The following is a 288,358-nucleotide window of genomic DNA, read 5'->3' as shown; positions in this document are numbered from 1 at the left end:
AAAATACAGCCATTTTGACATGTGTCTCAGTAAGAACAAAGACCTGGCTTGAAGCCAAGAAGTTTATTGCTCTCTGTCAAGATTAAAAAGTTAAAACTACCATCGGAGTTCGTATTTCATTTGAAATTAAGAGATCTAACAAATAAAAGTGACCACGAACTGTCGGACTGTTGTAAAAACCCAACTGATTCACTCATGTCCATTTGGGAAGGAAACCGGCTGTCCTTAGCAGATCTGGTCTACATGTGATTCCAGTCCCACTTCAACACGGTTGACTTATAAACTGCCCTCCGAGATGGCTTCACAAGCCACACCAATATCAAACCAATATAAAGAATGACAGCATTGTGGGAGCATCTTCATTACACAGACTGTAACCATGCAAGAAGAAGGTCCTACACCACTTTTTCAGGACAACAAAGGATGGACAATGCCCACACCCCAATATAAAAGTTATGCATGTTTTAAATGTCAATAATTTACAAGCATTCTGTTATGTTTTATGTAGTATAACCACCAATGTAACACTGTAAATTATTCTAATATGCATGGAGAATACAAATGTAATTATAGCTTGTCAGATTGATTTTATTATTGCTCTACTTTATTTGACAAGGAAACTACTATCTAATAACTGACAAATAATAAATATGTAGTAAGGAGAAGTATTTCCGTGGTGGTATAATTACTGCATAATTCTTTGACGATGGACCAATGCATATAGAACGTGGCATTTAGCAAATTGGTCACCACAATGTGAATTCACTGTAGCTTGAGTCCTTTACAAGTTCAAAACAAGGTGAGTGAATTAATAAAATCAGGTCTTCAATTCTAATCTTATATTTGCATAAGTAAGCTGATATTCAGTAATTGATGCAAACAACTATCAATTGCTCACAGAAAGTCTGCGATTTGGAGCTAACAAGTTGGAGCTGTATTTAACCTGGCCTGTCTCTTTAAGCCCACTTCTCAGATATTGCCTGTGCAGAAGTGGTCTAATTGTACACATGCTGAGGTCAATTGAGAGAAGTTTCTGTAGATTTTCTCCTCCCAACTGCAGGACTTCCTCTTTTTTAAAATACTTTTGATGCATGCTGGATGCAAGAGTTTTTTTTAATATACCAGCAGATCTCCCATGCTGCTACTCATGGTGAGGCAGGCACTTGGTTGATTTACAGGAGTATTTATACAGAATCATAGAGTAGTACAGCACAGGAGGCGGCCACTCGGCTCATCGAGTCTGCACCACCTATTTCGAAGAGCAATCTAGTTAGTCCCACTCCCCTGCCATTTCCCCATATTCCTGTAATTTTTTCTCCTTCAAATATCTATCCAATCTTTTGAAGACTACTATTGAATCTGTATCCACTATCCTATCAGGCAGTGCATTCCAAATCCTAACCACTCATTGCATAAAAAGGTTTTTCCTCATGATGCCTCTGGTTCTTTTGCCAATCATCTTACATCTGTGCCCTCTGGTTATCGACCCTTCAGCCATTGGAAACAGTTTCTCTTTATTTAGTCTATCTAAACCATTCATAATTTTAAACCCCTCGATCAAATCTTCTCTTAGCCTTCTCTGCTTGAAGGGGAACAACCCCAGCTTCTCCAGTCTATCCACGTAACTGTAATTCCTTCATCCCTGGAACTATTCAGGTAAATAGGGGCAACTAAAACTAGGGGACATAGTCTCAGAATAAGGGGCCACCCATTTAAAACTGAGATGAGGAGAAATTTCTTCTCTTGGAGGGTTGTAAATCTGTGGAATTCCCTGCCCCAGAGAGCTGTGGAGGTTGGGTCATTGAATATATTTAAGACAGAAATAGACAGTTTTTTGAGCGATAAGGGGGGAAAAGGGTTATGGGAAGCAGGGAGGGAAGTGGAGCTGAGTTCATGATCTGATCAGCCATGATCTTATTGAATGGCGGAGCAGGCTCGAGGAGCCAAATGGCCTACTCCTGCTCCTATTTCTTATGTTCTTAAATCTAATCTGTACCCTCTCCAAAACTTTCTTGTCCTTCCTAAAGTGTGGTGCCCAGAATTGGACATAATACTCAAAAGTGAAATGGGGCCTGGGAGAACCGGGAGACTGAGGTAAGGGGACATAGGATTATTTGGAGGGTAATCAGAGAGACAGACACTGGAGCAGGAATTTCCTTGGATGCCTTCTGCTCCACGTCTGTTATTTTGCCAGAAGTGTAGTGGAAACCCTGTTTATGTGTGTAAACGGGGTTTTTGTCACACTTCTGGTGAAGTTACGGCGGCGGAGCAGGAGCGGAGAGACTCTGAAGAAATTCCTGGCCAATGTTAAAGGGGAAAAGAGAGAGAACTTGCTGGGGGAGGCAGCATTAGTTCACAGGGAATCTGGGGTTTGGGAGCATCTCGAGAGGCTGGGGAGTCTGACAGTACTGGGGGGGTGGGGGGAACTTTGGAGAACGCATGCCACCTAACCGTCTGAGCTTCTGCAATCTGTCTTCACTCCTGACACTTGCAGCTAAACCCCTATCTTCACTCAAAGCTCAGCAGGAACAGGATCATGGTGGAAGGTTGTTGCCCAAGACCCCTGCCTGTTGCACCCACTTTGCCGAATGATTGTGACCGTAGCTGCATTTTACTTTTGAACTGCCAGGCCAAGGGCGGGATTTTCGGGTCGTTTTCGCTCGGGTTTCGACCCTCCGTGGCAAAAAATGGGACAGTGAGGTATTTTGCGTCCGGTCGCGATCCTCCGGTCGGGTTTTGTGGCGGCACTTAGAAGCACGGTCGGGGAGAGCTGCGCCGGGTGTGCAACGCCGCTCCTTGTGACACCGGCAGAAGTTTCGACTCGCACCCGACCCATATGCCCCGAAACGTGCCTCGCGATGACCATCAGGGAAAGCACTGGTCCAACCCTGCCGGCAGCTGTGAGGTGGATGAAGTGAAAAAAAGATAAGTTCCAGTGTTTATTCGATAATTTTTTTGTAGCGATTTATGTTGTGGTGGTGTGGGCAATGTTTTTTGAATGTTTTTGTGAATTTTTGTGGGGGTGGTTTCCCCTCCCAAGGCCTCTCTTGAAGCTCTCCCGGCCCCGCACTTTAGTTGGCGAGGATCCTGTTTTTGCGCCGCAAAAGTCGTACAATGCCTCCCTTTGCGCTGGGCCCAGATGGCAACATTTTCTCCACACAGCGCAAAAGTTACCTGGGCAGTAATTTTCCTGCCCCACCTCCATTTTCGCCCCGAAAACGGCAAAGCCAAAAATCCAGCCCCATGCCTCTGACTCCTGCTGCATAATCTCTGAAAACCTGATTAAGGAGCAAGAGTCGGAAGCAATAATACAGCGTTGCAGAAGGAATCTGTGGCGGAAGCCAGTTAAGATTAAGCAATGGGAGTTTGAGGGAGAGGGAACTAGCAGGTGCAGAGGCCGTGATATGGGAAGTAGCTTGGGAATCTATGGGCAGGAAGGCTCGGAAGCAGGTTCTGTCCACTTATCTGTACAAATTGTAAATCGGTGACCTTGATTAATGTTGTGTATCTGTAAAGCATGCACTCTCATGTTCCACCACCAGGGAGCTCATCCCCTGAAGTCCCAAGGGATCCCAGCATCCCTTGGGAGCACTGTATATAAGCCTAAGGCCTGTTCCTCACTCTGGAGTGTCTTATTAAAGGCTGAGGTCACTGTTACTTCAACCTCCCTGTGTGCAGTCTCATCTGTGTTAGGAACACAATAACTGGCGACGAGGATGGGATTCCAACGCAAAGATGCAGCAAACTGTGGGCATCCTGGAGAAGTTCTCAGAGGGTGAGGACTGGGAAGCCTATGTCGAATGGCTAGACCAGTACTTTGTAGCCAACGAGCTGGACGGAGAAGGAAGTGCTGCAAAAAGGAGAGCGGTCCTCCTCACAGTATGCGGGGCACTGACCTACAACCTCATGAAGAATCTTCTGGCTCTGGTGAAACCCACAGAAGTCGTAAAAGGAGCTGTGTACACTGGTTCAGGAGCATCTTAAGCTGAGGGAGAGCGTGCTGATGGCGAGGTATCGGTTCTCTACGTGCCAGCGATCTGAAGGTCAGGAAGTGACGAGCTACATCGCCGAGCTAAGGCGACTTGCAGGACAATGTGAGTTTGATGGCTACCTGGAGCAAATGCTCAGAGACTTTTTTGTACTGGGCATTGGCCACGAGACCATTCTACGAAAACTTTTGACTGTAGAGACACCGACCCTCAGTAAGGCCATTGCAATAGCACAGGCGTTTATGTCCATCAGTGATAACACCAAACAACTCTCTCAGCACACAAGTGCTAGCAATGTTCATAAATTAACTGGAACTGTGTTTGCGAGCAGAAGTGTACAGGGCAGAACCCACGAGTCTGCAACTGCCAGAAGGCCTCAGGTGACTCAGACGACTCAGAGTCCGCAACAAAGGATGAATGCAAGGCAATCCACACCTTGTTGGCATTGTGGAGGCTTCCATTCAGCCTATTCATGCCGCTTCAAAGGGTATGTTTGCAAGAGCTGTGGAACAATGGGGCACCTCCAACGAGCTTGCAAATGAGCTGCAAGCTCTGCAAAACCTGCTAACCACCACGTGGCAGAGGAAGATCGGTCCATGATGGATCAAAGCAATTTCGAGCCTCAGAGAGAGGAGGCAGATGCTGAAGTACATGGGGTGCACACATTTTCGACGAAATGTCCACCTATAATTCTAAACGTAAAATTGAATGGCTTACCCGTAGCCATGGAACTGGACACTGGCGCCAGCCAATCCATCATGAGTAAAAAGATGTTTGAGAGCAACAAGGCACTCAGACCAGCCCCAAACCCCATCCACACAAAACTGAGAACGTACACCAATGAGATTTTGCCTCTTTTTAAAGCCCAGGATACAGAGTCAGGTAGTAGGCAAATGTACCAGGAGCTTTCTTGCTTTCTAAGTTTTGTAATTCTGCTACAATTTCCACAGCGCTGCATACATTTGTGTGCATTTAACATACCTTTACAAATTAAACCAATTTAGGTAAACTCATCAGAATATTTGACTCAGTTGTTGTTAATCATTGAAATATAGAAAAATATCAGTACTAAATGAAAAATGATTGCGTAAAAGTGATAAAATCATTTCATTCTAAATAGCTGCATATTGAAAAGAGTCTGTAGAAGTTATATGACCGCTCTACCTGGTGTAATAACTTCCCACTGAGCCCAGGAATTTCTGACCTTTGACTTCTGGTCTGTGTTGAGTTCGCTGATCTCAGCTGAGCAGTGGTGGGATGCTGGAATTGGACTGATCACCTAACGTCATCTACCGAGAGAACTTTAAATCTGTTACTGGACTAAATTGCAGAAAATTGAACGGTTCGAAAGCAATCATGAATATTTTGCCACAGTCCTTGTTTTAGTAACACTGATGCTTTTCTTTACAAAGACACGATGCAGCTCCGTTTTTGGTTTTGAAACCCTGAAGATAAATATATTGGGGCAGAATTTGTGGTCGGTATGACGGCGTACTCTCAGAGTACGCTGTCATACCGTCTTTGAAATGGACAGCACATGCACTAAATCCCAAACTTGCGATCTGTCAAGTTGTGACTTGACAGCTCATCTGCTCCGACTGTATTATCCTTATTGCTGGTGTAGAGTTGGACTAATTGCTCACCAACTGCCCAGCAATTACGCAGGAAAATGTTATGGCTGGTGCAAACTGGTGCTGCAGCCTGTTCGCACGGTGTAACACCTTTAATTATAACTCTCTTTGTCCTTTCAGCTTTAGGGAGGGTTCACATTTCTGAAAGTAACCTGCTCCCTATCCATTCATGTCTCCACCTCCCACCAAACCCCCTCAAAAAGCAGAAAAGTTGAGGAATTAATAGAATCTCTTGATTTAAAAAAAACTTTGGGAATTATATTTTTGTTTCAAGACATAATTTGAATCATTGATTATTTTCTCTAAAGAAATGAAACAATATCATTTTATGTAGAGGGATAAGGTAGAGGGGAACTTTGTTGGACTGATTGCAATATAAAAAATGTTATACCAGAGTATAAAAGTTTAGATAATTAGCGATTTTCTTGCAGATCGGCTATAAAAGTCATGTCATTTCACGTCCCTAAAAAGTGCAATTGCCTTCTTCCTGCAAAAGTTTGTAAATATATCTAAATATTCAATTCAGTGCCAATATTACCAGTTCAGCAAGAATAAATATGCAAATGAACTGCTAGCCTCTAGGCCTACAGTGCAGTGAAACAGAGATGTTTCCTTTAAACTCTGAAGGAGTCAAATCCTTTACTATTCTCAGCATGTTGGATGCATCAGGTACCTCAGAGCTTTATGCTGCAGTTCTGGGCTCTGTCATGCACTATGCTGCACGTCTGACAGCAAGTTTACATGTGGGGCCTCGCTCCAGGTAAATGCAAATTGCTTTCAGAGGTCTGTGGCATACTCTGTAGCTATGCCGCCCACCACAATTTCAGGCCATTGGTCAGAATACATAGCTCACACAGTTACTCTTTCCCTGTAACTAAAATACCCTGTGTAGAGCTTAATTAATGTATTTTAAAAGTGTAATGGATATCTAATAAAAGCTTTATATAATGAGAGATTATTACTGAATTACATTACCTTCCTCCTCCCTCCTGATGGCTTAGTGGATAAATGTATTACCTAATGTGGAACTTAGCAATACAAACCAGGAAGTTAATACCTGTTTTATGGTGAATTAACCAATCTCAATGGCAGTAGAGGCACATAATTGACCTCAGTGTTTGCTAGTTGTGGGGGAGGGGGCAAGATGGAGAGGTACCATGGTGGTTATGTTACTGGACTAGTAATTCAGAGGCCTGGACTAATGATCCGGAAAAATAAGTTCAAGTCCCAGAGACACGAGTTTAAATCCCACTACAGCAGCTGGGAAGTTCAATTCAAACAATTAATTAAATCTAGAATAAAAAGCTGGCATCAATAATGGTGATCATGAAACTACCGGATTGTCATAAAAAGCCATCTGATTCACGAATGTCCTTCAGGGAAGGAAATCTGCCATCCTTACCTGGTGTGACTGGAGACCCACAGCAATGTGGTTGACTCCTAACTCCTCTCTGAAATGGCCTAGTAAGTCACTCAGTTGTAATCAAGAAGGCGACTCACCACCACTTTCTCAAGGGCAATTAGGGATGGGCAATAAATGCTGGCCTTTCCGGCGACGCCCACATCTCACGAATGAATTTTAAAAAGGGAGGAATGAGCTAGAGTTCTCATTCCTAGTTGATATCCAATTATTTCTGCCGGAAGGGTGCACTTCGCATGCCAAGAAGTACAGGGTTGAGGGATGATAACTGAAAGGACAGTAGGTTTATTGCTACTATGTTCTCGAATGGGGGTAACTAAGGATAAATATTTGGAGAAATGAGCAGCTGGAGAGCATTTTTTAGAGCTGTGGAAGTTTTCAGAGTCCCATTTAAGAACAGATTAGAAATAAACTCAATGGCTTACCCGTAGTTCCGAAATCAGGTTTTTGCCATCACAAGTGACAATATACTAACATTACTCTATCCTCGCTAGTCGAGATCAATGTTCCCCCTAAGGTCATGCACCAATCGGGAGCGCAGGTTGCTCACCAGCTCCTGCCACTGGAAGATACTGCGCAGCACATTTAAAGGGACCGCGTACTTAGATCGCAATTAGAGGGAACACTGGTCGAGTTACATTCATCAAACTAATAAATGAGACTTAAATGATTTCAATTATATTCATTTAAATGTGAAAAACGATTATAAAACAATTTCACTGAATGGTTCTGTCATGTATCTCACACTACTGTACACAAGTGTATCTTACCATGCTATAAATGACTGTAATAAGATATGACCTGCAACCACCAGCATACCTTACCACCAGGGGTGCACTTGTAGGAGACACTGGATACCTGTCCCAGACAGGTATAGAAGGACAGGTCTCAGTCAAGTGTGGCATTCGAGAGCTGTGTAATAAAGGTGCAGGTCCTGAGTGACCTTGACTTCACTATGTGCCTCGTGTGAATCTGTACTGAGGGGACAGGACTTTACAGGTTCTTTATTCTTCCCCATCTTTTCTTTCCTCTGCTAATTAAGCCAAAGGGGATGACTTTCCTCTAAAACTTTCATTCCTCCTGAGGCCCCACCATCACAGAAGCTAGTCTTCAGCCAGTTTGATTCACTCCACGTAATATCAAGAAACAGCTGAGCACATTGGATACAGCAAAGGTTATGGGCCCAAACAACATCCTGGCTGTCATGCTGAACACTTGTACTCCAGGAAAAGCCGTGCCTCTAGCCAAGCTGTTCCAGTACAGCTACAACACTGGCATCTCCCCAACAATGTGGAAAACTACCCAGATATGTCCTGTCCACAAAAAGTAGGATGAATCCAATTCGGCCAATTACCGTCCCATCAGTCTACTGTCAATCATCAGCAAAGTGATGGAAGGAGTCGTCAAACAGTGCTACCAAGCGGCACTTACTCACCAATAATCTGCTCACTGATGCCCAGTTTGTGTTCCGCCAGGACCACTCGGCTCCAGACCTCATTGCAGCCTTGGTCCAGAAATGGATAAAAGAGCTGAACAGAAACATAGAAAATAGGTGCAGGAGTAGGACATTCGGCCCTTCGAGCCTGCACAACCATTCAATAAGATCATGGTTGATTATTTACCTCAGTATCCCTTTCCTGCTTTCTCACCATACCCCTTGATCCCTTTAGCCGCAAGGGCCATATCTAACTCTCTTGAATATATCCAACGAACTGGCATCAGCAACTCTCTGCAGTAGAGAATGCCACAGGTTAACAACTCTCTGGGTGAAGAAGTTTCTCCTCATCTCGGTCCTAAATGGCTTACTCCTTATCCTTAGACTGTGACCCCTGGTTCTGGACTTCCCCAACATCGAGAACATTCTTCCTGCATCTAACCTGTCCAATCCCGTCAGAATTTTATATGTTTCTATGAGATCCCCTCTCATTCTTCTAAACTCCAGTAAATACAGGCCCTGTCGATCCAGTCTCTCCTCAGATGTCAGTCCTGCCATCCCGCGAATCAGTCTGGTGAACCTTCGCTGCACTCTCTCAATAGCAAGCATGTCCTTCCTCAGATTAGGAAACCAAAACTGAATACAATATTTCAGGTGAAGCCTCACCAAGGTCCTGTACAACTGCAGTAAGACCTGCCTGCTCCTATACATAAATCCCCTAGCTATGAAGGCCAACATGTTATTTGCCTTCTTCACCATCTGCTGTACCTGCATGCCAACTTTCAATGACTGATGTACCATGACACCCAGGTCACATTGCACCTCCCCTTTTCCTAATCTGCCGCCATTCAGATAATATTCTGCCTTCATATTTTTGCCCCCAAAGTGGATAACCTCACATTTATCCACATTATACTGCATCTGTCATGCATTTGCCCATTCACCTAACCTGTCCAAGTCACCCTGCAGCCTCTTAGCATCCTCCTCACAGCTCACACCGCCAACCAGCTTAGTGTTATCTGCAAACTTGGCGATATTACACTCAATTCCTTCATCTAAATCTTTGATGTATATTGTAAATAGCTGGGGTCCCAGCACTGAGCCCTGCAGCACCCCACTAGTCACTGCCTGCCATTCTGAAAAGGACCCATTTATCCCGACTCTCTGCTTCCTGTCTGCCAACCAGTTTTCTATCCACATCAATACATTACCCCCAATAATTTAATTTTGCACACAAATCTCTTGTGTGGGACCTTGTCAAAAGCCTTTTTAAAGTCCAAATACACCACATCCACTGGTTCTCATTTGTCCACTCTACTAGTTACATCCTCAAAAAATTCTAGAAGATTTGTCAAGCATGTTTTCCCTTTCATAAATCCATGCCAACTTGGAGCGATCCTGTCACTGCTTTCCAAATGTGCTGCTATTTCATCTTTAATAATTGATTCCAACATTTTCCCCACTACTGATGTCAGGCTAACCGGTCTATAATTCCTCGTTTTCTCTCTCCCTCCTTTTTTAAAAATGGTGTTACATTAGCTACCCTCCAGTCCATAGCAACTGATCTAGAGTTGATAGACTGTTGGAAAATGATCACCAATGCATCCACTATTTCTAGGGCCACTTCCTTAAGTACTCTGGGATGCAGACTATCAGGCCCCGGGGATTTATTGGCATTCAATCCCATCAATTTCCCTAACACAATTTCCTGACTAATAAGGATTTCCTTCAGTTCCTCCTTCTCGCTAGACCCTCGGTCCCCTAGTATTTCCGGAACGTTATTTGTGTCTTCCTGCGTGAGGACAGAACCAAAGTATTTGTTCAATTGGTCTGCCATTTCTTTGTTCCCCATTATAAATTCACCTGATTCTGACTGCAAGGGACCTATGTTAGTCTTCACTAATCTTTTTCTCTTCACATATCTATAGAAGCTTTTGCAGTCAGTTTTTATGTTCCCAGCAAGGTCCTCTCATACTCTATTTTCCCCCTCCTAATTAAACCCTTTGCCCTCTTCTGTTGAATTCTAAATATCTCCCAATCCTCAGGTTTGCTGCTTTTTCTGGCCAATTTATATGTCTCTTCCTTGGATTTAACACTATCCTTAATTTTCCTTGTTAGCCCCGGTTGAGCCACCTTCCCCGTTTTATTTTTATTCCAGACAGGGATGTACAATTGTTGAAGTTCATCCATGTGATCTTTAAATGTTTGCCATTGCCTATCTACCATCAACCCTTTAAGTATCATTCACCCGTCTATTCTTGCCAATTCACGTCTCATACTATCGAAGTTACCTTTCCTTAAGTTCAGGACCCTAGTCTCTGAATTAACTGTTTCACTCTCCATCTTAATAAAGAATTCTACCATATTATGGTCACTCTTCCCTAAGGGCCTCGCACAACAAGATTGTTAATTAGTCCTTTCTCAATACACATCACCCAGTCTAGGATGGCCAGCCCTCTAGTTGGTTCCTTGACATATTGGTCAAGAAAACCATCGCCAATACACTGCAGGAAATCCTCCTCCACCGTATTGCTACCAGTTTGGTTAGCCCAATCTATATATAGATTAAAGTCGCCCATGATAACTGCTGTAGTTTTATTGCACGCAACCCTCATTTCTTGTTTGATGCTGTCCCCAACCTCACTATTACTGTTTGGTGGTCTGTACACAACTCCCACTAGCGTTTTCTGTCCTTTGGTATTCCGCAGCTCTACCCATACAGATTCCACATTCTCCAAGCTAATGTCCTTCCTTACTATTGCGTTAATTTCCTCTTTAACCAGCAATGCTACCCCACCTCCTTTTCCTTTCTGTCTATCCTTCCTGAATGTTGAATACCCCTGGATGTTGAGTTCCCAACCTTGGTCACCTTGACGCCATGTCTCCATAATCCCAATTATATCATATTCGTTAATAGTTGTCCAGCTTATTACGAATACTCCTCGCATTGAGGCACAGAGCCTTCAGGCTTGTCTTTTTAACACATTTTGTCCCTTTAAAATTTTGCTGTATGTGGCCCTTTTTGATTGTTGCTTTGGGTTTCTTTGTCCTCCACTTTTACTTTTCCTCTTTCTATCTTTTGCTTCTGCCCCCATTTTACTTCCCTCTGTCTCCCTGCAATAGGGTCCTATCCCCCTGCCATATAAGTTTAACCTCCTACCAACAGCACTAGCAAACACTCCCCTGGGACATTGGTTCCGGTCCTGCCCAGGTGCAGAACATCTGGTTTGTACTGGTCCCACCTCCCCCAGAACCGGTTCAAATGTCCCAGGAATTTGAATCCCTCCCTCCTGCTCCACTCCTCAAGCCACGTATTCATCTTAGCTATCCTGCAATTCCTACTCTGACTAGCACGTGGCACTGGTAGCAATCCTGAGATTACTACCTTTGCGGTCCTGCTTTTTAATTTAACTCCTAGCTCCCTAAATTCAGCTTGTAGGACCTCATCCGTTTTTTACCTATGTCATTGGTACCTATATGCACCACAACAACTAGCTGTTCACCCTCCCCCTCCAAAGAGGTGAAGCGAGAGTAACTGCCCTTGAAATCAAGGCAGTATTTGACCGAGCGGCATCAAGGAACCCTAGTAAAACTGAAATGGGAATCAGGGGGAAAATTCTCCACTGGCTGGAGTCATACCTAGCAAAGAAGAAGATGGTTGTGATGGTTGGAGGTCAATCATCTCAGCCCCAGAACATCCCTGCAGGAATTACTCAGGGCAGTGTCCTAGGCCCAACCATCTTCAGCTGCTTTATCAATGACCTTCCTTCCGTCATAACAACAACAACTTGTATTTATATAGTGTCTTTAACATAGTGAAACATCCCAAGGCACTTCACAGAAGTATTATGAGATACAAGCTGCACAAAGAGAAATTGGGGCAGGTTTGTCAAAGAGATCGAGGCATCTTGAAGGAGTTAAAAGAGGTAGAGAGGCGGGAAAGGTTCAGGCGTGGAATTCCAAAGCTTAGGGCCAAGACAACAAAAGGCACATCCACCAATGGTTGAGCGATTATAATCAGAGATGCTCAAGAGGGCAGAATTAGAGGAGCGCAGACATCTTGGCGGCGGGGGGGGGCGGCGGTGTTGTGAGGCTGGAGGAGATTACAGAGAGGGAGGGGCGAAGCCATGGAGGGATTTGAAAACAAAGATGAGAATTTTGAAATCGAAGCACTCCTTAACCGGGAGCCAATGTAGTTCAGCAAGCAAAGGAGTGATGGGTGAGCAGGACTTGGTGCAAGTTAGGACACGGCCGCCAAGTTTTGTATTACCTCTAGTTTACGTAGGGTAAAATGTGGGAGGCCAGCCAGGAGTGTGTTGGAATAGTCAAATCTAGAGGTAAAAAAGGCATGGATGAGGGCTTCGGCAGCAGATGAGCTGAAGCAAGGGCGGAGACGGGTGATGTTATGAAGGTGGAAATAAGCGGTCTTAGTTATGCTACGGATATGTGGTCAAAAGCTAGTTTCAGGGTCAACTATGACACCAAGGTTGCGAACAGTGTGGTTCAGCCTCAGACAGAAGTTGGGGAGAGGGATGGAGTCAGTGGCTCGGGATCAGAGTTTGTAGCGGGGACCAAAAACAATGGCTTCGGTCTTTCCGATATTTAATTGGAGAAAATTTCTGCTTATTCAGAACTGGGTGTCGGACAAGCAGTCTGACAATTTAGACCGTGGAGGGGTCGAGAGAAGTGGTAATGAGATAGAGCTGGGTGTCACCAACGTACATGTGGCAACTGACTCCATGTTCTCAGATGATATCAGCAAGGAGCAAGAGCAAGATGTACATGAGAAATAGGAGTGTGCCAAGGAGAGACCCTTGGGGGACATCAGAGGTAACGATGTGGGGGTGGGAAGAGAATTAATTGCAGGTGATTCTCTGGCTACGATTAGATAGATAAGAATGGAACCAGACGAGTGCAATCCCACCCAGCTGGACGACGGTGGAGAGGCGTTGGAGAAGGATAGAGTAGTCAACTAGGCTGCAGACTAGTCAAGAAGAACGAGGGATATTTTGCCTTTGTCACAGTCACAAAGGATAAAGTCAGAAGTGGGGATGTTCGATGATGACTGCACAGTGTTCAGTGCCATTCGCAACTCCTCAGATAATGGAGCAGTCTGTTACATATGTATGTTGACCTTACCCAAATGTAAGACTTGCCACCAGGGGGTACACCTGTGGGAGACCTAAAGTCACATGTGCACCCTGGGGCAAGCAGGTATAAAAGGTGACTCACCATGCTGCTTCCTCACTCTAGAGTCTGAAATAACATCATCATCATAGGCAGTCCCTCGGAATCGAGAAAGACTTGCTTCCACTCTTAGCATGAGTTCTTAGGTGGCTGTACAGTCCAATACTAGAACCACAGTCTCTGTCACAAGTCGGACAGAGAGTCATTGAGGGAAAGGGTGGGCAGGGAGCCTGGTTTGCCGTACGCTCCTTCCGCTGCCTGCGCTTGATTTCTGCATGCTCTCGGCGACGATACTCGAGGAGCTCAGCGCCCTCCCGAATGCACTTCCTCTACTTAGGGTGGTCTATGGCCAAGGACTCCCAGGTGTCAGTGGGGTTGTTGCACTTTATCAGGGAGGCTTTGAGGGTGTCCTTGTAACGTTTCCTCTGCCCTCCTTTGGCTCATTTGCAGTGGACGAGTTCTGAGTAGAGCGCTTGCTTTGGGAGTCTCGGGTCTGGCATGCGGACTATGTGGCCTGCCCAGCGGAGCTGATCAAGTATGGTCAGTGCTTCAATAAAAATAAAGAGACCAAGGTCACAACAGTTTGAGCTTGCGAGAAAGTCCTGTGGATGTATTCTGAACATAACACCGTCCATGCCCACATGCATCAAGACGTGGATGAAATTCATGCTTGGGCTGATAAGTAGCAAGTAACGTTCGCGACACACAAGTGGCAGGCAATAACTGTCTCCAACAAGCGAGAGTCTAATCACCACCCCTTGACATTCAACGGCATTACCATCGCCAAAACCCCCACCATCAACATCCTGGGGGTCACCATTGACCAGAAACTTAACTAAAACAGCCACCTAAATACTGTGGCAACAAGAGCAAGTCACAGGCTGGCTATTCTGTGGTGAGTGTCCCACCTCCTGACTCCCCAAAGCCTTTCCACCATCTACAAGGCACAAGACAGGAGTGTGATGGAATACGCTCCATACTCTCCACTTGCCTGGATGATTGCAGCTCCAACAACACTCAAAAAGCTCGACACCATCTAGGACAAGGCTCTTGATTGGCACCCCATCCACCACCTTAAACATTCACTCCCTCCACCACCGGTCCACCGTGGCTGCAGTGTGTACCATTTACAAGATGCACCGCAACAACTTCGACAGCACCTCCCAAACCGGCCACCTCTAACACCTAGAAGGACAGCAGGCGCATGGGAACACGCTCACCTCTAAGTTCCCCTGCAAGTCACACACCATCCTGACTTGGAAATATTTCTCCGCTCCTTCATAGCCACTGGGTCAAAATATTGGCACTCCCTCCCTAACAGCACTGTGGGAGTACCTTCACCACATGGACTGCAGTCGTTCAAGAAGGTGGCTCACCACCACCTTCTCAAGGGCAATTAGGGATGGGCAATAAATGCTGACCGTGCCAGCGACACTCACAGCCTAAGAACGAATGAAAATAAACACTAACTTATAACTGCTTATTTTAAAATGAATAACTTAATAGGATTTGAATCAGGACTACCTTGAGTATAGACAAGATTTCTATGTATTATATTATAATGGAGCAGAAATAGAAGGTAAGAAAATATTTATTGGAGAATAAGTACCTGTCTTCATCATCATTATAGGCAATCCCTCAAAATCGAGGAAGACTTGCTTCCACTCTAAAAGTGAGTTCTCAGATAACTGTACAGTCAAATATGGGAATTACAGCCTGTCACAGCTGGGACAGACAGTGGTTGAAGGAAAGGCTGGGTGAGGAGTCTGGTTTGCCGCACGCTCCTTCCGCTGTCTGCGCTTGGTTTCCACATACTCTCGGCGACGAGACTCGAGGTGCTCAGTGCCCTCCTGGATGCTCTTCCTCCACTTAGGGTGGTCTTGGCCCAGGGATTCCCAGGTGCCGGTGGGGTTTTGCACTTTATCAGAGAGGCTTTGAGGGTGTCCTTGAAACGTTTTCTCTGCCCACCTGGGGTTAGCTTGCCATGTAGGAGTTCCGAGTAGAGCGCTTGCTTTGGGAGTCTCGTGTTGAGCATGTAGGCGATGTGGTCTGCCCAATGGAGCTGGTCAAGTGTGGTCAGTGCTTCGATGCTGGGGATGTTGGCCTGATCAAGAACACTGACGTTGGTGCATCTATACACCCAGTGGATTTGCAGGATCTTGCCGAGGCATTGCTGGTAGTATTTCTCCAGCACTTTGAGGTGTCTACTGTATATGGCCCATGTCTCTGAGCCATATAGAAGGGCAGGTATCATTACTGCCCTGTAGACTATAAGCTTGATGCCAGATTTGAGATCCTGGTCTTCAAACACACTTTTCCTCAGGCAACCGAAGGCTGCGCTGGCGCACTGGAGGCGGTGTTGGACCTCATCGTCGATGTCTGCCCTTGCTGATAGTAGGCTCCCGAGATATGGAAAATGGTCCACGTTGTCCAAAGCCGCACCATGTATTTTGATGACCGGGGGGCAGTGCTGTGTGGCGGGGTCAGATTGGTGAAGGACGTTTGTCTTATGGATGTTTAGTGTAAGGCCCATGGTGAAGATGTTGACGATGGCTTGGAGTTCAGCCTCTGATTGTGCGCAGACACAAGCGTCATCCACGTACTGTAGTTCGACGACAGAGGTTGGGATGGTCTTGGATCTGGCCTGGAGGCGATGAAGGTTGAGCAGGTTCCCACTGGTTCTATAGTTTAGTTCCACTCCAGCGGGGTGCTTGTTGAGCGTGAGATGGGAGCATTGCAGCGAGGAAGATCGAGAAGAGCGTTGGCATGATGATGCAGCCTTGCTTGACCCTGGTCCGGATGTGGATTGGGTCTGTGGTGGATCTGTTCATCAGGATCACGGCTGGCATGTCGTCGTGGAACAGGCGGAGGATGGTGACAAACTTTTGGGGGCAGCAGAGATGGAGGAGGACACTCCATAGAGCCTCGCAGTTGACAGTGTCAAATGTCTTTGTAAGTTCAAAGAAGGCCATGTACAAGGGTTGGTGCGGTTCCCTGTATTTCTCTTGTAGTTGTCGCGCGGTCAAGTGCTCTCCGCCATACTTTAGCGAAGGTCATGTCTGTTGTACCCCTTAGTGGATAGAATATGCGTCGTGACTCTGGGAGGAGCTCTTCAGCCATAGGGAGAAGACGGTTGAGAAGGATTCTAGTGATGACTTTCCCAGCGGCTGACAGCAGGGAGATTCCTCTGTAGTTGCCGCAGTTGGACGTCCCCTTTTTTGAAGATTGTCACGATTATGGCATCTCTGAGATCTCCTGGCATGCTCTACTCCTTCCAGATAAGAGAGATGAGGCCATGTATTCATGCCAATAGTGCTTCTCTGCCATACTTTAGTGCCTCGGCAGGGATTCCATCCACTCCTGATACCTTGTTGTTCTTGAGCTGACGGATGGCCTTTTCTACCTCGTGCAGGGCTGGGGTTTTGCTGAGATGGTGGCGGGTAGCATGCTGCGGGATAGAGTCGGGGACACTTGTGTCAAAGGCAAAGTCAAATGTTTCCTGTGTACCTTGCTATTCTTGATGGTTTAATTATATCTATCTGATATACACCCATTTCTCGGTGCTATTTTGATATCTTTCTCGTTTTCTACATTCTGCTCTTGCCTGATTCATTGTTCTGTCATGCTTTTCCAACTTGCCAAAGGTAAGCTCATCTCCTGTAAAAGGGATGTGATTAAACATTAATAGCTTGTCCTTGCCTATGTTCACTGGAGTGGTCAAGCACAGAATTGCCACTTACTGAGTCATTCATGCTAAATCATTTTTGCCTTATTTTCATGCCCTGCCATGATTGCCCAGCATGACATCAAGAGCAGATATGCATTTGCTGCACAGCCAGACCAGATATCTCTATTCTTTCTGTTTGTTTTAAAGAAAACCAACCATTACTTAATTCACAACTCAGATGATAATTCTAACAAGTGTCCATGGCCACTAAAATCTGGAATAAACAGCAAATCTGGGTTGTAAATGTTTAGCAGTAGGGCATTGTGGGAAGTCAAGTGCTGTAATCTTCTCCAACAATTAGCTGGCAATGAGAGGATTTGCTTTTTGACAGCTGTTATTTGCTCCATTGGCAGAAGAAGTGGGTCCTGCGAAGGATAATGCTGATGACATTAAATTTTAAAGAGAAATCTTTGAATATTTCCAGAACTATTACTCCAGTTTCAGTGATCACAAGTACATGGCTGCAGTTTGATTCATTGTCATTAGCGCCCATTATGTCATCATCATCGGCTCGTCTAGAGTGTAATAGAAATGCCTTCAGGGCCACATTTTTCTATTTCTTCACTGATTCGCTTTATTAGAACTTATTTGTCTTTTAGTTCTTCGTACTTCCATTTATGCTTGTATTACAATTTCATATTTGTGCATATTTGCAGCAGAAGCATGCAACTGGTTATTATATACAGCACAAAGTTATTTGCTTTGATTGGATTTCAGAGTAAAACCTCACTATCTGACCTTGGAGTTGACTGGGACTGGAAGGAAGCAATGCAGACTTTTTTTTAACTGCCCTGTTATTCCCTCAGTAAATCGGACTGATATACCACAGTTCAATTTTTTTAAATTTGTGAGATATTGGCAATGCAGCATTTATCGCTGATCCCTCGTAGTTGTTGAGAAGGTAACAGGCATTCTTCTTCACATAAAGGATTTTACTAATCATAAAAAGGAATTAGATATGTTCCTTATACAACAATGTATTAAATGTTTGATATACAAAAGTCACGTAGTTGAAACAGAAACATCTATGACTGTACAACAGTAAGGATAGAGCAGGTCAGAACAGCACAACAGAAATCTAAGTGAACAGTGATAGCTGACAAGCATAGGTTTAAGAAGTAAAATGCCTGTATTACAAGTATTGTCCTTTCATTAATGAGCACAAGTTTTCACTTAGCCGATTTTATTGTTGATAAAGAATCTGTTTAGACTCAAGGTAGATGCAGATGAGGAAGGCGAGTTTGCCCACTTTAGCTCATCTATCCAGAAAGACATTGGACTGGAAATTGCGGTCGGAGGCTTCCCGCGGGCGAATGTCTCCAATCCCCAAGAAAAGTATGCACCTACCTGGTGTGTCCGTATCTTCGGACTCTTGCGGTCCTGGGCCTGCAGGCGTACACCTCCATAAAGACCCACATATCCCAGGGGCGTATGTGGTTCACAAGCGTCCCTGGGATCACATGGGCCAGCCCAACCAATCAGAAAGGGGGTTCCATTATGCTTATGGGAATTCCATTTACATACGGAATCCCCATAAGCATAATAGAAATCACATAAAAAATAGTTTCACCCCACTTAAATAAAAATAAATCACATGTTAGAAATGAATTAAAAACAATTAATTTAAACATTTGAAACAAAAATTTAATTTTTTGAAAAATAAATCTAAACATTTTTAAAGGAGCCAAAAATAACCTAAACTAATTTTAAAGGTCTTTGAATGTTTAATTGATTTAAAAATATATATATTTATTTAAACCCTTTGCTGATAAAAGAAGGCCTTACGCATGCTTTTACTGGGCGTAAGAGTTCCGTGGGCATTCGCGGGTCAGTAGCCTAACCCTGCACCAGCGAATATCCATTTCCTTTGGATTCATACAATGCGTCAAGCTGAAACTTGACAGATCGCAAGTTCCAAGGTTTTCGCGGATGAGGATCGCATGCAGAAACCCGGAACTTGTGGGGCACTTATGACGGCGTACGCATGTGGACCCAGAAAATCCAGGTCAATACAGTCACTCCATCAATACATCTAAATGTTTCATAAACAATTGCTGGGTTTTGGCCTTCACTATCTTACTCAGAAGTCCATTTCATGTTTTGATCACTCTTTGTTTGTAGAACTTCCCGATATCAATTCTGGATTTACTTTTCATTTCTTTGAACCTGTGCTCCATTGATCTGCTGTCACAATTTAATTTGAAGTAGTGTTCCAGATTTACCTCGTCTATACCATTTGTCATCTTATATAACCTCCTTTGTAAAGCACCTTATATTAAGGCTGAAGATCTAAAATATTCTCAGTTTTTCCTCACAATGCAGTTCCCTGAAGTAGGGATTAGTCTTGTGACTCTTCTCTGCATCATCTCCATGAATGTTTTCCTTATGTCTCCATGACCAGAACAGGACACGCTATTCAAAGTACAGTCTAACCAGAGGATTATGCAGTTTAAGCTTGACTTCCTCTGACTGTTCAAGCTATATAATTAAGTGTTCCATTTGCTTTGTTGGTTGCTGCTCTGCAGTGATTAGACAGTTTGGGGGGATTTAACAAACCAATTAACCATTGCCTCTGAAGATCTATCTTTTCCAGGCTCAAACTGTTCAGGGAATGTATTTTATTGGCTCTGAATCACCCTTTTTAACAGTGAATAATTAGGTAATTGAAAACCACTGATAACAAACGTGCAAGAATCAAAAGCTGTATTTATGTCTTAAAGTATGATAAATTAATATAGTGGAATCATTTTAGTGAATATTGCTTTCTAGTAATCATACAAATATAGTAGTTAAATCAAACTTACCAAAAACACATTTTAGTAACTCTCTGGATTTTCCATCAGTTGTACAGAACACAAATTAGTTTTACACATTTTGTGCTGGATTCTCTGTTGTCATTGAACAGATGGACAGAACTGTTTAGTGCTTCAAACCAAATTAAATGCTCAAATTTTAATGTCCACTTTTTCTTTCATTTTCAGGCAAAAACCAGCACTCTAAGCAGAGTGTAGTTAAACATTTTTACAAGTCTTGTTCTTTCTTTCTTTCTTTCTTTCATTCTATCTCTTGTTCTCTGTTTCCATCTTTTACTCTCTTTTTCACACTCGCTCTTTTCTTTCTCTCTCTTTCTTTCCTATTCACAGAGTACCTATATCAAAATTTTTTCGCCCCATGTGCAATCCTTTATACATTACGTACATCTATGTTGCATTTCTACTACTGTCCATGCCACCAATTTATTTTAGCAAACTAATTTTGTAGCTGGCAGGCAGTCTCCTCGGATTCAAGTGTGTTTCCCTCCCCAAAGGTGGTATTGTCTGTGAGTTTCTCAATCTAAGTCACTAATGTAAATTAGAAACTGTGCAGGACCCAACATTGATCCCTGGAGCATTTCACTCAGCACTCCCCACCAACTCCGATATCCCTCAACACACAAGTTGCCACTTTCCTGCTCTTCGGCCAATTTTATATCTATTCTCAGGCTTAACTTTGAATTGCTTAAGTAGCAGCCTTTCAAGTGGAACTTTATTAACAGCTTTTTGGAAATCTAGTTGCATCAACGTTGTAGGACTTTGGGATGTCACTGCTCTTAAAATTTTTGGGGGCCAATTAGTCAGGAAGGATGTTTCCCCTCTCTATTTACTTGGTCATTTACAAATTAAGTACAAATGAAGATGATCATTCAGACCAGCTTCGCTCTTCCACCCACAAAGGAAAACTTTCAATCCCCCGTTATGTCATCTAACTGCCTGCACCTTGAAAGAATTAAAAATGTTCACCTCTACTACCTACAAGAGTCGACCATTTCAAGTGTTAATCATTCTTTGTGTGACTATGTTCTTCCTGAGTTGGTCTTTCACAACATTTAACCTATGCGCCTTATCCCAATTCTTGGTTTACATTGAAGTATTGCTCCATATTTATCTTATTTGTGCCATTTAATATCTTGTATACATCTGTAAAGCTCCCTCTCAACAACAACAATTTCATCTATATAGCATCTTTAATGTGGAAAATCGAGCCAAGTCACTTCACAGAGGCATAATCCAAATAAAAATGGATGCCAAGCCAAAGAAGGAAATAGTAGGAGGGATGAATCAAAAGCTTGGTCAAAGACATGGGGCCCGAATTTGATGCAGGCCCCCACCCGCCAACGTGCCGCCCAAAGACCCGCCGATGGCCACCGAGGTCCCTGACGGTTCTTTGGGCGGGGTTTTCATCACCCAGGTCCCTCGAAGGTTGGCGGGCGGCAAACCTGTGATGTATGCCGCCAATCTGGGTCTCATTCTCGGTGGCAGAGGCGCTTGCCACTCAAGTGCCGCCGAGGATAGAGTCGGGTCCACAGAGGGTCGAAGAGCTGTAATTAAAAGGATCAGAAAAAAAAATTCATCGAAAGACTTTCAGGGGACACCATTGAGGCAAGTCTCTGTGAAAATTTTTTTTTTAAAGTTTACTAACCTTTTTTTCAGGATCTTCATACCTACTGTCGGGGACAGACCAGCCTCCTCGCACCGGTCCACCATCGTTCTGGCGCCGACTCCTGCCCGCATGAATACGGCATCTTGGCGGGCGAGAGTTCATTTACGCCACTCGGCTGTCCACTGATGTCAGCAGGCGGTTCCCAGCGGTTCTCCCCTCCCGCCCGCTCCAGGCCAAATGGAAAGTGGCACTGGGTGGAAACTGAAGAGGAATGTCGGCAGCAGTGGGCGGCAGTCGGCGGCAGTGGGCGGTGAATCCATCACATTTGGGCCCTTGGGTTTTAAGGAGAGTCTTAAGGGGAGAGAGAGATGGAGAGAGTGAAGGGTTTAGGGAGAACATTTCAGAGCATGCGGCTTAGGTGGTGAAGTAACAGTTGCCAAAGGTGGGGCAAAAAGAGTTTGTGGGAAAGATTGTAGGGCTGGAGTTGGTTACAGGGATAGGGAGGCGTGAGGCCATGGAGGGATTTAAACATGAGGATCGGTTCAGTTGGCAACTTTACAAAAATGAAGAGATCCAGCCTTTCCTTATAACATAATGCTTCACAAATGACATCCTTTGTGCCTGTGACAAAGGCAATCTATCCCTCCTTGACCTTCTTAACTTGTCTGCAGCCTTTGAAACAGTTGACCAATCCATCCTTCTCCAACGCCTCTCCACCATCATCTGGTGGGACTGCACTCGGCTGGTTCTATTCTTACCTATCTAACTGTAGCCAGAGAATGACCTGCAATGGCTTCTCTTCCCACCCGAGAATAGTTACCTCTGGTGTCTTTATGCCTCACCAGATAGATATTGTATATAATACTGGGGTGTTTACTGCAAACCAATGAATAGAAAAAGCAGGAATAATAAATATTTCCTCTGCCAGTATCCTACAGAGAGTGTAGATAAATGGACTGAAGCCCTGTTCATTATTCAAGTTAGTGATTATGCAAATTTAGAAAGGTAAAATAAGATTTTAAAATGCAAGACGTATCAGAATTCATAGAATCATAGAGCACAGAAGGAGGCCATTTGCACCATCGTATCTGTGCCAGCTGTTTGAAAGAACTATCCAATTAGTCCCATTCCTCTGCTCTTTCCCCACAGGCATGCAAATGTTACCTTTTCAAGTATATATCCAATTCCCGTGTTAAATTTACTATTGAGGCTGCTTCTACCACCCTTTCAGGCAGTACATTCCAGATCATAACAATTCGCTAAAAAAAGTCTAATCTCCGCTCTGGTTCTTTTGCCAAATACCTCAAATCTGTGTCCTCTGGTTATTGCCAGTGGAAACAGTTTCTCCTTATTTACTCTATCAAATCCCTTCATAATTGTGAACACCTCTATTAAATCTCCTTAACTTTTCTTCTCTAAGGATAATCCCAGTTTCTCTAGTTTCTCCACACAACTGAAATCATTTATCTCTTGTATCATTCTGGTAAATCTCCTCTAAACACTCTCCAAGGCCTTGACATCCTTCCTAAAGTGAGGTGCCAAGAATTGGACACTACTCCAGATGAAGTCTAACAAGTGATTTAAGAAGGTTTAACGTAATTTCTTTGCTTTTTTAAGGCACACAGACACCGGCATACAGGCCTACATGCTGGCGCTGGCTGCCTCAGGCCAAACCAATCTTGCAGCAGGTGCCTCAAATAGGCATTAGGCCCCTATTTGCAAATACAAAGGGCCTGTTTCAGGCGTGGGCACAGCGTGACAATTTGTTGGCGTTTATGAATATGGCGGGTGACGTGCTTCCAGCTTATATTGGGGGGAAAATTGCGGCTTCCTTTGGACGAACACCTCTGGCCCAAATTTTTTTAAAGAAAATACCTGGTGGTCCTGGAGGAATGTAGGATTCTGGTCGGAGGCCTCCATTCGTTGTGTAGTGTACGGGAACAAGTCTTCCAAGTACGTATGTGTATCCTGGAATCATGTGGGCCTGGACCACCAATCACTATGTAGTATTCTCATTGATAATAATAGGAGCTCCGTTTCTACAAGCTCCCATTTCTATCAGTGAGAATACCCACAAACAACAAGAAGCACAAAACAATAAATAAAGAAAACACCTCACATATTTAAAATTAATTGAAATTGAATATAATTAAATGTTTTAAGAAAAACATATTTTTTGAAATTGTTTTTAATCTCTGAAATTCCGGTCGGAGGCTTCCTGCGGACAATTGCCTCTGACCTGAAACATTTCTACGAAAGTACTTGGTGGTCCGGGATGAGCCTACAATTCCGGTGGGGAGGCCTTCTCTTCCCGTGCTGTGAAGTGCGCTCCTGTCCTCCAGGTTCCCACACAGAAGGTGCAGTCATGTGTGACTGCTCAGTCAATCAGGTACTGTATTCCACAGCTTTCTCATTAATAGCAATGAGAACTCCGTATCTACGAGTTCTCATTGCTATTAATGAGAAAAAAAAACAAAGACACTAAACACATGTAATAAAAAATAAAAAACACACCTCATCTAATTAAAATTAATTGAAATTAAAGTTAATAAATATCTGAGAGAATTTTTTTTTGAGTTTTTTAAAGTTTTTTTAATTATGGTTAAAAATAAATGTAATGTAGTGGGCAGGGTTTTTAAAAATAATGTGCATTTTTAAAATTTAATTAAATTATATTTTTGTATGTTTTTAAACTCTTACGCCTGTAAAAGTATGCTATGCACGTGCTTTTATCAGGCAGAAGAATTCTGAGGACATTTGCTGGGCAAGGTATGGGTAAATACCACAATCTTGCCCATGCAAATATCCTTGTTCCCGAAATGCGGAGGATCTGTCAAGCTCCAGCTTGACAGATCGGAAAAGCCGGTTTTTGGCACATGCGCATTGTACGCTGAAAACCGGCTTTTACGATGCCTTCCCGTGTTCGTAGAAACTTTGTAAGGACCCGGGGAGGCCGGAATTTCAGGGCTATTGTGTTTTAAGAGGGTTAAAAATAAACTTACCATAATGGACAGGGTTTTGAATATAAAAATGAGTGATTAAAATTAATTTTTCTATGTTTCAAAACTCTTACGCTGGTAAAAGAAGGCTATAATTTGAAGGACAGTCGCTGGGCATGAGTTGGGCAAATTGCCCAATCACTGCCCTGCGGATGTCCTTCCCGCGGGGATGCATGGACTGTCAAAAGAAATTTTGATAGATCGCAAAAAACGGTTCTTGGCACATGCACATCGCGCCCCGAAAACCAGCTTTTGCGAGATCTCTCCGGGTCCGTGCGCACATCGTACATAACCAGTGAGGCCGCAATTTTCGGCTCAATGAGTTTGCGCTTCCTGAGCACTATATTGGAGGCACAGGAGGCTGTACAGTATTTTACGAAACAGGCATATTTTTATATTTTGTTCATTTGTTTCTTTCAATCTAATATATATGGATTACATAACTTCCATGATGGGCTCATAGCTGCTATAAATCAATCAACTTAGAGTGTGCATTTGTGTATAATATATATATTGAACATTTCCTTGTTTGAAAACTCAGCAATCATGAAAATCTGCAGTATACAAACAATTACACCATGTATAGAGATATCTGGTTTTAAAACATTGAAATATGATTCCATAGTTAAGGTATCACATGATCACAAAATACTTACAGATGAGAAAGACCATTTGGCCCATTTTAATTTATCCATCCAGAGAGATCCTAACATCCTCCCAGTGTAGCATCCTATTGTTTCTTAAATGATTCTGAGTTTCTGTCTCAACTGCTCTATTATGTTTATTCCACATGTTGATTACTCTTAGTGTGAAAAAAGACTTCCTGTTACCAGTCCTAAAATTGTTTTTTATTAGTTTGAACCCGTGTCCCCTTGTTCTATTCCCACAGTTTAATTTCATTCAATATTCTGAGTTTCTTGACCTTCCCAACCCATCTGCAGCCTTTGGCATAGTTGACCATACCATACTCCTCCAACGCTTCTCCACGTTCGCCAGCTCGGTGGGACTGCACTCGCCTGGTTCCATTCTTATCTATCTAATTGTAGCCAGAGAATCACCTGCAATGGCTTCTCCTCCTGCCCCCGCATCGTTACCTCTGATGTCCCCCAAGGATCTATACTTGGCTCCCTCCTGTTTCTCATCTACATCATCTGAAAACAACAGCGTCAGTTTCCACAAGTACGCTAACGACTCCCAGCTCTACCTCCCCACCATCTCTCTCGACCCCTCCGCGGTCTCTAAAGTCAGACTGCTAGTCTGACATCCATTTCTGGGTGATCAGATATTTTCTCCAATTGAATATTGGGAAGATCGAAGCCATTGTTTTTGCCACAAACTCTGTTCTCTAGTCACGGACTCCATCCCTCTCCCAAACTTCTGTCTGAGGCCGAACCAGGCTGTTCGCAACCTTGGTTCCATATTTGACGCTGAAATGAGCTTTCGGTCACATATCTGCAGCATTACTAAGACCGCCTAGTTCCACCTCCGTAACATCGCCCATCTCCGCCCTTGCCTCAGCTCATTCGCTGCTGAAGCCCTCATCCATGTCTTTGTTACCTCTAGACTTAACTATTCCAATGCACCCCTGGCTGGCTTCCCACATTCTACCCTATGTAAATGAGAGGTGCTCCAAAACTCGGCTGCCCGTGTCTTAACTCGCACCAAGTCACTGTAAGGGGGTGGTCTCTATGAGGGGGTCAGGTTCCCTTCTGACCAACTTGAACGGTTTGAAACGCTCCCTCTCCCTTGGGTTCTAGACTCTGGATTTATTTGGGGGATGTGACAACGTGCAAAGGACATTGGTTTGCTGCAAAAGAACTTTGATTTTATTGCAGTCAAGAAATGACAAACTTATAATTACTCTAATAAGAAAGTACAATGTCAGAACTTATTCAAACTTATTAAAGAACAATACCTTCCACACTCAGAGGGGGTTACAATAGCTTATAATGCATCTAATAGAGAACAACACATTACATTCAAAGGGGGTTACAGTAGAATTACACCTCCCACCTCCCAATACCTAATTCTAGCTAGGTTGGACTCCAGGGCAGGCAGGGACTATGCTTACCAATCCTTTTGACAGTTAGCAGTAGTTCGCGGTTTCAGGGTTCGCTGGATGTGGTAGGGTCTGCTTGCCACACCCCGAATATCGGAGAAGAATTCTTGCTGTGCAATCTTCAGTTGGGTTGAGTCCGCTGATGCGGTAAGGAGCGTTTTGGATCTATGGGGTAAGTACCCGTTTTTTTTTGTTAGAAATAGGTTTCTACAGTCTTTTAGGTAATGTTTTACCCGTTGGTAGGTCAGGGTTGATTGTAGAATGGAAACTTTTCGATTCTTCGGTTTTTCTCCGTTGGAGTTTTGTTTCGAGTTTGGTCGATCGCGGTGGTTTTTCGTTGATACCACTTTGGTTGTGCTCGGTTGCTGCCGCGATGGTGGTGTTCTTCCTTCCTTCAGGACTTCGAGGTTGGAGAAGTTAGTTTACAACTGTTGCGTTGGTTTCTCTCCTTGTCTTGATGACACCAGCATAGTGTGATACTAGTCTGTCATCTGAGGTAGTAGCAACCTTGTAGCTACCTAGCAACCAAGCCTTTGTTGAAAACAGGGGCCAGTTATACGATTTCAGTGGTTCTAATCTTGGCGCCAAATCAGTTAAAATCTTTTGTTTAAATTTGGTGGGCTTGACTCTTTGTAATATTTTGGCGGGCTCGGTAAAAGTTGATATGTTTTGGGTGGGTTGATATTCGAAAACTGTTTCCTGATGGAAATATTAGTTTGGTAATTGCAATGTCCGTTTGTGCTTAGTTTTTCGCATACAGGCTGGATTGGGCCTCTTTGTGATGCATATGCTGAAATGGTTTTCCAGTTTCAAGTTGATGGTTAGCTATCTCTGGGTCATGTTGTAATGTTAATGTCTCTTGTGGAAAAAGGTTCTCGAATACCCTTTTCTCCAGACAGGTTACTTTAGTCCTCACACTCAGGTAGTGTCACGAATCAGGTTGTCTCCTGTTAATTCATTTAGGCCCGCCCACAGCCTTGAATTTGTCTTGTAAAAGTTCACAATTCTATTAAAGTTCGTAGTTTCTTCCATAAGCACTTTATGGTTCCAAACTTTTCGGTAGTTAGTCCCAAATTAAATTTCCTTTCGAATGAGCCCAAACACTGGGGGGGGTTCTTGTGAATTTTGCACCCACTTCATCACGCTCACCCATCAGCCCTGTGCTCGCTGACCTACATTGGCTTCCGGTTAAGCAATCCCTCGATTTCAAAGCTCTCATTCTTATTTTCAAATCCTCCATGGCCTCGCCCCTCTCTCTCTCTGTAATCTCCTCCAGTCCCCACAAACCCCCGCGATGTCTGCGCTCCTCTAATTCTGCCCTATTGAGCATCTCTGATTATAATCGCTCAACCATTGGTGGCCGTGCCTTCTGTTGCTTAGGCCCCAAGCTCTGGAACTCCCTGCCTAAACCACTCCGCCCCTCTGCCTTTCTACCTCTCTTTTCTCCTTCAAGACGCTCCTTAAAACCCACATCTTTGATCAAGCTTTCGGTCACCTGCCCTAATTTCTACTGATGCGGCTTGGTGTCAATTTTTTAATCTCATAATACTCCTGTGGAGCGCTTTGGGACATTTCACTACGTTAAAGGTGCTATATAAATATTTGTTGATGTTGTGGCGATCAGCACTGTGGCTCTTTTATACATCACCTCCATGGTCTGAATGTTTCCTTTTATGTCTCAGTGACCAAAATTGAATATAATATTCAAGATGTGGTCCGACCAGAGTATTGTACAATTTTAGCATGACATCCTCCAGCTGACTCATACTGTGCTGACTTAGTAATGAAATTTGCCATTTATTCCACATTTGTTTACTGCTGCTGTAGAAAGATTTGATGTGAAGTGCTGAGTCTACCATCTCCCCAGATTCCTTTTAGCTACATGTTTCATTATTTCTGATAATTTGTGCATGGTGTCCATTTTTCCTTCCATGTGCAGTACCTTGCATGTGTCAATATTAAATGACATCTGCCACTATTGTGCCCCTTTACAGATTTTAGCCTTTTACATTTGTAGGTCCCTGGCTTCTTTCTCTAATTGAACTGGCCACTCCATTTATGAATTTAGCCAATTTGCATTGCATTTCAGAATCCAAGGCCATGATTTTGCTGACCTTGGTGGATCCATGGTGAGCGACGTCAGCGGCGAATCCCGACCCCGCTGCTGGCTGCATCCCGCTCTGTGAAATGAATTTCCATTGATGGGACTTGTTAAGCCTGCCCAACGTGTTTCCCGGCCAATTAGAAGAAGCGGGTCTCATTTATTGATGCATCATCAGCCGGTTTCTTTAAAGCTTCTATGGCCAAATTTATCTTGACATTTGTGCTATCAGTGTTCTACAGCATTGTGGTGCTGGAAACACTGACCATGACAGCACAGAGGCACAGGGCTGCATCCAGGCTCTCCCATGACTCCCTCCATATGCTTATGAAAGGAGTCACAGCACGCAGGGCAGTCCTCCTCCCTTCCCATGGGCAGAAGTGACCTCCCTAGGAGATCAATACAGCCTGGTTGCACATTGCAGAGGAGGGCACAAACAGGGATGTGGTCAGAAGGATCAGGCTGCAGTGGTGCAAACCTTTTAATGATATCAGTAGATCATGAAACATTAGTACACAGCCACACTCAACTTGATCCTGCTATGCTTCTCATCACATCATCATCACTCTGCCTTCCCTACCCTACTCCTGCACATCCTTATTCACACCAACTTATCTTGCACCTCCACCCATTCCTCTCTATCTATATTATCACATCCACATCTCACTAGTCACCCCTCACACTCACCCTCATCCTAGGCCAATCAGACCAAGTAACAACGCACAAGGCTAGGCACTTGGGTGCTTTATGTAATATACATGTAAAGTTTCTGTTAATGTGGTGTCAAGCATTGAAACTTTTTTGGCAACACTTTGCGTTCTTGGACAGATCTGTGTGCACCTTTGGAAGTAGCATAGTGAGCTGCAGTGAATGGTGAGACATAACGGTACCCCCCACAATGATGAGTGTGAAAGGAATGGCTTGGGCATTCTAGGGATGCTTTATGGTATTGGTGTGGGGTGGTGCCAACCTGACACATCATGCATCAGCCAGGGTGTACAGCATCAAGTGAAGTAAATCTGACCATGGTGAGGCCGCCCTGGCATCCCGGGCAGCAATGTGGTCGGGTGCTGATGTCACCTCTGTCCTGTGCAGCATCAGTTGATTGCAGAGAAGCTTGGTGGTGTTGGTGCTGCTGGTGTGCCTAGTGCTGATCGTGATGGGATTGTGAGGACCAAGGTGAGTGAGTATAAAGGGTACCCATGTTGATGGAATAGATAGCAGGAGAAGTAGAGCTGACAGAAGCGATCTGTCAATGGTGAGAGAGGTAATGAGGTTAGACTGGATGGAGACATGTGAAGACTACAGCATTGGGAATCTGTTGTGGAAATGCAGTGAGGAAGAGTTTGTGGCTGAGGGAAGATATCTCTGTGCGGGAAGTGTATCCTGCTGCAGCACCTGGCAGACTGCATTGCGGCATTGGAGCTGTGCATAGATTCACTCTGGAGCATCTCCGATGCTGACGATGTCATGAATAGCACATTTAGTGAGATGGACACACCGTAGCTAAAGGTTACACAGGCAGATAGGGAATAGGTGACCAGCAGGCAGAGCAGTGGAAGGAAGGAAGTGCAGAGGTCCCCTGCAGTCATCCCCCTCCAAAACAGATACACTGTTTTGGATACTGTTGGGGGGGATGACTCATTAGGGGAGGGCAGCAGCAGCCAAGTTCATGGCACCGTGGGTGGCTCTGCTGCACAGGAGGGCAGGAAAAAGAGTGGGAGAGCTGTAGTGATAGGGGATTCTATTGTAAGGGGAATACATAGACATTTCTGTGGCCGCAATTGAGACTCCAGGATGGTATGTTGCCTCCCTGGTGCAAGGGTCAAGGATGTCTTGGAGTGGCTGCAGGACATTTTGGAGGGGGAGGGGGAACAGTCAGTTGTCATGTGCATATAGATACCAACGATATAGGTAAAAAATGGGATGAGGTACTACAAGCTGAATTTAGGGAGCTAGGAGTTAAATTAAAAAGTAGGACCTCAAAGGTAGTAATCTCAGGATTGCTGCCAGTGCCACATGCTAGTCATAGTAGGAATTGCAGGATAGCTGAGATGAATACGTGGCTTAAGGAGTGGTGCAAAAGGGAGGGTTTCAAATTTCTGGGACCATTGGAACCGTTTCTGGGGGAGGTGGGACCAGTACAAACCGAATGGCCTGCACCTGGGCAGAACCGGAACCAATGTCCTAGATGGAGTGTTTGCTAGTGCTGCTGGGGAGGGGTAAAATTAGTACGGCAGTGGGAATGGGAGCCTATGCAGGGAGACAGAGGGAAGTAGAATGGGGACAGAAGCACAAGATAGAAAGAAGAAAAGTAAAAATGGAGGCAGAGAAACCCAAGGCAAAAATCAAAAAGGGCCACATTACAGCAAAATTCTAAAGGGTCAAAGTGTGTTAAAAAGACAAGCCTGAAGGCTCTGTGCCTCAATGCAAGGAATATTCGTAATAACGTGGACGAATTAATTGCGCAGGCAGCTATTAACAAATATGATATAATTGGCATCACGGAGACATGGCTGCAAGGTGACCAAGGCTGGGAACTCAACATCCAGGGGTATTCAACATTCAGGAAGGATAGACAGAAAGGAAAAGGAGGTGGGGTAGTCTTGCTGGTTAAAGAGGAAATTAACGCAATAGTAAGGAAGGACATTAGCTTGGAGGATGGAATCTGTATGGGTAGAGCTGCGAAATACCAAAGAGCAGAAAATGCTAGTGGGAGTTGTGTACAGACCACCAAACAATAGTAGTGAGGTTGGGAATGGCATCAAACAGGAAATTAGGGATGCGTGCAATAAAGGTACAGCAGTTATCATGGGCGACTTTAATCTACATATAGATTGGGCTAACCAAACTGGTAGCAATATGGTGGAGGAGGATTTCCTGGAATGTTTAAGGATGGTTTTTTAGACCAATATGTCGAGGAACCAACTCGAGGACTGGGTGATGTGTAATGAGAAAGGACTAATTAGCAATCTTGTTGTGCGAGACCCCTTGGGGAAGAGTGACCATAATATGTTAGAATTCTCTATTAAGATGGAGAGTGACACAGTTAATTCAGAGACTAGGGTCCTGAACTTAAGGAAAGGTAACTTCGATGGTATGAGACGTGAATTGGCTAGAATAGACTGGCGAATGATACTTAAAGGGTTGACGGTGGATAGGCAATGGCAAATATTTAAAGATCACATGGATGAACTTCAACAATTGTACATCCTGGTCTGGAGTAAAAATAAAACGGGGAAGATTGCTCAACCGTGGCTAACAAGGGAAATTAAGGATAGTGTTAAATCCAAGGAAGAGGCATATAAATTGGCCAGAAAAAGCAGCAAACCTGAGGACTGGGAGAAATTTAGAACTCAGCAGAGGAGGACAAAGGGTTTAATTAGGAGAGGGAAAATAGAGTATGAGAGGAAGCTTGCTGGGAATATAAAAACTGACTGTAAAAGCTTCTATAGATATGTGAAGAGAAAAAGATTAGTGAAGACAAACCTAGATCCCTTGCAGTCAGAATCAGGTGAATTTATAATGGGGAACAAAGAAATGGCAGACCAGTTGATCAAATACTTTGGTTCTGTCTTCACGAAGGAAGACACAAATAACCTTCCGGACATACTAGGGGACCGAGGGTTTAGCGAGAAAGAGAAACTGAAGGATATCCTTATTAGTCGGGAAATTGTGTTGGGAAATTGATGGGATTGAAGGTTGATAAATCCCCAGGGCCTGATAGTCTGCATCACAGAGTACTTAAGGAAGTGGCCCTAGAAATAGTGGATGCATTGGTGATCATTTTCCAACAGTCTATCGACTCTGGATCCGTTCCTATGGATTGGAGGGTAGCTAATGTAACACTTTTTTAAAAAGGAGGGAGAGAGAAAACGGGGAATTATAGACCGGTTAGCCTGACATCAGTAGTGGGGAAAATGTTGGAATCAATTATTGAAGATGAAATAGCAGCGCATTTGGAAAGCAGTGATAGGATCGGTCGAAGTCAGCATGGATTTATGAAAGGGAAATCATGCTTGACAAATCTTCTAGAATTTTTTGAGGAAGTAGCTCGTAGAGTGGACAAGGGAGAACTAGTGGATGTGGTGTATTTGGACTTTCAAAAGACTTTTGACAAGGTTCCACACAAGAGATTGGTGTGCAAAATTAAAGCACATGGTATTGGGGGTAATGACATGGATAGAGAACTGGTTGGCAGACAGGAAGCAGAGAGTCGGGATAAACAGGTCCTTTTCAGAATGGCAGGCAGTGACTAGTGGGGTGCCGCAGGGCTCAGTGCTGGGACCCCAGCTATTTACAATATACATCAATGATTTAGATGAAGGAATTGATTGTAATATCTCCAAGTTTGCAGATGACACTAAGCTGGGTGGTGGTGTGAGCTGTGAGGAGAATGTTACGAGCTGCAGGGTGACTTGGACAGGTTAGGTGAGTGGGCAAATGCATGGCAGATGCAGTATAATGTGGATAAATGTGAGGTTATCCACTTTGGTGGCAAAAGCACGAAGGCAGAATATTATCTGAATGGCTGCAGATTAGGAGAAGAGGAGGTGCAACGAGACCTGGGTGTCATGGTACATCAGCCATTGAAAGTTGGCATGCAGGTACAGCAGGCAGCAAAGAAGGCAAATGGTATGTTGGCCTTCATAGCTAGGGGATTTGAGTATAGGAGCAGGGAGGACTTACTGCAGTTGTACAGGGCCTTGGTAAGGCCTCACCTGGAATATTGTGTTCAGTTTTGGTCTCCTAACCTGAGGAAGGACATTCTTGCTATTGAGAGAGTGCAGCGAAGGTTCACCAGACTTATTCCCGGGATGGCAGGACTGACATATGAGGAGAGACTGGATTGACTGGGCCTGTATTCACTGGAGTTTAGAAGGATGAGAGGGGATCTCATAAAAACATATCAAATTCTGACTGGACTGGACAGGAAGAATGTTCCCAATGTTGGGGACGTCCAGAACCAGGGGATACAGTCCAAGGATAAGGGGTAAGCCATTTAGGACTGAGATGAGAAGAAACTTCTTCACTCAGAATTTTTAACCTGTGTTATTCTCTACTGCAGAGAGTTGTTGATGCCAGTTTGTTGGATATATTCAAGAGGGAGTTAGATATGGCCCTTACGGCTAACGGGATCAAGGAGTATGGAGAGAAAGCAGGAAAGGGGTACAAAGGTGAATGATCAGCCATGATCTTATTAAATGGTGGTGCAGGCCCGAGGGGCCGAATGGCCTACTCCTGCACCTATTTTCTATGTTTCTATGAAGCTTCTAGTTTACATTTGAAGCTGTCAACTCATCAGTTGATATAGTGGCCACTGAACTCCCGCCTCAGCTTGACAGATATGGTCCACAACCAGCGAGGACTCCGTGGGCGAGCTACCAAATTCAAAAGGTAAGCAGAAAATAATTCCTAAATGGCTCTAAACAAGCCACTACTTACCTAAATTGGGTCCCCCGCGTGTCAGGTCTGCTAAGGAAAGGTACGTGACAGCGGGTTCACAGCGGGGTCCCGACCTGTTGTGAAAAAAAAACACTTTTCCACCTGCCCTGCCATTGATCGCACCCGCTGACCCCCTGCTAAACTCTGGCCCAAGTTTTTCATGCAACAACAACAATTGAACAACTGAAGAACTTGAAATCAATGTAAAGTAGGAAACTTGTAGCCCAACCAATGGAGTACTCCACTTAGTACTCCCTCTTACTCCAACATCCACATCCAAGTTTTATCTTGAAAATTCCCACAGGTAATCCTCAGGTTTGCTCTAAGAATTGATTCCATTATTTTAGTCTGTAATGTAAAATTGCTGGTTTGTTATTGCTGGGTCTGCTTTGTCACTTTTTCAAAAATGGGTACCACATTAGGCTGCTTCCAATTTAGTGGGATCTCACCAATGTTCACCAACTCTCCCTAATGACTTCAGGAATCTCAGTCTATGCCTCTCTTAGTACTCTAGAATTCCCCCATGTGTTTTATTTGCTTCAAGCTTTTTTAGTCTTTCTAGAACAGGGGGTGTCAAACTCATTTTAGTGGGGCTGGTCCAATATCCTGGCACTTGGTGTGTGTCACATTCAGCAAAAGTTATTTAAAAAGAAATAGATAAAAAAACAATATTGCCACTTACGTACATTTAGATTTTATTTTTAGAAACATTTCCATAACACCAATAGGTTTTTTAATGGCTTTCTGAAACTTAAATTTGCTTATTCTGCTGATAATTCCGAATTGAGGCCAACATCATAATAGATTCAATTCATACCCATGGTTAGTACAAACAGCTTAAGTTGATGAACACGGCTACTTGCAAAGTATAAATCTGCTTATGTTCTGATACTTTGGTAAACAATTAGTTGCTCTGTTTTATTCACACATTCACACGTATTGGAATCTAATCTTCAGTTTGCACTGCTGCCAGACAATTCCATCAAGTATTATGCTTAAACTAGAAAAAAAAAGTTCTGCCGATAGATTGGATACTTGAGTGCTTATATAAGTTGTAGTTGAACTTTTATGACATGAGCTTCAGTGAAACAGGAGCAGTGTTTGCCTTGCTGAGGCAGCGTGCAAAGGTTTGGTTTCAGGCCCCTACATCCTACTAGATAAGAATAGAAACATCCGTCCAGTCTGTCGCGACAGATCATTGGCCGGTTTCTGAGATCTCCGTGGGCTGATGATGAATAGCCGGAGGTACTAATATATGTAATTGTTAGTGTTTCGCAACTTGGCTGCACTTTCCCATGTTTTTGGGTCAGATCCTGTGTTTGGCCTGAAAGGGCTATTGATCCGAGATTTGTTGCTGCTCCGATTGCTACAAGGTGTAGGCCCTGGGTTCCTCTGCTGCCCATGTCTGTGCATCCAAAATGAGCCGAGGGAATCTATGGTTCTTTCTGAAGTGGCAGCCTTACTGAGCGTCTGTGTCCGGGCTAGAGGGCCAGCGTGAGTGGCTCCATTTGAGCCTAGCTTGTTGCGGGTTTCTCCCTCACCCTGTTGATTGACAACTAGTCAGACGATGTCAGCACCACCGCTTTACCATTAGTTGATTCTTTCCTCAATGCTCCAGGCCTCAGAATGAATCCTCGCAGCCCCGCTTGTGGCCCCTGACTGTGGGTAGCATGAAACAGTTTTGCTGGATTTGCTCCGCAGGCCATGCGCTTGACAGCCTTTTTCCAGAACCTCTAGCTTGTTTGTTTTGAAATCATTAGACACAAATAACCTTCTGGAAGTACTAGGGCACCGAGGTTCTAGTGAGAAGGAGGAACTGAAGGATATCCTTATTAGTCGGGAAATTGTGTTAGGGAAATTCATGGGATTGAAAGCTGATAAATCCCCGGGGCCTGACAATCTACATCCCAGAGTACTTAAGGAAGCGGCCCTAGAAATAGTAGATGCATTGGTGATCATTTTCCAACAGTCTATCGACTCTGGATCAGTTCCTTTGGATTGGGGGGTAGCTAATGTAACACCACTTTTTAAAAAAGGAGGGAGAGAGAAAATGGGTAATTATAGACCGGTTAGCCTGACATCAGTAGTGGGGAAAATGTTGGAATCAATTATTAAAGATGAAATAACAGCGCATTTGGAAAGCAGTGACAGGATCAGTCCAAGTCAACATGGATTTATGAAAGGGAAATCATGCTTGACAAATCTTCTGGAATTTTATGAGGATGTAACTAGTAGAGTGGACAAGGGAAAACCAGTGGATGTGGTGTATTTGGAGTTTCAAAGAGCTTTTGACAAGGTCCCACACAAGAGATTGGTGTGCAAAATTAAAGCACATGGTATTGGGGGTAATGTACTGATGTGGATAGAGAACTGGTTGGCAAACAGGAAGCAGAGAGTCGGGCTAAACGGGTTATTTTCCGAATGGCAGGCAGTGACTAGTGGGGTGCTGCAGGGCTCAGTGCTGGGACTCCAGCTATTTACAATATACATTAATGATTTGGATGAAGGAATTGAGTGTAATATCTCCAAGTTTGCAGATGACACTAAACTGGGTGGCGTTGTGAGGAGGACGTTAAGAGGCTGCAGGGTGACTTGGACAGATTAGGTGAGTGGACAAATGCATGGCAGATGCGGTATAATGTGGATAAATGTGAGGTTGTCCATTTTGGGGGCAAAAACACGAAGGCAGAATATTATCTGAATGGCGGCAGCTTAGGAAAAGGGGAGGTGCAACAACACCTGGGTGTCATGGTACATCAGTCATTGAAAGTTGGCATGCAGGTTCAGCAGGTGGTAAAGAAGACAAATGGTATGTTGGCATTCATAGCTAGGGGTTTTGTGTATAGTAGCAGAGAAGTCTTACTGCAGTTGTACAGGGCCTTGGTGAGGCTTCACCTAGAATATTGTGTTCAGTTTTGGTCTCCTAATCTGAGGAAGGACATTCTTGCTATTGAGGAAGTGCAGCGAAGGTTCACCAGACTGATTCCCGGGATGACTGGACTGACATATGAGGAGAGACTGGATCGACTGGGCCCTTATCCACTGGAGTTTAGTAGGATGAGAGGGGGTCTCATAGAAACATATAAAATTCGGACAGGACTGGACAGGTTAGATGCAGGAAGAATGTTCCTGATGTTGGGGAAGTCCAGAACCAGGGGACACAATCTAAGGATAAGGGGTAAGCCATTTAGGACTGAGATGAGGAGAAACTGCTTCACTCAGAGAATTGTTAACTTGTGGAATTCCCTACCGCAGAGAGTTGTTGATGCCATTTCGTTGGATATATTCAAGAGGGAGTTAGATATGGACCTTACGGCTAAAGGGATAAAGGGGTATGGAGAGAAAGCAGGAAAGGGGTACTGAGGTGAATGATCAGCCATGATCTTACTGAATGGTGGTGCAGGCTCGAAGGGCCGAATGGCCTACTCTTGCACCTATTTTCTATGTTTCTATGTTTCTATTATAGTTAAGGAGGAGGAGTGTGAAATATTAGATGAGATAAACATAGTAAGAGAGTAAATATTAAGGGGTTTAGTATCTTTGAAAGTAGATAAATCGCCTGGATGAAATGTATCCCAGGCTGTTAAGAGAACTAAGGTAGGAAGTAGCAGAGGCTCTGACCAATCATTTTCCAATCCTCTCTGGCTACAGGTGTGGTGCTGGAGGACTGGAGGGCTGATAACGTTGTACCATTGTTTAAAAAGGGAAAAAGGGATAGACCGCGTAATTACAGGAGTCAGCCTAACCTTGGTGGTGGGCCAAATTATTGAAAAAGATTCTGAGGGGCAGTATTAATCATCATTTAGAAAGGCACAGATTAATCAAGGACAGTCATCATGGATTTGTTAAGAAAGGGTCATGATTGAATTGTTTGAGGAGGTAACAAGGAGGGTCGATCAGGGTAGTGCATTTGATGTAGTCGACATTGATTTTAGCAAGGCTTTTGACAAGGTCCCACAAGGCAGGCTGGCCAGAAAAGTAAAACTCCACGGGATTCAAAGGCAAAGTGTCAAGTTGGATCCAAAATTGGCTCGGTGGCAGGAAGCAAAAAGTAATGGTCAATGAGTGTGTTTGTGACTGGAAGACCGTTTCCAGTGGGGTTCCACAGGGCTCAGTCTCTTGTTTTTTGTGGTATCTATCAATCATTTAGACTTCAATGTAGGGGGCATTATTAAGAAGTTTGCAGATGATACAAACATTGGCCGTGTGGTTGATTGTGAGGAAGAAAGCTGTAGACTGCAGGAAGATATCAATCAACTGGTCAGGTGGACAGAAAAATGGCAAATGGAATTTAATCTGGAAAAGTGTGAAGTAATGCATTTGGAGAGTTCTAACAAGGCAAGGGAATACACAATAAATGGTAGGATACTGAGAAAGAAATAAAGACTTGCATTTATATAGCGCCTTTCACCGCCATCGGCCATCCGGAGAGGCGGGAGTTCCGGCGGCAGAGAGTCGAGAGGCCTATAAAGGCCAGTGAGACCAGGAGCTCGGGGAGTCGGAGAGGCAGGAGTTCAGGCGGCAGAGAGTCGAAAGGCCTATAAAGGCCAGTGAGACCAAGAGCTCGGGGAGTCGGAGAGGCGGGAGTTCTGGCGGCAGAGAGTCGAAAGGCCTATAAAGGCCAGTGAGACCAGGAGCTCGGGGAGTCGGAGAGGCGGGAGTTCCAGCGGCAGAGAGTCGAGACGCCCATAAAGGCCAGTGAGACCAAGAGCTCGGGGAGTCGGAGAGGCGGGAGTTCTGGCGGCAGAGAGTCGACAGGCCTATAAAGGCCAGTGAGACCAGGAGCTCGGGGAGTCGGAGAGGCGGGAGTTCCGGCGGCAGAGAGTCGAGAGGCCTATAAAGGCCAGTGAGACCAAGAGCTCGGGGAGTCGGAGAGGCGGGAGTTCTGGCGGCAGAGAGTCGAGAGGCCCATAAAGGCGTGGCTTGTGCAGCTGCAGCAGGGAGGCAAAAAAGAAGTAGAAAGAAATCGAAAGGTGACGTCACAGCCAAGGGGCTAAGTGATTGGCTGGTGATTGGTGAGTAGTTTTTCTTTTTCTTTTCTTTATCAGTAAGTAACATTTAGCACTGTTGTTACCAAGTTACATTTATCTAAGGGTTAAGTCAATGGCAGGACAGCTCGGACACGTGTTATGCTCCTCCTGTACTTCCAGTGTCCCTGACGACTACGTGTGCGGGAAGTGTATCGACCTGCAGATCCTAACAGACCGCACTGCGGCACTGGAGCTGCAGGTGGATTCACTCTGGAGCATCCACGATGCTGAGAATGACGTGAATAGCACTTTTAGCGAGTTGGTCTTACCACAGGAAAAGGGTACACAGCCAGATAGGGAATGGAAGACCAACAGGAAGAGCAGTGCAAGGAAGGTAGTGCAGGGGTCCCCTATGGTCATCCCCCTGCAAAACAGATACACCGCTTTGGTTACTGTTGAGGGGGATGACTCATCAGGGGAGAGCAGCAGCAGCCAAGTTCATGGCACCGTGGGTGGCTACACAGGAGGGCAGGAAAAAAGAGTGGGAGAGCTATAGTGATAGGGGATTCAATTGTAAGGGGAATAGATAGGCGTTTTTGCAGCCACAACCAAGACTCCAGGATGGTATGTTGCCTCCCTGGTACAAGGGTCAAGGATGTCTCGGAGCGGGTGCAGGACATTCTAAAAAGGGAGGGTGAACAGCCAGTTGCCGTGGTACATATACGTACCAACGATATAAGTAAAAAACGGGGTGAGGTCCTACGAGACGAATTTAGGGAGCTAGGAGTTAAATTAAAAAGTAGGATCTCAAAAGTAGTAATCTCAGGATTTCTACCAGTGCCACATGCTAGTCAGAGCAGGAATCGCAGGATAGCTCAGATGAATACGTGGCTTAAGCAGTGGTGCAGCAGGGAGGGATTCAAATTCCTGGGGGAGATGGGACCAGTACAAACCAGACGGTCTGCACCTGGGCAGGACCGGAACCAATGTCCTAAGGGGTGTGTTTGCTAGTGCTGTTGGGGAGGAGTTAAACTAATATGGCAGGGAGATGGGAACCTATGCAGGGAGACAGAGGGAAACAAAATGGAGACAGAAGCAAAAGATAGAAAGGAGAAAAGTAAAAGTGGAGGGCAGAGAAACCCAAGGCAAAAAATAAAAAGGGCCACTTTACAGCAAAATTCTAAAGGGGCAAAGAGTGTTAAAAAGACAAGCCTGAAGGCTCTGTGCCTCAATGCGAGGAGTATTCGGAATAAGGTGGACGAATTAACTGCACAGATAGCAGTTAATGGATACGATGTGATTGGCATCACGGAGACATAGCTCCAGGATGATCAAAGCTGGGAACTCAACATCCAAAAGTATTCAGCATTTAGGAAGGATAGACAGAAAGGAAAAGGAGGCGAGGTGGCGTTGCTGGTTAAAGAAGAAATTAATGCAATTGTAAGGAAGGACATTAGCTTGGATGATGTGGAACCGGTATGGGTGGAGCTATGGAATATTAAAGGGCTAGTGGGAGTTGTGTACAGGACACCAAACCGTAGTAGTGAGGTTGGGGACAGCATCAAACAAGAAATAAGGGATGTGTGCAATAGAGGTATAGCAGTAATCATGGGCGACTTCAACCTACATATTGATTGGGCTAACCTAACTGGTAGCAATGCGGTGGAGGAGGATTTCCTAGAGTGTATTAGGGTTGGTTTTCTCGACCAATATGTCGAGGAACCAACCAGAGAGCTGGCCACCCTAGACTGGGTGATGTGTAATGAGAAAGGACTAATTAACAATCTTGTTGTGCGAGGCTCCTTGGGGAAGAGTGACCATAATATGGTAGAATTCTTTATTAAGTTGGAGAGTGACAAAGTTAATTCAGAAACTAGGGTCCTGAATTTAAGGAAAGGTAACTTTGATGGTATGAGGCGCGAATTGGCTAGATTAGACTGGCAAATGATACTTAAAGGGTTGACGGTGGATAGGCAATGACAAACCTTTAAAGATCATATGGACAAACTTCAACAATTGTACATCCCTGTCTGGAGTAAAAATAAAACGGGGAAGGTGGCTCAACCGTGGCTAACAAGGGAAATTAAGGATAGTGTTAAATCTAAGGAAGAGGCATACAAATTATCCAGAAAAAGCAACAAACCGGAGGACTGGGAGAAATTTAGAATTCAGCAGAGGAGGACAAAAGGTTTAATTAAGAAGGGGAAAATAGAGTATAAGAGGAAGCTTGCCGCAAACATAAAAATTGACTGCAAAAGCTTCAGTAGATATGTGAAAAAAAAAGATTAGTGAACTCAAATGTAGGTCCCTTGCAGTCGGATTCGGGTGAATTTATAATGGGGAACAAAGAAATAGCTGACCAATTGAACAAGTACTTTGGTTCTGTCTTCACAAAGGAAGACACAAATAACCTTCCGGATGTACTAGGGGACCGAGGGTCTAGTGAGAAGGAGGAACTGAAGGAAATCCTTATTAGGCGGGAAATTGTGTTAGGGAAATTGACGGGATTGAAGGCCGATAAATCCCCAGGGCCTGATAGTCTACATCCCAGAGTACTTAAGGAAGTGGCCCTAGAAATAGTGGATGCATTGGTGATAATTTTCCAGCAGTCTATCAACTCTGGATCAGTTCCTATGGACTGGAGGGTTGCTAATGTAACATCACTTTTTGAAAAAGGAGGTAGAGAAAACGTGGTAATTATAGACCGGTTAGCCTGACATCAGTAGTGGGGAAAATGTTGGAATCAATCATTAAGGATGAAATAGCAGCGCATTTGGAAAGCAGTGATAGGATTGGTCCAAGTCAGCATGGATTTATGAAAGGGAAATCATGCTTGACAAATCTTCTGGAATTTTTTGAGGATGTAACTAATAGAGTGGACAAGGGAGAACCGGTGGATATGGTGTATTTGGACTTTCAAAAGGTCCCACACAAGAGATTGGTGTGCAAAATCAAAGCACATGGTATTGGGGGTAATGTACTGACGTGGCTAGAGAACTGGTTGGCAGACAGGAAGCAGAGAGTAGGGATAAACGGGTCCTTTTCAGAATAGCAGGCAGTGACTAGTGGAGTGCCACAGGGCTCGGTACTGGGACCCCAGCTCTTTACACAATATATATTAATGACTTAGATGATGGAATTGAGTGTAATATCTCCAAGTTTGCAGATGACACTAAACTGGGTGACGGTGTGAGCTGTGAGGAGGATGCTAAGAGCCTGCAGGGTGACTTGGACAGGTTAGGCGAATGGACAAATACATGGCAGATGCAGTATAATGTGGATAAATGTGAGGTTATCCACTTTGGGGGCAAAAACATAAAGACAGAATATTATCTGAATAGTGGCAGATTAGGAAAAGGGGAGGTGCAGCGAGACCTGGGTGTCATGGTTCATCAGTCCTTGAAAGTTGGCATGCAGGCACAGCAGGCGGTGAAGAAGGCAAATGGTATGTTGGCCTTCATAGCAAGGGGATTTGATTATAGGAGCAGGGAAGTCTTACTGCAGTTGTACAGGGCCTTGGTGAGGTCCCACCTGGAATATTGTGTTCAATTTTGGTCTCCTAATCTGAGGAAGGACGTTCTTGCTATTGAGGGAGTGAGGCGAAGGTTCACCAGACTGATTCCATGGATGGCTGGACTGACATATGAGGAGAGACTGGATCAACTGGGCTTTTATACACTGGAGTTTAGAAGGATGAGAGGGGATCTCATCGAAACATATAAGATTCTGACAGGACTGGAAAGGTTAGATGCGGGAAGTCCAGAACCAGGGGACACAGTCTTAGAATAAAGGGCAGGCCATTTAGGACTGAGATGAAGAGAAACTTCTTCACTCAGAGAGTTGTTAACCTGTGGAATTCCCTGCTGCAGAGAGTTGTTGATGCCAGTTCATTGGATATATTCACGAGGAAGTTAGATATGGCCCTTAAGGGTAAAGGGATCAAGGGGTATGGAGAGAAAGCAGGAAAGGGGTACTGAGGGAATGATCAGCCATGATCTTATTGAATGGTGGTGCAGGCTCGAAGGGCCGAATGGCCTACTCCTGCACCTATTTTCTCTGTTTTCTATGTTTCTATCCCAAAGCGCTTTACAGCCAGTGAAGTACTTTTCAAGTGTAATCACTGTTGTAATGTAGGAGAAGTGTAGAGGTACATGTCCACAGATCCCTGAAAATAGCAGGACAGACAAGTACAAGGCATATGAGATACATTCCTTTATTAGCTGAGGCATAGAATATAAGAGCAGAGAGGTTATGCTTGAACTGTATAAAATACTAGTTGGGCCATAGCTAGAGTACTGCATACAGTTCTGGTCACCACATTACAGAAAATATGTAATTGCACTAGAGAGGGTACAGAGGAGATTTACGAGGATATTGCCAGAATTGGAGAATTTTAGCTATGAGGAAAGATTGGATCGGTTGGGGTTGTTTTCTTTGGAACAGAGGTGGCTGAGGGGAGACTGAATTGTGATGTACAAATTATGAGTGGCCTAGATAGAGTGGATAGTAAAGACTTATTTCCCTTAACAGAGAGGTGAATAACCAGGGGGCATGGATTTAAAGTAATTGGTAGAAGGATTAGAGGGGAGTTGAGGAGAACATTTTTCAGCCAGTGGGTGTTGGGGGTCTGCAGCTCACTGGCTGAAAGGATGGTAGACACAGAAACCCTCATCACATTTAAAAAGTACTTGGATATGTATTTTAAGTGCTGTACCTACAAGGCAATGGACCAAGAGCTGGAAAGTGGGATTATGCTGGATAGCTCTTTTTCAGTCGGCACAATGGGCCAAATGGCCTCGTTGTGTGTTCTAAATTTCTGTAATTCTATATGAATTCCTCTCCAACCCCTTAGGTGATTGAAAGTAGTCCAGGAAATCACTGTGGCCCTGATAATTCTATACCTTTTGTAAGAGGTGATTTCCGTCCCAGCTAGAAACAGTTCCAGTTCTCGCTTGAAGGAATTTACTGAATCGGTGTCCACCACACGAACTAGCAGCTTGTTCCAAAGCTCCACTAATCTCTGAGAAAGGAACCACCTCCTGACATATAACCTAGATCTGGCCCTAAACAACTTAACCTATTTAATTAGAACAATCTGTCAACTCAAACACAATCTATTCCTTTCATCAAAAGCAAAATACTGCAGATGCTGGAAATCTGAAATAAAACAGAAAATGCTGGAAATACTCAGCAGGTCAGGCAGCATCTCTGGAAAGAGAAACAGAGTTAACGTTACAGGTCGATGAACTTTCATCAAATGCAATTCACATAAAAAAAGTGAATTTCATCAGAGATAGAAGGTCATCAACCTGAAATGTTTCTCTCTCCACAGATGCTGCCTGACCTGCTGAGTGTTTCCAGCATTTTCTGTTTCTGTTCTCTTCATCATTTTATAATCCTCAATATGATGCTTCTCTAAAGTGTAGAGTCCCAGTTCTTTTAGCCCATCTTGATAACTAAGATGCTTTAAACTGGGAATTAGCCTAGTAGCCTTCCTCAGCTCCCTTTCCAAAACCTCAATATCACCCACCATGTGAGAAGATAAAAACTGGACATTATATTCTAACAGAGACCTGATCAAGGTCTTGTACAAGGACACAATAGTATGTTTTTCTTATAGTCAATTGTCCTCTATATCCACCCAATACCCTATTCGCTCTAGCTATCGCTTCACAGCATTGCTCATGAACCTTTATGACCTATTCTCAAATAACCCCAGCTCTCTTTCTTTCTCCACCTGCTTGAATGCTTTTCCTTGAAGGGTATATGTATCTTGAACATTCGCCCTGTCCATATGCACAACACTGCAATTTTCCAAATTAGATCAAATTTGCCAGTCACAGGCTCAATCCTCCAACACATCAGATCCACCTGGAGCAGTCGAGCATCGTCTACAGTCCTAACAGATCTTAGTATCATCTGCAAATTTGCAGATTATGTCCCCAACTCCTACATCTGGATCATTAATAAAAATAGTAAAGAGCAACAGTCCTAACACCATCCTTGTGGGGCACCACAGGTCTCCAAACAGATCCAAATCAATCTATAACTACTTTCTGCCAATGCCGTTCCAGCCAGTTCTCAATCCAGCTCAGTATATTACCAGTAATACCAGAGGCTTTGATTGTAGAGAAGCCTTTTGTGCAGTACCTAGTCAAATGTCTACTGGGCTTCCCACATTCACCACCTTGGTTACTTCTTCAAAAAAATAATCAAATTTGAAAGCCATATTGGGTGTCCCTATATGTCCCTCTCCATCCAAGTAATCATATATTGCATCCCTAATGATTCCCGCAAGCACCTTTCCTATTACTGATGACAAACTAATAGGTCTATAGTTACCCAGGTCTAATTTGTCTCCTTTTTTAAATGTGGGAACTATTACTGTAAATATTAATTTTAAATATTTTGGGCTTTATATATGGCACGGAAGGGAATTATAGATTTTTTTCCTAATTTATAAAATAAAAATGAGTTGTTTTAAAGTTTAAGAACTTACAGTGCTTATTTTGCTTCTGGACAAAATAATAATTTTTTAATGTGAATTGCAATTTTCTTATTGAAATGAATGAATATCTTGGTCCATCAAATTAATTATGAAGTAATATGCTCTCTAGGATGTAAAATGCTAAAGTTATTACACTGAGCTTAAATTAGAATATATGGAACAAAATTTAATTAAAATACAACATTAATCAACACTCTGGTGCTGCAATAACTTTTCAAATGACTGTAAAATGAGTCAATTAAATTGAAGTAACAAGAAAGAGATGAGCCAAGTCTAAAGAACACTTCAGAATTAGCCTACTCTCAATCATCAGCAGTGATGGAAGGAGTCACAGTGCTATCAAGCGACATTTACTCACCAATAATGTGCTCACCGATGCTCAGTTTGGGTTCCACCAGGACCACTCGGCTCCAGAACTAATCGGTTCAAACATGGAGCTGAATTCCAGAAGTAAGGTGAGAGTGACTGCACTTGGCATTAAGGCAGTATTCAACTGAGTATGGCACCTAGTAAAACTGAAGTCAGTGGGAATCAGGGTGGGGAAAGTCTCCGCTGTCTAGAGCCATACCTGGCACAATGAAGATAGCTGTAGTCATCTCACTCACAGAGCATCGCTGCAGGAAATCCTCAGGGCAGCGTTTTAGGCCCAACTATCTTCAGCTATTTCACCAATGACCATCCCTCCATCATAAGGTCAGAAACTCAACGATAAGCACAGTGAAGATTGCATAGTGTTTAGTTCCATTCACAGTTCCTCAGTATTCCATGCCTGCATGCAGCAAGACCTGGACATCATCCCAGCATGGACTGTCAATATTATCACCACACAAGTGCTAGGCTATGACCATTTCAAACAAGAGAGAACCTAACCACCTTCCCTTGACATTCAGTAGCATTACTGTAGTATATTCTTTACGACATCATAAGCACATTGCACATACAAGATGGCTTCAACTAATGGCTGCATTACCACAGTAGTCCACTAGGTGGAGCAGTAGTCCACTAGGTGGAACTATATATTACAATTACTATCACTAAACGATTGACCAGAAACTCAAATGGATCAACCGCCTATATGTCATGGCTACTAGAGCAGGTCAGAGGTTGGGTTCTCTGCGGTGAGTGGTTCACCTCCTGACCACCTACAAAGGACAAGTCAGGAGTGTGATGGAATACTTTCCACTTGCCTGGATGGGTGAAGCTCAAGAAGCTCATCACAATCCAGGACAAAGCAGTCTGCTTGATCGGCATCCCATCCACCAGCTTAAACATCCACTCCTCTCCACCTCCGGCATACCGTGACTGCAATGTGTACTATCGACACGATGCATTGCAGCCAAGGCTTCTTTAGTAGCCTCTCTCAAACCATGACTTCCACCAGCTAGAAGTTGCCCTGCAAGACACACACAATCCATCATTGTCGCTGGGTCCAAATTCTGGAATTCTCTATCCAATAGCATTATGGGAGAACCTTCACCACATGGACGGCAGCAGTTGAAGAATAAGGCTCACCCCATCCCTAGTTGCCCTCGAGAAGAAGGTGGTTTCATCAGTGAATGAATAAGAGAATAAAAAAAACTTGACACTTCAGATATTCAGTCTGAAGTAAAACAGTCTATGGTCTAGATTTTCCACTTTTTTTGCATGCTTAACGCCCACTTAATGTCCATTTTACCACTGAAATGACATATAACACCCATATATCGCCCATTTAGCCAAAAAATGGAAACTGATGGGCATTTTTTGGAAACTTATCGCCGAGCGTTACTTACCCCATGCGCGTAACGCCAGGAAAAAATAATACCGCCCGCCCATTTTTTGGGGGTGGAATCATCAGAATGGGCAAAATCAACGCCCATAATATCGCCCAGCATTACTTTCCACATGGAATTAACGCCGAGATTCAAGAATACCGCCCGCCCACTTTTTTTTGTCATCAAGATCACATTTGCCGAAACTAATGGCCATGAGATCACCACCTCGAACACATATTGCCCACAATATCGCTCGCCCAAAAAAACGCCCAGAAAAAGTGGAACTAACCGGAACTAATCACAGCGTTATGGACGCCATGTTCCACATCACATGTCGCATCCTTTAAAAGGCTGCTCTGCTTCAACCGCGGGGGAGTTCGGATGTATTCTGGAGGTCTTTGGAGGTGATGTAAACATCTGTTCAAACATCTTTATCATACTGTGAACGATTGGAATTGACTAGGTGTCTTCGTCGGGACATTCATTCTTTGTGACCAATCGGTGGAAAACAGAGAGTTTTGCAATGGGGCCTGTCCTTTCTCACCCTCTCTTGATGACCAATTACATGCTGCAGACTCGAGATGGCTGAAGGTATGCTCCACAGCATTATGTGCCTAATGTAAGACGTGCCAGACTGATGAAGAGGACCAGACGTTACACCCCCTGCAAGTACAGAGACAAGCAGTCTTACCTTGACTTGCCCGACACCACCTGCCTTCAGAGACTGCGCTTCCACAAGAGGTTATCACTGAGGTATGCCAGATCATAAAGGGAGATCTGCAGCCTGCCAGCACCATTAGTACTGCACTGTCCGTCGAGGTCAAAGTCACCGCGGCACTGTCGTTCTACGCATCGGGTTCTTTTCAGGCCTCAGCTGGCGACATTTACGGTCTGTCTCAGCATGCCACACATTGCTGCAATACCACCCTGAAGCCCTGTATGCACGCAGGAGGGACTTGATCAGTTTCCCTATGACCAGGGAGGCACAGACTGAGGGCTCTAGGATTCTCCAGAATTGCAAACTTCCCCAAGGCGCAGGGAGCAATAGGCTGTACGCACATCACGATGCGGGCACCTTTTCAGGATGCAGAGATTTTCAGGAACCGCAAGGGATTCCACTCCCTGAATGTTCAATTTGTTGTCGACCACCAGCAAATTATTAAGGTGCAGCTATCTGAGCCAATGCGCAACAAGGTTTTGTTAAATAAAAAACATTTAAACCGAACATTTGTCTGAAATCATCAGTATTTCTGTAAAAACCAACCCTTCCCCCTACCCCCCGCTTCTCTTCCCCACCTCTACCCCTTCCCCTCCTGACTCCAAGCCGCCTGGCCAAGGAGCTCCTCAGGCGATGCTTCATTGGGGGGGGGGGGAGGGGGATGACGACCGAACCGCTGCTTGGACGGATACGGGAGAGAACGGTCCCAAGGTGGGAACATGCTCTGAGCCAGAAGCAATATATTCTCTTGGCACTTTCTGGTGAATGTTGTTTCAAGTGAAGATAGCTCGGTCGTTTTAGACTTTTGAGTTCACTTCTCTGTCTCTAACCTAGGCTTTTCCATGTATTCATCCTCCTCGTCTTCATAACATCAAATTAAAGATAGTAAAGATTGAGAAATCAATGTTTACAGATCAAAACGGTACTTTGACTAGAGTTAAGTAAAAGTAACAGTAAAAGACCTGACTTAAGCCTCAAATTACTCAAAAGATTGCAGGCAGAGAAACAGCCACCTTTAGTAGCAGCAAACCAAATGGCCTCCTCAGTGTGGTATCCACTCAGGGATACTCTTACTTCAACTGAAATAGTGGTGGTAATTATTTGGGATTGAAATGGAGGGGAATAGGGCGGAGGGGTTAGCCACATCCCCTTGACCTCATTAGTCTTCCTCGATTTCGAGGGACTGCCTATGATGATGATGATGATGATGATGACCTTATTTAAATGTGGCAGAACTGGCTTGTGGTATGCCTTAAAGGTTTATGGGAAGAGAATTCAGGTGCATTTTTTCATGGCAGATTTGAGGCAGTAGCCTTTAAGAAAGCATTTTCCTTTGTTTACCACCCAAACCCCTCCCCCCCCCCCACCAAACAGGAGGTATGCAAAAAATAATTCAAAAGTTAGAATCACTGTGGAATCCGCTTTGGATGTTTCATAATTATTCAGCTGGGACACCAAATAGCCAATATCCTGAATCTACTTGGGGCATTGAATTTGACAGTTTCCCAACACCTTCCCAATGGCACTGATATCCTGCAGGAGAATTGGCAACAATATACTTTGGGGTTTGTGGGAGATTTACAAGAAAGTTTTCATTTTTGTTTGTTCGTGGGATGTGGATAAAGCTGCATAAAATCACAGAATCATAGAATGGTTACAGCACAGATGGAGGCCATTCAGCCCGTTGAGCCCATGCCCGATCTCTGCAAGAGCATTTCAGCTAGTCCTACTCACCCGCCCTTTTGCTGTAGTCCAGTAAATCTTTTTCCTTCAGGTACTTATCCAACTCCGTTTTGAAAGCCACAATTGAATCTGCCTCCACCATCCTCTCAGGCAATGCATTCCAGATCCTAACCACTCGCTGCATAAAAAAGTTTTTCTTCGTGTCTCCTGTGGTTCTTCTGCCAATCAGCTTAAATCTGTGTCCCCTGGTTCTTCTGCCACTGGGAACAGTTTCTCTCTATCTACTCTGTCTAGACCCCTCATAATTTTGAATATTTATATCAAATCTCCTCTCACCCTTTTCTGCTCTGAGGAGAACAACTTCAGCTTCTCCAGTCTATCCATGTAACTGAAGTCCCTCAGCCCTGAAACCATTCTTGTAAATCTTTTCTGCACCTCTCTGAGGCTTTCACATCCTTCCTAAACTGCAGTGCCCAGAATTGGACACAATACTTCAGTTGAGGCCGAACCAGTGTTTTATAAAGGTTCATCATAACTTCCATGTTTTTGTACTCTATGCCTCTATTTATGAAGCCCAGGATCCCATATGCTTTTTTAACCGCATTCTCAATGTGCCCTACCACCTTCAACAATTTGTGCACATATACCCTCAGATCTCGCTCGCTGTTAATGCACCCCATTTAGAATTGCAACCATTAGTTTATATTGCCTCTCCTCGTTCTTTCTACCAAAATGTATCACTTCACATTTTTCTGCGTTAAATTGCATCTGCCACGTGTCTGCCCATTCCACCAGCCTGACTATGTCCTCTTGAAGTCTATCACTATCCTCCTCACTGTTCACTATACTTCCAAGTTTTGTATCATCTGCAAATTTTGAAATTGTGCTTTGCACATCCAAATCTAAGTCATTAATATACACCAAGAACAGCAGTGGTCCTCGTACTGCTCCCTGGAGAACACCACTGTGTACCTTCCTCCAGTCCGAAAAACAACCATTCACCACTACTCTCTGTTTCCTGTCACTTAGCCAATTTTGTATCCATGCTGCCACTGTCTCTTTTATTCCATGTGCTTCAACTTTGCTGGCAAACCTATTATGTGGCACTTTATCAAACGCCTTTTGGAAGTCCATGTACATCACATCAACTGCATTGTCCTCATCAATCCTCTCTGTTACCTCATCAAAAATCGCAATCAAGTTAATTAAACATGATTTGCCTTAAACAAATCCATGCTGGCTTTCCTTAATTAATCTACGATTGCCCAAGCGACTGTTAACTTGTCCCAGATTATCCTTATTAAAACCTTCCCCACTACCGAGGTTAAAGTGACTGGCCTGTAGTTGTTGGGTTTATCCTTACACCCTCTTTTGAACAAGGGTGTAACATTTGCAATTCTCCAGTCCTCTGTCACCACCCCCGTGTTTAAGGAGGATTGGAAGATTATGGCCAGTAACTCCGCAATCTTCATCTTTACTTCCCTTAGCATCCTAGGATGCATCCCTTCCGGTCTTGGTGATTTATCTACTTTACATACAGCCAGCCTTTCTAGTATTTATTCTTTATCAATTTTTATCCCATTCTATATCTCAACTACCTCCTCTTTCACTATGACTTTGGCAGCATCTTCCTTGGTGAAGATAGAGTCAAAGTACTCATTTAGTACCTCAGCCATGCCCTCTGCCTCCATGCTTAGGTCTCCTTTTTGGTACCTAATCGGCCCGCCCCTCCTCTTACTACCTATTGTGTTCCTAACACAGATGAGGCTGCACACAGGGAAGTTAAAGTAACAGTGATCTCAGTCTTTAATAAGACACTCCAGAGTGAGGAACAGGCCTTAGGGGCCGGCTTATATACAGTGCTCCCAAGGGATGCTGGGATCCCTTGGGACTTCAGGGGATGAGCTCCCTGGTAGCGGAACATGGGAGTGCATGCTTTACAGATACACATCACTCCCCCCGCAAAGTCAAAGTGAAAACTATTTACAAGGTGAGGCGGTCGGGAGCCTTTCTTTCCCTGGTGGACCGCCTCGGTACAAATGTCTGTTCTGGTGTGTTGGCTGTGCCCTCGCTAGGCTGGCGTGTTGTTGGCCCTGCAGGGCTGCTAGGTGAGCCTGGCCTTGCTGGGCTGTTGGGTGTGATGGGTTTGATTTCCTGGTCCGGGGTGGTGTCGTTGATTCTTTGGGTGTGTGTTGTGGGCTCGAAAACGATGATGTCTGCTGTGGGTTGTTCAGGGCAGTCTCTGAACCGCAGTCTCGTTTGGTCTAGGTACTTTTTGCAAATTTGTCCATTGTCTCGTTTGACTACAAACACCCTACTCCCTTCTTTAGCTATCACCCGTGCCCGAGATCTACTTGGGACTATGTCCACAGTTTAGCACATGCACAGGGTCATTCAGATCAATTTCCTGTGACACAGTGGTACGACCATCATTTACATTTTGTTGCTGCCGCCTGCTATCTACCTGATCATGCAGGTTGGGGTGAACCAGCGAGAGTCTGGTTTTAAGTGTCCTTTTCATGAGTAGCTCAGCTGGGGAACGAGTGGGGTCTCGTGCAGTAGCTGAGCAGTACTCGGGACAGGCGGGTTTGGAGTGAGCCTTCTTTGACTCGTTTAAGGCTCTGTTTGATGGTTTGTACTGCCCGCTCTGCGTGCCCATTGGAGGCTGGTTTAAACGGGGCCGAGGTGATATGTTTGATCCCATTGCGGGTCATGAATTCTTTAAATTCGGCACTGGTGAAACATGGCCCGTTGTCACTGACCAGTATGTCAGGCAGGCCATGGGTGGCAAACATGGCCCTCAGGCTTTCAATGGTGGCGGTGGCGGTGCTTACCGACATTATTTCACATTCAATCCATTTTGAAAAAGCATCCACCACCACCAGGAACATTTTACCGAGAAACGGGCCCGCATAGTCGACATGGATCCTCGACCATGGTCTGGAGGGCCAGGACCACAAACTTAGTGGTGCCTCTCTGGGTGTGTTGCTCAACTGAGCACATACGCTGCATTGCCGTACACAGGACTCTAAGTCAGAGTCGATACCGGGTCACCATACGTGGGATCTGGCTATCGCTTTCATCATTACTATACCCGGGTGTGTGCTGTGGAGATCCAAGATGAACGCCTCCCTGCCCTTTTTTGGTAGCACTACGCGGTAACCCCACATTCTGCCTGAATGGACAGCTCGTCCTTTCGCCGCTGGAACGGCTTGATTGGCTCTTGCATTTCAACGGGGATGCTGGCTCAGCTCCCATGCAGTACAGTTTTTTACTAGGGACAGCAGAGGATCTTGGCTGGTCCAAGTCCTAATCTGGCGGGCAGTGACAGGTGATTTATCATTTTCAAACACTTCCATGACCATCAACAAGTTTGCGGGCTGCGCCACCATCAACAAGTTTGCAGGCTGCGCCATTTCCACCCCTGTTGTGGGCAATGGTAGCTAACTGAGAGCATCCACACAGTTCTCGTTGCCTAGCCTGTGGCGGATGGTATTGTTATACGCTGATAGCGCGAGTGCCCACCTTTGTATGCGGGCTGAAACATTATTATTTGTCCCCTTGTTTTCAGCGAACAGGGATGTGAGGGGCTTGTGATCGGTTTCCAGCTCAAATTTGAGGCCAAACAGGTACTGATACATTTTCTTTACCCCGAACACACATGCTAATGCCTCTTTCTCAATCATGCTGTAGGCCCTCTCGGCCTTAGACAAGCTTCTGGAAGCAGAGGCGACAGGTTGCAAGTTCCCCGCAGCGTTAGCTTGTTGTAATACACACCTGACTCCGTACAACGACGCGTCACATGCTAGCACAAGTCTTTTACTTGGGTTATAAAATATAAGCAGCTTGTTGGAGCATAAAATGTTTCTGGCTTTCTCAAACTTGTTTTTTTTCGCCATACCCAGTTCTCACCTTTACGCAATAACACATGTAGGGTCTCTAAGAGGGTGCTTAACCCCGGTAGGAAGTTACCAAAATTGTTGAGGAGTCCCAGGAACGACCGCAGCTCCATGACATTCTGTGGCCTGGGCGCGTTCCTGATAGCCTCTGTTTTGGCGTCTGTGGGCCGAATGCCGTCCGCCGTGATCTTTCTCCCCAAAAACTCCACTTCTGTTGCCTTGAAGACGTATTTTGACCTCTTCAGCCGCAACCCTACACGATCCAGTCGCTGGAGGACCTCCTCCAGGTTTTGTAGGTGCTCGGTGGTGTCCCGACCCGTGACCAAAATGTCGTCCTGAAAAACCACCATGTGTGGTACCGACTTGAGTAGGCTCTCCATGTTTCTCTGGAAGATCGCTACAGCCGACCGAATTCCAAACGGGCATCTGTTGTAGATGAACGGTCCCTTGTGCGTGTTGATGCAGGTGAGGCCCTTCGAAGACTCCTCCAGCTCCTGCGTCATGTAGGCCGAAGTCAGGTCGAGCTTGGTGAACGTCTTGCCTCCTGCCGGTGTCGCAAATAGGTCGTCTGACTTAGGTAGCGGGTATTGGTCCTGTCGTGAGAAATGATTAATAGTTACTTTATAATCGCCGCATATCCTGAACGTGCCATCACTTTTGAGTACTGGAACAATCGGTCTGGCCCACTCGCCGAATTCCACTGGGGAGATGATGCCCTCGCATTGCAGCCTGTCCAGCTCGATTTCCACTCTCTCCTTCATCATGTGAGGTACCGCTCGCGCCTTGTGGTGAATGGGTCATGCCTCTGGGACCAAGTGGATCCACACCTTCGCCCCGGAAATGTTTCCAATGCCTGGCTCAAAAAGGGAAGGAAATTTGTTAAGAACCTGGGTACATGAGGCCTCATCGACATGTGATAGCGCTCGGATGTCATCCCAGTTCCAGCGGATTTTGCCCAGCCAGCTCCTTCCAAGCAGTGTGGGGCCATCGCCCAGTATAATCCAGAGTGGCAGTTCATGCACCGTGCCCTCGTAGGTGACCTTGACCTTGGCACTGCCCAGGACAGTGATAAGCTCTTTGGTGTACGTTCTCAGTTTCGTGTGGATGGGGCTCAGGGCTGGTCTGAATGCCTTGTTGCACCACAGTCTCTCAAACATCTTTTTACTCATGATGGATTGGCTAGCGCCAGTGTCCAGTTCCATGGTTACGAGTAAGCCATTCAATTTTACGTTTAGCATTATAGGTGGACATTTCGTTGAAAATGTGTGCACCCCGTGTACTTCAGCATCTGCCGCCTCTCTCTGAGGCTCAAAATTGCTTTGATCCACCATGGGCTGATTGTCTTCTGCCACGTGGTGGTTAGCGGGTTTTGCAGAGCTTGCAGCTCATTTGCAAGGTCGTTGGAGGTGCCCCATTGTTCCACAGTTCTTGCAAACATACTCTTTGAAGTGGCATGAATAGGCTGAATGGAAGCCTCCACAATGCCAACAAGGTGTGACTTGCCTTGCATTCATCCTTTGTTGGGGACTCTGAGTCATCTGGGTCACCTGAGGCCTTCTGGCAGTTGCAGACTCGTGGGTTCTACCCTGTACATTTCTGCTCGCAAACACAGTTCCAGTTAATTTATGAACATTGCTAGCACTTGTGTGCTGAGAGATTTGTTTGGTGTTATCACTGGTGGACATAAACACCTATGCTATCGCAATGGCCTTACTGAGGGTCGGTGTCTCTACAGTCAAAAGTTTTCATCGGATGGTCTCGTGGCCAATGCCCAGTACAAAAAAGTCTCTGAGCATTTGCTCCAGGTAGCCATCAAACTCACATTGTCCTGCAAGTCGCCTTAACTCGGCAACGTAGCTCGCCACTTCCTGACCTTCAGTTCGCTGGCACGTGTAGAACCAATACCTCGCCATCAGCACGGTCTCCCTCGGGTTAAGATGCTCCCGAACCAGTGTACACAGCTCCTCTTCCGACTTATCTGTGGGTTTCACTGGAGCCAGAAGATTCTTCATGAGGCTGTAGGTCGGTACCCCGCAGACTGTGAGGAGGACCGCTCTCCTTTTTGCAGCGCTTCCTTCTCCGTCCAGCTCGTTGGCTACAAAGTACTGGTCTAGCCATTCGACATAGGCTTCCCAGTCCTCACCCTCCGAGAACTTCACCAGGATGCCCACGGTTTGCTGCATCTTTGCATTGGATTCGTATTCTCGTCGCCAGTTATTGTGTTCCTAACACAGATGAGGCTGCACACAGGGAGGTTAAAGTAACATTGACCTCAGTCTTTAACAAGACATTCCAGAGTGAGGGATAGGCCTTAGGGTCTGGCTTATATACAGTGCTCCCAAGGGATGCTGGGAACCCTTGGGACTTCAGGGGATGAGCTCCCTGGTGGCGGAACATGGGAGTGCATGCTTTACAGATACACAACACTACCTGTTTACTATTTATATGCCTATAGAAGACTTTTGGATTCCCTTTTATGTTAGCTGCCAATCTATTCTCATATTCTCTCTTTAACCCTCTTATTCTCATTTTCACTCCTCCTCTGAACTTTCTATATTCAGCCTGGTTCTCACTTATATTGTCGACCTGACATCTGTCATATGCCCCCTTTTTCTGCTTCATATTACTCGCTATCTCTTTCGTCATCCAAGTAGCTTTGACTTTGTTTGCCCTACCTTTCCCCCTTGAAGTAATGTACCTCGAATGTACCCTATCAATCGCCTCTTTAAAAGCAGCCCATTGTTCAATTACAGTTTTGCCTGCCAATCTTTGATTCCAATTTACCTGGGCCAGATCCATTCTCGACCCACTGAAATTGGCCTTCCTCCAATTAATATTTTTAGTCGAAATTTCTCCCTGTCCTTTTCCACAGCTAATCTAAACCTTATGATATTGTGAACAATGTTCCCTAAATGTTCCCCTACTGACACTTGCTCCACTTGACCCACCTCATTCCCCAGAACCAGATCCAGCAATGCCTCTTTCCTCGTTGGGTCAGAAACGTATTGATCAAGAAAGTTCTCTTGAACACACTTCCGAAATGTTTCCCACTTTCTGCCCCTTACACTATTACTATCTCAGTGTATATTAGGATAGTTGAAGTCCCCCATTATCACTACTCTATAATTCTTGCACCTCTCTGTAATTTGCCTCTATATCCTTGCCACTACTTGATGGTCTATAGAATAAATCCAGTAGTGTAATCAAACCTCGATTATTTCTTAACTCTAACCAAATAGATTCTGTCCTTGACTCCTCGAGGACATTCACTCTCTCCAGCACTGTAATATTCTCCTTATTCAGCATTGCCACCCCACCTCCTTTCTTTCCTTCCTTATCACCTTATATCCAGGAATATTTAGTACCCAAAGCTGCCCTTTTTTGAGCCAGGTCTCCATTATCGCCACTTCATCATATTCCCATGTGGCTATTTACCCCTGCAGCTCACCGACCATATTTAGCATGCTTCGTGCATTTACACACATGCACTGCAAACCTATCTTAGACCTTCTTGTATTCTCTCTTAGTCTGACCCCACCTAATACCGTACTATTTCTTACTCTAGTGCTTTCTGTCTCTCCCAATCTTTTGTTCACCTTGTTTCTCCTTTCTAATGCTTCATCCTGGTGCCTGTCCCTCGGTCAAATTAGTTTAAACCCTCCCAAACAGCACTAGCAAACCCAGCCACGAGGACATTGGTCCCGGCTCTTTTGAGGTGCAACCTATCCGGCCTGTATCGGTCCCATCTCCCCCAGAACCGGTACCAATGTCCCTGGAATCTAAAGCCCTCCCACCTGCACCATCTCTCCAGCCGTGCATTCATCTGCTCTATCCTCCTATTTCTATACTCACTAGTTCGTAGCACCAGGGGTAATCCAGAGATTGCTACTTTTGAGGTCCTGATTTTTAATTTCTTTCCTAGCTCTCTGAAATCTGCCTGCAGGACCTCGTTGATACCGATATGGACCACAACCTCTGGCTGTTCACCCTCCCCCCTCAGAATGTCCTGCAGCCGCTCAGTGACATCCTTGACCCCGGCACCAGGGAAGCAACATACCATCCTGGAGTCACGTCTGCGGCCACAGAAATGCCTGTGTTCCGCTAACTATCGAATCCCCTATCACTATTGCTTTCCCGGTCTTCCTCCGCCCCACTGACAGCTGAGCCACCCGTGGTGCCATGGACTTGACTCTGGCTGTACTTCCCAGAGGAACCATCACCCTCATCATTGAAAACCGGTTAGAGAGTGAGATGAAATCAGGGGACTCCTGCACTACCTGCCTAGTTTGCCTTTTCTGTCTGGTGGTCACCCATTCGCTCTCTGCCTGTACACTCTTAAGCTGCAGGGTGACTGCCTCTTAAAACATGCTATCCACGTAGCTCTCAGCCTCACTGATGTACCACAGCTTGAGCTCCTCCTCACAGCTTGCTTTCCCACCTAGCTTTGTATCATCAGCAAACTTAGATACATTTCACTCGGTCCCTTCATCCAAGTCATTGATATAGATTGTAAATAGCTGAGGCCCAAGCACTGATCCTTGAGGCATCCCACCAGTTACAGCCTGCCAACTGCAAAATGACCAGTTTATCCCTACTCTCTGTTTTCTGTCCATTAACCAATCCACTATCCATGCCCCAAGCCCCAAGCCCATGAGCCCTTATCTTGTGTAGCAACCTTTCACCTTATTGAATGGCTTTTGGAAAATCAAATCCATTCACTGGTTCCCCTTTATCTTTTTCAGATTGTGAAGAAGGAACTGCTCTCAAAGTAGGCTTAGCAAGGTGCTGCAGTGCATCCCATAGATAGTAAATTTTGCAGCCACAGTATGCTGGTGGTGGAGGGGATGCATATTGAATACAATGGCAAGGAAGCAGATCAAGCAAACTGCAGTGTCCTGGATGTTGTTGTGGATGCATCTAGACAAGTGGTAATTAATCCATCCCACTCCTGACTTGAGCCTTGTAGATGGTAGAGACTTTAAGGGGTCAGGAGGAGAACAACTCATCTCAGAGTACCCAGCGTCTGCCCTGCTCTTATGTCCATGGTGTTGATGTGGCTGTACTCATTAAGAACAAACATATGAACATAATATTAAGCTTCTGGTCATTGTTGACCTCCAAGATGGTGATTTTGGGACTCGGCAATAGTAGTGTAATTGAAGATTCAGCCAAGGTATTTGGACTTGAAGATTCGTCGGAGGTAGTTGGAATTTTTCTTGTTGGAGATAGTCATTGCCAGGTACTCATGTGGTGTGGATGTTACCTGCCATTTATCAGCCCAAGCCTTGATGCTGCTAAGGTCCTGCTGCAAGCTGGTTTGGGCTGCTTCATTATCAGAGGACAAGGGGAGGTGCAACGAGAGCTGGGTGTCATGGTACATCAGTCATTGAAAGTAGGCATGCAGGTACAGCAGGCAGTAAAGAAAGCAAATGGCATGTTGCCTTAATAGCGAGAGGATTTGAGTATAGGAGCAGGGAGGTCTTGCTGCAGTTGTACAGGGCCTTGGTGAGACCACACTTTGAGTATTGTGTGCAATTTTGGTCTCCTAACCTGAGGAAGGACATTCTTGCTATTGAGGGAGTGCAGCGAAGGTTCACCAGACTGATTCCCGGGATGGCAGGACTGACATATGAAGAAAGACTGGATCGACTAGGCTGATATTCACTGGAATTTAGAAGAACGAGAGGGAATCTCATAGAAACATATACAATTCTGATGGGATTGGACAGGTTAGATGCAGGAAGAATGTTCCCGATGTTGTGGAAGTCCAGAACCAGAGATCACAGTCTAAGGATAAAGGGTAAGTCATATAGGACCGAGATGAGGAGAAACTTCTTCACCCAGAGAGTTGTGAACCTGTGGAATTCTCTGCCACAGAAAGTTGTTGAGTCCAGTTCATTCGATATCTTCAAAAGGGAATTAGATGTGGCCCTTATGGCTAAAGGGATCAAGGGGTATGGAGAGAAGGCAGGAGTAGGGTACTGATGTTGCATGATCAGCCATGATCATATTGAATGGTGGTGCAGGCTCGAAGGGCCGAAGGGCCTGCTCCTGCACCTATTTTCTATGTTTCTATGTTTCTAAAACCAGAAAATGCTGCAGCCACACTCAGCAGGCCAGGCAGCATCCATGGTGAGAGAAACACAGTTAATGTTTTAGGTCTGTCGAAGGATCTCAGACCTGAAACGTTGACTCTGTTTCTCTCACCACCAATGCTGCCTGGCTGAGTGTTTCCAGCATTTACTGTTTTTGTTTTGGATTCCAGCATCTGCAGTATTTTGCTATTGTCATTGTACATCCCTGTTGGCCTTAATAGCAAGATGTAACTAGTAGAGTGCACAAGGGAGAACCAGTGGATGTGGTGTATTTGGACTTTCAAAAGGCTTTTGACAAGGTCCCACACAAGAGATTAGTGTGCAAAATTAAAGCACATGGTATTGTGGGTAATATACTGACGTGGATAGAGAACTGGTTGGCAGACAGGAAGCAGAGAGTCGGGATAAATGGGTCCTTTTCAGAATGGCAGACAATGACTAGTGGGGTGCCGCAGGGCTCAGTGCTGGGACCCCAGCTATTTACAATATATATTAATGATTTAGATGAAGGAATTGAATGTAATATCTCCAAGTTTGCAGATGACACTAAACTGGGTGGCGGTGTGAGCTGTGAGGAGGATGTTAAGAGGCTGCAGGTTAGACAGGTTAGGTGAGTGGACAAGTGCATGGCAGATGCAGTATAATGTGGATAAATATGAGGTTATCCACTTTGGGCAAAAACACGAAGGCAGAATATTATCTGAATGGCGGCAGCTTAGGAAAAGGGGAGGTGCAATGAGGCCTAGGTGTCATGGTATATCAGTCATTGAAAGTTGGCATGCAGGTGCAGCAGGCGGTGGAGAAGGCAAATGGTATGTTGGCCTTCATAGCTAGGGGTTTTGAGTATAGGAGCAGGGAGGTCTTACTGCAGTTGTACAGGGCCTTGGTGAGGCCTCACCTGGAATATTGTGTTCAGTTTTGGTCTCCTAATCTGAGGAAGGACATTCTTGCTATTGAGGGAGTGCAGTGAAGGTTCACCAGTCTGATTCCCGGGATGGCTGGACTGACATATGAGGAGAGACTGGATCGACTGGGCCTTTATTCACTGGAGTTTAGAAGGATGAGAGGGGATCTCATAGAAACATATAAAATTCTGATGGGACTGGACAGGTTAGATACAGGAAAAATGTTCCCGATGTTGGGGAAGTCCAGAACCAGGGGACGCAGTCTAAGGATAAGGGGTAAGCCATTTAGGACTGAGATGAGAAGAAACTTCTTCACTCAGAGAGTTGTTAACCTGTGGAATTCCCTACCGCAGAGAGTTGTTGATGCCAGTTAATTGGATATATTCAAAAGGGAGTTAGATGTGGCCCTTACGGCTAAAGGGATCAAGGGGTATGGAGAGAAAGCAGGAAAGGGGTACTGGGGTGAATGATCAGACATGATCTTATTGAATGGTGGTGCAGGCTCGAAGGGCCGAATGGCCTACTCCTGCACCTATTTTCTGTGTTTCTATGTCATTATCAGAGGAGTTGTGAATGGAACTGAATACTGTGAAATCATCGGCGAACACACCCACACCAGATGGAGAAAATGTTATTAATGAAGTAGCTGAAGATGGTTGAGCCGAGGAGACTGCTGTGAGGAACTCCTGAGGTAGCCATGAGTGGTTTCCAACAACCATGACGATCTTTTTTTGTGTCAGGTATGACACCAGCCACTGGAGCATTTTCGCTGTGACTGCCATTGGCTTCAGTTTTGCTCGGGATTTTTGGTGCTATACTTGGTTGAATGCTGCCTTGATGTCCAGTGTCCATGTCAGGCTCAGGACTGTGATGAGGTCTGGAGCGGAATGGTTTTGATGGAACCTATATTGGGAACCTCTGGTAGAGTGACACTGAGGTTCTACATGATCTTAAAGTTAAAAGCTTATGTAAATTTGAAGTTACTGTCTAATATATTTTCAAAAATCAAATCCTAAATTTATCTGAATCTATCATTTGTAGGTGAAGAGTGTTGCGCCAAGTTATTGGTGGCTGGAATTAAAAATATCTGGAATGAGCATGTGTTCCAAATTTTCCAGAGAGAGTACTGGGCATTAGATGAGGGGGTCAACATTTGCCTAATGAACAACACTACGGTATTATTCGGTGCACCCAAGATGTCAAACTTATCAAAAAGAAACTTGTCATCCTGAAGGGGGCAGTCCCTGATAGGATCCTGAGATTGAGTTGTCATTAAGGATCATATTGATTAAACCTATGGAATGCGAAGTTTGTTGGGAGCAAGCCACCAGAGGTGAAGAAACCATAGTTTGAAGCTCTCAAGGGGAAGGACTTGGTAACACTTGCATCCAACCTGAAATTGAGGATTCTTCAGAAGTGGTTGCCAGAAAGCAGTGATGATGGGCAATGAACAGTAAAGAATTAAGACAATTTATTAGTTTTAAAAATGTAAGACAGATTACCCATAGAAGGATGCTTGTCAATACTGTGTACTGGGGTGTTCTTATGTTAGAGGCGCTATATAAACGCAAGTTATTTTTTATTGAAAGTACTCCCTCTCCAGGTATTACTACCATATGAAGTGGAAGCAGTCCTTCTGCACATACTTAATTACAAAATTCACATCTTTATAATTAAGTTTTCAATAGTGGCATTCATCTTTCAGGTACTGAAAATAATTTTTTTAGGAATGTAGGATAAATAAAATATGGCATATAGTGCCTCTGGTTTCAAAGTGACTTTTTGTGCTCTTTAAACTGAGGCAAGTGAGTTTTGTTTGATGCAGCATTTTTATCACCCAGTGCTCACATTCCCTGGTCAAGTTAATACTGGTCAGGTACAGAGTGAGTTTCCTCTTTTCTGTTTTAACTTCAAACTCAGAAGAGCCTTCCCAATTCCTTGTCTTTCCCACATTAGCATTCTTATGGTCTATAATTGCATTTGTGAGCTTAGTGTTAACTTGTTCCCAACAATTTGATTTTATAGACTGTTTTATGTTATAAATCTTCACCCATAAGAAGCTGGTTTGAAATGACTCCAATTTATTTCATGTGTTGCCTTTATGGGCAACAGAAACCATGGTTTCTGTTGCCCTGGCACTGTGGGATAAATCTAAAGGACAGCCCGAGAAGCCACTACACCCACACAAGCAAAAACAAATCTGTATGCAATGGTGTACTTGCATAATTTTACAACATATGAAATTGGAAAACATTTTGGGTGCTTTGTGTGTTATGTTAACACAGTCTGGATTGAGTTAAGGCAGCAAAACATTGCAAGTTCTGAGGATATCATAAACTGCAAAAACAAAGCTCTCATCAAGTTCAACTGTCCTGTATATTGCTACCTCTGAAAAATTTCCATTATGCAATACATTGGAATGCAGTTATTTTTTATTGTAATATATTAGTGATTTTGCTAGCAGTGCATCTTGGTAGACACCGAGCTGTGGTCAGCTCCAGTGATAACACCAGGGAATGTAGTAAGCATTTTAGAAATGGCTCTCTCCTCATTTAAGCCCTAACATCTGGCAGCCAGCACTTATGCAGTGAATCATATGGAGCAAAGGCTCAGGCTGCAGTTGTACAGGCTCAGCACTCTCTAATAATTATTCTGAGTTTTTTTTAGATGAAATGAAAGTATTTAATAAATCACTTGTATAAATTTTATTTCATCCTACAACTGCTAGATTTATTCTCAAACAGTGTTTTTATCTCAATAAATTCTGTTACCTCATCAGAATTTTTAAAATATGAAATTGATTTGTATGATCCGCAAATATATAATTGTCTGGGATTTATAGAGCAAATGGTATGATTTTTAAAAAAAGGAAAAAAATGATTAATTACTTAATCATATCAGTAATTAATAGCTTCCTATTGTAGAATACATTATTGGTTAATTAACTTGATTAATGTTAACCTATGGTTTTTGGATCTCCATCTTTGAGTTTAGTATAAAAGTCATTGAGAAATGCTTCTAATGATTGATAGGTGCCTTGTGTAAAAATGTCTAATGCTTTATATGTGTCCTGTGTATAAAGCCACATGACAGTCTTTTCAGAGAGGCCTTATCTAGTCACAAATAGCAAATTTGACTATTACTTTTGCAGCTATGCTTTGGCACAGTGGTTGGCAAACAATAAATCACTGAAGGCCATAACCAATGAGTGTAGGGGATAGCTTTTTGCCACTTCTCTTCGATTCTCAAATGGAAGTTGAAACTACTTCACTGACAAAGTAATACAAATTTAGGACTATCCATCCATGTCTTGTGAAAATTTCTGTTAATTCATATTTTGGACCTCACACAAAGCTGGAACAAAATAATGTTATGTTATACAATAACCTTATCGACAAATTTAATCTCGATACTGTTCATGTTGCGACTTCACAAACAGCTGCAAAAATATCCGATACAGCATTGGCACAATACAGAACATGTGCATACAAATATTAAAATGTGATACCTGGTCACATTTCCTGTCCAGTCCTAAAAATGAATAACTTAACGCTGACAATAACTTTTCCTTATCCCGTCCTCTAACACTTCTCTTTCACTAAGCATTTTTTTAAACAACAGAGAGATTTTATCTCACAGATAAATTAGTTTTTTGATAAATTTTCTTATAAAAATTGTAGAATGATGGTCAAGTAGCAGATCTATGAGTCCAACCTCTTGAACCGATGAAGTTGGTATAGATACCATTTTATGATGATTTTTCAAACATTAAATAACATTCTAGCAGGGAACTGTAGCTCGCCAAATTACCTCAGATTAAATGGGCTAGGTCCAGGACACCAACCAGGCAGCCATTTAATTAATTGCACAGGGCCAAAGCATCTGCCTTAATGCTGTCCCTTGATGCAGCGAAGGGATCTGACAGGTTAGAGGGTGGCTTCCTTCTTCCTGTATTTTAGAGACTAGGGGCCCGAAATTGCCCATCGCCCGAAACGAGTCGTACCTACCGCTCCGGAGAAATTCAGTACTTCGTGGTTTCTTTTGGAGCAGAACGGAAGTGGCCTCATTATCGGGGTGGAAGTGAGGGCGGATCGGAGTTACCGACGCTGCAAGTCATCAGCACCGCATTGATGACGTCATCGCGCTGGCACATCACAACGTCCCTCCCCATCAGTTAAAGGGGAGGGCCGCTGCTGCGAACTCAGCAGCCACTTTAGTGGCAAACACTGGGCCACCCGGGAGGGTTTCGACCGGGCCTGTGGCCTGGTACCCAAGAGAGGGTGCCAGGCTGCCTGTTGGTGGCTCGGCCGAACCCGTCGTGATAATTGTTGGCCCGATCTGGCAGTCAGCCGACAAACAAAAATAGCATGGCATCGCCGGCAGTGCCACCTTCCCTTTAAGGGTGGCCGCACCACCAAGCCACAGAAAGGGCATCCACAGCAAAAGTTGTCAGTGGCACTGACCAGTGACGGCGCCAGTCCTGCGGGGCAATTCCGCAAAGGGGCAATTTCCCGAAGCCCACCCGACATAGAGATGGGAGCACGCGGCTCCACACATGGTCGGTCCCACCCATCCAACTGCTAATATTCACACTCTCCGTTCCCTGTGGGAACTGCGGTGCAGTAATCACACAGCAACGGATTGGAGTCTCGTTTTCTCACAACCCATTGTCACACATTTTCATTTATCTCTATTATTGTCTTGTCATGGAAATAGGAGGAGGCCATTCAGCCCCTCGAGCCTGTTACACAGGAACAGGAGGAGGCCATTCAGCCCCTCGAGCCTGTTACACAGGAACAGGAGGAGGCCATTCAGCTCCACTAACCCATTACACAAGAACAGGAGGAGACCATTCAGCCCCTCGAGCCTGTTACACAGGAACAGGAGGAGACCATTCAGCCGCTCAAGCCTGTTACACAGGAACAGGAATCTGATACCTTTATAAAGGCATCTGATACCTTTGGAATAACAGCAGCCGCTACATTTTCAACTTTGTATGAAAAGAATCATCCTCCTCCCTCCACTGCCATCACCACCACTCACAAGAAAAATGGACGCTTACCCAGTTAGATGGGACAGCCTGCCCATATCGCACCTAATCCACAATAAAGATGAATACACTGCCCCGACTCCTTTGCCCATTCAAAATGTGAAATATTATGCTCCAAGCTCAACACTTCCGTGATCCTGATAGGCACATAGCAAAGTTCCCCATGGCAGGCAAATGGCCGTAAATTCACTTCAAGTGCCTGCATTTCCCTAAGCTCGAGTGTAATTGACCTCCCAAATCTGAGACAGTATTGCTGGTTGACCAGGTTTAATAGAATTGTGGCTTGGAACCAGTCTTTGTGATGAAGCCATGATGGGTATTGAACCTGTAGCCACCAAACCAATCCAAAATAAGTGGATTTGAACCTACAAAAAGAGGCTAGTTCCCCCCGCAAACAGCCAATCCTATTCTCCAAGCAATTAATGGATAAATGCCACCTCACCCAGCAGAGCCTGTTCAGGTATCTCCAAAATGCGCATTTCCTTTATGTTCTGCTAGCACTCCACAAATTCCAGCAACAACTAACCCCAAAGATAGTTGTGGTGCTCTCAACAACACAAGAATAATAATTTGTGTCAATGCCTCCACATTTCAATCACCCCCCCTCCCCAATGACCACACTGATCTGAAAGCAGGTAAAACTACTATATCAATTATGCTGAAATTATATCAGATGTTTCCTGCTGTAACTGCTCTATTTAATAGAAAAAGTACAACTACAACACTATGCAAATCAGTTTACGACTTTTTAATACATTTTTTTAAACACATTGATCGATTGACCCACAGACTTGCCCCGAAATGGTAGTGAAACTCATACTTCTTGTGTCATCAGAAAATGAAAATATAAGCACTTAATACATTATTTACCAGCATTAAAGCTCATTTTACTGAGTCAAAAATCAATCACCGTTGATGAAACCGCAAATTAAATAGATCCTTATTACTGCCATTATCAGCATTGTGACACAAGTCATGATATGCTCTAAAATTATTTTATTCAAGTTTCATAGATCTCAAATATCTATGAAATCTTTGTTATGTTGTATGGGTTCACAAAGGATTTCCTTGCTTTGAAGGACATCATGATGGAATCTTTTTGAGTATGACCCAATTATCGTTTTAAAAGAAAAACAATGAAATTGTTAAAAATCACTAATATATTAATGTGTGTATATAACGTTATAGAAATATTTAAAATGTAAGCACAGAAAAACTGTCACGCTTTTCTGATAATCTCCAGTTTACCAGGAACCAATCAGAAAATGTCCTTCTTTATATCTGGAACCTTTCCGTTATTCCTCCTCCTGGGTAAAAAGGTACAACCTAACAGTTTCCATATCCATTGGATCATCATGAGCAACAGTGATTACAGAGCAATTTGGCTAAACAGAAGTTGTATATTCATTTTGTTTTGTGTCACATTTACATGGATGATTCATGAAGACAAATACTTGCTTTCTGAAAAGTAAGTCCCTGAGTGACCCTGAACATTGAAGTCCTTCATTTGAGGATGTTTCTTGATTTATTTTTCAGCAATCCACTGTTTGTGGATTGTTTATCCAGCTTATCATCATATCATAGGCAGTCCCTCGGAATCGAGGAAGACTTGCTTCCACTCTTAGCATGAGTTCTTACGTGGCTACACAGTCCAATACGAGAACCACAGTCTCTATCACAGGTGGGACAGATAGTCGTTGAGAGAAAGGGTGGCAGGGAGCCTGGTTTGCCGCACGCCAAGAGCATGCAGAAATCCAGCTTATACCACACTAATAAACACAGTGGGACCCCACTGGAACACATAGGGGGATCCAACACAATTCAAATCAAAAGGCAATTTATTTTAATACCTACGAGATGTGGTGAGCACTTTAAATTTAGTTAATGCTAGTTTGTTTTCCACAGACTGTCTAGTATGTAAAACATTACTTCAAAGGTATTATTCCCATCAAGTATATAAAGCTGATTGTAAAACAATAGTGTGTGGGAAACAAACTGTCAGGGTGCAAAATGGGCTGCCAATTTGCTTTTGTCCATTCTGTGCTACCACCGAAGACAAATTGCTACCTCTGTGTCTTTCACTGTTAGCCCGAGATTACTCACAGTTGCTCTTTTGTGTGTGTACTTGTTTGAAAATAACAAAGGTTTTACAGGAACATCTGTTCCCTTAATGATGGATTGAGCAAATTCTTATATATCATTACAGTGCTGTAATTTTTTTTAATAAGTATGATATTTTCAAGATGCCCTGCTAATTAAAGTAATGAAACAAATGAAGAGTTCATTCTATTCAAGACATTTCACAAGTGGAGCAGAGCTCAACCATTTCAGTGTTGCTTATAAATAACAGTTTTAAAATGTATAAAATTTGTACTTTTAGATTGCTGAAACTACCATGTAAAATTGTCCTTCAGGCAATTTACAACACTGCTGAATAGTGTTTTTCCATTAAGTCTTGTAAAAGCAAAACATTATAGAATCTTGTGTAGACCACATAATATTGGTGCAATATTTACCCATACCAAAAATTCACTTTTCTATTCTGAATGTCATTTTTTAATTGTTAACATCTAAAGAAAATACAATGCACATATTTAATTTAATAGTAAGCAAAGTATCAAATTGTACCTCAGCAATGACACACTGTTCCAGGCAATCTGAAAGTTTTCAGAGCTTGTTCTACATTGAATGCATATTTACATTGCCATTCTCAAGTTATTTCAATAGCATCGGGATCCATTTTATGCAATGACTCTCCTCTAAGCACACTGGGTTTGGTATATAATGTACTTTAATAAAGTGCTTTATTGAAATCATCAAAAATATTAAGGACAACTACTGTGCTTTGTGCTATAAGATTAGTTTTATTACAAATATAGCTATTAAAAGATAATCATAAATGAACAAGAAATAAAATCACCTTTTCATCATCCTCAGTGAAGGGAGCGCCTCCTGGATTTTTGTTTATAGCTTGGACGACACCAATAATCTCATCGTCACTGTTTCGAATTGGCATACACAACAGTGATTTTGTCTTGTATCCTGTCAGCTTATCAATTTCATCTCTGAAGCGACGATCCTATGCAAGAAAACACAATAGATTGGTTACCAAGTTCCAGTTTTAGTGGTATACAGATTTGCCAATATTTATTTAGTTGAAAAACATCTAAACAGATTAGATAAGAATCACATAAAGGCACTGAACAGATAATAAGTTTCTTGCCAGTCTAAGAAGGATTAATCTCTATTCATTGAACATCATAAATTCTAGAATAATTTTGGATTATCAGTCAAACAAATCCAACTGATTAAAATATTTAAGTATCAGAAATGTCATTTATGCTCAGATATTGCAAACAAATGATCTGAATTCTTGTACATTCTGTGGAAGGGGAGAGAGTGCCCCTGATGGACCAGTAGGTAAATGCATTGTGTGACAAAGTACAGAACTGAACCAGACTAAGAAGATAGCAGCTTTGACTCCTGGTCTGTGTTGAGGTAGCTTAATTTAGCTGGGGTACAGTAGGGGTACTATAATTCCCTTCAGTGATCCTGGGCTAAAAAGCAGTTCCTAATCCTGATTGGTGTAGAACCATAGACGATTATAACATAGAAGGAGCCCATTTGGTATTTGTGTTGCCTCTTTGCTAGAGCAATCCAAAACTAAACCATGCAGCCCCACTCTCACTATAGCCCTTTATCTTCTTCTCCTTCAAATATTAACTTTTGCCTGATGCAATACAGTGATCTCTGCCACAACCACTCCCTGTGGCAAAGTGTTCCAACATAAAGACATTTCTGCTAATCTCATTTCTAACTCTTTTGGTGATCATTTTAAGTTAGTGAGCTCTTGTTACTGACTCCTCAATCAGACAAAATAGTTTTTGCCTACTCACCCTCATAACTTTAAAAATCTTTATTAAATCTCCTCTTGGCCTTCCCTGCTTCATTGAAATAACTCCTAGGGGCTGAAATTGCTACTTTGCGTAGGGCCAGTTGGCGCTGTCGGCTGGCGCTATCGGAGCGCTAATGCGTTAGTGTGCGGATGCAGCGGCCACATCGACCCATGCAGATTTTCCCCCGGTTCTCCACGTGGCGCAAAGTGGTTTGTGTCGTGCCCTGCAATTAGCGCACCAGTGCGGCGTATACACGGCAATGACATCATCACCGTGCACGCCGACCCCTTTGCGTCCCGCGGGTGAAATTGCCCCACGGAAGTGAGGTCTGCGTGGGGCGATGCCACCAACAACTTCTCGGTGCGAGAAACTATGGTGGTTGTGGTGCCCCGGCCGCCCTTAAAGGCGCGGTGCCGCTGCAGCAGCCGCCATCTTTTTTGTGTTGGTCAACTTTTCAGTCAGCCCGACAATGGCGGCCGTGGGTTTGGCCGGGCCGCCAACAGACAGGCTGGCACCCCCTCTTGCGTGCCGGGCCACTGGCCCGGCCGACACCCTCCCTCGTGGCACAGTGGGCGGCACTGAATGTGCTGCTCAGATTGCAGCGGCCCTCCCCTTTAAGAGAAGGGGAGGGATGTAATGCGCTGCGCTAACGTCATCATCCCGGTGCTGAGCGTCGCGCCCCGCGATCGCCACGCAAATGGCGGGCGGGATGCCAGGTTAGCGCAGTCAACATTTTTTTTGCACCAAGTGCCCAAATCCACGCCAGGGCTAGCGCATCCCACACCAGTGCAAAAAAATCTCCATCAGCGAAATGGCAATTTTGGCCCCCATGTATCTCAAGTCTCTCCTCATAACTATAGTTTCCCATCCCTGGCATCAACCTGGTGAAACTGTACTGTACGCTTTGTCTGACTTTATTGTCCTTTTTATAATGGGTTGCCCAAAAACTGCACATAGTACTCTAACTGTGGCCTAACCAATGCTTTGTACAAAGTTAACATTGCCACTGAAATATCCTCGGGGGTTCTGCTGTTTGACCGCTGTAATTTGGTAGAAGATTGGAGGAAACCTTAGATAAACACATAAATGGGGGTTCCGCTGATCTTCTGTTGTGGTTTTGGCGGCTATCTGGGAGCATCCCCAATGTCATTATTTTTGTATTATATGCCCGTATTTATAAAATGCAAAATGCTGTTGGCCTTTTTCTACCCACACTCATAGTTTCAGGACCCGTTTCTGGCTAGGACGGAGATCACCTCGTACAAAAGGTAGGCACTGCACAGGATTATCACAGCTAGAGTGATCTCCTGGACTAGTTTTGACTGCCATGGGGGCCGGGGCGGGGTGGTGAGGAATTTCCCAGATTTTTTCCCCAAGGTCCCAAAAGACAGATATTAGGACTATATAGACTTTGGAAATTAAGATAATTACACCTAAATTCTGAGGTGAACTTAGTAAAGATAGCACAGGATATCAAACTCAAAGGTCCTGCTTCAGGAAGAAAATTTGTTACCTGGTTTGAGATAATTTGCATCAGATCTCTCTATACTGAATTGGAGAAACCGGGGAGGGAATTCTCCTCCATGATCCTGCCCAAACGTAGGTGGGAGTACAATGGAGAATGAGGAAAATTTCAGGCAGTTGGGCCAAACCCCAAATCACCGCCGTGACTGAGATTTCAGTATCCTTGCTCCCACTAAGATCACTACTGGTCATTCCTTCCCCATCTCCATGTGCAAGGAGGGGAGGAGGGGTGCTGCAGGACAGTGAAACAACAGTAGATCCCAAGTTCCAGCTCCCCCTCTTGGTGGAAAGAGAAAGCATTGCAGCAGCCTTCTGACCCTCAAAGTCAGGCCCAACATGCTGTAGGCCTTGGTCCCAGCTAAGGCCTTCAATGTGAGCCTCGGTTTCAATCTTTGGAGCAATTCTACCCCTTTAAGGTCTTTTGCTGCTCTTTCTGGTGCTGCAGCAGTATCCCCACTGCAGCACCACCGGATTTTCCTCAGTTGCTGCCTCTTGATGGTGGGAATATCGCCAGGACCCCATCATGGATATAGAATGAGCTCCGACACTGCAAGATAGGTTGGAGTTAGGGCAAACATGGAGGGATAGGTGAAAGTCCCATCCTGCCAGAACTCTACTTAAAGAGGGAGAATTCCATCTTGGAGTACATTGACATTCCATTGACAATAAGGCTACCCAGAACTGATATGTAAGCACTATCTCTCCAACATTTGATTTCAATATGGTCGTGGAGCAGGGAGTGGAGCGGTGGGACCCCCTCACTGTGATATCCAACTTAAGCTAAATCTCACCCACATTCTAATACACCTTATTGGGGAATTTATAGCTTTGTCTAATCATTCTGACATGAAGGTACTGGTTTAAAATGTTTACAGGGTATTTTTGTTTTATGCTGATGATACAAAGATGGGAGGAAAAGCAATGTGTGGGGAGAGCACAAAAAATCTGCAAAAGGACATAGACAGGCTAAGTGAGTGGGCAAAAATTTGGCAGATGGGGTATAATGTTGGAAAGTATGAGGTCATGCACTTTGGCAGAAAAAAATCAAAAAGCAAGTTATTTAAATGGAGAAAGATTGCAAAGTGCTGCAGTACAACGGGACCTGGGGGTACTTGTGCATGAAACACAAAAGGATAGTATGCAAGTACAGCAAGTGATCAGGAAGGCCAATGGAATCTTGGCTTATATTGCAAAGAGAATGGAGTATAAAAGCAGAGAAGTCTTGCGACAGCTATACAGAGTATTAGTGAGGCCACACCTGGAATACTGTGTGCAGTTTTGGTTTCCATATTTACGAAAGGATACACTTGCTTTGGAGGCAGTTTAGAGAAGGTTCACTAGGTTGATATCAGAGATGAGGGGGTTGACTTATGAGGAAAGGTTGAGTGGTTTGGAATTCAGAAGAATGAGAGGTGATCTTATTGAAGTGTATAAGATTATGAGGGGGCTTGACAAGATGGATGCAGAGAAGATGTTTCCACTGATGGGGGTGACTAGAACTAGAGGGCATGATCTTAGAATAAGGGGCCGTCCATTTAAAACTGCGGAGAAATTTCTTCTCTCAGAGGGTTGTAAATCCGTGGAATTCGTTGCCTCAGAGAGCTGTGGAAATTGTGACATTGAATAAATTTAAGACAGAAATAGACAGTTTCTTAAACGATAAGGGGTTATGGGGAGCAGGCAGGGAAGTGGAGCGGAGTCCATGATCAGATCAGCCATGATCTTGTTGAATGGCGGAGCAGGCTCGAGGGGCCGTATGGCTTACGCATGTTCCTATTTCTTCTGCTCTTATGACCTTGATTTGCATAAATTCATGAGGCCCCAGGCAGGCGTCTCATCTGCCTGCAGAACTTTGCAAGGTAAAATTTGCAATGTCGGGAAAAGGTCAAATTACGACGGGTAAATAACCCTTTCATTTTCAACTGCCAACAATTTCCACTGGTTTCATGTCACGTGTAATTTAATCTCTTACAGCAATTGTTACTTAAAAATATATATATTTAAATTTAGCAGTTTGTTGTCATATTTGTGATTCTGGCACCATTGCAATAGATAAGGTTTGCATTTCCTGTAATTTGGAACCTCTTGTGCACAGGACCTTCTATTGAATGTCTCCTATGAAAGGTTAGGGGTCGATTGTAGCCCTAGCCACCCAGTGGAAATTGTTGGCAGTTGAAAATTAAAGGGTTACTTTCCCGTCGTAACTTGACCTATTCCCGACATTGCAAATTTTAACCTGTAAAGTTCTGTAGGCAGATGAGACGCCTGCCTGGGACCTCATGAATTTATGCAAATCAAGATCCTAATATGCCAAAAGGACCCCAATTGCAATTTAACTGGGGCCTAAGTGGAGAAGCTGCTGCCCAGGCAGGTCAGGTCTGAAACAGGTCTGCAAACAGAGAGACCCTCCAAGTTAAGTTGAAAAAAACCTTTCCTTTCTGGGGCTCTGGAGGAGCTGAATTGCACCTCCAAGCCCCACAATTGATAGTCGCAGTCTCCCATGACCCAGACTCCTTTCCCTCCCACAAGAGCCTTGCTTACCAGCAAGTGTTTCTTTGGTGCTGGTTGGTGCTGCCCAAACTTCCTCTCCTGCCTATCGACCAGCTGCCGTATTCCGCAGTTTCAGGTGGGCAGCTGACTGCAGTTAAAATACCCCGGGCCTCAAACGTAGGCCAGCAATTGTCTCGACTCCCGCCCAACCGAAATCTACTGGGTATTAAAACCAACCTCTTTAGCCTCTATTTCTCTGTATCTGCCAATTACTAGGTGTTTATATGGGAAAGCGGAAAGGATGCAAGGAACAGTACCTCTGTCAAAATAGAATTACTCAACTGCTTCTGTAAAAAAGTTGTTGGGCTGGTCACAGTTGCTACGTTGATGATCTGAGGTAACCACTGTACTTCCCCAACCAAAATTAACTGTAAAAATCTTGAAAGCATAGAGTAAGGTACCATTACATTTCTTTTTGGAAGGATTGTTATTGAAGGTGTTTTATTTTCTTTACAAAATTTGTTTTATCCCGTCATTTTCTGAAGCTATTGACTCCTTGCAAGACTACAGTTCTAGATGCATTGGACACCCTCCAAATATGACTGTAATATATATATAGCTCCAGCTGTAGACTCCTGTGTCACTGCAGCCAGTGCTGTTTATAATAAAGGGATCATCATCACAGGTCACCTGACTGACTGGTGAGTTCCGGTATGTTCTGCCATCTTAAGGCTGTGTGTGTTTCTGTGAGTTACTGAAAATATAACAATGGCGACGAAGATGGGTTTATCGGAAATAAAAAGCTGAAATTTTTGTTGGTGGATGATTCAGCCAGCTGCCAAAGAGACTTTGAGAGCTTCTCTGTTTTGATTAACAGCTACAAATCCAAAATAAATTACAAGCACACTTGTTTGAACTGCCAGCGTCCAGATGGCTGCACCGATAGGAATAATAGGGCATTTGGGGGAGTTTCAACATGACCATGAAAGTTTCAGAGAGTATGTGGAGTGGCTAGAAATGTTTGTCACCGCAAATAATATCATCGAAGTCCCCAATGATGAAAACCATAACCAAGTGGTGTTGGAACGACAAAGGGCTATTTTCTTAACTGAAGCAGCACCCAAGGTGTATGAAACCTTGAAAAATTTGCTTGTACCTGTCAAGCCAAAGGACACAACTCTTAAGCAGATTAAGCACTACAGCTCTGAGTCCCTGGAAATTGCTGAAAGTTATCATTTCGGAATACGAGATCAGTTAACCGAAGAAAATATCAGTGAGTACATTGTAGCATTAAAAAAGCTATCTATTCACTGTAATTTCGGAAACTTTCAGGGCCGAGTATTGCGAGACCGCTTTGTTTGTGGGATGAAAAATGATGCGATCAGAAGAAAGTTATTGACAACGCCTAACTTGACTTTTGATTTAGCGTGTCAGACAGCTATGTCAATGAACATGGCCGACCAATATTCCTGAAAATGTCATACTATTTCCAGTCATCAGACAACTGAGGTGAATCGCCTGCAGGTTAAAAGTAAAAGGCAGTTGGGCCACAAAGTCTCAGAAACTGGCAATGGTAACAGAGCATTGAACTCCTGCTATCGGTATCTGGGACAACACATTGCTCAAAGTTGTCCATATGTGAAGGCAGAGTGCTTCATCCACAGGAAAATTGGGCATCTTGCGAAGGCATGCCGACTGAAAGGTAAATCAGCTTTCAAAGCTATGAGTAGAAATCCCCAGAGACTACATAACATGGAAGAAAAACAACAGGACAAGGAAATTTTAGAGCTAAACATCATCAGGAGCACGAGGTTAACTAACAGCGATTTGAAAAGTATCATAATCCACATAGATGTTGTCGGAACCAAGACACCCATGGAAATCGACACTGGTGCATCCATGAATGTAGTAGCGGAGTCGCTATACCGTGAAAAATTGCATGATTTCCCATTGGAGAAATCCAAGATAGAGCTGCGAGGCTACTCGGGACAAAACATTCCTGTGGTAGGTTGTATCACTGTATCGATGAAATACAAGGATCAATTTCAGAGCTTGCCTCCATTAGTAGTGGCAGGAGACAAGCCTGCCTTACTTGGAAGAAATTGGTTGAGCTCACTGAAGCTGGATTGGAGTGAGATTTTTCATGTTGAAACGAGATTTGCATCCATGGATGATGTCATCAAGAATTATCCGAAGGTGTTCTGTGAAACAGGAGTCCGATCCAAGGCTTCAAGGCGAGTGTCAGGGTACAGAAGGGCGCTAGATTGGTTTACTGCAAGCCACGTTCCGTACCATATGCACTCGAGAAAGTTGAGCAAGAACTCAAAAGACTAGAGATTGAGAACATTATTTCTAAGATAGATCTATGTAATTGGGCTACACCCATTGTTGTTTTACCTACATCCGATGGTAAGATTGTGTGGTGATTATAAAGTAACCGCAAAACCAGGTTATAGAGGGTAATGTCCCCAATACACTGCCAAATGTAGAAGATTTGTTCACAACACTGACAGGTGGTCAGATCTTCTCAAAGTTGGATCTTATGAATGCCTACTTACAGCTTGAACTAGATGAGGAGTCCAAGTCATGTTTGACTATAAATACTCATCCAGGCCTATATCAATTTAATAGGCTACCATTTGGAGTGTCTTCCGCCCCTGCCATATTCCAAGAGGTGATGAACCAGATTTTGCAAGGTATTGAAGGGGTAGTATGTTATTTAGATGACATATTAATTTCAGCACCAAATAGGCAAATTCATAATAACATATTGAATGAAGACCTCAAACGGCTAGAGAAGCACAGAGTACGAGTGTCTGCTCGTAAGTGTGAGTTATTTAAAAACTCAGTGGAGTACTTAGAGTACAGAGTAGACAAAGGTGGGTTACATCCAACCAAGGGAAAGCTGGATGCAATCAGAAATGCACCCACTCCCAAGAATGTCACTGAACTTCAATCATTTTTGGGTCTTTTGAACTATTATGGGAAGTTCCTACCAAATTTGGCTACAGTATTACATCCACTGAATGAACTATTGAAAAAACAGGTCCATTGGAAGTGGTCAGAAGAATGCGATACAGTATTCAAGAAGTGTAAAAGCAAATTGGTGGAGAGCACCATGACGTATCTAAAGAGATCAAACGCCGTATGGAGTTGGTGCAGTGATCTCTCATGTATTACGTAGCGGGGAGGAGAGACCAATTGCTTTTGCTTCACGCACTCTCAGTGCCAGTGAGAGTAATTATGCGCAAATCAAAAGGGAAGCTTTGGCATTAATTTTTGGGGTCAAGAAGTTCTACATTTACTTGTATGGTTGTGAGTTTATCATCATTACGGACCATTAGCCCCTGACAGCAATCCTCCATCCAAAGTCCCCAGTTCCAACATTAGCTGCAGCCCTGATTTTGTCAGCATAAACATATGATATTGAATACAGACAATCAGCTGATCACAGTAATGCTGCTGCTACGTCTAGATTGCCTTCCCCATCACAAGTTACACCTGATAGGGAAGAAGTGTTCTATTTTTCATACATTGATGAACTGCCAGTAACAGCTGAAGAGATTGGTAGAGCGACCAACCGTGACCCAGTTATGTCAAAGGTGTATGAGTATATTGCAAATGGCTGGCCAAACCGGTAACAGACAAATATATTCAGGCATTCTTCGTCCATGAGGCATCTCAGCCCCACGATGATGTGTACGGAGTGTTTACCTGCACCACCAAGAGCTCTCCGTTGAAATTGGAAGTCAAAATCAACGATGTTCCAGTCAAGGTGGAGGTGGGCACAGGGGATGAATCAGGCGGCCTTTGAGAAACTCTGGGACAATCCAATCGAACGACCTAAAATTGATCCCGATCCAAGTAAAGCTGCTTACATACAAAAACGACACTATACCAGTCATTGGCAGCATGGATGTCCAGGTGTCCCATGGCGGCGCGATGCACAAGTTATCTTTGTGGATCGTTGCTGGTGATAGTCCAATGCTGCTAGGAAGAAGATGGATGAAACAAATCCACTGGAGCTGGGAAAACCTCCAGCCTCCGGCGATCGACGTCCTACGCGGTCCCGAATTTGGATCCAACACAACACCTGAGAAACCAGCCGCCCAACTCGACTGCAAGGAAGCAACACAGACCGCTCAACCCAACATCGAGATGATCCAGCCCAAATGACCCGACCTCACCTTCCAGGCTCCAGTGGTAGGACTCCGGAGGAAGAAAATTGGCGCAGAAGGCAACTTCCCTGCTTCCATGGCAGAACCTGGGGAAAAAAGGATTACCGCAGCCTACCTCGTGGAGAGAAAGAAAATGGTGCCCACACCACGAGGTGGAGCGACTGAAGTAAAGAGGGTGGCATCCAGACCACGAGGGGCAGTGTTGAGAGAGCAACACGTGATGCTGAGCAGCGAACCATATTGGGGTAAAGATTGCAAGGCCCTCTTAAAGGAGACCGGCAACCCATCGCAATTAAAGGGACAGTTCCACTCTTTATACAGCAATGCTGGTGATACACATATAAACGATGTAATTGACAAATGCAAGTATGTAAATATAACTAACCATGTTAAGTCGGAACCAATCTATTATGACATTAAATGAAGTAATGATGTGCGATGCCAGGTTCTACATGTACGCCGACAAAAACCAAGGGCAACCTCCTGTCGGAAGCACCCAAGTCCAGCGGGTTACCCGATCATGTTGCCTGCGCCTCCGGGACCAATGTGATGCCCCAGGGAGCGTGGTCACACACACACAGAGGGAGCATCACGGAGACATGGTTCCCAAGGCTGGGAACTCAACGTCCAGGGGTATTCAATATTCAGGAAGGATAGATAGAAAGGAAAAGGAGGTGGGGTAGCGCTGCTGGTTAAAGAGGAAATTAACGCAATAGTAAGGAAGGACATTAGCTTGGATGATGTGGAATCTGTATGGGTAGAGCTGCGGAATACCAAAGGGCAGAAAACGCAAGTGGGAGTTGTGTACAGACCACAAAACAGTAGTAGTGAGGTTGGGGACAGCATCAAACAAGAAATTAGGGATGCATGCAATAAGGGTACAGCAGTTATTATGGGCGACTTTAATCTACTTATAGATTGGGCTAACCAAACTTGTAGCAATACGGTGGAGGAGGATTTCCTGGAGTGTATTAGGGATGGTTTTTTAGACCAATATGTCGAGGAACCAACTAGATGGCTGGCCATCCTTGACTGGGTGATGTGTAATGAGAAAGGACTAATTAGCAATCTTGTTGTGCGAGGCCCCTTGCGGAAGAGTGACCATAATATGGTAGAATTCTTTATTAAGATGGAGAGTGACACAGTTAATTCAGAGACGAGGGTCGTGAACTTAGGGAAAGGTAATTTCGATAGTATGAGACGTGAACTGGCAAGGATAGACTGGCAAATGATACTGAAAGGGTTGACGGTGGATAGGCAATGGAAAACATTTAAAGATCACATGGATGAACTTCAACAATTGTACATCCCGGTCTGGAGTAAAAATAAAATGGGGAAAGTGGCTCAACCGTGGCTAACAAGGAAAATTAAGGATAGTGTTAAATCCAAAGAAGAAGCAGAAAAAATGGCCAGAAAAAGCAGCAAACCTGAGGACTGGGAGAAATTTAGAATTCAGCAGAGGAGGACAAATGGTTTAATTAGGAGGGGGAAATAGAGTATGAGAGGAAGCTTGCTGGGAACATAAAACTGACTGCAAAAGCTTCTATAGATATGTGAAGAGAAAAAGATTTGTGAAGACAAATTTTGGTCCATTGCAGTCAGAATCAGGTGAATTTATAATGGGGAACAAAGAAATGGCAGACCAATTGAACAAATACTTTGTTTCTGTCTTCACGAAGGAAGCCACAAATAACCTTCCGGTAATACTAGGGGACAGAGGGTCTAGTGAGAAGGAAGAACTGAAGGAAATCCTTATTAGTCAGGAAATTATGTTAGGGAAATTGATGGGATTGAAGGTCGATAAATCCCCAGGGCTGATAGTCTGCATCACAGAGTACATAAGAAGTGGCCCTAGAAATAGTGGATGCATTGATGATCATTTTCCAACAGTCTATCGACTCTGGATCAGTTCCTATGGACTGAAGGTAGCTAATGTAACACCACTTTTTAAAAAGGGAGGGAGAGAGAAAATGCAGAATTATAGACCAGTTAGCCTGTCATCAGTAGTGGGAAAAATGTTGGAATCAATAATTAAAGATGAAATAGCAGCGCATTTGGAAAGCAGTGACAGGATCGGTCGAAGTCAGCATGGATTTATGAAAGGGAAATCATGCTTGACAAATCTTCTAGAATATTTTGAGGGTGTAACTAATAGAGTGGACAGGGGCGAACCAGTGGATGTGGTGTATTTGGACTTTGAAAAGGCTTTTGACAAGGTCTCACACAAGAGATTGGTGTGCAAAATTAAAGCACATGGTATTGGGGGTAATGTATTGACGTGGATAGAGAACTGGTTGGCAGACAGGAAGCAGAGGGTCGGGATAAATGGATTCTTTTCAGAATGGCAGGCAGTGACTAGTGGGGTGCCGCAGGGCTCAGTGCTGGGACCCCAGCTATTTACAATATACATCAATGATTTAGATGAAGGAATTGAGTGTTATATCTCCACTAAACTGGGTGGCGATGTGAGCTGCGAGGAGGATGCTAAGAGGCTGCAGGGTGACTTGGACAGGTTAGATGAGTGGGCAAATGCATGGCAGATGCAGTATAATGCAGATAAATGTGAGGTTATCCACATAGGGGGCAAAAACACGAAGGCAGAATATTATCTGAATGGCGGCAGATTACTAAAAGGGGAGGTGCAAAGAGACCTGGGTGTCATGGTACATCAATCATTGAAAATTGGCATGCAGGTACAGCAGGCGGTGAAGAAGGCAAATGGCATGTTGGCCTTCATAGCTAGGGGATTTGAGTATAGGAGCAGGGAGGTCCTACTGCAGCTGTACAGGGCCTTGGTGAGGCCTCACCTGGAATATTGTGTTCAGTTTTAGTCTCCTAATCTGAGGAAGGACATTCTTGCTATTGAGGGAGTGCAGCGAAGGTTCACCAGACTGATTCCCGGGATGGCAGGACTGACAGATGATGAGTGACTGGATCAACTGGGCCTGTATTCACTGGAGTTTCAACGAATGAGAGGGGATCTCATAGAAACATATAAAATACTGACGGGACTGGACAGGTCAGATGGAGGGAAGAATGTTCCCGATGTTGGGGAAGTCCAGAACCAGGGGACACCAGTCTAAGGATAAGGGGTAAGCCATTTAGGACCAAGATGAGGAGAAACCTCTTCACTCAGAGAGTTGTTAACCTGTGGAATTCTCTGCCGCAGAGAGTTGTTGATGCTAGTTCATTGGATATATTCAAGAGGGAGTTAGATATGGCCCTTATGGCTAAAGGTATCAAGGGGTATGGAGAGAAAGCAGGAAAGAGGTACTGAGGTGATGATCAGCCATGATCTTATTAAATGGTGGTGCAGGCTCGAAGTGCTGAATGGCCTACTCCTGCACCTATTTTCTATGTTTCTATGTTTACCAGTTGCAGGGCCAGCAATTAGCGGATGACAAAGGCACCACTACCGGTACCCTGCCCGTGATCGGCTCTACCTCTCTGGCCACCAGGGCCAGTACAGGGAGCAAGAGGCTAGCACCCTCCAGCTCTCCCAACAGGACCTGGGATGACCAGGCTCCCACTAACGCTTCAGGGCAGCAGGGAGATACCGCAGCCCTCAAAGGAGGACAGGAAGACCACACACTCCTGTCCACTAGGAAATGGCAAAAGCCCCGAGACTCAGCCAGGTGAGCGATCCGAGCCCACGCAGCTGTCAGGGGGCGCAGCACCGTCATCAGACAACCTGGACACGGTCCGGTCACTCTGGAACTAGCGTCATCACCCACCTGCACCTACACCCCAGGGGCAAGACTGTGATACCACATATGTACCTTACCTGAAAAATGTACTTGTTCCACTGCTGCAGAACCCAAACAGTAATGTAATTAATCCTATGTTTTTTTGTTCTTTCTGTCTGTACATGCATGCACATGCAGGTGTTGAGCCACACACATGGTCTATGTATGGGGGGGGGGGGGTTGTGGGGAGGGGGGCGGAAATGGATGTAGCCATGGACACACATGGATCACACCCAGAACCCACTCAACCCTCATTGCAACCTCAAACTCTCCACTGCTGACCATTTCCCAATGTTGTGGCAATAAGGACTTGGGGTTTTACAGGGAGAGAGCCAAGCCAAAGCACAGACAAGGTGCAAGAGCTTTGGGCATTCAAGTCTAGGGCCAGCGCACACAATGCAAAGGCCAGTGGCACAAGACTTATGGGAGAGTGAAGTTGTGTATGTATAATATAAGTATACTCCCTGTACACTCAATGTACAGTTACATAAGACGACTGGATGGACCTTCACACTGTATACACTATGCTTGTACCACCAGAGGGTACAACTGGTGGAGACCTAGGGGTCACCTGTACACGACAGGTAACCAGGTATAAAAGGGAGCTCACTATGCTGTACCCTCACTCAGGAGCTGCAATAAATGGACTAAGGTCACCACAGTTTAAGTACAATATTTTGCCTTGTGGATTCATTACTAGAGTGCTTACAGACACAATAAATAGCACTTTCTACATAGTTCAACAGCGCATTTTGCTTCAAAATGGAGAGGGGGGAAGTAACACTGACCATATAAGCTAAGGTGACTGAGGCCTGGTTCAAGAGGAATACATGGCAGGTGGTGAGAAAGGGAGTTAGGCAGACGGTTTTAAGGAGAGAATTGCAGAGTGCAAGCATGTGATTACTAAAGGCTCTGCCATTAATGGTGGAGTGGAGGAGAGAACAGCTCCACAGGTCGGGAAGTATAAGAGCTGGAGCGGCGGGCCCTGGAACATTATGGCCCCCCGACCTGTGAGAGAACAGCGCCGCAGGCTGGAAGATAAAAGAGTTGGAGCAGCGTACCACTTCAACCTCCAGTGCGAGCTGCTCCAAGTGTGCGTCGATTTTGAGGTGGGCGACTGGGTGAAGTCATCAAAACCCTGGTCGCCGTTTTGGAGTGTGGGCACAAACATCGGCAGGACCCAGGTTCAGAGCAGTGGGAAGGTCGGGGCGGATGAGCGGCGAGTGTTTATGGCGAGATGCGGTGGATGTTTATGGCGGAGGAGCGGCGAGAGATCGTGGCAGAGGTACGATAGATCAGGGTACGGGGCCGAGGGCCCAGGGGCAGCATGGGCCAACCCACACTGCGATTGTGTGCGCGCTAGGTCCATGCAACAGGACAGGTCTCCATGTATTCCTCTTGAACCAGGCCTCAGTCACCTTAGCTTCTATGGTTAATCCTTGCCACTGGACCAAGACCTAGCTCGGCCAAGCCCGTGTGGTGGCTGGTGTGCAATGGTCACCACACGTTAAAAAGATTCACAAACAGGTATCTTCCACCCCTGGAGTTCAGGACTGGAGCATTGGGTCCTTCAGCGAAACACCTGTGAACTCATGAAAGCAAGTCATCCTTGTTCGAGGGACCGCCTATGATGATGATGATTCGTAGGAATGAATTATCAGTCAATAAAGATTTTATCATGTGGGGTGCAAGAGTGGTTATACCAAATAAATTCAGGTCCAAATTATTAGGAGACCTCCATGACCAGCACCTGGGAATGTGCTTGACCAAGAGTTTTGCATGCAGTTATTTATGGTGGCCAGGTCTTGATAAAGATATAGAGTACATCATCAGTCAGTGTACGACATGTCAGTCGGTAAGCAAGCAACCACCACCAGTACCATTACAGCCATGGAAATGGCCTCCCAGGTTGTGGCAAAGACTACATATCGATTTTGCTGAGTTAGAAGGACAACAATTGTTCATTGTGACTGATGGCCATTCAAAGTGTGTCGAGGTGTTTCCAATGGGGAAAATAACAACAAGTAAAACATTAGACATTTTACGAAGATTATTTTCTTCATTTGGCCTCCCAGAGGAAATTGTTTCCGATAATGGACCACAATTTTGTTCAGAAGAATTTGCACAGTTCACGAGCAAAAATGGGGTGAAACATACCAAGGTTGCACCTTACCGCCCTGCTTCAAATGGTGCAGCAGAGCACACTGCACAAATTGTAAAACGTACCCTCATCAAACAGATGTTGGATCCAAATCCAAAGAAACAGTTGTCATTGGACCACAAATTGGCTAATTTTCTAATTACGTATCATAATACTCCTCACACAACTACTGGTAGAACACCAGCAGAGTTGTTTCTCAAACGACAGCCACAAACCAGATTCTCGTTGTTAAAACCAAATTTGGCACAGTCCATAGAAGAGACACAATTGAGACAGAAAGAGAATCATGATAACGGTAGAGTAAAAGAGAAGTGTTAAATTAAATCAGAAGGTGAGAGTTAAGAGCCATCACCATAAATGGTTACTAGGAAGAGTGGTGAAGATATGTGGTCCTTGCACATATTTGGGCAAGATGTTTGATCATGGACAGGTTAAGTTTGGTCACATTGATCATATTTTACCTACAGACATGAAAGTAGTCGAAGGTGGGAATGATTAGATTATTTCTGACTCATCAGATGGGTTTGATATAATTGGAGTGCTAGTAGCATATCCTACATCCAATGTACTGGAAACAAATCCAAGAGGAAGTCACAATTTAAGTCTGAGTCCGAGTCAGGCAGACAAACAGTCTGAAGTTAGATAGAGTTCAAATGGAAATCAAGGGCATTCCTTGGAGGAAAACTTTCCTCAGGATCAGCCTCGAATGAGTTTAAATTCAACACCTTGTTTGAAAGGTTCTGTTTGAGAGCGAAGATATTCTCTTTGAAACAGAATACAAGTGGTTAAGCTTGATTTGTAAATATGGCAAAATAAGTCCATATCTTTTGTTATGTATAACTATGCAAGTTATGTATGATGATTATTTTGTTATAATTACTTCTTCATTAAGGAGGGAGAAGTGTAATATATATAGCTCCACCTGTGGACTCCTGTAGCACTGCAGCCAGTGCTATTTATAATAAAGGGAACAGGTCACCTGACAGACTGACTGACTGGTGAGTTCTGCCATCTTAAGGCTGTGTGTTTCTGCGAGTTACTGAAAATATAACAATGACCAAATATTATTAATGTGTAAGCCTTGACAGTGAGTGCTATCTGGCTATTACCATGGGAGCATTTTAGCCAAACCTGATCCTGTCTTCACCCCAAGTCCATGCACACGCACTTCCAGCAGGAGTTACTGAGTTGCAGGAACTCTGTCCACTTTTCCTTCTCTAACCCAGTGTTACTCCTTTCATTGGCCCAGCTGAGACGAGTTAATTCAGCACAGACCCAAGATTACACCTAGGACCTTTCTGGTCATTATTGCTCAGCTACTCACTGAATAAAATTGTTCAGATTTTGGGGGTGAGCTATTTGAAAAAAAATATAAAGGAGTTTGTAAGATTTTAGTTTTAATTTTTTTAACTAGGATATGATAGAAAATGTTCAGTACAGTACGTGGTTTAAAGTTAAAATACATGCATTATGCAGCAATATACAAACTCAGAGTTAGACAGATGCTATACAGAACATTTTAGAACATTTGAAAAACATGCTGTACCCTTGTAGAAATTCCAATAGCCACCAGTTAACAAATAACTGCTTTTTTAATACTAGTAAATGAACCATAGTGTTGCCCAAAATGAGTTATGAATATGTTTTTATGTACAAGTTGGTAATAGAGTTAGGAGACTTCAGAAACTTTTTCTACAGTGCCATCTACTGGTTAGAGCCTGAAACTAAACTGTTGCAGGTAACTGTTTACATACGGGATTTCATTCTAAATGTTCATAGACAGTTTCAATGCTAAGTGTTGAGGGGGTGGGTGAAAGTCTGTTTTAATAATTCTGAATTTGCTCCTCATACATACCAATCCTTAACATCACTTAGCGGGTGGCTTGTCAACAGAATCTTGGTTTTTACTCATTCATACAGTAATCATATCTGCTGGACACAAACTGGGAGTACACGTTTCTTATTGGTTTCAAACTGGGAGCTCCATGGTTCACCAGCAATTGGAATGTTCAATAGAATTTTCTACTACTTCAGCATTGTATTTATAAGAATAAATTCTTACAGATAAGATTTATACTCTTTAATTTCCATCAGACACTGTAGCACCCAGAATATTTCTCCACGTTAAGAAGGAACTTTAAACAATGAGATATGAAAATCACAATCATCTAAAAGGCTGAGTTGTGAATTTTTGGGTGAACACCTCATGCATTTGAGTCTCTTCAAATTGAGTAAATAGAAAGGAACTTAAGTTCTTCTCTAAGTGTCTATTCAATTGCCAACTGATATTCCAGTTGGCCAGCTAACCATGTCTTAAAATACAATTGCAACTGTTGGCCAGTAAAAACCATTTCAGTGAAAACAACTGGAATTTCCATGAGGGTAGGAATTCAATTTATAAATAATTTGTTGAATACAACCTCTGGAGACCCTCTGGAGACCTTCTTCGAAGAGTTAGCTGAAAGAAACTTAAAAAAAGTAACAATAGTCAATAATTTGAAATAATAAACAATAGAATGAATCTGCTTATTGGCAAATATGTCATAAATCAGGACCATGCAGTGTGTGGAATTGGTAACATTTTCTTTGAACCTGCCTCACTCAGTCAGGTTGGGAAAGACAATCTTAGGATAAACTTTGCAAAACCCTGTGCCACTGGAGCGACCATGCACACATGTGACAGGGTTTGCAAAATCGCAGGTGTGTCTGCTGCAATTTTCCACCCATTGATTTCAATGGACAGAAACATGCATGTGATTTTACAAGGCCTCGAGGATGGCATGGGGCCTCCTAAAATTGACTCTCATTTGATTCAGCTAGGTTTCTAGCTTGGCCAGCATCACAACTGGTTTCATTTCCAATTCTACAACATTGAAACCTATATTCATAGTTAAGACTCGAGTACTTTATCTTAGTCCCAAAAAAGCTCTTTGCATACATTGTCTACATTATAAGACAGTAAAATGCCTGCCCAATGTTAAGGTCAGCCCATGTAGCAGTGCTGGATTTATATCAGCAATTCAGGAGATGGTGGAATGGGTTTGGAAGGTGTGGAAATCAGTTCACTATGTCAAATCACAATGTAATATTAAACTTAATTACTCATTTTGGAACAGTCAATAGTTGTTTATAAAAAAAAACACCTTTAATTTTCTGTTATAATCTTAACATAAGAGTTAAAGAGCCACTTTTTTATGCACTTAGCTTCAAGGCAATTAAAGACCTTGGGCTAGAGCCTCCACTTTTGAGCTTATCGCCCAAAAATGAGCGTTATTTCCAGCGTGGGCGGTAAAAAATTTTCAGATCGGCACTTCTCGCCCATTCTCAAAACACCTAGTTTACATTTTTGAAAATTGGCGTTACCGTGAGCAATATCAAATGGGCGGTAGCGTTAAATTTTTCTGACCTTCTGCCGTAAATTGTGGCCATCCTTAGCAACGGCATGGCAATGCTCGATTCCCACGATTCAGGAGGTCAAGGGTCACCATGACATGCGCAGAAGAGGAGACAGAGAGGGAGCTGCGAGGGACTGAAGGTGTGGCTGGGTGTGGTGTGGCTGCTTTGGGAGGTAGGAGCTTCACAGCAAGTAGGCAAACAAAAAGTAGCTGTTAACAGCCACATATTTGATCGAATTTGCCCTATAATGGAGGGAGAGGAGGAGGCATCACAGCACGCTGTGGAAACTGACGCTGGAGAGAGCAGTGAGGAGGGAGAAGAGCACATTGGAGGCCGCAAAAGAGCCAGGAGGTTCTCGGACGAGGCAAATGCCTCCCTCCTGCAGGAGGTCGAGTCACGCTGGGGTGATTTGACACAGAGAGGGCGTGGGAAGCCCACCCGAAAGGCCTACCAGAGGATATGCAGAGGTGGTCTCGTCGGCGACCAACAAGGTGCGTGAGAGCAACCAATGCTGCAAACGATGGAACGATCAGCAAGAGTAACTATTACATTGATTTACATGTACTTATGTATTTATATAATTTGATTTATAATAGTCATGAGTGACTATCAGCAGATGTGAGGTCTTGCACTTTTACCGGGAATGTTTTACTCAAAGTCTACGGTCACAGTGTACGTCTTTAGGTAAAAAATGATAATAATCATGATTACATCTGTCGGTTATGTGTTATATCAGTGTCTTTGACAGTACCTAGCAATGATATCACGCAATGATCCCATGACATGTCGTCCTGTCACCTTTTACAGAAGAAGCTATCGACGATGAGGTCCATGCAGAGGCGAACGGGTGGGGGGCCACCAGTCCCCAGCGACATCACTTACATGGAGGAGCAAGTGCTAGCACTCATGGGGAAGCACCCCTGGACAGCCATGGATGCATCTGCAGACCCTGACGTGATGCCACGTGAGTAAAGCTTACACCATTGCATGATGTAAAGTCAATAGATGCCACAACTCATATCCGAACAATCATATACGATAGGTGATTTCTAAACGTGTCATAGAAATTGTCATGTATGTAACCTTCATGTAACAACACTGCAATACTGTATATACTTGAGAAATGCACACCTTGACCACAGGGGGTGAACTTGTGGGAGACACTCCTCACCTGGTCATCCAGGTATATAAAGGGAGGTCCCACACAGGGTCATCGCTTCTTGGTCCTGTAAATAAAGGTGCAGGTCACAGAGTGACCTTGTCCATAGAATGTGCCTCGTGTGGATTTGTGGTATTGTGTAAGGACTTTACATAAATAATGCAGGCCTAATAAAAATCATTGCAATCCACAATGTGTTGAAGGTCATGAAATGTGATGTCTGCGATGATTTTGAGAGCGGTAGTGCTTTTGTCGTGCATATGCTGTGTGTAGCGCTGAACTCACCTTGTCACCCTAGTGCCCCCTTCTCCTCTAACAACCTCATTTGTGTCTTGCAGCTCAGCCAGCAGCGCAGCCCAGGCAAGGCCTCAGAAGCCAGAAGGTGGGGACATGGGACAGGAGTCGGCGGACGATCCTAATATATCTGGTGCTGAGGAGCTCCAATTGTCGCCCGTCAATCCGTTCGGTATGTTCTCGACGGATGAGAGCGCAGGCTTCGAAGAACCTGCATCGCACGCTCCAGAGCCCATTCCACCCCAAGGCCACCTATTGGTCCTCCGGTCATTCCCGCCTCCACTCTGGAAGTGCTGGCCCCAAGCACCTCTCCACAAGGCATCCCATTTGGCTCCAGGATGGTGCCGACCCCGCGGAGGCCTCATAGGTGCAGCAGGTCTGTTCCACGAGCACGACATGACAGCAGAGAGATCGTTCAGTTGTCCAGGAGGACTGTGGACATTGGTGACCAGCTCATCGAAGTTTTGGGGAGCATATCCCGCTATCTGGCCACCATGTCCGAGTACATTCCTTGCATGGCGGAAGCCCTGGATGCAATAGCCAGGAACACTGCTGCCACAGCCCTCCCAGTGGTCCCAGAGCGCGGCACTCCACCCCTAGGTTCCACACCACCACTGCAAATGACAGATGCGAGCAAGGACCAAGATCCTGCTTCTGCATCAGAGAATGTTGCCCCCTCGGCAGCCCCCGCTCCCGTACCAGTGCAACCAATGCATCTGCCTTTATCCCCCCCCACAGTGAGGCACCGCCTGAGGAGCTCCTCGTCCAGGCACCGTGGAGCGAGGAGGGGAAGGGCTAGAGGTGGGGAGAAGAAAGAGAGGGGCGAAGGAAAATGAGGTGCATGTGAGCAGGTGATGGCTGTGTTATATCTCCATCTGGGTGTATGCAATTTGTTGCAATGTATGGGGGCTGGGGACCATGTTCCTGCTTTGCCTTTGTATTCTGTGTTGCTGGACATGTTGACCATGTGATTTATGTCAATGGTGAAAAAAGTGGGATGTGGGCGGGGGTTGGGTGTTATTGGCTGTGATGCTTATGATTTCAGACCAATGTTGGTATTAAACTTTTGTTATTGAACATAACCTTGTAGCGCATTGTCTCAGATAGCTGGACAGTTACACACTGGTGATTCCTTACCGTGAAAGGGTTAAATACAACTTAACATCAATCAACGTAAACTTTAACTGGCACCAAGGTAATGGGCAACATTGATGTCTGAGCTGCACACACACAGCAGTGTGTCTGCGTTGTCACTCACATCAGCGCTCTTTCAGGCGAATCTTTCCGATATCAGCTCCTCACGTTAAGAGTGGGATTTAACAAATGCCAGCCACACCGCTGGTGTCCGTCCCGGTTAGTTCCACTTTTTGTGGGCGGTTTTTTGAGCGGGCGATATTCTGGGTGATATGTGCGCGAAGGTGGTGAAATTGACGATGGCCGATCTCGATGGCTGCTAGTTTGGGTAAATATGCTCTTTACGACAAAAAACAGTGGTTATTATTGAATCTCGGCGTTAAGTCCATGCGGAAAGTAATGCTGGGCGATAATATGGGCGTTGAAATCACCCATTCTGCTGATTCCGCCCAAAAAAAGTGGACAGCCATAATACTTTTTCTCAGTGTTAAGCTCATGGGGAAAGTAACGCTCAGCAATAAGTCTCCTAAAAAAGCCTATCACTTTCCATTTTGTGCCAAAATAGGCACTATCTGGGCGTTATATGTCATTTCAGCGGTTAAATGGGCGTTAAGTGGCCGTTAAGCAGGCAAAAAAAGTGGAGGTTGTAGCCCCAGAGTTCAGAATGTAATTTTAAAAACTAACTGCATCGTCAACCATTCTTAGATTTGATATGGTAGTGTTTAAGATAATAACATCCCTCAGGACCTTATTATACAAGTTATTATATATTATTTTAATCTTTCCAACTATTACTTCATTAATGCTGCACTGAACAATATTTAGGTAACACAAAAATTAGAAACATTCTTTATTTTACCTCACATTCACTGGAAACGGAATTAAAACCACATCAGTGTCAATTCCCTTTACAAAGTTAACAGCTTTCAAGAACTAAAAAGGAATCTCTACAGACGCTACAAAGTACTATAGTTTACAGGTTCTGTGAAATAATGAGTTAGAATAAGAAATTATGTACTAACTCTTGATACTAACACAGAAAGAATGCAACGAGGGATGTATAGGTTGGCACATTTGCAACTTACAAGGAATTAGAACAGAACATTCAGAAGATCACGCACATTTGTTGTATTAATAAAATAGAGAGAAACCAGGAATGTTCGGATGGAAAGACTGAATTTGGAGGTTAGAAGTGAGAGAGATTGCTGATTCAGCAATTAGCTTTTTCTGCTTCCTGCCCATGAGTGTGAGAGATGTTTGAAGAGTTTCCCCAGACACACAAGTAGTTTTCAGCTCTTAAATGGAAATTGAACTTTATAAAGATATAATAATTGTTGAAAGCAAAGGGAATGTTAGGCATAAAAGAATCTCCAATCTTCTTAGAGACTACTATAGTAACACCAGGAGATATGGCAGCTCCATTTGAGATCAGATGAAATAGTACAGTCAAGAATGTCAATGGAAGAAGTACCAAGGATGGACAACCAAAGGTGAAGGTTTGTTGGTTGGACTTACAAGAGACATGAAGAAATAGTTTATTTGAAGAATTGAAAGAAACAACATTTTCATTGCCTATTGAAAGGCATGGAGAAGATCAAGATGGAGGGGCCATAATGGAATGATACAGTAAATGCTCTTCAAGAGGCCTAGAGTTGTGCAATTTTTGGAACCAACAACACTGTGCAAGACATAAATCCCAATTTTTCCCAATGGTATGTAATTGTTCCACTTCAATATGATTTTTATAAGGCTTTATTTGTTATTGTCTAATTGTTATACTTACATGTTAAATGCACCTGAAAAACTGTTAGAACCACTCCTTGTGATGTTTTGCTTCCTCCCCTCACCCACTGAGCTCCCATGCCCAATATGGTCTGGGAGGGGCTTGCCCACACTGTATAATTTTTTAAAATTCGGTCCTGGGATATGGGTGTCGCTGGTAAGGCCAGCATTCATAGCCCATCCCCAAATGCCCTTGAGATGGTGGTGGTGAGCTCCCTTCTTGAACTGCTAGTCTGTGTGGTGAAGGTACTCCCACAGTGCTGTTGGGGAGGGAGTTTCAGGATTTTGACCCCATGACGATGAAGGAATGGTGATATATTTCCAAGTCAGGATGGTATATGACCTGGGGATGAACTTGGAATTGACGGTGTTCTCATGTGCCTGCTGCCCTTGTCCTTCTAGGTAGTAGATGTCGCATGTTTGGAAGGTGCTGTTGAAGAAGTCTTGACAAGTTGTTGCAGTGCATCTTGTGGATGGGACACACTACAACCAAGGTGGCAGAGGGAGTGAATGTTGAAGGTGGTGGATGGGGTGCCAATCAAGCGGGATGCTTTGTCCTGAATGGTGTCAAGCTTCTTGAATGCTGTTGGAGCTGCACTCATCCAGGCAAGTGGAGAGTATTCCATCACACACCTGACTTGTGCCTTGCAGATGGTGGAAAGGCTTTGGGGAATCAGGAGGTGAGACACTCGCCGCAGAATACCCAGCCTCTGATCTGCTCTTGTACCCACCCACCATATTTATGTGGCCGGTCCAGTTAAGTTTCTGGTCAATGGTAACCCCCCCCCCCCCAGTATGTTGATGGTGGGGGATTCGGCAATGGTAATGCCATTGAATGTTAAGAAGTGGTGATTAGACACTCTCTTGTTGAAGATAGTAATTGTCTGACACTTGTGTGGTGCGAATGTTGCTTGCCACTTATCAGCCCAAGGCTGAATGTTGTCCATGTCTTGCTGCATGCGGGCATGGACTGCTTCATTATCTGAGGAGTTGCGAATGGAACTGAACACTGTGCAATCATCAGTGAACATCCCCATTTCTGACCTCATGGTGGAGGGAAGGTCATTGATGAAGCAGCTGAAGATGATTGGGCCTAGGACACTGCCCTGAGGAACTCCTGCAGAGATGTCCTGGGGCTGAGATGATTGACCTCCAACAACCACAGTCATCTTCCTTTTTACTAAGTATGACTCCAGCCAGTGGAGAGTTTTAGCTGATTCTCATCGACTTCAATTTTACTAGGGCACCTTGACGTCACACTCGGTCAAATGTTGCCTTGATGCCAAGGGCAGTCACTCTCACCTCACCTCAATAAAGCTGACTCCACAATGAGCTGGCACCCACACAGTAAAGGTCAGACTGGTGCGAAATGCGCCCTGCTTGACTATTGCCTGATCGGAGGCCCAAACTGAGAATCTACTTTATTGTATTTCTGGATTAAGTAAACATGATGATGAATATTGCAGCTGCTGTCCTGCATTGCCATAAGAGACAGAGGGAAGAACAGGAACAGCAGCTCTCAGTTCCGATGCTACTGGTAGCACCAGTCTCTCAAAAAGGTATATCACTTGCATCAGCCACTATTTCCTCTGCAGAGAATGAATGCACTGTTTGGTCATGTCCACCAGTCTTTCAACATTGTTACAGAACGTATCTGCAACCCAAAGGCAGCAAGACATTTACTTACCTGCACAGTTCCTAAGTCTTCAGGGAATAATTGATTGTGTCCATATTGCTGTTCGGGCACAGCATTTAAGGTGCCTGAACCATTATGGCAGCTACTTCATGTATGGCCCAGAAAAGCTGGCCACAATAGTGAAAGTGTGCTGCATGCTGAATAACTTTGGCATTGATAGAGCATGAAGTTCAGCCATGATCAGCAAGCACCAGAACAACAACATCTGTCCCTTCAGGAAGAAAAAGTACTGGTAGGAGAAGAACATTGGCAGCAACTGGTGGACAACTTCTTCGTCTGAGCTGATGCACTGGTACATTTTTCTTGTGGCAGCGCAATGAATCGCTTCCTATCTACTTGCCCACTGTTGTCCTACATCTCATCAGTCAGTCATCAACATGAGCACATGCTGATATCCTTTGGAATTTACAAACTAAACATAGTCAGTATGTTGTTTTAATTTGTGGCACAGTAACATGCGTTGCTATGAGGTCATCATGTGTGCCCTAAGTATCTCTGTACAGAACTGTGATATCTGAAAAGCTATATTTATGTGAAGAGATTTACATGCAACAAGTGATTGAAGAGATTAATGTAATGAGCTTGTGTTTGTGTGTGGTCATGCATCTATGGCTCCTCAAAACTTTGGTTCTTAACTTAACACTACCTGCTCTGTTCCTCAGGATGTACCAAGGGTTGGTGATTATGAAATGTCTGGGAAAGCAGAAGGCCCTCTGCTCTAGCCATCACCAACCCTGAGCTTCCGAAGATGTTGTTGCCTTACAATCCAAGGGGTCAGAGATATGTTTCACTGACAATCTCCCTTCAGTTTACACAGGACTTCCGCCAACCTGATAGCCAACCAGCAAACTCTGAGTCCTACCTCTCCTCACACTGTAGGATGCATTTCCTCATGAAGGCATGAATCTATTGGAACAATGCAGCTGTTGGAGCTGCTGCATTCCTTCCTAGAGGGTGGTTGCAGGTTTGGCCCTAATTAGTTAAAATTGCATTTTCCCACTCAAGGCTTTCACAGCTGCACTTAATAAGGCTGTTACAGCATGTGCCACAGTACCTGGCACATGCTGCACATAGACCTCAGACTCACTCAGAGCATCAGCACTTTGCTGCACAGATAGAGTCAAGTGAAGTGGGTGCACCATGCACATGGTCCAACACCTTCTGCTCAAAGGGATCTGTTGAAGACCTACTTGTTTGGAGAGGATTTGGAGTGGCTGGGGCCTTCGCTCAACTCCTTCAATCCTCTATGAAGACACCCCTTTTGACAGACATTCTGTTACCTTCACCAAATCAATCCTGTCTAGCCTGAGAATTAGGTCATTCCATGCTGCTAAAATGTAGAGAAGGGGAACATTCCTCCTCTTGCTGTTCCTCTTGAGAATTGCCAATGACGAGACTTGTGCATCCTTCACCTGTGGAAAGAATACACGGGAAAGCAGAGAACATGTTAGTATTACTATGCAATCATGGAAGCATATTGTAAATGACTGTCTTTCTTTACTGCCTGAATGCTGTGATGGTTGACACACATATACTGAGCTCACTACATGTTATGTAGATAGGCATTCACATACCTTTGTAGGGTTGTGGGTCGCCCATTTAGTTGAGATATTCATTTCTAGAAGGGGTTTACCAAGGGTCTCAACTAGGCAAGACCCTGGGATATTAGGATATTCTCCTTGAACTGTCCTCTCCACTGTTCTTGTATTATAATTCAGCTTGACCTAGAAGAAGCAAAATGTTCCTTTAACAAATGGCACTGATATAGTGAACAGATGTAGCAATTTTATCTGCGTGGATGAGTCAAGGATAGGACATTTGAATCTAAATATAGCATATGCCATTCATGCCTTGCCTTACCAATTCATGCATATCAATTAATTCATACTATTTCAAACACAGAAGGTGAATGATGGTTAGTGTACATACATCTCACCCTTATTTTACTTTCCTCTCCATTTTCAGAGAGTTAATTTTCATGCTTTCCTTACAAAGATGAATTTACAGTAACACCCAGGTTAAGTTTACCCATATTTGGGGATCTGCACTAATTCTAGGCAATAACACATTAATTGTAACTGTCACATCATTTTTACATCATATTCTAACAGCAAAAATATATTTCCAGTACAAGCAGCTTGCCATAGATGGCCTCAGAATCCATGGCTGTCCCCAAATCCTTTGTTTATGTATTAATGTTGGCTTACCTTCGTAATATTGTGCTAATTGCTGGAACTTGTTCCTGTCTCATCCATGGTCTGTGGAGTCAGGGACACCATGTTCACCTTGTCGGCAACTTCCTGCCAGGCATATTGTTCTTGGTAGTGTCAGGAACCATTGAGCTGAAAAGCACCTCTCTTCTCTCCAGGATGGTAGCTACAAGTTCGGGCAGAGACCTGCAAGCTTTCTCGTGTGGGCTGCTGAGACACACTAGTCCGAAATTGTGCTCTCTGTAGCTGCTTTAATAACACCAGATGTTAAATAGGTTAAGACCTGATGATATTAAACCACCAGCTTAATATCACCAGGTGCAGCAGTGAAGCTACCCGAGGAAAGCCAAATAGCATTACCAGCAGTAAATTGGAATTGGCCTACTTTCTAATGTTACACGATCACTAAAGTGGTTAAAGATTGCTACCAACAGAAAAGGATGGATATAACATGGAAGAAAGTTGAGCCCTGATTTTAACTCAGGGCACGAGTGTGACTTTGAGGGTGGGAGGTAATGGGATGGGGGGAATGACAAGCTCGCACAGCCGTGCTCGTGAGAGACTCGGGTTATTTCAACCCCCAGGCCTCATTATCAGATCACATAATGGACTCCTGCCCGAACCAGGTGGATATTGAGAATGCCAGTGGGCAGGGGTGGGATTTCATGCAGCAGGAGGTGGAGGTTGGGGATTTGATGGAAATGTCCCTGGCACTAAGGTAAGTTGGTAAGAGAAGGGGCGGGGGTCAGGAGGCAATCACAGTTGGGATAGGGAGGAAGCCCGGGGCAGGAGAGGGCCAAGGTTGCTTTGTAGGGCCTTGAAGGGCACATCTCTGGTGCTCCTCCTAGTCCACAAGGAAACCAGTAAATCGTCAAAAAATATTTACCTCTTCTGGCCCTGGATCCATCTGACACCAGTTTCCCCTGGTGCTGTTGGCACTGAGTCCGACTACCACTGCCAAGGTATAAATTCACAATGAGGTCCAAATGACATCACCGGACTGTGACTTTTGAGTATTTATGAGGCCCTCGCCTGCCTGCAACAAAGGGCCTCACATGCCTCCCAAAACCTGGACGTTAAGATACCTGCCGGGAGTGTGCCGTAAATGAGGAAGTAAGTACTCTGCACCTATTTTAACTCCACGCACGTCCTGTCTCATTGGACATAGGGGGAGGGGGTTCAAATCAGGGCTTTAGTGTAAAAAAGCATTGAAATTATGGATATTAACACACCAAGAATTAGAAAAGGTATTTGGTAAACGTGTTTAAAATTCTTTATCAAAAGAGGAAATAAAAATAATTAAGGTAAGATTGGTAGTAGATTTAATATCATGAGGACTTAATTCAGAACAATCTGAATGTGGTCTCCAATAAACAACTTCATTGATTCAGAATAACTCCTATAACACCCAAACTATCCACATTAATTTTAAACAGAGTGGTTTTTATGAATTATTAATTATTATTACTTCCAAAATGCACATTTCTTTTTATTGCTCTATCAAATAAGGAACATTGTTTGGCTATAAATGATGAGCCAAACATTTATTTCATGTATATCAATATTCATCCCATTTAAATAGACCCTAGCTTAGTGGACAGACTGGTGACCTGGGAAAGGTTTACATTTTCATCAGTATTGCTGGTTGGAAGCTGAAATGGGACCCAAGATGGAAGGAACCCTTTTGATTTTTCAGCCAATTCCCTTGATCTTATTTATATTCAGTATTTAAATACATACATACATACATTTTAAATCAGCAGCAACAAAGAGAAAATATTGTGCATTAAGATTCATTATCATTATTTTAAATGTTGTGTTTTATAATATTTATTGATGCTGATATGTCTCTGAGATGAAAATCTAAAGATATTGCTACCAGTTGTGTTAAAAAGGAAGTGAATGGCCTTGTTTCTTAATCTGCTCCATTGTGAAGGTATGATGGTGTCTTTGTGTGATTTTGTTGCCTGGTCACTAATGTATAAATTGTGCAGTTTGTTTATTTTTTTTTAGTTTAATTACTTATTTCTTAGGGAAAAAACTTAAACAATTCTTTTTATTTGTATCTAAATATAGAAATGTTCTGCCTGCAGTGCAGCTAGAATCATGATAGAAAAATGGATAAGTTGGAGTTGGCATTTACTCAGATTTTTCTTCCAAAACGAAACAAATGCATTTTCCTTCAGAAAACTTATGTAGAAAGTTATACTTGTAAAATAGAATGAACACTAAAAATGTGTTTTTGCGAGAATGATCCAGAAGGTCTATTCTTCAGAATTTAGCTGTTCCTGGAATATAACTTTGATTTTCTTTTTAACTATAGATAATATAAAATCAATATATTATATAAAAATAAGGATACAATGTATAACTTTAAATGAGGACATTATTAAGTCTGTTATACTTTATCCATTAATCCACTGCCCTCAAACCCCACTTCTCCAAAACACTACACTTGGTTCCACTCCCAATGTGCAACACCACAGGAGATTGACCAGTAATATAGGCCCTAATTTTAACTCGAGGCTGGCTTTGGGCAGGTGGATAACAAACCTCAACTGCTGCTCCATAAATTAAGCCCGGGTTATTTTAACTACCTTGTTTAAACCTGCCCATTCCAAATGAAAGGCAGGCAGGAAGTGGCGGAAAATCTGCAGCCCAAAGGCCGCCCGGCGACATAAGGGAGGTGGTGTGATCGACGTCTGAGGTCGTCTCATGTTCAGGAAAGAGGCAGGGGGAGTCTGGGGCAGGGGAGGACTAAGCTTTCCTTGTGGAAGCCAGAGGAACATTCCTGCTCCTCCTTACCCCCGAAGGAAAGAGAAAAAAACCTTACCTTTTTTGGCATGTTTTTCTTCCCAGCAGGTCCTACATTACATTCTCCGCTCTGACCTCAGTTAAAATTGCAGTCAGGTCCCGATGAAGTCATCTGGATCATGCCTATGCATACGCATATAGTAAGAAGGACCCCACTGGTTACATGCGAGTGTCCTTGCCGCCTGCTCAGTAAAGCTGGTTAAAATCTGGAACATTGAGATCCTGGTGGCTATCCAGCACATGGATAACCTGGGCAATTTTATTTGCCCACCTGCCCAGTTTCCACCGGTACGGTAGGAATAAAATCACCAATAGTGTGTGTCACAACTTAGTTGCGTGGCGAGCACAAAAGAATCTGTCGCACTTTTATGCTCAGCTCCAGAAAACAATTCAACACTACCAAAGAGCCGGCACAGGCATGATGGGCTGAATGGATTCCTTCTGTACTGTAAGACTTTATGAACACTTACTTCACTTTCTCTGCACATTTTTGACCAAATCCTTTCAGCATCCTTTTTTTTATTCATTCATAGGATATGGGCATCACTGGCAAGGTCAACACTTATTGCCCTTGAGAAGGTGCTGAGCCCTCTTCTTGAACCACTGCAGTCTGTGAGGTGAAGGTACTGCCACAGTGCTATTCGGGAGTTCCAGGATATTGACCCAGCAATGATGAAGGAACGGCGATATATTTCCAAGTCAGGATGGTATGAGACTTGGAGGTGAACTTGCAGATGGTGGTGTTCCCATGCGCCTGCTGCTCTTGTCTTTCTAGGTGGTAGAGGTCGCGGGTTTGGGAGTTGCTGCTGAAGAAGCCTTGGTGAGTTGCTGCAGTGCGTCATGGAGATGGTACACACTGCAGCCAAGGTGGCAGAGGGAGTAAATGTTGAAGGTGGTAGATTGGGTACCGATCAAGCTATTTCGTGAACAACCTCAGGCTTGCCTTCTCCTCCCTTTCTACAGCTTTCATCATTTTCTGGCCTTTCAGTATCTAATCTTTTCTGGGACTTTAGATATGTATCATTTGACTTCCTACTGTCTTTTGTGCTACATGGATGTGTGAGTCACCGAGTGTCAGATACAGAGTGCTGCAAATCTTCATAACAGCTCCATTACATCACCCACTCTGGTCCAGGTTAAGATGGCGCATGATGCTATGCAGGAGACTCCTGCCATTGACCTTTGACTCAGTGAACAGCAACTTGAGCTGTATTAGTCATAGAATAATCTCAACAGTGTTGACACATTGGCCCAGAATTTGCAGTCAGCGGCAAACCAAAGGTGCTCGCCACTGATCCCAAAGAAAGCTGCCCACAGATCTCGCGATCTCTGTGTCGAGACTTTTGCAATTTCTGACGCACAAGTGATTTCAGTGCAATATAGTGGGGAATCCCTAACTCAATCTGCTGTGACATCAACAAACTGCTTAAGCAGCCAATTACAATGCAGAACTCTCAGACAAGAAAGCAGGAAATGAGAATCTGCTTTTATCCCGACTTTTAAAAAATGTTACAGAGAGCAAAGCAAAGATTGGGGCTCTCACATTGTTAGAAATCAGGGATGCCTAAAAATGTATAAAACTATTACGAATATATAATACAGATCGGAATGGTGTGTTTATATCATTGTTTTGAACTAGAGACGAATTGCCGATTGAAGATGCTCAGAAATGCTAATGTCTTGGCACCCTGCTGAGATGTTATAGAATATTGCACTATGGCAACCATTATCTGTAGTTTTCAAGTTAAAGTTTCAGTTTGTTTATGTATCTTGAAGACAATTTGTATCGGAAAGGCTTAGAATTGATGGAAATTGTAAGTTAACATAAACATGTTGCTATGTCATAAAAGAGAAAACAAGTAGTTTTCTGGTTTGGCCTCATGAGATCGAAGAGAGGTTAGGGATGAGAGATTTCCACAGGAAGAAACCCTGGGTTAGTATAAACAGAGAGATATCAAAGGAATTCTACAGAAAAGCGACTTCGATAAGATATAAACAATGACATATGGCCAGAATCGTAAGACATATTTAAGGCAGGTTCTTGAAACAAGGATCGAGACAAAGAATTAGAAGTCTTATTGGATATTAAGGTTTATAAGGAACCTCTATAGATCAAAAGGTCTTATCAATATCCAAGTTCAGGCCCACCCCTAAAAATAGGTTAAAAGTGACCTCCCAGAAGATTGTAGTTATAGATGGTGTGAAGGGGCGGCATCAAAGTCGAGTTGATCAAATACTTTGAGAGTGATCCCATGCTTTACCGAAGGAAGCTCTAGATAGAGAGTTACTAAACCAGAGAACTGCTTACATGCGCCAGCCATTTGTCCGATCGGAATCGGTATCAACTACCTGTCACAGTTGCATGTTTTTGCTATATAGCTAATGTGTTACATTCCGTCTTAAACCCTGATTAAACATAATATATCCACCAGATTGGTTTACTGTCGATCCTGGTTATTAAAGTGAACAGAGATAGCCTTAACCGGGCATATTTTTAACAACATGGAGATAAGGGGGGAGAAATTCACATCGTTTGCATCTCCCGTTAGCGCCCATGGAGAGTGCCACAGCACAGCCAGTGTTGGAGTAGGATTTCGGCATTTAGTTGCGCATGAACTACATCCTGAAGTTGCGATCAGTTTCAAAGGGGTAATAACGGCGAACGCTGTTAGTTCACTGTTATTACCCACTGCAAATTCTGGGCCATTAAAAATATGGCTCCTCTAAAATACCATATATATAGTGAATAATACTAGTGAGAAGAATTTTTGTGGAAGATGAATAGATGATGATGCAGAAAGTTCAGTATTACTCTTAATTGGCTGTGACCTAATTGGGAAGGATTTTATTTGGTGCTTTTTGCATAAATATCAACTCCACCACATTATTCTATGTCAAAATTCCACACTGTGGTCTCAGATACTAACCTTTACCTCTGATTGTTAACATCTGTAACAGTCACACACTAATCCACAGCAGACATTTGCGCCTGATTTAAAACCACGTTGGAAATGATACTCAATTTGGCTTTAGGGTCCCTTAGATTTTCAGTGTATACTGTAAATGTGGTAGCAGGGGTATATCCAGGTGCATGCAATGTACACACCTGTATAATTTGTCTCCCTAGTTATGGCAAGTCAGCAAGTTCATCATATAGCAGCTGATTTCCTGCCCCCCCAGATTTGACCAAGAAATGACCACTACTCCATTGCTTCATGTTCTCACAACCAGCTCTTACTGTAGCTCGTATCAGTCTCTGTTGCTTCTCTCTGGGAAGGAAATCTGTTGCAGGTTGCAAGTGGGAATTCCTAGTCCCATGACAGATCAAGAATTCCCACCTGGAGGACAGAGTGCAATCCCAGAGCACAACAATTATGAGCTGCAGCTGGGACCAGCAATGAGAATATCGTCAAGGGGATAGAATACACTTATGAACTAGGCGGAGGGGGAGCTGCCTGGATGGAGTGCTTTTGTGAACTTAGAATTGGAGGGGGAAGAGTGGAATTGGAAATGGAGAATGCTTCTGTGACCTGGAGGAAGGCTGAAAGATGCCTTTGTGAATTAGGTGAGGGTAGAGGATGTAGAGTGCCTCTATGTACCGGAAGCTTTATGGGAAGTGATAGGCAGAGACTAAGCCATGAGTGAGCCTGGGTAGGTCTAGCACTCAGCCCCACCCAAATATGAGACTGTTTAAATGCCAAGTTTAAGTGTGCCTATGTGTAGTTTTCCCTCCAAATTTAGTCATTATTTACTTTTTACACCAATGCCTTTGCAGTAACATTTGCCAGTGGTGGGATTAGTAACAATCTGGGACATCTCGGGACTCGTGCTGCAGTGTGTTAATTAAATCCTGTCTTTTGTTGAACTAGAGATCCACAGACTTTCTGAGAATTTGTACGTACATATTTTGAGTTTTGATAGTCCTCAGAAACGCATAATTCGAAACCTCCATATGCTCTCTCCGAGTTAGAATGAACCCGAGAATTCTTCCGCACCGTCTTTTACAACCTCGTCCTCGAGAGCATCACAATGCAACTCTCTACATGCATTAGTCTCATCCCAGCTCCATCAATTGGTCATCTGGATTGATTCACTGAGATCTCACTGTGGCGCTTTGATCTTGATTTGCACCAAAGCTTAAATGGATCAAACAAGTGATTGTAATGGATTATCGACAGATTGTCCACCTATAAGGCAATACAAGTAATTTACTGACTTTCATTTAATTTACTAATTGTTAACATTTTAAATTACTATGTTCTTGCTGGTTTGGTGACACTGCTTGCTTGGCTTCTTTAAATACATTTACTGCAGATTCATGTAGAATCTATTTTTGTCGACTTCAAACTTGTTAATTGGATCTACGGGGATGCTATTTAATGTATATGGGGTTTTAACTGTTTTAAATCACTTGCAATCTAAATGATTTGCTGTGACACCAGACCTTTAGTTATTGTCCATTCAGCATAAATTGGGGCCAATCCAAATTTCCATTCCTAGCTATGCCACTGCTGTTAGGTGATAATCTGATGGTCTGTTGAATGTGGATTAACCCAAAAGTCACTTACTTTTTTCTATAAATGAAAAAAAAATGTGTTCAAAATTAACCAAAATACAACTACCTTCCCTCCCCACCCCCACCCCCAAGAAATGCATGTTCAGTGATTTGGGGGGTGGCAGCATTTGGAGGGAATGTGTGCAATTAATAACTTCCTGCCTACAGCCCTCTGTATCATGGTGCAGGATGGTTGCTCTTCCAAGGTTATGAATTGAACTTTAAAGTACATAGTTAATTAGACAGCCGAACTAAGCACAGGCCATATGATATAGTTTGAAATATTATCTGTTTTGTTACTGTGCTTTAACAACATTGTATTTTGGACTTTCATTATGCTGCCTTACATTTCTATTAAAGAATGAAGTGAAAACACATGATTACAGTTTGTCATTAACTAAACTAGTTTATATGAAATGGCTCTATTTCATTTTTGTTACATTAAAGAAGAAAATGTGATTGTTGAAAATGTACATGCAAATAGATAGTTGTATATGGGCCAAAATTCCTTGGCATGCGATCCTGGCAATTACACCAAGGTTTCAGCCGTTAATATCTTTTAGCACTGACCCGGCCAGTATTTACAGTGGAGTTGCCCAGCCACCTTCCCTTGACGTGGGTCATGTTCCCCTCAGCCCTCTGTATCAGGTGGCTGGTCTGGGGAAACTTTTCTGAAGGGAGTCTAGAATGTTTCTGCTATCTGCGCATCTGGATTCTGGTACACTTCACCTTACTGAGCATACTGGCTTCTATGGACAAGCCAAGTCACACCTGAATAACTGGAGTGGGAAGTCTGGCATAGGATATCCGTACCCCTGACTCCACTCCTCATAATGCTACTTGTCTCCTAACGCAAAGGCAGATGTTCTGCCCTTACATAATAAATCGAGAACTCCTGGAAATGGAAGTACAGCAGGAGACTAGTGGAAGCTCCAGAGGAATTTTGGCTCCATAATGTTTTTCAGCAGGTTTAAGTTAAGAAGATAGGAGCAGAAATAGGCCATTCAGCCCCTCAAACCTGCTCCACCATTCAATTAGATCATGGCTAATCTGTCCCTCAACATTTACCCACCTTCACTCCATATCTCTTGACACCCTTACCGAACAAAAATATAGCAATCTTAGTCATGAAAAGTCCGATTGTTCCAGCATCTATAGCCTTTATGGGAGAGAATTCCAGATATCTACTATGCTTTGTGTGGAAAAAATGCTTCCAGAATTCCCTCAAAAATGGCCTAGCTCTAATTTTGGGATTATATCCGCTCATTCTTGATTCCCCATCAGAGGAAAGATTTTCTCTGTATCTACCCTGTTGAATGCTTTTAACCTTTTAAACACCTCAATCAGATCACTCCCTCAATCTTCTATACTCAAGGGATTACAAGCCAAATGTATGCAACCTGTCCTCATAATGTAACCTCAATTGCCTTCTTAAAGTTCATATAAATAACATCCACAGACATTCCCTTGTCTACCTTCAAAAAATTCAATTAGCTATTTGTTGTAGAGAGTAGATATATATAGACTTAGGCATTAGGCACCTGCTGGATATTTAAAACTCACATAAGCTTAAATGGACACACACATAAAATGGCTGCCCAGGCATGATGGGAAACCAGGTAGTCAAGCTGTGAACTGTTGAACGTTCACTGACCGAGCAATAACCCTGTGAGGCCCACTGTAGGAATGCCTGGGAAGGCAGAGATAAGAAGGAAGCCATCTCCTGTGAACAAGGCCATAAACCAATTAATTCCCCAGGAAGAAAGATAAGAGGGAAACCATTTGCTGTAAACCAGGCTACAAACCAATTATTTCTCCCAGATGAAAGAACTAGGGAGAGAACATATAAAGTCATCGATCAACCCAAATTGACAATGGTTCCCTGGTTACTAGGAGAATTCTATTGGATTAAAGAACCTATATGTAATCTATAATCGTTGTGATTGGCTTGTGTCCAGCCGTGATGAGCTGTGTAACTGCAGTAAGCTGTTTTGTAACTGTTGTAAAACATATAAAGGTACATGTAACTCTTTGTTCTGTGGAGAGAAACCTGGATACGGTCCTGTTTGTTTCCTCCCCGCTGAGCGTAATAAAAGCTGCTTCAGCATTGGAACCGACCCTGAGTGTTGAGTGATTCTTCTAAGAAAACACTAACGCTAACAATGGCGTAGTCGGCAGGATTTCCCGGAGTCGCTGGACGCCCTTGGAAAAAACCCGGGTGAGTATAAAAAACAAGTATAAAGGGTGCGGAAGGTGGAAGCTGGTTGATCGACATGAGGAGACGGTCTAATATCTCAAACGCCTAGCCTGAGCCTGAATTAAGAGGACTTTTGTCCCACGTGACGGCCAGGAACCAAGTAGGCGTAGGGAACACACTTAGACCGTGGGATCGTGATACCGAGAGACATCTTCCGGACCCAGTAGTGTAATTTGAAATACCCCGGGATAGAACCAAGCAGTGTACAGCGGCTAACGGAATCCAAACCTGTGAACAGGGTCGGACCAACGGGCTGAGCGGTGGTAGGTAGTCGTTAAGGATACGTAGAGCACTGCGGGAATTGCTTAAACGCGTTTTTAAGAATTGTATAAGTTTGTGTAACAGCAGAACTTGTGACCTGACAGTAGCCAAGAGACAGTTTACTACAAGTCGCGCTAGAAAGAAAGCGGACCGCTGAGAGTAGATTCCTAACGATACCAGTCCTACCCAGGAATGGCCATGAAAACAAGTAAACTCGAGTGGGGACCAGAAGGGTCGCTTACCCGCCACCTGGCGGAAAAACAAAAGAAGCTAATTGAAAAAATGATTAAAGCAGGGTGGAATCCTCAGGAATTAGTTATGTGAGGAATTATTTAGATAAAACTACGAATTCCCTGAAAGGTCATGGATCCAAAAATAGAGCCGGCCAAAACAAGAAGAGAGACTGTTGTAAATGTCTGATCGTTGAGTGAGAAGTGTCTGTGTGATTTTTGACTGCAGAATGAATTTTTGTTTTATGTTTTCATGTTCCGAAAGCCTGGTTGGAAGAGGAATGCAAGTGTCTGTTTATTTTAGAAACAGAGTGAAAGTCTTTTTTTTTAAACCCTTTGTAATGTTGTCCTGTATGTGGGAAGTTTTAAGACATTTAAGTTAGAAACGCAGGTGTGGATTTATTCGGATGATAAGTTACGGAGCTAGGAGAATAAACAAATAAAGAATAGGTTTGTTGAGCAAAATATTTATTTGACATGCTCACTTACTTGCCGAAAGAAAACATGCAATGATTGATTGGGTTGAAAGACATAAATTTAGTCTCGGAATGAGATAAAGAATGCTTTAAAAAAAAAAAGAGCTTCTAAAAAAAAAGTTTTAAATAAAGATACTAGTTGATGTTTGCTGTGAAAAAGATATTGGTTTAATTAGAAGAGAAAAAAAAAATAATTGGAATAAGTAAAAAACACTCTACATGGATTCGAATTTTCAAAAGTTTCAATGCAGTTTGAAAAGATTTCTAAAATGGACAGTGTTTATCAAAAATGTCCCGAACAGTCTAAACAAGCAGGAGGGTTTTGAAGATAACGAGGAGAAAGAGAGAAATAAAAAAAAAACAGAATTGAATTTCAGTAAACAAAATCGCTATTGTATGTGTGGTCTTGTTTAAAAACAATTAAAAAAAAAAAAATTCTTTGGCAAGTACTTGAATTAGAAGTTAAGAAAACATTGGAATTTACTCTAATGATTTATGCTGTTTTTAACGGATTTCTAATTTCGAAGCCAGTTTTGAAGGCACAAAGACTTTTTTTTTTTCAGATGATTACGTGAAGTCACGTAATGACATCAGGTCTTCTTACAAACCTGGAAAGGAGTTAACCCTTTCCATTGACAGCCGTTTTATACTGAACATTATTAATTTGGATTTCTTAATAGAAAAAAAACTCAGAGGGAACTATACTAGGGATGGACCTACTCCGCGAATTAGGAACAATAGTGGATGCGCAGCGAAAACGGGTAACCTGGAAAGGTACGAAAGGGTATAAGGATAAAGTGGCCAGGAAATGGGCACTAGTAAAGAACATAGCCACATTAGGTAAAACGGATACTCTGAAGAGAGACTGGTCTAAGGACGGGATGTTGGGATTACTGTGTCAGGCTATCCCGGGAGTTTGGGCAAAAAGCAAACAGGACTGCGGACTTGTGGACATGACACCGGAGAAGGTCACGGGACCGGTACACCCTCCCCACAAGTAGTACCCTATTAAACCAGAGGCCATGCGGGCCACTGAGGGGATAATACAAGCCCTGGTAGAACAGGGCATACTACGACAGACCGTGTCAGTCACAAACTCCCCGATGTGGCCAGTTAAAAAGCCGGATGAAAGCTACCGACTAACGATAGATTACACAGCCCTGAATAAAGTTACATCCAGGGAACACCCGATTGTGGCCAGCCCAGCGACTATCTTCAACGGTCTGAATCCGGAACATAGGATTTTCACCGTCTTAGATATCGCTAACGGATTTTGGTCAATCCCGCTGGACCCGGAGTCTCAGGAGAGATTCGCATTTACATCCAGAGATAGACAATACACATGGACCCGACTCCCTCAGGGATTCCATAACAGCCCGAACATTTTCCACCGAGTCATGAGTAACGCTTTGGAATCATGTAACCTAACCCCGTATAATAGTACAATCCTTCAGTACGTGGACGACATCCTAATAGCCTCATCAAGTGACCGAGAGCATTTAGGGGCCGTAGCCATGGTCCTAAGGACGCTAGATAAGGCAGGGTTTAAAATAAATCCAAAAAAAAAGGCGCAGATCGGACAAGCCACGGTTCGACATCTGGGACACGATATCAGTCAGGAAAAAAAAAAAAAAAAAGACTCTTCCGACAGACCGAAAGACAGCCATCGTTGATATGCCCCGACCAACTACAGTCCGGGCAGTGCGGCGGGTGATGGGTTTGTTCAACTATTGCAGGAATTTCATTCCTCAATTTGCGAACATAGCCGAACCCATTCAGCGACTAGTGAAGGGAGGAAAACCAGGAACAGAGCAGGTAGACTGGGGATCGGAGCAAGAGGAAGCCTATGGGAAATTAAAAGCCGAATTGGTGGCAGCCCCAGCGCTGAAGCTACCGGATATGACAAAGCCGTTCCATGTACATTACGATCTCGATGGAGGTTTTTATAGCGCCATCATAACCCAGGAGAAAGGAGGGGTAATGAGACCAGTAGCGTATTACTCAACACAAGAGTCCCCGGTAGTGAAGGGACTCCATCGGTGTGTGGCTGCCCTCGATTGTGCCGCTTGGGCTGCCAGGATATGCGAACCAGTCACAATGTCGGGGCAGATAATTTTACACACGAAGCACACCATAGTGGAATTGCTAAATACCGGGAGGTTAAAAACAGTGTCAGATGCGCGACGAGCTACCTGGGAGGCAGTACTATTACCCAAAGATCAGTCCATACAAATAATTAGAGATATAGGCTTTAATCCCGCGGAGGGAATAGTAACCGAAGGTGAACCCCATAGCTGCAAGACTGAGATAGACGAAGGAACAGAAGGGGGAATAGCCGACGAACCTCTGAGGGACCCCGATTTAACCCTTTACGTTGATGGGTCCCGACGATATGTCGACGGAAGATTCCGCACCGGGTGGGGCGTGGTAGATCAGGATGGTGTCACCCTCCTGCGAGGGGCACTGGAAGGAACAGTGTCCGCCCAAGTGGCGGAGTTGGTAGCGCTGACCGAAGCCCTCAAATGGGCAGAGGGGAAGCGTGTAAATGTTTATACTGACAGCCGGTATGCATTCGGGGTAGTACACGATTATATGATAGCGTGGAGTAGACGTGGATATATAACCTCGGGGGGGGGACACATTAAACACGAGAATATAGTTCGGGAGCTGGTCGAAGCCGTTAAAAGGCCTACGACGGCAGCAGTAATAAAGATCAAGGCACATCAAAAGGTAGAGACCAGGGAACAACGGGGAAACATGCTGGCAGATCAAGCAGCTAGGAGCGCGGCAGAAGAAGATGAGCCCCAGATAATTAAAGTGGCCGTGATAGGACCAGGAGAGCTAAGTGTCCGTAAGATACAGGAAGAAAGTAGCTCGGAGGAACGGTCACAATGGGAAAGCAAGGGGGCCAGCATTGGGGAGGATGGGGTGTGGAGGAAGGGATTACAAGTAGTCGCCCCGTCTTCAATCCAGACCGAACTACTCCGGCTACACCATGAGCCGGACCACACTGGGCGAGACGGAATGCTGAGCCGTCTGCTCAAAGACTGGTGGTGGGCCGGGGTAGGGCGAGACGTAGCCAAACATTGCCAGCGCTGTATAGTATGTGCACAGCATAATCCAGGCAGACCCGTAAAGGTCAGAATGGCACATCAGACACGTCCCAGGGGCCCGTGGGAGAATCTACAAATTGATTTCACAGGACCCCTACCCACCAGTCGGGGAAAGAAATACTGCCTGGTTATTGTAGATCAGTTTACCAGGTGGGTTGAGGTTTTTCCCACCCGGGATTGCGGAGCATCCACGGTAGCGCAGATTATCGCATTCGACATAATCCCACGGTGGAAAGTGCCCCTTCAAATTGACTCGGACCAGGGGACGCACTTCACAGGACAGGTCATGAAGCGGGCATGCGGTCTGCTTGGAATCCGACAACGGTTCCACATCCCGGACCACCCCCAGAGCTCAGGAATGGTGGAGCGAATGAACCGTACCCTTAAGACAGCAATTGCCAAAGCTATAACAGAGACCGGGAAGGGATGGGTAGATATTTTGCCCTGCATATTAATGAGACTTAGGGCTACCCCTAACCGAACCACAGGACTGACCCCCTTTGAATTAATGACAGGAAGGGCCATGAGACTTCCTGAAGGGATCATAACAGGGGGGGAGGAAATGGGGCCTCTACGAGATCGGATTAAACAATATGTAAAACAATTAGATTCACAGCTAAAGGAACTAAGGAAAGAGGTGGTAGAGCAACAGGCCCTACGGGACTTGGAGACCCAAAACAACGGGAAGGCCGCGCATCCCTCCCACAGGTAGGCGACAAAGTATTAGTACAGGTCACTCCAGGCAGGACGGGGTTTGCCCCGAGGTGGACCGGACCGTATGACATCATTTTGACAAGCGACACGTGTGCATGTGTCGACATGAAAGGGAAAGGCCGGTGGAAGCACTGGTCACAACTAAAAAGGTATAACCCAAAAGAATAATGGCCGAACCAAGGGTGATACGCCTGGACGAGACGGAATGGTATGCTGTAAAGTACCAGGAGTGGTTAGACACCCTTTCGGAAGGGGTGTTCGGAGGAATAGCTTTAGCTTTAATGTTAATAGGAGTTTGGGTAATATTTAAGTGGGTAAAGACACGGGCGAACGCCCCACAGATTCAATTCGAAATGATTCAATTGTAACCCAGTGCTTCTGATTTTGCAGGGTGACCGGGACACTCATAGGAAAAAAAAACTTTAACCCCTGGTGACGACCAGGCCGTCTGTTTAAAATTACAGATAATACTTACCGAGATGGGAATACGGACGACGCTACTCGTAATATGGATAGCCCTGCGACATGCACGTACCCTGGGCAACACCGACGGACAGCAGAGCACGCTGGAAATAAACAATTACATGAACTATGGAGTGTTGTTCAATTTGACGAACGGAATGTGTGTTCCAGCGACTAAGGATTGGAGCAAGGACAGAACTTATTTTAATGCATGGTTACAAGTGAATCCTAATAAGGACCGGGTATGTGTACAGTGCTCCACGGGTATAAGGAGCAGCTGCATTAAACGGAGGGATGTCAAAGGGCCCGATGAATGCACTTTCGGCATAATTTGCGCGCCTCCGGGACAATCCCAGCAATAACTACTAAGGGACCAGAAAATGGGATTGTAATGTACAACGAGGGGGAACTGTTGTATGATAATGTTAAACATGAATTTGTGCCTGTTCTGATCAATATTTCAGGCATCCAGATGCCGGAATATTGTACCGAACAGTCAAGGAAGATGTACAATGTATTAAGTAAAGTTGTAATGCAGCAGGCTGCCGATGCAATGGATGCCAGTAAGTTCCGGGGACAGGGGTTAGCACCCAGGGTGAAGAGGGAAATAGTAAATGATGTTGCTACCGTTTTCAATACAGGAACCTCCGTAGTTAACTCGATAGACATACAAGGGCTAAATGAGAGGGTAGAACAGCTTAAAGGGGTGATGAAGGGGTTATTGGAGAGGGTGGAGCAAAACCAGGAAGACCAGGCCAACCTAGGAAAGGAGGGTGTCGAAATCCAGTTGGATGGCATCTCAGTCCTGGAAGCTCACGCTAAAACCATCAATCACCTCATTGATAGAGAACAAGAAGATACAATAAAGCAAAGACAGGGGCAACTCTGTCATGCTTATGGTCTGTGGATGGTGGGACAGATCCACCACAACCTCGACCAGATCCAACGCGGGGAAGTACCCGATTGGATAGACAGTTCACATTTAGCTCAGTTGGCGAACCAAAGGGGGACACTGGATAATTGTACTCTGAAGGGACTGACCCGAGTATACCCCGCAATTCTAGATTGCCAGATGGGTAGGACTACCGGGATAGGGATAGTCCTGTTGATCCCTATAGCAACGCCGGACTCAGGGCCGTTCCCCTTATACCAACTAGAGAATATCGGAGTAATACGGGAAAATGTCTCCATACGCTACTACCTAACCACCACCTCTGCCGTTCGTCGAAACAACATACTTACCGGGATTTCCCTAGCAGATTGCAAGCAAAGGGGGGAAATCACAGTATGCCCTCACCCGGTGGGCCGAGGGGAACTAGACGAGTGCGGGTTTAACCGAACCGACGGGTGTGTACTAGAAATAGTGCCCGCACACATGCACTTCGCGAGGGCGGGCTACGGAGGGAGGGGAAGATACTGCGTCTCTACCACAGAGCGTTCATACCAGTATAATGACCTGCAGTGCCCTATACCGCAGCCCAACTTTTGCTTCACACCACTACGACCTGTCGCGATCGGGCAAGCACATTTCACCCAGGTTAGGCGCCGGAAGTCCGAAGTTATTGAAGTAACTGATCAGCTCCATGATCATTTGCAGGATTATGACGAGCCAGAGCAGGTCCCTATCCCACATCTAACCGAGGTATTACGGGAGTTAAGGCTCAGAGTGGGGCAATCCGTAAAACTCTATCACCAGATACAAACTAAAATCAAAGAACTGGAAGAAGATACCGAGGTAGACTTACAAAGTCAGAGTTGGTGGAGAAAAGTCTGGGACTGGGGAATAAATGTGAACATCCACCCATGGATCCGAATTATTTCACACACACTGGTCGGGATACAATTAATCTTAGCAATAACATGGGGCGTGATGGCCTGCCAGGTATGCAGGCGCCACAAACGGCGGAAACGGACCAATCACCGTTCCCTGGATATTAAACAAGCCTGTTTGATAAGGGGACGGGAGGAGCTAGCCTTTGTTAATTTGATCTAAGCAACCGGGACTCCTGAAACCGCGTGACTGGCCAGCACGTTGAGGCAAGGAGTACCGGGCAGTGCACAAATATCAGATAAAGGCAGTACGGTCGGTTAAAAGGGGGCTAGGACTAGTCCCTTTACCGAAAGGGGGGAATTGTTGTAGAGAGTAGATATATATAGACTTAGGCATTAGGCACCTGCTGGATATTTAAAACTCACATAAGCTTAAATGGACACACACATAAAATGGCTGCCCAGGCATGATGGGAAACCAGGTAGTCAAGCTGTGAACTGTTGAACGTTCACTGACCGAGCAATAACCCTGTGAGGCCCACTGTAGGAATGCCTGGGAAGGCAGAGATAAGAAGGAAGCCATCTCCTGTGAACAAGGCCATAAACCAATTAATTCCCCAGGAAGAAAGATAAGAGGGAAACCATTTGCTGTAAACCAGGCTACAAACCAATTATTTCTCCCAGATGAAAGAACTAGGGAGAGAACATATAAAGTCATCGATCAACCCAAATTGACAATGGTTCCCTGGTTACTAGGAGAATTCTATTGGATTAAAGAACCTATATGTAATCTATAATCGTTGTGATTGGCTTGTGTCCAGCCGTGATGAGCTGTGTAACTGCAGTAAGCTGTTTTGTAACTGTTGTAAAACATATAAAGGTACATGTAACTCTTTGTTCTGTGGAGAGAAACCTGGATACGGTCCTGTTTGTTTCCTCCCCGCTGAGCGTAATAAAAGCTGCTTCAGCATTGGAACCGACCCTGAGTGTTGAGTGATTCTTCTAAGAAAACACTAACGCTAACACTATTCAAACATGAATTATCTTTAACAAGGTCCTGCTGGCTCTCTGAGCAGCTTATATTTTCTCAAGTACTGAGTCACTCTTTCCTCAGTGACAGATTCAAGTAGCTTCCCTACAACTGGCGATAAATTGACAGGCATGCAGTTACTTGGATCCTCTTGCCCACCCTTCTTAAATAATGGAGTGACATTAGCAATTTTCCAGTCGAACGGCACAATTCCTAAATCAAGAGTTCACAATTAGCAGTAGTTGATGCATTGGAATTTGAATAAATATGTCATGAAGTTAAAACAAGCCATTTCACAAACCAATTCTATAGTGCTATTTGAATTAAAATCCAATGAATAAACCAATAGAAGTTATAGCATTGGAGATGAAAAAATAATATTTCCTATGTGAAATTATTCACCTTTTCAAAATTTCAGAATAGAAATAAAAGGTTGAATAACTAATAGATTTCATACACATTGACACCTATTATTGGCATATACGAGGACAGGATAAGAGTCCCTGGTGCCGAAATTGCCCTTTCTATAAGGGCCGTGATGGCCACGGGTCAGTAAGGAATCACCGCTCGGTCGGCGTGGAGGGGCGGCCATTTGTATATATTCCCTCCTTTAGCTTTAGAGCGATGTATGGGACCGCCCCCTGTTTTCCTGCCGTGTCATGCATGCGCCGACCCCTTACCGACTGGCAACGACCCCCGTTCAGAAATTGCCCCGTGGGAAATTGCCCCGCGGTAGCAGCACCGCCGCCGATCAGTGCCCCTAACAGCTTTTTCTGTCAGTACCCTTTTTGGGGCTGGGCAGTACAACTGCCCTTAAAGGGGAGATCACACTGTTGGCGACTCCATTTTATTTTTTATTGTCGGCCGACTGCCAGGTCGGACCAACAATTATACCCGCAGGTTCGGCCGGGCCGGCAACAGGCAGCCTGGCACACCCTCTTGGCTGCCTGCCCACTGGCCCGACCGAAACCCTCATTGGTGGCCCAGTGTTTGCCCCTAAAGTGGCTACAGAGTTCGCAGCGACTCTCCCCTTTAACTGAAGGGGGGGGGGGAAACAATGTGACACGTCAGCGCGACGTGGCACGTCCGCGTCGCACTGACATCATCAGTGACGCGCTGACATCATCAGAATTGCAAATATTACACCCTTGTTCAAAAAAGGGTATAAGAATAAACCCAGCAACTACAGGCCAGTCAACCTCGGTAGTGGGGAAGCTTTTAGAAATTATAATCAGGGACAAAGTTAACAGTCACTTGGACAAGTGTGGATTAATTAAGGAAAGCCAGCATGGATTTGTTAAAGGCAAATCGTGTTTAACTAACTTGATCGTGATTTTTGATGAGCTAACAGAGAGGGTTGATGAGAGCCATGTGGTTGATGTGTTGTACATAGACTTCCAAGAGGCATTTCATAAAGTGTCACATAATACGCTTGCCAGCAAAGTTGAAGCCCTTGGAATAAAAGGGACTATGGCAGCATGGATGCGAAATTGGCTAAGTGACAGGAAACAGAGAGTAGTGGTGAATGATTGTTTTTCGAACTGGAGGAAGGTATACAGTGGTGTTCCCCAGGGGTCGGTACGAGGACCACTGCTATTCTTGATATATATTCAAAATTTGTAGATTGCACAAAACTTGGAAGTATAATGAACAGTGAGGAGGATAATGATAGACTTCAAGAAGACATGGACAGGCTGGTGGAATAGACAGACACATGGTAGATGAAATTTAACGCAGAAAAGTGCAAACTGATGAATTTTGGTAGGAAGAAAAAGGAAAGGCAATATAAACTATGGGTACAATCCTAAAGGTGGTTCAGGGACAGAGAGACCTGGGGGTATATGCGTACAAATCGTTGAAGGTGGCAGGGTAGGTTGAGAAAGTGGTTAAAAAACTATACGGGATCCTGGGCTTTATAAATAGAGGTATAGAGTACAAAAGCAAAAAAGTTATGATGAACCTTTATAAAACACTGGTCCGGCCTCAACTGGAGTATTGGGTCCAATTCTGGATACCGCACTTTAGGAAGGATGTGAAGGCCTTAGAGAGGATGCAGAAAAGATTTATGCTAATGATTCCAGGGATGAGGGACTTCAGTTACATGGAAAGACTGGAGAAGCTGGGGTTGTTCTCCTTGGAGCAGAGAAAGTTGAGAGAAGATTTGATAGATGTGTTCAAAATCATGAGGGTTCAAGTCAGAGTAGATAGAGAGAAACTATTGCTATTGGCGGAAGGGTCAAGAACCAGAAGACACAGATTTAAGGTAATTGACAGAAGAACCAAAGGCGACATGAGGAAAAACTTTTTTAAGCAATGTGTGGTTGAGATCTGAAATGCACTGCCTGTAAAGGTGTGGAGGCAGACTGAATCCTGGCTTTCAAAAGGGAATAGGATAAGTACTTGAAGGAAAAAAAATTGCAGGGCAACAGGGAAAGGGCAGGGAAGTGGGACTAGCTGAAGCAGTCTTGTAGAGAGCCAGCCTGGGCTCGACAGGCCGAATGGCCTCCTCTGTGCTGTAACCATTTTATAATTCTTTGATTCTAAATGCAAACTAAACCGAGCAAATTTAATTTTGAATGTGAATGACTCAAAGGCTGATCATTGGAGAACAATGGAATACAAGTTCCATGACCCAATAGTTTTTGTTTTACATTATTAAGGTCCTCCTCATAAGTGTAATTTTTCATCTATCTATAATGAGGAATATTGCAAATATAGAGGACATTTTAGTACTGAATGGTCAAACATCTTGAAAATCCCCCTAATAGGAAAGGAGAAATTCACATTGAGCAACAATAGAAGACACTGGTGGGGGGCGGGGGGGGGGATTTTAACTCCAAAAACAGGAGGGTTTGGGTCGAGTGGGAGGTTAAATTGTTAAAAACCAGATACCCAACCCCAACCAGCCTCCAATGCGCCCAATTCCAGTTTTAACCAAGGCGGGACAGTGAGGGGGAAGTGAGCATGGCCAACCCACTCACAGAAGGCAAGTCAGCACTTTAACTATTATAATGAGGCTGCGTGCCTTTTTTTGAAGCTTATTTTTAAATGTAACTCTGGCTGGCTGTGCTTCCTGGGCCTCGGGGAACCTGCCAGCTAAAGGACGGCGAGGACTGCTGGATTTGGAGGTATGTGCCTTTCCATTTACCTGCTGCATCCAGCGATCCTGATTTAACCAATCATCATCAGCATAGGCAGTCCCTCGGGATCGAGGAAGACATGCTTCCACTCCTGAAGTGAGTTCTTTGGTGGATGAACAGTCCAATACGAGAGCCACAGACTCTGTCACAGGTGGGACAGATAGTCGTTAGGGAAAGGGTGGGTGGGACTGGTTTACCGCACGCTCTTTCCGCTGCCTGCGCTTCATTTCTGCATGCTCTCAGCATTGAGACTCGAGGTGCTCAGCACCCTCTCGGATGCACTTCCTCCACTTAGGGCAGTCTTGGGCCAGGGACTCCCATTTATCAGTAGGGATGTCGCACTTTATCAGGGGGGCTTTGAGGGTGTCCTTGTAGCATTTCCGCTACTCACCTTTGGCTCATTTGCCATGAAAGAGCTCCGAGTAGAGCACTTGCTTTGGGAGTCTCGTGTCTGGCATGCGGATTATGTGGCCTGCCCAGCGGAGTTGATCGAATGTGGTCAGTGCTTCAATGCTGGGGATATTAGCCTGAATGAGGATGCTGATGTTGGTGCGCCTGTCCTCCCAGGAGATTTGTAGGATCTTGCGGTGATATTTCTCCAGCAACTTGAGGTGTCTACTGTACATGGTCCATGTCTATGAGCCATACAGGAGGGCAGGTATTACTACAGCCCTGTAGACCATGAGCTTGAATTTCGATCTCCAACCGACCTCCCCCCCACGAAGCCTCTGCTCTCTAAACCCCCCCCGCCACCCCCCCGGCCATGTGGCCTCAAGACCCCTGGCGCCCCCTTCCAGACTGCCCCCACTCCTCTCCCCTGGTCTCCATTCCCCCTTCTGGCCTCCAATCCCCGGCCCCTGGATCCCCTCCAACTTTGAGTTTTCTGACCACCTTCAACCACTATATTGGTGACCCCGCCGACGATCTTCAGCCTTTTGACCGCCTCCAACTCCCATCCTTCCGACCCTTCCAGTGAACTGCAGCCTTCTAACCCCTCCAACTATCCCTGGCCTTCCGACCCCCCCAACCACCTCGATTGTGGCCTTCTGATACCCGTCTCCCCCGATCCCTTCTTCCTCCCCTCTGCAGCCTGGTGCCTTTCCATCTGGCTGGCTGCAGGTGGAAAACAGAGAAGCAAAATGTTAATCAGTCCTTGCTGTTAAATTCGGCATTGCAGAAACCCGTTCTCCTGGGTTTCTCAACCACATTCCAGTGCCCGCTCTCCACCCCCATCTCCACCCCCACTCCCGACCCTCCTCCAATTTAACATTTCGGCAGAAAAAATCACAACTCAAGTTGAGAATTTAGCTTTGTGACTTATTAAAAAGGCAAAAATAGTAAAAAAAAATAGAATTCAGGTCTCAACTACTCCTCATAATAAACAGTGCAACTGTTACTTTAATTCTACACAATAAATTAACTTCTAGAAGAAAAAGTTTGCCTTTACATTGATTCTGAAAACTAAATTTATGCCTCATTGCTACAGTACATTTATTTACTGAGATCATTCTATAAATTATATTCTTCACCCTCTAAGGGAATTTTTCAAATGGTGGTGAGGGAAAATGTGTAACATCACAATTAGTATGGAAATTGTAAAAATATAGTTTATCCATTGATGAGAACAATCATTCTGTTTACACAGACACTTATGACATAAAAGGGTAATAACACAACTTCAATAGCCTTACTGGGTCCGAACATATAACATTTTCATTTCCAAGTAATTAAAACTTTGGTAATTGAATAGCACCAATTTTAACATAATCCCTGCCAGCTATGGACAGAAGTCAGAGGTGGGCATGTAAATGAAGTTAGGAAGTTAAAATTTCCCAGGGCTCATGTTCTCAGGGGCTGGAGTGATTGATCGCCGCTTTGGCCCCCACACCCACGATTCCCACCCCAGTTAAAATCACTCCTAACGATACATAGCTTTGGCAGCTTGTATAATCTGAGCAACCAGAGGAACTAAACAAAAAATAATATGTCCGATCTTGCTGGAGTGGGGCCTCACGACATATGCCATTAGTTAGACTTTATTCTGCACCATTCAGCTCGAAAAACATTGAGCTGTAACTTGCTGGATAGTGGCACATTGAGAGCAATGGAGCATCTGGGATCTTTGTGAATGGTGCGACCAATAGTGTATCGTCTTAACCAATGGGATTTAAGAATTGAGAAAGAAACAGAGGGACAACAGAGAACGAGGATGAATTGGAGTCAAAACACATATAGAAAGAGAAATAAAGACAGGGAAAGATAGATTAGATTAAGAGATAAAAAAAGAGACAGAACGAAAAGTAATAAAAACAGTTTAAAGTTTTTAAAATCTCTAACAACAATTGACCTCACGCTGGACTGAGATTGAATGGGAAATTGTTTCCTTTCTAGGCCAAAGAGATTGATTGACATTGCATTAAGAATTTTAGGCCCAAGTTTGAACTGGTCATTAGAATGGCGCACCTCCGAGCCTTGTGCCTATTATTTAGAGTTAAAAGTGCACCTAAAAAGTACCTCGCTATTCTGAAGTGTCTGCAGGTCTCCATTCCAGTCAGCGCAGTGCAGCTTGAACTGCGGGGGACAGAGCTATCGTCTACATAGCCGGCATGGGGGCGGGACTAGGGCCCAGCATGTCTGTGAATGCCGACAGCATTGCGCATTCGCGTTGGAGCGTGCGCGCATGCGCAATGGCACGGAAACATTGGCTGGGTGAGTGCTTTCCCGCCCCTAGCCCCTGGCCGAACAGCCGAAAATATGCTGCTGCGTCCTTTAGTGAGCTTTGCGGCGGGGTGATCGATTTCCCACCTCTAGCCCCTAGCCGAATGGCCGAAAATATGCTGCTGCGTCCTTTAGTGAGCTGCTGGGTGATCGATTTCCCGCCCCAGCCCCTGGCCGAACGGCCGAAGATATGCTGCTGCGTGCTTTAGTGAGCTTTCTGCTGGGTAAACGATTTCCAGCCCTGGCCGAACACTTAATGTGCCAATGTAGCAAATTCTTAAAAATAACAGAGAGGTTGAGGGTGAGATGCAAAGCAAACAGCGGAGCAGCGTAAATCGACCAGCAAGTTCTGGAGATTTGCAACTCACAGCGTATCTCTTCATCCCCTCAACTTGCTGGCCAATTTGTGCATTAATAACAGCTTGCGTGGTTAACACGCATTATTGTTCCAGCAAGATGCAGCCCAATTATTCTGAGAATGATAGTTAAAGAAAGCATGAAGGTTCTCCTGAGCCTTATCTACTCATTGAATCTTGCAACATACACATACAAATACAGTGCAGAGGATTGAAAAGAAAGAAAAGCAAATACTGAAGGTGGGACACAGAAGAACAAAGGTCTGGAGAGCCAGATAAGTGGATATACATTCTTAGTCCCGATAAATTGTCTGGGGATTCATAAGAAATGATAAATATAAACAGTCACATGTTTCTTTATATTCTGACCTTCATCCCTACAGGATGACTAACCTTCTGAATCCACACTGATAGATGAAGATGAAAGAAGTGTACAAGTTGGTAAACAAGAGCTGATTCTGCAATACTTCCAATGCCTTGAGTAATTACTATAAGGGGGGAGGTGGAATGAATACTAATGGTAACAGGCATATAAATGAAAAGTCAGGAGCAGAAACTAAGGAGCTTAGAAATTGGCCTCCTCCGGGGTGATAATGGCTTACTGACTGCGAAAGAAATGACTCCCGCTAAATTGGCTGAGAGGTTTGCGGCAGCGGTAACACCTTGTGCCACGATTTCCTGCACCCAGAGATCGTGACGTCCTGTACATCACCCGGTAATGCCCTGGACCCGAACTTCGGTTCCGCCCCCTGCAGCATTGTCAGGCGACAACACCGACAGCTGCAGGAGGCGATGTTCAGGAGGCCAGGCGTCTTGGACTTTCAAGTTAACGGGGATGTTGGTGCGGTAAGTAGAAAAATTATTCCAATGCATAATGTCAATTTTTTCGATTTTTCTTCTCCCGCGATCGGTCGGCCCAACACTCTGCTGGAGTGCATGAGGCTGATCAGGCTGGATCATGGCTGCCGTTGGAGACCAGCTAACTCATCCCAATGCAGAGCCTGTAATGAAGGCCTATCCCTTTAAGGGATGGAGAGAACCTCGGAGCCCGGCAGCACTGCACGGGACATTGTGCACCGTTGCACACCTACCGCCCCGCCTGCGTCCTTTAGCGCTCCAACAGAAGTGGTCGCGCTTGATTTAGCACTGCACTATCTTCCTGGAGTGCTAACACCAAATTTAGAGAAAATTGAGAATCATTAGCTCTAATTTTTCCAGCTTTCAAAAGTTACCGCCCCAAATGGGGCACCACCGAATTTCTCCCCCATAGTGTCGTTAATGTAGTAAAATGTCCCAAAGCATTTCACAGGAGGGTTAAAACTATTCACAAATACTTTGAATGTAAAGAGTACATATGTGGTTCTAAAAAAACTGTTACTCTATTTGTCGACAGGAATTCATCCAAATGAAATATTCATTTAGAAATTTAAATTGGGGCAAATTACAATACTGTGTACCACATTCTGCATATTTTGAACCATATTAGAAAAAAAATAGAATTTGCGACTTCTTTTAAAATACCTTGCTTTATAAAAAATGTCTTTATGTCCTTTTGCAAAAGTAGGTCCAGCATTATCAAGAATTAATAAAATAATTAGCCTTCTGTACAAATCAACTGCACTTAAATGCTCCTCATGGGCGAATCTTAATTTATTTTATTCCTTCTGCAATGTGCATTATTTAGGTATGTTCATTTGCTGTTTTTCATTGCCTTTTCCAACAGTGTTTACTTGATAGGACCCAAGATACACACTGGCACATACACTCGTCACTCGTAACAATTTCATTTCTAGCTATACTGAAGTACATGACCAAATCATTGCCTATTGTAGTGCGTCCTCTTCAGTTTTCTGATGATGAAGCTTCAGCTTTGCTAATGAATATGAACTGTTATGAAACTTATGTGTTATTAGAAAATATATTAAAAACTAAATGTTAAATCAAGCTAAGTCCATCTAGATTGGATTGTCTGGATAAAGACAGATACATTGGGGGTTAAATTTCTTAGTCCCCAAAAACGGGTGCAGGGATTGCGATACATGATTAACCCCCGCACTTTGATTGGAATGCAGGCAGCACACCAACTTCGTGCTGCTAGCTCATTATAATATTTCTGCATGCAGCCACATTCCCCACACTGTTCATTGGCTGCATGCATCAACAGCAGTCCAATATTGCTATTGCCTGTCTAGCCTGCATGATTTAAAGATAGCCTGCACTTCTTAAAGAGAAGCTGCATTCTGGCTGGAGCAGATCCTGGCAATCATTCTACAAGTGAATTTGACCTGGGAAAGAGTGAAGAATGTCTTACCATGGGAAAGAGCGGGCACCCAGGTTTTCAGACGCTGCACTAGAGGTCTTGGTGGAGTAGGTGGAAATGAGGAGAGAAGACCTGTATCCTCAAAGGGTCAGGGGGCCCTCCAGACATATACTCAGGAGATATAGCCTCAAGGGGACCTAGATGCAGTGCCAGAAGAAGTTTAATGATTTCACACAAGTGGTCAACGTCAGTGAATGCATCTTCAAATGCCATATCCTACCAACTGCGCCTCTCTCCTCATCCACTGCTCAATTCACTGCACCCCCATCACTCACCTACCAACAATCTCTATCAGTCAGGATTCATCCCTACCATTCATATGATTTACCTCACCCTCACACAATAACAGAAGCCTTTGAAAATGATGGTATCCTCATACCTAATCTTTTCCACATCCCTCAATCGGTTCTGACTTACCAGCTGCAGATGGTGCAAGCATGCACTTCTTAACTTCTCCTTTCCCCTCACCACAATCCAATTCCTGTCCCTTTTTCATTTCAGATACCAAAGAACTGCAACCTACCAGGTGGCGGAGGAAGAACTGGATAACAGTGAAGATGAAGACACAACATCATTTGATTTCACAGTTGCAGCCACCAGCTCAGATATTGACGCTGCATGTAATTTAGAGGATAGCATAGAGCAGGGATTGCTGAGACACTGGTCACAAGTGCACTGCAGCCAGGCCAGGTGGAAAGGATAGCGCAGTTGCCAGCTCATCGGAGGTCGAGGTCACACACTAGTTCTGTTGCAAAGGACTCAGATGATGACTTTGATGGGCCAAGCTACAGAAAAAGGCTGATGGGTGTACTCACCAAAATGCTTGGTGCATTGGGAAGCCTGCGTTTAATAGAGCATGGAGAAATCCAGCACCAACTTGGCACAGGGCTTTGCGCAGAGCTTGGAGTCCATCCTTTCCAGTATGGAACAGGTGGCCAACTCCATCAACACACTTGTGGAACCAACCATAATGCAGACTCTGATGGCTGATGTCTCAGCTTCCATTACACAGAATATACAACACAGAAACAGGCCATTCGGCCCAACCAGTCCATGCTCCACTCGAGCCTCTTCTCATCCTTCCTCATCTAACTCTATCAGCATAACCCTCTATTCCCTTCTACCTCATATGCTTATCTAGCTTCTCTTTAAATGCATCTATACTATTCGCCTTAACTACTTCCTTTGGTAGCAGGTTCCACATTGTCACCACTCTCTGGGTAAAGAAGTTTTTTCTGAATTCCCTATTTGATTTCTTGGTGACTATCTTATATTGATGGCATCTAGTTTGCTCTTCCCTACAAGTGGAAAATCCGTGGTCTACTCTATCAAAACCTTTCATAATTTTAAAGACCTATATTAGGCCATCCTTCAGCCATCTCTTTTCAAGACAAAAGAGACCCAGCCTATTCATCCTTTCCTGATAGGTATATTCTCACATTTCTGGTATCATCCTTGTAAATATTTTTTGCACCCTCTCCAGTGCTTCTATATCCTTTTTATAATATGGCGACCAGAACTGTACACAGTATTCCAAGTGTGGTTTTGGTCGAGGTTCAATATGGGTTTAGCATAACTTCTCCACTTTTCAGTTCTATCCCTCTAGCAATAAACCCTCGTGTTTGGTTTATTTTTGTTATGGCCTTATCGACCTGCGTCACAACTTTTAGTGATTTGTATAGTAGTACTCCCAAATCCCTTTGCTCCTCTACTCCATTCAGATTCTTATTTTTGAAGTAATATGTGACCTCCTTATTTTTCTTACCAAAATCTGTATTTGCCAATGATATGCCTATTCTGCAAGTTTGTTAATGTCTCCTTGTAATTTGTTGCAGTCTTCCTCAGTGTTGACTATCCCTCTCAAATTGGTGTCATCCACAAATTTAGAAATTGTGTTGTTGATTCCAAAGTTGAAATTGTTAATATAAATGGAATTCCCAGTACTGATCCTTGAGACCCCACTTCCCAACTTCTGCCACTGTGAATAGCTACCTTTTACCCCTACTCTCTGCTTTCTGTCTTGAAGCCAGCTAGCTATCCATTATGCTACTTGTCTCCTGACTCTGTATGTTCTAATATTATTTATTAATCTATTATGTGATACCTTATTGAAGGCCTTTTGGAAATCTAGATATATTACATCTATTACATTACCCTTGTCTCCGCTCTCTGTTACCTCTTCAAATAATTCAATGAGATTGGTCAAGCAAGACTTTCCCTTTTGAAATTGATGTTGACTATTCATTATTATATTTTTGGTTTCTAGATGTTTTTCTATTTTTTTCCTTTAGTAGGGATTCCACTTCCGACTACCGATGTTAAGCTGACTGGTCTATAGTTCCCTGGACATGTTTTATCTTTTTAAATATAGGTATAATGTTAGCTATCTGCCGGTCCCCTGGAACTACACCTTTTTCCAAAGAATTATTAAATATGTGTAATAGTGCCTCTGCTATCTCTTCCTTACCTTCTTTTAAAATGTGCGGATGTAATCCGTCTGGTCCAGGTGTTTTATTCTCTGAGTTTGATTCGTTTATTAAATATTTCTCCTCTTTTTATTTTAAATGCAATTATATCATTTCTAATATTATCTTCCAATGTCATGTCCACCTGATCCGTTTCCCTGATAAATACTGAAGCAAAATAATAATTCAATATTTCTGCTATCTCTCTCTCTCACTGGCCGTGGCATTATCTTGTCCGTCCCTTAGTGGCCCTATAACCATCTCGACTTTCCATTTTTTATTTATGTTCCTGTACGATATTTTACTATTTTGTTTTATATTTCTAGATAATTTAATTTTGTAGTTCCTCTTTGCCTTCCTAATTGCTTTTTTAAACTGCTCTCCTTGGGCTCAATTTTCCCCAGTTATCTACGCCGTTTTTTTTGCCTAAATTAAAATATCCAAGTTTCTCCAAAGATTGTGCGCCAGCGTAACTCAGTTAGTTATGATTATTTTAGTTTCAGTTTTTTTTGCATAACCTGATGCCTGCGCCAGTTTTTCACATTTATGCAAGTTTGGCCAACTTACATTTTTCCTAGGACGGCGTATGTGAACACTCCCAAAAAACCTTCTGGGCACTTAAGAAAAACCAGTGCACATTAAAAAATTGGCAGAGAGACGGTCATTGTTTTTAGGCGAAGTTTTGGAGGGAGTCAAGAACACATTAAATACGCATCATGAAGCTTAATTTTTTCAAACTTAAAATGCAGAAAATGTAAGTCTAATGCAATTCTTTAATTCTGGATTTTTTTTCAAAGTGCCACGCCACCACCGAACATCTCCAAACTGAGCTCAAGGATCGGAGCATCGGCCGGCACAATTGGTCCCTCGCCCAGACACAGGGGCTCGGTGCTTGGCTTCAAAAGAAGACTGCGGGGTGGCGGGGGGGGTGGAAGCCAAACTGAGGGGATGAGAACCCTTACACTATGCAGCAGCATCAAAAGAAGGCCGGGTGGGGGAGGGTTGTGGCGGGGGGGGGGTGTTTGCCGAGCCCCTGTGTCCGGGCGAGGGAGCGATTCTGCTGGCTGACCCTCAAGCCCGGTGAGGAGATGTTCTGTCGGTGGTGGGGTGGTACTTTGAAAAAAATCTAAAATTAAAGAATTGCATTAGACTTTGTTGCCCCAAATGTCTTCATTTGAATGTCTAGTTTCCCATCTAAGCAAGCCTATTGCGCATGCGCAGATCTGGGTGTGGTCCATACTACGACATCGACCTTGGGAAGAGAGAGAACAAAGAAGCTTGTTCTGCTGTTTGGAGCTCCTTGCAAAAGGTACAATTTAATCATGGGGGCAATACTGACAATGCCATACCTTGTGCAAGCCTTCTGCATCATGGTGCTGCGGAGGAGACGATTGATTCGATGTCATCGCATAAGGAACCTCAGAGCATGTAGGATGATGGGCAGGAGGCCTTACCCACATCGGGTATATTGAGACAGGCTTTCATACCTGCACCCGAGTGATGCAGACTGTGTGAGAAGGCTGCGATCCACAAAGAAGTTGTAACCGAGATCTGTGGGTTAGTAAAAACAGGCCTGCAACCTAGAAGCATCAAGAGGACTGCTTTGTCAGTTGGTGAAGGTTACAGCTGCACTTTCATTCTATGCATCTGGATCATTCCAGGCCACAACTGGGGATGTGTGCGCCATTTCTCAACATGCAACACATACCTGCATTCAGCAGGTGACTGCTGCACTATATGCCCGGAGGAATGACTACATAAAGTTCCCCATGACTGCCCAGGCAATGCGTGAAAGGGCTGTGAGCTTCTCCAGGATTGCTGGCTTCCCAAAGGTACAAGTCTGCATTATTGGTAAAAATGGGCAGAAATCCAGTTTTAAGCCTTTTTTACTTAGAAAATTCAAATGCGTTATCCACCTTCAATTCTTTGCCAGATGATTTGCGGAAGGCCTTTGTCCACATGACCTTTCTTGGGTTACGCTTCTTCTTAAAATTCTTATGACACTTTGATATGTAAAATCTGACAACCAACCATCACCTTGCGAGCAACTTTGAAGGATTCCAAGATGTACAGGAACAGAAAAGGCTTCCACTCCATTAATGTGCAGCTCGTGTGTGACGACATGCGTCGCATCCTGTCAGTTGATGCGAGATACCCTGAGAGCACCCATGATGCATTAATCCTATGCAAGAGCGCTATATCTGCCATGTTTCAGCAGTGGCTAGAAGGGCAGAGCTGGCTACTGGGAGACAGAAGGTACAGCCTCGCCAGCTGGCTCATGACACCCCTATGCGTAACCCGGACGGAAACTGACCGGGAATACATGTCGTATATTGCGACGCGCAGCATAATAGAGAGGACCATTGGCATCTTGAAGCAGCGTTTCCGATGCCTGGATCATTCTGGAGGCGACTTGCAATACTCCCCTGAGATTGTCAGTCAGTTCACTGCTGCTAGAGGTCATCCTCTAAGTCTCCTCCATTGAAAGTCAGCAGCCTTCCATCAGCTATTGGGGTAGCACCTCATAAGAGTGCTAGGACAGGCAAGGGCACACAAAAGAGGCACTAAGAGAATGCATAAGGGTGATTTGTTTATTTTTGTCTGCAATATGGCATTATTTAAGTTATGAATTTGGATTGCAATGTGTATTTTGTGCTGGCTTTTACTTTTGCATTGTGACCAAGAGGACAATGTGATAATCAGTGATGGAGGGAAAGTAAGGAGTGTGGGAATGTTGGTGAATGGGGAATTGGGGTTGAGGTTACCGGTATCGCTCTTGAATTATTTGTTCATGTCGAGCCCAGGCAGAAAGGAGCTGTCTAGGTTAAAGCCTCACTTACTCTTTCACCTCCTCCTCCGCATCCTCCTCCTCGTATTCCTATCGGCTTCACGCCTGATAAGTGGTGGCAAGGGGTGTTCCCTCATGATGGCGAGGTTGTGCAGCTTGCAACATTCCTCGACAAGTTGTGAGACTGGCTCAGCCGAGTACTGCATGCCTCTTCTAGAGCGGTCCAGGCAATGGAATTGTTGCTTCTGGACACCAATGATCTGCTCTATCAGATTTCTTGTGGCAGCATAGTTCTCATTATATGCCTGCTGTGCACGTGCGCATGAATTGCGGACCACAGTCACGAGTCCTTGTTGCCCAGTAGCCACACTTTGGTTTGCCATTGTGGTTGAAATACAGCAGGCTCCGAGGACTGTCACAGAATGAATGCATCATGAATGCTGCCAGGATACTGGACATGTGCTGCCTATAGTCACACACCGGCTCAGGTTGAAGGAGTGGAATCCCTTTCAGTTCCGTTACATGGCAGAATTGACATGAGGTGCACGCAAAGCAATGTGCGTGCAGATAATAGCACCCTGTACCATGGGGAAGTCAGTAATTCTTGCAAACCCTCATGCACACTCCACCTGCTTATCTCTGGCAAGACTGAAGGAGTTGAAGCTGTCTCTCTTTGCATAGAGAGTCTCAGTGATCTCCCATAAGCAGCAGTGCACTGCAAATTGTAAGATGTTGCTGATAGTTCCAACAGCTATCAGAAGGAGCCAGACACATAAAAGTTGATAGCCATGGTTGTCATGTATCTCACACTACTGTACATAACTGTATCTTACCATGCTATACATGACTGTAACTAGATATGACCTGTAACCACAAGCATACTTTACCACCAGGGGTGCACTTGCAGGAGACACTGCATAACTGTTCCACACAGGTATATAAAGGCAGGTCTCAGGCAAGTGTGGCACTCGAGAGCTGTGAAATAAAGGTGCAGGTCCAGAGTGACCTTGACTTCAGCATGTGCCTCGTGTAAGTCTGTACTGCAGGGTCAGGACTTTACAGTGGCGACGAGTTACGGGATCACAGAATCCACAGAATGGCTACCAACGGCTCAGATGAGAAATACAATGCTGGAGACAATTGGGAGGACTTTATAGAAAGGCTCCAGCAAAGCTTTGTAACCAAAGATTTGGCGACGATAAGGCAGACAAGAGAAGAGCCCATCTCTTGACCAGCTGTGGCTCGAAAACATACGCCTTAATGAAAGAGCTGCTGGCACCCGAGAAACCAGCAAGCAAGTCGTTTGAGGAATTGAGCACACTGGTAAGAGACCACCTGAAACCAGCGAGCAGCCTACACATGGCCAGACACAGGTTCTACAACTATAGATGCTGTGTGGGCCAGATCATACCCGACTTTATGGCGGAACTTCGGAGGCTGGCTAGTTTATGTGAGTTCTCCCATGAACTAAGGAGAGAAGTACTGAGAGACTTTTTTATTGAAGGAATAGGCCACGCAGGCATATTCCGAAAGCTTATAGAGACCAAGAACTTGACCCTAGAGGCAGCAGCACTGGTCACACACACATTCTTCGCAGGAGAAGAAGAAACGAGGTTGATCTATACTGCGAGTACGACAACTAACGAAACATCGGAACAAGGGGTTTACAGTGTGAAACGAGCCGCTACCCCCACACACAGACAAAGGCAGGAGAGCAGGCCTTCAACAGCAGGCAGTGGGGCCAGAAGCCATCAAGAGCCACAGGAACGGCCGTTCACACCTGATCAATCCACAATGCGAGCAATCAACTACAAACTGAGAGAAGCTCAAGAGAGATCAGCCAGACACAGCTCATCCTTCGGAAACAATGGAAGCGGTCTGTGCTGGAGATGTGGGGGAAGGCACTCAACAAGGGGGTGTTGATTTCAGCAGGCCGTTTGCAGAAACTGCAACTATACAGGGCATCTGGCTCGCATGTGCAGATAAACAGCAGCTCGGCTGGTGTACGAATTGGAAGGGTCGGAAAGCGGACCAGAAGATGGTGGGGACAGTCCCGGGACGCCGGGGTACAGCGGGTCAACACGATCAATGTATACTGTTCTTACAACAAGATGCCTCCAATAATGATGAGGGTCCTACTCAACGGGATACCCGTCAACAGAGAGCTGGACATGGGGGCTAATCAATCTCTCATGAGCGTCCAACAATTTGAACAGCTGTGGCCACACAAAAGCAACAGACCAAAACTCACAAGGTTCGACACCAAACTAAGGACCTATACCAAAGAAATCGTCCCAGTCCTTGGCAGCGCCATGCTCTCAGTCACACACAAAGGGATGGTGAACCGACTTCCCCTGTGGATTGTCCCCGGAGATCTCCCAGCACTGTTGGGGAGAAGCTGGCTGGCAAAACTAAATTGGAAATGGGATGATGTTCACGCCATGTCGTCAGAGGAACGGACCTCCTGCTCAACAGTTCTAAGTCATTTTGAACATCTCTTTCAGCCAGGTGTGGGCACCTTCAAAGGGACTAAAGTTAAAATCTACATCACACAGGATGCCAGACCGGTCCATCACAAGACTAGAGCTGTGCCTTATGTGATGAGGGAAAAGATTGAACATGAACTGGACCGGCTTCTGCGGGAAGGCATTATCTCACCCGTGGAATTTAGCGACTGGGCAAGTCCCATCGTCCCCGTCATGAAGCCTGATGGATCCATACGAATCTGTGGGGATTACAAGTCTACCATAAACAGAGTCTCCCTACAGGACCAATACCCGCTGCCCAGAGCGGAGGACCTATTTGCCACATTGGCTGGAGGAAAACTTTTCTCAAAACTAGATCTCACATCTGCGTATATGACGCAAGAACTGACCGAAGAGTCTAAGCTACTCACCACCATCAACACACATCGAGGCCTTTTTATGTACAATCGATGCCCATTCGGCATCAGGTCGGCAGTTGCTATATTCCAGCGCAACATGGAGAGTCTGCTCAAGTCCATCCCAGGGACGGTTGTGTTTCAAGATGACATACTCATCATGGGCAGGGACACCAACTCCCATCTCCGCAATTTGGAGGAAGTACTAAAGCGGTTGGATCGGGTAGGCCTAAGAGTTAAGAAATCCAAGTGTCTGCTTCTCGCGCCCGAGGTTGAATTTTTGGGCAGAAGGATTGCCGCTGATGGAATCCGTCCAGCAGAATCCAAAACCGAAGCAATTCGCCTGGCACCCAGGCCCCGGAATGTCTCGGAACTGCGCGCCTTTCTCGAGCTACTCAATTACTTTGGGAACTTTATGTAGAACTTAAGCATGTTGCTGGAGCCTCTCCACGTGCTACTGAGAAAGGGGTACGATTGGTTTTGGGGGGACGCCCAAGAACGCGCCTTCAATAAGGCACGCAACCTTCTATGTTCCAACAGTGTTTTAGCCTTTTTTGACCCAGGTAAAAAAACTAGTTCTCACATGTGATGCATCAGCGTATGGGGTCGGGTGCGTTTTACAGCATGTCAATGATGCGGGTAAATTACAACCCATTGCTTATGCCTCCAGGTCACTTTCGCGGGCGGAGCGCAGGTACGGTATGGTTGAGAAGGAGGCGCTCGCGTGCGTGTACGGTGTCAAAAAGATGCACTGATACCTTTTCGGGGCCAAGTTCGCATTAGAAACCGACCACAAACCCCTCATGTCCCTGCTATCCGAGTGCAAGGCAATAAACGCCAACGCCTCGGTGCGCATTCAGCGGTGGGCACTCATGCTGGCGTCTTACGACTACACAATAAGGCACAGACCAGGCACAGACAACTGTACCGACGCGCTTAGCAGGCCACCCCTGGCGACCACGGAAGGGCCCGACGAACAAGACTGTGAAATGGTCATGGCAATCAATGCCTTTGAATCCACAGGTTTGCCCATGATGGCTCGTCAAATCAGAGCCTGGACGATCAGCGACCCCACGTTATCCTTCGTCAAAAGATGTGTTTTAACTGGTGACTGGGCAGAGGCTCGCGATGCCTGCCCCGAGGTGGCCTTGGAAATAGTGGATGCATTGACAGTCATTTTCCAACATTCCATTGACTCTGGATCAGTTCCTATGGAGTGGAGGGTAGCCAATGTAACCCCACTTTTTAAAAAAGGAGGGAGAGAGAAAACAGGGAATTATAGACCGGTCAGCCCGACATCGGTAGTGGGTAAAATGATGGAATCAAATATTAAGGATGTCATAGCAGTGCATTTGGAAAGAGGTGACATGATAGGTCCAAGTCAGCATGGATTTGTGAAAGGGAAATCATGCTTGACATATCTTCTGGAATTTTTTGAGGATGTTTCCAGTAAAGTGGACAAGGGAGAAACAGTTGATGTGGTCTATTTGGACTTTCAGAAGGCTTTCGACAAGGTCCCACACAAGAGATTAATGTGCAAAGTTAAAGCACATGGGATTGGGGGTAGTGTGCTGACATGGATTGAGAACTGGTTGTTAGACAGGAAGCAAAGAGTAGGAGTAAATGGGGACTTTTCAGAATGGCAGGCAGTGACTAGTGGGGTACCGCAAGGTTCTGTGCTGGGGCCCCAGCTGTTTACACTGTACATTAATGATTTAGACGAGGGGATTAAATGTAGTATCTCCAAATTTGCGGATGACACTAAGTTGGGTGGCAGTGTGAGCTGCGAGGAGAATGCTATGAGGCTGCAGAGCGACTTGGATAGGTTAGGTGAGTGGGCAAATGCATGGCAGATGAAGTATAATGTGGATAAATGTGAGGTTATCCACTTTGGTGGTAAAAACAGAGAGACAGACTATTATCTGAATGGTGACAGATTAGGAAAAGGGGAGGTGCAAAGAGACCTGGGTGTCATGGTACATCAGTCATTGAAGGTTGGCATGCAGGTACAGCAGGCGGTTAAGAAAGCAAATGGCATGTTGGCCTTCATAGCGAGGGGATTTGAGTACAGGGGTAGGGAGGTGTTGCTACAATTGTACAGGGCCTTGGTGAGGCCACACCTGGAGTATTGTGTACAGTTTTGGTCTCCTAACCTGAGGAAGGACATTCTTGCTATTGAGGGAGTGCAGCGAAGGTTCACCAGACTGATTCCCGGGATGGCGGGACTGACCTATCAAGAAAGACTGGATCAACTGGGCTTGTATTCACTGGAGTTCAGAAGAATGAGAGGGGACCTCATAGAAACGTTTAAAATTCTGACGAGGTTAGACAGGTTAGATGCAGGAAGAATGTTCCCAATGTTGGGGAAGTCCAGAACCAGGGGACACAGTCTAAGGATAAGGGGGAAGCCATTTAGGACCGAGATGATGAGGAATTTCTTCACCCAGAGAGTGGTGAACCTGTGGAATTCTCTACCACAGAAAGTTGTTGAGGCCAATTCACTAAATATATTCAAAAAGGAGTTAGATGAAGTCCTTACTACTAGGGGAATCAAGGGGTATGGTGAGAAAGCAGGAATGGGGTATTGAAGTTGCATGTTCAGCCATGAACTCATTGAATGGTGGTGCAGGCTAGAAGGGCCGAATGGCCTACTCCTGCACCTATTTTCTATGTTTCTATGTTTCTATGTAAACCTTTCCATAGGCGCATGCATGAACTATCACTACAGGCAGACTGCCTGATGTGGGGCAGCCGAGTAGTTATGCCCTTGCGAGGCAGAAAGGCGTTTGTCCGGGAGCTCCACCGCGAGCACCCGGGGATCGTCCTTATGAAGGCCATAGCCAGATCCCACGTCTGGTGGCCTGACATTGACGCGGACTTGGAGCTCTATGTCCGGTGGTGCACCATTTGTGCCCAACTCAGTAATGCACCCAGGGAGGCCCCCCTAAGCCCCTGGCCCTGGCCCACCAAACCATGGTCGCGGGTGCATGTAGACTATGCGGGCCCATTCATGGGCAAAATGTTCCTCGTAGTCGCCGATGCATTTTCAAAGTGGATCGAGTGCACCATTTTAAACTCGAGCACCATCTCCACCATTGTGGAGAGCCTTAGAACCATGTTTGCAATGCACGGAATTCCTGACATATTGGTCAGTGATAATGGTCCGTGTTTCACCAGCGTAGAATTTCAAGATTTTATAGTTGACCACGGCATAAATCACGTTTAAGATGGCACCGTTCAAACCGGCCTCCAATGGCCAGGTGGAGCAAGCAGTGCAAATCGTTAAACAAGACATGCTAAAAATCCAAGGTCCCACGCTGCAGAGCTGCCTGTCGCGACTGCTGCTGGCATATAGATCTCGTCCGCATTCATTGACTGGAATTCCCCCTGCGCAACTATTGATGAAACGGACCTTAAAGACTAGGCTCTCGTTAATCCTCCCACACTTGCATGAAATTGTTGAGGCAAAACGCCGGAAGTTAACTGAGTACCATGACTGAAATTCGAGGGGGAGGTGGAATGAGATAGGGGACAAAGTGTTTGTGCTAAACTATGGCAGGGGTCCCAAATGGCTTGCAGGGACAGTAACAGGCAAGGAAGGAAACAGGCTACTGGTTGTACAAATGGACAATGGCCAAACCTACCGGAGGCATGTAGACCAAGTAGAGAGTAGATTCACCAACAATACTGAACCAGAGGCAGACTACAATGTGGAACTCACACCACACCTGGTGGACAGACAGAGGGAACAACCTGAGGAAAGCGCAGTCTCAACAGACAGCCCAGGCGAGATACCAGCAATCACACCGAAAGAAAAACAGGCACCAAGGCAAACAACTGAACCACAACTAAGACGCTCCACGCGAGAGCGTAGACCACTTGAGAGACTGAATCTATAAAGACAATAAAACCTTGGGGGAGGGTGATGTCATGTATCTCACACTACTGTACATAACTGTATCTTACCATGCTATACATGACTGTAACTAGATATGACCTGTAACCACAAGCATACTTTACCACCAGGGGTGCACTTGCAGGAGACACTGTATACCTGTTCCACACAGGTATATAAAGGCAGGTCTCAGGCAAGTGTGGCACTCAAGAGCTGTGAAATAAAGGTGCAGGTCCTGAGTGACCTTGACTTCAGCATGTGCCTCGTGTAAGTCTGTACTGCAGGGTCAGAACTTTACAATGGTCACCTTGACAGCCACAGACAATGCGATCCCTGCTCTGAGGTTGGAATTGTGGCTGCAACAGGTGGCAGATTTCAGAGATGACATATCCTTAGTGAAGCGCAGATGTACCAAACATTGGTCGTCGCTGAAGTTCAGGTCGGAGAATTTGCCCACTAAACACCCTCTGTAGATAGCGCCTACTGCCAAGAGCTCTTCTCCTCCTCATCCCTCCTCACTCCTCTACCAGCTTGTTCTGCTCTATGTGGCCATTGCTCATCCTCCCAGTCATGCTCAATGCTAAGAGGAAGGCTAACTAGACAACTCATGTCTGGGAGCAGCTGGTTTCTACAGAAGCATTGAAGTCAGCAGAAAAGTACTTCAGCACCTGTCACCCCACCCCCTGTAGACTATTGAAACTTTAAACAACTATAGAAAGCACCCAACTGCAGCAACAGCAGGAAGCAATAAACCAGCATCTAACCTGTAAGTAGTTGATGATCCCTTTAAATAGTGCTGGTGAGGGAGGGGGATCTTTCATGCTGAATGTCGTGTTCAGCTGAGCGAGATTAAGAGAGGGCATAGGCTGGCATATGCAGGTCCAAAATGGCAGCATTTAAATCAGCATTGCATGGTGACTGGTGTCATGATCTGCCAGCTCTGCATGCTGCCAGCGGACATGAGATGTGCACGCTCCCCCTTTAAAATATGGAAAAGCGGTGTTGAGATAGAGTATCGGCCATGATCATATTGACTAGCGGTGCAGACTCGAAGGGCTGTATGGCCTACTACTGCTCCTATTTTCTATGGGGTCTGGCGTACTTTGCGCCAGAAGTGTGTGCATGTGCACCATAGACATAATTTTGGAACCCAAGGGGTCTCATATGAGCTACCGAGCCCAACTTTGGCCCCATTGTCCTTTGCGTTGAGCTCTCAGGGCTGGGCTTGTAAACTAAAGCAAAACTACTGACCATTTATGTTTTTCAGTTGTGTTGAAAAATAATTAATTATTCTTTATTTCTGAGTAGGCAAAAGTGCATGCAGCCTGATTAACAAAAGCTTTGGTAGATATTTGTTTACAAGACAACCCCTGACTGGTGAGGTCACATTTTGCAGAATGACAGTTAATCATTCTGCTTTACAACTTAGGCAGCAACTGTATTGTGCTACTGAGATAAATAGTTGCAGAGAATAGGTTGGCAGCTTGCTGCATCTATATCATACTGCGAATTGCATTCCCACAACTATGAGAGAACTCTGCACATGCATGCTAACTCACTTGTGCAGAGCTCTGCTCCCAACCAGTATGGCCTAGAAATTGGATATGGCCCAAAAGCGGGCGGTCTCAAGGGCCAGCGGTATTTGGCTGCACCCGTTCAAAGTGGTGCAGGCAGCACGCAAAATTTGTGCTGCCTACTCATTTACATGATTTACCGCTCAACAGCTGGGCCAATATAAGGTGCAGTCTAATTTTTTTTTATTCATTCATGGGATGTGGGCGGCACTAGCAAGGCCAGCATTTATTGCCCATCCCTAATTACCCTTGAGAAGGTGGTGAGCCGCCTTCTTAAACCGCTGCAGTCCATGTGGTGAAGGTACTCCCACAGTGCTGTTAGACAGAGAGTTCCATGATTTTGATTCAGCGACGATGAAGGAACGGTGATCTACTTCTAAGTAAGGATGGTCTGTGACTTAGAGGGGAACTTGGAGGAGATGATGTTCACATGCGCCTGCTGCCTTTGTCCTTCTAGGTGGTAGAGCTCGCGGGTTTTGGGAGGTGCTGCTGAAGAAGCCTTGGCGAGTTACAGTGCATCTTGTAGATGGTACACACTGCAACCACGGTATACCAGTGGTGGAGGGAGTGAATGTTTAAGGTGGTGAATGGGGTGCCAATCAAGCAGGCTGCTTTGTGCTGGAATGTGTCCAGCTTCTTGAGTGTTGTTGGAGCTGCGCTCATCCAGGCAAGTGGAGATTTTCCAGCACACTTCTGACTTATGCTTTGTAGATGGTGGAAAGGCTTTGAGGAATCAGGAGGTGAGACTACCCAGAATACCCAGCCTCTGACCTGCTGTTGTTGCCACAGTATTTATCTGGTCAATGGTGACCCCCAAGATGTTGATGGCTTGGGATTCGGCGATGATAATGCCGTTGAATGTCAAGGGGCGGTGGTTAGACTCTCACTTGTTGGAGATAGTCATTTTCTGGCAACGAATGTTACTTGCCACTTATCAGCCCAAGCCTGAATGACGTCCAGGTCTTGAGCATGCAGGCATGAACTGCTCCATTATCTGAGGAGTTGCGAATGGCATTGAGTACTGTGCAGTCTTCAGCGAACATCCCCGCTTCTGACCTTATGATGGAGGGAAGGTCAGCTGAAGATGGTTGGACTGAGGACACTGCCCTGAGGAACTCCTGCAGCGATGTACTGGGGCTGTGATGATTGACCTCCAACCATCTTCCTTTGGGCTAGGTATGACTCCAGCCAGTGGAGAGTTTTCCTCCTGATTCCAGTGGCCAGTAATGTTTGGCCTAGTTTCACTCCACTACTTAAAAGGGAGGTGCTTTGATGCCGCAGCACTTCATAGTCATTGGAATTGGAAGACATGACACAGCAGCAACACAGAGAACGAGCCAGAAGGTACCTGGAGGCAGCTCTCGAGGCATTGGTAGTGGCAGTGAAGAGAAGACGGGGTGTCCTGTTCCTGCAGGCTGGCAGGAAGCCATCAAAGAAGGCTGTGTCAAGTGTCGTAACGTGGACGGCAGCGAAGAGTGACGTCATCAAGGTCCAGGTCGGTGATTGGAGCGTGGGCAGACACAGCAGGAGCGGCGAGAGACTGTAGAGGAATGTGATCAGGGCTCAGGAGAGGCGCGAGTTCTGGGCCAAGGACCCAGGAGCAGCACGGGCCAGTCCACACTGTGATATGTGTGCGCACTAGGTCCGTGCAGCAGAGCAGGTCTCTAGTGGTCTTGGTTAATCCTTGCCACCGGACTAAGATCAAGCTCGGTCAAGCCCGTGTGGTGGCTGGTGTTCATCGTTTAAAAAAATCCATGAACAGGTATCTTCCACCCTTCAGGATGTAGTTCGGGACCTGGAATTTTAGGTCCTTCATTGGAAACATAGAAACATAGAAAATAGGTGCAGGAGTAGGCCATTTGGCCCTTCGAGCCTGCAACACCATTCAATAAGATCATGGCTGATCATTCACCTCAGTACCTCTTTCCTGCTTTCTCTCCATGCCCCTTGATCTCTTTAGCCGTAAGGTCCATATCTAACTCCCTCTTGAATATATCCAATGAACTGCCATCAACGACTCTCTGCGGTAGGGAATTCCACAGATTAACTCTCTGAGTGAAGAAGTTTTTCCTCATCTCAGTCCTAAATTGCTTATCCCTTATCCTTAGACTATGTCCTCTGGTTCTGGACTTCCCCAACATCGGGAACATTCTTCCTGCATTTAACCTGTGCAGTCCCGTCAGAATTTTATATGTTTCTATGAGATCCCCTCTCATCCTTCTAAACTCCAGTGAATACAGGCCCAGTCGATCCAGTCTCTCCTCATATGTCAGTCCTGCCATCCCAGGAATCAGTCTGGTGAACCTTCGCTGCACTCCCTCAATAGTAAGAATGTCTTTCCTCAGATTAGGAGACCAAAACTGAACACAATATTCCAGGTGAGGCCTCACCAAGGTCCTATACAACTGCAGTAAGACCTCCCTGCTCCTATACTCAAATCCCCTAGCTATGAAGGCCAACATACCATTTCTCTTCTTCACCGCCTGCTGTACTTGCATGCCAACTTTCAATGACTGATGTTCCATGACACCCAGGTCTCGTTGCACCTCCCTTTTTCCTAATCTGTTGCCATTCAGATAATATTCTGCCTTTGTGTTTTTGCCCCCAAAGTGGATAACCTCACATTTATCCGCATTTTACCACATCTGCCATGCATTTGCCCACTCACCTAACCTGTCCAAGTCACCCTGCAGCCTGTTAGCGTTCTCCTCACAGCTCACACCGCCACCCAGCTTAGTGTCATCTGCAAACTTGGTTTATTATACACAATTCCTTCATCTAAATCATTAAGATATATTGTAAATAGCTGTGGTCCCAGCACTGAGCCCTGCGGCACTCCACTAGTCACTGCCTGCCATTCTGAAAAAGACCTGTTTATCCCAACTCTCTGCTTCCTGTCTGCCAACCAGTTCTCTATCCATGTCAGTATATTACCCCCAATACCATGCACTTTGATTTTGCACACCAATCTCTTGTGTGAGACCTTGTTAAAAGCCTTTTTAAAGTCCAAATACACCACATCCACTGGTTCTCCCTTGTCCACTCTACTAGTTACATCATCAAAAATTTCCAGAAGATTTGTCAAGCATGATTTCCCTTTCATAAATCCATGTTGACTTGGACCGATCCTGTCACTGCTTTCCAAATGCGCTGCTATTTTATCTTTAATAATTGATTCCAACATTTTCCCCACTAACTGGTCTATAATTCCACGTTTTCTCTCTCCCTCCTTTTTTAAAAAGTGGTGTTACATTAGCTACCCTCCAGTCCATAGCAACTGATCCAAAGTCGATAGACTGTTGGAAAATGATCACCAATGCATCCACTATTTCTAGGGCCACATCCTTAAGTACTCTGGGATGCAAACTATCAGGCTCCGGGGATGTATCGGCCTTCAATCCCATCAATTTCCCTAATACAATTACCCATCTAATAAGATGTCCTTCAGTTCTTCCTTCTCACTAGACCCTTGGTCCCCTAGTATTTATGGAAGATTATTTGTATCTTCCTTCGTGAAGACAGAACCAAAGTATTTGTTCAACTGGTCTGCCATTTCTTTGTTCCCCATTACAAATTCACCTAAATCTGACTGCAAGGGACCTACATTTGTCTTCACTAATCTTTTTCTCTTCACATATCTATAGAAGCTTGTGCAGTCAGTTTTTATGTTCCCGGCAAGCTTCTTCTCATACTCTATGAACACCTGTGAACTTATCCTTTTTTGGTGTGGAAGCAAGTCATTCTCATTTCGAGGGACTATCTATGATGATGATGATGACCGCAGACATGGATGCAGTGCCACAAGAGATTTAATGGCCTCATATGACAGGTCATGGTAAGCGAAGGCTTCAGCAAATGCCATATCCCACCATCTGCACCACAATACTGCTCAATACACCACACCCCCATCAATCACCTACCAACAATCTCTACCTATCACTCATACTTCACAATCATAGCTTCACTTCACTCTCACAACCTTATCACTGCTGCAACACTCACACCCACATCTCAAACCTTGCACACACTGACAGTTATTCAACTATGGCAGGCACATCACCCAAACACATTGCATCAGGCCAAGATGCTCAGAAATGCCATGCGCAGCAGCAGACAGGGGGCACCCCAGCCGCTTTACAGGCTTTGAGCCAACTGGAGGAGACGGTGCTCGACAGCTTTGGAGGGGAAATCACCGAGGCCATGGCAGCAGGCGAAGTCGAAGCCCTTGCAGATAATGACCGTATGGTCATACCTAATCTTTCTTCTCTCATCCCACATCCCGCTCATCCCAAAATCTCTTCCCACTTACAAGCTGCTGATGTGGTATGGATATCTAGCTTTCCACCCTTCCCCTTCCCTTAACCACAACCCGACTCTTGTGCCTTTCTGCTTTCAGATACCCAAGAAGTGCCACTAACACAGCCTGTCCTTGAATTAATTGAAACAAGTGACGATGAAGAAGACACACCGTCACTGCATCTGACACTCGCAGACACCAGCTCAGAAACTGACAGTGCGCGGAATATAGAGGATAGTACAGATGCGCGATCTGCACATGGTGAGGCACCGGGTACGAGTGGGCTGCTGCAAGGCCAGGGGGATAGGATAGATCGGGGGCCAGCTCCTTGGAGGGAGAGTTCACACATGAGTTCTGCTGCACATGACTCTGATGATGACCTCGATAGGGCGGCACCAAAAGAAGGGTGATGTGCAGAATGCCAGATAGACTCCAGCATTGGACAGAGCTTTGCGCAAAGCTTGGAGCCCATGATTACCAGGCTGGAAATGATAGACAGGAGAGACCTTGTGAATCCAGCCATGACGCTGCGTGTTACGGGTGATATCGCGGCTTCCATCGCAGCACAGGCGGAAGCGATTCAACATCTCAGTGCTGCAGTGGAAGCACAAACTTTTGCCATCATGGCAGGGTTTATGAGTCTTGAAAGGGGCTTGTAGGGTATCGCAGCAGGCCAGTAAGCTATCCTCCAACAGATTGTTAGGGATGCCGAGGTGCCGCCCCAAGTGAGTGCCAGTGGGTCTATGGAACAGGAACCTGCTGTCCTCTCTCAGGATGACAGCATTCCCATTGCCACTCTGCCATCGCCTCTCCGCTGCCTGTCAGCAAGCCAGCCGAGACTGCTGCTGCCCATGTTGAGGTGATGCAGTCTACAGCCAGACCTTAAAGATCTGCAGCTGGTCGAGGTTAATCTTCAAGGCCATTGTGATATATTCACAGAGCACAGCACACACAGCTTTCTAACATGGCAAGCAGCTCTGTCGGAAGCCTTCAGAACATGCCAGGTTCTGTTTAATTATTAACTCTGTAGTTGCAGTACACAATACATCCACATCCACAGTGTGGAGCAACAAACATTACAAGCTCACAGACATTACACTTCTCCCTCCTTAATGAAGAAGTTGTTATAACAACATCATACATAACTTGTATGTTTATACATAACCCAGGATATAGACTTATTTTTTTTTCTATTTACAAATTTAACTTAACCACTTGTTTTCTGTTTCGAAAAGGATACCTTCACTCTCGAACAGAACCTTCAAAACATGGTGTCGAATCTAAACTCCTTCGAGCTCATCTTGAGGAATGTTTTCCTCCATGGAATTTCCTTGATTTTCATTTGAACTCACTCTAACTTCAGACTGTTTGTTTTCCTGACTCGGACTCAGACTTACATTCTGATTTTCTCTTGGATTTGTTTCCAGTACTCTAGATGTAGGATATGCTACTGGTGTATTAAAACTATCTGATGAGTCAGAAATAATTGAATCATTCTCACCTTCAACTCCTTCCATGTCTGTAGGTAAAATATGATCAATATGAACAAACCTAACCTGTCTATTATCAAACATCTTGACCAAATATGTGCGAGGACCACATATCTTCACCACTCTACCTAGTAACTACTTTACCCACTTATGGTGATGGTTCTTCACTCTCACCTTCTGGTTTAATTTCACACTTCTCTCTTTTACTCTCCCTCTATCATGATTCTCTTTCTGTCTTAATTGTGTCTCTTCTATGGACTGTGCCAAATTTGGTTCCAACAACGAGAATCTGGTTTGTGGCTGTCGTTTGAGAAATAACTCTGCTGGTGTTCCACCAGTAGTTGTATGAGGAGTATTACGATACGTAATCAGAAAATTAGCCCATTTGTGATCCAATGACAACTGTCGTTTCTTTGGATTTGGATCTAATGTTTGTTTTATGAGGGCACGTTTTACAATTTGTACAGTGCGCTCTGCTGCACCATTCGAGGCAGGATGGTACGGTGGAACCTTGGGATGTTTCACACCATTTTTGCTCGTGAACTGTGCAAATTCCTCTGAATGAAATTGTAGTCCATTATCCGAAACAATTTCTTCAGGGAGGTCAAATGAAGAAAATAAACTTTGCAAAATGTCCAGTGTTTTACTTATTGAAAACACCTTGACCCACTTCGAATGGCTATCAATCACAATGAATAATTGTTGTCCTTCTAACTCAGCAAAATCAATATGTAGCCTTTGCCACACCCTGGGAGGCCATTTCCATGGCTGTAATAGTACTGATGGTGGTTGCTTGCTTACCGATTGACATGTCGTACACTGACTCACGATGTACTCTATATCTTTATCAAGACCTGGCCACCATAAATAACTGTGTGCAAAACTCTTGGTCAAGCACATTCCCAGGTGCTGGTCATGGAGGTCTCCTAATAATTTGGACCTGAATTTATTTGGTATAACCACTCTTGCACCCCACATGATACAATCTTTATCGACTGATAATTCATTCCTACGAATGAAGAATGGATGAATATCTTTGTTAGTTGATTTGGCCATCCATTTGCAATATAATCATACACCTTTGACATCACTGGGTCATGTTTGGTTGCTCTATCAATCTCTTCAGCTGTAACTGGCAGTTCATCAATGTATGAAAAATAAAACACTTCTTCCCTATCAGGTGTAACTTGTGATGGGGCAGGCAATCTAGACATTGCATCAGCATTACTGTGATCAGCTGATCGTCTGTATTCAATATCATATGTATATGCTGACAAAATCAAAGCCCATCTCTGCATTCGGGCTGCAGCTAATGTTGGAACTGGGGACTTTGGATGGAAGATTGCTGTTAGGGGCTTATGGTCTGTAACGATGGTAAATTTATGACCATACAAGTATTTGTGAAACTTCTTGACCCCAAAAATTAATGCCAAAGCTTCCCTTTCAATTTGCGCATAACTACTCTCACTGGCACTGAGTGCGTGAAGCAAAAGCAATTGGTCTCTCCTCCCCACTACATGATACATGAGAGATCACTGCCCCAACTCTATACGGAGAGGCATCACATGCTAGTTTAATCTCTTTAGATATGTCATAGTGAACTAACATGGTGCTCCCTACCAATTTGCTTTTACACTCCTTGAATGCTGTATCGCATTCTTTTGACCACTTCCAATGGACCTGTTTTTTCAATAGTTCATTCAGTAGATATAATACTGTAGCCAAATTTGGTAGGAACTTCCCATAATAGTTCAAAAGACCCAAGAATGAACGAAGTTCAGTGACATTCCTGGGAGTGGGTGCATTTCTGAGTGCATCCAGCTTTCCCATGGTTGGATGTAAACCATCTTTGTCTACTCTGTACCCTAAGTACTCCACTGAGTTTTGAAATAACTCACACTTACGAATAGACACTCGTACTCTGTGCTTCTCTAGCCATTTGAGGACTTCATTCAATATGCTATTTGCCTATTTGGTGCTGAAATTAATATGTCATCCAAATAACATACGACCCCTTCAATACCTTGCAAAATCTGGTTCATCACCCCTTGGAATATGGCAGGGGCGGAAGACACTCCAAATGGTAGACTATTAAATTTATATAGGTCTAGATGAGTATTTATAGTCAAGCATGACTTGGACTCCTCATTCAAGCTGTAAGTAGACATGCGTAAGATCCAGTTTTGAGAAGATCTGACCACCTGTCAGTGTTGTGAACAAACCTTCTATATATGGCAATGTATTGGGGACATTACCCTCTACAACCTGGTTTACGGTTACCTTATAATCACAACACAATCCTACCTTACCATCGGACTTAGGTACAGCAATAATGGGTGTAGCCCAATTACATCGATCTATCTTACAAATAATGTTCTCAGTCTCTAGTCTTTTGAGTTCTCATTCAACTTTCTCCTTGAGTGCATATGGTACAGAACGTGGCTTGTAGTAAACCGATCTAGCGTCTTTCTGTACCCTGACACTCGCTTTGAAGCCTTGGGTCGGACTGCCCTTTTCGCAGAACACCTTTGGATACTTCTTGATATCATCCGTTGATGCAAATCTCGCTTCCATACGGAAAATCTCACTCCAATCCAGCTTCAGTGAGCTCAACCAATTTCTTCCTAGTATGGCAGGCTTGTCTGCTTTCACTACTATTAGAGGCAAGTTCTGAAATTGATCCTTGTATTTCACCCGTATGGTGATACGACCTACCACAGGAATTTTCTCTCCCGAGTAGCTTGGCTTTCTCCAGTGGGAAATCACGCAATTTGTCGAGGTTTAGTGACTCCGGTACTACACTCATGGATGCACCCGTGTCGATTTCCATTAGTATCTTGAATCCCGCAAACTCTATGTGGATTTTCATACTTTTCGAATCACTGTTAGTTAACCTCGTGCTCCTGATGACGTGCAACTCTAACATCTCCACGTCCTGTTGTTGTTCTTCCATGCTATGTAGTCTCTGGGGATTTCTACTCATAGCTTTGAACGCTGGACTCATAGCTTTGAAAGCTGATTTACCCTTCAGTCGGCATGCCTTCGCAAGATGCCCAGTCTTTCTGCAGAAGAAACACTCTGCCTTCACGTATGGACAACTTTGAGCAATGTGTTGTCCCAGGCACTTATAGCACGACTTCGACACTCTATTAGAATTTCCAGTTTCTGACACTTTGGGCCCCCACTGCCTTTTACTTTGAACCTGCAGGCGATTCACCTCGGTTGACTGACGACCGTAATTATTATTTAATTCTCGGGAATATTGTTCAGCCATGCCCATCGACCTCCCTGGCTGACAAGCAATCTCAAAAGTCAAGTCATCCATTGTCAATAACTTTCTTCTGAGCGCATCATTTTTCACCCCACAAACAAAACGATCCCGCAATGCTCGGTTTTGAAAGTTTCCAAAATTACAAATGAATAGATAGCTTTTTTAATGCTACAATGTAATCACTGATACTTTCATCAGCCTTTTGATTTCGTATACCGAAACGATAGCTTTCAGCAATTTCTAATGGTTTGGGGTTGTAGTGCTGCTCCAGCTTCATTAAAATCTCTTTAAGCATTGTGTCATTTGACTCGTCAGGCACAAGCAGATTTATCAGTGTTTCATACAATGCCGGTCTAGCTTCCGATAGGAAAATTGCTCTCTTACGTTCCAATATTGCCTGATTCTGGACTGCATTGTCTGGAACTTCGATTATGTTATTTGCAATGAAATACATTTCTAGCCGATCCACATAGGCTTTAAAATGTTCCCGGTCATGTCTATATTCACCCAAATGTTCCATTTTAATTTCTAGCTGTTCACACAATGCGCTGTATTTTACCTTGGATTTTGTAGCTTTTTCCAAAGACAGAGAAGCTCCCAAAGTCTCTCTGTTGGTGGCTGAATCCTTCATCAACAAAATTTCAGCTTTAAATCATCTGAAAAATCCCATCTCGCCGCCAAATGTGATATATTCACAGAGCACAGCACACATAGCTTTCTAATATGGCAGGCAGCTCTGTCAGAAGCCTCCAGAACATACCTGGTTCTGTTTAATTATTAACTCTGTAGTTACAGTACACAATACGTCCACATCCACAGTGTGGAGCTACAAACTTTACAAGCTCACAGACATTACAGCCATCTGTCGTCTCTCCGATATAAACTCAGCAGTCTTCCACCAGCTGTGCTGCAGCCAGTGGGGGAGCACGCTCCAGGAGCACTAGAAGGAGAGGGCGTACAAACAACAGGCATTAAGGAATTGCACAAGGGTGGTTAGTTGATATTGTACTGTTAACTGACTACGAATAAATGTATTAATTATGCTTCGAATGTTTATTTTGTGATGGCTTTCATTTCAGTTTTGTGCCCAGGAGGACACTGTGATGTTCTGTGAGAGAGGGACGGTATGATGGGGATGTGATTGATAGGGATGTGGTGAGCAACAGGGATCTGGGGTTGCATTTATTAGAATCGCAGTCTGATGAGGAGTTGACAGACAGCCTGTCTGGAAGAGGGATTTTCTACCTGCCTCCTCCCTTCCTCCTCGTCCTCCTCCTTTTCCTCTTACTCTTGCTTCTCTCCCCCTCCTCCTTCTCCTCCTCCTCCTCTCCCTCACCCTCCACCTGAGGCAGTCCCGTAATCCCTGTTGACAAGCCTGCGCCCTCATGATGGCCAAGTTGTGAAGCATGCAGCAGACCATCACAAAATGGGACACCCGCTCCAGCGAGCACTGGAGGGCTCCCGCAGCCCAGTGGTCTGCTCAATGATGTTCCTGGTGGCAGCATGGCTCTCATATGAGTGCTGGGCAGGAGTGGTGAGGTTGCCAGGCGGAGAGCAGATAGCCCTTGTCTCCGAGCAGCCACCCTCGAGTTTGCTGTGGTGGTTGAAAGATTGCTGGCATTCCGGACTGATGCAGGATGCTGCCAGGATAGCGGGCACTGACCATCAAGATGCGCTGTGTGTTGTCACACAACAACTGCACATTAAGTTGTTGGTAGCCTTTGCGGTTACAGAAGATCTCAGGATTGGTATATGCTGCCCTCAAAGCCACGTGGGTATGGTCGATGGCATCCTGCAGCAGGGGGAAGTCAGCTATCCTGGCAAAGCCACATACGTGCTCCTTCTGCTGTGAGGTGTTAGCTATGTCCCCTGCTGCAGACTGGAAAGATTTGCTGACAAAGAAATTGAGGGCAATGGCGAACTTGAGGGCTGCTGGGTGAGCCGTGGTCACCCTGCTCTGAGGCTTAAGGTCTGGTTGTAGGAGGTGGCAGATTTCTGTGATCACCTCCTTGGTGAAGCAGAGCCTCAGTGTACACTGCTCCTCGCTTAAGTGGATGCAAGAGAAGTGCTCTCGGAACACCCTAGGTGGGTAAGGCCTCCAGTTGAGAGCACTCCTCTTCCTCTTTCTGTGTGCTTCTTCTCTTCTTCGATACCTCCACTCCCTCTCCCGAACATACTCGAGCGCGAGGGGGCCTGCAAATAGAGCCCCCATGACTGTGAGGAAGTGTTGTGAGCAAAAACCTTTAAATAAGAATGAAGGCATTCTCCACTTGCACCAACGCTCCCTGTCATCGTAGGACCTTGAAAGAAGTTTATAAAGCTGCTAGAGCTGAGAAGGTTCCACAGAGCCAGTCAAACTGCAAAAATATGTCAGCTGCAAGTTGATGCTGATGATCCCTTTAAATATTGCTGCTGAAGGCTCCTTCCTACTTGTGAACACTTGGTCAGCTGGTCGTAATTAACACAGGCCGGTAAGTGGAGCAGCGCACTCCAAAATGGCAGATTTGGCGTCAGCTGAGCATTGCACACTCACTGACGTCATGATCTGCAAAATCTATATAATCCCCATCAAGTACAGAAATTAGCAGTGTTGCCACCCAGCCGAAAATGGCGGCCATCACGGGACCCACCAGCAGCGGCGTAAATGAGATGGCCGCCTTATTTTTACCAAAACGGGCCTTAACGGCCAGTGGTAACACCTCCAATTTCTAGGCTGAAATGTTTTCAATTGACCCCATGAGCACTCTTTAACCCATTTTGAAATTATACTAATGCCAGAAATAGCAGCGAACCTGGGGACTGGGAGAAATTTAGAACTCAGCAGAGGAGGACAAAGGGTTTGTTTAGGGTAGGGAAAATGGAGTACGAGAAGAAGCTTGCAGGGAACATTAAGGCGGATAGCAAAAGTTTCTATAGGTATGTAAAGAGAAAGAGGTTAGTAAAGACAAACGTAGGTCCCCTGCAGTCAGAATCAGGGGAAGTCATAACGGGGAACAAAGAAATGGCAGACCAATTGAACAAGTACTTTGGTTCAGTATTCACTAAGGAGGACACAAACAACCTTCCGGATATAAAAGTGGTCAGAGGGTCTATTAAGGAGGAGGAACTGAGGGAAATCTTTATTAGTCGGGAAATTGTGTTGGGCAAATTGATGGGATTGAAGGCCGATAAATCCCCAGGGCCTGATGGACTGCATCCCAGAGTACTTAAGGAGGTGGCCTTGGAAATAGCGGATGCATTGACAGTCATTTTCCAACATTCCATTGACTCTGGATCAGTTCCTATCGAGTGGAGGGTAGCCAATGTAACCCCACTTTTTAAAAAAGGAGGGAGAGAGAAAGCAGGGAATTATAGACCGGTCAGCCTGACCTCAGTAGTGGGTAAAATGATGGAATCAATTATTAAGGATGTCATAGCAGAGCATTTGGAAAATGGTGACATGATAGGTCCAAGTCAGCATGGATTTGTAAAAGGGAGATCATGCTTGACAAATCTTCTGGAATTTTTTGAGGATGTTTCCAATAAAGTGGACAAAGGAGTACCAGTTGATGTGGTATATTTGGACTTTCAGAAGGCTTTCGACAAGGTCCCACACAGGAGATTAATGTGCAAAGTTAAAGCACATGGGATTGGGGGTAGTGTGCTGACGTGGATTGAGAACTGGTTGTCAGACAGGAAGCAAAGAGTAGGAGTAAATGGGTACTTTTCGGAATGGCAGGCAGTGACTAGTGGGGTACCGCAGGGTTCTGTGCTGGGGCCCCAGCTGTTTACATTATACATTAATGATTTAGACGAAGGGATTAAATGTAGTATCTCCAAATTTGCGGATGACACTAAGTTGGGTGGCAGTGTGAGCTGCGAGGAGGATGCTATGAGGCTACAGAGTGACTTGGATAGGTTAGGTGAGTGGGCAAATGCGTGGCAGATGAAGTATAATGTGGATAAATGTGAGGTTATCCACTTTGGTGGTAAAAACAGAGAGACAGACTATTATCTGAATGGTGACAGATTAGGAAAAGGGAAGGTGCAACGAGACCTGGGTGTCATGGTACATCAGTCATTGAAGGTTGGCATGCAGGTACAGCAGGCGGTTAAGAAAGCAAATGGCATGTTGGCCTTCATAGCGAGGGGATTTGAGTACAGGGGCAGGGAGGTGTTGCTACAGTTGTACAGGGCCTTGGTGAGGCCACACCTGGAGTATTGTGTACAGTTTTGGTCTCCTAACTTGAGGAAGGACATACTTGCTGTTGAGGGAGTGCAGCGAAGATTCACCAGACTGATTCCCGGGATGGTGGGACTGACCTATCAAGAAAGACTGAATCAACTGGGCTTGTATTCACTGGAGTTCAGAAGAGTGAGAGGGGACCTCATAGAAACGTTTAAAATTCTGACGGGTTTGGACAGGTTGGATGCAGGAAGAATGTTCCCAATGTTGGGGAAGTCCAGAACCAGGGGTCACAGTCTAAGGATAAGGGGTAAGCCATTTAGGACCGAGATAAGGAGAAACTTCTTCACCCAGAGAGTGGTGAACCTGTGGAATTCTCTACCACGGGAAGTAGTTGAGGCCAATTCATTAAATATATTCAAAAGGGAGTTAGATGAAGTCCTTACTACTCGGGGGATCAAGGGGTATGGCGTGAAAGCAGGAAGTGGGTACTGAAGTTTCATGTTCAGCCATGAACTCGTTGAATGGCGGTGCAGGCTAGAAGGGCTGAATGGCCTGCTCCTGCACCTATTTTCTATGTTTCTATGTTTCTATCAAAACCAACTCTGTAAGATGGTCTCACACCACACCATTCCGGAGTCAGATCTGGATCAGATCTGGATCTGATTCTGGAGATATGTTGTCATTTTCTCATCACTATGAAGTGGAAACCACTTTACAATTAAGCAAAAGCAACAGCATAGCTACAGTCTTATTCAACGATAAATTTGATAACTAATCTTACTAACAATAACTGTATTGAAGAACTTTACAATGGCATGTTTTGCTGAAGTCAAAGTAGTAGAGCTTAATAGTTCCTAATGTAAGGAAAAGGTATTTTATCAATCATTTCTTTTGAAATGTACCATTATATTTTGCTGTTCATATTCAGTAAAAGGTTCGCTGTTGCTTTGGTTAACCACCTTAAACTTAAGCTTTGGAAACATTACTGGAATAACTGTACTATTAGTGTTAAATATTGTCTCAATCTGATGAGGGGTGAGTTCCTGTAGTGAAGAAATCAGTTATTGTGAATATTTGCAGTCTGCTTTTACATTTAATTGCACTAAAAGTTGTTATGTATGTAATAACTCGATAAACTGAATACTGTAAACTAACACAGGTACAAACCTGGCTCTGCTTTATTAGGGCCCAAAGGTGATTACATTACATGATGGCTTGCCTTTTATACCTGGGCCGCACACACATGCGTACAGCCCAATGACCTCCAACAGTGGCGCCACCTGATGGCAAGTAACCCCAAGCATACATACATGACAATATCCCCCTTTAAGATATTAGTAACAGTCTTTTACAAATTGAGATGGTCGGGGGCTTTCCACTCCTGAGTTGATCGTCTCAGTTCAACTCCAGCCTTGGGCAAACGTTCAGAGTCTGTTATGACTGGGAGTGGCACTGACCATGTCAGGGATTGAAAGTCCAGATTCATTGATGACAGCGGAGTCCTCTGATGACTGAGGGTAGGTTGGTTGGTCACTGATTGTGTCTTCCTCAGACTGTTCCAGTTCATCCGTGTGCCGCAGCTTTATCTGATCAACCTATTTCCTGCATGTTTGCCCATTCTTGAGCTTGACAATAAACACTCTGTGGCCGTAACAGCACCGGCGATCCACTTGGGACCTTGACCATAATTTAGTACATACACAGGATCGTTAACAGAAATGTTGCGTGACACAGCAGCGTGATCATGATACCACTGCTGACTTTGACATCTGTATTCAACATGATCATTCAAGTCATGGTGGACAAGAGAGACCTTGGTCTTGAGAGCTCTCTTCATCAATAGTTCAGCAGCGGGGACTCTGGTAAGCATGTGGGGTCTTGTCCTGTAACTAAGCAATATGCATGACAAGTTACACGTTTCATACTCTGCTTGATGGTTTGGACAGCTTGACCATTAGATGCGGGTTTGAATGGTGCTGACCTCACATGTTTGATACCATTGAATTTCATGAACTCTTGAAACTCCAGACCAGTGAAGCAAGGTCCGTTGTCGTTTACAACGATGTCGGGCAGACCATGAGTGGCAAACATGACACGAAGGCTCTCAATGGTAGCTGTGGATGTACTGGATGGCATGATTATACACTCTATCCACTAGGAATATGCATCCACCACAGCTAAAATAATCTTTCCCAGGAAGGGACCTGCAAAGTCGATGTGGATCCTGGACCGTGGTTTAGATGGCCACAACCACAAACTCAGCAGCGATTCCACTGGTGCTTTATTTGACTGCATGCAAGTGTTGCACTGATGCACACATGATTCCAGATCAGAGTCAATTCCAGGCCACCATACATGAGACCTGGCAATGGCTTTCATCATGACAATACCGGGATGAGTGCTATTTAGATCATGTACAAATTTCTCTCTGCCTTTCTTAGGCATAACAACACGATTACCCCACAGTGAACAATCTGACTAAATGGATCATTTGTCTTTGCGACGTTTGTAAGGATTGGTCTCATCACCCATTTGCTTGGGTATGGTAGACCAATCATCACTAAGGACACAACGTTTCACAACCGATAATATCGGGTCCTGGCTGGTCCAGGTCTTAACTTGTCGAGCCATGACAGGGGTTCCTTCACTTTCAAATGCATCCATAACTAACAGTAGATCTGCAGGTTGTGGCATCTCCACCTCCGGTGTGGGCAACGACAGATGGCTCAATGCATTGGCACAATTCTCGGTGCCAGGTCTGTGACGAATGACATAATCATAGGCAGATAATGTCAGCGCCCACCTCTGGATGCGGGACGATGCATTGGTATTGATATGTTTGTTTTCCGAAAACAATGAAATGAGTGGCTTGTGATCTGTTTCCAGTTCAAACCGAAGACCAAACAGGTACTGATGCATCTTTTTAACCCCATACACACAGGCTAATGCTTCTTTTTGTACTATGCTGTAAGCTCTTTCCACCTTTGACAAACTTTTAGAAGCATACGCAACAGGTTGTAGTTTACCCGACTCATTAGCTTGTTGGAGCACGCAACCAACTCTATATGACGAAGCATCACAGGCCAATACTAGATGCTTACATGGATCATCATGTACCAGCAGTTTGTTAGAGCAAAGCAGATTAGTAGCTTTCTCAAAAGCTCTATCTTGAAACGCACCCCAAACCCAGTTGTCACCTTTTCTTAGCAGCTTGTGCAATGCTCTAATGATGTGCTCGATCTAGGTAGGAAATTACTGAAGTAGTTGAGTAGACCAAGGAACGAACACAGCTCTGTCACATTCTGAGGCTTGGGTGCATTTTTGATGGCCTTGGTTTTCGAGTCCGTAGGCCTGATGCCGTCAGCAGCAATTTTCCTCCCCAGGAATTCGACTTCCGGTGCCATGAAGACGCACTTTGAACATTTCAGCCTGAGTCCCACTTTGTCTAGACGATGTAGAACCTCTTCTAGGTTGTTCAGATGATCGGCGGTGTCACGACCTATGACCAGGATGTCATCCTGGAACACGACGGTTCTAGGGACAACTTCAGTTGACTCTCCATGTTCCTCTGAAATATGGCTACAGCCAAGCGAATTCCGAAAGGACACCTGTTGTAGATAAACAGTCCTTCATGATTGTTGATGCACGTAAGTTTCTTCGATGTATCAACCAGCTCTTGTATCATGTAGGCCGACATCAGATCCAGTTTCATGAACGACTTCCCCCTGGCTAGCGTTGCAAACAGGTCATCAGCCTTCGGTAACGGGTATTGATCCTCTTTCGAAATTCGGTTGATCATAACCTTGTAGTCTCCACATATCCTGAAAGTGCCACCACTCTTCAACACAGGAACAATGGGGCTGCCCCATTCGTTAAATTCGATTGGTGATATGACCCCTTCCCGCTGGAGTGTGTCCAGTTCAATTTCGACCTTGTGCCTCTCATTTTGTACGGAACCACCTGAGCTTTATGATGGACGGGTCTTGCATCCGAGTCGACGTGGATCTGTACCTTGGCTCCCGTGAAATTGCCGATGCCTGGTTCAAACAGCGAGGGGAACTTGCTCAGCACTTGAGCTCATGGAGTATCATCCTCCGATGACAACGCTTTGATATCGTTCCAATTCCATTTGATTTTTTCTAGCCAATTCCTGCCGAACAGCGTTGGACCATTGCCTGGAACAATCCATAATGGTAAATCATGAACCGCACCATCAAAGACACCTTGACTACTGCACTGCCAATCACCGTTATAAGTTCTTTAGTGCACGTACGCAACTTGGCATTGACTGGACTCAGCTTAGGCGTCACAGTCTTAGTATCTCACAGCTTGTCAAATGTCCTTTGGCTCATTATTGATCGACTCGCACCCGTGTCCAATTCCATTGGTAACGGCACACCGTTAAGTTTCATATTAATCATTATCGGTTGGCTCTTTGTTAGGAACGAATACATTCCATACACTTCCTCCTCTGGTATCTCGATTTGCATATCCAGATCCGTGCTATACTGGTCATCATCCTCCACATGGTTTGTCGCAGCACGCTTGCTCAGTTGCGGACACATGCGCTGGAGATGCCCCAGTCTCGAACAGCCTTTACAAATGTACTCTTTAAACCGACGGTGATGAGGCCAATGATTGCCCCCACAACTCCAACACAGTGAAATCGGATTCATTCCCATTGGCGGACTTTGGGCAGCCACAAGTTTCGCATATGTAGTTGAGTAGGCCCTGCCATATGCAGCTCTGCCAAACGACGATACAATCTTGTTTACAGTACTTGCCGAGTTCTGATTTTTGATGATATCTGCTTTAAGTTTTTGTCCGTCGTCATGTATGCCTGTGCAATCGTGATGGCCTTGCTCAAATCCAGCGTCTCCACCGCCAGTAGCTTACGCAGGATCACCTCGTGGTTGATGCCGATTACAAAGATGTCCCACAGCATGTCTCCCAACACATTTTCGAACTTACACGGTCCAGCTAGACGTCTTAGGTCGGCAACAAATTCCGACACATCCTGGCCCTCAGAACGAATGTGCATGTAGAATCGATATCGTGAGATGATGATGCCTTCTTCTGGTTTGAGATGGTCAGGTACCAGAGCACACAATTCCTCATAGTCCTTGTCGATTTGACTTGCAGACGAGAGAAGATTCTTTCTGAGTCCATAGATTTTCGGACTGCATCAGTGGGTTCCTTCATTTTGTTGGCCACGAAGTACTGGCCCAGGCGAGCTACAAAATCTGCCCAGTCCTCTCCCTCCACAAATCTCTCCAGAATTCCAATTGTGCTCATTCTTGCATGCGAAGGTTCTTAAGTTACCTCGTCGCTAAATGTTATATATGTAATAACTCGATGGACTGAATATTGTAAACTAACACAGTTATAAACCTGGCTCTGCTTTTTTCGGGCCAAAAAGTGATTACATTACATGATGGCTTGCCTTTTATACCTGGGCCGTACACACGTGCGTACAGCTCATTGACCTCCGACAGTAGCGCCACCTGGTGGCTAGTAACACCACGCATACATACACGACAATGGTATTGCTGCTTCAACTTGAAATTAATGAACCATGATTCTCTATAGCACAAAATATTATTGTTATCCAACACATTGACATATCATTATGTTTTATTTTAAGAGACAAGTTTATCCTTTGAGTTTTGTTATGTTTTGTATTTCGAGCCTGTACTAGAACCATGAATAGCTTTACCAAAGAATTTTACTGGACTGATAGAATAGACGAAACCACTAGCAAAAGGGTAATGTAGAAGAGGTTCTTTCTTGACAGCGGTTCTTAAAAAGATGAATGGTTTTAATAAAGGTTATCCCTTCTGGAGGCATTTAAACAGTTTTCTCTATTTTATTGATCAGCAGTGCTGGTAACCACAATTCAACTGATGTTATCCCATTGTGCTGAGCCTCACCTTGTACATAATTTCAGATACTTTAACAGAGATAATTAACCCTTCTGGAATTATGCAGACAACAGACTTCTGATCACAATTCTGAGAAAGTATATTAACATCAGCATGTTGAATTTTAGTCTCTAATTTCGTTAACATGCCTTCCTCATTTCTTCATTTATACAGTCCCCTTCAGCTTGAAGAGTACCAGTGAGCAGTGATCTTCCTCCAGACTTGCGAGTAATGCTACTCTATGTTCAAAAAGCATGAGGCAAAACTTGCTGCAGTCACAGGAATCGAATCAATTTTCTTCTCATGGGCCAGACCTAGCATTAACCAAAACCATCCCTGTAAGGAACTTGTCACAACTACTGATTCATAAACTCTGTTGAAGATTAGGGATAAGCTTGCATTCTTGCGTCTAGCATTTCCTAGCAATTGGAATAAATTTGGTCGCACTTCGGTTGATGACACATTGGGGCTGGAATTGCCCCATTCGATAAGGCCTCTGACCGCCGGAAAGCAACGGCCACGGGATTTTAGAAATTGCCTTTCTTCAGGAGTGGAGCAGTGTCCGGGACCGCTCTGCCCGTTGTCCCGCCATGGCATGAACGCGCCTTCCCCTTACCATCTGGCGGGGACCCCCTCGCAAAATTGCCCTTATGAAATTGCCCCTTACCCGAATTTGCCCCACCGGAGCAGCCCCACCGCTAGCCGGTGCCTCCTACAGCTTCAGTTGGTACACTCTCTGTGCGCAATGGCGGCATGGCTGCCCTTAAAGGGGAGGACGCACTGCCACGGCCACCATGTTATTATTTTTTATCGACCGACTGCCAGGTCAGCTCGACAATTATGCTCCCGGATTCGGCCGGGCCACCAACAGGCAGCCTGGCATCCCTTCTTGGGTGCCAGGCCACTGGCCTGGCCGAAACCTCCCTAGTGGGCCAGTGGACCTAACTAAAGAGGCTGCACAGTTCACAGCAGCTCTCCCCTTTAACCGAAGGGGAGCGATGTTGTGATGCAACAGCGCGATGACATCATCAGCGAGGTGCTGATGACTGACAGCTGTGGACATTCCGTCCCGCCCCCGCTTCCGCCCCGTTAGTGACGGTCACTGCGCTCCATTGCCACTTCTGCCCCCATGATGATCCAATTCTGCCCCGCTGCAATAAAAACCCCGAGGAGCTGAATTTTGCCGGATAGGGCCGCATCCACCACTTCAAAAAGGATAGGTGCACCCCATTTCCAGCGGAGGGCAATTTCTACCCCTTTGTATCTTAAAAGGAAGCACAATGATTTGTCAATGTGTTCTAGAACAATAAATTGAGATATACAGGCCTACATCATGTTTCATTAACTTGGAGTTGGGGCAACAATAATAAGTACAGGAACGTTATGCCTCACCAGATATATATTGTATATAATACTGGGGTGTTTACTGCAAACCAATGAATAGAAAAAGCAGGAATAATAAATATTTCCTCTGCCAGTATCCTACAGAGAGTGTAGATAAATGAACTGAAGCCCTGTCTATTATTCAAGTTAGTGATTATGCAAATTTAGAAAGGTAAAGTAAGATTTTAAAATGCAAGATGTATCAGAATTCATAGGGCTAGACTTACCACTTCACATCGTCCATCTAAGGCCCAGCTATGGCCCAAAATGGACCTCTATCACCCATTTTGAGCAAAAAGTGGAAACTAGGCCCAAAATAGCGGCGGAAAAATAGGCCCTCAAGTTTCCACTTTGATCGCTGAGATGATCGTGCAAATGATTGCCCACACAAGGCCCATCCCAAGTTTCTGCACTTAGCATGCACTTCGCTGGGCCGATGCAAGGCCCAAAAGAGTGCTCAAAAATAGTTGCTTTTTCAGGGCCTTAGAGAGGGAAATGGGCACTACGGACGCCATTTTTAGCCTCTGAGGAAGGGTGGAGAATTGTTCTGAGTTATTTAGAGAGTAAAATTGATACAAATTGTACTCAGAAATTTGGGACAGGGAATATAAATAGGTATTATCACCTTATTTATGCATATATTGGAATTATTTATTAAATAGTTTTTACATAGTGAAGTTATTTAATGATATTCCGTGGGGAAAAAGAATAAACAAACAAATCTGCATGAAGAACTGTATATTGTAAAACTTATGTAAGTATGAGAGAAGGTTCAAAAGTTGTAGAAATTTTTTTTAAATTAACAAACAATGAACTAATGAACAATACCCTCCCTCCAACCCCCCACCCCCCGCACCAACCCACCCTTCCCTCAAAATCCCCAAAACGTTACAAGAAGAAGAAATGAACATTTTACAGAACAAGTGGCCATTTAAGTAATGATAACAAGTGACCATTTCAGTCATGCCAACAAGTGACCATTTCAGTCATAACAACAAGTGACTATTTCAGTCATAACAACAAGTGACCATTTCAGTAACGATAACAAGTGACCATTTCAGTGCTGATAACAAGTGACCATTTCAGTCATAACAACAAGTGACCATTTCAGACATAACAACAAATGACCATTTCAGTAACGATAACAAGTGACCATTTCAGTCATAACAACAAGTGACCATTTCAGAAAGAATGGAAAAGGAACAGTTAAGTAATGATAACAAGTGAACAAGTGAACATTTAACTATATGCTGGGTTGCGTAAAATTTAGTTATGTTTAAATGTAACCCAATAACATTGCAGATTCTAGTTACTATTTAGATCATTAAATAATACATAAATATAAATTTCAACTACTCTCGCAACTGCCAGTAGGCTGTTCCACCGTTTGCGGCACTGGTCCGGTGTGTGCGTTTCATTGGAGGCCGATGTGACTACGTTGGCTATTTCGGACCAATTCCTGTGATATACACGGGGTGGAGGTTTCCCCTGCCCACCCTGTGTCAGATCCTCCCACCTGGAGCTTACAGCATTTACGAGGGCCTCATTTGTCTCTTCGCTGAAGGGTTTGGCCCTTCTCTTTCCTGCACCTCTCTCCATTCTTTAAATTTATCTGTAATTTGGATAAGACTTTCTGACCTGCTTCCTTTCTCCTTTCTTTCTCTCTCTCCCAGACCCACCCAGAGCTTCTGAGCATGTGTGAAGACCCTTGACCTCTCAAAACGCAGGAAGAGGCATCAACCTGAAAAAAAAAATCAATCTGCACATGCGCAATAATGTGTTGCTAGGGAAGCTTTTTTTTTCATTCACTTCCGTTTTCTTTGGGTAATCAGGAGATCACCCAGAAATGACATCGCCCATTTGACATTGTTGGGCTAAGGCCGAGTGGAAAATCGCAAAAAAAAAGGGGCCTTGAGCCGGTGATCAGCACGGGTGATAGGTCCCGCATCGCTGGAACAAGGCCCATTTTTTTCGTCCATAGCCTGAAAGTGGAAAGTCTAGCCCATAGAGCACAGAAGGAGGCCATTTGCACCATCGTGTCTGTGCCAGCTGTTTAAAAGAATATCCAATTAGTCCCACTCCTATGCTCTTTCCCCACAGGCAAACAAATGTTTCCTTTTCAAGTATATATCCAATTCCCGTGTTAAATTTACTATTGAGGCTGCTTCTACCACCCTTTCAGGCAGTACATTCCAGATCATAACAATTCGCTATGTGAAAAAAAGTCTCATCTCCGCTCTGGTTCTTTTGCCAAATACCTCAAATCTGTGTCCTCTGGTTATTGCCAGTGGAAACAGTTTCTCCTTATTTACTCTATCAAATCCCTTCATAATTGTGAACTCCTCTATTAAATCTCCTTACCTTTTCTTCTCTAAGGAGGATAATCCCAATTTCTCCACATAACTGAAATCATTTATCTCTAGTATCATTCTGGTAAATCTCCTCTGAACCCTATCCAAGGCTTGACATCCTTCCTAAAGTGAGGTGCCTAGAATTGGACACTACTCCAGATGAGGCCTAACAAGTGATTTATGAAGGTTTAACGTAACTTCTTTGCTTTTTTAAGGCACACAGGCACCAGCATACAGGCCTACATGCTGGTGCCGGCTGCCTCAGGCCAAATCAATCTTGCAGCAGGTGCCTCAAATAGGCATTAGGCCCTATTTGCAAATACAAAGGGCCTGTTTCAGGCATGGGCACAGCGTGACAATTTGTTGGCGTTTATAAATATGGCGGGTGACGTGCTTATATTGGGGGGAAAATTGCGGTCGGAGGCTTCCTTCGGATGAACACCTCCGACCCAAATTTTTTTAAAGAAAATACCTGGTGGTCCCAGAGGAACATAGGATTCCGGTCGTGGCCTCCATTCGTTGTGTAGTGTACGGGAACAAGTCTTCCAAGTACGTATGTGTATCCTGGAATCATGTGGGCCTGGACCACCAATCACTATGTAGTATTCTCATTGATAATAATGGGAGCTTCGTTTCTACGAGGTCCCATTTCTATCAATGAGAATAACCCCCAAAAACAAGAAGCACAACACAATAAATAAAAAAACACCTCACATATTTAAAATTAATTGAAATTGAATGTAATTAAATGTTTCAGAAAAAAAAAAATTTTTTTCAAATTGTTTTTAATGGGGGGGGGAAATTTGCGATCAGAGGCTTCCTTCGTACGAACGCCTCCGACCCGAAAAAAATCAATGAAAGTGCCAGGTGGTCCCGAAGGAATGCAAGATCCTGGTCGGAGGCCTAGATGCGCTGCGCAGCACATGGGGAGATGATTTTGATATATGTACGTACAAGTTGGAGTCACGTGTGCCTAAACTACAAATCACAATGTAGTACAGGTTGAACCTCCCTTATCCAGAACCCTCGGGACCTGGCCTGTTCTGAATAAGGGATTTTTCTGGGCGAGGGGTGGCCACGTTAAATTGGATAGTACAGGTACTGAGCAAGGGGATATCGGGGCTGGCTAGCTTGGGGCTGGAAGTGCGGCAGAGAGATCATGGCGGGAGTTGGTAGATCGCGGGGTTAGGCCAGCGCTTGTGGGAGGTGGCAGCGAGGAAGAATTTCAATTTGTTCATGTCGGAGTTCTGCGCATGCGCCACCCGGTGGCCGGGAATGGTTCTGGACGAAGGGTGGTTCCGGATAAGGGAGTTCTGGATAAGGGAAGTTCAACCTGTATTCGCATTGATAAAAATGGCAACTCCGTTTGTATAGACTCCCATTACTAAAAACTCCTAAAACATCGAAACACAAAGCGTAATAAATAAATAAAACACCTCACATATTTGTATGGTTCTTAATAAATACTTTGCGTCTGTTTTCACAAAGGAAAGGGACAATGCAGATACTGCTATCAAGGAGGAATGTGAAATTCTGGATGAAATAAACATAGTGAGAGAGGAGGTAGTAAGGGATTTAGCAGCTTTGAATGTGGATAAGTCCCCAGGCCCAGATCAAATGTATCCCAGGCTATTGAACGAAGCAAAAGAGGAAATAACAGAGGCCTTGACCATCATTTTCCAGTCCTCTTTGGATTTAGGCATAGTGCCAGAGGACTGGAGGACTGCTAATGTGGTATCCTTGTTTAAGAAGGGAGAAAGGAATAGGCCGAATAATACAGGCCTGTCAGCCTAACCTCAGTGGTGGAAAAATTATTGGAAAAAAATCCTGAGGGACAGGATAAATCTACATTTAGAAAGGCAAGGATTAATCAGGGGCATTCATCACGGATTTGTTAAGGGAAGATCGTGTTTGACTAACCTGATTGAATTTTTTGAGGAGGTAACCAGGAGGGTCGATAAGGGTAGTGTGTACAATGTAGTGTATATGGACTTTAGCAAAGCTTTTGATAAGGTCCCACATGGCACATTGGTCATGAAGGTAAAAGCCCATGGGATCCAGGGCAAAGTGGTAAGTTGGATCCAAAATTGGCTTAGAGGTAGGAAGCAAAGGGTAATGGTTGATAGATGTTTTCATGACGGAAAGGATGTTTCCAGTGGGGCACAGTACTGGGTCCCTTGCTTTTTGGGGGATATATCATCTAGATTTGAATATAGGGGGTATGATTAAGAAATTTGCAGATGACACTAAAATTGGCTGTGTGGTTGATAATGAAGAGGAAAGTCATGGACTGCAGGAGGATATTTTAATCTACTGGTCAGGTGGGCTGAACAGTGGCAAATGGAATTTAATTCGGAGAAGTGTGAGGTAGTGCACTTGGGGAGGACTAATAAGGAAAGTGAATACAGATTAAACGGTAGGCCACTTTGTAGGGGAGGACGAAAACCCCTCATTTTACCCAGAAGGAAAAGAGCTGTGGGATCTGTCTGTGCTGTAGCAGGCCAGTGTCCTGGAAGGAACAGGGAACCCAGAACCAGATGTGGATTGAAACCGAGATGGTGTGGCATTGGCAGGGCAGTGATTGGACAGGGGAGGACACCGGAGGGCCAGAGTTAGCCCGAAGCAAGGGACTCCAAGCCAATGGGAGTGCCCTTGCTCGAAAGCTCTAGACTGACTCATCACCGATACCGGGCTATTGTCTCCCCCACGTTTACACTATGGAGGGATATTATGCAGACCTTAAGAAAACTAGGGAACCCAAAACAAACCGAGGGCCTACACAATGGCTACAGGAGGCCCACACCCTGCCAACCCAATTAACACCTACTCAACCCTTGATTAGGTTAACATCAGGGATGGCCAGTGGAAAACCCCGCGAAACCCAACACTGCTGCATTTTTCCAAAATCACAAGCCCACCAATGGGAAGGATTTATTTCAGCACGAAAGTCTGGCTGGATAACTGGATATAAGGGGTTTCTGCCCCGACAAGTTGTTCCATTCTCGTGTTCCAGCAAGCAGTCAGCCCTTTCAACACAGAAGGAAGACCAGTGTCCGAAGACACCGAAGACAGAAGAAGCAAACCACCACCCCGAGACGGCATCAGTTCAGCTTCCTTTCGCTACTGGAGACTGAACCCTTTCTTTTTTTTTCCCACAAGGATCGTCCCCTGAGAGGTGGACTCAGGTAGATCCACAGCAACAACAAGACGCAATAACAACCAATTTTCCAAGAAAATCACAACCGAAAAAGTAACTTCAAGATCCTGAAGATAGCAAAAGGAGAACCCCGAAACCACGTTTTGACCTGGAAAGACTGTAAAGGCTGTGGTGAGTATAATCTCTGGTCGCAGAACTCCCAACTTAGTTAGGTCAGGAAGGTGGGAGGTTGAGTATTGCACTACTGTTAAACTTGTGTAAAAATTTTTGTTGTGTCCGTTTAGCGGGATTTAGGGGGATTGTTTTGTTGGTGTATTGCTGTTTGTTGAGATACACCTTGTCAAATAAATTGGAAGCGTAAAGTTCCTCTTGGAATTGCCTCGTCTCAGTTCTGTTGTATTACATCTCCTGATCGTGAGTCAGAACAGTGTAAGGGAAGCCAGGAGCGCCTCAAAAACGCTCAACTGTGTGCCACAGGCTAGGGAAGAAAGGGGTTAGGAGTGTTTGACACTCACAGGTGCCTCACAGGCTAGTCATAAGCTGTGGGGACGTACGAGTCTCAAAACCCCCTTCATAAGCTGTGGACACAGTCTCTCCAGGAGTGCTCTTGCAGCACTCAGGGTACCTCACAGGCCAGGCATAAGCTGTGAGGGCAGAAGCCCAGAGAGAGACACCCAAGGCACAACACCCCCCAGAACCCCTTGCAACTTAGAAGTGTAGATGACCTTGGAGTGCTTGTCCACAGATCCCTGAAAGGAGCAGGCCAGGTGGATAAGATGGTTAAGAAGGCATACGGAATGCTTGCCTTTATTGGCCAAGGTCTGGAATACAAGAGCAAGGAGGTTATGCTTAAATTGTATAATACTCTGGTTAGGCCACAGCTGGAATACTGCATGCAATTCTGGTCGCCGTATTATAGGAAGGACATGATTGCATTGGAGAGGGTACAGAGGAGATTTATGAGGATGCTGCCTGGAATGAAGAATCTTAGCTATGAGGACAGATTGGATAGACTGGATTTGTTCTCATTGGAACAGAGGAAGCTGAGAGGAGACCTCATTGAGGTGTATAAAATTTTGAGGGACCTGGAGATAGTGGATAGCAAGGGTCTATTTCCCTTGGTGGAGTGGTCAATTATGAGGGGGCATTGTTTTAAAGTGGTTGGTGGAAAGTTTAGAGGTGATTTGAGGGGAAGCTTCTTCATGCAGAGGGTTGTGGGGGTCTGGAACTCATTGCCTGGAAGGGTGGTAGAGGCAGAAACCCTCACCATATTTAAAAGGTGCTTGGATGGGTACTTGAAGTGCCGTAACCTGCAGGGTTGCGGACTTAAGAGCTGGCAAGTGAGATTAGACTTGCTAACCTCTTGTTGGCTGGCGCAGATATAATGGTAAGTACTTTAAGGAATCAAATACGGACAGAGCGATCTCCTGGACTAGTTTCGATCACTTGGATGTCAGAGAGGAATTTTCCCAGATTTTCTTCCCCAATTGCCCTGAGTTTTTATCTGTTTTTTTGCCTCTCCCAGGAGATCGCATGGCTCCAGTTGGGGTGGAGTGTAAAATGTTGCGATGCGTGGGGTATCGCAGTTGTGTGGGGTGGACTGTTTGGGCCAGGTGCTTTTTACCTTTCCGCCATTGTTAATTGTTTATAGGTTTATATATAATCTGCAGGGCTGCTGACCGAGGGCCGTGTGGCTCTTTGTCGGCAGGCGCAGACACGAAGGGCTGAGGTGGCCTCCTACTGCACCATAGATTTCTATGTTTCTATTTAAAATTAATTGAAACTAAATGTTTTAGAAAAAAATATATATTTTTTGGAATTTTTTTTAATGTGTTTTATTAGTGTTAAAAATAAACTTACCTTAATGGACAGGATTTTTAATATAAAAATCTGTGTTTAAATGTAATTTTTCTATGTTTTAAAACTCTTACTCTGGTAAAAGTAAGCTACGCACCTGCTTTTACCAGGCGTAAAAGTTTGAAGGACATTCGCTGGGCATGAGTTGGGCAAATAGCCCAATCTCTCCCGTGCAAATGTCCTTCTCCCGGGGATGTGGCGGATCTGTCAAGAATCTTGACAGATCGGAAAAGCTATTGTTTTGCGCATGCGCATTGCGCGCCAAAAACTGGCTTTTACGAGGCCTCGCCGGGTCGGTGCACACTTTATACGGATCCCACGAGGCCGGAATTTTTGGCCCACTCTATTGGAGGCATAGGAGGCTGTACAGTATGTTACAAAACAGACACATTTTTATATTTTGTTCATTTGTTTCTCTCAATCTAATATATATGGATTATATAACTTTAAATTCATGATGGGCTCATAGCTGCTATAAATCAATCAACTTAGAGTGTGCATTTGTGTATAATATATATTTTGAGCATTTCCTTGTTTGAAAACTCAGCAATCATAAAAATCTGCAGTATACAAACAATTACACCATGTATAGAGATATCTGGATATAAAACAGAGAAATATGATTCCATAGTTAAGGTATCACATGATCACAAAAGAATTACAGACGAGAAAGGCCATTTGGCCCATTTTAATTTCTAGAAACATTGAAACATAGAAAATAGGTGCAGGAATAGGCCAATCGGCCCTTCAAGCCTGCACCGCCATTCAATGAGTTCATGGCTGAACATGCAACTTCAGTACCCCATTCCTGCTTTCTTGCCATACACCTTGATCCCCCTAGTAGTAAGGACTACATCTAACTCCTTTTTGAATATATTTAGTGAACTGGCCTCAACAACTTCCTGTGGTAGAGAATTCCACAGGTTCACCACTCTCTGGGTGAAGAAGTTTCTCCTCATCTCGGTCCTAAATGGCTTACCCCTTATCCTTAGACTGTGACCCCTGGTTCTGGACTTCCCCAACATTGGGAACATTCTTCCTGCATCTAACCTGTCTAAACCCGTCAGAATTTTAAACGTTTCTATGAGATCCCCTCTCATTCTTCTGAACTCCAGTGAATACAAGCCCAGTTGATCCAGTCTTTCTTGATAGGTCAGTCCCGCCATCCCGGGAATCAGTCTGGTGAACCTTCGCTGCACTCCCTCAATAGCAAGAATGTCCTTCCTCAAGTTAGGAGACCAAACTGTACACAATACTCCAGGTGTGGCCTCACCAAGGCCCTGTACAACTGTCGTAACACCTCCCTGCCCCTGTACGCAAATCCCCTCACTATGAAGGCCAACATGCCATTTGCTTTTTTAACCGCCTGCTGTACCTGCATGCCAACCTTCAATGACTGATGTACCATGATACCCAGGTCTCGTTGCACCTCCCCTTTTCCTAATCTGTCACCATTCAGATAATAGTCTGTCTCTCTGTTTTTACCACCAAAGTGGATAACCTCACATTTATCCACATTATACTTCATCTACCATGCATTTGCCCACTCACCTAACCTATCCAAGTCACTCTGCAGCCTCATAGCATACTCCTCACAGCTCACACTGCCACCCAACTTAGTGTCATCCACAAATTTGGAGATACTACATTTAATCCCCTCGTCTAAATCATTAATGTACAATGTAAACAGCTGGGGCCCCAGCACAGAACCTTGCTGTACCCCACTAGTCACTGCCTGCCATTCTGAAAAGTATACATTTACTCCTACTCTTTGCTTCCTGTCTGCCAACCAGTTCTCAATCCACGTCAGCACACTACCCCCAATCCCATGTGCTTTAACTTTCCACATTAATCTCTTGTGTGGGACCTTGTTGAAAGCCTTCTGAAAGTCCAAATACACCACATCAACTGGTTCTCCCTTGTCCACTCTATTGGAAACATCCTCAAAAAATTCCAGAAGATTTTTCAAGCATGATTTCCCTTTCACAAATCCATGCTGACTTGGACCTATCATGTCACCTCATTCCAAATGCGCTGCTATGACATTCTTAATAATTGATTCCATCATTTTACCCACTACCGATGTCAGGCTGACAGGTCTATAATTCCCTGTTTTCTCTCTCTTTCCTTTTTTAAAAAGTGGGGTTACATTGGCTACCCTCCACTCCATAGGAACTGATCCAGAGTCTATGGAATGTTGGAAAATGACTGTCAATGCATCCGCTATTTCCAAGGCCACCTCCTTAAGTACTCTGGGATGCTTACCATCAGGCCCTGGGGATTTATCGGCCTTCAGTCCCATCAATTTCCCCAACACAATTTCCCGACTAATAAGGATTTCCCTCAGTTCCTCCTTCTTACTAGACTCTCTGACCCCTTTTATATCCGGAAGGTTGTTTGTGTCCTCCTTAGTGAATACCGAACCAAAGTACTTGTTCAATTGGTCTGCCATTTCTTTGTTCCCCGTTATGACTTCCCCTGATTCTGACTGCAGGGGGCCTACGTTTGTCATTACTAACTTTTTTCTCTTTACATATCCATCCAGAGAGATCCTAACATCCTCCCAGTGTAGCATCCTATTGTTTCTTAAATGATTCTGAGTTTCTGCCTCAACTGCTCTATTATGTTTATTCCACATGTTGATCACTCTTAGTGTGAAAAAAGACTTCCTGTTACCAGTCCTAAAATTGTTTTTTATTAGTTTGAAACCGTGTCCCCTTGTTCTATTCCCACAGTTTAATTTCATGCAATATTTTGAGTTTCTTGACTTTCTCAACCCGTCTGCAGCCTTTGGCATAGTTGACCACACCACACTCCTCCAACGCTTCTCCACGTTCGCCCAGCTGGGTGGGACTGCACTCTCCTGGTTCCATTCTTATCTATCTAATTGTAGCCAGAGAATCACCTGCAATGGCTTCTCCTCCTGCCCCCGCATCGTTACCTCTGATGTCCCCCAAGGATCTATACTTGGCCCCCTCCTGTTTCTCATCTATATCATCTGAAAACAACAGCGTCAGTTTCCACAAGTATGCTAACAACTCCCAGCTCTAACTCCCCACCACCTCTCTCGACCCCTCCGCGGTCTCTAAAGTCAGACTACTAGTCTGACATCCAGTTCTGGATCAGCAGGAATTTACTCCAACTAAATATTGGGAAGACCGAAGCCATTGTCTTTGGTCCCTGCCACAAACTCCGTTCCCTAGCCATCCATTTCCCTCCATTTCCATCCATTTTCCTGACAACTGTATGAGGCTGAACCAGACTGTTCGCAATCTTGGTGCCATATTTGACCCACAGATAAGCTTCCGAACACATATCCACGCCATCACTAAGACCGTGTATTTCCACCTCCATAACAATGCTCAACTCTGTCCCACCACTTCGTCCTACCTCAGTTCATCTGCTGCTGAAACCCTCATCCATGTCTTTGGTACCTCTGGACGTAACTATTCCAGTGCACTCCTGGCCAGCCTTTAAAATTCTACTTGAGGTCATCCAAAACTCTGCTACATGTGTCCTAACTCACAAAAATTCCCATTAACCCATCACCCCTGTGCTCATTGACCTACATTGGCTCCCAGTTAAGCAATGCTACAATTTTAAAATTCTCATCCTTGTTTTCAAATCCTTCCATGGCCTCACCACTCCCTATCTCTGTAATTTCTCCAGCACCACAACCCTCTGCGATATCTATGCTCCTCTAATTCTGCCCTCTTGAGCATCCCTGATTTTAATCGCTCAACCATTGGTGGCCGTGTCTTCAGCTGCCAAGGTCCTAAGCTCTGGAACTCCCTCCCTAAACCTCTCTGCCTCTCTATCCTCCTTTAAGAGACTCATTAAAACCTACCTCTTTGACCAAACTTTTGGTCATCTGCCTGAATACCTCCGTATGTGGCTTGGTGTCAAATTTTGTTTTATAACGCTCCTGTGAATGACTTTGGGACGTTTACTATGTTAGACGCACTATATAAATGCAGGTTATTGTTATCATTTTCTATATCCTTAACAATCTTGTATACCTCTAAAAGATCATCTCTCAGTTGTCCCCTTACCAGGCTGAAAACTTCTAAGGGCTAGATTTTCAGCTTTTTGTATTTCGGGGCACTATTCGTGGTGGTGCACAAAGGTCAGCGCCACCAGGAAATAGTTTGTGCCCTCGTCAGGAATTTTCAGCAAAAAAGAGATCTAGAGGAGCGTTGACGTTAAGTCAGGCATTGCACAACTGACTTTGTGCACCCGAGCCAAAACCCGAGGTGTTCAAGGAGGCAGCCATTTTGCGCATGTGCATTGAAAATTCTAGATTTTTTTCTTCTTAGTTTCTTTTCTGGTCACAAATGCAAGTGTGCCAGCTTCCTGCACACATGCACATTTAAACCGCCCCAATTCAGCCACTTCTACTGAGATGGAGAAGCAGGAAGGAAGGCAGCATGCCAAGTGCTTCAGCCAAGCGGCTAGTGAAATGTTACCAATGCGGTGGAGAGGAGGTGGGCCAGACCACTCCCTCCTGTGTTTAAACGCATTTGGAGAGATATTGTACAGGAGGCGTCTGCTGAAGACACTGTACCCAAGACTGGCTCACAGTGCAGAAAAAAGTTCAATGACCTTATGAGTGTCATCAGGGTGAGTACCATTAGCATCTATGCATGCCGAGATGACTTCTACCATTAATCTCACACACTATGTGAAGTTTGTCATGCATCTGGTCCCTCTCAAAACTCTGTGGGGTGGCTTTCACAATGCATAACAAAGATGAAGGCGTACTTCAGCACACATTGGCTTTTAATGATCTAAGCGCATAATTTGTGTCATTAACATCATCCCTTGCAAACCACTCCAACTGTTCCTATTGCTTTCTAAAAGATCTCTTACGGCCCCCATGTTAGATGCCTCTAACTTGCGAATACATACTGGCGAAGCACATGCTAGATCCAAACATATTGAATGGAGGCCACTAGAATATTCACACGCAGTCAGCTATTCCACTGTGATAGGCATATGTGGCGCAACAGCAGAGAAATCCTTTTTGAACCCTTCCTATTTTTCTCTTTGCAGTCCAAGCACTCCTATAATCGAAGGGAGCAGCTGCGGACAGGGGGGGTCCACCTCAAACAATCCCACTGATGGATGTGGAGGAGATGGTCTCTGCCCTCATTGGAGTCCCAGGTCGGACAGTTGCCGGGGGCGACACTGCATTGAGAAATATTATGGAGTTGCGGTGACCCTTCAAATGAACCTGTGCAATGTCTCCTTCCTCATGTCATCCTGCCCCTGCCCCCTCCCCTGCTACTAACCACTCGTCTGTTGTTTTCTACTTCCAGATGACCAACTAGAGGTGCAGCATCTCTCGAGGGAGGCCTCCACTTCAGGCCTAGCAGCAGATGACGAGTAACTGGAGGAGACTGCTCCTGTGGAGCATCATAGCCCACCAGTTGTCCCGTCGCCACTCAGTTCATCTGGGGACGACACTGACTTCCCAGGGTCTGAGGATTTGGAGGCTCCTGGTCTCAGTGGTGTACAGCAACACAATGACGGGGTGGAATCTCGCAGCCCAGCTCTCCAGAGGGTGAGTCAGCAAAGTCGGTCTGCTCAAAGACTGGCAGACGTGGAACTGGACCTGGTGGGAATGTCCAGGGAAACCACATGATGAACCGTGATCTAATTGATGCATTGGGAATGTCATGTATGTAACCACAATGTAACACCACTGTATTGCTGTATACACACAACCTAGGTGCACACCTTGACCACAAGGGGTGAACTTGTGGGAGACACTCCTTACTTGATCTCCCAGGTATATAAAGGGAGGTCCTATGCAGGGTCATCACTTGTGGAGTGCTGTGAATAAAGAAGTGAGGTCACAGAGTGACCTTGTCCCCAGAATGTGCCCCGTGTGGTTTCATGCTGTAGAGTAAGGACTTTACAGGGAGGAATCCCAGCGAGCATCGACATGCTCCCTGCTACTGTTGTGGAGGCAGCGTCGCAGATTGTCGTTGCGAGTCATGACTCCAGCGAGGCCATCATTGCTCACACACAGAGGTTGGTGACCTTGAGCAGTGACAGTGGAGTTCCAGAGAGTGTGGCACATGCCTTTGATCAAGCCGCAAACTCGAGTGCAACGCAGGCACAAGCTTTGCTTCAGCTTGGGCAAGTGCTGCAGTCCATGTCTGATTCCATACTCTCTGCATTCCCCACTGTCCAACGGGGAAGTGACGGTGCCAAAGTAGGCCAGCAAGTTGTGTGTAGACATAGTGTTCTGGTTGCTAAGGCCCAGGCCCCGTCGGAGAGTCTGTGGCTCCAGGGAAATGGCAGATGGTCTCATTCCTCAGGCTGACACCATTCCGACTCCCATCACTCACTCGCCAACCATGCACCATGCACAGTTGATACCCCAGCCACCTGTGACTGGTAACGCCGAGGAAGAGGCGCCCCAGTAGAAAGCTGGGCCTTCCAGGCCAGGAGTTGGTCCAGTGCGTTATCAAACGCAGTCTGCATTGTCTGGCCCCCCCAACACAACAGCCTTCTAGCAGCCTTGCTGTATGCCCTGAGACCTCATTGAGGAGGAGCAGCATGTATAGGAGGGGGTTGAAGGGAAGGGGGGAAAAGTCTCGCAAAAACCCATTAAGGGCTGGCAACAATTAATTGCCAGGAATATCTCTACCATTGTCCACATTGTACATAGTTGTGTGATAATGCACTCCTGTTCAATGGTGTTGCTGCATGAAGTAGTGTAGTGTAACTTTACATTTTGTTCATCACATGAAGCAGTCTTATGTTCTTTCACATTTTGTTCACTGCATGAAGCAGTTTTGTGTTACTTTAGATGATGTTGAGTGCAGGGAGCAGATTTATGTTAATTTACATGTTGCTGGCTGCAGGGATCAGTTCAGTGTTCATAAGTCGTTAATCATTGTATAGCTTGTTTTTTTTTGGGGGGGAGAGAATAGAAACTGTTGCATTTTGATAAAAATTGTTTGATCTTTAACATTCGTGTCTTGTATCTCATTTGCAGAATCAGGTGTAGAATAGCCAGCCTGGTGGCATAGAGTAGCAAGGCAACGCTCCAACCTCCCCTTTCCTGTTCATGCAAACCGGTCAATGATGAACTGCCGATGTAAGGCTCTTGCTGCGGCCACATCTCCATGCTTCCTCCCCTGTGGTTGTGGTGGGCGTGGTATGGGTTCCTCAGCAGGCTCCTCTTCCTCGTCTTCCTCGTCCTCCTCCTCCTGAGGTGGCCCAGCAATCCATACTGACAATGCCTGTCCCCTGATGATGGTTAAGTTGTGTAGCATGCAGCTCACAACAATGAACTTGGAGACCTGCTGAGGGGAGTACTGAAGGCTGCCTCCAGAGTGGTCTAGACATCGGAAGCACTGCTTCAGCAAACCAATTGTCTGTTCAATGATGGCTGCATGGCTGTCATTATTGCCTTGCTCAGCTTCTGTGGCAGGGTTCCGGAGGGGGGGGTCATGAGCATGGTGGTCAGGCCGTATCCTTTGTCCCCAGTCAGCCAGCTCTGTCCTTGTCTTTGTCGCTGAAGCATTCGTAAGACATTGCTCTCACACACGATGAAAGCATCATGTGTGTTCCCTGGATAGCAGGCATTAACTGTGAGGATGTGCTGAGTGTGGTCGCAGACCAGCTGAACATTTAGAGAGTGGTATCCCTTTCGGTTTCGGAAGACCTCTGCATTGTGTGATGGCACTTTGAACCTTGGTGATGTCTGCAAATTGTTCAAACCCTCGAGCCCTCTCATTCTGGCAGTCCCTGCTCATTGGGAACTTTAAGAAGTCCATTCTGCGTGCATAGAGTGCCCTTGTCACCTGGCGAATGCAACAATGTGCAGCGTACTGCGAGATGCTGCATATGTCCCTTGCTGCCTGGAAGGAGCCGGAGACATAAGAACATAAGAACATAAGAAATAGGAACAGGAGTAGGCCATACGGCCTCTCAAGCCTGCTCCGCCATTCAATAAGTTCATGGCTGATCTGATCATGGATTCAGCTCCACTTCCCCGCCCAACCCCCATAACTCCTTATCCCCTTATCGTTTGAGAAACTGTCAATTTCTGTCTTAAATTTATTCAATGTCCCATCTTCCACAGCTCTCTGAGGCAGCGAATTCTACAGATTTACCCAACCCTCTGAGAGAAGAAATTTCTCCTCATCTCTGCTTTAAATGGGTGGCCCCTTATTCTAAGATCATGCCCTCTAGTTCTAGTCTCCCCCATCAGTGGAAACATCCTCTCTGCATCCACCTTGTCAAGCCCCCTCATAATCTCATACTTTTCGATAAGACCACCTCTCATTCTTCTGAATTCCAATGAGTAGAGGCTCAACCTACTCAACCTTTCCTCATAAGTCAATCCTCTCATCCCCGGAATCAACCTAGTTAACCTTCTCTGAACTGCCTCCAAAGCAAGTAAATATGAAAACCAAAACTGCACGCAGTATTCCAGGTGTGGCTTTACCAATACCTTATATAGCTGTAGCAAGACTTCCCTGCTTTTGTACTCCATCCCCTTTGCAATAAAGGTCAAGATATCATTGGCCTTTCTGATCACTTGCTGTATCCTTTTGTGTTTCATGTACAAGTGCTCCCAGGTCCTGCTGTACTGCGGCACTTTGCAATCTTTCTCCATTTAAATAATAACGTGCTCTTTGACTTTTTCTGCCAAAGTGCATGACCTCATACTTTCCAACATTATACTCCATCTGCCAAATTTTTGCCCACTCACTTAGCCTGTTGTGTCCTTTTGCAGATTTTTTGTGTCCTCCTCACACATTGCTTTTCCTCCCATCTTTGTATCATCAGCAAACTTGGCTATGTTACACTCAGTCCCTTCTTCCAAGTCGTTAGTATAGATTGTAAATAGTTGGGGTCCCAGCACTGGTCCCTGCGGCACCCCACTAGTTACTGGTTACCAACCAGAGAATGAACCATTTATCCTGACTCTCTGTTCTCTGTCAGTTAGCCAATCCTCTAACCATGCTAATATCACCACTGTAACCCTCACCTCGACAGACAGTGCAGTCCTGTTGGCGATGGTAGGCTGTAGGTCTGCCTGTAGGGGCTGGCATATTTCTGTCAGCACTTCTTTTCTGAAGTGCAGCCTTTGAATGCACTGTGCATCAGAAATGTGGAGGTATGAGCGATGTACCCTGTGAACCCGTGGGGGGTAAGGCCTCCTCCTCAAACATCTATGACCTCTTTAATTCCGTTGCCCACCATGGACAAGAACCCTTCTTCCAGCTTGAAGCTGCCTGCCAATAGCAACCAGCGTGATTTGCTGGTGAACTAGCATTGCCCCCATTGAAATCTCTTGCCGACCTTGAAAACAAAGGGTTAAGTCATATAAAAGTGCCGCTTTAAACTGTAGAATCATGCAGCCTTCAGCGCACAACCGTGGCAGTCACTGACAACTGCGATATAAGAATCTTCAGCCTCCCTTTAAATATGCCACCAATTGCACCTGCTGCACCCTGGGACCACCTGGTTTTTTCGGTCGGTTCCTGGGACGGTCGCTAAATCAGGCATTGGGGTTGAAAGTTCCACCCAGGGTGCTAGCACAGCCTTGCACGACAATTTACATCATCATAACAGTTAAAACGGACGAAGGGGCGGTAAGTTTTTGCACCGCCACAAAAACATTGGCGAAACTTCCGGCCAGGCGCTAAATCCTGAACACCCCATTTGACAGCCAGAAACACCTTTACCAGGCGCAAAACGAGACGTAAAATAGCGGAAAATCCAGCCCTAAGTTTTTTTAATCTTTCTTCGAAACTCAGACCTCTGAGACTAGGGGGCTGAAATTCAGGTGCATCAGAAAGCTGGCACACCTATGAGTTTTTCGCTGTTACTCACCCCTGGAACTCTGGTGCGGTGAGTAGATCCATTTTCAGAATTTTTTTCAAAGTTCTACATGAAATGGGTCATAATGGGGGCAGGCCTTAGACTCAAAGCTAGACTGACTGGCTGAAAATGGGTCGGAAGGCCCGCCCACCGTTGTCAATCAGTGTGGTGACATCACAGCATGTGTGCGTCACCATGCTCTCTCCCCTCCATTAAAGGGGAGAGATGCGATCATTTTTTAACTTTGGCCGCTGGGCCACCACGGAGGGTTTCGGCACCCAAGAGGCAAGTCGGCCGACAAAAGTTCTTGCACCGCGGCCAAAGCAGTGGGCCCTCCCCTTTAAGGGCAGCAGCGCTGCCTGCCCACAGTCACTCTGCAGAGGTGCACCGACAGAGATACTTGTCGGGGACACCGCGCGGCGGGGGATCCACGGAGTGAGATGAAAATTGCTGGGTAAGTATTTTTATTGTTTTTTTATTGATTTTATTGGCAGTGATTTTATTGATTTATTGATTTTATTGAGCAATATGGCGTCCAGGCTGAAAAATCCCTGACCTGAATTTAGGTCGGATCGGCCTGTTGACCCCAAAGCAGCGGCCATTTGATTTTTAGGAAACGGGCACTAACGGGTCTCTTTGAGACCCTGAATTTTGGCTTCCTGATATCAGCAATGCCTCCAGCACCTGACTGTCTCTAGCAACTAGAACTGAATGTAGTACTCAAGGTGTGGTTTAACCAGAGCACTATAAAAATTTGATCACAACTCCTCTGATTTTATATTCTACTCTGTTGGCTGTGTACTCAACATCCTATTGACTTTGTTGATTGCTGCTCTGCATTAGTTGGACTTATATAGCCTCGAGTCTACTAAAAATCTTGTTCTCTTTCAGCTTCATCCTTAACTATTTCAGCACCATTCATGGAATATGCATGTCATCTATTTTTCCTTCCTATGCACTTTACATTTGTCTGCATCATATTTCATCTGCCATTATTCTGCTCACTTTCATATCTTATCCAACTCATTCTGTCATTTCTGAGCTGTGTCTTCCAATTCCACTTATCCTCCTAGTTTGGTATAAACTGCAAATCTGACCACTTTGCATTGAGTTTCTGCATCTAGGTCATTTATGTAAATTGGCAATTAGTAATCCCAACCAATATTCCCACCCTTTTTTTTTGGGTGCGTGGCCCCTTGCATGAAACCGTGCAGCTAGACAGGAACATTGGTCCCAACACCAAACCCTAAATTGCCCCACTCAATAACTCCTCTATTGAGTACTTTTGCCTATCCTTCAACCAGTTTCTCATCCATTCTGAGGATTTACCCTGAATTCCCACAACATTGAATTTAATTAATAGCTTTTTGTGTGGAACTCTTTCGAATGTCTTTTGGATGTTAAGATACACTAAGTCATAGGTTTTTCACGGTCCATTTGGGTTGTCACTTCCTCAAACAAGTCAAGCAGGTTGATCAGGCAGGATCTGCCACTTCTAAATCCATGTTGACAACTGTTTACTAGATTGTTATTGTATATGTGGTCCTCAAGTATATGCCTAATCGATTGAATTATTTTACATTGGCCCAGAATTTGCAGTCAGCGGCGAAGAGATGGTGCTCGCCGCTCACCTCGAAGAAAGCCACCCATAAAGATCTAGCAATTTTTGTGGCATCGACTTCACCTCTCCTGATGGTAATTTGAATCTGATACCAAGTCTCGGGGATCTCCAGTGTCCAGCAACAGTGATCTGATCAAGCTGTCTAAGCAGCCAATCACATTGAAGAATTCTCACAGATAGCAAAGCAGGAAGTAAAATGCACTGATTGTCCTTCCCTTTTTAATAATGTTACAGAGAGCAAAATAAAGATTGGGGGACACACATGGGATTAAGGTAGAAACTGAAATATCAATAAACACACGTTCAAAAAATTATTGTATTTAAAAAATTTTTAAAGTTGACATTCTACAAATGTAAAGTTAATTTTTCAGGGCCAGAATGGATGTTCAGCAGTAATTATGACTCATTATGCCGTTAAAAATCCAGTTACACCTCATTCAACCGGACCTGACTTTTTCAAGGGTTTTTAACAGTGATTATTCCACCTTAGCATACCCTATGGAAGAGTAGGGAATGACTGCCAGTAATTTCTGGATTTCTGCATTTAACTACATATGTGCATACTCCAGAAGTTGCTATCAGATTCACAGCTGTCATTACAACCGCAAATTGCGGACCATTTTCTTCTTCCTTTCTAGGCCAGAAGGGCTGAATGGTCTATTCCTGTTCCTATGTTCCACACTCAGGCTTCCATTGGGAGTTACATTGACCATCTTAGCTGGATCATGAGGGAAGGTTGAAAATCTAGTTATCAAGGAGATATTTGCCCATGCTGTCAAGTACAACCATGTGGTATTTTGGCAAAGGGGTTGAAACATATAAAATAATGAGGGGACTCGACAAAGTAGATGCAGAGAGGATATTTTCACTCATGGGGGAATCTAGAACTAGGGGGCATAGTTTCAGAATAAGGGGCCGGCCATTTAAAACTAAGATGAGGAGGAATTTCTTCTCTCAGAGGGTTGTAAATCTGTGGAATTCTCTGCTCCAGAGAGCTGTGGAGGCTGGGTCATTGAATATATTTATGGTGGAGATAGACAGATTTTTGAGTGATAAGGGAATAAAGGGTTATGGGGAGCAGGCAGGGAAGTGGAGCTGAGTCCATGATCAGATCAGCCATAATCATTGAATGGCGGAGCAGGCATGAGGGGCCAAATGGCCTACTTCTGCTCCTACTTCTTATGTTCTTATGAATTGCCAATGTCCCATGAAGATACTGATGGGCTGAACTATCTTACCATTCCAAATATGCAAGATAGGATGAGTATGAATGTGATTTTTTTTAAATAATTGTAAATATTTATTGAAAAGGTGCAATTTGGTGAAGTTGAAATAAATCATTTAATATTTTAAATGTGTGGAATGTATGAGTCACAGCTTTGTGGAGTGAACATATTAAATGGTGGCTCAGTGAACACTTTCTCAATGAAAATGTACCCGAAAAGGAAATTAAAATAATTTTTAAAGCAGTCAGCTATCTTTTAGAACAAGCCAATCATGTGTCCTAAAGAAAAAGTCTGGGAAAAATAATTCTAGAGCCCCCTGAATGTCTAGGGACTTACAGGGGAGGATTAAGAAAAAAAGGGATGCTTATGTCATGTATCAACAGCTAAATACTATAGAATCTTTAGAGGAATATAGAAAGTTAAGAGGGAAAATTAAAAAGGATATTAGGAATGCTAAGAGAGAGCACGAGAAATTCTTGGCCAGTAAAATTAAAGAAAACCCTAAGATGTTCTATAAATATTAAGAGTAAGAGGGTAACTGAAGAAAGGGTAGGGCCTATTAGGGACCTTGAGGGTAATATTTGTGTGGAGACAGAAGATGTTGGGAGGGTTTTTAATGAATATTTTGCATCTGTTTTCACAAAGGAAAGGAGTAATGCAGATACTGCTATCGAGGAGGAGTATGATATTCTGGATGAAATAAATATATTGAGAGAGGAAGTATTAAGGGGTTTAGCAGCTTTGAAAGTAGATAAGTCCCCAGGCCCAGATGAAATGCATCCCAGGCTGTTCAGCGAAGTAAAAGAGGAAATAGCAGAGGCCTTGACCATCATTTTCCAGTCCTCTTTGGATCTGGGCATGGTGCCGGAGGTTTGGAGGACTGCTAATGTAGTACCCTTGTTTAAGAAGGGAGAAAGGGATAGGCCGAGTAATTGCAGGCTTGTCAGCCTAACCTCAGTGGTGGGAAAATTATTGGAAAAAAATCCTGAAAGACGGGATAAATCTGCATTTGGAAAGGCAAGGATTAATTAGGGACAGTCAGCACGGATTTGTTAAGGGAAGATCGTGCCTGACTAATCTGATTGAATTTTTTGAGGAGGTAACTGTTATGTCTTGAATGAAGAGTCAGACTAGATACTGCAAGCTCAAAGTAAGGTGTGACAGTAGTCCTTTATTACAGATCTCAGAGTGCCTCTCCAGCCTGTGAGGCCTCCTTGTATATAGATGCTCCCAAGGGATTGTGGGATCCCTTGGAACTTCAGGGTATACACTCTCTGGTGGTTAGACATGGTATTTACAGGCTTAAATACATAACAACACTCCCCCTTCCCCCCCCCCCCCCCACCCCCACCCCCAACCCCAAGGTCAATAGTGTAACTTTTTACAATGTGAGTCGATCTGGGGCCTTAATTTCTCTGGTTGATCGTCTCGGTGCAAATGCTGGTTTTGGTGAGTCGTTTGTTGGGCCCTCGCTGGGCTGCTGTGCAGCTGGCCTTGCTGGGCTGATGGGGGTGGTGAGTCCTGCTGGGATGCTGCGGGTGCTGGGTTCTGCTTCATGGTCAACTGCTGGTTCGGTTGCCAATTTTGTGTGTGTTGCAGGGTCGAAAAAGGTGGAGTCTATTGTGGGTTGTTCTGGATAATCTGTAAATCTGAGTTTGGTTTGGTCCAAGTGTTTCCTGCAGGTGAGTCCATTTGAGAGTTTGACCACAAACACCCTACTCCCCTCTTTGGCCAAAACAATGCCAGAAAGCCACTTGGGAACTTGTCCCTAGTTCAACACGAATACTGGATCGTTTATCTGAATTTCGCATGACACATTTGCACGATCATGATATGTATTCTGTTGAAGCCGCCTGCGCTCTACCTGTTCATGTAGATCAGGGTGTACTAACGAGAGCCTTGTCTTAAGTGCCTTTTTCATGAGCAGTTCAGCAGGGGGGACCCCAGTGAGCGAGTGGGGTCTTGTGCGGTAACTACACAGGACTCAGGATAAGCGAGACTGCAGTGAGCCTTCAGTTACCCTTTTGAAGCTCTGCTTGATTGTTTGAACTGCTCGTTTTGCCTGACCATTGGACGCTGGTTTAAACGGGACAGATGTGACATGTTTGATCCCATTACGGGTCATGAACTCCTTGAACTCAGCACTAGTAAAGCACGGACCGTTGTCACTTACAAGGACATCAGGCAGGCCGTGCGTGGCAAACATGGCCCATAGGCTTTCAATGGTAGCAGCGGACGTACTTGCCGACATTATCACATATTCAATCCATTTGGAGTATACATCTACAACCACTAAGAACATTTTTCCCAAGAATGGGCCTGCATTGTCGACATGGACCCTGGACCACGGTTTGGAGGGCCAGGACCATAAACTTAGTGGCACCTCCCTGGGTGCATTGTTTAACTGTGAACATGTATTAGAAACATAGAAACATGGTAAATAGGTGCAGGAGCAGGCCATTCGACCCTTCGAGCCTGCACCACCATTCAATAAGATCATGGCTGATCATTCACCTCAGTACCCCTTTCCTGCTTTTTCTCCATACCCCTTGATCCCTTTAGCCGTAAGGGCCATATCTAACTCCCTCTTGAATATATCCAATGAACTGGCATCAACAACTCTCTGCGGTAGAGAATTCCACAGGTTAACAACTCTCTGAGTGAAGCAGTGTCTCCTCATCTCAGTCTTAAATGGCTTACCCCTTATCCTTAGACTGTGTCCTCTGGTTCTGGACTTCCCCAACATCGGGAACATTCTTCCTGCATCTAACCTGTCCAGTCCCGTCAGAATTTTATATGTTTCTATGAGATCCCCTCTCATCCTTCTAAACTACAGTGAATAAAGGCCCAGTCGATCCAGTCTCTCCTTATATGTCAGTCCTGCCATCCCGGGAATCAGTCTGATGAACCTTTGCTGCACTCCCTCAATAGCAAGAACGTCTTTCCTCAGATTAGGAGACCAAAACTGAACACAATATTCCAGGTGGGGCCTCACCAAGGCCCTGTACAACTGCAGTAAGACCTCCCTGCTCCTATACTCAAAACCCCTAGCTATGAAGGCTAACATACCATTTGCCGCCTTCACCGCCTGCTGTACCTGCATGCCAACTTTCAATGACTGATGAACCTTGACACCCAGGTCTCGTTGCATTTCCCCTTTTCCTAATCTGCCGCCATTTAGATAATATTCTGCCTTCGTGTTTTTGCCACCAAAGTGGATAACCTCACATTTATCCACATTATACTGCATCTGCCATGCATTTGCCCACTCACCTAACCTGTCCAAGTCACTCTGCAGCCTCTTAGCGTCCACCTCACAGCTCACACCGCCACCCAGTTTAGTATCATCTGCAAACTTGGAGATATTACACTCAATTCCTTCATCTAAAAATCATTAATGTATATTGTAAATAGCTGGGGTCCCAGCACTGAGCCATGCGGCACCCCACTAGTCACTGCCTGCCATTCTGAAAAGGACCCGTTACATTTGTGCACGCAGGACTCTAAATCTGCATCGATACTGGGCCACCACATGTGGGATCTGGCTATCGCTTTCATCATTACGATGCCTGGGTGGGTGCTGTGAGGATCACTGATGAAAGTGTCCCTGCCCTTTTTTGGCACCATTACCCGATTACCCCATAGGAGGCAGTCTGCCTGTATGCACATTTCATCTTTGCACCGCTGGCATGGCTTTATTTCTTCCTGCATCTCTAATCGGACACTAGACCAACTCCCGTGGAGCACACTGTTTTTTTTACTAAAGACAGTAAGGGGTCCTGGCTTGTCCAGGTTCTAATCTGTCGGTCGGTAACAGGTGATTGCTCACTCTTGAATGCTTCCATTACCATGACTAAATCTGCAGGCTGTGCCATCTCCACCCATGTGGTGGGCAATGGCAGCCTACTGAGAGCATTGGCACAGTTTTGTGTGCCTGGCCTGCGGTGGATGGCATAGTTGTATGTGGACAACGTGAGCGCCAATCTCTGGATGTGGGCCAATGCATTCGTATTTATCCCCTTGCTTTCAGAAAAGAGGGATATAAGCGGTTTATGGTCGGTTTCCAATTGAAATTTGAGCCTGAACAGATATTGATGCATTTTCTTTACTCCATAAACACACGCTAATGCTTCTTTTTCGATCATGCTGTAGGCCCTCTCGGCCTTAAACAGACTTCTGGATGCATAAGCAACCGGTTGCAATTTCCCAAATTCATTAGCTTGTTGCAATACACACCCGACCCCGTACGACGATGTATCACATGCTAGTACCAAACGTTTACATGGATCGTACAACACAAGCAATTTGTTTGAACATAACAGCTTCCTAGTTTTCTCAAAGACATTTTCTTGGCTTTTACCCCATACCCATTCATCTCCTTTACGCAGTAAAGAGTGCAGGGGTTCTAACAATGTGCTAAGACCCGGTAAGTAGTTACCAAAATCGTTCAGGAGTCCTAGAAACGACCGCAGCTCCGTCACATTCAGTGCGTTCTTGATTGCCTCCGTCTTCGAATCAGTGGGCCTGATGCCGACCGCCGAGATTCTTCTACTCAGGAACTCCACTTCATGCGCCAGGAAAATGCACTTCGAGCGTTTTAGCCTGAGCCCACACGATTAAGCCGACTAAGAAACTCCTCCAGGTTCTGCAGGTGCTCGACGGTGTCCTGACCTGTAACCAAGATGTCGCCCTGGAAGACCACGGTGCGCGGGACCGACTTCAGTAAGATTTCCATGTTCCTCTGGAATATCGCCGCGGCCGATCGAATCCCAAACAGGCATCTGTTGTAAATGAAGAGATCTTTGTGCGTGTTGATGCAGGTGAGGCCTTTCGATGATTCCTCCAGCTCCTGCGTCATGTAGGCCGAGGTCAAGTCCAGCTTCGTGAATGTTTTCCCTCCCACCAGCATCGTAAATAGGTCATCTGCCTTCGGCAGCGGGTATTGATCCTGCAATGAGAAACGATTGATAGTTAATTTGTAATCACCACAGATTCTGATGGTGCCGTCTCCCTTGAGGACTGGAACAATCAGACTGGCCCACTTGTTGAAGTCAATCAGCGAAATGATGCCCCCTCGTTGCAGTCTGTCCAGTTCGATCTCCACCCTCTCTTTCATCATGTAAGGTACCGCTCTCGCCTTGTGATGGATGGGTCCCGTCCCCAGAATCAAATGGATCTGCACTTTTGCTCCTTGGAACTTCCTGGTGCCCGGTTCAAACAGCGAAGGGAACTTGTTTAGGACCTGGGCACATGAGGTGTCATCGACGGACGAAAGCATTCGGACATCATCCCAGTTCCAGCGTATCTTTCCCAGCCAGCTCCTGCCGAACAGCGTGGGGCCATCGCCCGGTACCACCCAGAGTGGTAACTTGTGCACCGCTCCATCATAGGAGACCTTTACGGTAGCACTGCCGATTTTGGGAATCAGTTCCGTTGTGCATGTTCTCAATTTAATACGAATGGGAGTCAGGGCTGGTCTTGAGGCCTTGCTGCACCACAATTTATCAAAAGACTTTTTGCTCATTATGGACTGGCTTGCGCCCGTGTCCAGCTACATGGACATTGAGAGTCCATTTAATTCAACCTTCAGCATTATCGGGGACACTTTGTGGTAAATGTGTGCACCCCATATACCTCTGCCTCCTCGGTCTGAGGCTCTGGTTCATCGTGATCCACCGTGGATCTGCCCTCCTCTGCAACATGGTGGTTTGCATGGTTTTCAGGGTTTGCAGCTCGCCTGCACATGCGTTGGTGGTGTCCCATTGTTCCACAGCCCTTGCAAACGTATCCTTTGAAGCGGCATGAATGGAAACGATGATCACCCCCACAGCGCCAACAACGTGTTAATGGCCTTGTATTTACCACCCTTGATGGTGGATTCTGAGTCATCTGCAGACGTGCAGCTACAGGCGTGTAAGTCCTGCCCTGTACATTTCGATTCGAAAACAACATTACTTTGTTCACAGTACTTGCAGCAGCACTCATGTGCTGAGAAAGTTGTTTGATATTGTCACTGATGACTGTGGCTTTACTCAAGGTTGGATCTCTACAGTCAAAAGTTTGTGAAGTATTACTTCTTGGCCAATGCCAAGTACAAATAAGTCCCTGAGTATATGCTCTAAGTGTCCTTCAAATTCGCAATGTCCTGCAAGGCACCTTAGCTCGGCGACATAGCTCGCCACTTCCTGGCCTTCAGACCTCTTGTATGTGTAGAACCGATACCTCGCCATCAGAACACTTTCCTTTGGGTTTAGATGCTCACGGACCAGTGTGCACAACTCATCGTATGACTTGTCTGTGGGTTTCGCTGGAGCGAGCAGATTTTTCATGAGGCCATACGTTGATGTCCCGCAAACGGTGAGGAAGATCGCCTTTCGTTTGGCAGTGTTCGCTTCTCCTTCCAGCTCGTTGGCCACAAAGTATTGGTTGAGTCACTCCACGAAGGTTTCCCAATCATCTCCCTCCGAAAATTTCTCCAGGATGCCCACGGTTCTCTGCATTGTTGCGGTGAGGTTCGTCATTTGTATCTCGTCGCCAGTTGTTAAGTCTTGAATAAAGAGTCAGACTAGATACTGCAAGCTCAAAGTAAGGTGTGACCGTAGTCCTTTACTACAGATCTCAGAGTGCCTCTCCAGCCTGTGAGGCCTCCTTATATACAGGTGCTCCCAAGGGATTGTGGGATCTCTTAGTTCTCCAGAGGATAAGCCCTCTAGTGGTTAGACATGGTATTTACAGGTTTACGTACAAAACGGTAACCAGGAGGGTCGATGAGGTTAGTGCGTACGATGTAGTATATATGGACTTTAGCAAAGCTTTTGCTAAGGTCCCACATGGTAGACTGGTCATGAAGGTTAAAGCCCATGGGATACAGGGTAAAGTGGCAAGTTGGATCCAAAATTGGCTTGGAGGTAGGAAGCAAAGGGTAATGATTGATGGATGTTTTTGTGACTGGAAGGTTGTTTCCAGTGGGTTTCCGCAGGGCCCAGTACTGGGACCCTTGCTTTTTGTGGTATATATCAATGATTTAGATTTGAATATCGGGTGTATGATTAAGAAGTTTGCAGATAACACTAAAATTGGCTGTGTGGTTGATAATGAAGAGGAAAGTCATGGGCTGCAGGGGGATATCAATCTACGGTCTATGGTCAGGTGGGGAGCGCAGTGGCAAATGGAATTTAATTCAGAGAAGTATGAGGTGATGCATTTTGGGAGGGCTAATAAGGAAAGGGTATACACATTAAACGGTAGGCCACTTAATAGTATAGATGAACAAAGGGACCTTGGAGTGCTTGTCCACAGATCCCTGAAAGGAGCAGGCCAGGTGGATAAGGTGGTTAAGAAGGTATATGGAATGCTTGCCTTTATTTTCCAAGGCAAAGAATATAAGAGTAGGGAGGTTATGCTTAAATTGTATAATACTTTGGTTAAGCCACAGCTGGAGTACTGCGTGCAGTTCTGGCCGCCGGATTATCGGAAGGACGTGATTGCACTAGAGAGGGCGCAGAGGAGATTTACTAGGATGCTGGCCTGGAATGGAGAATCTTAGTTATGAGGACAGATTGGATAGGCTGGGTTTGTTCTCATTGGAACAGAGGAGGTTGAGAGGAGACCTCATTGAGGTGTACAAAATATTGAGGGGCCTGGACATAGTGCATAGTAAGGGGCTATTTCCATTGGTGGCAGGGTCTATTACGAGGACGCATAGTTTTAAGGTGGGTGGTGGAAGGTTTAGAGGGGATTTGAGGGGGGGCTTCTTTACGCAGAGGGTTGTGGGGATCTGGAACTTGTTGCCTGGAAGAGTGGTGGATGCAGAAACCCTCACCATTTTTAAGAGAAGGTTGGATGGGTACTTAAAGTGCAGTAATCTGCAGGGTTACGGACCTAGAGCTGGTAATTGGGATTAGACTGGATGACCTTTTGTTGGACGGAGCAGATATAATGGTAAGTACTGCAGGGAACAGAATATGGCCAGGGTGATCTCCTGGACTAGCTTCAATCGCATGGATGGGTTAGAGAGGAATTTTCCCAGATTTTTTCTCCCTAAATTGGCCTGGGTTTTGATCTGGTTTTTGCCTCTCCCAGGAGATCACATGGCTCCAGTTGGGGTGGAGTGTAGAATGTTTTAGTATAAGGGGTGTCGCAATTGTAGTGAAGCGAACTGGTTGGGCTGGGTGTTCTTTGCCTTTCCGTCATTGTTCATAGGTTTATATATAACCTTTAGGGCTGCTGACCAAGGACCGTGTGGCTCTTTGTCGGCCGGCGCGGACACGATGGGCCAAAATGGCCTCCTTCTGCGATGTAAATTTCTATGTTTCTATGTTTCTATTCAAAGTGTTTCTGTTCAAGATGCTGAACATGTAACATCTGTCAAAACAACTTTCATGCCAATAATGGTGAATCTTTTAAGTACAAATATAGAAATCTACAGAATGACACAATTAATTATATTCTTTGGATACTTTAAAACTATTATTTATTTTTATTTTGATTCATAAACAGTATTGCAGACCTCAAAAATTCAGAACAAAACAGTTCTAAATAAGTAAAAGATAAATGTGCAAATACACAATTTAATTGTAACATATCAATTAGTGATATGACCCAGTTTTAATGAATATGTGCTTTAGGGACAATATCATGAAAAATATCTGTACTTAACATTCTGAAGCAAATTGAATTGAGTCATTGCCACATAATGGGAGGAAAGAAGGCACAGATACTACAGTAAATAAACAAAAGCTATCCAACTGCATGACTCGTGCTTTAGATTTTATAATTACAACTAAGTGCGAACAAACAAATATTTGAAATGCTAGATGGACACAATCTATCTCACATAGCATGCCTATACCCCTTCACTTTGCTTTTAGAACAATGGGCTGCCTTTAAAGAGGAGGTGACTTGGGTACAGTTGAGGAACATTCCCAAGAGGGTGAACGGTAGGGCAAGTAAAGCCAGAGCTCCCAGGATAACGAAAGATATAGAGAGTAAGATGAAGCAGAAAAAGAGCACGTATGACAGAGTTCAGGTTGAGAATATAAGTGAGAAACAAGCTGAATATAGAAAGTTAAGAGAGGAAGTGAAAAAGAAAATAAGAGAGAGGATGAGAATAGATTGACAGCTAATATGAAATGGAATTCAAAAGTCTTCTATAGGCATATAAATAATAAACAGGTAGTAAGAGGAGGGGTGGGCTGATTAGGGACCAAAAGGAGACCTACGCATAGAGGCAGAGTACTAAATGAGTACTTTGCATCTATCTTTACCAAGGAAGAAGATGCTGCCAAAGTCACAGTGAAAGAGGTGTCAGTGGTGATACTGGATGAGATAAAAATTGATCAAGAGGAGGTACTAGAATGGCTGTCTGTAATTAAAGTTGATAAGTCACCAGGACCAGATGGGAAGCATGCTAGGATGCTGAGGAAAATTAAGGAGGAAATTGTGGTGGTACTGGTCATAATCTTCCAATCCTCCTTAGATATGGGGGTGGTGTCAGAGGCTGAAGAATTGCAAATGTTACACCCTTGTTCAAAAAAGGATGTAAGGATAAACCCAGCAATTACAGGCCAGTCACTTTAACCTCAGTAGTGGGGAAGCTTTTAGAAATGATAATCAGAGACAAAGTTAACAGTCATTTGGACAAGTGTGAATTAATTAAGGAAAGCCAGCACAGATTTGTTAAAGGCAAATCATGTTTAACTAACCTGATTGAGCTTTTTGAAGAGGTAACAAACAGAGAGGGTTGATGAGGGCAATGTGGTTGATGTGGTGTACATGGACTTCCAAAAGGCGTTTGATAAAATGCCACATAATAGGCTTGCCAGCAAAGTTGAAGCCCATGGAATAAAAGGGACAGTGGCAGCATGGATACAAAATTGGCTAAGTAACAGGAAACAGAGAGTAGTGGTGAACCGTTGTTTTTCAGACTGTAGGAAGTGGTGTTCCCCAGGGGTCAGTACTAGGACCACTGCTTTTCTTGATATATATTAATGACTTGGATTTGGGCATACAGAGCACAATTTCAAAATTTGCAGTTAGCGCACAACACTTGGAACTATAGTGAACAGTGAGGAGGAGAGTGATAGACCTCAAGAAGACATAGGCAGGCTGCTGGAATGGGCGAACACATGGCAGATGAAATTTAATGCAGAAAAGTGCGAAGTGATACATTTTGGTAGGAAGATCGAGGAGAGGCAATATAAACTAAAGGGTACAATCCTAAAGGGTGTGCAGGAAAAGAGAGACCTAGGGGTATATATGCACAGTTCATTGAAGGTGGCAAGGCAGGTTGAGAAAGCGATTAAAAAAAGCACACGGGATCCTGGGTTTCATAAATAGAGGCATAGAGTACAAAAGCAAGGAAGTTATGATGAACCTTTATTCAAAAAAAACTGGTTTGGCCTCAACTGGAGTATTGTGTCCAATTCTGGGCACAGCACTTTAGGAATGATGTGAAGGCCTTAGAGAGGGTGCAGAAAAGATTTACGAGAATGATTCCAGGGATGAGGGACTTCAGTTACATGGATAGACTGGAGAAGCTGGGGTTGTTCTCCTTAGAGCAGAGAAGGTTGAGAGGAGATTTGATAGAGGTGTTCAAAACCATGAGGAGTCTAGACAGAGTAGATAGAGAGAAACTGTTCCCATTGGCAGAAGGTTCGAGAACCAGAGAACACATTTTAAGGTGATTGGCAAAAGAACCAAAGACGACATGAGTGGAAACCTTTTTATGCTGTGAGTGGTTAGGATCTGGAATGCATTGCCTGAAAGGGTGGTGGAAGCAGATTCAATCGTGGCTTTCAAAATACAATTGGGTAAGTACCTGAAGGAAAAAGATTTGCAGGACAACAGGGAAAGAGCGGAGGAGTGTGACTAGCTGAAGTGCTCTTGCAGAGAGCCAGCATGGGCTCAACGGGCCAAATAGCCTCCTTCTGTGCTGTAACTATCGTGTTTGAAAAATGTATTCGAGTTTTTTGAGGATATAACTATCAGTGTAGATAAAGGGGAACCAGTGGATGTAGTATATTTGTATATTTGGATTTCCAAAAGGCATTCGATACCACATAAAAGGTTGTTAAACAAAATAAAGGCACATGGAGTTGGGGGTATTGTATTAGCATGGATAAAGGATTAGTTAACAGACAGAAAACAGAGAGTAGGGTTAATGGTTCATTTTCAGATTGGCTGGCTAGAATCAGTGCTTGAGCCTAAGCTATTTACGAACTATATTAATGACTTAGATGAAGGGACCGAGTGCAATGTATCCAAGTTTGCTGACAATAAAAAGCCAGATGAAAAAGTAAGATATGAAGACACAAAGAACCTGCAAAATGATATAGACAGGTTATGTGGATGGACAATAAGGTGGCAGATGGAGTATAATGTGGGGAAATGTGAGGTTATTCACTTTGGTAGGAAGAATAGGAAAACAATATTTCTTAAATGGTGAGAAACTATTAACTGTTGGTGTTCAGACAGATTTGGGTGTCCTAGTACAAGAAACACAGAGTTAGTGTTATATATGTGGACTTGTATTTACTCTGTACAGCCACCAGAGGGCTCATTCCCCAGAGTCCCAAGGGATCCCATTATCCCTCTGAATCACAGGTATTTAAGAAGGCTTCACAGTTTGGAGAGGCACTCTGAAGACCTACAATAAAAGACTAAGGTCACACTTTACTTTGAGCTCACAGTGTTCAGTCTGACTCTTTCTCCATACACAACAGTTAGCATGCAGGTACAACAAGCAATTACGAAGGCAAAAGGCATGTTGGCCTTTATTGCAAGTGGGTTGGAGTACAAGAGTAAGGAAGTGTTGCTACAGTTGTACAGGGTTCTGGTAAGACCACACCTGGAGTACTATGCACAGTTTTGTTCTCCTTATTTAATGAAGGATCTACTTGCCTCAGAAGTGATGCAACAAAGGTTCACTAGATTGATTCCTGGGATGAGAAGGTTGTGCTATGAGAAGAGATTGCGTAGATTTGGCCTATACTCTCTGGAGTTTAGAAAAATGAGAGGTGATCTCATTGAAACACATGAGAGGGATTGGCAGGATAAATCATAGGCAGACTCTTGGAATCGAGGAAGACCTGCTTCCACTCTTAAAATGAGTCCTTAGGTGGCTGAACAGTCCAATACGAGAACCACAGACTCTGTCACACGTGGGACAGATAGTCGTTGAGGGAAAGAGTGGGTGGGACAAGCTTGCCGCACGTTCTTTCAGCTGCCTGCGCTTGATTTCTGCATGCTCTTGGCGATGAGATGCGAGGTGCTCAGCGCCCTCCCGGATGCACTTCCTCCACTTAGGGCGGTCTTTGGCCAGGGACTCCCAGGTGTCAGTGGGGATGTTGCACTTTATCAGGGAGGCTTTGAGGATGTCCTTGTAATGTTTTCTCTGCCCACCTTTGGCTCGCTTGCCGTGAAGGAGTTCCGAGTAGAGTGTTTGCTTTGGGAATCTCGTGTCTGGCATGTGAACAATGTGGCCTGCCTAGCGGAGCTGATCAAGTGTGGTTAGTGCTTCAATGCTAGGGATGTTGGCCTGGTCGAGGACGCTAATGTTGATGCGTCTGTCCTCCCAGGAGATTTGTAGGATCTGGCGGAAACATCGTGCGTGGTATTTCTCCAGCGACTTGAGGTGTTTACTGTACATGGTCCATGTCTCTGAGTCATACAGGAGCACGGGTATTACTACAGCCCTGTAGATCATGAGCTTGGTGGCAGCTTTGAGGGTCTGGTCTTCAAACACTCTTTTCCTCAGGCAGTTGTAGGCTGTACTGGCGCACTGGAGGCGGTGTTGAATCTTGTTGTTGATGTCTGCTCTTGTTGATAAGAGGCTCCCAAGGTATGGGAAATGGTCCACGTTGTCCAGGGCCACTCCATAGATCTTGATGACTGGGGGGGCAGTGCTGTGCGGTGAGGACAGGCTGGTGGAGGACCTTTGTTGTATGGATGTTTAGCGTAAGGCCCATGCTTTCGTATGCCTCAGTAAATGCTGAGTGATTGTTTCCCCTTGCTGGAGAGTTTAGAACTCGGGGGCATAGTCTCAAGATAAGGACCCTTTTAATACTGAGATGAGGAGGAATTTCTTCACTCACATGGTTGTAAATCTTTAGAATTCTCTGCCCCAAAGTGCTGTAGATGCTCAGTCATTGAGTATATTCAAGGCTGAGATAGATAGATTTTTGAACTCCAGTGGAATGATATGGATATGGGGATAGGGCAGGAAAGTGGAGTTGAGGTCGAAGATCAGCCATGATCTTATAGAATGCAGGAGCAGGCTTGAAGGGCTGTATGGCCTACTCCTGCTCCTATTCTTATAGAAACATAGAAAAATAAGTGCAGGAGTAGGCCATTCGGCCCTTCGAGCTTGCACCACCATTCAATAAGATCATGGCTGATCATTCACCTCAGTACCCCTTTCCTGCTTTGTCTCCATACCCCTTGATCCCTTTAGCCGTAAGGGCCATATCTAACTCCCTCTTGAATATATCTAACGAACTGTCATCAACAACTCTCTGCGGAAGAGAACTCCACGGGTTAACAACTCTCTGAGTGAAGAATTTTCTCCTCATCTCGGTCCTAAATGGCTTGCCCCTTATCCTTAGACTGTGACCCTTGGTTCTGGACTCCCCCAACATCGGGAACATTCTTCCTGCATCTAACCTGTCCAGTCCCATCAGAATTTTATATGTTTCTATGAGATCCCCTGTCATTCTTCTAAACTCCAGTGAATACAGGCCCAGTCGATCCAGTCTCTCCTCATATGTCAGTCCTGCCATCCCGGGAATCAGTCTGGTGAACCTTCGCTGCACCCCCTCAATAGCAAGAACATCCTTCCTCAGATTAGGAGACCAAAACTGAACACAATATTCCAGGTGAGGCCTCACCAAGGCCCTGTACAGCTGCAGCAAAACCTCCCTGCTCGTATACGCAAATCCCCTAGCTATGAAGGCCAACATGCTATTTTCCTTCTTCACCACCTGCTGCACCTGCATGCCAACCTTCAATGACTGATGTACCATGATACCCAGGTCTCGTTGCACCTCTCCTTTTCCTAATCTGCCGCCATTCAGATAATATTCTGCCTTCGTGTTTTTGCCACCAAAGTGGATAACCTCACATTTATCCACATTATACTGCATCTGCCATGCATTTGCCCACTCATCTAACCTGTCCAAGTCACCCTGCAGCCTCTTAGCATCCTCCTCACAGCTCACACCGCCACCCAGCTTAGTGTCATCTGCAAACTTGGAACTATTACTCTCAATCCCTTCATCTAAATCATTGATGTATATTGTAAATAGCTGTGGTCCCAGCACTGAGCCCTGCAGCACTCCACTAGTCACTGCCTGCCATTCTGAAAAGGCTCCATTTATCCCGACTCTCTGCTTCCTGTCTGCCAACCCATTCTCTATCCACGTCAATACATTACCCCCAATACCACGTGCTTTAATTTTGCACACCAATCTCTTGTGTGGAACCTTGTCAAAAAGCCTTTTGAAAGTCCAAATACACCACATCCACTGGTTCTCCCTTGTCCACTCTACTAGTTACATCCTCAAACAATTCTTGAAGATTTGACAAGCATGATTTCCCCTTCATAAATCCATGCTGACTTGGACTGATCCTGTCACTGCTTTCCAAATGCACTGCTATTTCATCATAAATAATTGATTCCAATATTTTCCCCACTACTGATGTCAGGCTAACCGGTCTATAATTACCCGTTTTCTCTCTCCCTCCCTTTTTTTAAAATGAGGTTACATTAGCTACCCTCCAGTCCATAGGAACTGATCCAGAGTCGATAGGCTGTTGGAAAATGATCACCAATGCATCCACTATTTCTAGGGCCACTTCCTTAAGTACTCTGGGATGCAGACTATCAGGTCCTGGGGATTTATTGGCCTTCAATCCCATCAATTTCCCTAACACAATTTCCTGACTAATAAGGATTTCCTTCAGTTCCTCCTTCTCGCTAGACCCTCGGTCCCCTAGTATTTCCAGAAGGTCCTTCGTGAAGACAGAACCAAAGTATTTGTTCAATTGTTCTGCCATTTCTTTGTTCCCCATTATAAATTCACCCAATTCTGACTTATGTTCTTATTTTGGACTCTAGGGGAATCAAGGTATATGCGGTTCGAGCGGGAAAATGGAGTTGAGGTCGAAGATCAGCCATGATGTTATTCAATGGCAGAGCAGGCCCAAAGGGCAATATGGCCTACTCCTGCTTCTAATTCTTATGTTCTTACTCACTGGCATCAAAGCATAGTGAAGTGCAATACCATGTGATTCATTTTGCTGTAAGTTACATTTCAAGGATTGTCACAAAAACAGCAGTGTGATCTATGTTCCACTTCTCTTTCTCCAGGAATCTGTGCAGTGACCAGTGGTCCAGACCTGTACAGGACCTTCAAACATCCAGTGTCACTCTCTCCTACCCGCACCAGCACAGACACAACCATGCCAGCGGATTTAGATAGTGAACTGGAGGAGGTTACATTTGGTGATGCACAGGACACAACTTGACAGAAGCAAGGAGCAGAAGGTGGTAGCAGAGAAAGAGTAGGAGCCTCCTGTCCAAAGAGCCAGTTTATGTATGTCCTGATGGGACCTACTTTTAAAAGAACAAAGAGCTGAACGCCACTCACTGGAGCCTTTGCTGCAAAACTTGCTGCATTTGCCATCTAGTGTGGACTTGTCAGCTGCCTGTATCTGTACAGTGCTGATGTATGGATTTGCAGAACTGCATGCCACCATGAAGCATGAGGTAGTTCCATGGACATGTGCAGCAGAGCTGCATGGGCAGGGGCCCTAATGCCAGTTGTAGCATGTCTCATGAATGTGAGGACTGCTACTTTACAGGCCTTGCTCTCTAGTATAGAACAAGCTCCCTCTTCCGTTTTCCATATGCTTGATTACATTTGGAGAAGCCTTACTCAGTGCCATTAAGTTACACTGATCAGTAAGCATGATCAGTAGGCATGTCCAGTAGTAGGAACATGGCTGGAGTTAACACAGATGAAGATGCTGTACCTCAGCATGTTAATGCAGCACACCCTCAGGCCACTGTACTCAACTGATTGTATGTCTGGTGGAAGACATGCAGAACCAAGCAGCTGTGAACTCTGTGTAGGCTGATCAATGTTGATACCTTCAGCTGGGAAAGGTTTACAAGTTGTATTACTGTCCTAACAGTATTTAGCATTCATGATTATGCCTAAATGCATCAACTTAGGTCTGAGAGCAAGAGCGTGAGTCATTTGTTTCTTTCAGTGTCCCCCTGGGCTCCAGCTCTACTTGAGCTCCACTCAATTATTTAGGTCCTGATCTAAATATTCATGGGTGGTTCTAAGGAACAAATGAAGTGACCATAATGTGGAGTATACTGGTGAACAGTTTATGGGGAAATGTTACCTTAAATTCAATGCTATGTAATTTGGAACCCTGCAAAGTAGTCTTAATGGACAGTTGACGTTTCGGTAGACGTGATGGTAAGGAAAGGTTGTGAATCTTGGTGGCCCAGTAGCTGCAACTCTAGAGGCTTAGACTTGAGTAGCTGAGTTCAAATTCCAGTATTGGCAAGCATATGTTATTCTTATTTTTAGCTGTGTTGATTAGAGGGAAGGACCGAAATCTGTCCAGAAAGCAGCAGCATCAACAGCACCATGGAGGAACATATGGGGCTAGATTTTACACTTTTGTGTAGATCGCCCCAAAATGGGCGTTATTTCCGGCATGGGCGGTAAAAATGGTTTTTCAGATCGCCGGCTTCTCGCCCATTTTCAAAGCACCTAGCCTCCATTTTTGAAATTGGGCTTTAGTGCGAGCGATATGAAATGGGCGGTAGCGTTAAATCTCTCTGACCTTCTGTCGTAAAGTGTTGCCGTCCTTAGCAACGGCAAGGCAACGCTCGATTCCCGCGATTTGGGAGGTCAAGGGGTCATCATGACATGCGCAGATGAGGAGGCAGAGAGAGAAGGAGCTGAGAGGGACTGAAGGTGTGTGTGGGTGTGGTGTGGCTGCTTTTGGAGGAAGGAGGGAGAGTTTAGAGCTTTAGAGCAAATAGGGAAACAAAAATTAGCTGTTACCAGCCACATATTTGCCCGAATTTGGCCTATAATGGAGGAAGAGGAGGGGGCGACACAGCACGCTGTGGAGACTGACGCTGGAGAGAGCAGTGAGCTGGGAGAGGAGCACATTGGAGGGCGCAAAAGAGCGAAGAGGTTCTCGGATGAGGCAAATGCCTCCCTCCTGCAGGAGGTTGAGCTATACTGGAGTGATTTGATACAAGGAAGGCGTGGGAAGCCCACCCCAAAGGCCTACCAGAAGATGGGACTGAGAAAGCAGAGGTGGTCTCGTCGGTGACCAACGAGGTGCGTGAGGGCAATTAATGCCGCAAATGATGGAGCAACCTTGTGGGATCAGCAACAGTAAGTATTACATTTATTTACATGTACTTATATAATTTGATTTGTAACAGTCATGAGTGACCATCAGCAGATGTGAGGTCTTTCACTTTTACCGGGAATGTTGTCGTCAAAGCCTGCGGTCACAGTGTACGTCTTTAGGTAAAGACTGATAATTATCATAATAATCATGATTACATTGTTGGTTATGTGTTATCAGTCTTTGTGACAGTATCCAGCAATGATATCATGCAATGATCTCATGCCATGTCGTCCTGTCACCTTTTACAGAAGAAGCTATCGACGATGAGGTCCGTGCAGAGGCGAACGGGTGGGGGGCCACCAGTCACCAGCGACATCACTGACATGGAGGAGCAAGTGCTAGCACTCATGGGGAAGCACTCCCAGACAGCCACAGACGCATCTGCGGACCCTGAAGTGAAGCGACGTGAGTAAAGTTGACGCCATTGCGTGATGTAAAGTCAATAGATGCCACACCCACTCATATCTGGACAATCATATATGATAGATGATTTCTAAAATTGTCCTAGAAATAATGCTGGCTTAATGAAAATCATTGCAATGCATATGTGTTGATGGTCATGAAATGTGATGTCTGTAATGATTTTGATAGCGGTGGTGCTTTTGTCATGCATATGCTGTATGTAGCGCTGGAATCACCTTGTGACCCTAGCACCCCCTTCTCCTCTAATAACCTCATTTGTGTTTTACAGCTCAGCCAGCAGCGTGGCCCCAGGCAAGACCAGAGAGGTCAGAAGGTGGGGGCACGGGGCCAGACTCTCCGGACGATCCTACATCTGGTGCTGAGGAGCTACGATTCTCGCCCGTCAATGCGCTAGGTCTGTTCTCTACGGATGAGAGTGCCAACTTCGAGGAACCTGCATTGCCACACTCCAGAAGCCATTCCACCCCAAGGCCATCGAGTGCTCCTCTGGTCATTCCCGCCTCCACTCTGGAGGTGCCGGCCCCAAACACCTTATCACAGGGTACCCCATTTGTCCCCAGGACGGAGCCGACCCCATGGAGGTTTCATGGACACGGCAGGTCTGGTCCACGAGCGCCACATTTGCGTGGAGAGTTGGTACAGTTGTCCAGGAGGACTGTAGACATTGGTGACCAGCTCCTCGAAGCATTGGGGGGCATATCCCGACAGCTGGCCACCATAACTGAGTACGTTCCGCGGATGGTGGAGGCGATAGCCAGGAATGCTGCTAGCACAGGCCTCCCAGTGGTTCCAGAGCACGGCACTCCTCGCCTAGGTTCCGCACCACCACTGCGAATGGCAGATAAGAGGCAGGACCAAGATCCTGCTTCTGCATCAGAGAATGTTCCCCCCTCGGCACCCCCCCTCCGCTCCCGTACCCGTGCAACCACCACCTCTACCTTCATCCTCCCCAATTGAGGAGCTCTTCAGCCAGGCGCCGTGGAGCAAGGAGAGGAAGGGGTAGAGGTGGGGAGGAGAGGAGGCAAGGAAAGTGAGGTGCATGTCCGCAGTTGATGGCGATGTTATATCTCCATCTGGGTGTATGCAATTTGTTGTAATGTATGGGGGGAGGGGACCACCCTCCTGCTTTGCATTTGTATTCTGTGTTGCTGGACATGTTGAACATTTGATTGATGTCAATGGTGGAAAAAGTGGGGTGTGGGCGAGGATTGGGTGTTTTTGCCCGTGATACTTAAGATTTCAGACAAATGTTGGTATAATTTTTTTTATTGAACATAACCTTGTTGCGCATTGTCTCAGGTAGCTGGACCGTTACACAATGGTGATTCCTTAATGTCAATCAACGTAAACTTTAACTGGCACCAAGGTGATGGGCACCGTTGATGTCTGAGCTGCACACACACAGCAGTGCATCAGCATTCTCACATCAACCTTCTTTTAGGCAAATCGTTCAGATATCAGCTCCCCACCTAAGAGTCTTGCAATTATATAGCCACCACGGGCCCTTTTCTGCGGTCTGGAAGGGGTCGTGAGCATGGTTGCATAGCCAGCCTGATTGTCTGGCCCTAGGTTAGCATCCAGCCCCTCGTCGTCCTCTTCCCCTCTCTCCTGAGTTGAAGCATCAGTCCCTTCTGGCAATTCTTGGCCCCTCCTGATAGCCAGATTGTGCAGCATGGAGCACATGACCATGTATTTACCTACTTGCTCAGGATTGTATTGTAGCTCCCCTCCTGAGTGGTCCAGACATTTGAAGCGCTGCTTAAGCACAGTTATTGTTTTCTGGACCACACTGCATGTGTCTCTGTGGCTCTGGTTGTATCACTTCTCGGCCTCGGTGTGGGTGTCAAGCAGAGGGATCATCAGCCCGGTGGCTAGGCCATATCGGTTATCACCAAGCATCCAGCATTGTCCTTGTGGCTGACTCTTAAACATGTCATAGACAGCGCTCTCACGCAGGATGTGAGCCTCATCGAAGGTGCCCGGACATTTGGCATTCACTGCCATTCTGATCTGGTTGTGGTCGACAACTAGTTGGACCATCAGGGAGTGAAATCCGGGTCCTGATAAAATGGCCGCATGGTGATGTGAGTACACTGTATTGCTCCCTGCACCCTGGGAAACTTAGCAATGCAGTAGAATGCTCCAGCCCTGTCAGTCTGAGCCTCCATGGTCATGGGGAAGCTGATAAAGTCCATCCTTCGCACGTACAGGGTCTCCATGACCTGTCTAATGCAGCGATGGGTGGCATGGTGAGACAGAGGGGAAATCTCGACTGCAGAGGCCCGAAAGGAACCGGATGCGTAGAAAGTGCCACAGTAACCTTGAGCTCGACCGACACTGATGTCTGGCTGCATATGTGGCCTGATGAGCTCACATATTTTATTGATCACCACCTTGTGGAAGCACAGTCTCCGAAGGCAGGTGTGCTCGGACACGTCGAGGTAAGACCTCTTTTCCCTGTACATGCGGGGTGTGTATGGTCTGGCCCTCCTCCTCATTCTTGCACGTCTTAAATTGGGGACATAATGATGCGCATCACACATTGAGCCTTCTGCACTCTGCAGCATCTGCGTATTAATCGATGCAGGCTGAGAAATGGCTGGCTTCATTGCAATGAAAGTATAATAGCGATTGATCAGAAGCAATAATTTCCTCACTAAAATACACCTAGAGTAAACCCCCAATAGTCCAGAGTCTGAAAATATGTCTGTTGAGATGGTCACTTCACCTGAGAAGAACTCCAGAGTCAATCCAAACTCCCCCGAAGTTGAAGCAGCCTTTTGAATGAAACAACCTGCGATTTTAAAAATGGTCACCACACCGCTGGCTTTAGTTCAGAACAGTTCCAATTTTTCCGGGCGTTTTTTTGGGCGGCGATATTGTGGGCGATGTGTGTGCGAGGTGGTGAAAGTGACGTTGGGCGATCTCATGGGCGTTAGTTTCGGCAAATGTGCTCTTTACGACAAAAAAAAGTGGGCGGTCAGTATTATTGAATCTCAGTGTTAATTCCGTGTGGAAAGTAACGCTGGCCGATATTATGGGCGTTGATTTCGCCCATTCTGATGATTCCGCCCAAAGAAAGTGGGCGGTCAGTATTATTTTTTCCCGGCATTATGCACATGGGGAAAGTAACGCTCGGCGATAAGTTTCTGAAAAATGCCTGTCAGTTTCCATTTTGTGGCTAAATGGACGATATATGGGCGTTATACGTCATTTCAGCGGTAAAATGGACGTTAAGTGGAGGCTAAGCATGCAAAAAAAGTGGAAAATCTAGCCCGTGGAATTTTATGAACTGACCCAACAAAGCCTGGTACTTTTTACTTGATCTTTGCTTCCTCAACATAATGCTTGGACCTATTTATAACATTTGCTATAGGAACGTAAAAACTATTTTCTATGGAATAAATACATACACCTGCTGTCTGAGAGCACCAGCATCCACATAGGAGATTGGGTGATGCAAGGAGAGAACTAGATACTCTTCAAAAAGTAATCAAAAGAGGTTCATTTTAAGTGTTATCCTGTCTAAAGATCAAATTCAGCAAAAGGATACAGATGTTATAAAACAAAAATATAAAACTAGGCAAATATTAGAACAGTTTTAGTGGTTCATTGGGCTATTCAATATATTGGAGCATGAGGTGCAGTGCTAGCTTCCATGGTCTAACTGAACGAGAAACAACATGAAGCTATTTATGGGGCAGTTCCCAATCTCCAATTTATGAATAAAATAGAAATAGATCTTAGAATTGACCATATTAAGAGGTGTCGAAATTGTGATTGTAAAGGACTTTATCACGTTGACCTAAAGCGCAAGCCACACGATTCCTGCCTGTAAATGACAAGCATGAATGGCACATGGCCATGTGCAGCACTGACTTAAGCAAACGCTAAGGCAAGTCATGTTCAAAATATGTACTTTTCTCTGCAGTAAAATTGATGTTGATGCAACAGGAAGATGTAAGGTATGATGGCAGAGTTGGCTAAAGTGGACTGGGAAAATAGATTATAGAGTGGGACAGTTGATGAGCAGTGGCAGACATTTAAGGAGATATTTCATAACTCTCAACAAAAATATATCCCAATGAGAAGGAAAGGCTGAAAGAGAAGGGATAACCATCCGTGGCTAACTAATCAATAATGGATGGTATCAAATTGAAAACAAGGGCATACAATGTGGCCAAGACTAGTGGGAGGCCAGAGGATTGGGAAACTTTTAAAAGCCAGCAAAGAACAAGTAAAAAAATAATAAAGAGAGGGACGATAGATTATGAAAGTAAACTAGCACAAAATATAAAAACAGATAGTAAGCATTTCTACAGGGACATAAAAAGGAAAAGAGTGGCTAAAGTAAATGTTGGTCCCCTAGAGGATGAGACTGGGGAATTGATAATGCGGAACAGGGAAATGGCAGAGACTTTGAACAAATATTTTGTATCGATCTTCACGGCAGAAGACACTAAAAACATCCCAATAGTGGATAATCAAGGGGCTTTGGGAGGGAGGAACTTAATACAATCACTATCACTAAAGTAGTACACAGTAAAACAATGGGATTAAAAGCGGACAAGTTCGCTGGACCTGATGGCTTGCATCATAGGGTCCTTAAGGAAGAGCTGCAGAGATAGTGGATGCATTGGTTGTAATCGACCAAAATTTCCTGGATTCTGGGGATGTCCCAGCGGATTGGAAAACCGCAAATGTAACACCCCTGTTTATAAAAGGAGGCAGAGAGAAAGCAGGAAACTATAGACCGGTTAGCTTAACATCTGTCATTGGGAAAATGCTGGAGTCCATTATTAAGGAAGCAGTAGCAGGACATTTGAAAAAGCATGATTCAATCAAGCAGAGTCAGCATGGTTTTATGAAAGGGAAATCATCTTTGACAAATTTGTTGGAGTTCTTCGAGGATGTAACGAGCAGGGTGGATAAGGGGGAACCAATGGATGTGGTGTATTTGGATTTCCAGAAGGCATTCGATAAGGTGCCACATAAAAGGTTACTGCGCAAGATCAAAGTTCACAGGTTGGGGGTAATATATTAGCATGGATTGAGGATTGACTAACTAACAGAAAACAGAGAGTCGGGATAAATGGGTCATTTTCTGGTTGGCAAAGAGTAACTAGTGGGGTGCTGCAGGGATTGGTGATGGGGCCTCAACTATTTACAATCTATATTAATGACTTGGATGAAGGGACCGAGTGTAATGTAATCAAGTTTACTGATGACACAAAGATGGGTGGGAGAGCAAATTGTGAGGAGGACACAAAAAATCTGCAAAGAGATATAGACAGGCTAAGTGAGTGGGCAAAAATTTGGCAGATGGAGTATAATGTAGGAAAATGTGAGGTTATCCACTTTGGCAGAAAAAAAAGAAAAGCAGACTATAATTTAAATGGAGAAAAATTGTAAAGTGCTTCAGTACAGAGGGACCTGGGTGTCCTTGTGCATGAAACACAAAAAGTTAGTATGCAGGTACAGCAAGTAATCAGGAAGGCAAATGGAATGTTGGCCTTTATTGCAAGGGGGATGGAGTATAAAAGCAGAGCAGTCCAGCTACAACTGTACAGGGTATTGGTGAGACCACACCTGGAATACTGCGTGCAGTTTTGGTCTCCGTATTTAAGGAAGGATATACTTGCATTGGAGGCAGTTCAGAGAAGGTTCACCAGGTTGATTCCGGAGATGACGGGGTTGACTTATGAAGAGAGGTTGAGTAGGTTGGGTCTATACACATTGGAGTTCAGAAGAATGAGAGGTGATCTTATCGAAACATATAAGATAATGAGATGGCTGGACAAGATGGATGTAGAGAGTATATCTCCATTCATGGGGGAAACAAAAATAGGGGGATCGTCTCAGAATAAGGGGCCGCCTATTTAAAACTGAGATAAGGAGCAATTTCTTCTCTCAGAGGGTTGTAAATCTGTGGAATTTGCTGCCCCAGAGAGCTGGGGAGGCTGGGTCTTTGAATACATTTAAGGCGGAGATGGACAGATTTCTGAGCGATAAGGGAATAAAGGATTATGGGGAGTGGGCAGGGAAGTGGAACTGAGTCCATGATCAGATCAGCCATGATCCTAGGAGCAGAGCAGGCTCCAGAGCAGAGAGGAGCCAAATGGCCTACGCCTGCTCCTATTTCTTATGTAACTTTATAGCACCCCCTGCTGTCATGTGCGCTTGGAGAGATGATTATCGGGAGGAATGGCATAGAAACATAGAAAATAGGTGCATGAGTGGGCCATTCGGCCCTTTGAGCCTGCACCGCCATTCAATAAGATCATGGCTGATCATTCCCTCAGTACCCCTTTCCTGATTTCTCTCCATACCCCTTGATCCCCTTAGCCATAAGGGCCATATCTAACTCCCTCTTGAATATATCCAATGATCTGGCATCAACAACTCTCTGCGGCAGGGAATTCCATAGGTTAACAACTCTCTGAGTGAAGAAGTTTCTCCTCATCTCAGTCCTAAATGGCCTACACCTTATCCTAAGATTGTGTCCCCTGGTTCTGGATTTCCCCAACATCGGGAACATTCTTCCCACATCTAACCTGTCTAGTCCCGTCAGAATCTTATACGTTTCTATGAGATCCTCTCTCATCCTTCTAAACTCCAGTGAATAGAGGCCCAATTGATCCAGTCTCTCCTCATATCAAGAAAGACTGGATCAACTGGGCTTGTATTCACTGGAGTTCAGAAGAATGAGAGAGGATCTCATAGAAACATTTAAAATTCTGATGGGTTTAGACAGGTTAGATGCAGGAAGAATGTTCCCAATGTTGGGGAAGTCCAGAACCATGGGTCACAGTCTAAGGATAAGGGGTAAGCCATTTAGGACTGAGAAGAGGAGAAACTTCTTCACCCAGAGAGTGATGAACCTGTGGAATTCTCTACCACAGAAAGTTGCTGAGGCCAATTCACTAAATATATTCAAAAAGGAGTTAGATGTAGTCCTTACTACTAGGGGGATCAAGGGGTATGGCGAGAAAGCAGGAATGTGGTACTGAAGTTGCATGTTCAGCCATGAACTCATTGAATGGCGGTGCAGGCTCGAAGGGCCAAATGGCCTACTCCTGCACCTATTTTCTATGTTTCTATATGACAGTCCAGCCATCCCTGGAATCAGTCTGGTGAACCTTCGCTGCACTCCCTCAATAGCAAGAACGTCCTTCCTCAAATTAGGAGACCAAAACTGAACACAATATTCCAGGTGGGGCCTCACCAAGGCCCTGTACAACTGCAGTAAGACCTCCCTGCTCCTATACTCAAATCCCCTAGCTATGAAGGCCAACATACCATTTGCCTTCTTCACCACATGCTGTACATGCATGCCCACTTTCAGTGACTGATGAACCATGACACCCAGGTCTCGTTGCACCTCCCCTTTTCCTAATCTGCCGCCATCCAGATAATATTTTGCCTTCATGTTTTTGGCCCCAAAATGGATAACCTCACATTTATCCACATTATACTGCATCTGCCATGCCTGTCCAAGTCACCCTGCAGCCTCTTAGTGTCCTCCTCACAGCTGACACTGCCACCCAGTTTAGTGTCATCCGCAAACTTGAAGATATTACACTCAATTCCTTCATCTAAATCGTTAATGTATATTGTAAAGAGCTGGGGTCCCAGCACTGAGCCCTGCGGCACTCCACTAGTCACTGCCTGCCATTCTCAAAAGGACCCGTTTATCCCGACTCTCTGCTTCCTGTCTGCCAACCAGTTCTCTATCCACGTCAGTACATTACCCCCAATACCATGCGCTTTGATTTTGCACACCAATCTCTTGTCCGGGACCTTGTCAAAAGCCTTTTGAAAGTCCAAATACACCACATCCACTGGTTCTCCCTTGTCCACTCTGCTAGTTACATCCTCAAAAAATTCCAGAAGATTCATCAAGCATGATTTCTCTTTCATAAATCCATGCTGACTTGGTCTGATCCTGACAGTGCTTTCCAAATGTGCTGCTATTTCATCCTTAATGATTGATTCCAACATTTTCCCCACTACTAATGTCAGGCTAACCGGTCTATAATTACCTGTTTTCTCTCCCTCTTTTTTAAAAAGTGGTGTTACATTAGCTACCCTCCAGTCCATAGGGACTGATCCAGAGTCGATAGACTGTTGGAAAATGATCACTAATGCATCCACTATTTCTGGGGCCACTTCCTTAAGTACTCTGGGATGCATGGCTGATGATCTATCATCAGTTTGGCGCCATACATCACCTCAATTGCTGTAAACACTTTTTATTTTACAGTCTGCTGTGTTCTTAGAATTATTTCCAAATTATGCATTTAAAGGCACCGTGAGCTTCCTCCGTTGTCATTGTGTCAGTGGCTTCTGTAAACTTCTGCGATAGTATAAGATACAAACTCTGCGTTTTTTGGGTTCCTCTCGCGTTATTATTTTGTTATTAGATCATATGATTATATTTTCCATTCCGTGTCTCGATAATGATGGGAATAGATCCCATGATGATGAATCAAAGCCTAGAACAAGAGTTGACAAAATTCGAAACATTCCGTCCAACACACAGCATGGATACCAATGTTCTGCATTATTTAGCATGACTGCTTACTGTTCAAGATTATTATACATTGTGTGTAATGGTCTAGTTAAATCTTTTCTTTTGCAAAAAAAAACATTACATTTTGCTTTATATCATAATTGTCAGAAAATCTCGTGCCAAGTTGTGCATTGCTAATGTGCACGACATTACATATATTGTAATAAAAACAGAAAATGCTGGAAATCTCAGCGGGTCAGGCAGTATCTGTGGAGAGAAAAACAGAGTTCACGTTTCGGGTCTACGACCCGTACATATATTGTGTAGCCGGTCATCTAAACAAGCTTAATGGAGATTTGAATATAGTCGTTGTTATCATTGAGAGAAATAAACGAGTGATTTTATGGATTAACGTGTTTGGAAACGTTCTAGATGTTTTGTTTTGCTGCTCCAGGATTACAATCTGGATCAGGAATAGGAAACCATGTCAAACATCACAAAAGATTTGCTGTGTCGAACGAACTATGTCATACAATTTCGCTAAAGACCCTGTTTAAGGTGCGTTATGCAAATTATTTGCAATTTGTATTCTTTTTAACTTTTTTTCCTAAGTAATGAAACAAGGGGAAATTCTGCCTCATTTCTCCAGCTGAATCTGCTAATGACATTTCTGGACATATTTCCTCTTTCTCTTCTTCGCAATAGCATTTTAATTGCCCCCTTTATTAATAATCCTCAAATAAATTACTACTGTTACCAACACATGTTTTTCTTTTATTTCAAGCGATTGCATTTATTACGGGTAGCAATGCTGTGCACAGACCATCTGCTGGATGTCTATACAAATCATTGTTAGACCTGTTATGGATCTGTTTATTATTCATATTCCCACTCTGATAACCACTTTCCAGAAATAATATGAATCATATTATCATTCAAAGGATCAACCCACAGATTGCGTGTTGCATTTCTTACTTTAAAATACCGAGGGGTTATTTTGATATTTTATTTTATTCAGCACGAACATGGTTTAATAATATATTATTTCATCTATAGGTATGAAAGAGTTCAGATTTCAGAAATCCAGACATGTCTGTTATAACGGTTTGATCAAATAAGATGAAAGCGGTGGGAATGTTGATGCTTTTGCAAGGGGACTCTGTACAACTGATTTCCTCACCATATACATGAAGAATAGTTGGATGGCGAATTAAATACTGTGATAGCAAAGAAAGTGTATGTAAATCCTTTTACACAATGAAAACATTTTGTTACACACACTGTAAAACGGAACAACTTTATTTCAGTTGCATCCATTTAAATAAAATGTTCACCATTTGATTACACTGTGAAATACTTGACTAACTGATTCTTAATGACCGCCAAAACAACGGCGGCGGGAGGGGGAGAGAAAGTTTCCTTTCATTTGTTTTTGTAATGTTATAGCATTTTTATCTTCTTTTGACATCTTCGGTACAGAAACGATATATTCTTAGTGATGCCTTATATCCTCGGATTATAAACTGAAACAAATGGGATTTTTTTTTGCGCAAGAAAATCTTACCTGATAGGCATCGGGGATGTTGACCGTCTCGCCATGCTCGGCCACATACCCAATGATCCCCTTTCCCCATGGCACCTGCACTTCGTTGGAGTTTTCCGTACTGCACGAAGGCAGCATCGTGGTCCCTGCGTGCACATCAAAGAATTTGGATACTAGAGTCTTTTTGTTGGAAGTTCCTTCCACCAGGAACAAGGAGCAGCGGTCGGCATCGACGAGGATACAGACAAATATGAGGATCTTGTAGCTCAGGCTGGTTGGGTCCAGGTCATTGGAAATGTCTTTAACGAGTTCCAGGAAGAATTCTCGCTGGTTGGTATCCCTGAGTTCATATTTATAGTCGATCGCCGTCGACGCATACTGGGGGATGTTGACCCGAGATTCTAGTAAGGCGCTCAAGATGTGAGCTGTGGTGGGAGGCAGCGAACTGGCTTTCCTGAGGAGAGCTCGCCTCCTCACGCTGGAGAGTGGCTCCTTGTCTCTGGAGTTTACATGCTCGTCATAAGTCCTGTTGGCGGTCGTCGCCTTCGATCTGGCAAAACTTTTCCTGAGCTCTCTCTGCGATGGTCTCCTGTGCAGCCCGTCTCCTTTGGTCGCCCAGCATTCCTTGGCAGGCAGGCTCTTCTCTGAACTGGAAGTGGAGGGGTTTTTGCTGAGATGATGCTGTTTGAGCCATTTCTCCACCGAGCTGTACTTGCCCTTCCTGAGCAGGTAGTCTTCGAAAAGATCCGGGTGATCATCCAGAAAAGTTTCCACTTCGGAGAAGTCTAGCTTTGTTGAACTCGACATAGCTACAACTAGGGAAATCTTAGTCAATGTAACGGCTCATTTCCCACAAAAGTAACATAACGGCAAGAGACTACATAGGTTACAGGTTAAAATTCACGCACGTTAGAAATGGATAATCCATTTGAACGCTATGCTGCATATTTTAAAGGTAGATAGAACCATACTAACTTTTGGGTGGGACGATTGATCACTCACGATTGATGTGAGCACACTGCTGTTTAATGTCTTCTGGTGGCTTCCTGTGAAGCAGATGACAGTCAAGTCCGGTCTGCTATCTTCCCATGCTGGAAGTGCTGATACTGCGTAACAAGGCACGGCCAGCAATGACAGAGAAAGCGTGGATCCTCCTGATCTACTGACGTAGGGGCTCGCTAGTGGCGAAGTCTACTCTGATCATTATAAAAGCAATTGCTTAACTGGTGCAGTAAAACGGGCTTTTTATTTTGCTGCGTCGAGCAGTGCCTGTCCTTGCCAGGTTAAAGAATCAGTACCTTTTTTTGTAAATCTTTAAAGAAGATTAGAACGTATTTTTATAGCAAACTGGTATTCATGGAGAATTTATAGTTGAAGGAGAAACTCCGAAGAATAGGTTCTCTAATGTACATTTCTATCGTCAGAGAACACAAAAGGTACTTATGTGAGGGACTATTAATAACTCTCCGATCTTTTAGTACACGTGGATAAGGGAATAAATATATCATCTATAGGCAAATGTAAACCAGACACTTCTGACGAATACAATTATTTTTATTGTGTTTCCAGCAAATGGCACAACGCTCATTCTATTGTTCTCGCCAACCAATCAATATTCTATTAAAGGAGTAAGCACAGACTTAAACAGATGGGATACGTGAGACACAGTTCACAGCCCAATTCCGCGAATATCGTCAAATCAATGGATTATAATTGCCTCTAACTGGCAGCGACTTCAGCAAGGAGGAATGCTCAATGCAATTTACGCAAGGCGCCTGAGATTTCTTGTGCCCGCCCTTAAACACGTCCTACACCTAAAGGACTGATATACACCGTGTGCTGTAGAACCTCTTGTGAAGGTCCTCCCGGGTTAAAGCTGGCACTTTTCCTTAAATTATATCATGAAGTGGTTCAGCACCATTAGCTGTGTGTGTTTTCACAATTCATTTCTATACACCACTACTGAGACGGCGCCCAGGATTGAATGAGGGAGGCTCCTCCGTGCTTGTGTTCATGGAGAAATGCATTATCCGCATTAAACACAACGAGCACATTTTTTTAAACTTATTCTCACAGAGTTAACTGAACGGAATAACTACAACGTTAGTAATTGTTGTCTTGATCCCACATGAGGCAATCAAAGTATCATTTGTTAATCTGTTTGTTGAGATGTGTGTCTTTTGTAGTCAGACGCCAGTGCAGTCGAGCCTGGAGTAAAAGGCGGCAGAGCTCATAATATGCAGGATCCCTTGTATTGCAAACCGATTTAAATCGATGTATACTGACGGCAAGCAATTACATCAGGCTGATGACGAAGCCTATTGCCCAGGTTCAGTGACACGCATGCGCGCGGTGAGAGCCGCTCTCAGCCTCGCGCCCCTTCCCGTCAAATCAAAAACCAGCAATCTGTTTGGCGATCCAGTCGGTGCGATCGCGCGGCTGGGAAGTCACTCGCACAATGTATGTCTCGCACACTGGGACATTTTCTGAGCTCGAATCCACAGTTGTTGGTATTGCTCTGGGGTGAACTAGTAACCAACAGCGGCCGTGGTTAGCGATGGCAAGTGAGAAGGCGCTTTTGTTCTGTCAGGAAACGGCATCGGTGGCTCGACAGCCTGAGTGTCTCATAAATCAGTTTTATACATATGTCTGTAATATTTGCCTTATTACTAATGCTGTTCGTATATTGAATGAGAGAGAACAGTAAAGTGTCTAGTCTGGAAATATTTTTTAGTCCGTGGTTATTGTGTCTTCTTCCGCATGAGGATATCTTGTGTATTACTATGATGTGGTGTTAATAGTCGAACTTTGAAAACATTGAATTTATATTTGACATCAACGAATATCATCACATCTACATAGCAATCGGGGGCGGACAGTTGGGGCACTTGAGAACACCAAGTATGTGCTACCATTTGGTTTTATCTTGTGCTGAAACCCATCGAAGGCCTTTGAATCCTGAGTTAGATATAATTCTACGGCCAAAGAGCTAGTTTTAGAGGAAATGATCCACTTGTTTTCAGTTTCCGAGTGTGTAGACCAGCGGCCAGCCACTCCCCGCTGGGTTGTCATTCCAGCTCAAGTAGAAGTGACACAATCCCCAGAACGCTTCGTCACAGCATCGTCAATTGCAAGCAAAAGTGGCGACTCTTTCAGTCGTACCTTTCACCAACTGTTATCATTTAATATTCAGTTCTATCAAGCTGACTCATGTGATCTGGAGGAAACAAATACACCGCCGCCCCCAATATTATTTCTATATAATCCTATGTGCCACATGAAGGGGATTTTAAATTAAACCATGCTATGTTTTTTTTAATAGTAATCCGGAACTTGAGACGACTTTCCTTTCATCGTAGGCGTTTTTCCTCACTCGTTTCTTTTGAAGTTTTTTTTAGCAATGAAATGCTCCAGTTAATTATTTATGCTGCTTTTTTTTTAATTGTTAATCGGGTACATTTTTTCAAAAACACAGATTTGTGTTTAATTTTCTTCGCGTAATGCTTCACATAACCGCTTTAAATAATTCGAGTTAGAGGCATTCAATACAGAGATGGCCAAGCTTTTCGCTTTTGTGGGTCCCATAGCGTTACCACGGAGCGGGGGAAGGGGGAAGCAATAGTGGAAGAGGACATTTCAGTTGATGTCCCCGTTAATTTGCACATATTTCAAATTGCTGATACCAACAGATTTAAATATTCAAATTTAAGATTTATCCACAAATGAAAACAACATTCTAAAACAATCTTTTCCAAACTCCAGGCTGGCAAAATTCAAACATGACATATCAATAAAGAAGGCCTTATATTTATAAACTGTTTTCAAGACATCAGGACATTGCAAAATACTTCACAGGCAATTCATTTTGAAGTATATGTCACTCCATCCCACAGCTACCTGCTACCGCCTCGGCACAATCCCAATCCCAGGCATGAGCTTGAAAAGGCCATCTGACAACTGGAAAACAAGGCCGCGGGAGCAGCTGGAATCCCGCCAAAGTATTAAAGCATGGCGGAGAAGCACTCTTGGCGTGAATCCATGATCTCATCTCTCTTATCTGGAAGGAGGAGAGAATTCCAGGGGATTTCAGAGATGCCATAACCGTGACCATTTTCAAGAAAGGTGATTCCAGCAACGAGGGCGGAACCCAGCGAAGGGACAGCACGGGTCAGCAACAAGAGCGTGTCCCAGGGAAGGGATAGCATGGACCAGCAGCGAGGTTGGGACTCAGGGAAGGGACAGCATGGACCAGCAGCAAGGTTGGGACCCAGGGAAAGGACAGCATGGACCAGCAGCAAGGTTGGGACCCAGGGAAGGGACAGCATGGACCAGCAGCAAGGTTGGGACCCAGGGAAGGTACAGCATGGACCAGCAGCAAGGATGGGACCCAGGGAAGATACAGCAGGAACCAGCAATGAGGTTGGGACCCAGGGAAGGTACAGCATGAACCAGCAGCAAGGTTGGGACCCAGAGAAGATACAGCATGGACCAGCAATGAGGTTGGGACCCAGGGAAGGTACGGCACGGACCAGCAACTTTTACATCTATCGGAATAGAAAGATACTTCAGTTCAGTTTCTCAGCTGAAAGATGGCACCTTTGATATCTGACAATGAAGCATCAACTATGTATTGCACTGAAATGTCAGGCCAGATGATGTGTTCATGTCCTGGTGAGGTACTTGAATCCATGACCTTCTGATTCCGTGAAAAGTTAAGGCAAATACGAAATCTGTGTCTGATAGAGAATTCAAAAAGGCTGCATTTAGACAGGCTGTGAAAATTCACAGACAACAAGTCAGAGATGCTACGTGAGTGTTAGCATGTTGCATTAACTCATCAATCAACTTGACATTTTAGGACCTTGGGTAGCGAGCCAATTAAAAGGTTAAAAGACTATTAATTGAGCCAATAAGGTCAAAGAAGGTAAGTTCTTTTCTGAAAATTGAACCCGGTATAAATACAGCCATTTTGACCATGTGGTCCCAGTAAGACAAAGGAACTGGTAATCAGCCAGCAGCTTGTTGCTCTCTGCCAAAAATAAAGAAGTTAAAACTACCATCGGAGTTCGTATTTCATTGGAAATTAAGGGATCTAACAATTTTGGCGTCACGAACACGATCGCTGAGGAAAGAAACTGAATTTTGGACATCGGACCTACATATTGAGGTAAGGACACCTCTTTTTAAAAAGTCCTCGGTCAAAAGTCTAAATTCTCCTCTCCTTCTACGCGATTCCGAAAGCCTCCGGTTTGCGAACCCTCCGGTTGGTAGTCAGCTCGAGGTCCCATAGATGTCTAAACTTCGGCGGTGTGTTAGTTAATTAATCACCGACCTATTGATCGGCTAGAAAGCCTACGACTCGAGACCCCAGTAAAGAAATTATGGCAGCAGGAGATAAGAACAAAGAATTGCCTACAACTGTTAAAGGTGGGCAAGCACCACCTGAAGTTTCGCTAGATTTAATTCTCCAACAGTTGAAAGAATACATCGAGCAACAATTCAACTTATCTAAAACCTGTATTAAGATCGAACAAAAGTACGGAACCTCCAAAGGACAATGTTCCTTGGACGAGATTAAAAGGGTCTGGGGAAAAACGACCCGTATGAAAAATAAAGAGCGAACTAGATGGTCCCTAGCGGTTATGGGAAAGATCCGAAACTGGAATTAAATTATAATGCGTTCCCAACATGATCGAGAACTGACCAGTACAAAGGATCAATTGCAAGCAGTTTGTGCGCAGCTGCGACAGAAAAAGCTTGAATTTGAAAAGCTGGAGACGGAAGTTAAAGATCTTAAAGGTGAAATTAAAGAATGGAAAAAATCATTAGGTCAAGAGACATTAATAGGAAAAGGAAAATGTATTGATCAATTCCCAGGTTACCCATGTTTGGATAAATTAAAAGCACAAACCCGAAGACACAACCGAGGAATAGATACAAATTCTGAATCCTCCGACGATACAGGGTTGGAGGATGACAAATTAGGGGTGCGCTTTGCCCCGTTTAAAAAAAGACGAGATGTAGTCAAATCAGAAGAGACTGCGGATGAGGGTGGAACCAAAAAAACAAAGAGAAGGGTGTACGAAGAATACTTAGTTCATGCTCCGGCAGGCCCAGAGAAAATTGATAAATGGTCCAAGGAATTGCCCAATCCAAAGAAAGGAGGAGTAAAAACGTGGGACCAATTGGACCGCTTAAGAAATATATATCAACTTCATCCCTGGGACGGAGTGCAAATTTTGACCATAATGGTGCCAAAAACACAGGGAAGAAAATTGCACGACAAGGTATATGAAGCTTTGGGGCAGAATGAGCAAGATTTAGATGCAGGATGGGAGGCGATTAAACACTGGCTGCAAGTCTTCAGTCCAGCTAAGACAGACTGGGGAAAAATTGCAGCCTGCCAACAGAAAGGAACAGAGGAGGTCCTGGAGTATGACGAGCGGTTTAGATGCACGTGGCTAGAACATTCGGGTATGAATAATACGGATGAGGAAATGGATGAACAAGTGTTTGGACCCCTGAAAGCAGCTTTCGTGGCAGATCTAAAGCCAGAACTGTCCAAAATGCTTAAGGTAGTGTTACCGGACTGGGAAGGTAGAGGAACTACCTTTGCAGCATTGGTGGATCGATGTAACAATTAGATCGGGATATGGGAGCTAAAGTCCGAGCTGTACAGGCTATGGGATGGAAATCCCAGGATTCCGATAAACAGTTATTAGGAAAATTACCCGGAAAATGTCATTATTGTGGGAAAGAAGGTCACTGGGCCAAGACGTGCAGGGCAAAACAGAAAGGTCGTGGCTGGGGAAGAGGACGCAGCCAGGGATACAATTCAGCCAACAAACTAGGCTTGTCACAAGATAACGACCTCATAGAAGCATTTAAGCAACTGACAATATAACAACAGAAGGAGTTACTTGGGATAGCAAAAAATGATTAGAGCCCACCCTGGCCCCCCTCCTCGCACTAATACAACAAAGGGGAGATGGGCTATATATAACTGTGAGGGTGGGCGATAAGGATGTGGACTGTCTTTTAGACACAGGGGCGGAATTAACATGCTTACCCCTACAATATGGAGACTTTTTGCCGTTGGATGGTAGGGCATGTACAGCCTATGGAGTTGGGGGCCATAAAATGGAAATTAAAAGGACAACACTGGTACTTATAGGGCTGGGTCCACATGAACTAACCACGCCGGTCTGGATAGGCCCAGTAGATCAACCCCTTTTGGGAATGGACGTTCTAATCCAAGTAGATTCATTGTTGCATTTTGAGGATGGTCGGGTGACATGGTCAATTAGAACTTTGAAGAAAGAAGAATTGAAGGAACACCTGATATGGGCTAAAGATAAGAACGATTGTGGCCTGCTCCAGATGGAGCCTGCGTCATTTACAGGGACCAAGCCTCCATGTACTAAACAGTATCCCATCAGTCCAACTGCCATCGCGGGAATCTTACCGGTTATTCAGCAATTGGAGAAACAAAGGGTGCTTATTAAAACGTATAGCTCCTCCAATGGCCCCGTGTGGCCGGTACAGAAATCTAATGAGACTTGGCGTTTGACTGTCGATTATAGGAAAGCTAACCAGTGTATTGATCAAAAAGCTCCTTTGGTCGCAGATCCCTCCACCATTTTTAATGCCCTCAAACCGGAACATAAATATTTCTCGGTTATAGATATGGCCAACGGATTTTGGTCGGTGCCTCTGGCACCGGAGGTTCGACAGTGGTTTGCTTTCACGGTCCAAGGACAACAATATACTTGGACCCGTTACCGCAGGGTTTCCACAACAGCCCTACGGTATTCCACATGGCTTTACAAAGCCATTTGCGAGAATTACCTCCCCTGTCATCCACAGTCATCCAATATGTAGATGATATCTTGCTAGCTTCAAACATGGAGGAACAGCATGAACAAGATTTACGAGCTTTGCTGGACCACCTTCGGCTGAAAGGACATAAAGCCAGCATCGACAAAGCACAAATAACCCAAGAAGAGGTTGTATACCTGGGACAAAAGATTTCACAAGGAAAGAGAGAACTTACCCAGGATAGAACTGCAGCCATTCGGGCTGCTAAAAAACCCACCACTATTCAGGAACTAAGGTCTTTTTTGGGATTGTGTAACTTTAACAGAAATTGGATTGACTCCTTCACACAGCTTGCTCAGCCACTGAATAATATCTTAAAGGGGAAACATGCCTCTAAAGAAGCCATCACCCTCACTAAAGAACAGCAAGAGGCCTTCCTGAGTTTGAAAAAGGCTTTGTGTTCGGCACCGGCTCTGGGAATCCCCGACAGTGATAAGCCATTTACCCTGTTTGTCCATGAGAAAGAAGGATATATGACAGCTATACTGACACAAGAACATGGGGATCGGCAAAGACCTATTGGCTATTATTCGGCAAAACTGGATGCGGTAGCCCTCGGATGGGGAAGTTGCTTATGGGCCATGGAAGCTACATGTCGAGCGGTAATGACCACTGCGGGTCTAGTCCTCGACCAAAAGCTGATTGTCAAGTGTCCCCACACCGTACACGCTTTGCTGTCTATGAATAGAATGTCTCAGGTGACAGCAGCTAGATGGACCCGCTGGACAGCAGTTTTGGAAGCTCCTAATCTCCATATCGTCCGGGCCAGCCCGGTTAATCCCGCAACTATGCTCCCGATGTCAGAATCGAGGGAGCGAGAGGGGGGGAGAATGTGAAGAGCATGACTGCGTGGAGATTTTAAAAGAAACAGAAGAAGCAGCCTTAGCAGCAGAGGAGCCTCTGCACAACCCAGACCTCATCCTGTTTACAGATGGTTCTTCCTTTGTTGACAATGGTACCAGAAAAGCAGGATGGGCAGTTACAACCTTATATGAGCTAGTGGCAAAAGGATGTTTACCTTCAGGAACGTCAGCACAACAGGCCGAGTTACAGGCCCTGTCAGAAGCATGTTGAATAGCAGAAGGACAGACAGCTAATGTCTACACAGATTCGCATTATGCTTTTGGAGTCGCTCACGACTTTGGTATGTGATGGCGGAAAAGAGGATTCCTCACTGCTGCTGGTACACCTATTCGAAATGGAAAAGAAGTCAGAGACTTACTGGAGGCCATACAATTACCTCAGGAAGTGTCCATCCTGAAGTGTAAGGCCCATACCAAGGAAAATACCACAGAAGCACAGGGAAATGCCCTAGCCGACCAGGCAGCTCCAGAAGAACCAACACAGATATGCAGATTGAAAGCACTCAGGACTCTGACACGAGACCTTCAAACAATGCAAGGCGAGTGCTCCCGAGAGGAAAAATGGACATGGATTGAGGCAGGAATTAAGCTATGCGAAGATGGTGTCTGGAGACAAAGAGTTACCGACAAGCCAGTCGCGCCACAAGCGCTTATGCCTTTTTTAGCCCAACAGATCCACTCGTGGGGACACTTGGCCTCACAACAGATGACGGCACGGTTCCAGAAAAGCTGGTGGGGTCGGGGACTTAAAAAGCATGCCCAGCTGGTAACAGACCGCTGTGTGATCTGCCAGAAAAATAATTCTGGACCCATCACGGTAATGCCCCAACTGAGGCCCCCTGCCCCTGTCGGACCATTCCAGCATCTGCAGGTTGATTATATATCTCTTCCTTCATGCCAAGGATACACTAACATTCTTGTCATGGTCGACAGATTCTCTAGATGGGTAGAAGCTGTCCCAACTAAAAGAGCCACAGCCAATCACACTGCAAAGGTCTTGTGTAAGGATTACATTCCCCGATGGGGAGTCCCGAGTAGCATTGACTCAGATCAGGGAACACACTTCACAGGTGCTGTCTGCCAAGAAGTCTGTAGGTTACTGAACATTACGTGGGATTTACACTGTCCTTATCATCCACAATCATCAGGACAAGTAGAGTGAATGTATCGAACTCTGAAACAACGGCTTGCCAAATATCACCAAGAAGGAATACCATGGCCCCAGGCACTACCAATAGTGCTATGTAGCATTAGGGCAACCCCGAACAGAACTACAGGTCTCAGCCCATTTGAAATAACAGGAAGACCCATGTCGCTGCCAGGAACTATCGATTTACGGAAAGCTGATGTTCACTTAATGAGTGACACTTTGTTATCATACTGTCAGAACTTAACCAATGCTATTAGTTCTGTTTCCCGACAGGTATCGGCAGCTTGGGGTAATCCACCTGAAGGAGGACACGACATCATCCCGGGAGTCTGGGTGTATGTGAAAAAGTTGCATAAAGAACCTTTGGGTGCCAAATGGGAGGGTCCTTATCAAGTGTTATTGACCACCCAGGCAGCTGTTATAGTCCAAGGAAAGAAAGCCTGGATCCACGCTTCACACGTTAAACGAGCACCCGTAACTGAAGCTGAAATCTAATAAGGACAATTATTTTTTGCGAAAATGTATAAATTTACTGTATTATTCCTATTCACTCAAAGGGAGGGATTCCCTTGAGGCCAGTTCCCTTGAATATCTCGGAAATGGCTGAGTGGATAATTAATCAAAACAAAACAGGCAATGCGTTTCGGGATACGGAAAACTGGGCACGTAAATGGAAGTCAGAGGTTACAATCTGACTGCCTTTGAAGGGGGATACAACCGTGCTACAATAATTCCAAACGGCCCCCATTTTTTGTTATCACTAATACAACGGGAATAGGAAGACCGGGGGAATCGGTCTGTCTGATTAGAAACATCAAAGGAGGCCAAAATATGGGGTATAGTAACTGCTCCCGGAATTATAATATAATCAAGCCACGGAACCGTCCAAACTGGGCCGATGTGGGAATTTTTAACGTAACGGGGATTCTGAATAAAACAGATGGAAAAGCCTGGACAGGCCCCGGAGTGTTGCTGACAAAGAAACAGCTAACATTCATTGCCTATAATGGCACCTATTGGGTGTGTGGCCACAAGGCCTACCCTTGGCTGCCGCAGAATTGGATGGGATCCTGCTATTAAGCCTAAATTGTGCCTTATATGTATCATATAAAGTCACTGTCGGAACATTTACACCGTCCTAAGAGAGTTATCACAGAAACAGAGAGGTTCTTTGCCATTCTGATCCCCAGGTATGGGACCACCAGACTGGCAAGGGAATCCATTAACATGGCATCCGTTGTGGAACGGGTAGCCAATGATACCTCAGAGGCCCTAGTTAAAATCAATGCAGAAATGGTAGCAATCCGCATAGTAGCCCTACAGAATAGACTGGCCCTTAATTACATCCTGGCTGAAAAGGGAGGTACTTGCACCCTACTCGGAACTGAGTGTTGCACATATATCCCAGATAGCTCCGAAGAAATTATCCACTTAGCGGAGCATATCCAAAAGGAGGTAGAAAAACTTAAGCAACCCCCATCATTCACTTTGTGGAGTGGAGCCACTGAATGGCTAGGTTCAATAGGAACTTCATTGGTGGAAGGTTTGATTCTATTTGTTGTAATTGTTTTACTTTTATATTGTTTGTTTATGTTGATTAAATGTTGTTGCGACCAGGCGGCTGTAGCTGCTGTCCCGCAGGTGAGACACCTTGCAGGTCCCAGCAGACCGTCTGTATGTGGCACAGGAGTATGTTATGCTTAAGGGAAGGTTGTTTACTGGTTGAACTAAGATATTGATTTGGATTAAATTGGAATAAGGTTAATTAACCTACTAAAACCAGACTTCCATTGTGGCCACGATGGAACTCGGGTTGGTGTAAATTTGTGTGGAAGCTACTAGTCCGGACATGTGACGAAACACATCAACAAATTTTAGAAGGAAACTCTATTAACATGTATGAAATTATTTTGTAGAATGTTTAACCAGTGATACCTGATGTTTTATGATTCAGTTTGTGAAAGAATCAAAGGGGGGATTGATAGAGAATTCAAACAGGCTGCATTTAGACAGGCTGTGAAAATTCACAGACAACAAGTCAGAGATGCTACGTGAGTGTTAGCATGTTGCATTAACTCATCAATCAACTTGACATTTTAGGACTTTGGGTAGCGAGCCAATTAAAAGGTTAAAAGACTATTAATTGAGCCAATAAGGTCAAAGAAGGCGAGTTCTTTTCTGTAAATTGAACCCGGTATAAATACAGCCATTTTGACCATGTGGTCCCAGTAAGACAAAGGAACTGACAATCAGCCAGCAGTTTGTCGCTCTCTGCCAAAAATAAAGAAGTTAAAACTACCATCGGAGTTCGTATTTCATTGGAAATTAAGAGATCTAACAGTGTCCAAATGGGACTGGTTTGTAGGTCAATATTACTGAATGTGGTCCATAGTTACCAGTTTGGACACCCTTGTGTTGAAGAAGCAGAGAGGCAGCTACAAAAGCAAAAGCACATTTTTAAAACATAAATTGCCGTGATAAGGAAACTAGATTTTTCTAAATGAATTGGTTAAAATGGCCTCACTGGCCTTCTTCATTCAAATTGATCTTGTGAGTGGTTGCAGAAAGAGGACATTTCTAACCCTACTCGCTCATCAGAAACCTGACTGGTCTGCAGTTAAAATCACCCTGCCTCTTACCTGCCTGAAAGTTGCCATGATCACAACATCTGCAATTTTAACCTGCTTTCCTGAGCAGGCAGCAAGGACATGCGCCTGGAGTCAACAAGGTCCTTCTTAACATATGCATGCTTTGGCCCGATTACATAATTGAGACTTGACTGTAATTTTAACTCATGCCTGAGCAGGGAAATTAACATCTGGAGTTAAAATCGGGGCCAGTGTTTGTTTTAGAAGCTGGAAAGAGTATTATTATAGCCATTTTTATTTTTTTGTCATTGGTGCATATCTACAATACATGTGCTCAAGCAACACCGTATATTTTACAGCATGCATTATATTGCATTACTTCAAAAGGGGAATATAAACACTGAGATTTAATAAATGATTTCCTGCATTCCTGCTGTCAGGAAATTTAAGTTTCAAAAATGTACCATTGTTTTTGTAACTGCCCCTCTGCCTCTTTAACACAGACAATTCTTTACACCGTGAGTTACGAGGATGGAAAATTCATTTCCAGGGTATGTGGTTGAGGCAGAAACTGTTTCAACATTCAAGGTTAGATTGGATAGGTGGATGAAGGAAAAGAGATTGAAGGAATACAGGAACAGGATGAGTAAATGTGATTAGGACTATTTTCTCACATGGAGGATAAATGTCAATATGGACTCGTGGTACTGTGTGTAACTTCTATGTTTATCAAACAATAAAGGGTTTACAGGCTTTCGATTTGCAGAATATTTGTAAAACTAGACTTGTAAAAGAAACAAATTTGAATGTGTTTGAAAGAATAAGAATGATGGAGTTTAAATAAATCCTATCTCAGGTATGTTTTTATCTCACTTGAAAATCTGAGGCTTAGCATCCTTCAGTTCATTAGCTTTTTTATAGATCCAGTAACAAAATTAGTCTAGCATGTCATATTTCTATGAGCCAACTGTAAGAAATAAGTCATAATAAAAAAATTGCAACTCACTTGCAATAATCTTTTCACACTTCTGAAGTAATTAATTAACCAATTAACTTGTAAATTTTTGAAAGGCTGAGAATCTATGAACTGTGAAATAGTGGTGGAAAATGCTTTGGTGACATCAGCAGGAAAGCAAACTAGAATGCTTTGCAAGAGCTAGTTGCGGTGGACAGACACCAACCCTAAAAATAAATCAATTTCTCTCACAAATATGCCATCTACAGCCTCTGGCACTCAATGGATCAGGCATGATGTCCAGAACAACGTATTAATTAAAGAGAAGTGCAAAGGTAAGGTAACAATATTACTATAAATATCAGCATGAGACATATATGCACATGAAAGGAAGCTGCAGAGATATAAATAGCAGGATTATACAAATCACATTATACTTGTCACGATTGTAGACTTCACGATTGAAGGAACTTCCATAGGTCAAATCACTGAGTCTCAAACACAACTGCTGTCATGTTTAAAGCCAAAACTCAAAATATATGAGAGTATATTTTTTATGGTGTCTTTAATGTGTTTGGGGTTTTTTTCTCATTAATAGCAATGAGAAATTGTAAATACAGAGTTCTCATTGCTATTAATGAGAATACTGTACCTGATTGGTTGTGCAGTCACATGTTGCATTCAAGTGATTGCTTTTAAGATAAGGAAGTGCACCAGCATTGTGAACCAAAGGTTACTTTCATTTTATTTGAAATAGTAGTTACTTGAGGTCAACTTAATAGCTTGCCTGTGTATATCCAGTTCTTTCAAATTCCATATACTGTACATTAGTATGCTCTAGGTAAACAGGTAATCAGAAGCCACTCAATGTCAGCTAAAAAAACGTCTTTTTCCATGTGTAGAAGCTTAATTCTTTCTATTTTCCCAGTGATGAAGTAACTTACTCTTTCATCAATCGAGAATTTCTGGAGATTAATTTTTCATAAATTCTCGCTGAACCAACGTTCATTTTTTGTTAATGTATTAAAGACTGTTATTGCCGCCTGAGTGACCTGGTTACTGTGAATGTGTGGTGTTTTGCTCTTTTCATCTCCTATCCTCACCATTTTTCTCCTCTTGCTTCTTTCTCTCCTGAAGGTCCATGCTAGGGAGTGGATCCATAGGTACTGAGTACCCTCTGATACTTTGCCCAAGCTGCCATTCTTCATGTAATATCCCAGATAGTGAGTGTCATTAGCCTATTTGGTTTGTGGGGCATCAGAGCTGAGCCTGATACTTTCCCCACCTGATAAGTGTACCAGCCAGAGCCACTCAATAGCAATCAAGAGTGGGAACCCTAGTGTTTAAAAAGGACATTGTTTGGGTACAGACCAGACACATTCTTGGGAGAAAGGAAGGATATCCAAAGCTAGAGCTTCCTGAATGACGAAAGACATAAAGACTAATATGAAAGAGCAAAAGGAGGCTTATGATAAATGTTAGATACATAATTCACTAGTGGGCCTGAAATTCCGGTCGGAGGCTTCTTTCGGACGAACGCCTCCGACCTGGGAATTTTTACGAAATTGCCTGGTGGTCCCGGAGGCACGTGCGATTGCGGTGGGGAGGCCTTCTCTTCCTGCGCTTCGAAGCGTGCGTCCATCCTCGAGGTTCGAACGCAGAGGGTGCAGTCACGTGTGACTGCACATCTAATCAGGTACAGTATTCTCATTAATAGCACTGAAAACTCCATATCTACAAGTCCTCATTGTTATTAATGAGAAAAAAATCTCAAACACACTAAACACAACATAAAAAATAAAAAACACACCTCACATAGTTAAAATTAATTGAAATTAAAGTCAATAAATGTGTTGGGGAAAAAAATATACTTTTCCAATTTTTTTAAAGTTTTGTAATTAGGGTTTAAAATAAACTTATCTTAGTGGGCAGAGGTTTTAACATAAAATTGTGTTTTTAAATTTTATTTTTATATGTTTTTTATATATTTTAAAACTCTTACGCTGGTAAAAGTAAGCTATGTGCCTGTTTTTATCAGGCGCAAGAGTTTTAAGGACATTCGCTGGGCAAGAGATGTGCAAATAACGCAATCTTGCCCATGTGAATGTCCTTGCTGCCGAGATGCGTGCAATCTGTCAAGCCAGAACTTGACAGATTGGAAAAGCTGGTTTTCAGCACACTGCGCATTGCGTGCCAAAAACTGGCTTTTACGATGCCTTCCCGGGTCCGTACACACTCAGTACAGACACGGGGAGGCCGGAATTTCAGGCAATAGAGACCAAAGCAGAATACAGAAAGTACAGAGGCAAACTGAAAAAGGAAATAAGAGGGGCAAAAAGAGTGTATGAGATTAGATTAGTGGGTAACATAAAAGGGAATTCAAAAGTCTTCTCTAGTCTTCTATAAACATATAAGTAGTAGAAAGGTAGTCAAAGGAAGGGTGGTGCCCATTAGGGACCAAAAAGGAGATATGCTTGTGGAGGCAGAAGGTACTAAATGAATACTTTGCATCTGTCTTCACTAGAGAAGAGGATGCTGCCAATGTCACGGTACAGGAGGAGGTAGTAGAGAAAAATAGGTAAAGAGGAGATACTTAAAAGGTTGGCAAAGCTGAAACTAGAAAAGATGGGATGCATCCTAGGTTACTGAGGGAAGTAAGGATGGAACTTGTGGAAGCTCTGACCACAATCTTCCAATCCTCCCTAGATATGGGAGAATGCCAGAGGACTGCAGGATTACAAATGTTAGATTCCTGTTCAAAAAAGGGGAGAGGGATAAACCCGGCAACTACAGACCTGAAACGTGAACTCTGTTTCTCTCTCCACAGATGTTGCCTGACCTGTAAGAAAAAAAGAAAAAAGAAAGACTTGCATTTATATAACACCTTTCACGACCACTGGACGACTCAAAGAGCTTTACAGTCAATGAAAAAATACTTTTGGAGTGTAGTCACTGTTGTAATGTGGGAAATGCAGCAGCCAATTTGCATACAGCAAACTTCCACAAACAGCAATGTGATAATGACCAGATAATCTGTTTTTTTGCATGTTGATTCAGGGATAAATATTCAGAGTAACTTTTTGTACTAAGTCTCCCTTCTGAGTGAGAGTTAGGACAAATATCACCGATTCCGCCTGCCTTCCCACACCACCACCCCCATCCAAAACCGTCCGGAACCGGCCCCACACGTTGCCTCCGATCCATCAGCACCCTCGAGCCTCCGATCAGGCAGTGGGCGGACAGGACCAATTCGGGGAGAGCAAGAAGCGGGGAGAGTGGCCGGTGGGGAGAGCAGGCTTGGTAGAGAATGTGGATTTGGCGGGGAAAACGGGCCGAAGAGCAGTCTTGGCGGGAGAGCGGACCAAAGAGCAGGCTTGGCGGGGAGAGCGGCTGGTGGGGCGGGCTTGGGGGGGTGCAGAGAGAGAGAGAGCTTGGGGGGTGGGGGGGGGGGAGAGAGGTGGGGCAGAGGAGAGAGCTAGAGGGGAGAAACTGGGGGGGAGATAGAGCTGGGGGGGAAGAGAGAGAGCTTGGAGTGGGAGAAAGAGACTGGGGGGGTGGGGGGGTGGGAGAAAGAGACTGGGGGGTGGGAGAAAGAGACTGGGGGGGCGGGAGGGAGAGAGAGACTGGGGGGGGGTTGCAGAGAGCGAGAGAGAGCTTGGGGGGGAAGAGAGAGAGAGAGCGAGGTGGAGAGAGAACTGGGGTGAGAGAGGGAGACTGGGGCGGGGAGAGAGAGCTGGGGTGGGAGGGAGAGAGCTTTGTGGGGGAGAGAGACTGGGGGTGCAGAGAGAGAAAGCTTGGGGGAGAGAGAGAGAGCTTGGGGAAGGGGAGAGAGACCGGGGTGGTGTGCAAAGAGAGAGAGCTGGGGGGGGGCGGGGAGAGAGAGCGGGTTTGGGGGAGGGAGAAGCTTGTGGGGGTTGGGGGGGAGAGAGAGAGAGAGAGCGCCTGGGGGTGGGGAAGAGAGGGACCTACAGGCGGGGGGTGGGGGAGGTGGTGGCGGAGGGGAGAGAGAGAACTTAGAGAAGACGGATCACGTTCCTCCAAACCCCCGATGCGTGCAGGCTCGGTGCATGTGTTACAAGGGACATCGTTGGGTGGGTGAAATCTAGAAATCATGACACTATCACTATTCACTTCATACCCAATAAACCTGTTAACAATCCGTATACAATGCCCCATCTATGGGGGGGGGGGGGGGGTCAGGTCTTGCGTTTGGGTAAGGGTCTTTAACTGGTGGAGGATGCTGGGGTAAGGGTCTTCAGCTGGGGGAGGGATGCACTTACGCTGGGATAAGGGACTTCGGCTGGAACTTGGTGGCTTTTGGGGAGATCTACCCTCTGTGGGTTCTGAAGTCAAAATGGATCGATTACACATTGGAAAGTCACTCAACTTGGGCTGGGCGGTTCCAATTATACATTCCAGAGGAACTTCAGGGTGTGGCTTATCCTCCAAGGGAGCTAATCAGCAATAGGTCTGGAGAGCCAATCAGAGAAATGGCTGCATTTCAGTTTGTACAAACAAACACGTCCATAATTATTGGCCAGGACACCGGGAATAACTCCCCTGCTCTTCTTCAAAATAGTGGCATGGGATCTTTTACATCCACCAGAGAGGGCAACGGGGTCTTGGTTTAACGTCTCATCAAAAGACAGCACCTCCGATAGTGCAGCACTCAGCACTGCACTGGAGCATCAGCCTAGATTTATGTGCTCAAGTTCCTGGAGTGGGACTTGAACCCACAACCTTCTGACTCAGAGGTGAGTGAAAAAAGGAGGATAACGTATGAGGATACCAACATCTTGTATCCTTTATGCCCCACCACTGGCCAAGGGCTCAGCCATGCCTCTGCCAAGAATGGCATGCATCGTCTCCTCCAAGGTGGCGAGGTGAGACTAAGAATGTGAGGTGTGTTTCATGATTGGTACAGATTGCTGGTAGGTGAATGATTTGGTGGAGTGAGTCGTGCACTGAGAAGTGTGTGAGGATAGTGATGCAGTTGGTAGGAGATGGATTTTGAAGATGCATTCACTGACCTTGACCAGTGGTCTGAGGTCATGAAGCTTCTTTAGGTACTGGAGCCAGGTGATGGGGCGATAATGACGGAAGTGACGGCCTCGGTGATGTGGACCCACACCTTTCTTTCTGGAGGGCCTTCTGGCCCCTGTGGGTAGAGGATCCCTCTTACAGTGTTGGCCCCCTGCACAAAGCTGGAGTGCTGCAAGCGAGACCTTGCGTGTCTCTTCTCTGGTTTGCTGAGCCATTTGTGTTAGTGCTGAAGCACGTTTCCCATTTTTTGACGTGCGGAAGGGAATTCAGCTTTAAGAGACGAAGACTCCCATTTGGGACTTTTTAACGTGCATTTTTAAAATTTCATTTAAATTTTTATTACTTCAGAAGGCATAGCCCTTTTAATGCATTGCCCCTTTAATTTCCCACAATGCCTAGCAAACTCCATTGCCTCACTCCCAGAGGCTGTTGGAAGATGGAACGCGGCTTCTGGACAACAACTTTGCCTCCGATGCCCGCACTAATGCCACCAGGAGGGCGTTACATAGTAAGTTAGAGCTGGACTAAAAATCTTTAGCCCCCAGTGCAAATTTTTCTCATATACTGCTTTGTCCATTTTCAGTGGCTGTTAACCCGAGGTGGTGGTGACACCGACAACTCTCATGGCTGCCACAAATTTTTAGCCCCAAGTGTCCTCCTCACAGCTTACTTTCCCACCTAGTTTTATATCGTCGACAAACCTGGATATGTTACACTCGGTCCTTTCATCTAAGTCATTAATATAGATTGTAAATAGCTGAGGCCGAAGCACTGATCCTTGCGGCACGCTACCAGATGCAGCCTGCCAACGTGAAAATGACCTGTTTATCCCTACCTTTTGTTTTTTGTTCGTAGAAGATCAGCCATGATCTTATTGAATGGCAGAGTAGGCTTGAGCGGCCAAATGGCCTGCTCCTGCTCCTATTTCTTATGTTCTTATTACCCCAACCCCATGAGCCTTTAGCTTGCATAACAACCTTTTATGGGATATCTTATCAAATGCCTTTTGGAAATCCAAATATACTATATCAACCGGTTCCCCATTATCTACCCAACTAGTTACATCCTCAAAAACCTCTATTACATTGTCAATCACGATTTCCCTTTCATAAAACCATGCTGAGTCTGCCTAATCATATTATGATTTTCTAAGTGCCCAGTTACCACTTCCTTAATAATGGATTCCAGCATTTTCCCTCCTTTCTTGAATAGCAGGGTTACATTTTGCAACATTCCAATCCACTAGGATTGTTCCAGAATCTAGGGAATTTTACAAGATCACAAAATAAGAACATAAGAAATAAGATCAGTAGGCCATTCAGTTCCACGAACTTGCTCTGCCATTCAATAAGATCATGGCTGATCTTCTACCTCAACTCCACTTTCCTGCACTATCCACATATCCCTTGATCCCCTTAATATCCAAAAATCTATCGATCTCTGTCTTGAATATAAACGACTGAGCTTCCACAGCCCTCTACGGTAGAGAATTCCAAAGATTCACCATCCTCTGAGTGAAGAAATTTCTCCTCATCTCAGCCTTAAATGGCCAACCCCTTATTCTGAGTCTGTCACCCCTGGTTCTAGACTCTCCAGCCAGGGAGATATCCTCCCAGCATTTACCCTGTCGAGCCCTGTAAGAATTTTGTATGTTTCACTGAGATCACCTCTCGTTCTTCTAAACTCTAGAAAATACAGGCCTAGTCTACTCAATCTCTCCTCATAGGACAATCCCCCCATTTCAGGAATCAGTCTGCTGACCCTTTGTTGTACACCCTCTTTGGCAAGTATATCCTTCTTTAGGTAAGGAGACCAAAACTGTAAACAATACTCCAGGTGTGATCTCACTAGGGTCCTATATAATTGCAGTAAGACATCTTTACTCTTCTACTCAAATCCTCTTGTAATAAAGGCCAACATACCATTTGCTTTCTCAATTGCTTGTTGTACCTGCATGTTAACTTTCAGTGATTTGTGAACAAGGTCATCCAGGTCCCTCTGAACACCAACATTTCCCATTTAAAAAATATTCTGCTTTACTATTTTTCCTACACATTTCACATTTCATCATTTTATATTCAATTTGCCATGTTCTTGCCCACTCACTTAGCCTGAAAATATCCCCTTGAAGCCTCTTTGCATCATCCTCACAACTTACATTCCCACCTAGCTTTATATCATCAGCAAACTTGGATATATTACATTTGGTTCCTTCATCCAAATCATTGATATAGATTGTGAATAACTAATGCCCCAGCACTGATCGTGTAGTATCCCATAACCCCCAATCCCATGAGCCCTAATTTTGTTTAATAACCTCTTGTGTGCCACCTTATCAAATGCCTTCTGAAAATACAAATAAACCACATTCACTGGTTCCCCCCTTATCCTGCTTGTTACAATCTCAAAAAACTCTAACAGAGTAGTCAAACATGATTTCCCTTTCATAAATCCGTGCTGACTCTTCCCACTCCTATTATTATTTTCTAAGTACCGTTACCATGTCCTTAATAATAGATTCTAGCATTTTCCCCACTACTGATGTCAGGCTAAGTGGTCTATCATTCCCCATTTTTTCTCGTCCTCCTTTCTTAAATAGTGGGGTTACACTTGCTACCTTCCAATCTGCGGGAACCTTTCTTGAATCTCTGGAATTTTGGAAGATGACAACCAATGCATCCACTATCTCTATTGCTACCTCTTTCAAAACCCTCAAATGTAGGCCATCAGGTGCAGGGGATTTATTGGCTTTCACAATAGTTTCTCCAGTATAATTTTTTTACTAAAACTAATTTTTTTCAGTTCCTCATTCTCACTAGACCCTTGGTTCGCCACTATTTCCAGAAGGTTTTTTGCGTCTTCCATGAAGACAGATACAAAGGGGCCGAAATTCAGGCATGCCAGAAAGCTAGTGCACCAAAGATTTCCTACATGTTTTTCCGCCGGGAGCGATAAGACGGACTCTGGATCGATTTTAGGCACTTAGTATTATTTTTTTCCCGTCGGAACAGAAGTCGGTCATAGTGCAGTGGTAAGTCCTGCTGAGGGGCAGAAGTTGCGGCAAGATCAAGTCTCTGCCACTGTCACACGGCAGCGGAGCAGTGGTGACGTCACAGCACAAGGGGAGAGAATCGGGCATTTTTTAGCTTTGGCCAATCGGCCACCAAGAAGGGTTTCGGCTAGACCAGCGGCATGGCACCCAAGATGGGATGCCAGGCTGCCAACCCATGGGCAATATTTTGCCGGCCGATTGGGAAGTCGGCCGGCAAAAATAAAAACATGGCGGCTGCCACAGTGCGCCCTCCCCTTGAAGGGCCGCCATGCTGCCAGGCCACACACAGTCAGCAGAAGGTGCACTGACAAAGAAAGCTGTATGGCGGGACAACCCTTTTTTAAACTAATTTTCGGTCGGAGTATTCTGGAGATGTAGGAAAGGGACAGTGCGCTTGTGGTGGTTGGCAGCAGCGGGGCAGAAGTGGGGACAGGCCAAAAAATACCTGACCTGAATTTGGGTTGGGGCGGCCATTGGACTGCAACGCGACGGTCACTCGATTCTGCCACATGGTCGCCGCAAAACACCGGAAACGGGCCTTATAGGGACCCTGAATTTCGGCTCCAAAGTATTTGTTCAATTTCTCTGCCATTTCCATATTCCCATTATAATTTCTCCTGTTTCAGCCTGTAAGGGACCCACATTTACTTTTGCTAATCTTTTCCTTTTTACATACTTACAGAAACTTTTACAGTCTGTTTTTATGTCTCTCGCTAGTTTACTCTCATATTCTTTCTTCCCTTTATTTGTCATTTTCTTGGTCCTCCTTTGCTGAATTCTAAAATCACCCCAATCCTCAGGCTTACTACTCTTTTTGGCAACATTATAAGCCTCCTCCTTTGATCTAATACTATTTTTAACTTCTCTTAGCCACAGTTGGACCACTTTTCCTGTGGGGTTTTTGTGCCTTAAAGAAACGTATATTTGTTGTAAATTATGTATTCATTCTTTAAATGCTCATCTCGCATCATACCTTTTAATGTAGATTTCCAATCTATCTTAGCCAACTCGTCCCTCATACCTACGGAGTTTGCTTTGTTTAGATTTAAGACCTTAGTTTCGGATTTAACTAAATCACTTTCAAACTCAATATAAAATTCTATCATCTTATGGTCACTCTTCGCTAAGGGCACCTTTACTACAAGGTTATTAATTAATCTTTTCACATTGGACAGTACTAGATCTAAAATAGCCTGCTCCCTAGTTGGTTCCTCAACATACTGATCTACAACACTATCTTGTATACATTCCATGAATTCATCCTCCACATTATTCCTGCAAATTTGGTTTGTCCAATCTATATGTAGATTAAAGTCCCCCATAATTACCATATTACCCTTGTTACATGCACCTCTAATTTCCTGATTTATACTGTGCCCTACATTACAACTACTGTTTGGGGGCCTATAAACAACTCCCACCAATGTTTTCTGCCCCTTGCTATTTATTAGCTCCACCCAAACTGATTCTACTTCTTGATTTTCGGAGCGAAGATCTTTTCTCTCTACTGTCTTTATCTCATCCTTTATTATCAGGGCTAACCCTCCTCCTTTTACAATTTGCCTATCCCTTCAAAAAGTTAAGTGTCCCTTCCTGACCCATTCTGCTTATTTTTACCCAAAACTCTGCTGTGCTCTAGAGCCTTGACATTTCTCTTGCTGCTTTTAAATTTACTCTTTCCTGAATCCTCTCACCCTCCCCTTCTTCATTAGTTTAAAGCCCTGTCTACTGCCCTAGTTATTCGGTTCGCCAGGACACTGGTCCCAGCCCGGTTCCAGTGGAACAGCTCCCTCTTTCCCCAGTACTGGTGCAAGTGCCCCATGAAGCAAAACCCCTGCCTCCCACACCACTCTTTGCGCCACACATTTAAACTTCTAATCTGCTTATCCCTACACCAATTGGCACGTGGCTCAGGTAACAATCCAGAAATTATTATCTTTAAGGTTCTGCTTTTTAATTTTGACCCCAACTCCTCAAATTTTTTCAGCAGAACCTCATTCCTAATTCTACCTATGTTGTTGCTTCCTACGTGTACCACAACAACTGGATCCTCCCCATCCCACTCCAAGTTCTTCTCCAGCCTTCAGGACTCCCGGTCGCAGCTGCAGAGAATCTATCCTTCTAACTATACTGTCCCCTATTACAATTACATTCCCTTTCACTCCCCCCACTTGAATTGCCTACTGCACCATGGTCAGCTTGCTCATCCATCCTGCAGTCTTTTCCCTCATCCAAACAGGCAGCAAGAACCTCATACCTGTTGAATAAGGACAAATGCCAATGCATCCACTATCTCTGCAGCCACCACTTTTAGAACCCTAGGATGCAGACCATCGGGTCCAGGGTATTTGTCGGCTTTTCGTCCCATTTGTTTCCCAAGTACTTTTTCTCTACTGATATTAATTACTTTAAGTTCCTTGCTCTCATTGGCCCTTTGGATCCGTGTTATTTTTGGTATGCTTTTTGTGTCTTTTACTGTATATAAATTACATTGCAGTATTTGAATATAAGGATAATATAGGGGATAGTGAAAAACCTATTTGATTAGAATTAAGGAATAAAGGAGGAACAATGACTTTATTGGGTATTCAATATAGAACACTGAAGAGTGGAAAGGAGATAGAAGAAAAGATATGTCGCAAAATGCAGAATTATCAGGGCCATAAAACTGAGTGACTTTAGTTGACCAAAGATATGCTGCAGTAAAAATAATGTTTGTAGTAAAGAAATGGAGGAGTTTTTACATTGTGTCCAGGACTGTTTTCTAGATCAGTATGTTCTTACTGCAACAAGAAAGGAGGTAGTTCTGGATCCAATTCGAAGAAATAATGTGGGACAAGCAGATAATGTAATAGTGGGGGAACACTGAGGAAACAGTGACCAAAGCATAATTAGATTCAATATGAAAATTAAAATAAAGGGAGCAATCACAGGTAAAAAATACTTGAATGGAGGAAAGCAAATCTCAATGGAATAAAAAAGAAGTGTTTCAGATATATTGTGAAGAAATATTGTTAGATGAGTAAATGGGGAACTTTCAAGCAAGAGATGATTAGGGTATAAATTAGTTACATTCCCATAAGAAGGAAAGGGAGTGCAACAAAAGCTAGAGTTCCTTAGATGTTCAGATGCAGTAAAATTAAAATGTTACTTAAAAATAGATTATGACAAATCTAAGGCAAATAATACAAACATCAAGCAGGGTATAGAAAATAAATATAGAAGGGGAGCATAAAAGTTTGGAAAGTATAAGAACATAAAAGAAACATAAAGAGAAATAGTAAAGGATTTTATAAACTCATGAACTGAAAAGAATAGTTAAAGAAAGGATAGAGCTTATCAGAAATGAAAAAGGAAATCTGAAGGAAAATGAAATATGAGGGCCGATTTTCAGCACCTCATTGCCCGCTGCCGCCGACATTCGTCCTGAAGATCTGCCCAGTGCCACTTTCGGGGAGGCCTGGAGCGGGCGGGAGGGGAGAGCCTCCGGGAAACTGAGCTCCCACCCGCCGAGCTCCCAGATTCCTGTGGGCGGGAGTCGGCGGGACTCAGCGGCAGAACAAGGGTGGACTGCTGGTTGGAGGCTGGTCTGTCCCCGACGGTGAGTATGAAGAGCCTGAAAGAAAGTAAGTGAACATTTCAATACTTTTTTTCAACAGTGACTTACCTGTATGGGGTCCCCTGAAGGTCTTCAGATACTTTTTAAATTTTTACTGTTGTTTTTTTTCAGGTCTTCGACCCTCCAAGGGCCCGACTCCATCCTCGGTGGCACTTGGGCGGCAAGCGCCTCTGCCGCCGAGAATGTGATCTCCCACCCGCTGCCGCCCACATTGGCAGCGCACGTCTTCCATTTGTCGCCCTCCGACCTTCGAGGGACCTTCTTCCTGAATATCCCGCATAAAGTACCGTCTGGTACCTTGGTGGCCATCGGCGGCACTTTGGGCGGCACTTGAGCGGGCGGAGACTTTGCTGTAAATCGGCCCCATGGTCCTTGCTTCATTTTTCACAAAAATAGCGACTATGGGAATGAACGTGTTGAAGTGGAGTAATTAGATAGGGTAACTATAAATAAGGAAGTAGTATTTAAAAAAAAGTTATACTAATAGAAGAGGAAATAACAGGATATGAACACAATCTTTCAAACATCCTTAGATATGGAAGTTGTGAAAGAGATCGAGAAGTTTGCCAATGTAACTATAAACCAGTTAGCCCAACATTGGTAATGGGTAATCTACTGGAGGCCATAATCATGTTAATAGAAACATAGAAAATAGGTGCAGGAGTAGGCCATTCGGCCCTTCGAGCCTGCGCCACCATGAGGCTGACTTCCAAACATTTGCTGGGGTCAGTGACAGACAAGTCGAGTTGTTTGCATTTTGAAAATCTAACTTGGTTTCTCTGTCAATTCAGAATATTTCCAATGGCTGTGGACTTTGTATGTTGCAAGTGACTGTCTTTGTTTTGTCACGCTTTGTAAAAATGTGCAAGAAATTTGCAATGTGCCACTTGAAGTGTAATGGACAGGAAATGAGCACGAACTGTACCATTTTGATTTTAGTGGTGGATCTCCTATGACATTGCTCACAGTAAATTGAATGATAACACTTTTTTAGTTACAAGAGTATTCTACTATGTAATGCACAAAGTATTACACTGCTGTTAAGATGGGGTTGTATTTAAGGTTGCCTATTTCGAGAAGCCTTGGGGCTGGATTTTCCAGTCTTCTGCGCTCCGGGTTTCATCCTGTAGTGGTGGAAATGGCGGCGGTGTGGGCTTCTGGGTGGGCGGTCAGCCTCCAGCGCCCTGCAGCGATCCTCGGGTCCGGTTTTGCGGCAACACGAAGCAGCACCGCCCGGAAGAGCTGCGCCCGGTGTGCAACGCGCCTGGTTTCGACACTGACACAAGTTTGAGCTCCTGCCCAACCTGCCCGGAAGTGCGTCAGCAATGACCGCCTGGGAAATCAGGGCGGTCCAACCATCCCGTCCGTCGGCAGAGAGGTAGGTAATGGACTCCGAAGGTAAGTGTGATTGCTTTTTCTTTAACTTTTTTAGCGACTTGTGTTGTGGTGGCATGGGCAATGTTTTGGGAATGTTTTTGTGCGTTGTTTATTCCCCCCCCCCTCCCCCCACTCCCCCAGGCGTCTCTCAGAGCGCTCCCGGCCCGCCACTTTAGCTCGGGAGTTTCCCATCCTTGTGTCGAGAGAGGTGTGAAACGCCTCCCTTAGCGCTGCATCCCCTGACGCAGGGCCCAGATGCTCAAACTTAACTACTAAAGCGCAAACTGTTCCCGGCCGCTAACTTTCCTGCCCCGCCACCATTATTGCCCCCAAAACATAAAAGCCTAAAATCCAGCCCAGCAAGTCGAAATAATATGGGCCCAAAATTGGTGGTTGCATAAGGTCCACCCATTTCTCAGCAGTATGATGGTGGTGTGTCGTTTCAATCCGCCAAGACCGAAATGTACAATTTTGGTCGATCTTTTTTGCGAAAAAAGTCGAAGCGCAGGAACATCGAGAAGGACATGAGGTTGAGGGTGCCTGCTTTCGACGAAACAGAGTTACCTGCCCTTCTGGAGAATACAGAGAGGTACTCCGAGCTAATAAAGGGTGGTCGTGGAAAGCGTCCCCCGACCCCAAAGGAGTACAACAGAATATGGAACGAGATCGGGGAGGCTGTGTCCTCCACAAGTACCATGGTACGCACCGGGGAAAGGTGCCATAAGAGGTGGAACGATCTGGTGAGGGTGGCAAGAGTAAGTAATGATTTTATTTATGCACCCCCCATGTGCCATGTACCATGTAAATGTAGGTTCAGTGTCACACGGATGATGTTATTTATCTTAACATTACAGCGATGTAGTCGTACTTTCAGGCAATGACAAGAGGATTAACGCAGTGTTTTGATGTGTGTGTGTGTGACCCTGTGTGTCTGACATGTTAAATGGATTGCAGATTTCTACTTTCATTTACTTCACTTTCTGCAGAAGAAGACATCCGCGATAGCAGCCAGTCAGCGGCGTACAGGGGGAGGACCCACAACCCAAGAGCCATTGACAGAAATAGAGATCCGTGCCCTGTCCCTGGACAGGAATAGCAACCATGCCACCACCAGCATTGAAGTTGAGCCACTCACACAGGATGGTAAGTTGAATACAATCCAGTCTGTGTTGCGGTCCTGCCATGTACTGTAACTGTAATGTTGGTCTCATGTAATGTAATGTAGAAACCGATTTTGATCAAGGCCTCCACCCGCCCAAGTGCCGCCCAAAGTGCCACTTTCAGGGAGGCCTGGAGCGGGCGGGAGGGAAGAGCCACCGGAAACCGCCCGCTGACGTCAGCGGACGGCCAAGTGGCGCAACTGAGCTCCCGCCCGCCGAGCTCCCAGATTCCTGTGGGCGGGAGTCGGCGGGACTCGGCGGCAGAACGGGGGTGGACCGCTGGCTGGAGGCTGGTCTGTCCCCGACGGTGAGTATGAAGACCCTGAAAAAAAGGTAAGTGTTCATTTAAAAACATTTTTTCAACAGCAACTTACCTGCATGGTGTCCCCTGGAGATCTTCCAGTGGTTGTTTTATTTTTTATTGGTGATTTCTTTTTCAGGTCTTCGACCCTCCATGGCCGAGGTTCATGGCGGGCGGCAAATGGATGATGTACACTGCCAATCTGGGCGGCAGCGGGCAAGAGGTCTCACTCGCGGCGGCAGAGGCGCTTGTCACCCAAATGCCTCCAAGGATGCAGTCGGACCCACGGAGGGTCGAAGACCTGAAAAAAAAAATCACCAATAAAAATTAAAACAACCACTGGAAGATCTCCAGGGGACACCATGCAGGTAAGTTGCTGTTGAAAAAATTTTTTAAAATGAACACTTACCTTTTTTTCAGGGTCTTCATACTCACCGTCGGGGACAGACCAGCCTCCAGCCAGCGGTCCACCCCCGTTCTGCCGCCGAGTCCCGCCCACAGGAATCTGGGAGCTCGGCGGGCGGGAGCTCAGTTGCGCCACTTGGCGTTCCCGGGGGCTCTCCCCTCCCGCCCGCTCCAGGCCTCCCTGAAAGTGGCACTGGGCAGATCTTCAGAAGGAATGTCAGCAGGAATGGGCAGCAGTCGGCGGCAGCGGGCAGTGGGCTGATAAATTTCAGCCCCGTAAGTTTATTGCACTGTTAGTCTCGTGATGTACTGCAATGTTGGGGGCATGTAACTCAATGCAAATATGTATTGTCTGTCTGCGATATGTAACGCAGTAATGCAGCAGTGGTGGACATTTAAGTAAGACTGCGCTAAGTCACTGTACTATGTACTCATGTAACCATGACCCCTCCCCTGGTGCCAAGCATTTTTAAATGTTGTTTTGTACTTCCAGACTTGGCGGATTCAGACCACACCGACACAGAGAGACCAGACGACAGACCCACAGCCTCCACCTCTGGCATCACCCAGCCCTCTCCCGACTTCACTTCTGGCAGAGATGATGAAGATGAAGAGGAAGAGGAAGAGCTGCTGATCCTGGAGCCAGTGGATGTGGAGGTGTGGTGGAGACGGAGGAGGATATATGAGTTCCATGTGGGCCAGCTGGAACATCCTCCACCACCGAGTCTATATTCAGGAGATTCCCCCATGGCTCCTCTGATTCTGTGGGACCAAGCGGTGCAGCAACACACCCCCAGTGTGGCAGCGCCTTTGCTGCAGCAATGGAGGTTTGTACAGAAAAGGTCGGTTGCGGTAGGCATGTACCAGGACATGGTGCGTCTGTCACAGGCCAGCGTCGACACATTTCGAGAGCTGCTCAAGGCCATGGCTACGATAGCCACAAACATCGCGGCTCTATCAGAACGGCAGTCGGAGGATATGTCGTGTCTGATCACCGTAATGGAGCCAACTACCGACTCGGTCGATGCCATGCGGCAATCGACGGGATCAGGACATGGAGCGGAATCCCCCCATGCCATAGTAGTCAGGTCAACAGCACCTGAGGGTGGGGAGCTGCCAGCAGATTCCAGCCCTGAAGCCATGCCTTCCACATCACAAGCTTCTCCTGAACACCCATTTATTGCGCCTGCAATGTCTGACCCCCATCGACAGCAACAGCACTCTGGGTGCGGTGCTGCACGCTGGCTTGGTACCACCACGGGGAGGTCCGGGCTCAGGGGCAGTGGGAAAAGGAAGGGCGGGAGTAAGAAAGGGGGGAATAGTCCCAAGTGTGGTGTAGCACACGGTCGAGGTCATGGTTGAGGACAGGAATGGGTCTTTTGTTGTACTTGTTCATTTAATAATTTAAATTTGATTTTTTAAAGTTTATTCAAGTTGTTAAAGTTTTGTTAAAGTTGTTATTAAAGTTGTTAAAGTTGTTTTATAGTTATAAGTTTTGCCAAGTTTTAAAATTGTTGTACATTTTTGACATTTTTACATAAACGTTTCGGGTAACAGTCATCATGGTCCCAAAACGCAGCTCTCCACATTCAAGCAAAGCGTTCATTTATCAGCTGCTGACGTAACAATTTTGCAGTGGCATATGCTCCACGTGCCCTCCACTGTGGTGTTGGAGGGGGGGTGGTGCCATGGGTTCATCTGCAAGCTCCTCGTCATCCTCCTGCTCCTTATTGTCCTCTTCTTCCTCCTCTGTCTCCTCCATCTCTCCTCAGGTGGTCCCGCAGTCCCCTGTGGCAATTCCTGTCCCCGCATGATGGCTAAATTATGCAACATGCAGCACACCACTGTGAACTGAGCGACCTGCTCAGGTTGGTATTTCAGCCTGCCTCCCGAGTGGTCCAGGCATTGAAAGTGCTGCTTAGAACTCCAATTGTCTTTTCGATAATATTACGTGTGGCTATATGGCTCTTATTATATCGTTGCTCGGCTTCTGTCTGAGGGTTCCACAGGGGAGTCAAGAGCCAGGTGGCGAGGCCATACCCTTTGCCCCCCAGCATCCAACATTTACCTTGTGGCTCAGACTTCAACCGGTCAGACACAATGCTCTCACGCAAGATGTGCGCATCATGGATGCTCCTTGGAAAGTTGACATTCACTATCATTATGGTCACAGACGAGCTGCATGTTGAGGGAGTGGAATCCCTTACGGTTTCAGTACCCCTCCGCCTCCTGTAATGGTGCTCACAGGGCAATACGGGTATGTGATGTATCTTACATTATTATATATAACTGTATCCTAACATGCTTTACATGACTGTAATAAGATATGACATATAACCACCAGCATACCTTACCACCAGGGGTGCACTTGCAAGAGACAGGTATATAAGGACAGGTCTCAGGCTAGTGTGGCATTCCAGAGCTGTGAAATAAAGGTGCAGGTCCAGAGTGCCCTTGACTTCACTACATGCCTCGTGTGAATCTGTACTGAGGGGATAGGACTTTATAGTGGCAACGAGGATGGGATTACAGAATCCACAGAATGGTGAACAACGGATCAGATGAAAAGTACAATGCGGGAGACAATTGGGAGGACTTTATAGAAAGGCTCCAGCAAAGCTTTGTAACCAAAGACTGGTTAGGCGACGATAAGGCAGACAAGAGAAGAGCCCAACTCTTGACCAACTGTGGCTCGAAAACATACGCTTTAATGAAGGATCTGTTGGCACCCGAGAAACCAGCAAGCAAGTCGTTTGAAGAATTGAGCACACTGGTAAGAGACCACCTGAAGCCAGCAAGCAGCCTACACATGGCCAGACACAGGTTCTACAACTACAGACGCTGTGTGGGCCAGAGCATCCCCGACTTCGTGGCGGAACTTCGGAGGTTGGCTAGTTTATGTGAGTTCTCCGATAAACTGAGGAGAGAAATGCTGAGAGACTTTTTCATTGAAGGAATTGGCCACGCAGGCATATTCCGAAAGCTCATAGAGACCAAGAACCTGACCTTAGAGGCAGCAGCACTGGTTGCACAGACATTCTTGGTAGGGGAAGAAGAAACGAGGTTGATTTACAATGCAAATACGACAACGAACGAAATATCGGAAGAAGAAGTTCACAGCACTAAACAAGCTGCTACCCCCACACACAGACAAAACCGGGAGAACAGGCTCTCGATAGCAGGCAGAAGCCATCAAGGGCCACAGGAGCGACCGTTCACACCTCATCAACCCATTATGCGAGCAATCAACTACAATGAGAGAAGCTCAAGAGAGATCAGCCAGACGCAGCTCATTCTTTGGGAACTTTTTGAACAATGGAACAGGTCTGTGCTGGAGGTGTGGGGGTGGGCACTCATCAAGGGGATGTCGATTTCAGCAGGCTGTTTGCAGAAATTGTGAATATACAGGGCATTTGGCCCGCATGTGCAAAAAAACGGCAGCTCAGCTGGTATACGAATCGGATGGGTCGGAAAGCGGACCAGAAGATGGTGGGGACAGTACCCGGGACACCGGTGTACAGCGGGTCAACACGATCAATGGCGCCTCCTATAATGATGAGGGTCCTACTGAACGGGATATCTGTCAACTGACTGGGATCCCCCCGCGCAACTGTTGATGAAAAGGACTTTAAAAACAAGGCTCTCATTAATCCTCCCAGACATGCATGAAATCGTTGAGGCAAAGCGCCATAAGCTGACTGAGTACCATGACAGAAATTCGAGGGGGAGATGGAATGAGATAGGGGACAAAGTGTTTGTACTAAACTATGGCAGGGGCCCCAAATGGCTTGCAGGGACAGTACCGGGCAAGGAAGGAAACAGGCTACTGGTAGTACAAATGGACAATGGCAAAACCTGCCGGAGGCATGTAGACCAAGTCAAAAGCAGATTTACCAACAACACTGCGGAACCAGAGGCAGACTACAATGTGGAACTCGCACCACACCTGGTGGACAGACAGAGGGAACAACGTGAGTCACACCAATCGAAACAGACAGCCCAGGCGAGATACCAGCAACCACACCCAAAGAAAAACAGACACCAAGGCAAACAACTGAACCACAACTCAGACGCTCTACGCGTGAGCGTAGACCACCTGAGAGACTGAACCTATAAAGACAATAAGACCTTGGGGGAGGGTGATGTCATGTATCTTACATTATTATATATAACTGTATCCTAACATGCTTTACATGACTGTAATAAGATATGACCTGTAACTACCAGCATACCTTACCACCAGGGGTGCACTTGCAAGAGACAGGTCTCAGGCTAGTGCGGCATTCCAGAGCTGTGAAATAAAGGTGCAGATCCAGAGTGACCTTGACTTCACTACATGCCTCATGTGAATCTGTACTGAGGGGATAGGACTTTACAGGGTACAGTCAACAGCACCCTGCACTTTGGGGAAGCCGGCAATGCATGCAAATCCCAAAGCCCTCTCACTCCCTGGTCATTGGGAAGTTTATAAATTCCATCCGGCGTGCATACAGTGCTTCGGTTACCTGTCGAATGCAGCGATGAGCAGTGTGCTGAGAAATGCAGCATATGTCCCCAGCTGAAGCCTGAAAAAAGCCACATGCATAAAAGGAAAGTGCCACAGTCACCTTCATCTCGACAGAGAGTGCAGTAATGTTGGTGGTACTGGGCTGCAGGTCTGCTTTAATAAGCTGGAAAATCTCATTGATCAGCTCTTTTCTGAAGTGCATCCTTCGAATGCACTGTCGATCGGTCAGGTCCAAGTATGAGCGCTTCTCCCTGAAAATCCCTTGTGGGTAAGGCCTCCTCCTCCTCATCAGTCTGCGAAGTCCTCCATTACCCTGATAACTCTGCTCAATAAACCTTCTCACATCTGGATTCTGCATTAGACAAGTAGTCAGCAATTCAGGCTGAGATAGTACAGGCCCATGCTTTTTAAATCTCCAGAATATTTTTCAATGAAAAAATTATAACTAAAATGCCTTTGATCTTAATAATTTACTCAGTACCAATAAAAATACTTTTCCACTGTAAATTGCACTGTAAAGTCACTGTTCACCTCAGAAATACAGAAGTGCTGCTTTAGCTGACAGTTCCCGATTTAAAAATGGCAGCTCCGAGCACAACCGGCCATTCCCGCCCACATAACATCGCGTAAAACTACCTTTTCCAGGACGGTATGCAGCTCCGGTGGTATATTGGCGGTATACCATGAAAATTGGACTTTTTGGGCGGTATGCGGACGGTTTCTGCATAGCGGACGGTGTGCATGCCGCTCGGCGGTAGGTCAATGATGTACCTTCCGCAGAGCGCTATGTTGGCAGTATGTAGGTGTTTTTTCACCAAAATTGCATTTATGGGCAGTAAGCGGGTGGTTGTAGGTGGTTTGTCAATGAATTTTGGGCCCTATAAGTGAATACAGCCTGAAAACTTAAACTGATCAGGGAATTTTGAAGATTGGAGTGTGCTTGTTAGTTTCAAATTTTAGCTCAGCAGCAACCAGCATTTTAAGATTGCTTTGCATTTGTAACAAAACGTAACATGTGGAGCATGACGTATGTGCATGCTGATATACCATCTTTAATACATTGCTAGTGGATATAGTGTGGCATTGATTGTGGTAAGTTGCATGATATGTTGTTTTATAAGGACAGAGACATAGGTCATAATGTACAATGTATTGTTCTTCTGCTAAGGTAGAGTTTTGTTCCTTTTAGGCCACAAACACCAGTAGCTATGAAGTAAACATTGGAAGAAGTCAGAATTTAATAGCTCTGCTAGAAACCTAGCTTTCTTTTCCTTTTTAAGTATGATTTGTAAGGTCACCCAGAGGTCACAGACTGACTTGACCTATGTATCTAATTTTTACATGTTCAACTTCTTTTAGCACAGGATACATCTGAAGATGGTAGGCAAAATGTAAGAGATTAGATATAGATATGTGGGGTTTAGCAGCAGTGGTAGGAAGTTGTGGGATTTAACAGCAGTTGAGAAGCATGTGCTGGGCTTTGGTTGCACTGGGAATAGTTCTGGGGTACAGTGCACTGTGGAAGGGAACCTTTCATTTGGTTACAGTGAGGGTGAAATGCGGTATTTGGTTTACTTGGTGAGTTTTGGTAATAGTGGGAAGTGTTTCCAGGGCAGCATTTTGGAGAGGAGTCACTGGATGTGGCAGCACAATCGGGTCTGGGATAAATGTGGGAAGTCCGTCAGCATTGCAGTAGAAGGTCCCACAATGTGGCACACTGGGGAAGGTGCTACGGTCTGGTGTACTGAACTTCTCTGAGTATGTGACCACATATCACCTTCCACAGCGATGGCCTCCATGCCTGCTTTACCAAGGTATATTTTGAAGGATTTTGTTGGGGTAAGCAGTGCTGATAACTGCAAATAGGAGCATATTAGCACCTTGGCTGTTTGAAAATCAGAGGTGATATGCAATAAATCTGATCTAACACACTCCTGCAATGTCACCATTGTAAACAAGAAAAATACATAAACCTGATATTAATTGAATCTGGTGAATGTATGGATAGTGTGTTGTAAGTAGCTATTTTTGGTGTATTATGGGTTTTCTGTTTGGAACTTTAAAATGAAAAAGTAGTTGCTAATAAATACTGTTACATATTATCATCAATAATGATGGAATGATATCTTATTGAAATTTAGCATTCCCAATCACAGCAAACATGGGGAAAGTGACTGCAGAATAAAATGCAAAGTAAATTTAAAACAATAAATAGAAAAGCATTTAAAAGGCAATAAAAAAGCATCTGATTACAGAAACTAAAAAAAATTGCAGGGCTATGGGGAAAGAGTAGGTGAGTGGGTCTAATTGGATAGCTCTTTCAAAATCTGACACAGGCACAATGGGTCGAATGGCCTCATTCTGTACTGTATGATTCTATGGGGATAATTATAACCCCCTCAGGACTGAAGGGGATTAAAAATTCAAACATTTGAAACCTGACCCCAACCCACCTCCAACGCGCGTACTTCTGGTTTTAACGGAGGGCCGGGGGTGAGGGGGGCTGGGGGGGGGGGGGGGGGGGGGAAGGTGGACGACTAACCTGTTCTCCAGAAGTGGCTCCATTATTAAAATATTTTAATGAAGCTGCTTGCCTCAAATTTAATCAAAGTTTTACTTTTAATGCCTGCGGGCAGGGTTTCCAAAGATTCAGAAAACCTGGCAGCTGAAGGAAGGCGGGGTGGGCGGGTCCATCAGGTAAGTGTCTTTACAGCACTGCTTGTGGGTCAGCTGGAATGGGAATGCTTCCCATGGCCCACCAAGCTTATTGTTGCCCTCCCTATGATCAGACGCTCGCAATCTACTCAGGGCCCCCCCAATGTCTTCTCCAACCCAACATGATGTGTTCCCACCCCCCGGTCTCTCCCCGACTCCTCTCTGCACTCTGGCTGTGGCCTAGTCCTGCAGGTCTTCCTGCCCACAAGCTAGCTAGCCTCTCTATCTGACTGGCTGCTGGCTCGGAAATGGAGTCAAAGAATACGTTAAATTTGGCTGGACCTCCAGGATACCCGTACTTCTGGGTTTCCCTTCCACAATGACCCCCTTCCACTCCCTTCCACCTCCCCGTAAATATCGGGGTCGATGAAACGAAGACATCTTTACAGCTCAACTGTCTCCCATTTTTCACCTATTACTCACTTTGGTCTGCAAGAGGTTTCCATTCAGATTTTCTCACAAAATATAGGTGAATTATGCAAATAATAGAAAACTGCAAATTTGAAAAACTATTAATTAATATCCCAATGTGTTGTGCAGAGGTAATCTAAGACCTGTGTTCTTTTAATATTGTGGTCATGCTGAAACCCAAAGTAATACAGCAAATTTATTGAAACCTTGGCCCAGAATTTGCTGCAGCAGGGCATCCTGCAGTGTGCCCCATTAGTTAGATATTCACCCTCGCCCTTCAGCTCAAAGGTTTTGCACCACAAATTGCTGGAAGTGCGAGCTGATAATGGCGCAGCGAGGGCAACAGGGCATCTGGGATCTTGGTGAACAACGGGATTAACAGTCTATCTCCTTAACCAATGAAATTTAAGGATTGAGAAAGAAATGGGGTAATGACAGAAAAGGAAATTGGGTGAATTAGAATCAAATCAGATATAGAAAAAGAAATAAAGAGAGAGATAGAAAGGTTGGATTAAAAGAGAGATAATAAAGAGACATAAAAGGAAAGGTAAGAAAAGAAACTAAATTTAAAAATGTGAAAATCTCTAAGAACAATTTGTTACCTGCAGGAATGAGACTCCACAGTTTTAATTGTCCCCTTTCTGGGCTAGAGAGTTTGAATGGCATTGCAGGAACATAAATCTCGTCATTAAAAGTGTCCTCACGCTGTTAAGTATCAGCCCTAACTTTCTGCAATGAGTTTAATTAATACACAAATGCAGCAATTTCTTGGAATTCATGGGGAGGTTGACAACGAGCTGCTATTTTCACGAGGCTAATGGCAGAATGGCACAAATCGTCTAGCACCTTATGCTGATTTGCAACTCACGGGGTAGCTCTTCCTCGCCACAAATTGATGGGTGATTTACACATTAATTACCGCATGCACATTAAACTTGCCATTATTTTGCTAGCAAATTCTGATCCATTATTTCACATTACACACCGTGCTGATGCTGAACAATACAGCCCCCCCCACCCCCATATCTAATATTTGTAATAGTCTTTACCTACAAATTTACAAAACTGAAGAATCAAGTAGCTTTGTTGTTCCCTCCCCAATCCTCTTTTATTCCAAATGATTTGGGATATAAAATATTTTGTGTTATACTGGCACATCAGGTGTATTTGCTGAAGACACAATTCATTATTTATTGCTCCCTCCTTCCATCCCAAAACCTCCAAGACACCTGATGTTGGCAAAGGAAAATCTTCTTGAAAATGGAATTAAGCCTCCTCCACAAATGCCAAATATATCAATATAATAAACAAGTTGCAGTGTTTTGAGGATGCAACAAACCTTAGGTTTAGGTAATACTGATAACCTACTTTTGGGCTGCTCTCATAATGGCAAGGTTGTGCAGCATGCAGCATACTACCACAAATCTTGATACCCACTCAGCTGAGTATTGCAGGGCTCCTCCAGAGTGATCCAGACAGCAGAAGCATTGCTCGAGGATGCCGATGGCATGCTCTATAACGTTCCTTGTGGCAGCATGGCTCTTATTGTAGGAGTGCTGTGCAAATGTACATGGGTTCTGGACCAGATTCATCAGCCATTTCATGAGTGGATAACCCTGTAGCTAGCCTTTGACTTGCCATAGTGGTTCAAATACAGGTGGCACAGAGGACTGCTGCAGAATGAAGGAATTATGACTGCTGCCAGGATAACGGGCATTCACCTGAGTAATGTGCTGCCTGTGGTCACACACCAGCTTCACATTGAGGGAGTGAAATCCCTTTCAGTTCATGAATTTGGCTGAGTTTACATGAGGTGCACGCAAGGTAATGTGAGTGCTGTTTTTGCACCATGAGGAAGCCTGCAATCTATGCAATCGTGTTCGCTTCGCCTGCTTGTCTCTAGCAAGAGAGCCTCAGTGACTTCCCTTATGCAGCAGTGTACTACAAACTACAAGATGTTGCTTATATCACCAGCACCAGCCTAGAAGGAGCCAAACACAAAAAGGTTAAGAGCCACAGTCACCATGGCAGCAACAGGTAATGCTATCCTTGTCCTGCTTTGAGGTTACAGTTGTGGCTGCAGCAGTTGGCAAATTTCAAGCATGACCTTCTTTGTGAAGCAAAGACATCTCATGCACTGGTCCTTGTTGAAGTGAAGGTAAGATAATCGCTTGCTGAAGATCCTCAGTGGATATGACCTCTTGCTGAGATTCCCTCTCTCCCTCCTCCTCCTCTATCTAGTAGCTTGTCCTGCTCTGTATGGCTTCTCTTCAGTCTCCCAGTCATGTTCAGTTCCCAGAGAAAGCCTTACCAGGCCACCCATGTTTGGAAGCAATTTGTTTCAGCACAAGCTTTTAAATGACCAAAAAAGTACTTCAGCACCAGCCAGACCACTTCCTATAGAGTATTCAAACTTTAGCCAAATGTAGAAAAGCTCCAAAAACATATACAATTGCACCAGCAGCCAGAAGAAATAATCCAGCAACTAATTTAGCAACAGACTGGTCATGAAAGTAAAAGCCCATGGGATCCAAGGCAAAGTGGCAAGTTGGATCCAAAATTGACTCAGGGGCAAGAAGCAAAGAATAGTGGTTGATGGGCATTTCCAGAGTTGTTCCACAGGGCTCAGTACTAGATACCCCGCTTTTTATATATCAATGATTTAGACTTGAATGTAGGGTGTATGATTAAGATGTTTTCAGATGATATAAAAATAGGCTGTGTGGTTGATAATGAAGAAGAAAACTGTAGACTGCAGGAAGATATCAATGAACTGGTCAAGTGGGCAGAACAGTGGCAAATGGAATTCAATCCGGAGAAGTGTGAGGTAATGCATTTGGGGAGGGCTAACAAGGCAAGGGAATATACATTAAATGGTAGGACACTGGGAAGTGTAGAGGAACAAAGGGACCTTGGAGTGCATATCCACAGATCCCTGAAGGTAGCAGACCAGGTAGATAAGGTGGTTAAGAAGGCATACGGAATACTTGCTTTTATTAGCCGAGGCATAGAATACAAAAGCAGGGAGGTTATGCTTGAACTGTATAAAACACTAGTTGGGCCACAGCTAGAGCACTGTGTGCAGTTCTAGTCACCACATTACAGGAAAGGTGTGATTGTTCTAGAGAGGGCACAGAGGAGATTTACGAGGATGTTGCATGGACTGGAGAATTTTAGCTATGAGGAAAGATTGGATAGGCTGGGTTTGTTTTCTTTGGAACAGAAGAGGCTGAGGGGAGACCTCATAAAGGTGTATAAAATTATGAGGGGTCTAGATAGAGTGGATAGGAAGGACCTATTGCCCTTAGCAGAGAGGTCAACAACCAGGGGACATAGATTTAAAGCAATTGGTAGGAGGTTTAGAGGGGATTTGAGGGGAAATATTTTCACCCAGAGGGTGGTGGGGGCCTGGAACTCACTGCCTGAAATGGTGGTAGAGGCAGAAACCCTCACCACATTTATAAAGTACTTGGACGTGCACTTGAAGTGCCGTAACCTACAAGGCTACGGACCAAGAGCTGGACAGTGGGATCAGGCTGAGTAGCTCTTTGTCGGCCGGCACAGACACGATATGCCAAAAAGGTCTCCTTCCGTGCTGTAAATTTCTATGATTCTATGGGCCCAAATTTCCCCAAGAGTTGCCCCGTTTTTTTTGGAGTAAGTAGTTTATTTTGGAGTAACTTAAAAATCGCAAATTTCCTCATTTAACTTGCTCCAATGTAAGTCAGTTAGTTAGTTTTTTTTTAGTTTAGTTTGTTCGCTCCAAAAGGGGGCGTGACAAGCCATTTACACCTCTTCTGGCCATAGAAGCAAATTTGGCCAGCTGAAAGTTACTCCAAACTAACTTAATCCAGTGTATGTGGCCACTTTTGTAGACAGAGAAAAATCTTACCTACATTTAAGAAATCAGCGCAGGCAGCCAGAGATGGGGGAGGGGGGGGGGGAGGTGAGTTAGAGGATTACAAAGCTCTAAAGACCTTCACAACATCAGCACAAAATCAGAACATCTTCAGCACAACAGCAGCACAACATCATCAAAAATAAAGGAAAGATAAATCATCTACAGAAAATAGAGAAGTCCTACCTTGCCGACTGCAGAATGCACCGGCTAGCCCTCCCGCCAGGACTAGGGGTGGCAGGCACGCATGACGGTAGGGGTGAGGAATTTTTACTTTTTACAGTTGTCCCGAAATGTTGCGTAGTCCTAATGGAGGATGATTCAGTTTTGATGCAAAATATCTTTTATTGTGAATTTTACAGTGCACTTCAACAATACCAACAACAACAACAACAGCAACAACAGGAAAGAAAGTCTGCACCCATCCCTCACCCACATCTCGGGGAAAGTGCACTTCCTCATAGGGTCGGTGATGGTGGTGGGGGGGGGGGGATTGGGGGCCCGGCTTGAGTCTGAGCGGTGGCTGGTGCGTGGATTGAAGTGGGAGTGGCATTTGAGTCTCCGGTCTTTGTGCCCTTATTGCAGAAGCCAGCTCCCTCATGGCATCTGCCATCATCTGCACACCCTCTGAAATGCCCGCCCTGACTTCCTGTCTTAGTGCAGAGATTTCACCCGATAGCTTGGCGACCTCATCATGCACCTCACTGATAGCCGCCACGAGTGATCTTGTGAGGGCATTGGTCTCCTCACCCAATGAAAAAACCTGATTAACTTCTGCTGAAGGCTGCCTCTCAGGAGAGACTGGTCGGCTTCTCCTTCCCCTCGCCGTGGGTCTACCTAGTGGCACCCCTCCAGTGCGAGGCGCAGGCTGGGACGGTGGGGGACTGGGTGTCCAAGATGCATTTCCTGACCGCCACTCGGACTCGCGACCTCTGAAGGTGTGAACCCATGGAAGGTTGCCGAGGAGCTAATGGAGGGTTCTGGCAGTGTGATGCCCTGTGATATGTCCTGATCGATATCGCGGTCAGCATTCTCCTGAGCACACATTTCCATGGACCCCTCCTCCCCCACCCGCCTTGGTCTGGAGCGCATGTATCTGGATCCTCAGGATCTTGAGGAGTGTCATCTTCTTCTGCAAAAGACAACACAACAGTCAAATAGTTAGCAACACAGGAGGGGGCAGGATGGGTGGCAAGATGGACCCTCATCCTCGTGTGAGGGTCCATCTTGTGCAGAGCTTATTCTTTTTCTGTCGGTGCGAGTCAGCAAGGCAGCGACCCTCTGTTCCAGGGGTGTCAGTTGGTGCAGATTTTGCGGCCCTCCTCCTGTTCTAGTACTCTCCCTCTTGTTGTGGGCCAATTTCTTCTGCAAAGATGAAAATATTAATTGTCAGACATGGTGTGCTTCTGATGGGTGGGACACATACAGGTGCTCACATTTTCCACTGCAATTCAATTTAAAGATGAAGATATTACTTGACCAACATCCTGCCATTTCTTCTTGCACTGGCTTCCAGATCTTGCGGTGTTGACCCCAGCGGAGAATTCTTCGGCAACAAGGGTAAATCTTTTTCTCATTTCCTTGGGGAGACCTTTGACGGACCACTCTTACTGATATCCAGCTCCAGCCATTTCTCCTCAATAACAGTCACTAATTTCTCCACTTCCTCATGGAGGAAATTCTTGGTTCTTCTTGCATGCTCTTGCGCCATTCATCTATTGGACTCAAACGCAGGTAATGTTCAAAGATCACACTTACACCTCTCGTACACCTATCCAGCACTTCTTTCCACTCCCTCAGCCACACAAAAATCAATATTCAGACCTCACCTTTATATATGCTCCATAGCCACTTATTCTGAGGACGCTCTTTCTTTAATTGGCCGCTTGCCAAGCTTCCTGTTACACTGCGCATGCACGCAGACTGAACCGCCCATTGCACATGCGCGCATACTCAAACGGTCATGCATGCCCCTGCCGGCACTGCACGACACACTGGGCCCAAGCCCCGCCCCCCCTGCCGAAACTCCGCCCCACCCCCCAACTCTGTTGCGCGATGCCGATGGATCCGGACAACGAGGGAGCGATCAAATTCAGATTTTTGGCGCTTTTTTTCCTCCAGGAAGTCGGCGCACCACATCGAGATACGCCACTCTAAGCAGCTGCGGAAATTTGGGGCCTATGATTCTATAATCTTCAAGTAGTTCATGATCCCTTTAAATAGTGCTGGTGGAAGACAGTCCACATAAGCTGTGCAATCACGCACCTCTCTGCCGGCTTTTCCTATGTTAAAGTTCACGCATGCAAAAACCTCTGAATGAACCGTGCAGTCCCACCCAAAAATATTACAGGGAACATTGCTGGTGGGGATCCTTCATTTTGTTTAACATTGTGTTCAACTGTGTGAGATTAAGACAGGTCATTGGCTGGAGAAAGCAGTTCAAAAATGTCAGTGCTGGTGTCAAATCAGCATTGAACACTGATTCGCATCATGATCTGTCTACTCTGCATGTTGCCGGTGGTCGTTGCATACATGCACGCAAACCCCTTTACCAAGATGTCGTCCTGCGCACTTCCCATGTGTGCGGGTATCTCGGTCTTCATTTTTGAGCATTAGGTGGCCACATAGTGCCTAAAAACATGGATGCTACACAGCCTAATTTAGCCCCCTTGGTGTTAAGTAGATAAGCCACTTTAACTTAGTGCTTTGATCTTCCTATTCACGAAGACTTGAAAAACCCACCACAAAAGCGCTTAAAATCACGCCAGCCATTCTGGGAAACAGCAGCCAATATTCATACAGCTGGTATCGACCCACTATCCAGATGGACGGAATTGTGGAACGCATGCAACATAAAGAACCAACACCTTATCACTGACCCAACAGCAGAGGTATCTGTCTTCAACCTCCCTCGACGAGAGTGGACAGTGCTCAACCGAATCCACGCAGGACATGGATATTGTGGCCACCCACTCCACAAGTGGAAGACGAGGGATGAACAGAAGTGTGACTGCGTCCATGAATCCCAGACCATGGAACACATCACATCAACCTGCCAACCTGATGAGGGAGGAACATCATTTCTCTACTCATCATCTGAGGAGGTCATCGAGTGGATAACCAAACTCGATATCCTATTATAAGCTTTTCCCGTCATTGGAAACAACAACTTAGTGCATTAACACTGTGACATGGTGTCACAAATTGGATTTTGGGGCATTTGTTAGACTAGGAGACATCGCAGTGCTCTTCTAGTGTCAGACCACCTATTCAAAAGGTCACAGTGCGGTCAGTTTTGAGATGAGTTCAGTGCCAACTTTGTAGCATTTGTAATATAGGCAGGCTTCCTTTATCGAACTGCTGCCCTCTGGTGTTATTATTCAATTTGACCACTGACATGAGATTCAGAGATAGTAACAATTTTGGAGCAGCCTTTTATCTGATTCCATTCTATCTATTCCACATCAGGAATAGAGAAATGCATTCTACTGTATTATGGCAACACACTCTATGGTTTAGTGTTGTTCAAACTGCCTGAGAATAGATGTGTTTTTTACATTTTCCAGCAGTGGCATTGTTGGTCCAGGAACGGTGTAAATCATTGATGATACTGGATTCATTCTACACTGCCTTACCATTGAAGTCGCATCTCTAATTTCCAAAGTCATCCCATTCTACTATTACATAGCATTACATGTTACATAGGATATATGACACAGAAACAGGCCATTTGGCCCAACCAGTCCATGCCGGCATTTATGCTCCACTCGAGCCTCCTCCCATCTTTCCTCATCTAAATCTGTCAGCATAACCCTCTTTTCCATTCTCCCTCATATGCTTGTGTAGCCTCCCCTTAAATGCATCTATACTATTCCCTTCAACCACTCTCTGTGGTAGCAAGTTCCACATTCTCACCACTCTTTGGGTAAAGAAGTTTCTTCTGAATTCCCTATTGGATTTCTTGATGACTATATTATATTGATGGCCTGTAGTTATGTTCTTCCCTACAAACAGAAACATTCTCTCTGTATCCACTCTATCAAAACCTTTCATAATTTCAAAGGCCCTCCATAAGGTCACCCCTCAGCCGCCTTTTTTCTAGAGGAAAGAGACCCAGCCTGTTCACCTTTCCGAATATGTATATCCTCAACATTTCTGGTACCATCTTTGTAAATCTTCTCTGCACCTTTCCAATGATTCTATATACTTTTTGTGATATGGCGACCACAGTACTTTTTAGGGGCGTTTGTTTTCGCCGGGTTTTAACCTTCAGTGGCGGAAAAATGGGGCAGTGAGCTGTTTTGTGTTGCTTCTCGGGTCAGTTTTTGCGGCACCGCCGGAGAGGGCTGCGCTGGGTGTGCAACGGCTCGCATTGTGACACCGGCAGAAGTTTCGGCAATCACCCAACCCGTACGTCCCGAAACGCACCCTGCGATGACCACCAGGGGAAACACAGCAGTGCAGTCCTGCCGATGGTGGTCAGTTGGATAAACTGCAAAAAAAGATAAGTTCCAGTTTTAATTTTTTTTATATTTTTGCAGCGATTTATGTGGTAAGGGTGTTGGCAATATTTTTTGAATGTTTTTGTGAATTTTTTGGGCGGGTTTACTCCCCCTCTCAAGACCTCTCTCGGAGCGTTCCGGCCTCGTATTAAAGTTGGCGAGATTCCCGTTTTTGTGCCGCAAAAGTAGTACAATGCCTCCCTTTGCACTGCTCCCCTGGTACAGGGGCCAAATGACAAAAGTTGCCCCACAAAGCACAAATGTAAATCGGGTGGTAAATTTCCCGCCCCGCCTCCAGTTTCGCCCCGAAAACTGCAAAGCCGAAAATCCAGCCCTAAGTTTGGTCTAACCAAGCTTCCATACGGGTTTAGCATAACTTCCCTACTTTTCAATTCTATAGCTCTAGAAATACAACCGAGTGCTTGGTTTGCTTTTTTATGGCCTTGCTACCTGTGTCGCAACTTTTAGTGATTTGTGTATTTGTACTCCGAGATCCTTTTGTTCCTCTACCCCACCTAGACTCGCACCCTCCAAGTAATAAGTGACCTCCCTATTCTTCCTACCAAAATTTAATACCTCACATTTATCTGTGTTGAACTTCATTTGCCAATTATATGCCCATTCTGCAAGTTTATTAATGTCCTGCTGTAATTTGTTGCCGTCCTCCTCAATATTGACTATCCCCCCCTCCCTCCTGCCACATTTGGTGTCATCCGCAAATTTAGAAATTGTGTTTTTGATTCCAAAGTCTAAATCGTTAACATAAATTGTGAACAACAGTGGTCCCAGCACTGATCCTTGTGGAACACCGCTACCCAACTTCTGCTACTGTGCTACCGTTTACCTCTACTCTCTGCTTTCTGCCTTGAGGTCAGCTAACTATCCATTCTGCTACTTGTCCCCCTGACTCCGCATTCTCTGACCTTGTTCATCAGTCTATTATGGGGTACCTTATCGAAGGCCTTTTGAAAATCTAGATAAATTATATCTACTGCATTACCATTGTCTACTCTCTCTATTACCTCTTCAAAAAATTCAATTGAGCTTGGTCAAGCAAGACTTTCCCTTTTGAAATCCATGCTGACTATTCATTATTATATTTTTGGTATCTCGATGTTCTTCTATTTTCTCCTTTAGTAGGAATTCCATTATTTTTCCTACCACCGATGTTAAGCTGACTGTAATTCCCCAGACATGTTCTATCCCCCTTCTTAAATATAGGTATTACGTTAGCTATCTGCCAATCCTCTGGCATCACACCTTTTTCTAACAAATTATTAACTATGTGTAGTAATGCCTCTGCTATCCCTTCCCTAGAATCTTTTAAAATGCGTTGATGCAATCCATCCAGATCAGGGGTTTTATCTTCTTTGAGTTTGATTAGTTTATTTAATATATCCCCTCCTTCTTATTTTAAATGCACCTATCTAATTTCTAATCTCATCATCCAATGTCATGTTCACCTGTTCTATCTCCCTAGTAAATACTGAAGCAAAATAATTATTTAATATTTCTGCCATCTCTCTATCGTTACCTGTGGTATTATCCTGTCTATCCCTTAATGCCCTTATTCCCATCAAAACCCTCCGTTTTTATTGATGTGCCTGTAAAATACTTTACCATTTTGTTTTATGTCCCTTGATAATTTTATTTCATAAGAACATAAGAACAAAAAAATTAGGAGCAGGAGTAGGCCATTCATCCCCTCAAGCCTGCTCCGTCACTCAAAAAGATCATGGCTAATCTTCTATCTGAATTCCACTTTCCTGCACTGTGCCCATATCCCTTGATTCCCATAATATTCAAAAATCTATCAATCTCTGTCTTGAATATACTCAAAGACTGAGCCTCCATAGCCTTCTGGAGTAGGGAATTCCAAAGATTCACCACCCTCTGAGTGAAGAAGTTTCTCCTCATCTCAGACCTAAATGGCCTATCCCGGGTTCTAGATTCCCCAGTAAGAGGAAACATCCTCCCTGCAACTACCCTGTCAAGCCCTGTAAGAATTTAATATGTTTCAATGAGACCTCCTCTCATTTTTCTAACCTCTAGAGAATATAGGCCTAGTGTACTCAATCTCTCCTCAGAGGACAATCCCCCTATCCCAGGAATCAGTCTGGTTTGACAAGTATATACTTCCCTAGGTAATGAGATCAAAACTGTACACAATACTCCAGGTCTCACCAGGGCCCTATATAATTGTAATAAGATGTCTTTACTCTTATACTCAAATCCTCTTGTAATAAAGGCCAACATACCATTTGCTTTCTTAATTGCTTACTGCATATTAACTTTTAGTGATTCATGTACAAGGACACCCAGGTCCCTCTGAACACCAACATTTCCCAAACTCTAACCACTTAAAATATACTCTGCTTTTCTATTTTTCCTACCAAAGTGGATAACTTCACATTTCTCCACATTATATTCAACTTGCCATGTTCTTGCCCATTCACTTAGCCTGTCTATATCCCCTTGAAGCCTCTTTGCATCCTCCTCACAGATTACACACCCACCAAGCTTGGTATCACCAGCAACCTTGGATATATTACATTTGGTCACCTCATCCAAATCATTGATATAGATTGTGAATAGCTGGGGGCCGAGCACCGATCCTTGCGGTACCCCACTAGCTCCAGCCTGACAAACCAAAAATGACCCGTTTATTCCTACTCTCTGTTTTCTGTCCGTTAATCAATCTTCAATCCATGCTAGTATATTACCTTCAATCCCATGAGCCCTAATTTTGTTTAATAACATCTTGTGTGGCACCTTATTGAATGCCTTCTGAAAATCCAAATACACCATATCCACTCATCCCTCCTTATCTATTCTGCTAGATACTCTAACAGATTTGCCGAATACAATTCCCTTTTCATAAATCTGTGTTGACTCTGCCCAATCCTATTATTATTTTCTAAGTGCCCTGTTACCACATCCTTAATAATATATTCTAGCATTTTTCCTGTGACTGATATCAGGCTAACTGGTCTGTAATTCCCCTTTTTCTGTCTCCCTCCTTTCTTAAGTAGCGGTGTTACATTAGTTACCTTCCAATCAGCGGGAACCGTTCTAGAATCTATGGAACTTTGGAAGATGACAACCAATGCATCTACTATTTCTATAGCCATCTCTTTCAAAACCCTTGGACGTAGGCCATCAGGCCCAGGGGATTTATCGCCTTTCAGTTCCATTAATTTTTCCAGTACTATTTTACTAATACTAATTTCTTTCAGTTCCTCATTCTCGCTAGATCCTTGGTTCTCCATTATTTCTGGAAGGTTTCTTGCATCTTCCGTGAAGACAGACACAAAGTATTTGTTTAATTCCTCTGCCATTTTCTTATTCCTCATTATAATTTCTCCTATTTCAGCCTATAAGGGACCCACATTTATGTTCACTAATCTTTTCCTTTTTACATACCTATAGATGCTTTTACAGTCTGGTTTTATATCTCTCACTAGTTTATTCTCATATTCTATTTTCCCTGTCTGTATCAATTTCTTGGTCCTACTTTGCTGAATCCTATAATCCTCCCAATCCTCAGGCTTACTGCTCTTTTTGGCAACATCATAAGCCTCTTCCTTTAATCCAATATTATCTTTAACTTCTCTTGTTAGCTGCGGTTGGACCACCTTTCCTGCGGGGTTTTTGTGCCTTAAAGGAATGTATATTTGTTGTAAATTATGTATTAATTCTTTAAATGCCAACCATTGCTTGTCTACCATCATACCTTTTAATGCAGTTTCCCAATCCAACAGCTCATACCTATGGAGTTTGCTTTGTTTAGATCTAAGACCCTTGTGTCAGATTTAACTAAATCACTTTTAAACTCAATATAAAATTCTATCATATTATGGTCACTTTTCCCTAAAGGCCCCTTTTCTACAAGGTTATTAATTAACCCTTTCTCATTGCACAATACGAGATCTAAAATAGCCTGCTCACTAGTTGGTTTCTCAACATACTGATCTAGAAAACCATCTTGTATACATTCCATGAAAACCTCTACACTATCACTGCATATTTGGTTTGCCCAGACTATATGTAGATTAAAGTCCCCCATGATTATCCTTGTTACATGTGCCTCTAATTTCCTGATTTATACTCTGCCCTACATTACCACTACTGTTTGGGGGCCTATAAACAACTCCCACCAATATTTTCTTCCCCTTGCTATTTATTAGCTCCACCCAAACTGATTCTACTTCTTGATTTTCAGAGCTAAGATCCTTTCTCTCTACTGTTTTTATCCCATCTTTTATTATCAGGGCTACCCCGCCTCCTTTTCCATGTTGTCTATCTGTTCTAAAAGTTAAGTATCCTGAATATTTACGGCCCGAAATTGATGGACTCACCGCCCACTGCCACCAACTGCCGCCCACTGCCGCTGACATTCCTCTTCGGGTTCCGCTTTACATTTGGGCTGAAGCGGGTGGGAGGGGAGAACCACCAGGAATCACCTGCCGCCGAGATGCCATATTCATGTGGGCGGGAGTTGGCACCCGAACGGGGGTGTACTGCTGTGAGGAGGCTGGTCTGTCCCCAACGGTAGGTCTGAAGAGCTGATAAAATAGGTGATTCAACGTTTTTAAATTTTTTTTCTTTACAGGGATTTACCTGTAGATGTTTTTTTTAATGCTTTTTCTTTGCAGATCTTTGACCCTCCATGGGCCCAACTCCATCCTCGGCAGCACTGCCTTTGCCGTCGAGAATGAGAGCTCCTGCCGGCTGCCACCCAGATTGGCAACGTAAGTCCCTCATTTGCCGCCCGCCAACCTTCGTGGGACCTTGTTGATGAAAACCCCACCCAAAGTACCGTCAGGTATCTCGGCAGCCATCGGCGCTCCTTTGGGCGGCACTTGGGCAGGCGGGGGCCTTCATCAAATTCGGGCCCTATGTTCCCAACATTGGTCACTTTGCAATCATGTCTCCATAATGGCTATTAGATCAAACCTATTCATTTCTATCTGCGCTATTAATTCATCTATTTTGTTGCGAATGCTTCCTGCATTCACATATAGTGCCTTTCACTTTGATTTTTTTCTATTTTTCCCTGATACCACCTTTGTCACTGATGCCCTATTATCTTTGTTACTCTCTCTGTTCCTTCCTGACCCATTCTGCTTATTTTTACTCAAAACTCAGCTCTGCTCTAGAGCCTTGACATTTCTTGCTGCTTTTAAATTTACTCTTTCCTGAATCCTCCCACCCTCCCGCTCTTCATTAGTTTAAAGCCCTGTCTACTGCCCTAGTTATTCGATTCGCCAGGACACTGATTCCAGCCCAGTTCAAGTGGAGTCCGTCCCAATTGAACAGCTCCCTCTTTCCCCAGTACTGGTGCCAGTGCCCCATGAAGCAAATCCTCTGCTTCCCAAAACCACTCTTTGAGCCACTCATTTACCTTTCTAATCTGCTTGTCCCTGTACCAATTGGCGCATGGCTCAGGTCACAATCCAGAGATTATTACCTTTGAGGTTCTGCTTTTTAATTTGGACCCAACTCCTCAAACTCTTTCAGCAGAATCTCATTCCTAGTTCTATCTATATCGTTGGTTCCTACGTGGACCATGACAACTGGATCCTCCCCTTCCCACTCCAAGTTCTTCTCCAGCCACGAGGTGATGTCTTTAACCATGCCACGGGGCAGGCAACACAACCTTCGGAACTCCTGGTCGAGGCTGCAGACAACAGTATCTATTCCACTAACTATACTGTCCCCTACCACAACTACATTCCCTTTCATGCCCCACACTTGAATGGCCTGCTCATCCATTCCGCAGGCTTTTCCCTCATCCACGCAGGCAGCAAAAACCTCATACCTGTTGGATAAGGGCAAAGGCCGAGGCTCCTTCAGCACTGCACCAGGGGTCCCCTTAGCTGCCTGAATTGCAGTCACACCCTTCTGTCCCTGACCACTAACCAGACCAGTACCACTACCTAACCTAAGGGGTGTGACTGACTTCTGGGTGAAAGTGTCCAGGTAACTCTGCCCCTCCCTGATGCATCGCAATGTCTGCAGCTCGGGCTCCAGCTCAACAATTCTCAGCCGAAGTTCCTTGAGTTGCAGACACTTACTGCAGATGTGGTTGCTCGGGATCATGATGCTCTCCGCCAACTCTCATATGCTGCAGTTACTCACATGCCCTGTCATCTCTAACCTTGGTTTATTTATTAATTAATTAAAGCTTTTATTCAATCGATATTTTAGTTTTATTGTTTAATTATTTTATCTGTTCTAAGTTATCAAGTTAACAAGTTACAGTTTATTAGCTCTTAATTTAAACCCCTTCCCTAACTTAGATAGCAAAGAAAAGCTGCAATACTCACCAACTAATCACCTACCTGCTCTCCTGTGACGTCACACTTTGATTTTTTTTTTGGTGTGCTCTTTTTAAACTGTTCACTCGTCTCCGGGTTGCGTTCTATTTAAACTGTCCGCTCCTCTCAGCTCATAGTTCCTCTTTGCCTTCCGAATTGTTTTTTGACTCCTTTCCTAGGGCTAGATTTTCCACTTTTGGGCTTATCGCCCAAAAATGGGTGTTATTTCCGGCGTGGGCGGTAAAACGGCTTTTCAGATCGTCAGCTTCGCGCCCATTCTCAAAGCACACAGCCTCCATTTTTGAAAATGGGCGTTACCGCGAGCGATATAAAATGGGTGGTAGCGTTAAATTTTTTTGACCTTCTGCCGTAAAGTGTTGCCATCCTTAGCAACGGCATGGCAACCCTCAATTCCAGCAATTCGGGAGGTCAAGGGTCATCATGACAAGCGCAGAAGAGGAGACAGAGAGGGAGCTGAGAGGGACTGAAGCGTGTGTGGCTGTGGTGTGTGCTTGTTTGGCTGTTGTGGGAGGCACGAGGGAGATTCACCAGCAGCAAAAAGCCTACTAAGCACCAAGAACATAGTTGGCACCAAGTTTTTGTCCAACAAATAAGATATAACATTGAAGGGATGATGGAGGCCCTGGAGCTGGTAGCCAGGAACACTGGTGGCAGAGGGCTCCCAGTGGTTCAGTGGTCTTGCTTCTGGCTCGGAGCACGTTCCCACCTCGGGACCTCCTCTCCCGTATCCGTCCAAGCAGCGATTCGGCCGTCATCGCCAACCCCCCACCAATGAAGCATCGCCTGAGGAGCTCCTCGGCCAGGCGGCTTGGAGTCAGGTGGGGAAGGGGTAGAGGTGGGGAGGAGAAGCGGGGGGCGGAGGGAGGAGGGAGGAGGGAGGGGGAAGGGTTGTTTTTTACAGAAATACTGATGATTTCAGACAAATATTTGGTTTAAATGTTTTTTATTTAACAAAACTTTGTTGCGCATTGGCTCAGATAGCTGCACCGTTACACGCTGGTGATTCCTTAACATCAAAGGATATAATGACACTTAAACTTTAACTGTCACCAAGGTGATGCCCACCATTGATGTATCACCTGCACCACTTGATCAGCTCCGCTGGGCAGGCCACATAGTCCTTATGCCAGGCACGAGATTCCCAAAGCATGTGCTCTACTCTGAGCTCCTTCACGGCAAACGAGCCAAAGGTGGGCAGCAGAAACATTACTAGGGCATCCTTAAAGCCTCCCTGATAAAGTGCGACATCCCCACTGACACCTGGGAGCCCCTGGCCAAAGACCGCCCTAAGTGGAGGAAGTGCATCCGGGAGGGCACTGAGCACCTCGAATCTCATCGCCGAGTGCATGCAGAAATCAAGCTCAGGCAGCGGAAAGAGCGTGTGGCAAACCAGTCCCACCCACCTTCCTTCCCTCAACGACTATCTGTCCCACCTATGACAGAGTTGTGGCTCTCGTATTGGACTGTTCAGCCACCAAAGAACTCACTTCAGGAGTGGAAGCAAGTCTTCCTCGATTCCAAGGGACTGCCGATGATGATGGCACACCCAGCAGTGTGACAGCCTTGTAAATAACACCAACGTTCTTTCAGGCAAAGCGATCATTGATGAGCTCCTGACGCAAGGCTCTTGCAACTATCATGCCACCACGGGCCCTTTCATGTGGTCTACAGGGGGCTGGGGGCATGGCTTCAGCATCAGTCTGATTGTCTGGGCCGATGTCAGCATCCGCGTCCTCATCCTCCTCTTTCTCTCTCTGGTGAGGCGGACTGTCAGACTCATCAGGCAATTCTTGTCCCCTCCTGCTAGCCAAGTTGTGCAGCATGGAGCACACCACCACAAATTGAGCTACCTGCTCAGGGTGGTATTGGAGCTCGCCTCCTGAGTGGTCCAGGCATCTAAAGTGCTGCTTCAGCACTCCAATTGTTTTCTCCACGATATTGCAAATTGCTCTGTGGCTCTTGTATCGCCTCTCGGCTTCGGTGTGGGTGTCACGCAGGGGGGGGCATCAGCCAGGTGGCGAGGCTATATCCTTTGTCACCAAGCATTGGCCTTGTGGCTGATTGTTAAACAAGTCAGATACAGTGCTCTCAAGGATGCTGCCTCAAAATTGAGCATTCACTGCCAGTATAATTTGCTGGTGGTCGACAACTTGTTGGACATTCATGGAGTGGAATCCCTTGTGGTTCCTGAAAACTTCAGCATCCTGAAAAGTTGCCCGCCTCGCGATGTGCGTACAGTCTATTGCTCCCTGCACCTTGGGGAAGTTTGCAATTCTGGAGAATCTTAGAGCCTTCTCACTCTGTGCCTCCCTGGTCATAGGGAAGCTGATCAAGTCCCTCCTGTGTGCATACAGGGCTTCAGTGACCTGTGACCAGCAATGTGCGGCATGCTGAGAAAGTCTCAATTGCAGCTCAACTGCAGCTCCAGCCTATCTGTTGTGTAGGTACAGCAATAGCTAAATTTACCTCAGGAGTCTGTTTGGGAATGGGAACTCAAATGAATCTCCAGAGACTTGCAGAGACTGCATCATTCAAGCTCTGGAATAGGTGACAGCCACATTATAGGCTGTTCACAGGCAGTAGGCTAACGTCTCGTGTGCAAGGCAATATAGTGCATCAGTGTCAAGTGCATTGTGCTGTGAAATGGATCAGCACCAGAAGCATCTTTAAGGTACCATCTCTCTTCAGGGGACGGTGCACAGCAGATAACAAGGACGTAAAATTCAGGATAGGCTACACAGGCATGCTAGATTAGCACACTGCAGCTAGATTAGCAGTTAAAGACTTGACAGGTAGCTTTTCCACCTTAGCTGGGAAATGCTGCACTACTTCAAGATGGTGGGAGAGATTGGGGAAAGACTAAAGTAAAACTGAAGCCTGATGTGAGCACAGAGTGCAGGACCATGAGGATAGGTTGCTTGTATTCCCTTGAATATAGAAGATTATAGGGGGTTTAAAGGATTTGACAAGGTAGATAAAGAGAAACTATTTCCTCAGGTTGGAGAATCTAGAACAAGGGGGCATAAACCTTAAAATTAGTGCTAGGCCATTCAAAGGTGATGTCAGAAAGCACATCTTCACACAAAGGGTAGTGAAAATCTAGAACTCTCTCCCCCAGAAAGCTGTTGAGTTGATTGATAGATATTTGATAGGCAAAGGTAGTAAGGGTTATGGAACCAAGGCGGGGGTAGATAGAGTTAAGAAAAAGATCAGCCATGATCTAATTGAATGGTGGATCAGGCTTGAGAAGCCAAATGGCCTACTCCTGTTACTATGACAACAACACAATAAAGTAAACATAAATCCAGCTAAATGCTATCGGGCTCTTACTGCACTAGTTGTCATCCCAACCTTTACGGAAACTGAATGTCACATGATTGCATTCTATTGGAACCATCAAACCCTATAGAATGACTGGGTTATGCCGAGTAAATGGACAAGATGCTACATGCGGTGTGTGTACTTTGATTCATTCAAGTGGTTGTGCTGCACATTCCTGTTGTGGGAGGAATTTTCACTCCAACCGAATACAAAGTTGTCAGCAATTATAGGGAGTGAACATAAGGCACTAGATTGGAAATATTACTGCATATAATTGGGTTCTAAAAATGTATGTGCAGCATTTCATTTACTGCTGCATAATGAGAGTGAGAATGAATGGTTTCCTGCGTTTCATTGGAGGAAAAAACCTAGTAAAATATTCCAATAATTTGGCCATTTTTTCTGTCCAGGAGATCATGCTGAATAAAGAGTGTGCATTCATATGAAAGACTCCAGTGTCCCTGACGACTACGTGTGCGGGAAGTGTATCCGCCTCCAGCTTCTGACGGACCGCATTGCGGAGTTGGAGCTGAGGGTGGATTCACTCTGGAGCATCCACGATGCTGAGAATGACGTGAGTATCACGTGTAGCGAGTTGGTCTTACCGCAGGTGAAGGGTCCACAGCCAGATAGGGAATGGAAGACCATCAGAAAGAGCAGTGCAAGGAAGGTAGTGCAGGGGTACCCTGTGGTCATCCCCCTGCAAAACAGATACACTGCTTTGAGTACTGTTGAGGGGCATGACTCATCAGGGGAGGGCAGCAGCAGCCAAGTTCATGGCACCGTGGCTGGCTCTGTTGCACAGGAGGGCAGGAAAAAGAGTGGGAGAGCGATAGTGATAGGGGATTCAATTGTAAGGGGAATAGATAGGCGTTTCTGCGGCCGTAACCGAGACTCCAGGATGGTATGTTGCCTCCCTGGTGCAAGGGTCAAGGATGTCTCTGAGCGGGTGCAGGACATTCGAAAAAGGGAGGGAAAGCAGCCAGTTGTCGTGGTGCACATTGGTACCAACGACATAGGTAAAAAAAGGGATGAGGTCCTACGAAACGAATTTAAGGAGCTAGGAGCTAAATTTAAAAAGTAGGACCTCAAAAGTAGTAATCTCGGGATTGCTACCAGTGCCACGTGCTAGTCAGAGTAGGAATTGCAGGATAGCGCAGATGAATACGTGGCTTGAGCAGTGGTGCAGCAGGGAGGGATTCAAATTCCTGGGGCATTGGAACCGGTTCTGGGGGAGGTGGGACCAGTACAAAGCGGATGGTCTGCACCTGGGCAGGACCGGAACCAATGTCCTAGGGGGAGTGTTTGCTAGTGCTGTTGGGGAGGAGTTAAACTAATATAGCAGGGGGATGGGAACCAATGCAGGGAGACAGAGGGAAACAAAAAGGAGACAAAAGCAAAAGACAGAAAGGAGATGAGGAAAAGTGGAGGACAGAGAAACCCAAGACAAAAAACAAAAAGGGCCACTGTACAGCAAAATTCTAAAAGGACAAAGGGTGTTAAAAAAACAAGCCTGAAGGCTTTGTGTCTTAATGCAAGGAGTATCCGTAATAAGGTGGATGAATTAACTGTGCAAATAAATGTTAACAAATATGATGTGATTGGGATTACGGAGTCATGGCTCCAGGATGATCAGGGCTGGGAACTCAACATCCAGGGGTATTCAACATTCAGGAAGGATAGAATAAAAGGAAAAGGAGGTGGGGTAGCATTGCTGGTTAAAGAGGAGATAAATGCAATAGTTAGAATGGACATTAGCTTGGATGATGTGGAATCTATATGGTAGAGCTGCAGAACACAAAACGGCAAAAAATGTTGGTTGGAGTTGTGTACAGACCTCCAAATAGTAGTAGTGATGTTGGGGAGGGCATCAAACAGGAAATTAGGGGTGCATGCAAAAAGGGTGCAGCAGTTATAATGGGTGACTTTAATATGCACATAGATTGGGCTAACCAAACTGGAAGCAATACGGTGGAGGAGGATTTCTTGGAGTGCATAAGGGATGGTTTTCTGGACCAATATGTCGAGGAACCAACCAGGGGGGAGGCCATCTTAGACTGGGCGTTGTGTAATGAGAGAGGATTAATTAGCAATCCCGTTGTGCGAGGCCCCTTGGGGAAGAGTGACCATAATATGGTGGAATTCTGCATTAGGATGGAGAATGAAACAGTTAATTCAGAGACTATGGTCCAGAACTTAAAGAAGGGTAACTTTGAAGGTATGAGGCGTGAATTGGCTAGGATTGATTGGCGAATGATACTTAACAGGTTGACTGTGGATGGGCAATGGCAGACATTTAGAGACCGCATGGATGAACAACAACAATTGTACATTCCTGTCTGTCATAAAAATAAAAAAGGGAAGGTGGCTCAACCGTGGCTATCAAGGGAAATCAGGGATAGTATTAAAGCCAAGGAAGTGGCATATAAATTGGCCAGAAATAGCAGTGAACCCGGAGACTGGGAGAAATTTAGAACTCAGCAGAGGAGGACAAAGGGTTTGATTAGGACAGGGAAAATGGAGTACGAGAAGAAGCTTGCAGGGAACATTAAGATGGATTGCAAAAGCTTCTATAGATATGTAAAGAGAAAAAGGTTAGTAAGACAAATGTAGGTCCCCTGCAGTCAGAATCAGGGGAAGTGATAACGGGGAACAAAGAAATGGCGGACCAATTGAACAAGTACTTTGGTTCGGTATTCACTAAGGAGGACACTAACAACCTTCCGGATATAAGGGGGGTCAGAGGGTCTAGTAAGGGGGAGGAACTGAGGGAAATCCTTATTAGTCGGGAAATTGTGTTGGGGAAATTAATGGGATTGAAGGCCGATAAATCCCCAGGGACTAATGGACTGCATCCCAGAGTACTTAAGGAGGTGGCCTTGGAAATAGCGGATGCATTGACAGTCATTTTCCAACATTCCATTGACTCTGAATCAGTTCCTATCGAGTGGAGGGTAGCCAATGTAACTCCACTTTTTAAAAAAGGAGGGAGAGAGATAACAGGGAATTATAGACCGGTCAGCCTGACATCGGTAGTGAGTAAGATGATGGAATCAATTATTAAGGATGTCATAGCAGCGCATTTGGAAAGAGGTGACATGATAGGTCCAAGTCAGCATGGATTTGTGAAAGGGAAATCATGCTTGACAAATCTTCTGGAATTTTTTGAGGATGTTTCCAGTAGAATGGACAAGGGAGAACCAGTTGATGTGGTATATTTGGACTTTCAGAAGGCTTTCGACAAGGTCCCACACAAGAGATTAATGTGCAAAGTTAAAGCACATGGGATTGGGGGTAGTGTGCTGACATGGATTGAGAACTGGTTGTCAGACAGGAAGCAAAGAGTAGGAGTAAATAGGTACTTTTCAGAATGGCAGGCGGTGACTAGTGGGGTACCGCAAGGTTCTGTGCTGGGGCCCCAGCTGTTTACACCATACATTAATGATTTAGACGAGGGGATTAAATGTGGTATCTCCAAATTTGCAGATGACACTAAGTTAGGTGGCAGTGTGAGCTGCGAGGAGGATGCTATGAGGCTGCAGAGCGACTTGGATAGGTTAGGTGAGTGGGCAAATGCATGGCAGATGAAGTATAATGTGGATAAATGTGAGGTTATCCACTTTGGTGGTAAAAACAGAGAGACAGACTATTATCTGAATGGTGACAGATTAGGAAAAGGGGAGGTGCAACGAGACCTGGGTGTCATGGTACATCAGTCATTGAAGGTTGGCATGCAAGTACAGCAGGCGGTTAAGAAAGCAAATGGCATGTTGACCTTCATAGCGAGGGGATTTGAGTACAGGGGCAGGGAGGTGTTGCTACAGTTGTACAGGGCATTGGTGAGGCCACACCTGGAGTATTATGTACAGTTTTGGTCTCCTAACCTGAGGAAGGACATTCTTGCTATTGAGGGAGTGCAGCGAAGGTTCACCAGACTGATTCCCGGGATGGCGGGACTGACCTATCAAGAAAGACTGGATCAAATGGGCTTGTATTCACTGGAGTTCAGAAGAATGAGAGGGGACCTCATAGAAACGTTTAAAATTCTGATGGGGTTAGACAGGTTAGATGCAGGAAGAATGTTCCCAATGTTGGGGAAGTCCAGAACCAGGGGTCACAGCCTAAGGATAAGGGGAAAGCCATTTAGGACCGAGATGAGGAGAAACTTCTTCACCCAGAGAGTGGTGAACCTGTGGAATTCTCTACCACAGAAAGTTGTTGAGGCCAATTCACTAAATATATTCAAAAAGGAGTTAGATGTAGTCCTTACTACTAAGGGGATCAAGGGGTATGGTGAGAAAGCAGGAATGGGGTACTGAAGTTGCATGTTCAGCCATGAACTCATTGAATGGTGATGCAGGCTAGAAGGGCCGAATGGCCTACTCCTGCACCTATTTTCTATGTTTCTATGATTGAAATAATTAACCTGTGCATTGAAGTGAAAATTCAAAAAAAATTGTTTTATAAAGTGAAGCTTTTTATGTTCTCTATACCCTGCCCTCCCTCCACCCCACCCCCGCCAAAAAAGACCGATTGGAATATTTACTGTATCACCATTTAGAAAATGCAATTACTCATATTGTCATCAAAGTAAATCTGAAGCTGTGAGTACAAATAGTACTGAAAATAAGTGTTTTGCACTTTTCATTCAAAAAAAAATGTGATCTGTTAATTTTCTTTTGCTTTTAGAGATTGATCAAAGCTAAATAGCTATCCCAAGTCTCTGGTTTTACAATTATATAATTATTTGTTAAAACTGAGATGGCAGCAAATATAGTAGTACAGTGTACTGCAGATGGAAGTCAAGACTAAGTACAGTGTTCAGCTCAAGTAGGGCAAGAGGGTGGTGATAATTGGATGCAGACAGAGGGCATTGTAAGAGGGACAAAGGGAGGGAGAAAAGGAGTTGGACACATGGAGGTGAGGCGGTAATGGAGATGATGGGGACAAGGGAGAGCAAAAGCCCTGATTTTTGATCTGAGTTGCAGTTAGTGCACTGTCCTAACAGTCAACAGGCTGATTTCTTCTATGTGTGTGTGAGAGAGAGGGCGGGGAAATGAACTTCTCTTCCCTCCATCAGTCCCCAAGGGTACAACTTTGCTCTTGCATTGGTGGGGGAAGGGGGATTGCAACTCAGAGGGCAGGTTGTGTAATTGCTGTGTAAAAAGTTTATAAATGCAGATGTAGGAATTATAATACAACTTGGACCTCCCTTATCTGGGACTCCTTTATCTGGCACCACCCCTCGTCCGGCATGATTCTGGTGGCCGGGGCGCATGCGCAGAACGCGGCCGACCTCCACCCCGAGTTTGGGGTCATGCCGACACTCGGCCCGCCGACACTCGCTGGGGTCGCATTGTGCGTACAGTCTATTACTCCCTGCACCTTGGGGAAGTTTGCAATTCTGGAGAATCTTAGAGCCCTCTCACTGTGTGCCTCCCTGGTCATAGGGAAGCTGATCAAGTCCCTCCTGTGTGCATACAGGGCTTCAGTGACCTGTCTAATGCAGCAATGTGCGGCATGCTGAGAAAGTCCGCAAATGTCGCCAGCTGTGCCCTGAAAAGAACCCGAGGTATAGAACGACAGTGCCGCGGTGACTTTGACCTCGACGGACAGTGTAGTCCTGATGGTGCTGGCAGGTTGCAGATCTCCCCTAATCAGCTGGCATACCTCAGTGATAACCTCTTTGTGGAAGCGCAGTCTCCGAAGGCAGGTGGTGTCGGGCAAGTCGAGGTAAGAATGCTTCTCCCTGTACTTGCGGGGGGTGTAACGTTTGATCCACCTCATCAGTTTGGGATGACTTACATTGGGCACATAATGCTGTGGAGCGTACCTTCAGTGATCTCGGGTCTGCTGCATATAATTGGTCACCAAGAGAGGGTAAGAAAGGTCAGGCCCCATTGCAGTAGCTCCCTGTTTTCCACCGATTGGTCACAAACAAGGAATGTCCGGATGAAGACACCTATTCAATTCCAATCGGTCACAGTATGGTCAAGATGTTTGTAGAGATGCTCACATCAACTCCAATGACCTCCAGAGTACATCCAAACTCCCCTGAGGTTGAAGCACAGCAGCCCTTTAAAGGATGTGACATGTAATCTAGAACATGGCGTCCATAACGCTGTGATTAGTTCCGGTTAGTTCCACTTTTTCTGGGCAATTTTTTGGGCGAGCAATATTTTAGGCGATATGTGTGTGAAGTGGTGAAAGTGATGCTGGGAGATCTCATGGCCACTAGTTTCGGTAAATATGCTCTTTACGACAAAAAAAAGTGTGCAGGCGGTATTATTGAATCTCAGCGTTAAATCAATGCGGAAATTAACGCTGGGCGATATTATGGGCATTGATTTTGCCCATTCTGATGATACCGCCCCAAAAAAGTGGGTGGGCGGTATTTTTTCCCGGCGTTTTGCACATGGGAAAAGTAACGCTTGCTGATACATTTCCGAAAAATGCCCGTTAGTTTCCATTTTGTGGCTAAATGGCCGATATCTGGGCATTATACCTCATTTCAGCGGTAAAATGGGCATTAAGTGGCGTTAAGCATGGAAAAAAATGGAGGTTCTAGCCTCTAATCTTTTCGTATTCTCCATTATCATGCACTCCCCTGCTGTCTATATACTTAGTGTATGCCTCTTTCCTTACCCTCGATTGTTCCCTTATGGCTTTATTCATCCATGGAGTCTCATTAGTGTTTAGTTTGTTCTTTCCTTTTAGCAGAATATATTGTTCCTGTACTCTGTTGAACACCATTTTAAATGTTTCCCATTTTTGTTCTACATCGTTTTTTGCCAATATCGTTGCCCATTTTATTTTCCCAAGTTCTATTCTCAGCCCGTCAAAATCGGTTTTTCTCCAATCTATTACCATGGTTTTCATCAATTATCATCTTAAAGCGTGTTATATTATGTTCACTATTACCTCGATGTTCCCCTACTTTTACTTCTCTTATCTGCTCTGGTTTATTCGCCATTACTAGATCCAATAGCGAACCCTCCCTTGTTAGGTTTTTTACATATTGGGTTAGAAAGGAGTCCTGTACACATTGTAGGAACTCCATTCCCTTATCCCCTTTACCTACCTCTTCTATCCAATTGTTATTGGGGTAGTTGAAATCCCTCATGATTATTATTCTATGTTTTTTACTCATTTTCCTAATTTGTCTGCATATTTCTTCCTCCACCTCCCTTCCACTGTTAGACTACACCTAATAGTGTGATTGATCCTTTATTATCTTTTATCTCTATCCATATGGGTTCTATTTATGTCTTGTTGATAACTGCGTCACTTTTTTCTCCTGCCCGTATGATATCCCTAATAAGTACAGCTACTCCACCTCCCCTTTTTCCCTCTCTATCTTTTCTATACTAAAAGCATTGTTCTTCAATGCACTGTTATTCCTGGATCAGATCTGAGAGCTGAACAAAATATTAGTCTATACATACACTCTAGTTCAAAACTATCAGCACTCAGTTTATCATTGTTATGGAGAGGAATGTTTCATCTTTTTTTCCCTTGCTTTTTATACAACTTTTGTGATACATTTATATTAATGTTACATGAAGATTAATATCTGTGTAAATATAATGAAAAAGTAGTCTTCATCCTTTATTTTAGGATCAACTGTTGTTTTTTTTCCCCTTATCTCTTCTTTCTCTATGTTCATTATTGAATCACTGTACAACTTCCAGGTGCATATTACAATTCTACTCAGAGAAGGAAGAAAGGTGACATTATTAGTAATCTACATACAATTCACCTGGTCACATGTTGGGTCATTTTGACAGTCGGGGAGTGGCAGCGTCGAGGAGACAAATCAAAAAAGAAGTAGAAAGAAATCGAATAGTGATGTCACAGCCAAGGGGGTAAGTGATTGGCTGGTGATTAGTGAGTAGTTTTTCTTCTTTTTCTTTTCCTTTATCAGCAGGTAACCTTTATCATTGTTGCCAAATTAAGATAATCTAAGAGTTAAGTGATGGCAGGAGAGCTCAGAAATGTGACATGTTCCTCCTGTACTATGTGGGAACTCAGGTACGCTTCCAGTGTCCCTGACAATGACATATGCAGGAAGTGTAACCTGCTGCAGCAGCTGACAGACCGCATTGCGGCACTGGAGCTGTGCATGGATTCACTCTGGAGCATCCGCGATGCTGAGGATGTCGTGAAGAGCACATTTAGTGAGTTGGTCATACCGCAGCTAAAGGTTACACAGGCAGATAGGGAATTGGTGACCAGCAGGAAGAGCAGTGGAAGGAAGGTAGTGCAGGGGTCCCCTGCGGTCATCCCCCTATAAAACAGATACACCATTTTGGGTACTGTTGGGGGGGATGACTCATTAGGGGAGGGCAGCAGCAGCCAAGTTCATGGCACCGTGGGTGGCTCTGCTGCACAGGAGGGCAGGAAAAAGAGTTGAAGAGCTATAGTGGTAGGGGATTCTATAGTAAGGGTAATAGATAGACGTTTCTGTGGCCGCAATCGAGACTCCAGGATGGTATGTTGCCTCCCTGGTGCAAGGGTCAAGGATGTCTCAGAGCGGCTGCAGGACATTGTGGAGGGGGAGGGTGAACAGCTAGTTGTCGTGGTGCATATCGGTACCAACGAAATGTGAAAAAGGATGAGGTCTTACAAGCTGAATTTAGGGAGCTAGGAGTTAAATTAATAATTGGTCCTCAAAGGTAGTAATCTCAGGATTGCTACCAGTGCCATGTTACTAGTCAGAGTAGGAATTGCAAGATAGCTAGAATGAATACGTGGCTTGAGGAGTGGTGCAGAAGGGAGGGATTTAAATTCCTGGGACATTGGAACCGGTTCTGGGGGAGGTGGGACCAGTACAAAGCAGACAGTCTGCACCTGGGCAAGACTGAAACCAATGTCCTAGGGGGAGTGGTTGCTAGTGCTGTTGGGGAGGGGTTAAACTAATATGGCAGGGGGACGAGAACCTGTGCAGGGAGACAGAGGGAAGTAAACAGAGGGAAGCAAAAGATAGAAAGAAGAAAAGTAAAAGTGGAGGGCAGAGAAACCCATGGCAAAAATCAAAAAGGGCCACATTACAGCAAAATTCTAAAGGGGCAAAGTGTGGTAAAAAGAAAAGCCTGAAGGCTCTGTGTCTCAATGCGAGGAGTATTCATAATAAGGTGGACGAATTAGCTGCACAGGCAGCAATTAACGAATATGATATAATTGGCATCACGGAGACTTGGCTCCAGGGTGACCAAGGCTGGGAACGCAACATCCAGGGGTATTCAACATTCAGGAATGACAGATAGAAAGGAAAAGGAGGTGGGGTAGCATTGCTGGTTAAAATGGAGATTAACGCAATAGTAAGGAAGGACATTAGCTTGGAGGATGTGGAATCTGTATGGGTGGAGCTGCGGAATGCTAGTGGGAGTTGTGTACAGACCACCAAACAGTAGTAGTGAGGTTGGGGACAGCATCAAACAAGAAATTAGGAATGCATGCAATAAATGTACAGCAGTTATCATGGGCGACTTTAATCTACATATAGATTGGGCTAACCAAACTGGTAGCAATACAGTGGAGGATGATTTCCTGGAGTGTATAAGGGATGGTTTTCTAGACCAATATGTTGAGGAACCAACTAGAGGGCTGGCCATCCTAGACTGGGTGATGTGTAATGAGAAAGGACTAATTAGCAATCTTGTTGTGCGAGGCCCCTTGGGGAAGAGTGACCATAATATGGTAGAATTTTTTATTAAGCTGTAGAGTGACACAGTTAATTCAGAGACTAGGGTCCTGAACTTAAAGAAAGGTAACTTCGATGGTATGAGATGTGAATTGGCTAGGGTAGACTGAAGAATGATACTTAAAGGGTTGACAGTGGATAGGCAATGGCAAACATTTAAAGATCACATGGATGAACTTCAACAATTGTACATCCTGTCTGGAGTAAAAATAAAACAGGGAAGGTGGCTCAACCGAGGCTAACAAGGGAAATTAAGGATAGTGTTAAATCCAAGGAAGGGGCATATAAATTGGCCAGAAAAAGCAGCAAACCTGAGAACTGGGAGAAATGTAGAATTCAGCAGAGGAGGACAAAGGGTTTAATTAGGAGGGGTAATATAGAGTATGAGAGGAAGCTTGCTGGGAACATAAAAACTGACTGTAAAAGCTTCTATAGATATGTGAAGAGAAAAAGATTAGTGAAGACAAACATAGGTCCCTTGCAGTCAGAATCAGGTGAATTTATAATGGGGAACAAAGAAATGGCAGATCAGTTGAACAAATACTTTGCTTCTGTCTTCGCGAAACATAGAAACATAGAAACATAGAAAATAGGTGCAGGAGTAGGCCATTCAGCCCTTCTAGCCTGCACCGCCATTCAATGAGTTCATGGCTGAACATGCAACTTCAGTACCCCTTTCCTGCTTTCTCGCCATACCCCTTGAAGGAAGGCACAAATAACCTTCTGGAAATACAAGGGGACCGAGGGTCTAATGAGAAGGAGGAACTGAAGGAAATCCTTATTAGTCGGGAAATTGTGTTAGGGAAATTGATGGGATTAAATCCCCGGAGCCTGATAGTCTGCATCACAGAGTACTTAAGGAAGTGGCCCTAGAAATAGTGGATGCATTGGTGATCATTTTCCAACAGTCTATCGACTCTGGATCAGTTCATATGGACTGGAGGGTGACTTGGACAGGTTAGGTGAGTGGACAAATGCATGGCAGATGCAGTATAATGTGGATAAATGTGAGGTTATCCATTTTGGTGGCAAAAACACGCAGGCAGAATATTATTTGAATGGCGGCAGATTAGGAAAAGGGAAGGTGCAACAAGACCTGGGTGTCATGGTACATCAGTCATTGAAAGTTGGCATGCAGGTACAGCAGGCGGTGAAGAAGGCAAATGGTATGTTGGCCTTCATAGCTAGGGGATTTGAATATAGGAGCAGGGAGGTCTTACTGCAGTTGTACAGGGCCTTGGTGAGGCCTCACCTGAAATATTGTGTTCAGTTTTGGTCTCCGAATCTGAGGAAGGACTTTCTTGCTATTAAGGGAGTTCACCAGACTGATTCCCGGGATGACATATGAGGAGATACTGGATCGACTGGGCCTGTATTCACTGGAGTTTAGAAGGATGAGAGGGGATCTCATAGAAACATATGAAATTCTGACGGGACTGGACAGGTTAGATGCAGGAAGAATGTTCCCGATGTTGGGGAAGTCCAAAACCAGGGGACACCGTCTAAGGATAAGGGGTAAGCCATTTAGGACTGAGATGAGGAGAAACTTCTTCACTCAGAGAGTTGTTAACCTGTGGAATTCCCCACCGCAGAGAGCTGTTGATGCCAGTTCGTTGCATATATTCAAGAGGGAGTTAGATATGGCCCTTATGGCTACAGGGATCAAAGGGTATGGAGAGAAAGCAGGAAAGGGGTATTGAGGTGAATGATCAGCCATGATCTTATTGAATGGTGGTGTAGGCTCAAAGGGCCAAATGGCCTACTCCTGCACCTATTTTCTATGTTTCTATGTTTCTATGATCTTATGTTTGAAAGTTTTTCATCAGCCTTTTTTGTCACAAAAAATAAATCTCTACTCCTGTTACACTTATTATGAAATCATATAAAATGGCCAGCCACAAAATCAAAGCCACATGAATGTTGCCAAATTCACTCTGGTGAAAATTCAACCCTGTAAAATCTAACTGAAATTGTCAATTTATCGTGTCTGCTGTCAGTATGTGTGTCAAGGTATCTGTAACATTTTTATATCGTATTAGTGACTTATCATCATTTCAGGTACTGGGCGAATAATTTACTAATATGTTGGTATTTTCTGCTGGTACTTTGATCAACACATTTATGTGAGGGAAAATGCAATTAGTTTGAAGAGATATCAAAGTTACCCAGAACAGGACAGTTATTTTAAACTCCTGAATCTCAACAGGCAATTTTTTGATCGATATCAACACCATCATAGCAAAACTTTTAGCATCAGTGTAGCTGCCACAGATAGACAGGCACCATAGCCTAGATTTTCCACTGTGTTCCACAAAATGTTGGGACAGTAATAATGTGGCCAGGAAAGGAAAATGGGAAGAAATCTTGCATCTCCGAAATTCTACCCACTTTGTTTCCTGACAGTTTCCTGTGGATGGGGTCAGCATTGGAGGAAGCACTGCCACAGACAGACGAGTGCTTCATTTAAATGTTAAGTTGGGAATGTATTCTGGCAGTCAGGGCATCAAATGTTAATAATGTCCATGTGATAGAAAAATGTTCTGCCTCTGCCACTGGTACACGCACAATTGCATCTGCAGCTAGAAGTGCCTGTACCTTTCTTTGGCAGACATTCAACAGATCAAATCAAAGCTCTGTAATCGTTCCACATTCAGTTGTGAATTGTGGTGGACCATTAAACAACTAATAGAAGGAGGAGATTTCCTGAATAGCCCCATTCTCAATGATGGTGGAACCCAGCACGTGAGTACAAAAGACAAGGCTGAAGCGTTTACAACTATCTTCAGCCAGATGTGCCGAATGGATGATCCATATTAGCCTTCTCCTGAGGTCACCACCATCACAGAAGCCAGTCTTCAGCCAATTCGATTCACTCCACGTGATATCAAGAAACAGCTCAGCGCACTGGATACAGCAAGGATTGCGGGCCCCGACAACATCCCAACTGTTGTGCTGAAGACTTGTGCTCCAGAACTAGCCGCGCCTCTAGCCAAGCTGTTCCAGTACAGCTACAACACTGCCATCTACCTGACAATGTGCAAAACTGCCCAGGTATGTCCTGTCCACAAAAAGCAGGACAAATCCAATCCAGCCAATTACCACCCCATCAGTCTACTCTCAATCATCAGCAAAGAGATGGAAGGTGTTGTTAATAGTGCTTTCAAGTAGCACTTACTCACCAACAACCTGCTCACCGATACCCAGTTTGGGTTCTGCCCGGACCACTAGACTCCAGACCTCATTACAGCCTTGGTCCAAAAATGGACAAAGAGCTAAATTCCAGAGGTGAGGTAAGAGTGATTGTCCTTGACATCAAGGCAGCATTTGACCAAGAGTGGCATCATGGAGCCCGAGTAAAACTGAAGTCAATGGGAATCAGGGGGAAAACTCTCCACTAGCTGAAGTCATACCTAACACAATAGAAGATAGACTATGAAAGTAAACTAGCACTAAATATAAAAACAGATAGCAAGAGTTTCTATAGGTATATAAAAAGGAAAAGAGTGGCTAAAGTAAATGTTGGTCCCTTAGAGGATGAGACCGGGGAATTAGTAATGGGAACATGGAGATGGCAGAAACTCTGAACAAATATTTTGTATCGGTCTTTACGGTAGAGGACACTAACAATATTCCAACAGTGGATAGCCAAGGGGCTATAGAGGGGGGAGCAACTTAACACAATCACAATCACTAAGAAGGTGGTACTCAGTAAGATAATGGGACTAAAGGCAGATAAATCTCCTGGACCTGATGGCTTGCATCCTAGGGTCTTAAGAGAAGTAGCGGCAGGGATTGTGGATGCATTGGTTGTAATTTACCAAAATTCCCTGGATTCTGGGGAGGTCCCAGCAGATTGGAAAACTGCAAATGTAATGCCCCTATTTAAAAAATGAGGCAAACAAAGAGCAGGAAACTATAGACCAGTCAGCCTAACATCTGTGGTTGGGAAAATGTTGGAATCCATTATTAAAGAAGCAGTAGCAGGACATTTGGAAAAGCAAAATTCGGTCAGGCAGAGTCAGCATGTATTTATGAAAGGGAAGTCATGTTTGACAAATTTGCTAGAGTTCTTTGAAGATGTAACGAACAGGATGGATAAAGGGGAACCAGCGGATGTGGTGTATTTGGACTTCCAGAAGGCATTTGACAAGCTGCCACATAAAAGGTTACTGCACAAGATAAAAGTTCACGGGATTGGGGGTAATATATTAGCATGGATAGAGGATTGGCTAACTAACAGAAAACAGAGAATCGGGATAAATGGTTCATTCTCTGGTTGGCAACCAGTAACTAGTGGGGTGCCGTAGGGATCAGTGCTGGGACCCCAACTATTTACAATCTATATTAACGACTTGGAAGAAGGGACTGACTGTAGCGTAGTCATGTTTTCTGAGGATACAAAGATGAAGAAAAAGCAATGTGTGAGGAGGACACAAAAAATCTGCAAAAGGACATAGATAGGCTAAGTGAGTGGGCAAAAATTTGGCAGAAGTGCCGCAGTACAGCGGGACCTGGGGGTACTTGTGCATGAAACGCAAAAGGATAGTATGCAGGTACAGCAAGTGATCAGGAAGGCCAATGTTATCTTGGCCGTTATTGCAAAGAGGATGGAGTATAAAAGCAGGGAAGTCTTGCTACAGCTATATAAGGTATTGGTGAGGCCACACCTGGGATACTGTGCGCAGTTTTGGTTTCCATATTTACGAAAGGATATACTTGCTTTGGAGGCAGTTCAGAGAAGGTTCATTAGGTTGATTCCGGGGTTGAGGGGATTGACTTATGAGGAAAGGTTGAGTAGGTTGGGCCTCTACTCATTGGAATTCAGAAGAATGAGAGGTGATCTTATCAAAACGTATAAGATTATTGTTACATTTGTAAACCTGTGTATACCTTGTGTAGCCACTAGAGGGCTCATCCCCTGGAGTCCCAAGGGATCCCATAATCCCCTGGGGGGCACAGGTACTTAACGAGGCCTCACAGGCTGGAGAGGCACTCTGGAGACCTGCAATAAAAGACTACGGTCACACTTTACTTTGAGCTCACAGTACCCGGTCAGACTCTTTATTCATACATAACAACTGGCGACGAGACACAGATGAAGAACCCAATGATGCAGAGAACAGTGGGAATCCTGGAGAAATTCTCGGAGGGAGAGGATTGGGAAACCTTCATCGAGCGACTCGACCAATACTTTGTGGCCAACAAGCTGGAATGCGAAGCGAACGCTGCCAAACGAAGGGCGATTCTCCTCACCATCTGTGGGGCACCAACATATGGCCTCATGAACAATCTGCTTGCTCCAGCGAAACCCACAGAGAAATTGTATGATGATTTGTGCACACTGCTCTGGGAGCATCTGAATCCGAAGGAAAGCGTTCGGATGGCGAGGTATCGGTTCTACACCTACAAAAGGTCTGAAGGCCAAGAAGTGGCGAGTTATGTAGCTGAGCTAAGGCACCTTGCAGGACATTGCGAATTTGAAGGACATTTGGAGCACATGCTTAGAGACTTCTTCGTACCTGGCATTGGCCATGAAGTGATACATCGCAAGCATTTGACTGTAGAGACCCCAACCTTGAGTAAAGCCATAGCGATAGCCCAGGCGTTCATTGCCATCAGTGACAATACTAAGCAAATCTCTCAGCACGCGAGTGCTGCTACAAGTACTGTGAACAAAGTGATGTTGTTTTCAAATCTCAACATACAGGGCAGGCCCCACATGCCTGCAGCTGCCCGCAGATGTCTCAGCGTCCACCATCAAGGATGATGAATGCAAAGCTATTAACACCTTGTTGGCCCTGCGGGGTGATCATTGTTTCCATTCATGCCGCTTCAAAGGGTACGTTTGCAAGGGCTGTGGAACAATGGGACACCTCCAGCGTATGTGCAGGCGAGCTGCAAACCCTGTTAATCCTGCAAACCACCATGTTGCAGAGGAGGACACATCCACGGTGAATCACGATGAACCAGAGCCTCAGACCGAGGAGGCAGAGGTATATGGGGTGCATACATTTACCACAAAGTGTCCCCCGATAATGCTGAGGGTTGAATTAAATGGACTCCCGGTGTCAATGGAGCTGGACACGGGTGCGAACCAGTCCATTATGAGCAAAAAGACTTTCGATAAGTTGTAGTGCAGCAAGGTCTCAAGGCCAGTCTTGACTCCCATTCGCACGAAACTGAGAACTTACACAAAGGAACTGATTCCTGTTTTCGGCAGTGCTACTGTAAAGGTCTCCTACAATGGAGCAGTGCACAAGCTATCACTTTGGGTGGTACTGGGTGAACCTCCCACGCTGCTCGGCAGGAGCTGGCTGGGAAAGATACGCTGGAACTTGGATGACGTCCGAGCGCTCCCGTCCGCTGATGATACTTCGTGTGCCCAGGTCTTAAACAAGTTCCCTTCGCTGTTTGAACCAGGCATCAGGAAGTTCCAAGGAGCAAAAGTGCAGATCCACCTAATTCCGGGGACGCGACCCATCCATCACAAGGCGAGAGCAGTACCGTACATGATGAGAGAAAGGGTAGATCAAGCTAGACTGGCTGCAATGAGAAGGCATCATTTCGCCGATTGAATTCAATGAGTGGGCCAGTCCGATTGTTCCAATCCTCAAGGGAAATGGCACCGTCAGAATCTGTGGTGATTACAAAGCAACTATCAATCGTTTCTCCTGCAGGATCAATACCCACTACCAAAGGCTGACAACCTTTTTGCGACGCTGGCGGGAGGAAAGACGTTCACAAAGTTGGACTTGACCTCGGCCTACATGACGCAGGGGCTGGAGGACTCATCGAAGGGCCTCACCTGCATCAACACGCACAAAGGTCTCTTCATTTACAACAGATGCCCGTTTGGAATTCGATCAGCCATGGCGATATTCCAGAGAAACATGGAAAGCTTACTGAAGTCGGTCCTGCACACGGTGGTCTTCCAGGACGACATCTTGGTTACAGATCGGGACACAGTCGAGCATCTGCAGAACCTGGAGGAGGTTCTTAGTTGACTCAACTGCGTGGGACTCAGATTAAAATGCTCGAAGTGCGTTTTGCTGGCACCTGAAATGGAGTTCCTGGGGAGAAGAATCGCGGCGGATGGCATCAGGCCGACCGATTCGAAGACTGAGGCAATTGAGAACGCACCAAGGCCACCGAACATGATGGAGCTGCGGTCGTTTCTAGGACTCCTGAATTACTTTGGTAACTTCCTACCGGGTCTCAGCACACTGATAGAACCATTGCATGCCTTACTGCATAAAGGAGACAAATGAGTATGTGGCAAAAGCCAAGAAAATGCCTTTGTAAAAGCTAGAAAATTGTTATTCTCAAACAAATTGCTTGTGTTGTATGATCCATGTAAGTGTTTGATACTAGCATGTGATGCGTCGTCATATGGCGTCGGGTGTGTATTGCAACAAGCTTATGATTTCAGGAAATTGCAACCGGTTGCTTATGCATCTAGAAGTCTGTCTAAGGCTGAGAGAGCCTACAGCATGATTGAAAAAGAAGCGTTAGCGTGTGTTTATGCAGTAAAGAAAATGCATCAATATCTGTTTGGGCTCAAATTTGAATTGGAAACTGACCATAAGCCACTGATATCCCTTTTTTCCGAAAGGGGATAAATACAAATGCATCGGCCCACATCCAGAGATGGGCGCTCACGTTGTCCGCATAAAACTACGCCATCCGCCACAGGCCAGGCACAGAAAACTGTGCCGATGCTCTCAGTAGGCTGCCGTTGCCCACCACTGGGGCGGAAATGGCGCGGCCCACAAATTTAGTCATGGTTATGGGAGCATTCGAGAGTGAGCAACCACCCGTCACAGCCTGACAGATTAGAACCTGGACAAGCCAGGACCCCTTACTCTCCCTAATAAAAAATTGTGTGCTTCACAGGAGCTGGTCCAGTGTCCTAGTGGAAATGCAGGAAGCGATAAAGCTGTACCAGCGGTGCAAAGATGAAATGCCTATACAGGCAGACTGCCTTCTGTGGGGCAATCGGGTAGTGGTCCCCAAGAAGGGCAGGGACACTTTCACCAGTGACCTCCACAATACTCACCCAGGCATTGTAATGATGAAAGTGATAGCCAGACCCCATGTGTGGTGGCCCGGTATCAATGCGGACTTAGAGTACTGCATGCACAAATGTAACACAGGCTCGCAGTTAAGCAATGCACCCAGGGAAGCGCCACTAAGTTTATGGTCTTGGCCCTCGAAACCATGGTCCAGGGTCCATGTCGACTATGTAGGCCCGCTCTTGGGTAAAATGTTCCTTGTGGTTGTAGATGCGTACTCCAAATGGACTGAATGTGAGATAATGTCGGCAAGCACATCCGCTGCCACCACTGAAAGGCTGCGGGCCATATTTGCCACGCACAGACTGCCTGATGTCCTTGTGAGCGACAACGGGCCATGTTTCACCAGTGCCCAGTTCCAAGAGTTGATGACCCGTAATGGGATCAAACATGCTACATCTGCCCCGTTCAAACCAGCGTCCAATGGTCAGGCAGAGAGAGCAGTGCAAACCATCAAGCAGGGCTTGAAGAAGGTAACTGAAGGCTCACTGCAGACTCGCCCATCCCGAGTCCTGCTTAGCTACCGTACGAGACCCCACTCGCTCACTGGGATTCCACCTACTGAAAAGGGAACTTAAGACAAGGCTCTCGTTAGGTCACCCTGATCTACATGAACAGGTGGAGAGCAGGCGGCTTCAACAAAGTACATATCATGATAGCGCAAATGTGTCACTCGAAATTGAAATCAGTGATCCTGTATTTCTGTTGAACTATGGACAAGGTCCCAATTGACTTCCCGGCACTGTTGTAGCCAAAAAGGGGAGTAGGGTGTTTCAGGTCAAACTTTCAAATGGACTCATTCACCGGAAACACTTGGACCAAATCAAACTCAGATTCACGGATTATCCAGAGCAACCCACTTTGGACCCTACCTTCTTTGACCCCCCAACACAGACACCAGTGGGAACCGACACCGCGGTTGGCCACGAAGCAGAACCCATCACCCGCAGCAGCCCAGCAGAACTCACCGCACCAGGCAGCCCAGCAAGGCCAGCTGCACAGATGCCCAGCGAGGGCCCAACGAACGATTCACCAAAAACCGCATTTGCACCGAGACGATCAACCAGGGAACGAAAAGCCCCAGATCGACTCACCTTGTGAATAGTTACAATGTTGACTTTGGGGAGGCAGAGTTGTTATATATGTAAACCTGTATTTACCTTGTGTAGCCGCCAGAGGGCTCATCCCTGGAGTCCCAAGGGATCCCACAATCCCCTGGGGGACACAGGTACTTAATGAGGCCTCACATGCTGGAGAGACACTCTGGAGACCTGCAATAAAAGACTATGGTCACATTTTACTTTGAGCTCACAGTTTCCAGGCAGACTCTTTATTCATACATAACAATTATGAGTGGGCTTGACAAGGTGGATGCAGAGAGGATGTTTCCACTGATGGGGGAGACCAGAACGAGAGGACATGATCTTAGAATAAGAGGCTGCCCATTTAAAACAGAGATGAGGAGAAATTTCTTCTCTCAGAGGGTTGTAAATCTGTGGAATTTGCTGCCTCAGAGAGCTGTGGAAGCTGGGACATTGAATAAATTTAAGACAGAAAGAGACAGTTTCTTAAATGATAAGGGGATAAGGGGTTATGGGGAGCGGACGGGGAAGCGGAGCTGAGTCCATGATCAGATCAGCCATGATCTTATTGAATGGCGGAGCAGGCTCGAGGGGCCATATGGCCTACTCCTGTTCCTATTTCTTATGTTCTTATTTATGTTATTAAGATGATTGTGGTAATTGGAGGTCAATCATCACAGTCCCATGACATTACTGCAGAAGTTCCTCAGGGCAGTGTCCTAGGTCCAACTATCTTCAGCTACTTCATCAATGATCTTCCCTCCATCCTAAGGTCAGAAGTAGGGACGTTCGCTGATGACTGCACAGTGTTCAGTGCCATTCACAACTCCTAAGATAATGAAGCAGTCCATGCCCGCATGCAGCAAGACCTGGACGACTTTCAGGCTTGGGCTGATAAGTGGCGGGTAACGTTCAAATGCCAAACAATGACAATCTCCAACAAGAGAGAGTCTAGCCACTTCCCTTTGACATTCAAAGCCATTACCATCGCCAAATCCCCCACCATCAACATCCTGAGGGTCATCATTGACCAGAAACTTAACTGGAACAGCCACATAAACACTGTGGCAATAACAGCAGGTCAGAGACTGGGTATTCTGTGGTGAATATCTTACCTCCTGACTCCCCAAAGCCTTTCCACCATCTACAAGGCACAAGTCAGGAGTGTGATGGAATACCCTCCATTTGCTTGCAAGAGTGCAGCTCCAACAGCACTCCAGAAGCTCGACACCATCCAGGACAAAGCAGCCCGCTGATTGACACCCCACCCACCACCTTAAACATTCACTCCCTCCATCATTGATATACTGTAATTGCAGTGTGTACTATCTACAAGATGCACTGCAGAAACTCACCATGGCTTCTGCAGCAGCACCTCCCAAACTCATGATCTCTACCACCTAGAAGGACAAAGGCAGCAGGTGCATGGGAACACCACCATCTCCACGTTCCCCTCCAAGTCACATACCATCCTGACTTGGAAGTATATCGCCGTTCATTCATTGTCGCTGGATCAAAATCATGGAACTCTCTCCCTAACAGCATTGTGGGTGTAACTTCACCACACAGACTGCAGCGGTTCAAGAAGGCGGCTCACCACCATCTTCTCAAGGGCAATTAGGGATGGGCAATAAATGCTGGATTTGCCAGCAACACCCTTATCCTGTGAACAAATAAAAAAATAAAAACACATTAGTGCACATGGCGGCTCCTGTTCCTGAAGGAAGTTGGTACAGCAGTCCCAGATAATATCACTAAGATATGTGAAGATCCAACTAGCTGAAATGTTAATTGCTTGCTAAGAAGAACCTTAATCGAGTATGTCAAACTTTCAGTCCAACTGCATGAAAGATGGCATGAAGGGTGATCAACAACCAGTGTACCCTAATTGGCTGGACCTGGCAAATGCCACCAAACATTTTTTCAGGCCCGAGCACAACTACCTGGCAATAACTATGGCGAAGTATCTTCTAAGGGATTAGGTCAACAGAGAAACAGATATTGAGCTGTTCCATCTGCTGCAAGCACACCGGCAGCTACCATTGCAGATAACACTGGCACATCCACTAACAATCGCTGTGGGCAGAAGTTTGGTTCCACCTCCAGCCAGGCATGTTCAGTGCTGACCTATTATGGCATGATGCAGAGATCAACCCTCCTTACAAACAGTTGATGTAACATCATTTCTATTTCAGCAGCCTTTAAACAAGTGTGTGAATCTGCTCCCTCCCTTACCTGCAGTCTCATGTCTGCACCTTTGGTCTTTTTCCTTTCAGTTTTACATAGTCTTAAACTCAGCCTGGCCTCCACATCTTCCAATGTTGCGGACTCGACGCCCGCTTTCATTATTGCACACACCAGTCAGAATTTTACCGGCGCTGCGAGCACAAATTTGGAGGCGTGTCAGCTGTCAAAATGGCAGTGATTGACAGTGGGGCGGAAGTCTGCTTTCAACCCACCTCCATGTCAGTTTCCAAAGTGCGGGGTGTGCCTTTGCTTCAAGGACCCGACACCAAGCAGCGGGGAAACCAATTGGAATCGTTAACAGTTTGTTTAAAGGTATTTAAAAAGCATTTTACCAGGTACTTAACATTTTTCCAGCTTTTTCAAGAGGTTCCCGGCGCTCGGAGATCACATCAGGTAAATGTGTCGGGTTCTCAGTGACTCTCCATTGCTGTGAATAGTTGACAGCTGCAAAAGTGGTATAAAAGCTACCATTTCACAGCTTTTCAATTTCCAATTTTAAAAGCTGGAGCCTTCAGGATTTGGAATACACTTTTCAGCTTTATGGAATTTTGAAGTATATCCAGTGTCACCTCCTTGGAGCAACCTCTCTCACCATTGACAGATTGCTTTTATCCTCTCAACTTCAGCTACCATCGATTCCATCAGCATCGGTGCACTTGAAAAAAATCTCACCTTGGTCCTCAGAATCCCACTCTGATCAGCCCCAACACCAACATCACCAGGCACATCAGCAGCACCAACAACAACACCAACTTTCCCTGCAATCACCTGATGCTGCACAGACCACAGGGCATCGGCACCTGAGCACATTGCTGCCCAGGACGCCAGGAATGGCCTCACCATCGCCACATATACTTCACTTGACGCTGTACACCCTGACTGCCACACGATGCGCCACGTTGGCACCAGTCCACTCCAACACCATAAAGCAGCCCTATAATGCCCAAGCCATTCCTTTCACACTCAGCACCATTGGGGCGGGGGGGGGGGGCTACCATTATGTCTGAACATTCACTGCAACTCACTAAACAACTTCCAAAAGAGCACATAAATCTGTCCAAGATTTCAATGTTTGACAACATTTTAACAGAAACTTGACATGAGCATTGGCTAAAAGACTCAAGTGCCTACCCTTGTGTGTTGTTAGTTGGTATGATTGGACAAGGATGAGGATGAGTGTAAGAGATGGGGATGAGATAATGTAGATAGAGAGAGAGAGAGGGCTAGGTGAAAGTAAGTTGGTGTGAATAAGGATGTGCAGGAGTAACATAGAAACATAGAAAATAGGTGCAGGAGTAGGCCATTCGGATTTTCGAGCCTGCACCACCATTCAATAAGATCATGGTTGATCATTCACCTCAGTACCCCTTTCCTGCTTTCTCTCCATACCCCTTGATCCCTTTAGCCGTAAGGGCCATATCTAACTCCCTCTTGAATATATGCAACGAACTGGCATCAACAACTCTCTGCGGTAGGGAATTCCACAGGTTAACAAGTTTCTCCTCATCTTGGTCCTAAATGGCTTACCCCTTATCCTTAGACTGTGTCCCCTGGTTCTGGACTTCCCCAACATCGAGAACATTCTTCCTGCATCTAACCTGTGCAGTCCCGTCAGAATTTTATATGTTTCTATAGGATAGGGAAGGCAGAGTGATGGGGATGTGATGAGTGGCACAGCAGGATGAGGTTGAATGTGGCTTTGCAGTAACATTTCGTGATCTACTGAGATCATTAAAAGGTTTGTGCCACTGCTGCCAGGTCTTCCTGACGACATCCCTGCTTGTGCCCTCCTGTGCAATGTGCAACCAGGCTGCATTGGTGTCCTAAGGAGGTCTCTTCCGCCCATTGGAATGGAAGGGTACCTCCCTGTGTGCTGTGATTCCCTCCATATGGTTATGGAGAGAGTCATGGGAGAGCCTGGGTGCAGCCATGCACCTTTTTGCAGTACTTGTCAGTGTTTGCAGCAACTCAATGCTGCAGAACATTGACAGCACAACTGTCAAAATGAATGTGGACATGGTCCCTTTAAGGAAACCGGCTGCTGATGCATCATCAAATGACGTCACCAGACCTGCTTCCTTTTTAATTAACTGGGAACCTGGCAGGGCGGGCTTATCAAGCCCAATCAGTGCAAAATCACTTCAACAGAGCGCGATGGAACCTGGAGAGAGGTCTCTGTCTGCTACATACCTCGGAGACACTTAGCTCACCTCGGTAAGCAAAATCACAGCCTCCGTTCCCATTCTCCACTTACAATCGGGGCTGTTATCTCTGTTTGTCTCACCACAGGCGCTGCCTGACCTGATGAGTTGTTTCCAACATTTTCTGTTTTTATTTCAGATTTCCTGCAGTAGTTTGCTTTGATCACTTCCATTTGAGTTTCTTTAAACCCCATCAATTACCATTCAATCCAAGTTTCGCCTGGTCTCTTATACTGGACGACTTAGAAAGAATTCAAAAGTGTGTAGATATTTCAATAAAATGTTCAACAGATATGAGTGAGTAGCAAGGACAGATAATCCTCAAATACTACATTTTCAAATACATTAGTGCTTCCATTAATGTCTAGCAATGCCATGTGGATAGCCTTTTGGAAGATACTAGAAACCTGTAAGTGAATTGGAAGGGATACATGTAATTAAATGAGATGATGATGCCATGAAACTTGAAGCCTGAGTGATTCATGTTTGTTTTCTAAGCCCCTAATTGAATTACCCCATAAGTGAATTTGTAAATATCTATTACCTTCTGTCAGGCTACTTATATGACATTACCAGATATATATATGAATACTGATGTTTGTAAATTTGGTATTCCAGGACTGTAGATGATAAATCCTTCTCTTTATCAGCCAGGAGGAGGTGCACATGTTTATCTGTGTAGACTCATCTCTGATATTTCTCTCAGCAATGCAAAAGTGATTTGTTTTTTTGTAAAGCTCAGCTAACATTGGGATCTCACCAAGTAGAGACTCACAATCATGGACCTCTTCCCCCCCACCCCCCCCACACCCTTTTTGCATGCCACTGCTGCCAAGTAGAAGACATATAGGCAAAGTATATTCTTGTGGAATGTTTGAAAAATCATTTTCAGTACATTCTTAATACTAAATACTGTACTTCAAAAATGTATAAAATCAGACATATTTTCATGAAAAATATTTTGCGAATAAACTAACAAGTTGAGTTGCCCATGGAAAATTGTGTGTTATCAATGGAGAGGCCCGAATGGCTACTGAGCTCACAATGTTATGATAGCACATTTCTGTTACTAAGGCACTGATACCTCAATGTCTATGGGCCCGAACTTGGTCGAAGTTCTACCCACAGCCGCCGAGGTTGCGCCTGAAATAGGGTTTTTTTTGCGATTCCTCCGGTACCACCCATCTGCCGCCCAGATGCAGCCCGTAGGGAGATTCCTTGCGGAGGTTCCGCTGATGCTACTTGCTGCTGTCCGCCCATGCCGGAGGCTGGAAATCCGGGATTTTCCTCAGGCACCATCGACTAAGATCGCCCTCCCGCCCACCAGAATGACCGCTGGCAAAGAGCTGGTCCGAGCTGGTTGTGATTCGGGCAGCAGGGAGAATCGCTCAGAGTACTGCAGCACTTCACATCCTGGGTAGCGTACACATGCAGCAGCATTAACAGTGGCACAGAAATAGTAATGTGATGGACCTTAACCTGCACAGAAAGAGTTGTGATATGTATATCCAGATTACTCCGTTGAAGGGAATGAGTGGTAGAGGAAGCGGCAATGAGTAGATAAAGATGATAAATGCTCAATGGAGATGCCCTACAAGAGCTTTGACACCATTTCAGGTGGAACATATTTAGTGACGGATTGTGACTGCGCAGATGGAATGGGCTTATGTCAGAGTAAATAAGCGAAAGTTAGAAGATGTAAAGCTCTGGCAGTTCACTGCATGTAATAGTGAGAGCAGCATGACATGAGGTATGGAAGACGGAAAAATACATATAATGGACTGCAATGTCACTGATGAACATGTCATCTCAGGGGTGGCACTCCGCAATGTTTGGCGACAGAAACAATGGGGTGAACTGCAAGCCTTAATGTGTGCCCTGCAAGTAGTTCAACTGACTCTCATTGAATGGAAGCCTTCCTGCATTAGTGAACCTTACTCGTCATGTTGAGATGGCCTGATAGCAGGACCCATTTACAGTAGAATCATATGTGGTGGGTAAGATATACCTCATGTAGTGTATGGAGAAAGAGTCAGACTGAATACTGTGAGCTCAAAGTAAAGTGTGACCTTAGTCTTTTATTGCAGGTCTCCAGAGTGCCTCTCCAAACTGTGAAGCTTCCTTATGGGATCCTTTGGGACTCCAGGGGATGAACTCTCTGGTGGCTGTACAGAGTAAATACAAGTCCACATATATAACAACACTCCCCCCCAAAGTCAATAGTGTAACTATTTACAATGTGAGTCGATCTGGGGACCGTCTTGCCCTGGTTGATCATCTTGGTGTGAAAGCTGGTGTTGTTGAATCATTTGTTGGGCCCTCGCTGGGCTGCTGTGCAGCTGGCCTTGCTGAGCTGCCTGGTGTGGTGGGTCCTGCAGGGCTGTTGTGGATGATGGGTTCTGCTTCATGGTCAACGTGGTGTCGGTTGCCACTGGTGTGTATGTTGGGGGGCTCAAAAAAGGTAGGGTCCAAGGTGGGTTGCTCAGGATAGTCCGTGAATCTGAGTTGGATTTGGTCCAAGTGTTTCTAGTGAATGAGTCCATTTGAAAGTTTGATCCGAAACACCCTGCTTCCCTCTTTGGCCATGACAGTGCCGGGAAGCCACTTAGGACCTTGTCCATAATTTAAAATAAATACAGGATCATTGATTTCAATCTCGCGTGACACATTTGCGCTATCATGGTATGCACTTTGTTGAAGCCACCTGCTGTCTACCTGTTCATGTAGATCAGGGTGAATTAACGAGAGCCTTGTCTTAAGTGCTCTTTTCATGAACAGTTCAGCAGGTGGGATCCCAGTGAGTGAGTGGGGTCTCGTCCGGTAGCTAAGCAGGACTCGGGATAGGCGAGTCTGCAGTGAGCCTTCAGTTACCTTCTTCAAGCCTTGCTTGATGGTTTGCACTGCTCTCTCTGCCTGACCATTGGACGTTGGTTTAAACGGGGCAGATGTGACATGTTTGATCTCGTTATGGGTCATGAATTCTTTGAACTCAGCACTGGTAAAACATGGCCCATTGTCGCTCATCAGGACATCGGGTAAGCCGTGTGTGGCAAACATGACCCGCAGGCTTTCAGTAGTGGCAGCAGACGTGCTAGCCGACATTATCTCACATTCAATCCACTTGGAGCAGGCGTCTACAACCACAAGGAACATTTTACCCAAGAACGGGCCTGCATAGTCGACGTGTACCCTAGACCACGGTTTGGAGGGCCAAGGCCATAAACTTAGCGGCGCCTCCCTGGGTACATTGCTTAACTGCGAGCATGTATTACATCTGTGAACGCAGGACTCTAAGTCCGCATCGATACTGGGCCACCACACGTGGGATCTGGCTATCGCTTTCATCATTAAGATGCCTGAGTGGGTACTGTGGAGGTCATTGATGAAGGTGTCTCTGCCCCTCTTGGGGACCACTACTCGATTGCTCCATAGAAGGCAGTCTGCCTGTATAGACATTTAATCTTTGCGCCGCTGGAAGGGCTTTATCTCTTCCTGCATTTCCACTGGGACACTGGACCAGCTCCCGTGAAGCACACAGCTTTTGACTAGTGATAATAAGGGGTCCTGGCTTGTCCAGGTTTTGATCTGCCGGGCAGTGACGGGTGATTGCTCACTCTCAAATGCTTCCATAACCATGGCTTGATCTGTGGGCTGCACCTTTCCACCCTCGTGGTAGACAATGGCAGCCTACTAAGAGCATCGGCGCAGTTTTCTGTGCCTAGCCTGTGGCGGATGGCGTAGTTGTATGCGGACAATGTGAGCGCCCATCTATGGATGCAGGCCAATGCGTTGGTATTTATCCCTTTACTCTCGGAAAAAAGGGATATAAGTGGCTTATGGTCAGTTTCTAATTCGAAATTTAGCCCAAACAGGTATTGATGCATTTTCTTTACCCCATAGATACATGCTAACGCTTCTTTTTCAATCATGCTGTAGGCTGTCTCAGCCTTAGACAGACTCCTGGATGCATAAGCAACCAGTTGCAGTTTCTCGAAATCATTAGCTTGTTGCAATACACACTCGACGCCATATGACGAAGCATCACATGCTAATACCAAACGCTTAAATGGATCATACAACACAAGCAATTTGTTTGAGCATAACAATTTTTTCGCTTTTACAAAGGCATTTTCTTGGCTTTTGCCCCAAACCCATTCACCCCCTTTTCGTAGTAAGACATGCAGTGGTTCTAGCAGTGTGCTGAGACCCGGTAAGAAGTTACCAAAGTAGTTCAGGAGTCCCAGAAACGGCTGCCGCTCCGTCACGTTCTGTGGCCTCGGTGCGTTCTCGATTGCCCCCGTCTTCGCATTGGTGGGCCTGATGCCATCCGCCACAATCCTCCTTCCCAAGAACTCCACTTCAGGCGCCAGGAAAACGCACTTCAAGCATTTTAACCTGAGCCCCACACGGTTGAGTCGACTAAGAACCTCCTCCAGGTTCTGCAGGTGCTCGACTATGTTCCGACCTGTGACCAAGATGTCATCCTGGAAGACCACGGTGTGCGGGACCGACTTCAGTAAACTTTCCATATTTCTCTGGAATATCACCGCCGCTAATCGGATTCCAAACAGGCATCTGTTATAAATAAAAAGATCTCTGTGCGTGTTGATGCAGGTGAGGCCTTTCGATGATTCCTCCAGTTCCTGCGTCATGTAGGCTGAAGTCAGATCTAGCTTCGTGAACGTCTTTCTTCCCGCCAGTGTTGCAAACAGGTCGTCGGCCTTTTGTAGTGGATATTGGTCCTGCAGGGAGAAACGATTGATAGTTACTTTGTAATCGGCACAGATTCTGGTGCCGTCTCCTTTGACGACAGGAACGATCGGGCTGACCCACTCGTTGAACTCGATCGGTGAAATGATGCCCTCTCATTGCAGCTGTTGTAGCTCAATCTCTACCCTTTTTCTAGACTTTGAAACGTCTTTCTGACATCACGAATCCAGAGACACCCGAGCCCAGGTTTGGGTATTTCCAGATTTCGGAACGTCAGAAGGTGGGGGGTACCTGCCGAGGAGCTGTTCGGGCCGTCTGGGGCCCGCCGAGGAGGTTGTCGGGCAGGTCCCCACTGAGGAGTTCATTGGGTGGGCCGGCCTCGCCAAGGATTTGTCGGGCAGGTGCCAGCCAGCCCCGCCGAGGAGGTCGTCGGGCGGGCCAGCCCCACTCAGGAGGTCGTCATCGGCCCGGCCCTGACACGGGCGGACTGGCCTCGCTGAGGAGATTGTCGGGCCGACCCCACTGAGGAGATTGTTGGGCAGACCCTGCCGAGGAGGTGTTCGGGCAAGGGCCCCGCCGAGGAGGTGTTCGGGTGGGCTGGCGAACAGGCCTCGAGGTAAGGACAGCGGCGGTGGAGTGAGGCGAGCGGCGGCGAAGCGAGGCCCGAGGTCGGGCAGCAGTGGGGCCCTGAGGTCAGCAGGGTCGTCGTGTCCGGATTCCGTAATATTTTACATATTCCGGACGACACTGCCACCGATCGGTCGGGGGTCCGGAGTCTGGAATATTCCAGATTCCGGAACTCCGGATTCTGGACGCTGCACCTGTACTTGCTGGGACATTCCATGGTTTCCCACAGTCTGAGGCTGGGGATTCCAGTGGGGTGCAGTGAGGCATACCCAGGGCCCCACCGTCCAAGGCTGCGGGTCCCAGTGGGGTGCAGCGAGGCACACCTGGGGCCCCATTGTCCGAGGCTGCGGGTCCCAGTTGGGTGCAGTGAGGCACACCCAGGGCCCCACCGTCCGAGGCTGCGGGTCCCAGTGGGATGCAACAAGGAACACCCAGGGCCCCACCATCCGAGGCTGTAGGTCCCAGTGGGATGCAGCGAGGCAGACCCTAGGTGAGGATGGGAAGGAGAGGTCGACAGCATTCTCCTGAGGTGCAGGATCTATCAGATGTGGTTCAGATGATGGCAATGAGTACGGAGAGCATTGACCTTACCTGACCGCTCCTGGACACCATCAGTGGGATGAATGATGAGGTATCGGGACTGTCGGGAGAAGTAACAACATCCTCATGAGAAATGGGAACACTCTCCCGGAACATGAGGGAGGAAATGTCTCAGGCAGCGGATACAATGTCGGTGCACCTGAGGGAGGGAATAAGAACATAAGAACATAAAAAATAAGAATAGGAGTAGGCCATATGGCCCCTCGAGCCTGCTCCGCCATTTAATACGATCTTGGCTGATCCAATCATGGACTCAGGTCCACTTCGCTGCCCGCCCTCCATAACCCCTTATTTCCTTATCGTTTAAGAAACTGTCTATTTCTGTCTTAAATTTATTCAATGTCCCAGCTTCCACAGCTCTCTGAGGTAGCGAATTCCATAGATCCACAACCCTCTGAGAGAAGCAATTTCTCCTCATCTCAGTTTTAAATGGGCGGTCCCTTATTCTAAGATTATGCCCTCTAGTTCTAGTCTCCCCCATCAGTGGAAACATCCTCTCTGCATCCATCTTGTCAAGCCCCCTCATAATCACATATGTTTCAATAAGATCACCTCTCATTCTTCTGAATTCCAATGAGTAGAGGCTCAACCTACTCAAACTTTCCTCATAAGTCAACCCCCTCATCCCTGGAATCAGCCCAGTGAACCTTTGGAGATGTTCGGTGGTGGCGTGGCACTTAAAAAAAAATCAAAACTGAAAGATTTCCATGAAGCTTCCATTTTCTGTGTTTTATGTTTGAAAAATTTAAGCTTGATGATGCATATTTATGTGTTCTTAACTCCCTCCAAAACTGCCTCAAAACAATGGCGTCTTTCTACGCCAATTTTTTGATGAGCACTGGTTTTTCTTAAGTGCCCAGAAGCTTTTTCGGGAGTGGTCACATATGCCGTCCTAGGAAAAATGTAAGTTGGCCAAACTTGCATAATTGTGAAAAACTGGCGCAGACATTAGGTTACGCCCGCTATTCTTACCAATGGATCCATTATCCGTTATCCGTGATCCTTACCAATGGATCCATTACAGACCCAATTCA

The sequence above is a fragment of the Pristiophorus japonicus genome, unplaced genomic scaffold (genome assembly GCF_044704955.1).
Source record: "Pristiophorus japonicus isolate sPriJap1 unplaced genomic scaffold, sPriJap1.hap1 HAP1_SCAFFOLD_519, whole genome shotgun sequence".
In the NCBI taxonomy this organism is placed as follows: Eukaryota; Metazoa; Chordata; class Chondrichthyes; family Pristiophoridae; genus Pristiophorus; species Pristiophorus japonicus.
The sequence above is the reverse complement of the archived record's forward strand: the minus strand, read 5'-3'. Positions refer to the sequence as shown.